Below are 288,358 nucleotides of genomic sequence, written 5' to 3' on the forward strand. Positions count from 1 at the left end.
ATGCACCTGCACAATGGAATATTACTCAACCATAAAAAAGAATGAAATCTTACCATTTGCAACAACGTGGATAGAGCTACTAAAGTATATTGTGCTAAGTGAAATAAGTCAATCATGGAAAGACAAATATCATATGATTTCACTCATATGTGGAATTTAACAAAAAAAAAAGATGAACATAGGGGAAGGAAAGAAAAAAGAGAGGGAGGAAAACCATAAGAGACTCCTAACAATAGAGAAAAATCTGAGGGTTGCTGGAGGGGAGGTGGGCAGGGGATATGCTAAATGGGTGATGGGTATTAAGGAGGGCATGTGCGATGGACACTGGGTTTGTATGTAAGTGATGCATCACTGGGTTCTACTCCTGAAACCAATATTACACTATATACTAAAAACTAATTAGAATTTAAATAAAAACTTGAAACATTAAAAAAATGTAGTATATATACAATGGAATATTATTCAGCCATAAAAATGAGGAAATCCTGCTACTTGCAACAATATGGAAGAACCTTGAGGGCATTATGCTAAATGAAATAAGTCAGACAGAGAAATATAACTTTTATATGATCCCTCTATATGTGGAATCTAACAAAACAAACAAGCACTCATAGAAAAAGGATCAGATTTGTGGTCAGCAGACATGAAGGTTAGGAGTGAGGGAATTGGAGAAAAGGGGTCAAAATTCTACATATTTCTACAAATTTCTACATATAAGATAAATAAGTAATAGAGATATAATGAACATCATGGTGAACATAGTTAACACTGCTGTATGGTATATAGGAAAGTCGTTAAAAGAGTAAATGCTAACAGTTCTCATCACAAGAAAAACATATTTTTCTTCATCTTGTATATCTATATGAGATGATGGATGTTCACCAAACTTATTGTGGTCATTTCACAATATACATTAGTCAAATCATTACACTGTATACTTTATACAGTGTTGTATGCCAAGTATAACTCAATAATGCTGGGGAGGGGGGGGAGAATTTCAGCCAATATTTTAAAATCTTTACATAAGTGAAAGACTAAATCCAAGGGGCCTTAGAAAGAAGATTTACCAAATATAGAAAGAATAAATAATCCCACTCTTACATAGACTGTTACAGAGAATAGAAAAAGAAGGAACATATGTCATCTGGTTTCATGAGGCTAATAAAACCTTGATATGAAAAGCTGACAACAAAGGTAATAGGAGAAAAAAATTACTTACCATTCTGGTCATTAACACACAGTACTGTATTAGCCAAATGAAAGTAGTAATGAAGGGGAAAAAAAAGTACACTTGACACAATTGTGTTGATTTCCATTAACAGATAAAAAGAGAAAACAATACAGTATGTAATTACCTCAATAGACAAAAAAGAGTTTCAGTAAAAATTTGTATCTATATGTGATTAAAATATGTTATTAGAATTTAAAATGGAATGTCCTGATGAAGGGTATCACAAAATAATACAGCAAATACAATATTTAATAGCAATGCATTAAAAGCATTTGCTTTTGGACTAAATACACCATCACCACTCTTATTCAACATTGTGGTAGATACCGTCAATATTAGAGAAGAAAAAAAAAACTGATTGAAAATGAAGAAATGAAACATCATTTTTTTCAGATCATATGATTTCCCCATGCAGAAAACTCAAAAGAGATGACATGGAAATTGTAGAATTAATAAATAAATATGCCACCATTTTTGGATTATTAATATATAAGCCAACTGCAGTGTTTTGTACAAGAACAGCAATTTTTAATGTAACCTAAAAATTACAATCACATAACTATTTTATAAATTACCTAGAATATGCCAACTCTTATAGAAGAGTATTTACTTAAAGATAATAAAACTTTAATAAAATACATTGAAGCAGATGTAAACAAAGGAAGAAATTTACTATGATTTTGTTTGCGAGGGTCAATGTTGTGAAGTTGTCAATTCTCTCCACATATAAATGCCATCATAACCAAAATCTTGATGGTGATTTTTTTTATTTTTTAAAACTGAACAAGATAATTATAAAATTTATATGAAAGGACAAAAAAGTAAGAAAGAGCCAAGCCTTTCCTGAAAAAAGACAGAACAAGAGTTATGGACAGTAGTAAGAGTATGCAGTATTGTGGAAGGAGAAAACTGACAAACGATGATTAGAACATATTTTAAAACTGTAGTTTCTCCTCCTTGGATGGTAAGGATTTCTTTAATCAAATGTAAATGGTACAAACCATAATGGAAAATACTGATTACTTTGTCTTCATCAAAATTTACAAACTTTTCATTAAAAACAAAACAAAATTAACAAATATTCTCATTATACACCACTGATTTTGGACAGTAAACTTGTATAATAACGTTGAAAAATAATTTAGAAACTCTTAAAGAAGTTGAACCTTTATGCACTGACAAAATTCCAAAAACAGTAAAAATTAAAATCTAATCAGTAAAATAGTATTTAGTAAGAGTTTTTTGTACAGAAAACAACAGTCTTCAAACGCAAAACTCTTATGAAGCTCAGAGGCATGACATCACAGGAAAACCTAGTAAGTGAAAATGAGGAAGTTATTTAACTTTTGTCATGACTGATTATTACACTGGGGCTTTCCAAGGGTGCCTGCATGGCTCAGTCGGTTGAGCATCTGACTGTTGATTTCATTGCAGGTCATGACCCCAGGATCGTGGGATCAAGCCCTGCATCAGACTCTGCACTGAGCGTCAAGTCTGCTTAAGATGCTCTCTCTCTCTTCCCTCTCTCCCTCTCTGCCCCTAGCCCCTGCTCTCTCTAAAAAAAAAATAAATAAATAAATAAATAAATAAATAAATAAATAAATAAAAAGAATAAAAAACAATCGGGCTTTCCAGGTGGCAAGGATAAGGGATTGGTTAAAAGTAATTATATCATTCTAAGAAAGAGGATTTAAGTTTATTTTATGATTGTCAAGGGCATTTATAAGAAATGACCTAAGTTTTGCCTGTGTTCATGAAGTAATAAGCTTCATTCAGTTTTGCTTAGTTGGCTTAAATAGTTTTGTCTGCTAAAGGAATTTTCAAGTTTGATCTCCCTTATGTATTTAACCGTGCACTATGGTAAAATCCCTACGAAAAATCTTTGGCACTAGAAGCCCTGTATCTGATTGATCAAGATAGGGAAGCTGTATTGATCAAAATAGGGAAGGAAAAAAAGCAAGCGGCTGCCTAAATTTCCATTAATAGTATAATAGAATGGATGGAAGAAGAAAATGAGGATTACATTATAGTATAATCACAATACAGAATCTATGTAGCAGTAAAACTGAATGAACTAAAGCTGTATGCATAAACATGATTGATTCTCAAAAGGTACTATAACTTTAGAAAGCAAGCAAGTCATAAAATAAATACACTACAAAAAAGCCTCAAAATTATTGATGGAAGATAGATAGGATAGATAAATAGATCGATACATAAAGACATATGTGGTAGAACCATAAAAACAAGCAAAGATTAAGTATTCATTGTTATAATTATGTCTCAAAGTGAAGAAGAGGTATGAATCAAGTTTAAAGGACCGTCAAGGTCCAGCTAATGTTTTATCTCTTAACCTGGATGTGGACAACATTTTATTAGTATTCTTTAAGCTGTGTATTTGTGTGTGTGTGTGTGTGTGTGTGTGTGTTTGCAACATATATTCTTTTCAAACGTGATGAACTTCACAATATTAGCAATTTTTAAATTTAAAGGTCAATTACACCCATTATATTCTTCCAATGTTTTTTGACCTGCTTTTCTACTTTTTTTCCTTATCAAGGTTAAAGCTTATCGTTATGTTCACTCTCCACTCTCCACATCTTTTACATTTTTCTAGTGTTCCCAAACACTCATATCTGATGTTTCTATTTGTAAGTCATTGCCTATTTATAAAATAAAGGCTTTTTTCCCTTTCAGATATGTTTTATGTACAATAAGTTTTCTGAGAACTTAAACGCCTCAAGTCTCTTAACCTGGCACTTATGCATTTAAACGGTAGTGTAAAGTGCTTTACTTACAGCAATTTAGGGATATTGCCTCATTTTATTCTTCCACTCAGTGTTGTCGTGGAGAAACCTGATGTTGATCTCATATTCTTTCGTTTTATGTGATCTATTTTTGTTTTCTTTCTGGGAGATTGTCACTGATATTCCTAAACTCCCCCAGCATGTGTCTAGCACAAATTATTTCTTGTTTCTCCTGTTTGGGTTTTACGGGCCGGCCGTTTCAGTGCGAATGTATTAGACACACATTAGAGTCCTGCACAGCATCCCCTCCGCCCCAGCAGCAGGGTAGGAACCTTCTCTTCATGCATTCATAGCAACTCACCTCAGGAGCCTAGCACCTCTGCTTTTCAGCCATAGGGAAAGGGCTTATTCAGCTTGTAGACAAGCCACACGATTCAGGAACTAACCCCCAAAGGCCACTCTGGGCGTCAGTGGATATAAAACCCAACTTTGTGTCCTTAGGAAAGACAAATCTGAAATATGGTCCGTGGAGGTCTGAAGCTCCTCATCAAAAAGAGGCCTCATTTGCTCAATAGCAAACCAGATTCTCCTTACGCCAGCTCACTCTCTCCTTTACTTTTGCTTCTTAGGATCAATGTGTCCGTCTGGGTTCCAGCACTGTTTTATGGGGAACACAAACTATGACATTTATATTAAAGTATGCTTTTCTGTACCTCTGGAATGCTGTGCTTGATATTTATGTCTATAAACACACACTATCCTTTCCAGTTCATTCCTTTATTCAAAGGTTCCTCTTAGAAATTAATCCTATGAATTCTAGCTTTTGTATTGATTATTTTTTTTAGTTTGTTTCTAACTAAGATTTCTTCAAAAAAAATTTCTGGGAGAGTTTCTCACCTCAATTTTCCAACTCACAAATTTTCACTGGGCCTGGAGCTCATGAGACTTTTAATTAAGAAATGAGCTTTGAAGAGGTGATGTAAGGTCTGACATAATGTAATTTGTATTGTAAACAGTATATAAAAGATAATCGTTTGTCAAAAATAAAAATGTTCTTTAATTTATTTTTTGTTGAAAAGAAAATTATCATGTCTCAATTTCTTAGACCACTTAGAAATTCTAGACATCCATAACCACCAGAAATTTTTTGGCATCTTCAATTATTATAGAGATTTCAGAATTTTCTCACATATTCCATTATGTTCTTCAAACATACGTATATCCGTGTGTGTGTGTGTGTGTGTGTATGTGTGTGTGTATGTGTGTGTGTGTGTGTTTATGAGGGCATTTATATACCAATTTTATTAGTCCTAGTTAAACGAAATCAAATTTTTTGATCCTCATGACAGCTTTTTTTCCCCAGACTATTTAAAAATTATCCTAAAGCATTATGTTTGAATCATATTCTATTCATTGAAACCTCAACTGAGATGTCAAATAACATTATACTTGAATGCATGCAAATGTACATTGCAATTGACCCAGGACAGTAAAGCCACTTCATATAGTAAACTTTGTTATTTTTCTCCTTTCAAATTTTGCACCGCTAATTTTAAAGAGCTATTTTGAAGCATAATTGGACAACTCTCCTACAAAGCTTTGGCAAGGAGTAGAACAGAGAAGGAAAATTCATGAAACAGTAAAAGAGAGAAACACATACTTTTGCCCTATGGCTTTCAAATGAAGTTGCTTAGGAATACTTATCCATATTGTGAATCTGCTGCTGATTATAGCAGTAGCCTTGGACATAACCTCTGCACTTCTCTATTTGTCACCTGCGTTATGGAGATAATAATACTTACCTGCTTCACAGGGGTGGTGGAAAAAGGTAGTGCATTCTTATTAATAAAATGAAGGAGAAAAATATGTACTAATAAAATCAAAACTATTTTGCTTATTATATTTTTCCTTTAGAAGTTCAAATAATTTAAACTACATCAAAATCAATGAAAGAACCTTGAAACAAAGTTCTTGGACAACAACTCACTTTGTTGTGTGCCTTGTGTATACACTTCAACCGTAAGCAATTTTTAAAAGATGATAAGTTTCTATGTTCAGGGCGGCATAAACCTTAATTTTTAAAAACATTTACAGTAAATTAGTCATATGTTAGTTCAAGTTTGTTGGCCTTTGTATATCATAAAGCAAATAAAACATATCATTTATACGTCTGGGAATTTTTAATTTTATAGTGAATTATTATATAGTGTGGTATTTTTCAGATTTTATTTTTCTATCCAAAACTGTATTTTGTTTTGTCATCAAACTCACTTAACTTGAAATACTTAAAAACTCAACTTGAAATATTTAAAAACTCAGTTATTTGTTGGGAACAAGTGGCAATATTTTGATTGGCTCTCTGAACTACAGAGGGGACAATGAAACATAAAATTGACTTTCAATCCATAGTGTCACATCGGCTTATCGCCCAAAAGATAATTTCACCTTGCTTCAGGACTCATACTTCAGGCATCTTTGTAACCCATCTTTGCACACAATGGGAACTCGACACATAGAACTTGAGTAAACAAAGGTATGGAAGGGGACAAGAAATGTTAGGACTTGTATCCTTTTGTCACCTAAGAGCTCAAAAAAGAGTTCCTGTTTGATTGAAGCAAATAGCTAATTGAGGTAACTATTTCCATTTACATGATATCGATCTGACAATTATTGCCACAGAGCTACCTGACTGACTGCATTTTTCTCTATTACCTTCTTCTACTGCATTTCTGAATCATATGTCATGCTATATAATCTACTTCTATTCAATGTAGATTTTGATGAAACACTTCAGTATCACGGATTTGGATATCTCCAGTCTTCACTAAAATCTTTCAAGGACTGTTTAAACTTGACACAAATCCCCGGTGAAATTCTCACATCTCGACTATGTATAATGGCAATAAAAATCAAGATTTAAAAGATACAGCATATATTTACAGCTGTGCTTACAACATTGTATAAAGAGCATCTTGACATTGAAGTTGCCAGCAGACTGTGCATGGGATGAACAGAGTACATCATGTGTAACTATTTCTACTCCGAATCACTTTGTGCTGTTTCCATCTACGAAATCTGTGGTCATAAGGGCATCTTTATAATTCATATGCTCAAGAGCTTTAGTTTAGCATTCATTTTTTAAAATGAGATTCTACTTAGACTTGGGCCAGTTTTATACTTGGTCATATGAAGGCCAACTTTTATACCAAGGCAAAAGAAGAGATCAGATGGGATTTGAACTAAGAAATCCAGGATGCCCTAGTTTTCAACCTTTCCTTTCATCCATACGGATCTCACCATTCCATTAATTTAAATTCTCCATTCTGGTTTAAGCAAAGGTGAAAGTACAGGCTTAGCTGAAGGGGAACTGTACTTAGTTTGGTATAGATTCACTTACAGGGTATGTTAAGTATGAAAAAAAAAAAGCAATGATAATAATCACTTTGTTATTGCAAATTTTCTATGCAACTCAGGGAAATGCTTCAAAGAGAAGGATTCTCAAGGCAATTCCTATTGAAAACCTGCAACGATAATCTTTCTCCTGTATTTTTAGGTTAAAAAATGAGCTTCAACTAAAAATATGCTCCACGCAGGCGTTTTTCCCCTCATTTGAAAAATCTACTTAATTACCTTTAGGATATTTCCTTTCAAATATGCCCCCTGAGGTACATCCACTTATTCTACACTTGTCACAGAAAGGTCAGGTCTCCCTAGTGTTTGTGGATACTTGGTTCCACTTAAAGAGTTTAAAAGTCAAAGAATAGAAAAAAGATGGAAATATTACTTCTTTCTTGTAAGATGGCTTTTTCATTGTTATCCTTTATTTATTTATTTATTTACTTTGAAATTTTTTAACGTTTATTTATTATTGAGAGACAGAGCATGAGCATAGGAGGGGCAGACAGAGAATCCAAAGCAGGCTGTAGGCTCCAGGCTCCGAGCTGTCAGCACAGAGCCCGATGCGAGGCTTGAACTCACAAACCGCGAGATCATGACCTGGGCCGAAGTCGGATGCTTAACTCACTAAGCCACCCAGGTGCCCCTCATTTTTATCCTTTAAAAATAAATTCACCTCAACAAAAAGTGCAGATGATTTTTTGCTTTCTAAATGCACAAAATTAAAATAAATATTTCCAGGTTACATAAGTGCAATTATGTATTGCTATTGAACAATTAACAAAAGCACTGTATTGACTGCCAGAAACCACTTAGGATGAGTCACCCAAAAATCACCAAGGTGAAAAATAACAAAAATTACTCATTAAAATCCATTCTCACCCAATGCATATAGTACACTTCTGTGACAAATCCTGAGAGAAAGTGCTGCATAAATTATCATAGCACCAGATTCTTTTTTTAAAAATGAAAATCTAAAAGCTACAAAAATCAGTGAATCACAAACAAAGCTGTTACTGTCTGGAAAGCGTGCCTCAGTGCTTGCATCAGCTTGCTTGGCTGCTGGTTATGGGCATTAGAAATCCACTCTGGCCATATATGTAGACAATCAGCTTAGAAATATAGGAAGTAGTTCATGGAATAAGCAGCCTGGAAAAGCAGATTCTGCAATCTCACTGGCATCAGGGGCCTCAAGATAACCAGAGGCTCAGCAGCTCAGCACTAGTATGGTTAGAATGTTTTTATTGTTGCGCTGGTGGACATTAGCCATTGTCACTCTCATCCTCAATTCCAACAGAGCTGCCAAAAGAAACCCAATGTCATTGTCTCTTTGAATCCCGCCTTCTGATTCCATCACCGTGAGTGACAGCATTTTATCGACTTTGTCCCTGCCATGTGCGAGTGGCCTGGTTGAGAGGAGATGCCTGGCTTTGAAGATTTCTGTAATCGTGTCACCAACTAAATCTTACACTGCTGCTTTATATAAACAAAAATAGTCCTCACAGGCTGCCAAATGACATCTCCAGAACAATTTTTTACTTTATTTTGTTATTCACAAGTTTATTTATTTTGAGAGAGAGAGAGTGAGTGGGGGCGGGGGCAGAGAGAGAGAGAGAGAGAGAGAGAGAGAGAGAGAATCACAAGCAGACTCCATGCTGTCAGTGCAGAGCCCAATGTGGGGCTCCAACTTATGAACCGTGAGATCATGGCCTGAGCCAAAGCCAAGAGTTGGATGCTGAACTAACTGAGCCACCCAGGCACACCTCCAGAACAATATATTTTTTTTTTAAATAGCAGGCAGACCAGTGGACTTAACACTACCAATTTTTTGCTGAAGTTACGTGGCCAAAGGGAATGACTATTGGATCATTCCTTCACACCTTCATCACAGGTGTAAGTCATTAAATTTTGATAAAGAAGAAAAGAAGAAAAAAAAAGGGGGGCAGGGAGAGAGTGGTTTGACATTCAAATCCCTTGTTATTGGTTAGTCACAGCAATTGCCTGCATAATCTTACTTGCAGAGGGAGTGTAGTTCTTGGACAGAACTTCTGGACTGTGTTCAGTGCTTAAGCACTTCTGTGACTGCATGTGAGGAAAATGGAAGGGGTGCCAGGTTGTACCTACCTTGTATGCTTTTCCCCTTTTTTAATGTTTATTTATTATTGAGAGAGAGACAGAGACAGAGAGAGAGAGAGAGAGAGAGAGAGAAAGAGAGAGAGAGACAGAGACAGAGAACGTGAGCCAGGGAGGACAGAGAAAGGGAAACAGCATCTGAACTGGGTTCTGCACTGACACCTGTCAGCACAGAGCCCAATGTGGGGCTTGAACTCATGAACGTGAGATAGTGACCTGAGCCAAAGTCAGTCACTTAACAGACTGAGCCAACCAGAATCCATGATTTTATGTTTTTCTTATGTCAGCACATCTTCTAATCATCTATTGCCCCTGTTTGGAGTTTCAAAGTCTTTATCACTTCTATATGTTTTAATTCTGAAGTTCCTTACTTAACTCTCCACTTTTTTCCTAGGCTTTATATTCTATATGTAAAGAAGACAAATGGATGGATAGATAGACAGACAGACAGGAGACTCAAAACCTATATCTTAAATTTTATGTCTCAAAACAATTTAATATTTATTGAAATGATACTAATTTTCCAGCCTTTTCTAACATATGCTAAAGAAACTTATCTTCATAAATTCTTTATAAATAAAAATATCATCTCCTATTTTCTGAGACTTCATGAAACTGCTTGAAAATGTTTGCATGGTTTTCACTTTCCATGAAATCATAAAATAACAGAGTCACTTTTTAACTTCTTAAACTGCTTTTTAAAGTTTATCTATTGTAATTGTTACTTGTATCAAATAGATTCTTGAGAATGGCATTAGCTGTTCAAAGCACTAACCTCATCCTTCAACAGTCTCCGAATAACCTTTGACAGAAAATAATACACTCTACAATACTTGCTTTTGATTTTCTACCATATAGATTAAAATTTTTACAAGAACAATGTCTCATACCACTGCAGAAATAAGCACCTCCAGCTGAAATGCTAGAGAGTGTTTCCAACTTCAAATAAAAATCTACTGACTTGGCTAACCTTTCAAGGACAAAACTTTTCTCAATGACCTCTGCAAAAAAAAAAAAAAAATCTTTAGGGAAAGTTTAAGAGTCTAGAAGAAACTTCTCCTCAGACCTTGAAGAAATACCTCATCTAGATTTGAAAGCAGAAGAGAGATTCTTTTACACTACAATGATAAATTCAGATGCCTTGAAGATTAGACCAAATTCTTCCCCAGTATAATGTTCACTTTCGCATGACCAATGACATCTTTAGTCAACTGTCTGATAGCCGTACTGTTTTAACTCGTAATATCCATCAGTCATCTTTTAGATATAAAAAATAATTTGATGACTGGGCTAGACTTTTAGGGAAATCATTTCATGCCTGGAATACTGTTTTAAGGCTGACGAAGTGAGAGTCTTCGTTTATTTCACAAATATATGTTTCTCTATATTGTCCCCTCTAAGGAAGGGGAGGGAAAGTTGACCATCTCTCTTCCACGGGCAGACTAGCAATATACAAACACACCTCTTCTCCTAAGTATGCACCGCAACAAATATAAAGACGTATTCTGAAACTCATTTTTTGCCTTTGGATTCACATGCATCATTCTCTGTGCTACACTCCCTCTGCAAGTATGATGCCAGAGTGGTCTTTTAAAATACGTCATCATAGTATTCCTCTGAGCAATTAACATCATCTGACAGCCCCTCCTTTCACATAGAGTAAAAGCCAAAGACCTCACAATGGCCTCTACATGAGATGCCCACATCCCTCTCTTGTTACTCCAAGATTTCATCTCTATTATTTTCCCCTCATTCATGTTACGATAGCCATATGAACTTCTCTGTTCTTCTCCAAACATCCAGGCATAACATTACCTTAGGGTCTTATTCCCTCTTCCTCCATATTCTTCATCACTTATTCCTCATGGTCACTGTCTCACCTTCTTCAAGTACAGGATCAAGTTTGATCTTATCTAGGTCCTACCCTGATCATCTCTTTGTAAGAATAATCAGCTCCATTCCCCAGAACATCATAGTTTCGTTTCTCTGCTCTATTACCATCCATGGACATTTATCATGTTTTAACATACTCTAAAATTTAGCAAAAGTTAATTAAATAATTCGAAATTTAACTCAATTCACTAAGGTTTTAAATCAAAGTAAAGCTACTCACAATTCTAGCATTCACTGTTGAGCTGGTTGCTGAGATGAACTGGTATCACATTTCACACATGTTACTGCAGCAATCCCAACCACAGGTAGATAACCCAGAAGAGATCCTGCGCATATAAAGAGAAGACATCGTCACAAGACAAAACACAAAAGAACCTAAAACAAGTGAGCACAGGAATGAACTGTGACATAATGCAAGACAATATGGCAAAGTGAATGGACTAACACGGCACACAAAAATAGGGATAGCTCTCAGTAATATAACATCTAAGGGGAAAAAAAAATGTTTGTTTAATTTACAAAATTTCCTCAAATGCCAACCATAATTGAGTAGAATACTTTTTTTACTGAATTACTTATTACTGAATAAGTAATAATTACTGAATACCCTCAGGGTCACACACTGGAACAAACAGGGTTAACAAAAGGACTTCTGATAATCCCAAGAAAAAATACTTTGTTAAGGAGGATATATTTCATTAATTCAGAGAAAAAGATGATCTTCCCAAGCTCTTCAGCGGTTCAATCCCTCTCTGCACCAAATCAGTCTCTCTTCAACAAAGGTAGAACCATAAGCCAAAAAAGATCATGGCATTTGGACATAGTAAGTTTTTGTTTTGAGGAGAAAGGGAAAAATATTTGAGGGACATTTTCATGGCCCTGAAGATCTACAAGCTGCACTGAACCATCATTGAATCCACAGTGACAGAAATATCCGTGTGAATTTAAAAATAAATTTGTATGTATGCATGTGCATGTGTGTGTGTGTGTGTGTGTGTGTGTGTGAGCGTGTGCGTGTTTAATAGTTTGATATGTGGGGGTTTTCTTTCTTAGGCAGCACTGCCTGAGCATAACTCCCCATACATCTGGGCAACATTTTCCCAGGGATTTTTTTTTTTTGTATCCTCTCCAATAAAAATAAGAATGTATGCCAAAGAACAAAGAAATTGTTAAATGGAGTCAGGATCTTTTTTTGGTCCTATTCCAATTTAATCTAAGCACATACTAAACAAGCTAATACAATTTTTGTTTTTTATTTGGTTGTGTGATTATTCCGGAGAGACTACAGAAGTGACTAAATGGTAGGAAGCAAGCTAATGTCACTGCCTTCTTCGAAAAGAACAATTTTTATAGTGAAATTTGATGGGATAGAGGAAGTCAGGGGTAATAAATTATTCAAGATAACAATAGTCTTAAGGCATCCATAAGTTATCTTTTTAAATAGTAGCCTATAGCTGAGTTCTATGTCAGAATATAGTTAACTTTGTGCTCGGGGTTGAGATTGTCATGTAGGTAAGGTTAAATAACAATTATGCCATCTTTCTTAACACCGTATATTTTTCTACTATTAATTCATCATTAAACAGGCCAACCAAAATTGAGGCCATACATTCAATGAAGGAATTAAACTAATATATCTTTTAGCACTCTGTGTTGTTAGTCAGTATAAAGCTACTTTACATGAAGTTATTGGTGGACTACAGTTTCAGGCAAATTACAAAGTATCTCTAACGAATCAGATTTCTGAGAGCAGTATTTTCATTTGTCCTAAAATTCCACTTTGAAATTTCCAATTAACTCTTCTGTTTGACCCTTACCTCAAGAGGTGCAGGTAGAAAAGCCTATAAGGTCATGGCTAATTGGACGCACACTTTCTAAGCTAAAAGTTTGAAGAAGTACTTTCATAAGTAATTCGTACTAGGGTATGAATACTAAGGTATTTTAGTCTAATTCCTACGTTTCACATTATAAATAGTTGACCTTCTTTATGGTTTTCTCTTTGAAAAAAATGATTTCGAAGAATCATGTCATTTCAATGAAAGAAAATTATTAATGTTTGCCTCCAGTTTACAAAATGAAGAAGGTAGGAGAGGCTAGAAAATCATCTCTGTTGTTGATTTCTTTCAGGGTTTTTATTTTCTTCTGTTTTTAGAAAACTGTTAGAATGAATAAAAGTGTGGTAAATGCAATTATTAATTGGTATAGATTTGGGCTGCTTATAATAAATAATCTAGTTAAAGATTTTATAGAATAATTGCATAATAAATGTATGTTTTGATTATAGCTCCTACTTCAAATACATCAATTTTAGTTAATTATATATATATATATATATATATATATATATATATATATATACATATATATATATATGTATCCAAATTCAGAAATGTTACTATTGATTATTAAAAAAAAAGGAAATGAATAACATGGTGCTTGAGACTGAGTATTAAGTTTACTGTGCCATAAAGCAAGAAAGACTAGTGCTGGTTTGAAAATTGTAGGTTAAAGAGCACTAGAAGGAGTCCATGTAAGATTTGTCTCAAGGTATGAGGCTGGGTAGTGCTTGCATCACTTCTCAGTAGGTCGCCTGTGGCTACAGACTCTGAGCCTAGGGAGGAAAGATAATACACACAAAAGCAGTAATTACCAACTGTCAAGAGATTCTGCCTATAAAGACATGAGGCTAGAAAGGTGTAATGTGCCAGGCAGGTAGTTGTCCTTGAACATGACAACTCCATAATCCTTATCTAAGAAGGGGTGAGAACAGAAGAACAGAGAGAGTAAAATCACATAAAAGTGAACCGAAAGAGTAAATACGCCCTGCTTAAAATGAACATGCAAAAGCAAGCAGAAAAAAAATCCAATTGTATGAAAGATAAGCAATTATAACAGAGAACTAACATGTTTTTTCCCATGAATTGCAAAGACAATTCTAGTATTTTAAATTTATTGTGAAAGAAATAAATGAAGAAATCACAACCATAAAAAATAAGAAATGATGAAACAAAAACACAATCAAATGAAGCAGGCTAACTGAAATATGAAAGTGAACAAATTAAATTTTTTCCACATGAAAAATGCAGCCTTTAAAATTTAAAAATGCACAGACTCTAGGCAGTATAAAAAATAGTAAATCGGAATATAAAATTGAGAAAAATCACACAGAATTAAGCATCAAAGATGAAAAGGATTAAAAATGTAAAAAACAGGAAAGAGGAAGACAGATAAATTCAGAAGCTAATATTTTTCTGAGAAGCTGAAGGGAGGACAGAGAATCAAGGGAACAGCAAAGAAGTGATATTCAGAGTTAAAATTCCATTATTTCAATAATTCAATTGCTATTGAGTATTTTTCTCAGAAAAGTTTGATGTAGATATAGCACTTGGTATATTAGAAGTGAAAAAATTACACATAGGCTGTCATGTGCAAAAGGAATAAAGAAATATTTTTAGAGGTGCCTGGGTGGCTCAGTAGGTTGAACAACTGAATCTTGATTTCAGCTGGGTCATGATCTCAAGGTTCTTGAGATCAAGCACCTGCTTGGGATTCCCTCTCTCCCTCTCTCTTGCTCTCCTAAGATAAATAAATACTTTTCAAAAATGGAATAAAGAAGTATTTTTAAATAAATACTAGAAAAAATAAATATATTAACTAGCATAATGATAATTAGGTTTACAACAATGTTTTACAGCAGCAATCCATGCTGGAAGTAAATGGAGTTGTATATGAAAGTAATGACAAAAATGGGTATCTACACAGAAGTAATTACCTTGCTAAACAGTCACTCAGGACATACACCCAGCTTCCACCTTTCAACAACACAGTCACTAGGATCAGATTTACATCTTCCACCCCTATTTTATCAATTAAAAATCCAGATTTTATTATTTGTATTTAAAAAAAATAGTCCCCAAATGGAGTCTTTCTGTTAAGCCCAGGACACCAAACCAAGGTTTTATACGTAACCTAATTGCTGTTTCAATCTTTCCCAGGAATGTAAAGCATAACCAGTAAGTCTGGAGTTTTCTCATCAGCACCAATGAGAAAACCTGCCACTTAGGCCCTTTCTTTCCCCAAAAGAAGAGGAGGTAATCTCCCTGATAGATCCTTTTGTCCCCCAAAGGAAGATACCTCACCAGACACAATCATTCTTTTGTTTATGAATTCCTTACCCTGCCTTTAGAATGTTTTTCCTTTTTGTAGCCTTTTGGAGTTCCTTTCTGTTTTTGGATGGTATGCTGCCTGATTTATGAGTCATTAATTAAACCAATTGGATCTCACAGCTTTACTCAGTTCAATTTTTGTTATTTAACAGAATTGTGGCTCTCAAGAAATTAGAATTCAGGCAATGAAATATAGAGATCCTTCAGAGATAGGGAATAAACAAATGGAGTGAGTCATCTAACTGCTTTAGTTTACTGCCTAGAGATATCTGAAGTCATGATATAGACCTTGACGTCCGTGACACTGAACTGAGTATGTAGGCAACTCAAGTGTCTTCAGTGTGCAGGTCCAAGTATCTGAGAAGGAAAAGGACACAGAGAAAGAACTCCAGAAATCTACAAAGGATCCCCTTCAGGTGTACATCCGTATACTGATCAGCACAAGTGTGTGAGGAAACTAAGAGAGGTTGGTCAGTGAACCACCTAAAGGGAGTAGGGGGAACAGTGTCTGACATTCAAACAAGGCTTGGACTGGTGCCTGTTCCCTCCCACTGGAATTCAAAATGCCCAAATTAATGGGACACTGAAGAGAGTACATGGAAGATTTTGTATCAGTAGCAGGGGAAAACACCCTACACTAAAAGTGCTTTGATCTGACCTGAGAACGTTCACCAGCAAGCCCCAAAAGAAAGAAATTGTTTCTAAGTCAATTAGCAAACAAAGCTCAAGAATCTTTATAAGAATACAGAAATATCCAGGACACATGACCTAAAATTAACAGCATGTGGCACCCAATTAAAAAATACAAATCGGGCAAAGAAATAGAAAATTATAACCTAAGGTGGAGAGAAAAACCAATCAAGATTGATTTAGAAATGGCACAAATAGAATAGAGAAGGACTTTAAAAATAAAATTATTACTCTATTGCATAGTCCATCAAGACGCTATAGCAAAGATTGAACATGTTACACAAAAATATGAAAGAAATAACAAAGGACCCAAATTGAATTTTGAATCATGAAAAAATACAATGTCAGAGATAAAAATACACTAAGGTGATAAATGCTAGATGAGATACTTCAGAAGCAATGATCAGTAAACTTGAAGGTATAGCAAAGAAATCTAAGTAAAAGTGAACCAGAGGGGGGAAAAAAGATCGAATGGGTGAATAATGAACAAAGCATCAGTGAAGTGTGGAATGATTTCAAGCAGCCAAGTCTGTGGGTAACTGGAATTCTCTAGAGTAGGTGTGTCTGTTGGGGGTAGAGGAGGGTATCAATAAATATTAAAGATATAATGGCCAAATTTTTCTAGTGCAAGGGAGAAGACAGTAGTACAACATCTTTAAAGTGCTAGGAAAAAGTGTAAAAGTCACCTTATAATCTTTTACTAAGAAAAAATATCTTTTAGAAAACAAAGGTGAAATAAGGACTTTGTTCTGACGTACAGAAGCTAAAAGAATTCATCACAAGCTAACTGTCTTTGAAAGAAATATTAAAGGAAGTCCTTCAAAAAGAAGGAAAATACCACAAGAAAACCAGGATCTATACAAAGAAACAAAGATTATCAAAAATAGAAAAACCAGGGGCACCTGAGTGGCTCAGCCGGTTAAGTGTCTGACTTCAGCTCAGGTCTGATCCCATGGTTTGTGAGTTGGAGCCCCACGTTGGGTTCTCTGTTGTCGGTACAGAGCCCACTTTGGATCCTCTGTCCCTCTGTCTCTCGGCCCCTCCCACACTTATCCTCTCTCTCTCTCTACCTCTCTCCCTCTCTTTTTCTCTCAAAATAAATAAACACCCCAGAAAATCCATGAGTAAATACAAAGATTATTATTTAAATAATTAAAGTTAAATTCACTGTTCACACACACACACACACACACACACACACACACACACACTCCAATGTACTGTAGGGTTTACAACATCGTTTAAGTAAAATGTATGGCAACAATAATGTAAAGGTTGGGAAGGGATAAAAAGAAGTACATTCTTATAATGATTTTGTGTTTTATGTTAAGCAGCATACTATCTTTTGAAAGTAAACTGTGAGGAGTTAAAATGTATACCATAAATATTATAGCAACTACTAAAATAACACCCCAAAAGAGAGCTATAGGCAATCAATCAACAAAGAAAACAAAAAAAGAATCATAAAAATTATTATTTCAAAAGAAAGCAGGATAAAGAGAAAATGAAACAAAGAATAGATAGGACAAAGAGATAATGAATGAGAATATAGTAGTTTTAAACACAAACATATAAAAAATCACATTGCATGTAAATCGTGCACCAATTAAATTAAAATACAAAGATTATCATATTGAAATTAAAAATAAGCACCAAATACATGCTGCCTCCAAGAAATCTACTTACTATAAAACACAAAATTGGTCAAAGTATATGAAAGTATAAATAGATTTGCAATGCTAACACCAATGAAAATAAAATTTAGTTTGGCTCTATTAATAACAAAGTAGATTTCAGAACAAACAATGATAATAGAGATCAAGAGAAGGATAAAATTATGGTCAATTCATCAGGAGAACAAAACAATCCTAATCATTCATTTAGCAAGTAATAGAAATTTAAAATATATGAAACAACACTGACAAAGCTGAAAGGAAAAATAATCCACAACACTACTCTCAAAATAATTGATAGAACACATAGAAAATCAGTAAGGATATAAAATATGTGACAAATATCAACCAAAACTTCCTAATTGACACTTTATAGAATGATCCATTTAACAATCACAGGATACACCTTCTTCTCAAGTGCATTCAAAACACTTGTCAAGATAGATTCTATTTTGAGCCATAAAATCAATATTTTTAAAAGGATATAATTCTTACAAAGTAGGTTACCTAGCTACAGTTGAGTTAAATTATAAATCAATAACAAGAAGATATCTACAATATCAGCAACTAATTGGATACTCCAACTGGAGGTTGAGTGAAAGACAGCTTGAAGTTCTTTGCCATTAATTTAAAGAGAGGATCTTAAGCATGATTTTTTTTTATTTTTCTCCAGCCAAATAGAGCTAGAGAGAGAGAGACAAACAAAATTAGTGAGGGTAGACTAATTACAAACATGAGTCTTGGGAATTAAAGAATGTGAAAAAGAAAAGATAGTACATAAAGGAAGAGAGGTGGAGGGATCTCACTGGGGATAGTGAATCCTTGAATTTAAGGTTGAAATTAGAGGGAAGGTCATGGTCAGACTATAATGCTTGAAATTTACATTATGGAATGTTTGCAATTATTACTTTTGCCAATTATTCAAATAAAAAATAGTTTCAGGAGCCCAAATGTCCATCAACGGATGAATGGATAAAGAAGGTGTGGTATACATATACAATGAAGTATTACTCAGCAGTCAAAAAGAATGAAATCTTGTCATTTGCAACTATGTGGATGGAACTAGAGGGTATTATGCTAAGCGAAGTTAGTCAGTTAGAGAAAGAAAAATATCATATGACTTCACTCATATGAGGACTTGAACACAGAACAGATGAACACAAGGAAAGGGAAACAAAAATAATATAAAAACAGGGAGGGGGACAAAACATAAGAGACTCTTAAATATGGAGAACAAACAGAGGGTTACTGGAGGGGTTGTGGGAGGGGGGGATGGGCTAAAAGTGTAAGGGGCATTAAGGTATCTACTCCTGAAATCACTGTTGCTCTATATGCTAATTTTGAGGTAAATTAAAAAAAAATACTTTCAGAATTATAAACAAGTGTATTCAGAAGGAAATTTAGAAGGAAAGGTAGAAGAGATATATTAAAAAATTCAGAACCACCATAAAAAGGTGAAAAACAAGCATAACTTGAAAGAATGTGTTTATACCACATGTAACTGATTAAAGAATAACAGAGAGCAGAACATAAGAATTACAAAAATGTAATGAGAAAAGCAAATATAGCCATAAAATAAGGACAGATAATATGAATAAGTCCCTTAAAGTAATAAACCTGAACAGACACAGTATATAAATGAAGCTTAACCCCATCACTGATCAGAAAAATGTATATTTAAGAAGATCAAACCCCTCTTGTATGAAATATTTTTTTTTTTAATGTGATCCATTCCAATACTTGGACACACAAGAGTTCTCACACTGGTTAGAATATGAGTTAGTCCAAATCACTTTGCAAAAGCAACTGGCAATATTCAGGGAAGCTGAAGATATGCATAGGCTTAAACCAGAAATTCCAATTCTGGATAAACACTCAGACCTGTACTTGAGAAGGCATGTACAATGATAATACTCACTGTAATATTAGTTACAATGCGGTAGAAATCAGGGGACTATGGGTGGCTCTGTTAGTTAAGCATCCAACTTTTGGTTTCGGCTCAGGTTATGATCTCACAGTTTCGTGAGATCACTGACTGGGCTCTGCACTGAAGGTGTGGCGCCCACTTGGGATTCTCCTCTCTCTGCCCCTTCCCTGTTCATGCTGTCTCTGTCTCTCTCAAATAAATAAATAAAACCTAAAAAAAAACCCAAAGTGGTAGAAACCATAATACCTATCAATAAAGGAATAATTAAATACACTGAGGTATTGTTACACCATGGGAAAACTAGGATGAAGTAAACCATTCTGGTTGAACTAAAACTATAAATACCAACACAAGTAACTCTCAAAAAATAGCAAGATGCAAAAAAATATAGGTACAAATACAATTCAAAATACCAACAGCATTTTTCACAGAGCTATAACAAACAATCCTAAATTTTGTGTGGAACCACAAAAGACCCTGAATAGCCAAAGCAATCTGGAAAAAGGAAAGCAAAGCTGGAAGCATCACAATTTCAGATTTCAAGTTATATTATAAAGTCTGTAGTCATCAAGGCAGTACGACACTGGCACAAAAATAGGTACATAAATTAATGGAACAGAATATAAAACCCAGAATTGAAGCCACAACTATATGGCCAATTAATCTCTGACCAAGCAGGAAAGAATATTCAATGAGGAAAAGTCTCTTCAACAAATGGTACTGGGAAAACTGGACAGCAACATGTAAAAGAATGAAATTGGACCATTTTCTCACACCATACACAAAAATAAATTCAAAATGGATGAAAGAACTAAATGTAAGATCTAAAACCATAAAAATAATAGAGAACACAGACAGCAACCTCTTTGACATTGACTATAGCTACTTCTTTCTAGGTGTGTCTCCTGAGGCAAGGGAAACAAAAGCAAAAACAAACTATTGGGACTACATTAAAACTAAAATCTTCTGCACATAGAAGGAAACAATCAACAAAATTAAAAAGCAACCTACGGAATGGGAGGGGATATTTGAAATTGACATATCTGATAAAGGATTAGTATCCAAAATATATAAAGAACTAATAAATCTCAACACACACACAAAAAAAATAATCCAGTTAAAAACTGCAGAAGTCATGAACAGTCACTTTTCCAAAGAAGATATCCAGATCGCCACCAGACACATGAAAAGATGCTCAACATTACTGATTATCAGGGAAAACAAATCAAAACTACAATGAGATATCGCCTCACACCTCTTAGAATAGCTGAAATAAAAAAAAAATGCAAGAAACAAGTGTTGAGGATGTGGTGAAAAAGGAACTCTCTTACACAGTTGGTGGGAATTCAAACTGGTGTAGTCACTCTGGAAACAGACAGAATGGAGGTTCCTCAAAAAGTTCAAAATAGAACTACCCTATACTATAATCCAGCAATTGCCCTACCAGGTATTTACCCAAATAATATAAAAATACTAATTCGAAGGGACACATGCACCCTGATGTTTATAGCAGCATTATCTACAACAGCCAAGCTATGGAACAGCCCAAATATTCATCAACTGATGAATGGATATACACAACGGAATATTACTCAGCCATAAAAAAGAATGAAAACTTGCCATTTGCAATGACAAGGATGGAACTAGATAGTACAATGCTAAAAGAAATAATTCAGTCAGGAAAAAAGAAATACCGTATCATTTCACACATATGTGGAAATTAAGAAACCAAACAAACAAGCAAAGGGGGGTAAAAGTAGAGGGAGGCAAACCAAGAGACTTTTAACTCTAGAGAACAAACTGGTGGTTACCAGAGGGGAGGTGGTAGGAGGAAAGGTGAACTCGTTGTGGACTTGTGATGAGCACCAGGTGTTTTATGGAAGTGTTGCATCACTGTATTGCACACTGGAAACTAATATGCTAACCAACTAGAATTTATATAAAAACTTAAACAATAAAAATATTTAAGTTCAGTACAATGTTATTTATATAAAATTCAAACTAATATAAACAGTGGTTATGAACATGTACACATATGGGTATTAAAGACTATATACCAATAACACAAAATGGTGATTTCCTTTGGAAATGGATACGGTGGGATTGCAGAGTACACGGGGAGAAGGGATTTTATCTGCATTGTTTTCTTTCAAAAAAATCTTAAGGAAATATTGAATATGATCAGATTCAGTATAACTTGTTGATGGGGTATGGAGTGAAAGACGTTATTTTCATACTTGCTTTTTTTTCTTTAAATATGTCATGAAAGGAAAGAAAGTATGAAATATTGGCTTATCTTACCATTTGAATGTAAATACAGAAGAAATAATATTTAAGGAATATCATGGTACCTAAATGAAATTTATATTATTAACTCATTAAGGAAGTATTTTATTGGTTGAATGTAATTTATACTCTTATGAATGCAATGAGAAATTGGGCTTTTTAATATGTGTAAGCTTAATACAATTCATCACCTGGTCTTAACTTCCTTTTCTCTATGTTTTTGGACATTCAGTTATACCGGAAAACTACTTATCCTCAATATTTATAAAATATTTTCTTAAATAGTTATAAAATATTCTCTTAAATATAATAAATATGCTATTTCATATAAAGAAAGTAGATTTTTTTCCCGACAAATGTTCCTACCAGCTCTTTTTGAAATGTATTCATATAACTTAGGCCCTCTTATTTTAAATTTCTCAAATTCATCAAAAACATTCATTGACCTTAAAGTTTGGGTTTATGAAATATACAATGGGGATATTAAAAATAAGTAAATATTTAAAAGATTAAGTGATAAATGTGTTTTCAGATATTTTGCCCATGTTATACTTATGCTAAATTATTTACAATTGACTTATAAAAACATTTTAATAAACGAGAGGAAGAATTTATCAATGTTGTCTTGTGAAATGTGGATGCATTTCAAATAGATGAGAAAATCTTAATAAAGGACAATTATGATCATAGGAAAAATGTAAAAATTTTTAACAGGCTAAAATGTTATTTTACAATGTTTCTACTTCTTGAGATGATCTTCAGTTTTGGTTAATGTTTTAGAGCTTCAAAAGAGCCTTTTAGAGGGACACCTGGGTGGCTCAGTCGGTTAAGCATCCAACTTCAGCTCAGGTCATGATTTCGCAGTCTGAGTTTGAGCCCCCACCTGGGCTCTGTGCTGGCAGTTCAGAGCCTGGAGCCTGCTTCAAATTCTATGTCTCCCTCTCTCTCTTTCTCTGTCCTTCCTCTGCTCATGCTCTGTCTCTCCCTCTCTCTCAAAAAAAAAAAAAAAAAAAACAAAAAAAAAACATTAAAAAAAAATAAGTAAAAGATAAAGAGCTTTTAAAAAAAGTTTTATAGAAATACTCCTCACTTCAGCAATATATGTAAGTATTTTTCCTAAAAGCTTCCCCCCTATAGTCACATACACAGAGCTGCCTCTCATTATGGAAATGTTAATAGCTGTTATCAATAGTGAAATATCTTTTACACATTATTCATTAGTAAAAATTCTAAACTCTAACTTTCTTTTGTTAAGTAATCAGAGTGACATTCATGGATGACTGGAAATATCTGAAGTGATATCTTCTATATTTGAAAATTAGCTTTTTGTGTTGATAACATAAGCTTAGTGATGCCAGACTGCTTTAATCATGAAGGCTTTTCAGCAATGAAACTATTCAATCTCGGTTCATGATTTCCCTCTGCCTCAATCCATAATCATGACAATAGTTTTGGAAGAAAAAATTTCAAATAAGAAAGAGAAGGTTAAGAACATTGAGTACATATATTTTAATGTTTAAAATAGTATTAGCACACTAAGAAATAAATTTAATATTTTGTTGATGTCTTCTGAAGGCTAATTTGCTTTAATGGACCGCTTTGTATTCAGTGAGGTTATTCTAATTAAACAGAAAATTGTTTGGAAGATCTTACGAAATTATAGTTAAGAGTAGTTGACATTGTGTTTTAATACTGTGGCTTGAACAAAAACAAAAACAAATGAGACCACCAAAAATGACCATCAGCAAAAGTGATTAAATTTCCATTGTTCCAATAGCACTGGAGAAGGTACCCAGGTTTATCCTTGATCAAACAACTTGACAAATTTCAGTTTGTTGGCTAAGAAGACAAAACCACTGCAAATAATGTTGGCTTTTCAAGAGTTAAGTAAAATTATCTTAATTCTGCAACCAGTGATGATATAATCAGACTTGAGTTTGTCAGATTATAGCTCCTTTTTGGGGGGCACTCATTGAAGTCCCTAAGGGCTAAATAGAGGGAAAAAAGACAAAGACACAGACGAGTTTCCTCAACCTGTAAAATGTACTACTGCAGGTCATATTTGAGCCTAAGCAAATGTCTCATATTTATATGCTTTGATTGACCCACACTATTTGGATATAGCTACCGAACCCCTAGAAATCTGACCTGTATTTCTGTCCAGGCTAAAAAATGTAATAATTTTGTTATCTTTTGAATGGCAATTAACTATTCTGTGTCTATTCCTTACTTCTAAATGAGGATTATTACTATTTTGCAGAGCACTATAGAAAGGGGTTCAAAGTAAAGAATTTGGGTTGGTTCAAGGTAAGAGATTCTGTGTGATCTAGGGAGGTGACACACAGGACTTCATACATCATGAATAGGACAGCGTATGAGGCAAGTCCTCAGAGAAGTGACGACTACACAGAAAACAAGGACAGATTTAAAGAATAAGGGAGAGGGTCTTTAGTCTGATAAGGGCTGTCTGCTCTTTAATGTGCTTTTAGAAAAGTTGTCATATTTCTGATAGATAATGGCATATCTCTTTTGCCACTTACTAGCTTTGCAATTTTTGGCTCACTCAAGCTGCATGACTTTGGCAAGTAATTCTTCTGAATCCCTTTATCTTTAATATGGAGGGAATTACAGTGCTATTATAGATTTGTTATGATGATCAATAAAGCTAACATTTAAACTGCTTTCAAACAACTCCCAGTCCGTAGTACTTAATAAATGCTATTTATTATTATAATTACCATTGTATTTGCTTCTATCCTATCTTTTATCTTTTATTGTTCACATATATAGGTATGTATACATACAAATCTATATTTAAACAACATACAGTATTCATAGAAAGTATGTGCATTTTCAATAATAATAATAAATGGACATTTATGTACTTACCCAAAACATGCAATGTATATTATCTCTATCTTTGAAAAACCCACTATACCCACTATGATCTCTTTTCCAAACTTGTCTCAAAATAACCACAAGGTTTACATTTCTATTATTCATCCCTATGTTTTTCTTTTTAGTTTTTCACTTGCATTTTATAACAAAGTAGTTTCACTTACACAAGAAATGTATGTTTCTTTGCTTGGTGTAAAGCTATCTCTAAGAAGTGATACAGTTCAAGGACTGTATCTCCCAGCTCCCCTGTATGTAGATGGGGCAATATGACAAGTCCCTGCTTAAAAGGAATATGGTTGGATGTGATGTGGGTCATTTCTGAACTATTTAAGAAATGCGTATGTATTTCCATGTTCCCTTTCCCCAACAACCAAATGGGTAAAAACAAATATGTGACGGTAGAGGACTATGAAGTCACAAAATAAAAGGAAAGCAAAGCAAAACTATCCATCTAAGAGGAACACACTCTCCAGACTGTTAGTGTGAGAAAGAAATGAATTCTGAAATTTTCAGTTGGGTATTGAGGGCAGCTAAAAGTAAGCTCACTAATATAGGTTTATAGTCATAAGCAGTATGTTTATTTATTTGAATTTTGCTTGTTTTCTTACTTTACAAAAATACTTGTAACATGTATCATTCTGAAGCTTGCTTTTATTATTCAAAGTTATATTTTGCTATTTGACACGCAGGCATCTATAGTTCTTTTAATTTTATTGCCATATGCTATCCTGTTGTTTAAATACACTACGTTAGAGTTATTCCCTTTATCTTTTGATTCAATTGGGAAAATTGTTATCTTTATGATAGTTAATGGTATCTCTCCTTCATATTGTTCAATAAAGTTTTATAATTTTGTTCCTAAAGGCCTCTCACATCATTTGCTAGATTTACTCCTAGATACTTCATATTTTTTATTTCTGTTGTAAAAAATATTGATGTTGACAAGTACGGAAGCATACTTGGGAAGTGTTAGAAAATAAAGAAATAATTGTTGACATGTATTGATTTTTTGTTAATCAACCATGTTATACTCTGTAATTAAGCCAAATAATCTTCAAATTCCTTTCATGTGCTAAATACACAAGAATTTCATTTGCAAGTAATTATAATTTTGTATCCCCCATTTAAATATTTTTTTATAGTAAACTGCCTAGGATTTCCTGAAAAAAGATGAACAAAAGTGTAAATGGTTCGCATCTGTATCTCAACCCTAGTCTTCAGAAAATGGAGTAAAATCTAACTAGTAAGTATACTAATTGTAGTAAATTTTGTGATACAGCCTTTACTTGGTATATAAGTAACTTTTATTCCTTGCTTGCTGAGAGATTTTACCCAGATTGGATATTGGATTTCATTACCCTTTTTTCAGTATCTATTATGATAATTATATTTTTCTTATTAATTTTTAAATATACCTGCTTACATCATTTTATTTTGAAATGTTAAACCAAACTTGCATTCTTTGCATGACTCTAAATAAATCATGAAATAATATCTGCTTTACCTGATGTTGTGCTCATTTGCTAATAGTTACCTTAGTATTTTCACTTCTAAATTCACAAATGAGATAGGCCTATCATTTTTATGCATTTTAAAGTGCTTTTCTAGTTTGAATATCAAAACTGTACTAATCTGACAGCATTGGATGAAACAGATTCCTTCTTTCATCAGAATAGATTATATACAATCTGAATTATCTGCTACTGGCAACACTTGTCCTGAAAATTGTTTGGCCTGTTAACTTTTTTTGTGAAAAGATTTTGAGAAGTTAAATTTCCTCAGTGATTATAAAATTATTCTGCTTTTCTACTTCATCTGAGTCAGTCTGAGTAAGTTAAATATTTTACAATATTAGTTTTTAATTTCCTTTTTTATCACATATTCCTTTTAAGATTTGAATAATTATAAATCTACAATGAGGCTTCTTGTTTAAAATATATATCTTCTAGCTTATCTACTTTTCCTTTATTAATATTGGGAGGATTTTTTAGTATTTTCTTAGTCTTTATGAAAAGAAGTCTTTATTTTTATTCTCCATTTGTTTTCTTTGGGTTTTTTGTTGTTGTTCATTTGTTTTAAGTTTTTATTTAAATTCTAGTTATTTCACATATACTGTAATGGTTTCAGGAGTAGAATTTAGTGATTCATCACTTACATATAACACCCAGTGCTCATTCCAACAAGTGTTCTCCTTAAAACACATTACCCATCTGGCCCATCCCCCCGACCACTTCCCCTCCAGTTAGTTGTCTATAGTTAAGAATCACTTTTGGTTTGCCTCCCTCTCTTTTTTTTGTTCCCCTTCCTCTATGTTTATCTGTTTTGTTTCTTAAATTCCACATATAAGTGAAATCATATGGTATTTGTCTTTCTCTGACAAGTCTGTTTAGCTTAGCATAATATACATGTATATATATATATATATATATATATACAGGCATATATACATATATACATATATACCTCTATATATATACATTTTTTATTGGAAAGAGAGAGAGAGTGTGAGCATGCAAGAGAGGCAGAGGGAGAGGGATAGAATCTTAAGGAGGCTCCCTTTTCAGCACAGAGCATGACACAAAGCTGGTTCCCATTACCCTGGGATCATGGCCTGAGATAAAAATCAAGAGTGAGATGCTCAATGAATTGAGCCATCCAGGCTTCTCTATACCACATTTTCTTTATCCATTCATCAGTCAATGGGCATTTGGGATCTTTACATAATTTGGCTATTGTTCATAATGTTGCTATAAACATCAGGGTGCACGTATCCCTTCGAATCAGTATTTTTGTATCCTTTGGTAAATACCTAGTAGTAGTGTTGATGGGTAGTAGGTAGTTTTATTTTTAAGTTTTTGAGGAATCTCTATACTGTTTTCCAGAGTGGCTGTGCCAGCTTGCATTCCCACCAACAGTGCAAGAGGGTTCCCCTTTCCTGACATTCTCACCAACATCTATTGTTCCCTGTGTTGTTAATTTTAGCCATTCTGAAAGGTATGAGGTGATATATTTTTGTAGATGTGATTTGTATTTCCCTGATGAGTGACGTTAAGCATATTTTCATGTGTCAGATGGTCATCTGTGTGTCATCTTTGGAAAAATGTCTATTTATGACTTCTGCCATTTCTTAACTGAATTATTTGTTTTTTGGGTATCAAGCTCATTTTTAAAAATTTTAAAGCTTTAAAAAATGTTTATTTTAGAGAGAGAGAGAGAGAGAGCATGCTACCAGGGGAGAGGGGCAGAGGCGGAGGGAGAGAGAGAGGGAGAGAGAGAGAGAAGAGGGAGAGAATCTTATGCAGGCTCAAAGCTGAACATGGAGCCTGATGCAGGGCTCAATTTCACGACCCTGGGATCAAGACCAGAGCTGAAATCAAGAGTCTGATGCTCAAACGACTGAGCCACCCAGGTGTCTTGTTGGTAACTCCTTTATAGATTTTGGATACTAACCTTTTATCTGATGTGGCATTTGCAAATCTTTTCCCATTTCATAGGTCACCTTCTAATGTTGTTGATTGTTTCCTTCCTGTGCAGAAGCTTCTTATCTTGATGAAGTCCCAATAGTTCATTTTTGCTTTTGATTCCCTTGCCTCCAGAGATATATCTAGTAAGAACTTGCTACAGCCACAGTCAAAAAGGTTGCTGCCTGTGTTCTCTTCTAGGATTTTGATGGTTTCCTGTCTCATATTTAGGTCTTTCATCCATTTTGAATTTATTTTTGTGTATGGTGTAAGAAAGAGTCTAGTTTCATTCTTTTGCATCTTGCTGTCCAGTTCTCCCTACACCATTTCTTGAAGAGACTGTCTTTTTTTCCACTGCATATTCTTTTCTGCTTTGTTGAAGATTCGTTGACCATATAGTTTTGAGTCCATTTCTTGATTTTCTATTCTATTCCATTGATCTATGTATCTGTTTTTGTGCCACTACCATACAGTCTTCATGACTGCAGATTTTTAAAAATTTTTTAACGTTTATTTATTTTTGAGACAGGGAGAGACACAGCATGAACAGGGGAGGGTCAGAGGAAGGGAGACACAGAATCCGAAGCGGGCTCCAGGCTCTGAGCTGTCAGCACAGAGCCCGACGCGGGGCTCGAACTCACGGACCGCGAGATCATGACCTGAGCCGAAGTCGGCTGCTTAACCGACTGAACCACCCAGGCGCCCCATGACTACAGATTTTTAATATAGCTTGGAGTCCAGAATCATGATGCCTCCAACTTTGCTTTTCTTTTTGAGGATTGCTTTGGCTATTCAAGGTCTTTTCTGGTTCCATACAAATTTTAAGACTGTTTGTTCTAGCTCTGGGGGAAAAAAATGCTGGTGGTATTTTGATAGGGCTGCATTAAATGTGTAGATTGCTTTGGGTAGTATAGACATTTAAGCAATACTTTTTCTTCCAATCCGTGAGCATGGAATGTTTTTTCCACTTTTTGGTGTCATCTTCAATTCCTTTCATAAATATTCTATAGTTTTTAGAGTACAGATCTTTTACCTCTTTGGTTAACTTTACTCCTAGGTATCTTATGGTTTTTGATGCTACTGTAAATGGGACTGATTCCTTGATTTCTCTTTCTGCTACTTCATTGTTGGTGTACAAAACTGCAACAGATTTCTGTACACTGATTTTGTGTCCTGCAACTTTGCTGAATTTGTGTATCAGTTCTAGCAATTTTTTGCTGGAGTGATTTGGATTTTCTACATAGAATATTATGTTGTTTGGGGATCATGAGAGTTGACTTCTTCCTTGAAGATTTGGATGCCTTTTCTTTTCTTTTTGTTGTCTGATTGCTGAGGCTAGGACTTCTAATTTCTATGTTAAATAACCATGGTGAGAGTGGACAAACAAGAAAAACAAACAATCCTCGTCCATGTGTCTCAGGCTTCCCTCAGAGCTCTGCCTTCTCTGTGTTTGTGGCCGAGACGTCTCTCACTGGGTGGTGCACTGTTCTTGTGTTTTATCTCAGGCACATTGCTGGGTTTCAAAACTCCAAATTTTAGGGACCCGGCACAGCATGGAACCACACTGATCCTCTGGGGGAGTGTCTTCCCACACTGTGGCTGGTGCTGGTTTGTCCCAGAAGGGCAGCTGCATGAATGTACAGGGTCTTGGAGTTTTGGGTAAAGTGTAGCAAAAAGCCCACTTTCAGGTTGGCTGCACTCTGCACTGCCTCTGCTTCTGTGCTAATGAACAGGGGTGTCCACCAGCTTTTTTGTCCCCAGACAGGCCCTGCCACCTCTCCCAAATGCACTCCAAGAAGGGGAACTGTCTCTCCCCGTCGGATTCAGGGGATCCTCAAACCATGCTGTCTGCTCCCTGGCCTCTCCCCTCCTTCTCCATAGGAGCCACTAAGCCCGCCAGGCTTGACTCTGGCAATGGCATGGACTTCTAAAACTTCAGACTTTGAGCCGTGTTCCTTGTAAAACTTATGATGATCAACCCCTCTTGTTTTCCTCAATAGTTCTAGGGAAGTCTTTTGCTTGTGCAACACACCGCACGCTGCTCTCTCTATCTCCTTCTCTCCTCTCTCCCTGGTTAGGGGTCCCTCCACTCCACAGCGCCTATGATTCTTCTCTCCACCAAATCATGTCTCTGCACCTCTTACCTTCCAGGATGTGGCCTCTTCTCTCCCTCTAGTTATGCAGTTTGTTCTCTCGGTGCTCAGATTTATTTCCTAGGTGTTCAGAATGATTTGGTATTTGTCTAGCTGTGTTTGAGGGATGAAATAAGCATCAGTCCTCACACTACTCTACTATCTTAAGACCTCCATTTGTTTTCACTCAGCTTTATTCACCATTATTCTTTCTTTCTTTTCATTGCTTCAGTTTTTCCTATTCTGTTTTCTATCTTTTTGTGAAAAGGAGATAGTTTATTATGAATTTCTTCTTCTTTTCTTGAGTTTTCCTCTATGTAGCTTTAAATTTTTTCACAAGTTTTGGTAAGGCCCACTGAGCACCAGCCATTTATATTTATTTACCTACTTATTTTTATTGAGGCATAATGTCATAAGCAAAGCACACAATGTTAAGGTGCACAGCTTGCTGAATATTTTATTTTTTTTAATTTTTTTTAATGTTTATTTAGTTTTGAGAGACAGAGAAACAGAACCTGAGTGGGGGAGGAGCACAGAGAGAGGGAGACACAGAATCTGAAGCAGGCTCCAGGCTCTGAGCTGTCAGCACAGAGCCCGACTCAGGCTCAAAACCACGAACTGCGAGATCATGACCTGAGCGGAAGTCAGATGCTTAACCGACTGAGCCACCCAGGTGCCCCACTTGCTGAATATTTTAGAAACGTATGCCATCATGGAACATACCCCCAATATCCCAGCAGGTGTCCTTTGGCCCTCTCATATCCAGTCCACAGCGCCTAAAGGAGCCATCATTTATTTTGGAACTTCATAATCCAAGGAATTGAATATGTGTTCTTGTGTCTGGCTTGTTTCACTAAATATTTTGTCAAGTTGTTCTAGACCCTAACCATTGCTAGGTATTTTCCTTTAAAAAAGAATGAAATCTTGTCATGTGCAATGACATGATTGGACGTGGAAAGTAGTATGCTGAGTGAAATAAGTCTGTCAGAGAAACACAAATACCCTATGATTTCACGCATATATGAAATTTAAGCAACAAAACAAACAAGCAGAGGGGGCAGAAGAGACAGAAAATCAAATCAAAACACGGACTTTTTTTTTTAAAAAATTTTTTTTTGAGACAGAGAGACAGAGTGTGAGTAGGGGAGGGGCAGAGAGAGAGGGAGACACAGAATCCAAAGCAGGCTTCTGGCTCTGAGCTGTCAGCACAGAGGCCAAGGTGGGGCTCAAACTCATGAATCGCGAGATCATGACTGGAGTCAAAGTCGGACACTTAACCAACTGAGCCACCTAGGTGCCCCAAAACAGACTCTTAACTATAGAGAACAAACTGACAGTTATCAGAGGGAAGATGGCTATAGGGACGGGGAAAATAGGTCATGGTGACTCAGGAAGGCACTTACAAACACAGGGTGATAAATGGAAGTGTTGAATCACTATATTGTACACCTGAAACTAATATTACGCTGTATGTTAACTAACTGGAATTTGAATAAAAACTTCAAAAAAACCCAATATGACATTCTGATAAAGATTTCTACAAGCTTTAATTGGTAGCACATTCCTTACTGTTAAATTCTTTTTCTTTCTTTTTTTTTTTTTTAATATTCTTTATTTTTGAGAGACTGAGAGAGACAGAGCACGAGTCAGGGATGGGCAGAGAGAGGGGGAGACACAGAATCTGAAGTAGGCTCCAGGCTCTGAGCTGTCCTTACAGAGCCCGATGCAGAGCTTGAACTCATGAACCACAAGATCATGACCTAAGCCGAAGTTGGACATTTAAATTGACTGAGCCACCCAGGCTCCCCTCCTTACTATTAAATTCTAACTCATTTCATTTGGAATTATAATTTTCTTGTGATCTATGAACTAGAAGAGTGTTTTACATTTCAAATGAATGTGATCTCTTTAGGTATGTGTTTGTGATAGGATCATTTTCTTTATCATACTGATATATTACATTCATATATCTTCCGGGATTGTTTGAATTTTTGTATTTTATGGTAGTGGTCCACACAATGCTAATACTTTTGCTTTCATTTCTATTTTGTTTGTTGTAAATAATTATGTATCAGTATTAATTTAATTAATACATATCTAGTGTAACGTTATTTAGAATTTATTTAAGATTTTTGATGTTGTGTCTCCGGCATGTCTCTTGAATGCAGCATTTTGACTTGTCTTGTTTGTGCTGTTTTTTCTTCTTTTATAGATTGTCTAACGTTGAGGCTCATTATTGTTTCTTAATCCATTCTCAACCGTATTTTGTAAGTAATTACCCCTTGTTAATTCTTGTTGGCTATTTGAATTGGGAAAAATCTGTTTTTGGTTGCAGATAATGTTTTTGTTCTGTGTTTTTTCTGTCCTTGTTCTGTTCTTGCTCTTGAAAGATAATTTCACTGCTTACAACACTGAAATGTGTTTTCTTTCAGCACATTAAAGATACAACAATTTCCTTTACTTCCCTTCCTGCCCTTGAAAATTCAGTTCTTAGGTTAATTGAAGTTCCTTTGTAAGCAACCTCCTTACACCTCTGTTTTTAAGTCTTTCTCTTCCTCTTTGGTTTACAACATTTCCACCATGCTTTGCCTAGGTGAGTAATTTCTTCCTCTTTCTCTCATTCTTTTTTAGTATTAACTTGATTAAATGGCATTCCTGGATCTATTCCTTCTCATATCTTATTTTAAATTCAAGTTACTTATATGTCAAACTAGCTCATTTTTATCATCCACCTTTTTCAAGCATCCTTCCATTTACTATTCATACCCTGGGACATTGAACTTCTCAGGTTCTTCTAAAAAACACATCCCTTATCAGCTGAAAAACCAGGTTAGCAATTTGCAGAGGGAAGTGTGTATAATCTGGCAATTCATGGACATATTCCAAAAGGGGTGTGGACACAAGTAGTTCTGGAGAAATTATCTGTCAGATTCTCAACTTCCATGTGTAGTTTTTCTGAAGTTCCTTTGCTTAAGAACATACATACGAGCAAGGTATTAGAGGGTTCTCCTTTTCATTCTCAGTTCACATTTATCCTATACCCATTGTTTAGAATATAAACACATCTTGAATCTTATTATGATAACTTTCCTAGAGATGTAAATGTGAAATAAAGTGATAGAACTAGTAGGGTCACTGAAGTCTTTTTTTTTTTTTTTCTTTCTTTTTTTTTTTTTTTTTTGTTTTTTGGTTCAGGCACAGTGAGTTACAGTCCCTCAACCATCTCACTATGAGTTGCATTTCCAAACACCATGTTTTAGTATTTTCTAATTACTCATGAAAATATATAAGAATTTATGCATGCATTTTGTTGTGGAGAAGCAAAATAGGGTAATCCATAAAATACTTCAAGCCTAAAGATATGTTATAGTAAAATACAATTTTATAAAAGATGTGTGATACCAAACTACTATTAATACAAGTCACTTATAGAACAGAAAAAAAAAGGTTAATGTCCTGAATATAAAGATAGTCTCAAATACAGAGGAAAAGGATAAAACCTAACAGAAAATAAAGAAGATATATAGACAGATCCATTAGAGATAAATGAATGAAAATTTAACTTTTACCTATAAAAATGTCAACCACATGCAAAATAAGAAAAAGTCAAATTACAGCTCCACGAAGTATCAATTCTTACCTGTCGTATTGTCAACAGTCCAAAAGCCTGATGTAGAACTTTGCTGGTGAGGGCATGAGAAGGGAGGTATTCTTCTGCAGTATTACTGGGCACAGTGGTATAATTCCTGCATAAAATGGTAAAATTCCTATTAAAAGAGCATAACTTCTATGGAAGAAAATTTAGAAATAGTTAGCGAAACATCATATGCATTTCGTTTTTGGCTCACTAATACCACTTCTATTATTTGATTCTGAAGGTTAACCTGCAACAACATAAAGAGATATGCATTCTTTCTGTTACAGCACTAACTGTAATAGCCCCACATAGGGGAAAAAATCTTTGCTCATAATTAGGGGACTAGTTAAATAAACTATGATACACTATAGTAAGGAAGGTAGAGTACTATGAAGTTCTAAACAGTAATACAAAATACCTCTTAATGGTATCAGAAGGAAAGTACCAGAGGGTTAGGAAAAAATGCAAAATGGAGTTTTAAAAGTGCATTAAGGGGCGCCTGGGTGGCTCAGTCGGTTAAGCGTCTGACTTCAGCTCAGGTCACGATCTCGCGGTCCATGAGTTCGAGCCCCGCGTCGGGCTCTGGGCTGATGGCTCAGAGCCTGAGCCTGCTTCCGATTCTGTGTCTCCCTCTCTCTCTGCCCCTCCCCCATTCATGCTCTGTCTCTCTCTGTCTCAAAAATAAATAAACGTTAAAAAAAATTAAAAATAAAAGTGCATTAAGTATGCTCCAATTCTTATATATGGGTAAAGGAGAGAGCCGGATGGAGGGCACAAAATTATAAGATAGATATTTCTGAATATATTTATCTTATACTTGTTTGGGGAACTATAATAATTTATTAAAAAATTAAACACAACAGGGGCGCCTGGGTGGCGCAGTCGGTTAAGCGTCCGACTTCAGCCAGGTCACGATCTCGCGGTCTGTGAGTTCGAGCCCCGCGTCAGGCTCTGGGCTGATGGCTCGGAGCCTGGAGCCTGTTTCCGATTCTGTGTCTCTCTCTCTCTCTGCCCCTCCCCTGTTCATGCTCTGTCTTTCTCTGTCCCAAAAATAAATAAAAAACGTTGAAAAAAAAATTAAAAAAAAAATTAAACACAACATTAATGACTTTTTTTAAACAAAAGCAATGCCTACAAATTAAAAGCAAAGGAAAACTAAAGAATCCAACTATATAGTAAATTCATGACTTAATCATACAGAAAGGAACAATTTCAGATGACTTAAATAACACAGTAAAATAACTTGATATACATAAGAAGATAGACACTGAGAGGAAAAATGTTAAAAATGAAAAGTTTTAAACTCCAAAATTTAATACCGTTTAGTTCTTATAACTTTGGTGATAGTGCTGGCATTTGGAAGACCACTAGTCAATGTTTACCAAGAAAACACCCAAATACAAACAAAGTTACGTTTAGTAAATTGCTGGCAAGGAAAGTACACACTGGAGGAACCGTGGAATATTGGAGCAAGAGAGAGTTGGGAGATGTTTGCTATGTGATTTATTGTTATATAATATGTTAAAGTTTTTGGAGGAAGTCTGGGAAAACAATTAGCTCTTGACTGACTAGGACAACTCAGTGATTGGTTGTCTTAAAACATTTTATTAAAAGACTGGAGGAATATCACCTGGCTAGGGTTATCATTGTTAATAAGCCAGCAGTAACTTATATGAGCTGGAGGAAAGAAATACTAGGTTATTAATGTGATTGTATATTGACCTTGTTTAGATGTGATTACTATATATTTTTTATAATTTTCTTTCTTTTTTTTTTAATTTAATTTGAGAGAGACAGAGAGAATGCAGGCAGGGGAGGGACAGAAAGAGAGGGAGAATCTCAAGCAGGCTTCATGCTGTCAGCACAGAGACTGATGCGGGGCTCGAAATCAAAAATCTGTGAGATCATGACCTGAGCCAAAATCAACAGTTGGATGTCACACTGGCTGAGCCACACAGGCACCTCTGTTTAGAGGTAATTACTGAGAGATCTTGTTTCCATATTCTTGCATGATCAAGTAGGGAATCTTGTCTGATTATTGTTAATGCTCCCTGGAAATTATTCCTCTTCAGGATGAAAGATCATGGCCTAGCTGCCCTCTGTTGGCTCCCAGACAAAATTTCCCCCTCTCAATCTTCCTACTTTAACCAAGGACAAATGAAGCAAAAGGGCAGAGGAGTTTAACCTGTATGGTTCAGACCTACGATGTTCCTCATATTTTGTGGTCTGGGGATTGTAAGGGAACATTGTCTGCTGTTGGACTAGACTTACACATTTTTGTTTCTTTTGTTGCATGACTATCTATTGAAGAGTCTGATATAATGTCAGCTCTAGAGTGCTAGAGACAATTTTTCATTTGCCTTTTATTTCTGCACTTATTAGAAGAGGCATGGATAGTTTTTGTATTTTTGTACTTAATTTTTAAGAATATTTGTATAAAGAGACAACCTATGGGAAGTAACAGCATTTGTGAACCATATGTCTGATAAGAGGTTAATATCCAAAATATATAAAGAACTGAAACAAATCAATGTTAAGAAACTAAATGACCTGGTTAAAAAGTGGGAAAAGTATATCAATAGACATTTTTCCAAAGAGGGTATAAAACTGGCCAACAGCACACGGAGAATTTCTCAACAGCACTGATCATCAGGAAAATACAAATCAAACCCAGAGAGATATCACCTCTCACTTCTTAAGAGTGTTATTATCTAAAAGGCAAGAGATAACAAGTGGTCAGGATGTGGAGAAAAAGGAACCCTGTGCACTCTTTGTGGAAAGGTAAGTTGGTGCAGCCACCATGGAAAACAGTATGGAGGTTCCTCAAAAACCTGACAAGAGAAGTACCATATGATCCAGCAATCCTACTTCTGGGTATATAAACAAAGGAAATGAAATCAGGATATCAAAAAATTAGCTGTATTCCCATGTTCATTGTAGCATTATTCATAACAGCCAAATATGGAAACAGTCTAAGTGTATGTCAACGGACAAATCAATAAAGAAGCTGTGATATATACACTGGAATATTGTTCAGCCATAAATAAAAAGGAAATCCTGCCTTTTGTGACAACATGGGAGGGCATTGAGGATATTATGCTAAGTGAAATAAGCCATATAGAGAAAGACAGGTACTGTAATCACCTCACTTATATGTGGAAACCTAAATATAAAGTCAAACTCATAAAAGCAGAGAGTAGAATAGTAATTACTAGGGGCTGAGGGTGTCAGGGAAATTGGGAGATGTTGGTCTAAGGCAGTTATGGAGGATGAATAAATCTAGAGGTCTAATGTACAGGCATGATGACTATACTTAATACTATATTGAACACTAGAAATATGCTAAGAGAGGTGATTGCAGGTGCACTCATCACACACAACAACCAGTAACTATGTGAGGAGATGATACGTTAATTAGCTGAACTGTAGTCATCATTTCACTATGTATATGAACATCAGTCATCACGTTGTATACCTTAAATACATAAAATTTTTATTGAAAATATTTATAAATAAGTGAACAAAGAATATCTTTATAGCAAAATGCCTTGAAAGATAGAGATGGTGTCTACTCACATAGCAAAGTGCTATCCACTCTAATAAAGATACTGTTTACTTATGGAGCAGAGTTGTGAAGACTACGTGCAGTCGCTTAAAAGACCATTTGGTGGTATCTCAACAAAAAGATTTTCAGCTTGGATGCAAACCAATGGTATGTGTATCATTCATGCGGGCCAACCTCTGTAACTTGGGTGCAAAGGGAATGACGTGAATGTGGAATTTTTGTCATGGGCTATGCCCTGAATAATAAAGTCCTCATCTCTGATTGAGAGTCTCATGTCTTCTGCCAGCATCCACAAAAAATGGCAAACAACTCTGGTTAGCTTACAGGTAGGGTAAAATCTTAGATTCTTCACAGTTCTTGTCAAGTAATATTTAAGGCTTTAATACTAAAGGGATAGGGGTGCATGGGTGGATCAGTCGGTTAAGCGTCCAACTTTGGCTCAGGTCATGATCCCATGGTTCAAGAGTTCGAGCCCTGCGTCAGGCTCTGTGTTGACAGCTCAGAACCTGGAGCCTGCTTCAGATTCTATGTCTCCCTCTCTCTCTGTGCCTCTCTCACTCTCTCTCCCACTCAAAAAAAACATAAAAAAATTTAAAAATGTATAAACCATTACATGTAATTACCTCAACCAAATTATTATTAATATTCATGATAGTCTGTAAACCAAGGGCCTGAAACCCAAGTCAAAATGAACACACATCTGACAGTTCTTCTGGGTTGGTTTTAGAGACAAGACTTTTCTTTCCATGTAGTCATGGATCTTTCATTTGATTTACAGATGATAAGTTTATCATCTATCTATCTATCTATCTATCTATCTATCTTTCTACCTACTAACCTTCCTACCTATGTATCTATCCGATTTTCTAAAATATTTACAAAAACACGTAGGCAAATGAATTTTAATTACTTGATAAAGAAATATTGTCTACCTAAGGAGAAGTACATTAGTGGGTTAGTGGTCACAGACAGTATTGGCCATGCACATATCATTTACCATAACAAGAGTGAGTTAAATATTGTTTACTTAAGCCATGTAGGTTTTCTGAGAGGACTTAGATAGGTTTTGACTAAAAATCCTGGAGGGAACACAGTGGAATGACAGAACAGACTACACAATTTGGGTCCCCACCTTAAGTAAGTCTGGTTCTGCTGTAATGATTTTAGCAGAAATATTTTATTTGACTTGTAATCAAAATGTATACAGTAGTGAAGGGTTAGATTAATAATGTGAGGGAAACACAAATTTTATAGGGAGCCTATGGGAGAAAATCCATCTTCTAAAAAGATTTCATCAGAATTAAAATTTTGTCGGAGATGATCAAATGGGGATGACAAATTCAGTAATTGCTCAAATTCAGTGTAGTATCTGTGGTTATAGAAAAATGCACATGAGTCTTGCCTTTCCTAAGATGGTTAAAGAAACCCTTAAGGGATTCAAAGTAAAGAGTAAAAATAGGTACAAGTATTAAGACAAACAACAAAGAAAAATAAAAAAAACCCAAACAACATTTAAGAGACTGCTGAGAAGTGCCACCACTTAATTAATACTAGGTAAGATTAGTAGTAAACCAAAGAGGGGGAAAAAAGGAGCGAATCTACCAGAAAAACAATCTAGTTCATCAACTTGGGTAAGATGTATGTATATCATGTCAACAGCTGCTTGATAAAAGCATTCAGGGTTAGGTTTCTTTCTCCCAATGTTCATAACGTTCTGGAGGACTCCTAAGAATCCCTCATCTCAGCTTTTCATGAACAAATGAAAGGCCAATGATCTATAAAAGAGAGCAAATACCTTTTGATCTAGGAAGCAAGAATCCAAGGATTAGCATCCTATGGCTGTATCATTGCCATAGTTAACAGTTCGTGTCAAGGTCTTTTCCACTGAGACACAAATACACTCTAGGATGTTTCTATCACAAGACAGTCTTCCAATTTCAGGCCAGGTAAGGGCTGCTAGGTAAACATTTTCAGTGTCTTGAAAATGCTCTTCTATACAGTGATCATAAAACTGTATGCACCATATGAGTTTTTTGCAGTAGTTAGCCATACTATTTTGCATTAGGGCAGTCTAAGATCAGTAGAAAAATTCTCAAATTCATGATGCAGCCTGTTACTAACTCACAAGGGAAGAGGTTATGGCAACAGGTTTAGGCCACAGGAGTTCCAGAGCCCCCGGGAACTTTGCCAAATTTTAGTTTTAAATCTATTCTTTTCTTGTATTGTTCCTGAAGACTATGAAAAATGAATTTTTTGGGTTAAAAGGCAAGGCTTTAAAAAGTTCTTCAATAACTGCCCCAGCGAAAGGTAGCTTTCCAGTAGTAAAACTCCTCAATCCATTCTTAGAATAAGCAAATCAAGACCATAGGATATTAGAACATATTGACTATCTGGTTGAATATTAAGTATGTTTTCTTTTTCTAAATGCAAGTTGGAGATAATATAGCCAACTGAGCTGATTTAACTTCTGGGAAAAGTTAAATATTTCAAGGACCTAAAATCTGATGCTTAACATGGTCTTTCTTTGGTCAGAAGTCAAGATAGAAATTGATGTTTCTTCTTGACAAACCTTTAATTGTAATCGATAACTTATTTACTATGTGATATGACTAGAAATTCAGTGTTTACTTTATTTACTTTTCAGACCCAGGTCTAGAGTTAGTTGTTTCTAAATTTTTTTTAACGTTTATTTATTTTTGAGACAGAGAGAGACAGAGCGTGAATAGGGGAGGGGCAGAGAGAGAGGAAGACACAGAATCTGAAACAGTCTCCAGGCTCTGAGCTGTCAGCACAGAGCCCGACGTGGGGCTCGAACTCACGGACTGCGAGATCATGACCTGAGCCGAAGTCGGATGCTTAACCGACTGAGCCACCCAGGTGCCCCTAGAGTTAGTTGTTTCTCATAAGACTTTTGGTTTCTTTAATTGGAAACTGGTACATAGAGGCCACAATCTGATCACTAAATGAATTTACGAATGCTGACTTGACCTTTGTATCTATTCCTATTCAGCAGGTAGAACTATAAAGTACATACTTAAAAAAAAAATTAAAATACATTGGGGATTTTTGTTGATACTGTGAATTGAAATTGTATCCATCTTATATCTTTTTTTTTCTCCAAGAAATCTAGTTATCATTTCAACCAACATATTAATCATTTCTATTATCTCACAAATAATTTCCACAGTCTGACAACATAATACTAAGAAGAAAAAGCAAACAAAGAAAGAACAGTGACAACAACAACAACCCTGCCAGCCAACAGTTGGCCACTTGGCCAGTGGTAACCAGTCTCTAGGCTATGATGTTTTTTCTTGATCATAAGTCATTTCCAAAAAATATCAGCAATAACCAGACACATTTTGACTATGGTAGAACAAGAAAAAACAAGATGACTCTTTAAATCTTGTCTGGACACACAACCAAGGACACTGACATTATTTAAATAAACATACTCATCTCTCAGGTAACATGTCTGACTACTCTCATTTCTGACAACCCCAGCCTTGCAATGTTACTGCTTCCTCTTGATAAGGATTACTAATATATCTAATCTCCTAAATGCTGCAATTCCCAGCAGATCCCATTTCAGCAATGACTTCCTTTTCTTTGAATTCTACTAAGAGTTATGATGAGTCATAATTATATAGTAATCACCTTATAATTCCCTCTGACTGGGACACTCCATTTCTTTGGTAAATTCTTGTTTTCTATGGCAAGTTAATAAAGTCACGTGATGACAAGTGTTTTCTCGGTGTTCTTTGACTGATGGACTTCAGCAAAACTAGAGTTTCCACTAGGATTTGTCTGAAACCCTTGCTGTTATGAACCAGACCTCTTGTTTCCGTAGAGACCCTCTGCATCTCTACTAGTTCAAAGGGAAGGCCATCTCTCTCAAACCTACAAGGGAATTTGCCTGGGTTCTGATGTTTACATTGAGACTATCAGAATTAGTCTTCCTTTGTCCTAGCAAAATATAAAATCAATATTCCTTAAGAACGCAATCTGTATTTAAAGGAAATATTGACTAAAAATGGACCTAAAATCTGGGTCACATTTGAATCTGTGTGCCATTGTTAAAAATTTCACAAATCCTAGGACAACAAGAGAAAAGTTGATATTGATAGTTTCAGATTTATCCTTGCTACTTCATTTCTTCTTATCATTTCATTTCTCTCTTGCCTATCAATCTGTCCATTCTTTTGGTAGAGGTAGCAGATATGAAAATTTTGCTGAAAATAGCTAGTTGGCAAGGCCATGAAAATGATTTAGAAGTTAATGAAACTTTAAGGGGAAACAAGCAAAAAACAAACAAACAAACAAACAAACAAACAAACAAACAAACCAAACCATCTTTCTGACATGGGTAGGTGTCATTAATGTAAATAAAAGGATTAGTGAAAATGTAGTAGTTCCATTCTTGCTAAAAGTGAAGAGAAAATGTTAAATGTATAATACTTTATGTACATTTACTCCTCTTTAAATTTCTTCCTTCTAAAAGCTTGAACTGAAAGAAGAAAAATAATTTAATCATGATTTTTTTTTTTAAATTATGGCCATGGTTACTAGGTTTCAAAATAAGAAAACAAGGGCATGCAGATTTTGGCCTGATTGAGTCCTTGAAATGTGGTCATTAATTTAGAAGTTTATAAATTATTAATATTTCATGGAATATTTGAAATACTAGAATTAAACTTAGAAAATTACAGTAAGTTAACAATGTTGATTCAAAGACAATTCCATATTTCTTCCCTGGTTTTGATATATAAAAATAATGTAATGAAAATATTGTACTACAACAAGAATAGGGTTAAACTACATACAAACACCTTCTAAATTATATCAATTTTATGAGTCAAATATGCTATAATTGTTTTCTTATGTCTAAGGTTTTAAAAAAGATAATAGTTTGTGGTTAGCTATATGGAATTATAATAAAGGGTATTTTGAAAGCGTTTAAGCTTGTGAAATGTCATAATAATACAAACAATTTAAAAAGTGTTAGTGAAATTGTGTATACAGGCCTTCCTGTTGACTATAAAAACTTAGAAAATGTTAAATTGAGTTAATTAAAATATAATCTTAGGATAGCTTTCCAATTTCTAAATAAGAATAAGAAACAAATCAGTGATCACTGAACCTAGTTATAATTTATTCTTATTTAGTAGTAAAGCTGTAAAACTTTATACAAATGCCTTTGAATATTATTATAATTATTCTCATTTTTGTCACCTTGAAATTTAAGTGACATGAAATTTTTGCTCATGAAAAAAATTGTTCATGTTTTCTTTTGTCTAGTTTTCTCTTGTGTTTGGAGAAAACAGAGTGAATTGCTTTGGGTTAAAGATTTTAATTAATGGGAATACTTGAAACTAAGCAAGTGTTAAAACCACAGGATATATATGTTACAGAAAGTTATAAATGTGCAGACAGGCAAATTATCCCCTTATTGAGGTAATAGTCATAATTTATTAAAACAGTAAATGCATTATTAAATAATATTGCCTTATTTTACAGTTGTTACATATGTTGATAGATAGTTGTTAGTTATTTAAAATGTTAAAGGCTTTAAATTGATCTATTTATAGATTTATAAATTTTACATATCTACATATGTGTATACATGTAAATTTATAGGTCTATGTGACTAATATTAGAAAAGGTGGCTAATAAATCCTTTTCTGCAAATTGTTACTTAAATAATAGCCAAAAAAAAAAAAGAGAATGAGAATTTAGTTCCTTTTTTCAAAAATAACTAGCCACTTTGTGGCTACACAGCAGAGTTTACTTTTTATTATCCAAATATTGCTAACTTTCTATACTTCTGGCATGTTCTTGAATCCCTATTTTTAAAGGCAAAGTTTACAAATAATTGTTTCTTATCACTGTGCATTATGAAAATACTAACTTTATTTCTTTTACATATTTATGACTTAAGTATATATCTTGTCTCCTTTAAAAACTCATTTGCCTTTCCTAAATTCGGACTCCGGATTCGGAAGAATCAACTGTTTTGCCATCTTCTGCAACTAAATCATCTTTTGATTTCCTATGATGACTAGGAAGAATTATAAATGTTTACCGATCCATGTAATAAAGGAGAGGTTGTCGGGTGCCTGGGTGGCCTAGTTGGTTAAGCGTCCGACTCTTAGTTTTGGCTCAGGTCATGATCTCAAGGTTCGTGAGTTCAAGCCCCAAATAGGGCTCTGTGCTGACACTGTGGAGCCTGCTTGGGATCCTCTCTCTCTCTCCCTCTCTCTCTGCTCCCACCCCACCCCACCCCCTGCTTGTACTATCTCTGTCTCTCTCAAAATAAATAAATAAACTTTATTATTTTTTTATAAATAAATAAACTTTAAAAAAATAAACAGAGGGTGTTAAAAACAGTTACATTTGTCTGGCATGAAATTGTATCTAATGCAGAACTAACATGAAAGGCCTTTTGTTCATCAGACTTATAACAAAACAGCAGACAAATCAAAAGAGAAATGCGGTCTTCCTCATGTTAACTATGATTAAGTACAATGTATTAATAGAAATACAGTAATTATGAACTTCCTGGATTAAAAGCAGAAAGACTATAAAGTCACTTTCTTTAAAAATATTTTATTTTTAGATTTCTTTCTAGGTTAAATATTTCAGCCAATCAGGAGCAATCATAATATACCATATGGAAGAAATTAAAGGCCCTGGAGATTTGTTAATGCTGTCATTGTTTATTTGCCCTCACATCTTCGTAACACCCTGACTCCAGCTAGTTTCCTCTTACCTGAATTAGAAACAAATCTGTGATTGTTCAACCTCATTTAGGAAATGAGCTTTGCCATTGGGAGACTCCGTGGACAGCTCGACTAACCAGTTAAACGTAAGGCAGAAAAGGGGCTGTCATGCCAAAATTTGCAAAGCTATTTGCCAGATGAATTATCAGCTGGAAGAGTCACAAAGAATACAGATTGTTGATTTAAAGGTTCTCTTTTTTATGGTCAGTATTATGTAGATCTGAGGGAGGGATACCCAGCAATTGCATTAGATGGTTCTGATTCACAGCACCATTAATTGTTGTGAACTGAGTAAGATCAGAACACCCCGGAATTAGTGTGTATGCAGTGGTAGTATAAGCAGGAGGGGCAAACAACAAATCTCTCAAGTGAGAGTTCATGAAGTACAAGTTTATGTAGTTGAATGCAGGTTTTGTTACGTGACACTGGCTCCTACAGAAAAGCCCGCGGGTAGCACGTGATTTCTAGGGTCAGAAATTTATGCAAGTAGCTTTTGGCAAGGAGAATAAATGTGTAATTTTTAAATTAAATTCTGTATAGTCTAGCCAAATGGACTGTTAGCAGAATTCTCCATTACGTTTAAGGAAGTCCTCTTAAGTGACAATAAGGTATATGTATATTTTTTTACCTTTTATTTATAAGAACAGTCTACAAATAGTCACATGCGTTTTATAAGGATCTTATGAATCCCTCATTTTTTTTTGAGGGATCAACTATATACCTTAACACTCTCAAATGATCTCTATATATTCTTCCTTCTTGAGTTATGGTATGACTAGTGTTTCAAGTTATCAGTCTATGTTCCACATCACTCTCAGATTTTCCTTCTTTTTGCTTATCAACTTACATTCAAGGATTTTTTTTTCTGGTTCAATATTTTAGCACATTAATTCTAATCCATGGGGTTCCAGTATACACCAAGTAGCCTAATAGTTACATTATATATTCTTACTCCTAACTTTTTCTTTTAAAATGTAATAAAGGTATTTTTCATTCTAAGATTTTCAGCTCATTCCTTTTCAGAGTGCCTTTTTAAAAAATTAAATTTTGAGATGGCTTTATTTCATTCAAAGCCTCTTGCCATTGTTTCTTGCCAGCTCCCCAACTTTATTTCCATCTCTCTCCTTCTCGTTCAGTAGGATCCAGTCCTACTTGGTCCCTTCTTTTCTTAACACACCAAACTTGCTGAGTGAAATAAGTCGGGCAGAGAAAGACAAATATTGTATGACCTCACTTATGTGTGAGCCTGAAAAAAAACAAAAACAAAAACTCAAAGGGATCAAATTCATGGTTGTAAGTGGTGAGAGTGGAGTGAGGTGGGGAAAGGAAACTGTATGAAGGGTGTCAACGGCACCAACTTTCATTTCTAAGATAAAGTACTGGACTGTAACATACAACACGGTGACCACAGTTCTCACAACTGCATGCAAGAGAGTAAATCCTCATAGTTCTCATCACAAGGGAAAAATAAAAGTCTTTCTCTCTCTTTTTTTTAATCTATATGAGATGATGAATGTTAACTAAACTTATTGTGGTAATCAGTTCATAATATATGTAAATTGAATTATGCTATACACCTTAAACTTACACAGTGCTGTATGTCAATTATACCTCAATAAAATATTTTTCAACAACATCTGTTCTGGCAATAACATGCATAAGACTGAAATAGACTTGTTAATAAAATGAAGAATAAGGAATAGAATGAAGAGAATGAAGAATAACATTGATACAGATTAAGGGAACTCACTAGCAAAGTCTACATGGAACATTTTTTTTTGGAATAGGTAGTGAATTATTCACGGTGTTAGTTTATTGTATGTTTTCCTGAACTAATTTTACACAGAAGATTTATAGCTCTCTTCAATCTATGGATTACTTTATTGCATTCAAATATATCATTTTTATTCTTTCCATTTTACAAAAAAATGGAGGCATTGTCAGGGTGAGTAAGCTCATATCGAGTAAGATATTGCGAAGAGTATTGAGAAAGATGATTAAATAAGGTCTGAAATTCATGTATGATACTCTTTCATTTTCTGATATTGTCAAGAAAGTTACCTTTCAAAATGAGTAGGTGTGTTCCCATCAATAGACATCTTTAATTAAAATGTAGCCTCTTAAATAGGAAGAAAAGAAAAGAAAAAAGACACTCATGCAGGAGATGTTTAAGTCAAAGATATAATTCAAGATGGATGTGAAATGTGCATTCTAATCAAAGTGTAATAATAAGACTGAAATAAGATTAAATTGCAATCAAAAGGAATTAAGTGCGGATGTTTAAACATATTGAAGTCAATATGTCTTGACTTTGTTATATCTGTATCATTTTCAAGAGTATTATTTGCATCTAATTGTGGGAATCAAATTGTTACCCAAAATTCAAATAATTACAATTTCAAGAATCCTTTTATATTGACATGCCTTCTACATTGCAATGACTATCTAAGCAACTGTCTTGTTACGTGGTGGATAAATGCATTCCCAAATATGAATTTCGGAGAAATGTAAAAATAATACAGAAACTATGAATAGTATCTGATATTATTTGCTAAGGCTAGTGATAATTCAGGGCTTATTTTTCTAATAATAATTATCATTAAGGTTTATATGTTTTCATTTAACAGTCCTGAATAAATGTTTTTCAAGGATGATTATTTTCCTTTACCCCCTCATTTTCTCTGTAATAGTGATATTACAATAATGTTACAACAACTTACCTAATTCCCCAATTTTGAGGCTTATATTTTTTAGTGTAACATTATTTACACTTTCTTAGCTTGAAAAGACATTAGAGATTAGTTAAATTCAACAATTAAGAGCCAAATCCTAATATTAACTTTGGTTCTATTGCCAGAATAATTAATGCTTGCCTTGACTTGTCAGGGTCTACTATCCTTCAAAGTCAAACACTATAAAGATAGCAATAGTCTGTCACTCATTAACACCTCTGAAAACTATAGTGCACTATGTATGCTTGTATTCACTTCACGGTACTAGCTTGAATGAATTCCTAAGTTTGCTCATTATTATTATGATTAGTAATTTAGCATTTCATTTTACAATCAGTGAGATGGCAATCAGTGGAATCAGGGTCTGGTGAACAAATTAAACCCTGGTGTTTCTCCTGTATGGTCTTAGATGTCATAGGACCTCTAATGTGGAAAGGTCGTCTCCTCAGCATGTTCATTACAGCTACCCCATCAATGGTACACAGTGGTTGCAAAGAGTATAATACTTAAATACTCAAAATCTATAAAAGGTAAGAGAGTTGTGCTCATTCTGCCTTTTGAGTAACTAAATTCACCCACCAGTAATAAGTATTTTGCATCTCAAGAATGCATTTTAGGAGCACTTTGGTGGCTCAGTTGCTTGAGTGACCGACTCTCGGTTTCAGCTCAGGTCATGATCCCGAAATTGTGGGATCCAGTCTCGTGTCCAGCTGTGCACTGGAATTGGAACCTGCTAGAAATTGTCTCTCCCTCTCCCTCTGCCCCTTTCCTGCTCATGCTCTCTCTCTAAAATTAAAAAAAAATGTGCATTTTACAGCAATGAGAAGAAAAATAACCTTATTTATAATCAATAAGTAACAAGCTATAAGTGAGTATGTATATATTCATATATGGCTTATACATACTAATGTGCATACGTGTGTATGTGTATGACCGGTACTTGTCTACACATATATACAAATATAAAGATGCATATACATGCCTATACATACACAAATAGATTCATAGATTGAGATCTGTGTGTATATACATCTATAAACATGTATGAAATGAATATTTTAAAATAAATGACTGAAATACTGAATATCCATATGGAAAAAATGCATCTTGATCCCTATCTTGTAACATAAACAAAGGTATATAGACAGATTATCTATCTAAACATTATTTATAAACGTGAATGTTAATAAACCTCTAGAAGAAAATATAGAAGAATATTTCTATGATTGTTAGGTAGGGAAAGAATACTTAAGGGGAACCCAAAAGCACTATTATTTCAAAAAGATAAATTGTACTTTATAAAAATGAAGAATCCTTGTACCTCCAAAGATACCCTCAAGAGAGCAAGTAAGCAAACCACCTTTTGGAGAAAAAAATTGTATCCTCCACAAGGCATGTTTGAATCAACAAGTAAATAAGAGAAAATCCAAGACATAAATTTCTCAGGCTTAAACAGGTACTGCATGAAAGATGATATACAAAGTGTAAGTAAACAGGATAATCTCCTTTACCACGTTCATCACCAGATAAATGCAAATTGACACAATGTGCTACCACTATACCCCCCACAGAAGAACTGGAATGAAGAGATGATAGCATATGGTACTAAAAACAAAGAACTAAAGCACTCCCATACACTGCTGGTAAGATCACAATTTCATAGAAGTATCTGAGAAAATTGTTCGGCAGCAGGTACTAATGCGGAAAATACATTTCTCACAGCCCGACAATTCCCCTTTGGGAATATACTCAATAGCAGTATGTACATAAGTTTACTGAAGGCCTACACAAGGAGGTTCACAGAAGCACAATTTATACATACACTAAGATCAACTCAAATAGCCATCTACAAAGGAATGTAAAAACAAACGTTGCTATAGTCATCCAGTGAAATACTATAGAGCGATGCAAATGAATGAACGACCTACTGTCAAACAGAACAAACTGCAAAAATTTCCAAACAGATGTTGAGTGGAAGAAACGTGACACAAAGAAAGGAGATGTTTTATGATTTGTTACATAAAGTTCAAAACAGGAAGGGGAAAAACTAATCAATGATAACAGAAGTCAGCACAGTGGTTACTTTGGGGGCATTTGGCTTTTTTTTTTAAAGTTTATTTATTTTTGAGACAGAGAGAGACAGAGCATGAACGGGGGAGGGTCAGAGAGAGGGAGACACAGAATCTGAAACAGGCTCCAGGCTCTGAGCTGTCAGCACAGAGCCCGACGCAGGGCTTGAACTCACAAACTGTGAAATCATGACCTGAGCCAAAGTCAGCCGCTTAACCAACTGAGCCACCCAGGCGCCCCAAGGGGGCATTTGGCTTTGAGACAGGCATGAGAAGAGATCTCTGTGGTGGTGGCAAAGTTTTACTTCTGAAACTGGATTATGGTTACATATTTGTGATTGTACCATGAAAATTAGTCAAGGTGCAAACTCCATAGTTTTCCTAAAAAATCGTTTAACTCTAATAAAAATTTTTCAAAAATCTGTTGTATATTTTCTTAAGGAATCAGTTGCTCATAGCACATTTATAGTAAGTTTGGTCCTCAGAAAGAAATCTTCTCTCTTTCAGATGAATGATCTAATTATAAAGAAAGTTTGAATTTAATTTCACTGTAAAACATCAATAACACAATGTCCACGATTTTCATTTACCTAGTTAACTAAAGGTTGGCCATCAAAATGTTCATTATTCTAGGCTTCTGATACCTTTCTCTGGCCTAGATGATTCTAGAAACCTTTTTCTAAACAAACACTGACTTTTTAGTCAATTCGTTTCATGTTTTATTTTATTTTGGAATCATGTATCTTGTTGCATTTATTATATCATTATACTAATAGTAGGTATTTATTGCAGGCAATTCTGGAAATAAAGAACGGCATAAACATAAATGTCATATATTAATCTATTATATCTATCTCACAATTTAACATTTATATATAATACAAAAATACATTTATGTGCAAACATAAAGAGAGTAATAAAAATGAAAGTATACTCAAGGTATCGTGTCACCTGTTTTATTTACTTAAATTTTTTTTAACATTTATTCATTTTTGAGAGACAGAGAATGAACGGGGGAGGGTGAGAGAGAGAGGGAGACACGGAATCCGAAGCAAGCTCCAGGCTCTGAGCTGTCAGCACAGAGCCCGACACGGGGCGTGAACTCACGGACTGTGAGATCACGCACTGAGCTGAAGTCGGACGCTCAACTGACTGAGCCACCCGGGTGCCCCTATTTAAATTATATTGAGAATATTTCTCCCTATCATTATTTCCTAAGCCTGATGTTTGCCAGCTGTTTACAATAATCTCAACTGAATAGAGTAAGAATGATTTATATAACTATCATTGTTGCATATTTACACCATTTCTGAGGTAAAATCTCCCAATTTTCTTTCCTTCTCAGATTCCTTTGCAGGTAACTTTTCACCTCCTCATCTTCTTCAGGTGTGAAAGCCAAGGCTCAGACTTTGGATTTCTCCTGATTTCAAATATAGTCATATTTTATACTGCTTCTCTGTTTTCTTATTTCTACCTCACGACTGGTTGAGCAGGAGTGATTCAAATTAAGGGCTCTTCTTGAAATATCAATTATAGGAAAAGTCTATAAATAATTGTGCTACAATATTATGATCTCTTTCTGTTTCTCCTCTTCTCCCACAGACAAACAGTTAGGTTTTGTTTTTTTTTTTTTCCTGGCACATTTATCTTTGTAATTTTTAAATTATTACCTCATTGCTTCAATTGCTGTGTTTCTTATGTTTAATATTTAATAGTGAAGTCAGCCGATACAATTTTAATTTTTTTAAATACCACATTTTCCAAAAAAAAAAAATCACATTATCACCTGGAGATTTATTTCAACAAGTTCTAAAAGATTAGAATTTTTATAAAGTTATAAATTCATTTACAGAGAAATGCCTTTGAATCTGTCAGGGTTATAAGAGGAAGAAGATGGAATACTTAAAGCAGGATGTTGTGAAGAATTTTTACATATTAAGGATAACATACGGAAGGGCGCATGCTTGGAAATGGTAGTAGGAAGGCTTTTCCACCCTCAGGCCACAGAAGAGACGTGAGCAGATCTCCGAAAAGGGAGCCCGGTAGGTTGATGCGGTACCTTAACACACAGCGGCATCCAGTTAGGGTTCCAGCCAGCTTAAGGTGAGTATGCTGACAACGGGCAAGTCAATAACCACGAAGATTCTCCTTCCCCTGCCAGTCTCCTGCCAGCTCTCTTCACTGGCTAAACCCAACCAGAAATCACTGGACAAGAAAGCCCCCTGGATGCATTCCATATGCTGGTTACCCTCATAATGGACAAGAGGCAAAAGGAAGGGGACGCCTGGGTGGCTCAGTCTGTTAAGTGTCTGACTTCGGCTCAGGTCATGATCTCATAGTTCATGAGTTGGAGCCCCACATCTCTGTGCTGACAGCTCAGAATCTGGAGCCTGATTCATATTCTCTGTCTCTCTCTCTCTCTCTCTCTCTCTCTCTCTCTCTTTCTCTATCTCTCTCAAAAATAAATAAACATTAAAAAAATTTAAAAAAGAGCCAAGAGGAAGGTGGATCTGACAGGGCAGACACAAAACAGACATGGCTTTTTTTTTGGAAATACAATTAATACAATGAATATCATTTGTTTAATCATATAGACAAATATATAATCTGGTCTCTTTATATATCTGGTCTCTAATACAAAAGTTTAGAAAAGTTTAATAGTCATCATGTCTTTCTTCAACAATTTTCTTGCAAATTTACCTCAATGTAATTATATTTGTGATATGTTTGTGAATATTAATACACTCTATCTGGCAATTAATGAAAAAAGATATACTAAATTTGTTTGTGGACATCCTATTGAAATCTCATGCAAATTTCGAGGTTTTTGTTTATTTTTGTTTTCAGGTGATTTTTCTTTGTTATTTAATGCAGTGGGTGACTATTCTTTTTAATTGGACACTTGAGCCCTTCTAGGGTTATTTACCTTTTTAAATAACTGCCCAGGGGCTCCTGGGTGGCTCAGTAGGTTCACAATTGGACTCTTAATATCGGCTCAGGTCATGATCCCAAGTTCCTGGGATCGAGCCCCATGTTGCCTGCTGAAGATTCTCTCTCTCTCTGCCCCTGTCCCATGCTCATGCATTGTCTCTTTAAAAGAATAAAAAACAATTCCATAAAAAACTGGACAAGGTTGTTTTTTAGAAGGACTAAAACTGGTATCTCCTACTCCCCCAACTTGCTGATATTATTTATTTTTCTTTTTAATAAATTTCTATGCAACTGCTTTTCTCATTCCTTTGCTCTAATTAGGTAATTATTTTTTCTCGAACACAGAATTTTACATAAAGATTTTTTTAAAGGTTTTTTTTTTTAATTTTTTTATTTTTTTTATTTTTGAGACAGAGAGAGACAGAGCATGAATGGGGGAGGGTCAGAGAGAGAGGGAGACACAGAATCTGAAGCAGGCTCCAGGCTCTGAGCTGTCAGCACAGAGCCCGACGTGGGGCTCAGACTCACAGACCGTGAGATCATGACCTGAGCCGAAGTCGGACTGAGCCACCCAGGCGCCCCAGAGATTTTTAATTATTGGTAACAAAGTATTGGTATCATCATTTTAAAAATAAGATGAATATCTTCTGTACCTATGATAATACTAACATTATGTTCCCAAATGTTTTTGTTCTCTTATTTTTTCATTCTATACTGTTCTGACATTTGAGTGTATACTTTTAGTCATTTTAGAAACAGATTTGTAATTAATATATAGTGCTTCTAATTTTATTCTTAATAATGTATTAATTTCAGCTAAAATTCTCACTAAATACTTTATAACATTGTTTTAGGTGTTTTGCTGTTCCAGTTTTAAAAGTCTTAGTTGGATTTTTCTTTTATGACCATTCATTTTCCCTCATAATCTAATAACTCAAGACTCATACGCATTTCTATTAACGGTTATGCTCACACTACATACATTTTAAGTTAGTATTCTTTTTCCTCTGATTTCTAAATTTTGATACATGGTAATGCTGATTGTGGTGATAGAAGTCCTGTTTTCTGTTAAAATTAATTTATAAATTTTGTTTTATTTATATCACATGGTCAGTGAACAAGTCTACATGATTTTTCCTAAATAAATTATATGAAAGCATAATTCATAGTCTAAGATATTTCATTTTTCCATCCAGTGATTGAAAATGAATATGCATTCTCAGAATTGAAATATGATTTTTAGCTATAGTGTTATTTATTTAAAAAAATTTTTTTAAACGTTTATTTATTTTTGAGACAGAGAGAGACAGAGCATGAACAGGGGAGGGGCACAGAGAGAGGGAGACACAGAATCTGAAACAGGCTCCAGGCTCTGAGCCGTCAGCACAGCGCCCGACGCGGGGCTCGAGTTCACGGAACGTGAGATCATGACCTGAGCCGAAGTCGGACGGCCAACTGACTGAGCCACCCGGGCGCCCTGCTATAGTGTTATTTAGATCCCCTACATATTGTACTTTAATTACCTAACTCATAACTGATTTATTTTTTTATTTTAATTTTTTTTTTAACGTTTATTCATTTTTGAGACAGAGAGAGACAGAGCATGAACGGGGGAGGGTCAGAGAGAGGGAGACACAGAATCTGAAACAGGCTCCAGGCTCTGAGCTGTCAGCACAGAGCCTGATGTGGGGCTCGAACTCACGGACAGCAAGATCGTGACCTGAGCCAAAGTCGGACGCTCAACCGAGGGAGCCACCCAGGCGCCCCTCATAACTGATTTAAAGAAAATATTAGCACTGTGTAATAAAGTTTCACTTTCATATTTTTTGTAAATTTGTCTTTTATTTCTTAGAGGTTTTTGTTCACTATGATCACACAATACATAAAAAATTGGTGCTGTGTATTTTATTTTGGTGAATGTTACATATCTTCAATAAAGAACGAAACTCATTTTGTGGCTTTCTGTGTTCCTTATTTATATGTTGCCAAACCTTCTTTCTTTTTACCTGCATTTTCTTGGCGTCCTTCAAATATCCTTTGCTTTAACTTATGAGTCACATATTTTGAAATTTGTTTCCTATCATCAACAAATAGTTGTACCTTTTTCATCTCCTAATTAAAAAAAAAAAAAAAAAAAAAACTAAAGTGAGATTTTTGCTTATCAAGGTAAGAAATTAAATATCTAGGTCAAGACTGGAGATTGAAGTATGGTTACCAAAACTTCCCCCTAAATTCTCTGAAACACCAGGTTAAACTAATAAAAAATAGTATAAGAAAATTAATATATCCATAATGATGACAGAGCATGCTAAATTATGTCATTGATGGAAATGAAAATGATAGAAAATTTTAGTTGAGATTTGACTGAAAAACAAAGTAGAGAGGGTGAACCTATCACCAAACATTATAAAATTAGAGCCACCTTTGGACATCATTCTTCGCACTCAAGAGACAGAAAAACTCCCCATGCCATCACAGACTAAAATGAGCAGAAATAATTGTGGGAACCTAACTGCTCCTTAGGTTATTAATTATATAGTACATGAGTGTAGAAGAGTTTCTCCTTCCCTGAATTTTGAGAACCTGCCTTTAGAAAGATTTGCTACTAAAATGAAGCCCTCAACTCTAATTCAGGATAATTTCATCGAAAGCCAAAAAGAATAATGACTGCTAATGATTTTGCATTGCTTATGTAGTTTCAGGCACTATGCTTAAAAGCTTTACATAATGAGGAATCCCAGAGGTTAGAAAAGAGAAAGTAGACAGATGTGAACACACACACCTTGCGTCAGTTGAACAGCATATTCAGAATTAATGCTTAGGTTACATATTGGCAAAATACATCTACAACTTATACAACAGGATATGGATTTATAACCATAATTTAAAATGAATTCCTATACACTGATAAAGAAAAGCCATCATCCCCAAATAAACTATAAGTAGGAACAAAGTAGGAATACAAATGGCTAATAAACTCATGAAAGTTGATTAATCTCACCACGATCAGAACACTAGAGAACAAAACCACGTGCCATTTTCACCAAATAAGACTGGCCACATTTTTAAAGCTTGATAATGCCTAGGAATAGAGATAACCTAGTAGGTAACTTTTTCCACTGGTGGTAAGAAGACGGATTCCTGTTCTAGTCGTTACTTTGGGTAAAATGGATACATTTATATATACAAACTATGTTTATGCCATAGGAAACAAAGCAGTAGACACAAATTTCCATTTAGGTTAGGCTTTTCTTAATTTACCCATCCAAAACCCAAATACTACACTGATAGCTTCAGTGATTTTTAAAAAGACTTAAAACTCATTCAAGTTTTTTTTGTTTTGTTTTGTTTTGTTTTGTTTTTAATCACCATGGACCAGAAAAAGAACAGAACGACCTAGCAGTACCAAGACTGATTCCACAGCCTGCTGAGACCTGGCCCCATTGGATGGCAGAGGTGGCTGGGAGGCAATTCTAGATCAAAAATGGAAAACGAAATCCAAAACCACCCTACGTGGGCTCAACTGGGTGGCAGAGATAGAGGTGACATTCAAATTCTTTCTTTTCCTTTTTTTTCCTTCAAAAGAAAATTGTGATGGGGGTGCCTGGGTGCTTCAGTGGGTTGGGCAACCAACTCTTGACTTCGCTCAGGTCATGATCTCAAGGTTCCTGAGTTCAGGTCCTGAGGTGAGAGCCTGTGTGGTGCCTGATCGGGAATCTCTGTCTCCCCCTCTCTCTGCTCCTCCCCTCCTCTGTGCTCCTCCCTCCCTCACTCTCTCTCTCTCTTTCTCTCTCTCAAAAATAAATAAATAAACATTTAAAAAAAAGAAGGGGCACCTGGGTAGCTCAGTCAGTTAAGCTTGTGACTTCAGCCCAGGTCATGATCTCACAGTTCGTGGGTTCAAGCCCCATGCCGAGCTCTGTGTTGATAGCTCAGAGCCTGGAGCCTGGTTCAGATTCTGTGTCTCCCTCTCTCTCTGCCCCTCCCCTGCTTGCACTCTTTGTCTCTCTGTCTCTCTGTCTCTCAAAAATAAACATCAAAAAAAAAAAAAAGAAAGAAAAAGAAAAAAGAAAAAAAGAAAGAAAGAAAGAAAGAAAGAAGGAAAAGAAAAAGAAAAAGAAAATCATGATGTTCTCACAAAAAGTAGTTTTTAATTGTGACTCAAGAACGTATTTGACTTGTCATGTTATGTAACCTGTCTGTAACTTTGACTCTCAGCTCCCACCTTTTTTAAACTTGGCTTTATACAACACTAACCACACCAAGTTTTTCTATAGAAAAACTCAGATGTCAGGGAAGGTGTCTATTCCAGAACCATCCATCACAGAGTGGGCACAGCATATAGATTGATTGTAATCATCAACCTGAATGGAAACAGACAAGAAGCCTAGTGATTTTGAGGTTTTGTATTTTGTTTTTAATTGGTTCATAGACATATGATATAATCACAGATTCCTAAACAAAATATTTGGATAGATAATATATAGATATAGATATAGATATACAAATATACATAATCCTTTAACACTTAATATGCTTCCATTAACATAATTCCAATTCCAGTAATATGGCAAACTACAAATCTGAAAATATTTAGTACCACAAAAATCCAAATTCCTGAAATTCTGAGCTGATAAGAAAGTAAGAGAACTCCCTCCTTTGGGGGGCGGGGGGAAGGCACTCTCAAGGAAGCCAGAAATCAAGTTCAATAATTCAGTACATTTAGTCTCTCAAAACCAGTTGAATTACATTTGGATTGTTAAATAAAGAACACTCCGCTAAAGGGTGTTAGACAAATATGATGGAATAATTAAAACTGAATTTTTATTTAAGAAGCTTAGTAGTTGTACTGTAAAAAATATTCTAGGTGGTTACCGTTTTTCACAATTTTATATATCAGAAAGTCAGCAATTTTTGCTGTTTTTGAAAGGAGACTCAAACAAATTATTGTACCGCCACACCAGGCATCTTATCATGTGCGTATTTATAACAACAGTAATTACCATATAAGCAGAAGTGATAGGAGTAACAGTATAGATACGTTATACTATGCTGCAGTTATAAGTAATTCCAAAATTGAAGTGTCATAAGTGACTCCATACAAGATCTAGATGTCAGGGCGCCTGGGTGGCTCAGTCAGCTAAGCATCGGACTTTTGGCTCAGGTTATGATGTCATGGTTTAAGAGTTCTTGCCCCGTGTCGGGCCCTGTGCTGACAGCTCAGAGCTTTGGAGCCTGCTTCACATTCTGGGTCTCCCTCTCTCTCTCTCTCTGCCCCTCCCCTGGTTTCTCTCTTTCTCTCTCTCTCTCTTTCTCTCTCTCTCTCAAAAATAAATAAAAACATTAAAAAAAAAAAGATCTATATGTCTATCTCTGGTTAGCATAGGACTTCTGCTCATTTAGGGATGTCCCAGGCAGTAGAATGGAGTTAGAATACCAAAATCAAAGCAGTGTCCATCTGTTTTCAATCTCAACTTCCTCCTATGTACAACAGTGGGAACACCTCATTTACCTTCTTCCTGAAATTGTCAAAATCTTAGTGCAGTAATATATGAGAAACCATTTTATAAACTGTAAACCACTATTTTAATGGTAAAGTATAATTGAAAAATAGACAATTTCAAGTTTATGCTCTATTCCTAGGACACTGAAGACACATTTCTTTATAGATCAAAACTCAAAAATGGAAGCTTGAAAACATGTTTCTTCTCAAAGGAATAGAACACTGACTCCTGAAGGAAGATACATACCTTGGCTTTCCAAGTAACATTTTTTTACCATTTTATTAGTTTTCTGTGAATTTTTGTACAGTTCCCGTAAATAGTTTTGCGTAACGTTATTACAGTGTAATTTTCAGAGCACACCGTGAGAGCATGTGAACCAGTGGAAAAAAACACAACAATCGTAGTGTAAGTATGTAATACGTTTTCTGGAAAAATTTGTTTTTAATTTTTCCACATGAACTCGACATGTTCACGTTTTGCCTAAATGTTTCCATATTCTTTAGCTGGTCTTAACATGTCCCATAAAGTTTATTTCTAGTGAAGAGGGAACTTCAAATCCAGTAATGAATTGGGAAGTGATGGGCGTTTCTATTTAATAATGCTCATAATGAGCTCTGTCACTGAGTCTGAAATGTCCAACTAAATGTGACCCACACCATTTTTCTTAGAAAAAGAAACCAGCGGGGCGCCTGGGTGGCGCAGTCGGTTAAGCGTCCGACTTCAGCCAGGTCACGATCTTGCGGTCCGTGAGTTCGAGCCCCGCGTCAGGCTCTGGGCTGATGGCTCGGAGCCTGGAGCCTGTTTCCGATACTGTGTCTCCCTCTCTCTCTGCCCCTCCCCCGTTCATGCTCTGTCTCTCTCTGTCCCCAAAATAAATAAAAAACGTTGAAAAAAAAATTAAAAAAAAAAGAAAAAAAAACCAGCTGGACATGATATGGACTATCATTTAAAGTGACTCTCCTGTCTCACCCTCTCAGTACTTTCCTGCTTCACCTAAATTAAGAACCTTGTTGCCTCCCACCTTATGTTTACATATCAAATTTTTTCTAAAGGGTCTCCTGAGTTGTAGACGAAGCCTTTCAAAAATACCATAATGCTGCTGTGGGAGGGATTCTACAGGCTCAACTGAAATGCCTTTAGGATTACAAGGGACTGAGGTCAAGGTCACACCATACTTATACAGGCAGGAGGTACACTTCCATTTTTATTATGGATAATATATGTCTTTAACAAAGGTTTCGGCTAGATGAAAACCATCTCTCTCTAAATAAATGCGTCATACACAGGCATTCATTATCTTAGGTCAAATGAGCATTAATATTTTATTAGTGTATTTTAGTAAGTGAATGATGACTGTCTAATACCATCATTCATTGAACTAGCTTAGATAAGAACAAAATAAATCCCCCCAAATAAATGAATAAAGATAGCCCCCTTAAAATTAAAGAAGAAACAAAACAGAAAACAGATACAAGATATATTTAGAAAATTAATACAAGAGCTATTTTTAAGTACAGATTAAAAAAATACTAAGCCAACTTTAACTTTTTAAAATATTTTATATAAAGAATAATAATAATAAATAGCACAAACAGAATAATGAAAGAGGAAAGAACTTCAATTCTAGATGCAATTTTTAAAAACCAGTATTCCTGAGCCCCTGGGTGGCTCAACGGGTTAAATTTTTGATTTTGGCTCAGGTCATGATATCACAGTTCATGAGTTTGAGCCTCCATCAGGCTCTCTGCTCTCAATGCAGAGCCCGCTTCAGATGCTCTGTCTCCCTGTCTCTCTGTCCCTCGCCTACTCATTCTCTCTTCCTCTCTCTCTGTCTGTCAAAAATAAGTAAACATTAAGAGAAATAAAAAATAAAGTTTAATTAAAAAATAAAAAGGTGTAATCATACATTACATACAAGTATGTAACAACATATTAAATTTTAGATTAAAAGTATTTTCTTTGAAATATGTTATCAAGTGGTACTAAAAGATATACAGAAAAATTGAATAGATCAATAACTAGAAAATATATTCTAAGAGTGATTAAACACCTATATATACCTAAAAGCAAACTCAGAGATTTTTATCTACCTACATAAAACACCTTTCATAAAAAAGATAAATCTTATGACAGTGAAGCTGTTCCAAACATAGAGTGAGATGGATGTGAAAACTAAGGAAATCATAGTTATAAAACTACTCCAGACTAGTATTACCTATCAGTCTTAATAGTGAAATTTCAAATGAAAATGGAGAAAACCAAATAGGAAAGTATTAAAATGATCAAAAATATTTTATTCTAAGCATTCAATGGTAGTTTAGTTTTACAGAAAACACTACTCAATCCATAATTATAGAAATTTATACAAGTCTACAAACCTGAGTGAGAAACAAGAAGAAAATGAGATCCATGAGTATTAGATACTGAGATTATCATTTCAGATAATATATTAAATATGCATAAAATGATTGAGAAATACAAAGGGAAGTAGAAACCATAAGGAAGAATATTTGTGAAAAAATCAGAATTAGATTTCGACAATTAAAATTATTCCAAAAGAAATAAAAATACAATAATTGAATTTTAAAATCCCATTCTTTTTTTTAAAATGGTAGGGTAGAAATAGCCAAAAAGAAACCGGTGATATTTAATATACACCTAAAGATATTTACTCAAATAAATAGACAACTATATAGAAAATATGTCAGACTTGCTTTTCTGCTTAGATATTTACAGAGTGGGAAAATGCATCCAACCATAAAAGTCAGACAAACTGCAAATTCATAACCGGTCATGAATCCACGGAGAACTGAGATTATGAGACAACCAAATCACCACATTCGCCTAAGGAGAGAGAGGTATGCTGTGGACAGATGGAACAGAAGCACTTGAGTTTTCTTGAGCAGACACAGTGAGGTACTAGTCCCAAGAACCAAGCTAGAATATGTGGCCCATTGCTGGAGGCTGAGTGCATGAGAAGAAAGGCAGAGAACAGAAAGATTCTGAGGACCACAAATACTAGGAGGGTGGTTTGTAACCATTTGAAGAGTTGTTCTTCACAAATCCTACCTTGCACACATACAGAGGCCTGGTAAGAGTACTTGCAAGGATTTGCTTGTAGCCCACGTCTTGGGCAAGATAGGAACAGTCATTGTGGGAGCATCACAAAACTATCCAATCTACCTCTTCTGTCTTCGTGTATTAGTTCACTCATGCTGCAACAACAAAATACCATAGACTGGATGGCATAAACAATATAAATTCACTTTCTCACAGCTCTTGAGGCTGGAAGTCCAAGACTATGGTGTGGATACAGCAGGTTTCATTCTGAAGCCTTCCTCCTTGACTTGCAGATGGCCAACTTCTCACTGTGTCTCCACATGACCGCTCCTCTGAGCATGCACAGAGAGCTCACTGGTATTTCTTCCTCTTATAAAGACACCAGTCCTGGTAGGATTAAGGCCCCACCTTTACAACCTCTTATAAACTTAACTATTTCTAAAGGTCCTAACTCCAAGTATAGTAACTTTGGGGGTTAGGGCTTCAAACTAGGGAGAAGGGGAGAGACAAGACACAACTTAGTCTCTAACACTCTCCTATGAAACAAGTCTCAATGGATGGGGGAAGGGACAAGAAGCCCTGTCACTTTTAGGGCACCTTGAAAACTGATGGTGGCTGAGAGAAGTGAATAAAATAAGCCTGTCCATCATTAGTGGTAGGGCAGAGGTTCCTGCTGGGACCAAAAAATTACCATCTGCAGGAAGGGCAGGAACACTTGAGAAAACTGTGTCCTAAGGACCCGTGGCCAAGCAACCTGACTCAAACAGGCTTAACCAGTGGCTTAATCAGAACAATAGATTACACCTTCCAAACCTTCACTACCAAGCTAATCGATTGTCAGTAAAGGGCACAGTGGGATACCACCGTGATATCTGTAAGGGGCTGTCTCTCACTGAAGTTCAGTGAGAAAGGAAGACCTAAATGTGAGTTCACAGAAAATACTGAGAAAAACATCTAGTAAACCAACCTTCACACTAAATATATGGTATCACTAAAGTAATTTGAAGACTGTAGTTCACTGGGGGTAATCCTAGTGACAACAAGTTTGGAGCCAAGCTCAGCTGTTGACTACATTAACACAAACTGCCATATTGCGCGCCTTGCAGAAAGAAAGGCATGCCAATTTCCAAGAATAAAAATTGTGTATTTTAGTCTGTACTGTCTTACAGTACAGAACAAGCTTTCAGAAAACATTACGAAGCATGAGAAAAGACAATCAAATACAACACACCTCCAAAAGAGAAAACAATCAACAGAATCAAGCTGAGATATGACACACATGTTGGCATTATAGGGTAGGAAATTTAAAATCCTCTGGTTAATATGCAAAGACCCTAATGGAAAAATCATGCAAAATCATTTGAGTAATTTCAACAGAGATGCACACTATAAGAATAGAATGCTAGAAATGATAACAGTGATAGAGATAAAAAATTCAAAATAAAATAAAGACAGACTCTTTGGGAGACACGTATAAAGGAGGAAAGAATCAGTGAACTTGAGAATTTCTACCAACTCAGGTTGGTAGAAATTATTCTGACACCTAAAAGAAAAAAAAAGTAAAACAGATGAATAAAACAGAGCAACCAAGTACGTGGGACAAATAATCTAATAAATGATCTAATCTACACATTATAGGAATTCAGGAAAGAGAAGACAGAATGGTATAAAATAAAGCAAAACAATAAGTCTGATGGGATGGTTAGAAAATAGCTAACAAGATTGAAGATTTCAATCCAAACATTTCAATAATAACATTAAACGTGAATGGTGTAAATGCAAATTCAAACCTGTAACTGTCCAATGGGATAAAAAAGCAAGACCCAAGTATATGTTGTTTATAAGAAACTCTGTTTAAATATGAAGCCAAACATGAGTTAAAAGTGAAAAGGTGGAAAAGCATACAGGAGGCAAACACTAACCTGAAGAAATTTTAGTTACTTAATATCAGATAAACTACATTTCAAAATAAGGGATATTATCACTGATAAAGAAGGGCATTGCATAATGAGAAGCAGATCAATTCTCCAATAAAACATTAACATCCTAAATTTGTATGCGTCTGACATCGAAGTTTCAAAATATATGAGACAAAGACTAACAGTACTGAAAGGATAAACAGATAACTCCATAATTATGACAGAATTCAGACTCCTCTCTCAATCACTGATAGAAGGAGTAGGCAGAAAATTTGTCTGGATATTGGAAGACCTGAACAACACTGTCAACAAATTGTCCTAACTGATATTTACAGAACAGTCAATAAGAGTAGAATATGCATATTTTTCAAGCACATGGAACATCCAACAAGTGTGACTGTATTCTAGTCCATAAAACAAACCTTGTGGAGTATGTATATAATATATACACATACTATATATATATAACATATATAGCTGTGTTATTGGATCATAAAGGAAATTAGTAATCAATAGTGGAAAGATATTTGGGAACTTGAAAGTAATTGGAATGAATAAAACATTCTAAATAACCCATGTGTTAAAGATAAAAGAAAATTAAAATGTTTTTTACTAAGTTCAATTTAAAACATAATATATCAAATTTGTGAGATAACGTTAAAGCAGTGCAGGAGAGAAGTTTTTAGCCTAATGCTAAAATTTAAAAAATGAAAAAAAAAGTCTTTTTTAAATTAATACTCCAAGTTTACACCTTAAGAAACTAGAAAAAGAACAAATTAAAAGCAAAGGAAACAGAAAGAAAATAAAAACACCAATGAATGAAATGAAATGAAATGAAATGAAAAATAGGAAACAACAGAAAAAAGTTGAAACTTAATGTTGACTCTTTGAGAATATCAGTAAGTTTAATCAACCTCTACTCAGAGTTCCAAGGAAAATGATTGAAAAAACAAGTTAACAACATCATGAATGAAAGAGAAGACAACAGTAGAAATTCAGCAGATACTAATTGAATAATAAAGAAATCTACAATTTTAAGTCCATACATTCACAATTTTAGTTGAAAAGGACCAATATGTTGAAAGACAAACCACCAAAACTTACACAAGAAAAAAGATTTATGTGAAAAGTTCTTTATCTACTGAAGAAATAGAACTCTTACTCAAATACCTTCCAAAAAAGAAAACTTTAGATGTATTCCTTGGTGAATTCTACCAAGCATTTAAGAAGAAATAATATCAATTCTACAAAACACTTTCTAGTATCTAGAAGAGGAGAAAACACGTCCAACTCAGTTTATGAGGCCAACGCTACATTAACAAACCAGACATTCAAAAAACTAAAATTGTAGACCAATATCCCTCATGAATGTAGATAAAAATCCATCAGCAAAATGCTAGCAAATTGAATCTACCAATACATACAAAGAGTAATGCATCACAATCTAATGGGCTTTTCCTAGGAAAGCAAGGTTGGTTCAACATGGAATATCAAAGGATGTAATTTACCATAATAACAGATGAAAGAAAGGAAGAAAGGAAGAAAGAAAGAAAAAGAGTAACACATGATCTTGTCAATAATGCAGAAAAATCATTTGACATAACTCAGCATTCATTCAGGCAACCACTGTAAGAAATAAATCTCCTTCATTTGAACAAAAATGACATCTACAAAAAGCATACTTTAATATTCACTCCAGTGTGCAGATTCTCATAGCCCTGCTCAAATACTTTCTCCTTCATTTATCTTTGAAGTTGACTTCTTAGGAGCTACTCCTGGACAAAGGTCAATTAGTTGTGAGCCACTGATAGGTCAGAGATTGTGTTTAAACTCCCTGAACCAGAAAGATTTTCACTAATTATTGTTCCATCTAAATGTGCCTTAGAGATTACATTCCCTGTTCAAGCTCTTGGCCTCCATTAATTGCTCTATTGTTTCAAAAGTCTCTGGTACATATATTGATCACTGGTTTGACCCCATATAGTCAGTTGTCTTGACAGGAGAAGATGGTCTTAAGATCCTGGGCTATTACCCTGTGCTATAGAGAGGAAGCCAGTGTTTGGGGGAGGGGGGTGGAGTGGGGGGGATAGAAAACTTGCTCTTCACTAGCTGCTCTACCCAGATTCTTCCTACAGAAGAGGAAATGTGTTTGGTGGTAGTTCTAGAGGGTAACTCAGGTTGCCACCAACTCCATGGAGTAATAATTAAGGTTTAAGGAACAAAGTAGTAGAGTGATGTCAGAGAAAGCATCAGAGTGAGAAACACTAAGAGTTTGCGCTCTGTAAAAACAGTGACAAGTGTAGCAAAAAACTACCTTTTTTTTTTTTTTTTTTTGTAATTCTAGAATGCAACCAAAAGCTTGTAGCCATCTGGTAAAACATTCACTTAAAAAACAAACATATGGACAGCTCCACCTACCCCCCAGAAAATGAACCCAAATGATTCTCTGTGAGAGTAAAATTGTGGTGCCTTAATTTACCTTATCCCTATCCTTTGTTCCTCAGGTCAGCAGAAGACTTAAAAATAATTGCATTTCTATATATACATATATGTGTGTATATATATAACACATGCAGCAGGATGTAGGAAAATAAGAACCTTCACACTTTGCAGGTGAAAATGTAAAGTAATACAATCTGGGCAAAACAATTTGGCTATTGTTCAAAATGGTAAACATAGAGGTTTTATGTGGCCCCATAATTGCACTCCTATGTATATACCCCAAAGAAATGAAAACACAATATGCATACCAAACTTGTGCACAAATGTATATAGCAGCATTATTCATAATAACCAAAAAGTGAAAATAACCCAAATGTTCATCACTTGATGAAGAAATAAACAAAGGTGGTATATTCATACAATGGAACACTATTCAGCCAAAAAAAAAAAAAAAGTGAGGTTTTCATGGATGGATATTTAAAACACTATGCTAACTGAAAGAAGCCAGAAACAAAAGGCCATATATGGCATAATTCCATCTATCTTAAATGTCCAGAATAAGCAAAACCAGGGCAGAAAGTAGATTCATGCTTGCCAAGGGTTGAAGGAGGAATTGGGATTGACTGCTAACAAGAATTCCTTTTAGGGGTTGATTAAATGTTCTAGAATTAGATAGTCATGATGGTTGCAAAATAATGTGAATATACTAAAAAAAAAAACACTGCATCATGCACAAAAATGATTAAGATGAATTTTATGGGGGCACCCAGGTGGCTCAGTCAGTTAAGCAATCGACTCTTGATTTGGGCTCAGGTCATGATCTCATGGTTTGTGAGACTGAGTGTTGCGTTGGGCTCCATGCTATCAGTTTGGGATTGTCTCTTTCCATCTCTGTCTGCCTTTCCCTCTAAGTCAAAACAAATAAAAAACTTTGTAAAAATTAAAAAAATGAATTTTTATATGTGAATTTTATATCAATAAATAAAAAAACAAAGAAACAATATAGTGTATTTGTCTCAGATATTAGAACTCATAAAGGATCTGTAGTTCTGAACGTACTGTTTCATGCTTCTGTGTCTGTACAGACTCTACTCTTTCTTCTTATAATTTATTTCCTTAAATTTTGTTTAATTACTGAGTTATCAATTAATTTTCAAGATTCAGTTTCAAAAACCACGTTATTTGGGACACGGTTATTATTGATCATTTTCTTCTAAGCTATGACTCAACCTTGTACAAATTTCTTTAATATAATTGCCCATATTATTTGTAATTTGTTTTTACATGTCTGCATTTCCTTAACTATTTAAGGACACATAAACCATTCAGTGAGCTTTATGTCTTCAGTGATTTTGTAGTGCACGTAATATTCTTATATATTAACCAGTCAATAAATAGTTTTGTAAGTAGAGTTATAAAAATAATTTATTTCAGAAATTACTGAAAAGTATATATATGTGTGTGTATATATATATATATATATATATATATATACACATATATACATATACGTATATAAACTTTTAATGTAGAACTTATACTTTAAATTCCAGAGATTTTTTTTCACTGAAAAACCTTCATTTATGCCTATTATAGCTGTATTATGTTTCTTCTTTTTACATCTATAAAATATAAGATTTGTGCTTAAAAATGTCTGGTTCAGGAAGGCATAGTTTGACCTCAGCTGTGAATACAAATCACTCTTTTTTAAGTCTAACCCTCCTCAAACATCAATGTTCACAAAATGAGAAAATAAAAATGTAAGAAAACTAAACTCAAACATAGAAACTGAGGAATCTTTCCCTTCATCAGACAGTAAGAATTGGCAGAGAGAAAAACACTGCAATAGCAAATGACAGAGCGTCCAGCAAATATGTAAATATTAGTGTTTGTGGGGGAGAAACAATTCTAAGTGCTTGCTAAAGTAGCCTATGTATTTTCTATGTAGAGGGACTTTAAAATACATCGATTTTTTTTGTTAAAAGGTTCTTAATGAGTCATTGATTGAGATTGTTGCAGAGTGGATTTGTTTATATGTTCAGACAGTGGAGGTTTAAGGAAAAATTCAAAGGCACTATTTTTCACTGCTGATTTCATCACTTAAAAGATTTTCTTTAAGTTCTTAATTAAACGAAAGTTTATTTTCTGGCATTTAATATCGTGAGAATTGTCAATTCCTATTTTTCTATCTCACTTCCCTGGCTCTTATGAAAGTGATTTGCATGATGTTTCTCAAAATTTAAGAACTAAAATTAAAACTATTTTTCTAATCTAAACGTCTATTCTTAAACGTTCACCCTTTCAAATATGCAAAAGACATTTCTTACCTTCAACAATGACATCGTGTAATCACTTGTACTTCATATTATTTCACTTATAGAAGAAGCTTAATTAGTAAATTCTGTTTTTAAGCAGTGATGTTACAAAACTACACATACAAGTTTGTTGTTTGGAACTCAGAATGTATTCTTTCATTTGATGAAAATAAGTTGTGTAGAGTCGTAACTAGATCCTTTGGTTAATTTCTACAAAGTTTATTTAAGTTGCATGAAATTAGACCCTTAACATGGCTATTTTTTTTTCAATACGGGTAGCAAAATAAATACATATAGTGAAATTTAATAAAAGTGAAAATTTCTTATCTTGGCGTTGTACATTACTGGGGGAAAAGAACAGTGTATTTATGGGGTATATGAGAGAATGCTAAGAAATCTTACAGTTTATAATAAAAATAAAAGTAGTAACAATGGTGATGACAAGAGTCATCAAGATACATTTTGTCTTGGTTATTATTTTGTTTATAATTTCCCATGCAGACTGACATGCTACAAAAGTAAAGACATTCTTCTTCTATCTGGACAAGTTTTAAGTCAGGAAAAAGAAGAACTGATTACATATTAAAAATTATATTTTACACAAATGAAGTATTTGATTAAGAAATCTGGGATCTTATTCGTTTCTTTGTGTTGCAAGCAACCATTAAAATCGGATCCTTCTCCATTCCCTATGCCTCCTAGTCAATTTTTAAATTCATATTGACACCTTGGATTATCGGTTGCTGCCAGTGAATGGAGTGGGCCAGGTGGATGTATCTGCCATTGTTCTTTGTTGCCAGCAACACGGAAAAGTAGTCTCGGAAGTAATTACAGATAGGCCACATAACCTCTGGGAAGGCCCACAGCAGGCCCTGAAGACTGTATCACCAGGAGTCATACCCCCAGAAGACACCACACAGCTCCAAGCCCCATATCACTGTCACACAGCACAATTCACCAAATTCACCACGGTCTGCGTCTGCACTGCTGCTGGTCTGGGCAAGGGCTCCGCCGCGGAGACAGCTACCACTGTCGCCTCTGAAAACGAAACGTCCCCACTCCCTTAGCTAGGTGCCAGCCTGTCCACATGCCTGGTGTACAACCCAGAGAGTGGGCTGCGTACATTTTATTCATGAAGCCTAAAGTCACTTGCCCGTATCCTACCAGCAACAGAGACAGGGAAAGTGAGTATCTGGCATCTGTGGCAGAGACTAACGATACGGGAAATTCTCCCAAACGCAGGAGGACTTTCTAGGGTGGAAGGTCACCAAAAGAGATTACAAGTGTCTACATAAGCTATCAAATTTATTTGAATAAACGTTCATTTAAATATATGTTTTTAATCAAGAAGTCGTTTTCTACTCATTTAGTGCAGTTACTCTTACAAAAATAAAGTGTTTAATTTGCACACAAATTATATTCACTTACACACCTTATTTCCTATGTAGGAAATAGGTCAGGGGAACTACCATAAATCAAAATGTGTGTATTAATAATACTAGTAACTAATAAGCTTTCAGAGTTAAGCTATGATTGGTATATAATAACCATCACATAGTTAGATAGATAATAAGAGGTAAAAGATACTGCTTTGGATAATCTCACTTTAGGGTGACGGGGTGACAGTGGTAAAGGGAAGCTATTAGTTCTAGTGCTGGTGATGTTTGGCGTTGCAGAGGACAATGGCTAGGAGTCCCCTTTGTTTTCGAGGCGCAAGGAAGGCCCGTGGGGGCCTCAGTGCAGCAGGTTTGGGATGGAAACCGTTAGTTCTGTGTGTTCCTAGACAGAGGAATGGAGGAAGGAAGGAGGGATGGAGGGAGGAAGGGGGAATGGATGGAGGGAGGGAGGGAGGAAGGAAGGAGGGATGGAGGGAGGAAGAATGGATGGAAGGAGGAAGGAGGGATGGAGGGAGGAAGGAGGGATGGAGGGAGGAAGGAGGGATAGAAGGAGGGAGGAAGGGGGAGTAGATGGAGGAAGGGGGAATGCATGGAGGGAGAATGGATGGAGGGAGAATGGATGGATGGAGGAAGGGAGGAAGGATGGAGGGAGGGAGGAAGGAGGGATGGAAGGATAAAGAAGGGATGGAGGGAAGAAGGAGGGATAGAGGGAGGAAGGAGGAATGAATGGAGGGAGGAAGGGGGAATGGATGGGGGGAGAATGGATGGAGAGAGAATGAATGGATGGAGGAAGGATGGAGGGAGGGAGGAAGGAGGGAGGCAAGGAGGAGGGAGGGAGGAAGGAGGGATGGGCAGATGGAGGAAGGAGGGATGGAGGGAGGAAGGAGAAATTGAAGGAGGAAGGAGGGATGGATGGAGGGAGGAAGGAGGGATGAAGGGAGGAAGGAGGGATAAAGGGAGGAAAGAGGGGTGGAGGGAGGAAGGAGGGATGGAGGGAAGAAGGAGGGAGGGAGGGAGGAAAGAGGAGTGGAGGGAGGAAGGAGGGAGAGAGGGGGAATGGATGAAGGGAGAATGGATGAAGGGAGAATGGATGGATAGAGGAAGGAGGGATGGATGGAGGAAGGATGGAGGGAGGGAGGGAGGAAGGAGTAACAGAGGGAGGGAGGAAGGAAGGATGGATGGAGGGAGGAAGGAGGGAGGGAGGGAGGAAGGAGGGATGGATGGAGGGAGGGAGGGAGGGAGGAAGGAGGAATGGGCAGATGCAGGAAGGAGGGATGGAGGGAGGAAGGAGGGAGGGAGGGAGGAAGGAGGGATGGATGGAGGGAGGGAGGGAGGGAGGGAGGAAGGAGGAATGGGCAGATGGAGGAAGGAGGGATGGAGGGAGGAAGGAGAGATTGAAGGAGGAAGGAGGGATGGATGGAGGGAGGAAGGAGGGATGAAGGGAGGAAGGAGGGATAAAGGGAGGAAAGAGGGGTGGAGGGAGGAAGGAGGGATGGAGGGAGGGATGGAGGGAGAATGGATGGGGGCAGAATGGATGGAGGGAGAATGAATGGATGGAGGAAGGATGGAGGGAGGGAGGAAGGAGGGATGGAGGGAGGAAGGAGGGATGGAGGGAGGAAGGAGGGAGCGAGGAAGGAGGGATGGAGGGAGGAAGGAGGGATGGAAGGAGGGAGGAAGGGGGAATAGATAGAGCGAGAAGGGGGAATGGATGGAGGGAGATTGGATGGAGGGAGAGTGGATGGAGGGAGAATGGATGGAGGGAGAATGGATGGATGGAAGAAGGGAGGAAGGATGGAGGGAGGGAGGAAGGAGGGATGGAAGGATAAAGAAGGGATGGAGGGAGGAAGGAGGGATGGAGGGAGGAAGGAGGGATGGAGGGAGGGATGGAGGGAGAATGGATGGGGGCAGAATGGATGGAGGGAGAATGAATGGATGGAGGAAGGATGGAGGGAGGGAGGAAGGAGGGAGGGAGGGAGGAAGGAGGAATAGGCAGATGGAGGAAGGAGGGATGGAGGGAGGAAGGAGAGATTGAAGGAGGAAGGAGGGATGGATGGAAGGAGGAAGGAGGGATGAAGGGAGGAAAGAGGGGTGGAGGGAGGAAGGAGGGATGGAGGAAGGGAGGGGAGGGAGGGAGGAAGGAGGAATGGATGAAGGGAGAATGGATAGAGGGAGAATGGATGGATAGAGGAAGGACGGATGGATGGAGGAAGGATGGAGGGAGGGAAGGAGGAAGGAGGGATGGAAGGAGGGAGGAAGGAGGGACAGAGGGAGGGAGGAAGGAGGGATGGATGGAGGGAGGAAGGAGGGATGGAGGAGGGATGGGTGGAGGGAGGAAGGAGGGATGGATAGAGGAAGGGGAAATGGAGGGAGGAAGGGGGAATGGAGGGAGGAATGAGGGAGGAAGGGGGGAAGGAGCTGCGCAGGAAGAGGGGTGGAGGGGTGCCTTTTATTTAGAGTTGGGAGACAGCCCATCCTTGGATTCCCTCTTTACTCCAGAAGGAAGGAATGAAATTGTGTAAGAGCTTAACAGATGACTTTTCCACCCTAAATATTTGTAATGCTTCGTTTAGCAACTGGTGCAAGATTTAGTGTTTACCTATTTTACTTGATTCTTTAGCTGGAGGGTGGAGCAGGATGGTCTGCATTGTCAGGCAGCACTGGCATTGGGGGCAGAAGAATAGACCCATTAATCATCAATTTTATGCCTTAACCTTCTGAATATGTTTTTTAATAGATTCCCTCAGTACATTTAAGAGTTTTTACAATGTACACCTAAGGCATTTTAAAAGTTTCTCTTTAAACTTTAAGAGTGTGCAACTCTTCAAATGAGAAGATTGAATTCATAGTTAAGTGGACCATTGAGATTTTTTTAAATGTGTGAGACAATTTTTTTTTCTACAGTGGGAAAAAAAGGAAAGCTATTGATTCAAATTAAAAAAAAAATTATTTTGAGAGAGAGAGAGAGAGCACAAGTGGTGGGGGGGGTACAGAAGGAGAGAATTCCGAGCAGTCAACATAGAGCCGGATGCAGGGTTCGATCCCACGAACTGGGATATCATGACCTGAGCCGAAATCTAGAGTGAGGAGCTTAACAGACTGAGCCACCCAGGTGACCATATTAGTTCAAATTTAACCTTCCAGGGGTCTAATGAACTAAAATATGTACCTCAAAAATATATGTCAAGTTGTAGCCCCCTACTTGTGTATGTAAACTTATTTGGAAATAGACTCTGTCTAGGTATCACTAATTTAAGGGTCTTGTGATAAGATCATCCTGCATATAGGGGGAGTCTTAAATCCAAGGGCCCCTGTCCTTAAAAAAGAAAGGAGAGGGAGACTTGATAGGCACAAGGAAGAAAGCCCTGTGCACAAGGAGTCCCAGATTGGAGGCATGCTACCAGAAGGAGGAACAGCCAGCGTCTTCCTTAGAAGCTGCGAGAGTACGACTATGCCCACACGTTGATTTCAAGCTTCTGGCCTCCACAATTATGACAGAATAAAGTTCTGTAGTTTCACGTCACCAAGTTTATGTTTGTTTTGGCAGGACTAGGGAACTAACCCAATGGGATAAAATGGGATAGCATTTGCCCAGGCGGTTTTTCCCACTGGCCTTGTAGTGAGTGGGTGCAAGAAGAAAACCTTTCTTAGTGGCTGCTCACAGAAATACATGATTAATAATTTAGGTTGCTCAGGATATGCCTGCAATTTGAGTGGTTTTAGCAAGTTTATCATTTTACATTTATATAAAATTCTGTTTTATATAAATCTTTAATAAAAGTTTTATGTAGCTTCATGGTAATAAATACCCTATTTTTAAAATAAAGAAATTGATGACTTTGAAACCTAGATGTTTACTGATATTTTATATTTTAAGGATTCTGGGATCATTCCGAAAGAAATAAGGAAAATAAGAATGGGAAAATGGGAAAGCTTAAACAAGGAAACACTCGCATTACATTTATTTCTATGAAAAATCATGTAGTAAATGTTTATAAACTTATGAAGTTTTGCATTTAACTTGCAAAGTAAATACTGAATATAAAGAATTAGTATGATGGGGCCCCTAGGTGGCTCAACCAGTTAAGCGTCCAACTTCTTGGTTTTGGCTCAGTTCATGATCTCACGGTTCTTGAGAGAGAGCCCCACATTGATTCTCTTGAGATTCTCTCTCTCTCCCTCACTCTCTGCCCCTCCCCTGCTCATTCTCATTCCCTCTCCCCCCACCCTTTCTTTCAAAATAAATAAAGTTTTTTAAAAAAGAACTAGTTTTGGGTGCCTGGGTGGCTCAGTCGGTTAAGAGACCAACTTCAGCTCAGGTCATGATCTCACGGTTCATGGGTTCGAGCCCCCTGTCGGGCTCTGCACTGACAGCTCAGAGCCTGGAGCCTGCTTCAGATTCTATGTCTCCCTCTCTTTCTCTGCCCCTCCCCTGCTCATGTTCTGTCTCTCTTTCCTTCAAAAACAAATAAACATTAAAAATAATAATAGTAATAAAATAAAAAAGAATGAGTTTGAGTTAATTTGACTTTTAGATACAGTAACATTAAAGTTACGTTCCTTTGGTTGGTTGGGTAGTATTTTGCACGTTATACTGGCAGAGAGACCAAAGATTAAAATGCATTTAGGACATACATTATTCTTTCAGCTGTATAAAATGCTGCCCTGAGTAGACATATAAGAAACTGGAGGGATTAGAACAAACCAAAGATATATTGTAAGTAAAGTACCAGAAGGACATGAAAATTCCACAATGGAGTAAGAAAACAAAATCGCACAAGACTGATACATTCCTAGCTTGGCTGATTGGAAGAATGACAAGGTGATTGGCAGAAATGGTAATATAAAGAAACTGAGAAAGACTATTTGAACTCTTAGAAATGACTCTCTTTGACAGGACCAATAAGGAATAGCAAAGCATTAAACCAGTTTAAATGTCTTTTCCCCTGGCCAGTATGATACGATGCCTAAAATGAGTCAATAATGCCAGTTCTCATCAAATTGGTGATACAGGTGTCTGGATGAGATGATTTGTGATATACCCAGAGGCAGTGTCCCTGAAGTGCCTCCATCCAGCTCCTCTCCCATAGTCCTCTTTTGTCTCAGGAGGTGAGGAGATACCTGCAGAGCGAGGGGAGATGCTCCTTCTTATTTCAGGCTTTGATTTCAAATGCTTATAAGAGGGGAAGACTGGAAGGTTTGAAAGTACACACGATGTGACGGAACTATTTTTTCCTTGCTTCCCACATTATAGTTTTCACTGCCAAGATAAAATTCTTTAAGTTGTGTATTGAGAAGAGAAGGGTCTGGAGAGAAAGCAAGATGTTCAGCATGGCGGGGTGGGGGCGGGGCTGCAGAATTTTTATGGCGGGGGAAGGGATATTGTTTTCGGAATATTGTGAGACTATGACAGCCGAGAACATGCATTCTCCAGTTCTTGTTGGGGTCCTGGGAGGTAAGGCAAGGATAGTGTGCCTGTTCGAGCTGCCAGGGGACAGAGAGGTCATTAAGGCACCTACCAATCGGTGAGAGAACACCCAAAAGTTTCTTTACCCGGGAGGAGGTGGGGGCACCTGGGTGGCTCAGTTGGTTAAGGTTAAGCATCTGACTTTGGCTTGGGTCATGATCCCACAGGTTAGTTCCTGAGTTCTAGCACCAGGTGGGGCTCTCCACTGTCAGCAGGGAGCCCACTCTGGACCCTCCATCCTCATGTCTCTTTGGCCCTCCTCCTCCTTCTCCCTCTCCTTCCTTCTCTTGAGAGCTCTCTCTCAAAAATAAATAAACATTAAAAAAAAATGTTTCTTTACCCTGGGGAAGCAGAAGTTAGCTGAAGGAGTTAAAGATGTTTAACTAAAGGAGATCTCAGAAGTGATGAATTCTCCCTAATTAAAGATTCAGTATTCATTTTATTTTCTTTAAGCAAATTTCCTTAATCATAAATTAGAGTAGGGCGTACTAACTCCTCTGAGCTCTCATGGTTTCGGTTCTTTATTTATTTCTTTTACAATTCATTTATCTATTTAGAGAGACAGAGAGAGTTGGAGAGGGCCAGAGAGAGGAGAGAGAGAATCCAAAGAAGGCTGTCAAAACAGCCTGACACGGGGCTCAAACTTGTGAACCTGAGATCCTGACCTGAGCTGAAATCAAGAGTCAGATGCTTAACCGACTCAGCCACCCAGGCACTGCCACCCATCATGGTTTCTTGTATGTTATACATATTATATATTGTTTACCTTATTACAATGTAAAGCTCTGAGAAGTAGAATTTTAGTTCCTCAGTAAAATAATCCTAATATATACAATTGGTCAAACAATCAATACAGATTAAGGTTTTCTATATTGTCTAAAGTAGCAAATATTCATTTCTGAGGTAAACCAGTGATGACTTTTTTTCTATGGCCCTCAGTCTACCTTCCCACAGTCCTTCGGAATTTCCTCATATTTTCAACTACATTTTCCATTCAGTTTTCATTGGCAGGTCTTCATCAACACAGGTAAGTTCTATTATAAAATATTCGGAATTTTTTTCTTGTTTCTTGTTTTTTTTTTTCCTGCCTCAGTATTCACTCACCCTTAAACATATACATTTTCCAATATTATACTAGTCTTAAACTCCTCCATGTCAACTACATAATCACCATCTAGAGTACAGCCTCATGTATTTGCACCAACAAACCTGCTTCATTTCATTGCTCTATGGTCACCTTCACGATCCACAGATGAGCAACAAGGTTCCTGTTAGAAATTATACGACCACGCATTCCTTCTCCCCATCTAAGACGGCCAACAGACACATGAAAAGATGCGCAACGTCACTCCTCATCAGGGAAATACAAGTCAAAACCACACTGAGATACCACCTCATGCCAGTCAGAGTGGCCAAAATGAACAAATCAGGAGACTATAGATGCTGGCGAGGATGTGGAGAAATGGGAACCCTCTTGCACTGTTGGTGGGAATGCAAACTGGTGCAGCCACTCTGGAAAACAGTGTGGAGGTTCCTCAAAAAATTAAAAATAGACCTACCCTATGACCCAGCAATAGCACTGCTAGGAATTTACCCAAGGGATACAGGAGTGCTGATGCAGAGGGGCACTTCAATGTTTATAGCAGCACTCTCAACAATAGCCAAATTATGGAAAGAGCCTAAATGTCCATCAACTGATGAATGCATAAAGAAACTGTGGTTTATATACACAATGGAGTACTCGTGGCAATGAGAAAGAATGAAATGTGGCCCTTTGTAGCAACGTGGATGGAACTGGAGAGTGTTATACTAAGTGAAATAAGTCATACAGAGTAAGACAGATACCATATGTTTTCACTCCTATGTGGATCCTGAGAAACTTAACAGAAGGGGAAGGGGAGGGGAAGGAAAAAACAAAAGTTGTAGAGGGAGGGAGCCAAACCATAAGACTGTTAAATACAGAGAACAAACTCAGGGTCAATGGAGGGATGTGTGAGAGGGGAAAATGGGTGATGAACATTGAGGAGGGCACTTGTTGGGATGAGCACTGGGCGTTGTACGTAAGCAGTGAACCGCGGGAATCTACCCCAAAAACCAAGAACACACTGTACACACTGCATGTTAGCCAATTTGTCAATAAATTATACTAAAGAAAAAGAGAATTCTGCTCTCTTCAATTCATGGGCATTCTTTAAGACGTAGTGCACTTCATGTTTCACTTCCAAGTGACTTCCTAAATGCTCTCCAACAGGGTTTCTTAACCTTGGAAGAACTGCCATTTGGGGCTGGTAATTCTGTGTTGGGGCAAGGGGTTGCTCTATGCATTGCAGGATGTCTCACATCATCCTTGGCCTCTACTCACTAAATACCAGCAGCTCCTCCACCCCTCACAATGACCAACGTTGTTTCCAGACTTCGCTACATGTTTTCTGGGGGATAAAATCGTCCCTAGTAGGGATCACTGTTTGAAATCACAATAGTCTTTTGAAATTAAAAAAACAAACAAAAAACAAACAACAAAAAAACCTTTGTATAGCTCTGAACATTTCACAACTACTTTTTATTATATACATAAGTTTTAATGATACAAGATATTATTTAGTGTATATAACAATCTCATTTATCCTCTACCACAATATCATGTATTATGAGGTCCTTACAGATGAGAAACTCAAGGGCATGAAATTCAGCAAATGGATATTCTAGTGCTCTCTCTTCCATTCAACGGTATATGGTGTCTATATAAATCACTTCTGACTTAAACACAACCTACTTTGTGAGATATCTTCTCGGTAAAGCGTCGGATTATAATTTTGTTCTTGGTGGTTATTGCTTCTGTCTTTAAATAGATTGTCAGCAATCTGAACTAACTATTCATTACATAAAACCATGGGATATCTTGGCAGAAATGTTATCTACTCCATTTACTTAATATTAAAGAAGGAAATAGTTTTCTATCAATACCTAGCACAGACCCTCACAGACTCTAACTGCCCAGTCAACATTAATGAAATATTTAAGCAGTAGTAATGAGCATCCTTAGGCACACATGTAAATTAAACATCTTTCTTGGTTGGCAGCTGCTTTTCAGTTACTCTCTCATGGAAAACATTCTCCTCTGCCTCACCGTCCTAAGTGCCTTCTTGATCATTCCATGAATTAAAGAATGCGTCCAGAACTCTCCATTAAAACCTTCCATCACTTCTGCTTACGCTGAGTTTCTATCTTTTACCAACATCTATTTTCATCTAAAATTCAGCAAAACCTCAATTTTCTCAAAATTGCTAATCTTGGAGACTTGATGGGAGTAAACGATCAGATACTAGGATGACGTTACTGCTGACTTAATTATTTAATGGTTTTGGGGCATTTGGGATGTGAACGGGAACCTATTTTGAACCAAAGTAAGAAATTTGGTTCCTCAGTTCCTTCAAGGTAGGGAATTTCTCAAGGAAAAAAATATTTTATAAGAAAAAATCAGATTAATTACAAAGGAAAAATGTTACTGAACTGGATGATTTTGAGACAGAATCACTGAAAAGAGGAGGTAAAACAGGATGAGGTATCTGACTATAAGAGAGAAATTAGTAACAGAGACGATATTGAATTTTAAGAGGAAGTGACCCCGAAAATGATGGAGCTAGATAAAATATCTTTGTAAAAATGAATTTACTTTGAAACAACTGCATTCAAATTACTTTTTAAACTACATCAAGATGACTTTATATCTGATAGATAAATGCATTGAGTAATAGAGAGACATTGAGAGCAGGGTTTTCAAACACATGATCCTGTCAAAACCTCTACTGTGCCACATAAATATAGTAAAATGTGTGAGCAGAGGGAAATAAAAATGGAAAAAAATAATAATTTCCCATTGCTTAAAGGGTTTCGTTTCTGCAAGAAAGAATAAAGAATTAAGTGAGCTAATGTATGCTTATGGGAATTCATTAGGAACAATTGAAAATTAAAAGTTAAAAAGTCTATTTCTATCAAAAATGTTTCTGAATCTATTCAATTTCTGACAGAAGAGGACTTTAATTATTATGTTGTGTCACTCACAGGGACGAGAGTATTTTCCAAGATGATTGATTGCAGCTGGATTCGAGAGCAATTCTCATTTTCCCCATTTCAGACTCCATGCTAAATCTAGGAAACAGACACAATAGTTTGTAACAGAATATTCATCAACATAGACTGACTTACAGAGTTTGATGAGGGATCAGGGGATTTATTCAACTTTCATCTTACTGAAGGAAATGTTCTTGAATATGTCATTTGTAGAAAATTAACCTATGGTGATTGCTCTAAAATATTTTGAAGATTCTGTGGCCATTTTTTTTTTATTTCCAAAGATAGAAAGTAAGAATTGTGAGAATGAATAAAGGAGATGATGCAGTTGTAGGGATTCGAAGTTAACTAAGGGTAGAGAAAACAGCCATGAAAAGTTCTCCAGTAAGGCAGACTTGTGAAAAGTCATGACAGGAATGAGAGAATTTAAGTTCCCACAGAGTCGTTTCTTGATATTACATTCTACATTTAAAAAAATCCAACCATTTTATTTTTCCTGGTAGCAAATTAGTATGATTTTAAAATGTATCACCGAGGGCACTTGGGTAATATTTCTTACTCTGTCTGAAGTATTGAGTACTAAATATACCAGAGCACTGCCATATTCCTTATGGGAAAGTTCAAATACTGGGAAAAAACTGACTCACATGTTTGAAATCCCAATGTCTAGAATATGGTTAAGCACTCATGTTTTAGAGGTAATGATGAAAAATGCATGCCCCACGTTTTCTTATCACTGAGGTCATTTCCCAAAAGCACTATTGCTTAACTGATTTACAATTTGACTAAACACTAAAGAATAAGTCACACCAAATAATCCTTAACTGATGAATTGAGCAAGATGGGTTGATCGGCCCTTTATAACTCTGATTTCTATAATTCCATAAATTCAATATAGTGTATCACAACTCTTAAAGGGAATGCAGTGATGAATCAATACAAATGAACTATAATGAAAATGGGACATTTCTTTTATCATGTATTTAAGGGAAGACTTTCTGAGGTGATTGTGGTAAAGATATGTAAGGTTATTCGATGTAGCTAATGCCTCCCTTCCTTATGGCAAAGGCTTTCCAGCCCCACTGTATTTCCCTACCCCATTTTTAATTGGTTTCCTGGATGGTTCCCAGAAATTCTGAGTACTTTAGAGAGGTTTTTCAAGAGCATTACAAAGGGGTTGTATCTATAGCTCCTGAAGTTAACAGCGTGTAATGCTGAGGTCAAGATTGTATGCAGTTTAAAGCGTACACTCCTCATTTGCAAACCAGGGCTCATGATGAGAACAGGAAGTCAATTTTGTTCTTTCTGCATATGTCAAGAATGAATATTGCCTTGATCTAAATATTTGGAGATTCAAATAGATGACTTTAATTTATAATGCATATCTTATAAGCCTGCTCTAGTTTGCTTAGATGGTTACTTGTAAATTAAAACAAACAAGAAGTAGCAAAAAATAAACAAATGGCTTGATAGAATCTATAGCAAAACTTTGGTGAATGTTTTTCTCCTAAAACTTATGTGCTAAGACTGAGTTATAACAACAACCAAAAGTAGTTTAATAATGTTTCTGTATATTTGCTAAAAATGTTTCACAAGTTTAATCAAGCCAAGGTTATGAAAAGTTTTTTCTGAGTTTATAGAATATCCTTTTGCTCGTTATGAGTCTTGAGAAGAAGAATTAGAAGAGTGGCTGGAAATTTCGATATGTTTAATAAATATATTACAAATTCATGAAGAAATTATAAAATAAGACCGACTGATATACAAATATGAGCAAAAGTATAAAGATTTATGTATATGCATATATCGTGAACTTGTCTAATACAATGAATGCATTACTATATACAAATGTATTTACTGTGCATTATATGTATCGTCAAGAATATATTCTATAAGAATTCTGTACTGCTGTAACATCTTAATGAATGGACATTACATAATACACTTACTATCTGGTATAGCAAACTGATTTGGAGCTAGGCTCCGGGCAAATGGATGGCTTACAATTCATCTCAACCACCTACTACCTGAGTTTCCGTGGTTAAGTTGTTCAGATTAAGTTTCTCCTTCCTTATTGATCAAAAAAGAATGATAGTTTCTACCTTCCTCAATTTTGGCACAGATTCACTTACACGTAGAGCATACAAAACAAAAAACAAAAAAAAAAGCCAACAGCAACCTTATCTCGGTGTAGACGAACTCCAGAAATGTTGAAATCCTTATTATCATTATACTAGTTAATTTACCTCTAAACGTCGTGGGGCTCTTTCCTTTCCTCGGCAGGTGAAAGGAGTGTGCGAACGTGAAGGAAGGAAGGCGCCCACTGCAGCTGCGCGGCAGGGAGGCACGTGGGGGCGGGGCTGCCCGGAAGGTGCGCGTCAGGGGTCGGGGCCTCGGAGGGGCTTTGACGACGTCCCACGTGTCCTTCACCCGGTCCCCGCCCCCGCCTCCCGGACGACGGAAGCTCAGGCGGACGGGCGTGGCGCCGCCCAGCGTGTTCTGGAAGAAGCCCCCGCAGCTCAGTGGCGCCCAGGAGCCTGCGGGGTGAGAAGGTGGCCTCAGCCAGAGGGAGCAGGGTGGGTGAGACCGAGGTCCGGAAAAGGACGTGCAAGATGTTGCTGTCGTTATTACTGTTGTACTGTTAAGTTTTCTCTCAACCTTGTGTTTTAAGCAGTAGACGCTCTTGTTTCCTTAATTACTTTTTGGATATTACAAATTTTAAATTAAGAAAAGCCTCTTTTTTTTCTTGCAGTGTGGTATTATATAAGGTTATATCAATCTATTTTCTCACTATCGGATTAAAATACAGTGTTAAGCCCAGAAGTATTTAAATTAAGTGAATAGTATTAATCCTAGATAAATGCTTCAAATGCTTTGAAAACATTGTTTAATAATGTTTTTTATTTTGAGAAGACCAATATATCTTGCAATTATTTTGTAGGACTATCCCATAGAGAAAATACTGTTGAGCCTGCCTAAGAGGAATACATATTAATAGATTATTTTGGGGTAAGATATACAATTTTTTGCCTTGTCCAAATCATAAATCTTTGTTCGTAATGTGTTCTTTCTAAAGTTTTGAATTTTCTTTTTGCTACATTGCTAATTAGAGATATTCTGGCCAATATTTTGCATAAAGAGCACATAAGCCTCTACTCTGATAATTGTTTACGTTTTCAAAACCCAGAGGGAAAACCCAAAAATCAGGGTGTTTCTGACTTTTGTTAATTTCCCTAATGGGTACAAGGAACGTGTTGCAAACTAAGCTTAATGAACTTGATTCCAAAGCGCTGCTGGTGTTCATGAATGACCTACATTTCATGTTTACTCTAAAAGTCAGGTTTGGTTTACATGGTCCTTTGATAAATTTTGTGATGATTTTTATTTGGTAAAAAAGAATATAATCTCTTAAACTTCTTACAGAAGTTTGTTTTTGATGATTTGCTAACATAGTTTTATGAGTTAGTCACATACTTGAATCTGAAAGTGGAGCAGAGAGGCACTTGGGTGGCTTGGTTGCTTGAGCATCTGACTTTTGATTTCAGGTCAGGCCATGATCCTGTGGGATTCAGCTTCCCCGCCTCTGGCTCTGCCCGGCTGGCAGGCATGGAGCCGGCTTAAGACTCCTTTTCTCTCTGCCCCTCCCCTATTTGTTTTCTCTCTCTCTCTCTCTCTCTCTCTCAAAAATAAACAAACAAAAGTGGAGGAAGTAATATAAGTGTATTAGAATGGTGACCTATTAAACATAATTCTTTAAATAGTTATTTAACATTTACTTGGAAGGAGACCAAGCAGTGCAAAAAGGAGGGCCAGAGTAAGACACTGGGGTCAGTACTCTCTCAATATGTTGCCCTTAGAAACTCCTCCTTTGCCCTAAACTTGCATATGCCACTCAACCACAATAAAAGCTTGCCCTTTCCTGGACACGTTATTTTGAAGGCTTTTCAGCATGCCTTAGATGGCTAAGCGAAGCATTTGTCCTTTTTGTCTTCATTGAGCGGCAGAATTTAAGCAACAGGGTAATTTTATTTTATTTTTTTTTAATTCTTTTCAACGTTTATTTATTTTTGAGACAGAGAGACACAGAGCATGAACGGGGGAGGGTCAGAGAGAGGGAGACACAGAATCTGAAACAGGCTTCAGGCTCCGAGCTGTCAGCACAGAGCCTGACGTGGGGCTCTAACTCACGGACCGCGAGATCATGACCTGAGCTGAAGTTGGCCGCTTAACCGACTGAGCCACCCAGGCGCCCCAGCAACAGGGTAATTTTAAAAAGCTTGTAACACTGCCTGGCACACAGGAAGTGGACCTGAGATGTGTGCTGATAAATTCAGTTGTCTGCATTTTCAGTGATACTTGGAATCCTAGAGAAATGGTACTATTTGTAGATCGGCGTTCCAGGAGCCTGCCCAGGTGATCTCTTGTCTAGTCCTCCTCTGCTTGGATGTTATCACAAAGAAGCAAAAGATAATATGTGTTATAGATGCAAGGGGCACTAGTGTATATTGATAAATTGGAAGTCATGATGAAAATCTTTTAAGTAATGTTACCTAATTTTAGAAGAGGTAAGCATTTTTTTGTCCTTATTTTAAACTGATAAATGTTGAACAAATTGTCCAAATTTCTACATAGCTGTTGGTTAGTATAGAAATTGGATTAGGATCCAAATATGTCTGAAACCACAGCCCACACTCTTAAATCAGTAGAATATAGTGATCCCAACTGGCTGTAAGAAATAGCAGATATTGTCACCTAAATCTTGCCAGGAAAGAAAGTCCTCAGATAAATTATTCTGGACAATTGCCATTTCTCAAAATAGAGAACTGGTTTAGAGCTCAAAACCATATACAGCAACCTATCATATTCAGTTAACTAAATATGCACTCCCCCCCCCACTCAACTTATGCTTAGAAGTTTGCCAACATTACCTTGTTTAATGTTGGATGTTGTATGAGTGTGTTCTTTTTTACGTGGCTATAGTGAATATTTGCTGAAACCTCATTTGAAATTATTTAGACATAAAGCATTTCCACTCTAATCTATTGCCTAGACTTACCCATTCAAATATGAGAGAATATAGGTCCTAAATTATTTACTGAGGAAAATCTTGAATCTAACTATAAGTGTTCTTACATGATTATGATTTGCTATTTATTGGAATATTTATTAAGTGTCTATGTGTCTGGGACCGTGCTAGATCCTGAGTATATGTTGGCAAAAGAAATAATGTTACTCTCTGCAGAAAGCTTATAAAGGGGAGGAGGAGGAAATAATACATAAGTAATGCTTAAATATAAAGTATGATTTTGATAAGCAATATAAAGAAAATAATGACATATCCATAACTTAGAATAACCAAGAAGTGCAACCAACTTATAAAGGAGCTCAGGTAACAGAGCCCTGAGAAAGATACATTTAGGCCATGGAAAGATGAGAGAAAGCCACCTATATCAACAACTTCCTATAGGAAGAGTATTCCAGGTAGAAGTAACTGGCTTTGGAATACTTGGGAGTTGTGAAAGCTTTTCTAGCAAATGAAAGAAGCTCGTTGTGACTGGGGTAGAGTGGACAAAGGAAAAAGAGACCTACAGCAAGGTTAGCTAGTGTCCAGAACTGTGGGGGCTTATGCTTACATAAAGGATATACTTACTCTCCTGATAGCTTTAGAACATCCACTGAGAGCCAGATGTTCTTAGAAGTGAGGTCCAATAGGCATGAGCCAACTCACGTGAGCTTGAGCTAATGGAAAGATAAATACCAGTTAAGTTATCATATAGTCAGTATAGAATGGTAATGTTAGAATTTGTCTAAAAGATTGATGATTGATGCTGTGAGAGTTAATGGAAAGATCTGACCTGGTGAGAGAGACCAAGAAGCCTTCTTAGTTAGAAGAATTGGAGCTTGAGTTGAGAGCTTGGTGATGAGCAACCAGAAGAAAAGAGGGATGGTGTGAATCACAGGTGTACATTCACATGGCATGGGGAATAGTCTGTGGGGGAAACTAGTCCCTTTAATGTATGTGGACAGTCAGGACAGGAAGGGCAAGAAGAGAGGTAAGTGATACATTATAGAACTCTTACTATAGTCGAGGTAAAAAAAAAACCAAAAAAACAAACAAACAAAAAACAGCAGCGTCTATAACCAGGATGCTGGCGATGAAGTATAGAGAACTGGGCAATTTTGACATGTGTTGAGGATGTAAAAAGTCTGACTGACTGATTCATGTAGGATGCAAACAAGAGACGGAAAGCATGGATACTCTTGGGTTCCTGATTAAACAACACAGCGAAGGATGCTACCATTTACTGGACTTGAGTAGGATTTGAAGAGATAGCTGAGAAGAACAATCAAGAGTTAGATTGTGGACAGGTTAACTTTGATGTTGACTTTTCAAGATGAGACTTCAAAGAAGGAATGCCAAGCATACTGTCGGTTATGTAAATAAAAAGTGCAGTGACACCTTATCTTGTAGTCATTAGCATTTAGATGTTAGGGATGCGGAGGTCCTGTGGTCTTGTATTGAGACACACGTGCTCGATGGGCTTTGACACTTGCATAAAATACTGCCATCGGAATTATCAGGACTCTATAGTAGTCTTTACTGGCAGCATCAAATATCCATATTGCCAGTATTTAAGGTGTGTAATCCCGAACAATGTGTTATTCAACAATTTCCAGAATATTGGTTGTGAAAAATGTTTGTGAAAATAAAAAACTGAAAAATCTTCCAACTTTTGAAAGCTTGCAAAACGAATCTGTTTCTTGCATCTAACCAAGATTTCATAGCTGCCAAGCGAATTTATGTATGTGTCATGCTTGTAGAAACCTTTATTTTGGTGTGAAGGTGTTTTTATTGCGAGAGATACCTTTCTAATTTATCAGATGCATATATTATGTTAATGATGTGAGACAACCAGGAAGCACAGCTGGATTTTGCAGACTTGATGTGTTTGGTTTCCTTGTGTTTTGTTTTACAACATTGGCCAATGTAGTAAGTGGTATTGAAATAAATTTCTGGCCCCGAGATGGAGCTGTTCCTGCCTGGGATGCCCTGTCAGAAAACTGAAACTCAGATAACCTCCATGTCCCTGCACTGCTCCAGCTGACCGGAAACACAGGATAAGTGGTCAGCCTTTCCCCAAACACCAAGCCAGCTCTGGGCCTCCTGACTCCAAACAAAGTGACTGTGGGACCCCAGCCTATCAGTTATTTTTCTCTTTGTCTCTTCCTTGTTCTTTATTCTTTGTCCTATAAAAACTTGCCTTCCATCCCATTAAAATTTTTTTTTAATGTTTATTTAATTTTGAGAGAGAGACAGAGTGAGAGTGAGGTAGGGGCAGAGAGAGAGGGAGACACAGAATCTGAAGCAGGCTCCGGGCTCCCAGCTGTCAGCACAGAGCCTGACGACGGGGGTCTCGAACCCATAAACTGCGAGATCATGACCTGAGCCAAAGTTGGCCATTTAACCGACTGAGCCACCCAGGCACCCCTACCCCATTTTGCAGTTCTCTGACAAAGAAGAACAAAAATCTCTAAGCTTCATGAAGTGTTAAAGTTTGATTGTATCATTTAAATTGTTTTCTTTAATCATTTTTTAACAGTTTTTGGCAACAAGGGATGAGATTTGAAGCTGAATGTTAATGGCCTGTAGGGCAAGATGCTCAGACAAGGCACCTGCTGAACCCTTCGAGTTCACTGCTCTTCTTGTCCCCAAGAGCTGTGGGTAAGTCACTTTTGGATTTGAGTTTTTGTCATGTGTGCAGCCCTTCAATCCAAACCAATTTTATGTAAATAGATAGGTATGGTCCCCGGAAAGGTTTTGGGACCCTGGAAAGGTTCTGGAGTTTATTAAATTCCCGGAAACTTTTCAGGAACTGGGAGTCTGCAGTGGGTGGCAGCCATTAGGGCATTTGGAAACAGGGATTCCAGTGTCTAGAACCATTGATGGTTGTAAGGAGAGTCACAGTACCTCAAGGTAAATCCACAGCATAAATCACTTGAGGGACTTGGAGAAATAAATTAACACAGGAAATTGAGATTGTCTTGACCATCAAAATCAAAATCTAAGTGGGCCCAAGACAGACTATGAAAAGCTGTCAAGGTGTCGGCCACTATAAAGAAATCTTGTGAAAGGAATAACAAATCTTTTGCTAATGGGAATTTTAGAAGCCAGAGCCATCATACTGGTGGGTGAAGCTCATAAAAGCTGTTAGAGCCATCACCACCTAGGTCTGAGACCCCTGTGCTAGCATCAGTTGGTCACGGGATGTTGGATTGACACCAGGTCACCTGGCAACCTCAGGCAAGTTGTTGTGAGACAGGGTGCACTGTCAAACCCCATAAAATCCTTAACCCAGCAGCGCATGCTTCTTAGGTATTAATTCAACTCTGAGAAGTCCAAGTCTCGGCTAGTGAAATGAGATCCTCAAGTTTCAAAGAACTGAGCGTGCCATGCCACTTTCCAGCATAATGGCTTATTTGAGATCTAAAAACCATGGTTCTGGAAACCGCCAATATTTACAAAAACAGCAAAATATTACCAAGGTGACCTAGAATTACAGTGGCCATTATGCAAAACATTCCAACTAGACAAGGTCTTTATTTGAAAAATACCCTTGAAAGCAGGGGATCCCAAATCAACAAAAAGAATGGGTTATTTTAACAGGCATGCAGAAACTTTCCAAGAGCTTCAAAATTCCAAAATAATTTCATTGAAGGATTTGTTTGAAAAGGCTAAGGAAAAGTGAAAGACACAAGAGGTACCTAAGACAAAAGACTGTAAGACTGATGGGACTCCCTGTTGCCCCCCTCTCCACCTTTACCTGAGTACTCAGAGTCTACTAATCCTCTGTCTCCATTGCCTTTCCACTCTAAGTAGACTACAGTACAGTAAACAAAAGCCCAAAGTTAGTCGTCTTATAGATGCCACTATCTATAAGCCCTTTAAGGGCCCCTCCGAGACTTGATGAGATGGTTGATGGGAATCCTAGAGATTCTCCGATAAATGGTGACCAGTCATTTAAAAGGCCAAGGGGAAACTAAAAATAAAATTAATGGAGACCTAGCAAATTCTGGTAGATACCCAAGCTATATTCTGTCTTAAACTCCACTTGCTCAAAGCAGATGGGATTCTGGGACAACTGGTAGAAGCCAGTGGAGAATGAGAATTCTTGCCAGAGGGAGCTCTCCAGTGCCTGGTCAAGAGAGGATAATAAAGTTTCACATTGTCCCTTCATTTCCAAGTTTAGACCTATTATTTGTTGATCCCATCACCTCCTTGCCTGTCTCGAGAACTTGGCTTGGCAGCTGTCAGGTTGGGGGCCTCCAAAATATGGGGAGGAAGGAAAAAAGACAGAAAATGCTCAATGGTCAGCATTGGCAGGTCAATGTGACCAGACAGAAGTAATGATTCTGCTCCATTTGTATGCAGCTCAGGTCCTACCTACAGATGCCTGCTCTCAGGGGAATTATTTTGTCTTTGTCTCTTTTAACATTGGGAGTGGCTCTGGATCTTGGGATGGTAGGGTCTTTTGCACCTTCTTTGGGGATGCCTCTTAGTCCAGAGTTGTTCAATACTGCCATGAATATTTACTGTTTTCCATGGCTGAAACCTGACATGAGATTTCGAAGGATTTGTTTGTTTGTTTGTTTGTTTTTTAGTAGCTCTATAGTTAGAAGTTGACCAAGTTGGAAGGTAGGGTTCAGAGCCTGTTCAGATGTTCAGAACTTTTATTTTCTAAGCCTTCTTTCCCGAACTAAATAAAACTGTATACCCAGAGGGAAGGAAAAATATTCCAAAGACAAACTGCTGTAAATCTAGAAAATAGGGATCTTTTGATTTCTTAGTTGAAGATCTTCTCCCTGATACAAAGAAGCAAATTGAAGATAATATAGTTACATTGCTGAGTAAACACCTTGATATCTTTCAGGTTGCAACCCAATTCTTTGAGGAATGAAAAGCAACTGTCCTAAAATTAAGAACAACTCTTTAGAAGGAAAAAAAGAAAAACCTGGGGGACAGGCTATTTGGAAACTAGGCAAAATTGTTTGTCTCTCATGAATTGTTTTCTTTAATCATTCTTTGCCAGTGCTGAATGTAAATCCGGGCAGAAAGTAGTTAACAGACATCTCAAATGGCAAAACTGGGAGTGAAATGAATGAAATGTTTTAATGACCAATTGAAGTCAGAAATCCACACACTTGCCCAGAGTGGCCTAGAGTGGCCCTAGAGTGGCTCAACTTCCATCACTCACTGTCTCTTCCTATTTCCGGGCACCATCTTTGCCTTCTGGAACCCACTTGCCAGACAAGTCTCTTAAAACTGAAATCTTGGAAGAGCCTTGTCTGCACTCTGAAGGAGTATGGACCGCTTAATTTTCCCTCCACTTTTTGATCTATTATTTGGCTAGACCCCTGGTTGGCAGCAATAAATAGTTACCTAGTCAGACCTTGGAGTTAGCCTCACTTTTTTCTGTTTGTTCCATAATAACTTGCGGATTTACAAATTAATCCTATAGCATAGTTAGCGCAGGTATTTAAATAAAAGCTTGGACAGATATATGGACTGAATGATCCCTGGTATATGTATTCCTCCATATACCCTCAGGATCATTCTTGAGTTGAGCTAATTCATCTGATAGGGTACAGTCTCAGCCACACTAATAGAGCCTTCAACTCTCATTACCAATTAACTTTGCTTTGCTGTGATTGGACATCAATGAAGAACATAGTACGTCTATGGAATTTCTTACTCTAAAATACATTCATTCTTAGTAGAGAGTGAGGGTTTTATCACTTTCCAGTTCCACTCTCAAGTACAAATTTTGGAGGCTTCGGTTTATTCCCATCACTGACTTGCGGGTGTTAAAAAGACACCACCGCCACCACCCCCAACAAAGTACAAGAAAACACCACACTGTATTCCCAGTTCAACCCCCTCTCTTCAACTCTGAGAATGCATCCCCAAAGAATGCAAAGGTGAGCTGTGAGGGCTCTTAGTAGAGGCTCATCACCCATTAATAACAAATATAGCTGAAATAGCTCTTTTGCATAGTGAAATTCTTATAAAAAAGTTCTCCTTATCTACAGAGGATGCCAGAAAGTGCAGAAACCAACCCTGTATATACACTTTTTGCTGTATGTACACACCTATAACAAAGCTTAATTTGTAAATTAGGCACAGTAGAAGACTAACAATAAGAATTAATAATATGATGAAATAATCTTAACAATATACAGTAATAAAAGTCCGAATGTGGTCTCTCTCTCAAAATATCTCACTGTACTCGGCCTTCTTGTGATGCTGTGAAATGATAAAATGCCATTGTGTTTAGATGAAATGAGGTGGATGATGTAGGCATTGTGACGTAGTGTTAGGACACTGTCAACCTTTTGATCATATCTCAGAAGGAAGATCATCTATCCACTCCTGGTCTGAAGCTGACAGTGGGTAACAAATTGTGGAAATTGAACCTGCAGATGGGGGTGTTGTGTGGAGACTACTATAGTCTTTGGTATTGACTTTTCCTCAGGCATTAATATTATGCTGACCCCAGTGGTACTTGATAGCCTCCAGTGAGGTCTCCTTTGCATCCCAAGCGGCTCTAACAGGCTTCTCTTTCCCTCCCTCCCAAGCCCACTACTCTTCCACCTCCTGCAATTTCAAGGGTGATCTCCACCTACTCCCTTCCCTCTGTAGCCTCAGTGGTTATGGGACAAAGGATCACTTCCTCCTATCCTTTTTTGATTCTGTAGTTGGGCAGTATTTTATTATAATCTACTGTGTAGGGCTTTTGTTTTGGTTTTACAAAGTCAGCTTGGAAGGCCTATAAACAAAAAGGAACACCAGTTTTTCTTGTCTCTATGCTTCCTCCAAAACTAACCTACTTCTCCTTAGTGCAATGAGATGTATCCAACTGGGTAGGAAAAATCTAGATACTAATGAGTCATAGAGATGGATAAAATAGGTGGAGAGGATTAAGAGTATGCCTCTCTTGATGAGAACTGAGTAAATATATGGAACTGTTGAATCACTATATCGTACCCCTGAAACGAATCTAACGCTGTTCTGATAACTACAATGGAATTAAAAAAACAAAACAAAACAAAAACAGCAAAAATGGCCATTTAGTGTTGCTGTATTGCTCCACAAATGTTATTGACTACCAATTAAACTAGGTTTCATTATGCAGATTCACGGGTCAAGTACTTATTGGACCTAAGACCCAGTATTAGACACGTCATGCTACTTTTGAGATTTTATTCCACTGAATCAACACCATTTGGCTGCCAAAACCTCAGGGCAAAATGTATGACCTGTCAGTAATAGTAAAGGTAGAGATGACATTCAGAATAGGAATGTTTAATGTAGACTATGAAATGAGAACCCTGAAGGGGTGCCTGGATCTCTTAATCCGGGGCTCTCTTTAGAATGTGGAGTTACTTTATGTTACTTGGTTGTAGCTGTTAGTCTCCATACTCAGAGAAAGTAAAAAAAAATCTCCATCTATATTTGAATATAGTATCTAAGTATCTGTTATGTTGATAACTGGTGAATGATGATTTATTCTGCAAATATACCAAGAATTAACAACTCTTCTGCTTTTGGACCATCATCTTATTTTCTACATTTCATTGTATCCTATGTACATGACCCTTTGCTTCATAAATTCCTTGTTCAAAAGGTTATCAACAGTTTGTAGTTCTTGAATTTTATTATTTAAATAATTTCTAAAATGTTTGACATCCATTTGTGGTTTTACTGATCAGCAAGAAGTTGGCTTTTATTTTTTTTGATATGACACTATACAAGGTTATCATTATTTTTAATTCTTATGTGGTAGGTGTAAAAGATACATTCTTTTAAAGTATCGCATTTTCTTTTTAATTAGGCAAGTCAAACATTCCGCATATCTAACCACATCCTACATGTAACCTTTAAAAAAATCAAGACCAAATAAAATATAAACTTTTATATCTACATAGATTTGGCTCTGGACAAAGGCAAAAGAACAGTTTTACATGTTTAATTTTAGATACAAAGATTTTCTGTCTTCCCCTAATGTAAAAAGCAGCTAAATATATTATTGTCAAGGTTTTCATGTAGAAATTTTTAAATGAATCCTAAATTCTTTAGGATATTTTAAGACTGTTTACCATGGAATAAGAATGGCTCTTTTTCTTAATTTTTTCTAAAGAGGTTTGGTCCTATTGAGATCTGTTGAAAAATTTAGAAAAGTAACTGATCCCATTGAATAAATAAAAGTTAGTGACAGTGATTAGCAGGAGATTAGGTTAGAATTTAGTGAATAGATCCCCGTATTTCTATGGTATTTCATTTAGAAAAGGTAAGAGAACAAACCCTTGAGAAACAGAGATATATTTGACGATGTTGCAGTGGGAGTCTTTTACTGAGAATAAAGCCAATGGCAAAGATGATGCCTTCAGAAAACAAGGGGGAAGAGATACTTTTGTTCTATCTTTGGGTAGGCCAATTAGCCATCTTGAATGCCTTACCTTTTTTGTCCTGTGGCCTCAGTCACTGTGTGGGTTCAAGTCTTAGTTTCTCTCTTTCTTATAATGGCCTTATTTCATTTGGATCATATCCCAGGTGATGTATGCAGGAATCATTGGTTAATGATCATGACAAAGAACGTCCTTAGGATTGTCTGAGTAGAGTCATCCAAAGACTTCTGTGTGTACATAAAAGCTTGATGGTATAGGAGAGGCAAAAAGCTCAGACAACGAGTAGATCAAGGTTAAGAAATCCTGCTAGAGGGAAAGAAGATTTGACACAGTGACAATGCATATGTCTCTATTTATTAAGTGTGATCTGTGTAATTTGTCCAGCTTCATCAGAAAAAGTGAAGCGACCAAATGAAAAATTGAAGGTGCAAATCCTCATAAATTTAGAAACCAGCAGTTTACGCAGGTTTCTGAAATAATTGTTGTAATCATGGCTTCCATTTCCATTCATAACATAATTTTGAATATTAAAATTACTTTTGAAAATAAGTTCCATATTTAGTGACAGTTTATTAATTCTTAATTACATAGACATCTTGTAATGTTCTGAAACAATTTTATATTCAGGGTAATCTATATTATATTATAATACAATGACATGTTCTAACAAATTCATATTCATTTGTATTCATATAAAGGTCTTAAAGTAAGAAAATTTTAAAACTAAATCTTTGTTAAAACGGAATGAGCGATATTTTTATGTAAAGGTAGAATTAATTTGGAATTTAAATGAGGGCTTAGTACACTCAAAAGGATTTTTGGTTGCTATCATCTAATTAGAGGTTTTAATCTTTGATTCTCTCATTGAACTTCTAGAAAATAAAATTACTTTTGAATATGTTTTCCAGTATCAAAGACTTCAAGAAAATAACAGCCTGATAAAGATCTACCAGTGGATCAAAAGAACCTGATCATGACTAAAATATCTTTTTAAGTTACCTGTGGGAGAGACTAAACCACATTTATGATTATAGTATAGAACCATTCAAAGATAATGAAAATGAAAAAAAAATCTTAAAAAAAGATGATTATACTAATTCACTAAGAAGAACTGGAATGATTTCATATGGCTGAAATAATTAAATGTTCTTATTACATAACATTTTATAAACCATAGAAGTAAATGATCAACAGAAGAGTATGAGAATATAATTGCACTAAACATAATAAGCTGAAGTAATAAATTAAAAAGTTAGAGTAATTTCCTTATGTGTACAGTATTAATAGTTAACACTTATTGTCTGTGATATCTTGATTATTCCATAATTTATTCTATTTTGACTGGGATATGTTGTGGAATCTCAAGGGAACAAAAACCAGTGTCTGAGATAGTTTCAGAGTTCTGAAGAGAAAGCTCTTCTATTTGGCTTCAAAGTTGAACCTAAGAATCTAACAGAGGCCTAGAGAGAAGCAAAGGAGTCAAAGCCCTGAGGAGTCAGGAAGCAATGTGAAACACAAGTAGACTGGTTTGGGTGAACTGATTCTGCACCTGTAATTTACCCAAAAAATGTAATGATAATATGAAATAATTTGTCCCTGAGTACTGGTTGTCTTTTATTTTTTTTTAAATGTTTTTGCTTATTATTTTTACACTGTTTATATTAAGTTTATTAAATGTCTTTTATTTTAATCCCAATATAATTAATATCCAGATTTATATTAGTTTCAGGTGTACAATATAGCGATTCAACAATTCTATAAACATTGCTGAGTGCTTATCACGATAAGGGTACTCTTAATCCTTTTCACTTATTTCACACATTGGCCCACCCACCTCCCTTCTGGTGAACATCAGTTCTCTACATTTAAGGGTCTTTTTTTTCTTTTTTTGTCTCTTTTTTCTTTGCTTTGTTTGTTAAATTCCACATTGAGTGAAATCATACAGTGTTTGTCTTTCTCTGTGTTATTTCACTTAGGATTATACCCTCTAGATCCATCCATGTTGTAGTCAATGGCAAGATTTCATTTTTTATGGCTGAATAATATTCCTGTGTGATGTGTGTGTGTGTGTGTGTGTGTGTGTGTGTGTGTGTGTGTATATAATTTCTTCCTTATCCATTCATCTATCGATGGATCTTAGGTTGCTCCCATATTTGGCTATTGTACATAATGCTGCAATAATCATAGAGGTGCGTATATCTGCTCAAATTAGAGTCTTTGTATTATTTGGGTAAAAACCCAGTAGTAGAATTACTGGATCATATTGTATTTCTAGTTTTAATTTTTTGAGGAACCCCATACTGTTTTCCAGAGTGGCTGCACCAATTTACATTCACACCAACAGTGTGGAAGGGTTCCATTTTCTTCACATCCTCACCAACACTTGTTTCTTGTGTTTTTAATTTTAGCCATTTGGAAAGGTGTGAGGTGATTATCTCCCTGTGGTTTTGGTTTGCGTTTCCCTGAAGATGAGTGATGTTGAGCATCTTTTCATGTGTCTGTTACTAATCTGTTTTCTTCTTTGGAGAAACGTCTATCCATGTCTTCTGACCAATTTTAATGGATTATTAGCGGTGTTGAAATGTATGTATTCGGAAACTAACCATTTATCCATTCTGTAATATGCAAATATCTTCTCCCATGTGCTAGGTTGTCTTTTAATTTTGTTGATTGTTTCCATCACTGTGAAGTTTTTAATTTTGATGTAGTCCCAATAGTATATTTTTGATTTTGTTTCCCTTGCCTCAGGATACCAACCTAGAAAAATGTTGCTATGGCTGATGTTAGAGAGATTATTGCCTGTGCTCCCTCATGATTTCACGTCTCACATTTAGGACCTTATGATTCATATCTCACATTTAGGACTTTAATCCGTTTTGAGTTTATTTTTCTGTATGGTGTGAAAATTTTATCCAGTTTCATTTTTTTTCATTCTAGCTCTCTAGTTTTCCCAATACCATTTTTTGGAGAGACTGTCTTTTCACCAATGGATATTCTTTCCTGATTTGTCAAAGGTTAATTGACCATAAAGTTGTGGGTTCATTGATCTATATGTCTATTTTTGTGCCGTACTGTTTGCAGCACTATACTTTGTAACATAACTTGAAGTCCACAATTGTTATGCCTCCAGCTTTGCTTTGCTTTGCTTTTTCAAGATTGCTTTGGCTATTTAGGGTCTTTTGTGGTTCCATACAAAATTTAAGATTATTTGTTCTAGTTCTGTGAAAAACACTCTTGTTATTTTGATAGGGAGTGCATTATATCCGTAGAGGGCTTTGGGTAGGATGGGCATTTTAACAATATTTGTTCTTCTAGCCCATAAGCATGAAATATCTTTCCATTTGTTTATATATCCCTTTGATGTCTTTCATCATTGTTTTATAGTTTCAGAATAAGGTCTTTCACCTTCTTGGTTAGGTTTATTCCTAGGTACTTGATTTTTTTTGGTTCAATTGTAAATGGGATTGTTTTTTTTTAATTTTTCTTTCTGCTACTTATTAGTGTATAGAAGTGCAATGGATTTCTGTCTATTGATTTTGTATCCTGTGACCTTACTGAATTCATTTATCAGTTCTAGAAATTTTTGGTGATGTCGTGGGTTTTCTATATATAGTATCTTTTGCCAATAGTGAGAATTTTACTTGTTCCTTAAAACTTTGGATGCCTTTTATTTCTTTTTACTTGTCTGATCACTGTGGCTAGGACTTTCAGTAGTATGTTGAATAAAAGCCATCAGAGTGGACATCCTTGTCTTGCACCTGACCGTGGAGGGAAAACTCTCAGTTTTTCACCCTTGAGTATGTTATTAGCTTTGGGTTCTACATATATGGCCATTACTATGTTGAGGTTTGTTCCCTCTGAACTTACTTTTTTCCTGAGGGTTTTATGAATGGATATTATACTTTTCACATACTATTTCTGCACCAATTTAAATGGTCATATGGTTTTCATTCATTCTCATATTGATGTGATATATTAAATTAATTGTTTTGTGAATATTATCCACCATTGCATCCCAGGAATGAATACCACTTAATGGTGATGAATGATTTTTTTTAATTCATTGTTGTATGCAGTTTGCTAGTATTTTGTTGAGTATTTTTGCATAAGTGTTCATCAGAGATATTGGCCTATAGTTCTCTTTTTTTGTGGTGTCTTTATCTGGTTTTGGTATCAGGGTAATGCTGTCCTCATAGAATACATTTGGAAGGTTTTCTCCCACCTCTATTTTTTGGAATAGTTTGAGAAGAATAGGTATTAACTTTTTTTAAAATGTTAGATGGAATTCACCTGTGATGTGGTCACAGATAGATTGACCTGTCATCTGGACCTGACTTTTGTTTGTTGGAAAGTTTTTATTACTAATTCAATGTTCTTACTGTCTACTCAAATTTTCTGTTTCTTTCTGATTCAGTTTTGGGAGGTTATATGTTTTTAGGAATTTATCCACTTTCTAAGTTTTCCAATTCTTTGGCATTTAATTTTTCATAATTTCCCTAATAATCTTTTGTATTTCTGTGCTTTCAGTTTTTATTTCTCCTATTTAATTTGTGATTTTGTTTCTTTGAGTTGTCTCTCTCTTTATTTGATTTCGGGTAAGGTTTATCAATTTTTTTTTTTCAAAGAACCAGCTCCTGGTTTCAGTGTTCTCTTCTATTTTTTTTTTGTTTTATTTCATTCATTTCTTCTCTAACCTTTATTTTTTCCTTCCTTCGTGTTTGGGATTTTATTAATTGTTCTTTTTCTAGCTCCTGTGGGTACAAGGTTAGGTTGTTGATTTGAGATTTCTCTTGCTTTTTGAGGTAAACGTGTATTGGTATGTACTTCCCTCTGACAACAGTTTTTACTGTATCCCAAAGATTTTGGACCATTGTATTTTCATTTTCATTTGTCTCCACGTGTGTGGTTTTTTTTCTTTTTAATTTTCCAGTTGACCCATTCATTGTTTCATAGCATGTAATTTAACCTCCATGTATTTGTGTTCTTTCAGGTTTTTTTTTTCTTGTGGTTGATTTCCAGTTTCACATAACATGGTCATTAGAAAAGATGAATGGTAGGACTTTAGGTTTTTTGTTTGTTTGTTTAATTTGTTCAGATATGCTTTGTGTCCTAAAATATGATCTGTCCTGAAGAATGTTCCATGTGTACTTGAAAAATTTGTTTTTTGCGGTTGTAGGATGGAATATTCTGGATGTATCTGTTAGAACCATCTGGGTCAATGTGCCATTCAAAGCCAGTGTTTTCATGTTGATTTCTGTTTGGATGATCTATCCATTGATGAAGTGGGCTTTTATAGTCTTCTACCATTATTGTATTGCTATCAATTACTTCCTTTATGTATGTTATTAACCGCTTTATGTATTTGGGTGCTTTCATGTTGGGTGCATAAATATTTATAATTGTTATATTCTTGGATTTTTCTCTTTATGATTACACAGTGTTCTTATTTAACTCTTTTTAAAATGTGTTTTAAAGTTTATTGTCTGATATAAGTATTGCTACCCTGGCCTTCTTTTCACTTCCATTTGCATGACAAATAATTTTCCATCCCTTCACTTTGATTCTGCCTGTGTCCTTAGGTCTGAGATGAGTTTCTTACAGGCAGCAGATAGATGAGTCTTGTTATTTCATCCATTCTGTGACATCACACTATGTCTTTTGATTGGAGCATTTAGTCCATTTACATTCAAAGTAATTATTGATAGCTAGGTACTTATTGCCATTTTGTTGCTAGTTGTTTTGTAGTTCTTCTCTGTTCCTTTCTTCTCTTGATCTTTTCGTTCATAGTATGCTGGCTTTCTTTAGTGATAAACATGGTTTCATCTCTATTTTTTATATATCTATTACCTGCTTTTGATTTGTGGTTACCATTAAGTTTATATAACATATTATACATATAGCAGTCTAGTCTATAGTAACTTGATGGTCTGGTGTGTTTGGTGATCTTCCCCTCTCTCTGGGTCAAGACTCACTTTGGAGTAGTGCTGGTCCCCATTGGGGCTGTTTGCACACTGCCACATTTCTGATGCTGCTTTGGAGGAACTCCTGCCCAGGGTGGTTTGCAAAGGAATTGAGATGTATGGTGTTAGCAAGACTTACACTGTCTTCTCTGAGAGGGGACCTGGAGCCACTTTGGAAAACTTATGCCTCAGGGCTTGAGTGGTGAGTCCACAGACGAATGTGGGGGCAGGACATATGGTGCCAGCAAGGTCCTACTTGTCCACTGAGGGAGGGGAGCTGCTACCACCTGGGAAAACTCCTGCTAGGCAGGCATAGTTGGAGGGGGTGTATCTGCAAACGTGCTCAGGGGCAGCTGGCAATGTTAGTAAGCTAGGTGGACAGTGTTCGAATTGAGCTGGTTCCTATCGGTGTTCCTGTGTCTAGTCTGGGTGGATGAGAGCAGGAAATGGTGCCCACCAGCTCTTTTATTGTTGGAGATGCCTCCCAAAGATCCTTGCCATCCAGCACATGCTCTGAGATTAGTAAACAAACCTCCCTCCTATAACTCAGTTTTTTTTTTCATTTTCTTTTTGTTGTCGTTGTTGTTATTTTTCCCCCAAATTGCTGCTTCTGTGCTGTATCTCAGTGGGACTGTTTGCTGTGCTGTCTCTTTAAGGGTGGGGACTCCATTTCCTTTTACTCTCTGGCTCTCCCAGAGCCCAGCCACCTGATTTTTAAAACTCCAGGCATTATGCCCTGCTGATTTTAAGAACTAGCAGAATTAGGCCCTTCTGGTTTTCAAAGCCAAATATCATAGGGGTTCCCTTTCTCATTTCAGGTCCCCAGTGCTTGGAGTGGAGTCTAGTCCTCTCCCCTCACATTGCCCCCAGTGTCCCTCCCTCCCAGGGACAGTTCTGTGGGTCACTTTGGCTCCCAACTGGGTCTCTGCTCTTCCTACCTTCTTTTATATGCCTTCTTCTCTTCATTTAGCTATGGAAAGTGTTATAAGTGTCAACACTTAACAAGTGTTAAAATACTTTAAGTCTTTTCCTTGGTTATGTACAATGATGGGGGTGTTAGCTAGTTGTTTCTGTGGACGAGGTGAGACTTAAGGGTCTACTCTTCCACCATCTTTCCCAAGAGTTCTGTGACCTATTTCTACTAGTTGTCTTTTAAATACTACATTTCCTGTTGCTGTCAGCACAGCAAGAGAGGTGAGTTCTTGGTACACATTGCATGACATGGATGACAGGTGTTAGACTGCGAGGTTGGTGTTGAAAGAGAAAAATTCCTTGATCTCTTTGATCCTCATGTTCATGGAGTCCACATTTGGGAATTTTCTTTTTCTCTAAAATTTATTTGTATCCTCAAAAGTATTTTTGGCACTTTCATGGCATTTTGAGTAACTACAGAACAACAAAATATTTGTCATCGAGTGTGTACCTTTCCAGCTGAGACTGAACCAGGTAAAGCTGTGTATTCCTGTCTCAACTTTCATACTGTAAACAAGTGTCCTTTTCATGGTCTATTTAGTGCTCTATTTTTCATATTTATTTCCTTTTTGTTGATGATTTCACTGTGAGATGCCCGAAGCATAGTGCTGAAGTGCTGTCCAGTGTTCCTAAGTGCAAGATGGCCGTGACATGCCTTATGGAGATAGTAAAGATCTTAGATAAGCTTCATTTAGGCATGAGCTATAGTGCTGTTGGCCATGACTTTCATGTTAGAGAATCAACAATAATATTAAAATGGGTGTCTTTAAACAGAAACCTACATAAAACAATGCTATATATTGATTAGCTGAGAAAACTATAATAACCAGAGACTTTCAGGAAACTTACCCCATAACTCCCCTAAAACTAATGGTCTGGTATTTTCTAGTTCAGTGTTTACAGCAACTTTATAGAGTATAATTTCGGTAGATAACAAGAATCAACTGTACCCGGGTGCACTAGTTGGCTAGAGCTACAATAATAAAATGCTACAGGCTGGGTGGCTTAAACAACAGAAATTTATTTTCTCACGATTCAGAAAGTCAAAGTTCAAATTCAAGATGTCAGCACGTTTGGTTTCTTCTTTTTTTTTTCTATTTATTTTTTTAATTTTATTTTTGTTAATTTGCATCCAAATTAGTTAGAAAATAGTGCAACAATGATTTCAGGAGTAGATTCCTTAATGCCCCTTACCCATTTAGCCCTTCCCCCCTCCCACAACCCCTCCAGTAACCCTCTGTTTGTTCTCCATATTTAAGAATCTCTTATGTTTTGTCCCCCTCCCTGTTTTTATATTATTTTTTCTTCCCTTCCCTTCGGTTCATCTATTCTGTGCTCTAAAGTCCTCATATGAGTGAAGTCATAAGATACTTCACTTAGCATAATACCCTGTGTGTGTGTGTGTGTGTGTGTGTGTGTGTATATATACATATATATATATGTATGTATACATACATATGTATACATATATATATGTATGTATACATACATATGTATATATATATGTATACATACATATATATATATACACACACACACATACATATACCACATCTTCTTTATCCATTCAGCTATCGATGGACATTTGGGCTCTTTCCATACTTTGGCTATTGTCAATAGTGCTGCTATAAACATTGGGGTGCATGTGCCCCTTTGAAACAGTGTACCTGTATCCCTTGGATAAATACCTAGTAGTGCAATTGTTGGGTCATAGGGTAGTTCTATTTTTTTAATTTTTTGGGAAACCTCCATACTGTTTTCTAGAGTGGCTGCACCAGTTTGCATTCCCACCAGCACTGCAAAAGAGATTTCCTCTTTCTCTACATCCTGGCCAATATCTTTTGTTTCCTGAGTTGTTAATTTTAGCCATTCTGACAGGTGTGAGCTGGCATCTCATTGTGGTTTTGATTTGTATTTCCCTGATGATGAGTCATGTTGAGCATGTTTTCATGTGTCTGTTAGCCATCTGGATGTCTTCTTTGGAGAAGTGTCTATTCATGTCTTTTTCCCATTTCTTCACTGGATTATTTGTTTTTTGGGTGTTGAGTTTGATAAGTTCTCTATAGATTTTGGATACTAACCCTTTATCTGATAATGTCGTTTGGAAATCTTTTTTCATTCTGTCGGTTGCCTTTTAGTTTTGTTGATGGTTTTCTTCACTCTGAAGAAGGTTTTTATTTTGATGGGGTCCCAATAGTTCATTTTTGCTTTTGTTTCCCTTGCCTCTGGAAATGTGTTGAGTAAGAAGTTGCTGTGGCCAAGATCAGGGAGGTTTTTGCCTGATTTCTCCTCGAGGATTTTGATGTCTTCCTGTCTTAACATTTAGGTCTTTCATCCATTTTGAGTTTATTTTTGTGTATGGTGTAAGAAAGTGGTCCAGGTTCATTCTTCTGCATGCTGCTTTCCAGTTTTCCCAGCACCACTTGCTGAAGAGACCATCTTTATTCCATTGGATATTCTTTGCTGCTTTGTTGAAGATTAGTTGGCCATACATTTGTGGGTCCATTTCTGGGTTCTCTATTGTTTTGCATTGATCTGAGTGTCTATTTTTGTGCCAATACCATACCATCTTGATGACTGCAGCTTTGTAATGCAGCTTGAAATCCAGGATTGTGATGCCTCCAGCTTTGGTTTTCTTTTTCAAGATTGCTTTGGCTATTCTGGGTCTTTTCTGGTTCCATACAGATTTTAGGATTATTTGTTCTAGCTCTGTGAAGAATGCTGGTGTTATTTTGACCTGTCTGCTTGGTTTGCAGTTGGCCACTGGCTTCCTGTTGTGTCTTCACATGGTCTTTCCTCTGTGTGCATGCATTTCTGGCGTCCCTTTGTGTGTCCAAATTTCCTCTTCTTATAAGTATGACACCAGTCATACTAGAATAGGGTCCACTATAAGGGTCTAATATTAACCTAATTACTTCTTTAAAGGCCCTTTTTCCAAATATTGTCACATTCTGAGGCACTGGGTTCAACATATGAATATTGGAGGGCACACAATTTAGTCCATAACAGTGAGTATCCAGCAACAAATAATTATTCCCAGCAGTTTTGTTGTCATACTTTTCTTCTCCTTTTCTTTTTCTGTTTTAGAAAGTTCTTGTATTTTATTATCAGTTGATTATTACTTCAAATTAATTATTATTATTTTTAGAAATACTAATTCCTGACTGCATATATATGAGTTTATGAATTTCCACATCCCAAGAATAGAACTCCAGATAATAATTCCCATATTTATTTGTTTTTATGGAAAACATGAAATTTGAGTATTTAAGCTATATTTTATTTCTAATTAAGTCTTTTGCATAATTTATTCTTGGGTAACTTTGATATATTCAAGACCTGGGTATGAGTAATAAAGACAATGTTAAAAAATAATGATATTCTTTGATCCTTAAATTCTTGCATCAGATTTCTGGGCTCTCACCTGACCTACTCATTTTAATAAAATTTCTCACAGATTTCAAATGTTGCTGGCATTTTGGTTTTCCATGTATATTACAAGTTCCTACCCAACCTCCTGAGTTTAACTTCAGTTCAAAGTGGCACTCAGTTGTTGAATTTGATATCATTTCCTTTTAACTGTTACTGCCAACTGCTATTATGATTTTAAAATTAATATTTGGAATCTTGAACAGAGTGAATTCTCTTCTATTTCCCCCCAGAATCCCTAGGGTTACAATTATATTTGACTTACAGACTTTTTTTATAGTGCTTTATCTTAAGAAGTTCAAGTTCATATTTCTCAAATTTTTAGAAGTGCACGAGGTGTATCATAGAATATTGAGCCCTACAGTTTGTTTCTCTAAAAAGCTTATTCCCTGGATGATGCTCAGACCTTTAGAATTTTTCCTGCTAAGAACCAAGTTCATATTCCCTTAGCATATGCCCAAAGGATTTCCTTGTTTAATCTTTGCATCAAATTTCAATATACGTCAACTCAGTTCTTTATTTTATCTCCTTGGGAAATTCTTAGGATTTAACAAACAAATAGGACAAGCAACTGTCATATATTAGAAATTCATTTCAAAGGAGCTCCTGGCCCATTCTGATGTGAAGACGCTCAGTGTCCTCATGTAGGAACATTAAAACCCCCCACCAGGACATTTACTGTTATTTGTACTCACGGTGAAAAGAAACTGTGCCATCTATTCTTTTTCTTTTATTAAAGAAATCATTTCAATGTCTTTGGATAATTAAGACATTCTCTAGTAAACATTTAATATGAATTTAAAGCTTAATGCTTTATAATTATCTTTTAAAATTAATGCTTTGTGGATCATCTTATAGTGACTTAGCTCTAGATTGTATTTGTTTCCTCATGTCAGATAATTTCACTTACTCTATTATCCTTGGTTAATTTAGGTGTTACCAGATTTTCTGTTAAAGTTTATAATCAAGGAAATAAACTGTGTACTTAATATAATAAAGTGGTTTGGAAATGTGAAATGATCCCCAATTCCCTTCTAAACCTTTTTAAAATATATTAAACGCCAACAAATGAAAAATCCACAACTCTTTGTAAATTTTAAATCACAAACATTAGTCTTTGTAACATTGTTCCGAACCCACAATTTTATATAAAAGATCATAAAAATGTTGATTGCATAGTCAGTAGAGTAAATATTAAATGATGTTCGAAAAGGCCTCTGTAGTCGTTCTTTGGCTTTATGACCAGAGTCTTCCATCTTCTCCATTTTTTTTTTTTAGTGTTTATTTATTTTGAAAGAGAGAGTGTACACATGTGCATGTGAGCAGGGGAGAGGGAGAAAGAATCCCAAGCAGGCTCCACACTGTCAGCACAGAGCCTGACGCGGGGCTGCATCTCACAGACCATGAGATCATGACCTGAGCTGAAATCAAGAGTCAGATGCTTAACCACCTGAGCCATCAAACCACCACTTTTCATTTTGTTTTTTAACATGTATAACTACTTAACCCTTTGAGGTTGAAAAAAATATTTTTAAACTACTTAGTAATATTATAACTACATATACTAATGTGTAGTATGCAGATGTTTGCATGTATTGTATCAGTTAATTCACTCCAAATCCAGTAAAATCCATTTAATCATAAAGTGGCTGAGAAAATTTAATCTTCACTGTAAGCCACATATTTGATTGTGTGACATTGGGATTTCTTGTGGGGTTTGGTAGCATAAGAAGGACCTCTGTGAAAAATCGTGATCTTTCTAGATTTTTCAGAGTGACAGGAGACACAGATATCACCAGTCTTATTTATTGCTTGGATTTTATTCCCACTTGACCCAGGATGACCAATTGAGCAGGATATGGGTCTATTTTTCTTCTGATTCATAACCTCCCAAGCAGCATTTTAGTGCTTGCATACCCAACATTTTCTCACTAATATGACCCATTGTTTCCAGAGTTGCTACTCTTATCAAATCAGCACCTAGAAAAGCACACTATTAATCTACTTTCAATTCTAGCAACTACAGACATTCTATCAGTAGTTAGGAAGATGGTCTCTTCAGGGATCTGGGCAAAAGCATTAATGCTGCTTCCTATGGTCCTTGCAAACACCTTGGTTCTCGGTGTTAAATATAGACAGTATCGGCAGTGGTTAAAGGATTTTTTTCCTTTTGATGTTTTTGTTATCAGTTCAGTTATCTTTTTTTTACGTTTTCATCAATTTTGCTTGTCTTTCTCTTTTTAAGAATTAGTTCTATTATTTTGATGGTAAAAGTCAGTATTTCCTTCTATGTATTTCTTTTTAACCTCATCAACTATAACCGAATATGGTAACCTAACTTCAAATCTTGTACAAAAATTTATATTATGTGAATTAACTAATGAATTGGGATAGATTTCCCCTGTTCTGATAGTGATATATAAAAACACTATGATAGTCAAGGTGATTCTGTAAATTTTATAACTGTTTACCCAAATCTTGTTAAATCTTGTTAAATCTTGTTACAGCTAGAATGTTGTTCACTAGTTAACAGCAAACATAGGAAAAAATGAATCAAAATAAAGAATTCACAATTATGTTAGATATGGCATTTGTCTTAATGGTAATATCAGTCTTATAAAGATATGAGTTAATGTATAAAAGATTATAAATAAACTGTCCTAAATAATCAGTGGTTAAGTGATAACCTGCTTTAAATTTATACAACTTATGTTGCAGGAATTTTATGTAATTTCCTTTACATTGTTGTAAAAATAGTTTGCCTGACATCATACTTGGCATATTTAGTATTTAATTCTGTCAAAGAATTTATTTTTAAATGACATAATAAAGTGGAGCAAATATTTTAGGATGAATATAAAAAATGGCATTAGTTCCTCTCTACCCCCTGCCAGTGATTCAGATACCCATGAATCTAATTATTTCAGCTGCCCTGAGGAAAAGGAAGCCTTTGAATAACTTAGAGTGATTTCTTTGCTTCAGAAAACACTCCTTTTATTCTTCTAAATACTTAAATCATTCTATCCCTTTAACCTTTAAAACCTTATAAAGCAGAATTATCTCAAGTTCTAAGATTCTTTGATTTTAAACGTTCACAGGAAAGATGTGCCAATGCCCAGTACTACAGAAAATTTTGGCATTGATTTAGAAGGCTAAATATCTTTTCCTCTGAGAACTTAGAGGTACAATGTTTTAACGTTTATGGTCTTTGCAAAATAAGTGCGAAGCGAAGTGACTACTAATGATTCCGTGACATCCTGGGTAAAGGGAATCAGAGCACACTTCTCATTTTCGTTATAGTTGACCTTTGTTTGCTTAAATGCCATTCAAGCATTTTTGCCATTTAAACAGATGTTTTTTGCTCAAGATCCAAAGATCAACTCGGTCAACATTTTATTAATTTTACTGCAGATAAAATAAATCTAGTGTTTATGGAGAATCGGTACAGTTTCCTTCCTTTAAATGAGATTAAGAATAGTAGTTAACTCATGGTGTTGTGACACATGGATTACTAAAATGAAAACCACTTAGGACAGTACAGGCTCACAGTAAGTACCGTGCAGGGTTAACTACTACCAGTGTTGTCATTAGTAGGTCTCTCTTCCATTATGTAACTAGTCACACAGAATGAGAATAAAGAATGCTCATCTGATGCTTGTTATGGTGCCTGTCCCTGCCTCCTCCCCACCCACCCCTGCCTTCTTCTCTTATCTGTCCCATTTGTCATTGTCTAATGGGGTTAAAAAGTAGGAAAAAATGTTTTAGATGAACTATGAGGTTCCCATTTATTTGTGTTTATTATGTTTATCTTTTCTCTCTGAACTACCATTTGCATTTCAGTTATTTCTGGAAGGCATCTAATATGTCTCTATTTTAAGAGGATGATCCAATCCATCACAGTCTCTGAGATGGGCTCTCTCATGTCTGTCCTTCACCGATACATTTGGAGACTAATTTTGATGAGATCACTACTTCTTCTCTTTTGATAATCACAAATTTTAGAAAAATCTGAAGATGCATGGGAGTAAATATATACCGAATTGTCAATCATACCAACGTGTCTATCAAATTTTTAGTGGCATTTATTTTAAGACTTACCAATGAGATTTTCTTTCTTATTCTTGGTAAGCTTCCTCTTTTGATACCCTCAGTTGATGTTCTAAATTATGCTAGGTAGTCTTAATCATTCACTTGGTTGTTTATTTACTCATTCATTTATTCATGTATTCATTCATTAAATATTAGTTAAGCCCAGGCACTGAGGAGAGGCTGATACACAGGATAATGTGTGTTATTTGATCTCATGGTTTACCTTATGTGGAAAAATAAACAAGGACAGAAATAAGCATAAAATTAGGAAATGAGTATTATTAAAAATATAACATCTTATGAGATAATACAATGGGAAAATCTAATTTGAAAGGGAGGCCAGAAAATACTTCTCAGAGGTGATACTTAAACTGGAACCATAGGGACACCTGGGTGGCTCAACTGGTTAAGCATCTGACTTCACTCAGGTCATAATCTCCCACTCCATGAGTTTGAGGCCTGCATCGGGCTCTGTGCTGACCAGTCAGAGCCTGGAGCCTGCTTCAGATTCTGTGTCTTCCTCTCTCTCTGCCCCTCCCCTATTCATGTGTGCACACTCTCTCTCTCTCAAAAATAAACATTATAAAATTTAACAGACAAAAGCTAGTGTGTGATATAAATGAGCAAGAAAGGGGGGGTGTTGGTTGATGAACGTGGAGAAGTAGGCTGTGATCAAACCCAACGCTGATCACACGTGACCTTGTTGCTTCTTTCATGGGCCAAAAGAATCTGTGAGACATGGGATCCCTCAACTTCCTATCACACCTATACATCCACACACATCATTGTTTTACTTCTGACCTCAAAGGATAAAGGCACCTCTCTCCTCTGATTGGAACAAAGTCATTCCCTGTCTGTAGTTCTTTCAACAGTTTTGATTTCTTCAACGTTGCCTATTTAACATGCTTCTTTCTCTAAACCTTCCTGTCTTTAAATAAATGAGCAAAAAAAGTTTCTGGAAGACCACTGATCATGTTCTCTTACATATTAGTAAAATAAAGCTTATTTACATTCTCATATTTCAGTCTCCCTATTATGAGATGTATCTAGTTGTACCCTGCTACATGTTTTATGATATAACCTCTAGTTCAGTGTTCTGTGTGATACACATTGTTATAACAACATTATATACGTATGAAGTTATATATAATGTAAAGTGACCTATACTTAAAGAAGGTTGTTGCAGAAAATGTATGGGTATAAAAAACTGAGAAATATGGCCTTGGTTTTTGCCCCCATCTACCTACCAGGCTAATATTCCCCTCCTTTCTGTGTTAAACTGCTTACAACTTCATCTGTTGTTTATGGTCTTTGCAAAATAAGTGCGAAGTAGTGATTTTATATGATCACTATATACTTACCAACTATTTACTTCTGAATGCACCATAATTAGGCTTTTTCCTGCCTGTAGAATTTGCATTAACTCTTAACTTTAAGACTGTATGTTTTATTTATTGTTTATTTATTTATTTTATTTTATTTTATTTTATTTAATGTTTATTATTTTTGAGAGAGAGAGACAGAGAGCAGGCAGGGAGGGGCAGAGGGAGAGGAAGACAGAGAATCCAAAGCAGGCTCCAGGATCTGAGCTGTCAGCACAGAGCCTGATGCAGGGCTCAAACTGACAAATTGCGAGATCATGACCTGAGTCCACATGGACGCTCAACGGACTGAGCCACCCAGGTAGCCCTGTTTATTTATATTTGATAGAAACAGAACATGAGTTGGGGGGGTAGGCAGAGAGGGAGGGAGACACAGAATCCAAAGTAGGTTCCAGGCTCTGAGCTGTCAGCACAGAGCCTGATGTGGGGCTTGAGCCCACGGACTGTGAGATCATGACCTGAGCCAAAGTCGGATGCTTAACTAACTGAACCACCTGAACTTTTGTTTTCAAAATGTCGCTCTGTTATCATTGGCTCCTATTCTTTCAGGTGATATATTTAAGTATTCCCACTGCTGACCCGTGGAGATGTTGAAGCTATTAATCTACCTTATTATAATGATCTATAGCTTTGGTTTCCCTTAATAATATTTTTGCCTCAGGGTCTCATGTTCTTGGCACGGCATGTCAAAACATACACATACATGCTCAATACATAAAAAAAAAAAAAAAAAAACACATCAATTATATTTCCAGCATGCCTCTAGTGGCCAGTGTCCACCAATCTTTTCCATTCTTCTTTAAATACACAGGAAGGTTATGCTTCCCAGCAACTCACCCCACTACATTTATATGAGATCATAAGATTGAATTCTGGCCAACTGAATATAGATAGAAGTGATGATACCTCTTCCACGTGTGACTTGTACCATGTCTCAAGCTTTATCCTCAGTACAGGGTAGAAGAGAAATTCTGTTGAGTTAATATAGTTCCCAAATGGAAACTTGCTAGGATATTTAGTTATAATGTATACATACAAGACCCCTAAGATCTCAATCTGAACAAGATGAGTTAGAAATAAAACTTTACTGAGACACTGACATTTCGGTATTCTTTATTATAGCAGATAATGTTTACCCTAATATAGAAGTTGGTCCTTTAAGAATGTACTTAACTTACTTTAGAATAGTAAAGATAACAAATCTAAGTTATATGATGTTGGCTTAGCTGTTTGGTGGTTGGCAAGAAGGTACTCATACCAAAGACTGAAAAGGTTGTAATGGGAATCTCTAGGGCAGAGGTAGGAAAACAGACCTTAAAAGTTTGTTTTTTGTTTGGTTGTTATTGGCTGTATTTGACTAGAAAGAGATGAGCTCCAGGAAGAATTGGCCAGTATGAAGCAGAATGAAAGGATCCAGAAGTTCAGAGACTTGCAAGGTTGGAAAGGTGACAGGTGATAAATCCTAAAAGTTGTGATAAATCCTAGGAGTTGTGATTTAAAAGGGATTTTCATGACTAAGGTCCAGGAAAACATTTCAGTAAAAAGAAAGGAAGGAAGGAAAGAAAGCAAAGAAAGAGAAAAAGGAAGGAAAAAGAAAGAAAGTAAGAAAGAAAGGAAAGAAAGAAAGGAAGGAGAAAGAAAGAAAAAGAAAGAAAGAAAGGAAAGAAAGAAAAGAAAAGAAAGAAAAAGAAATAATGAACAACTCAGGCCAAAGGTCAGGTTCAGAATAAGGTCTTTCTCCCTATTCTTCCATATAGTCTCAGAATGGTCTCCATTAACTTGAGAGAGAACTATAGAGTGAGGAAACACAATAAAGCATGTTTAAGAACAATGTAGCCACATAGAACTGACTGAAATGGAATAAATCAGATGCCTACTCCCTTTCTGAAGAAATCATATTGACAAATGAACCATAGTCCCGAACTAAAAAAAAAAATTTGACTATTCAAGGCTAAAAATAATCCTTATTACCTACCCTTCTTCTTGTCCAAGCAGGGCCTGGGTTCTGAAAGCTATAAAGCCCCTACAGAGGACATACTCTCCAATATTCATGTCAGGTGTGCCCATGAAAGATAACAAAAATGAAATAAAATTACAGAAGGTAGAGAAAAAGGCTACTAAGAAAATGACCAAAGGAGTTTGCTCCTAATGTGGGCATTCAGGACAAATTCAGAGACTCCTCTTGGATACACTAGAGGAAGGAATTTTCATAGGAGACCCATGTAGAAAATTTGCCTAGGACATTCAGACCTTGGTTGTATTAGGCACAGATGTTTGTGGGGTGTGTGTGTGTGTGTGTGTGTGTGTGCACGCATGTGTGTATATGCATATGCCCATGGTTTATAGCATAAATGATGATTATCCAGATCCCTTCTTGTGGACCCTCTTACGTCACTTGTTCCCCATCTTCTAGGAGTATTTGCTGCTGACACCTATATCTCCTTCTATGAATTAACTCCTACCCAATGAAGCTGCCTTACCTGAAGGCTAAGCACCGCCCCCCCCCCCCCCCCCCACACACACAGGATAGCCTTATTAAATGACTGGTCAATCAAGTGTACCAATGTCAGTTCCATTGTCTCCATTTGGACAACTCCAAATAGTTCTCCAGCTCAAGAGCACCCATGACATTGGCTATGACTTCTGCAGCAAGTGCATCAAACCTCCTCCCTCTGCACCATGCTGCTTTCTTTACTCCCTTACAGTGTTGTTCCTAAGGGCACCTCCCCAAAACTGCCTGAATACAAATCTTTTATATCAGAGTCTCCTTCGAGTCTCCTGACCTGAGATAATACCTCATAATTCTTCCTCTAACTAACCTTTAGTTTCTTGCTTGTTGAATATATACCTCAGATTTACTGACTGCTTGCCAAGATGGCTAACACCCCCTGAATCCAAGTTACCATCCTCTTGTTGAGTACTGCATGGACTTTTTACTTGCATTCTTTTTTTTTCTTTTCCCCCCACTCTTACCCCTTTTCAAATATTTCTTCACTCAAAAGAAAAGTGATAATTTGATGTAAGTTATATCAGGTGATTTCTTCCACGTAAACCCATAAAAATTTTATATTTCACTGGAAATAAAAAAAAACTCTTTTTCATGGACTTAGAAATTTGGTGTGGGATGCCTGGGTGGCTCAGTTCGCTAAGCATCTGACCTCAGCTCAAGTCATGATCTCACAGTTTGTGGGATTCGAACCCCATGTCGGGCTCTGTGCTGACAGCTCAGATCCTGGAGCCTACTTCAGATTTTGTGTCTCCCTCTCTCTCTGCCCTTCCCCTGCTCGTGCTATCTCTCTCTCCCTCTCTCAAAAACAAATACATTTTAAAAAGAAAAAAGAAAAGAAAATAAATTTGGTGTGATATAGTCCAAGCCCGTCTCTTCAACCTTACCTTGTCTGCTCTCAGTCTCCTTCATATGCTCTAATAACCTTGGAATTTAGGTTCTCAAACATAGCTTGCCTTTCTTATCATAAGGAATTTTTATCTGCCACTTGTTCAGCTAAAGGATCTCTTCCTTCCCACCATATTTCACATATTATTTCCATTTATTTAGATCTCATTAGAGAGACCTTCTACGAGAACCCAACCTAAATGGTATGCACTTCTTGGATTTTCTTAGTTCCTTATTTAATCTTATTAAATAAGATTATTTAATCTGTTTATTTGTGTTTTACTTTATTGTTTTATTTATTCATGTTCCCTTTAATTCTTTTGTGAATGTATCTGTTTTCTCTCTTTAATACACATTTTTTTATGAGGCCAGGCTGCTATTGCATGAAAAATATTCCAGTGAAATTGTTTTGACAAAACTCATGGTTCACCCCCAGTTAACAAATCTAATGTTCACATTACAATATTCTTCATGTATAAGTTTCCTGGATATTTCTTTTATGAACCTGCTTTTTTCTTTTTACTTATTTGACATCACTATATTATGATTGTATATTTTTGATGTCTCCCTTTCATTTTACTTTGTGTACTCCTTATTCATTGCCCAAGATATTATTTTAACACCTCTGGTCTTTTACTCATCTTCCAATCACAAAAATTTGTTTATTAATATGTTTAATCCTACCTACCCCTGCGTTTCTAGACATCACCTGTGTGGTAGAGACTAATGGTTTATCACTTAGAAGGAAGTTCAAATTTTGGAGTCTGGAAAGCTTAAATGCTCAATATCCCAGTTTCTCGTTGCTGGAGAAGGGGAATTTGGCATGATTTTGGTCAATGAGGTATAGATAGAAATCCCTGGGGAAGGAATCCCTGTCTCTGTGTCTGTCTGTCTCTCTCCCTCTCCCACCTATGCACAAACACCAAGGAAAAGGTGCTTAGCCTTGTGTCCTTCATCCTACTCCCTTTTTTCCTGGAACAAATACACTTCCTGAATTTACAGCAACTGTATTATGATAGGAGTGTAAATAATATCTTCTTCATACCAGTGCAACATGTAGGTTGAAGAAGCCTGAGTCCTCAGTATCAGTATCAGTGCTGAATACCATGTCCATTTTGGATTGCCATTCTCACGACTTTGCATAACCTGATGACCTCTACTTGTTTACATCACCCAAGCGATGGCTTTTTGTTATTCATAGCTGCATGGGATCCTAACAGTCTCTCTTTTGAGGTACACACAAGTATATTCATCATGTATGGGGCATTTCACATGTACCTGAGGCCCAAGGTATTTAATACTGACCCTTCTATCTCCTAATAGTCTATTTCCCTTCTTGACCTGAGTATCTTCATTGATGGTACTGGTTCCTTGAGTATACTTATAAATGTAGCACCTTTCTAGACTTGGAAAGTTCCTTTATGCCCTATATTCAATAGATAATTGGTCCTCTTGATATATCTGTAATTACGCCTCTCTTTCTGCCCACACTGGCATTGGCCTTGTTCAATATCTCAGCATCTCTCACATTAACAATGCATGTGCCTCTTATTTACTTCATACCTTCATGTATGCTTCATTCTACTCCATGACCCATACAGAAAAAGTGGATTTTTATAAAACACAAATTTTGCTTATATTTTACACATTGTCTGTCATTATAACTTCAACCTTATCAGAATAACTTCACTTGACATTTAATGACTTTAATGATCTATGTTTAACTGTTCCTACATTCATCATCTCTCACTCTATTCCTTCCATATAGTCATACGTATTAGTCAACTCTTTTTTTTTCCTGAAATCTAACATACCTCCATTTTTTTATGTGCTTTTCCTCCCTGCATTTGGTTCTCCTGACTTTGCTTTCATATTAGGCCATTATTCATTATAAGCTTTTCCAAGAACCAGTGTAATTTGTAATTTCTCTGTAACACTTATTGAGCCCCGTATCTCGCCTTGCAGACGTAACTGTCTCCTCCTCTGCATTATCAATTTGCCTCCACTTGTCAATATTCATTTACTTGCCTCTGCGATGTTCTATATGTCAGTGTTCAACCAGAGAAACAGAACCACTGGGAGATATGTATCAAGGGACTTATCCCAAAGAATTGGCTTATATGATTATTGGAACTTGCTAGACAAACTGAAATCCCTAAACACAAGTCTGTATTCCTAGGTATAACTCAGTATAAGGAGGAAAAAAATACAGGCCATCAATCCAGACTCCATCCCAAGATGTAGGAATCAGAAGGATCTTTTCATTTTGGACAGAGTTAGGTGACCAGTAATAAAACACATCATGGTCCAGTCACCCTCCCTGATTAGATGTGCATATCCAAGGAGATAATGGCTTTTGAAATGAAAGAGATATAACATATGGAATCCATTGGGCCACGCACTCTCATAGTTTAACACAGAAAGAGATATTGTGTCTTGCTTCCCTCAGCAGTCATTCTTACTAATGTTGTTAAACAGTCCACCGTAGTAGAGATAGTCTACTGAAAAATCTTTCCAGAGTATAAGCACAGGGTGTTAGGTGACTGTGCGTCCTGGAGATTTAAAATTGTCAGATATACAAACAATATTCTAAGTGACACTTTAGTTGAGGTGGGAAGGAAGGAGAGATAATTGAGAATGATTGTTTTATGCAAATGTTTCAGAGGTCCTCAGTCATGGAATTGAAAACAGATATAGAAATGACTAAGACATGGAAAAGGTTGAGTGTGAATAGATACTAAGAACAGAAGAGGATGGAAGGAGGCTTTAAGTAGATGAACAAAGACAAATCCTGCCAAATCCTGTTCAAAACATTGGATGTAATTTCTAAAGCCACTGGAAAACTTCTATATGACTTTCAGCAAAAGTATAAAATAATCAGATTGTGTTTTAAGTAGAACATTCTTGTTACATTGTAGAAAATTGTATAAAGAAGGATACTGGAAACTACTGAAATATTCAGAGACAGTTCTTAAATGATGGCTAAGACTAGGCAGAAAGAAGGTGTGGGTAATATTTAAGAGGTAGTATCAGTGAGGCTGTGGGAATGGGAATAAAAAAAATCCCATGTTTTGGGCTGGACCATTTTTTAGGACAATGGTACAGTTTAATGATAATCTATTTAAGGAGTAGAAAAGATACTAGTTTTGAAAATGCTGCTCTATTTGAAGTATTGCATCCTTGGGGCACCTGGGTGGCTCAGTCTGTTAAGCGTCCAACTTCGGCTCAGGTCATGATCTCACTGTTATGGAGATTGAGCCTTGCATTGGGCTCTGTGCCGATAGCTCAGAGCCTAGATCCTGTTTGAGATTCTGTGCCTACCTCTCTCTTTCTGCCCCTCCCCTGCTTTCACTCTTTCTCTGTCTCTCTCTAAAATTAAAAAAAAAAAAAAAAAAATTTGAAGTGTTTGTATGCGATTGCAGATGTCATTAATAGCTGGAGATACTAGTCTCCAGTTTAGCAGAGAGATAGAACCTCGAAATAATGATTTGAATTGTGTCCAGATCATCATAAAGTCCATAGGAGAAAAGTGGATTGATACCCTTGTTGAAAAAATGGGGGAAAAAGGGAAGAGAGGACAAAATGAGATGGAAATGAGACCTAAGATGAAGACATGGGAACTCATCATTAAAGATGGGAAAACTACGGAAGAAAAGAAAACTACGAAAAATGAGCATGAAAATTTGGGGAAAACATGGACCATGGGATATCATGGAAGAAAATAGTATCTTAAAATAGAAAAAGCGGAGTGAACAAACAATTGGTCAAGTGCTGGAGTGTATAAAGAGTGAAGTATCTGGATTTAGTGATAGGGAAGGCAGTGTCTTTAGTGAGAATAGAATTAATAAGAAGTGGAGATAAAGGTCAAATGGGAGTGACACGTAAGAGTTACGGATAAGTAAGCCAAAGCATTCACTATGGAAAATATGTTAAATAAATGCCAGTTTGAGAAGGACATCAGGTGGAGTTGTGCATGTTTGCATCTATCTGTGTGTGAGATGGAAGGAAAAATTTTGCAGGAATGTTGGCCCTCATTCAGTTAATTATAATTAATTTTGTATTTTGTCACTCATTATCACATCCCTTGGGAACAGAAACACTTGATCCTGTCCCTCCCAACAGGATAAACCAGAAAAATCATGCTCCCTACGTTGCTCTGATTATGGTAGGAAGAGATCCAGTGACACTGGTGAGTTGAAATTTGGTGGTGCTGTCAGGCCTGGGACTTCAGTAAGGATACGACTAATTTCTTAGTATAAGCACATATGGAACTTTTTAATTAAGTATTTGCATTGGGGGTAGTCATATAATAATGGACCTCTTACAACTAAAAACACGGGGATTCAGAATACGAGGATTTCATTAATAATACAATTAAATCGCACCAGTAATAAAGTCTAGATTCTCAGACACATAGTGGATGCTCAATAAAGGATTGATGAAAGATTTATTAATTGATAGGTTCCAGGGAAAATACTTTATATTTTTTCCATATTTTACCTAGAGAGTAGAACAATTAAACTGAGGGGAAAAAAGTGATCAGAATTAATTTAAAAAAATTTCTGGAGAAGTCAAAAATTTCAGATCCCTAAGCGTCCAACTTCAGCTCAGGTCATGATCTCACGGTTTGTGGGTTCGAGCCCCGCATCAGGCTCTGGGCTGACAGCTCAGAACCTGGATCCTGCTTCTGATTCTGTGCATCCCTCTCTCTTTCTGTCCCTCCCCCACCCATGCTCGCTCTCATGCTCTCTCTCTCTCAAAAATAAACACTAAAAACAATTTTTAAAAAATAAAATAAAAAATAAAAAAAAAAATTTCAGATCCAGACAACCACCGTCTTGTTTGGAGTCATATGACAACACTGGCTCTTCATTGTCAGAAAGGCTGATTCAGAGACACCCAGAATTGTTCTGTTTCCTTATCAAATTGGAAACGAAGCTGATATCAGAATTTGTTAGCCAGGGAATGTCATCTTCCAGTCCAATTATTTTTTGTTTTGGACATTGCTGGCTTTTGTGTTCTATATACTTGATTTATCCATTCAGGTAAATAAGAGTTAATATTAAGAGTGTCAGTTTGGCCCCAAATGATAATTAGTATAATCTGTTGTGTATGAAAGCTGCGTTGGCAGGACTTGGGAGTTTAATAATGCCCATGGTATGAAATCAACAATTTGTCATTGTGGCTGAAAAATGCACAGATGGACACTCAGTCCTCATTTTGGAATTTAGTTTTTCCAGAAGATCCACTGAGGTTATGCTTCTTTTGTTTGCATTGTCATATTAAAAATAAAAGCCAGTGGTGGAAATGTTGCATGTCAACATGGTATGCCGTTTTCTTATTTATCGTTATTAAACTCTTAGCTAGCGTGCTATTTTTATATTTCCTTTCATTAACCTTACATTTGTGGATGAGTACAGAAACATGAGGAAAGGCTAAAATTTTAAGAACTAATAAGATCATTTAAAAATATGTATTACTTATATACATATATAATTTTATTCTGATATTATTTGAAGCATAATGCATTTTGTACAGTTTATCATATATATTATAGGTATGTTTATATAACTGACACATTTTATAGCAGTGTAAATACGCAACTGTATAGATATGGTATAGGGGCGCCTGGGTGGCTCAGTCAGTCAGTTAAGCGGCCGACTTCAGCTCAGGTCATGATCTCGCCGTCCGTGAGTTTGAGCCCCGCGTCGGGCTCTGTGCTGACGGCTCAGAGCCTGGAGCCTGTTTCAGATTCTGTGTCTCCCTCTCTCTGACCCTCCCCCGTTCATACTCTGTCCTCTCTCTGTCTCAAAAATAAATAAACGTTAAAAAAAATTTATAGATATGGTATATACAAAAATTGTCTTTACAAATATGGTAGTGGAGCTGTTTATGTTGCAAGGCTCCATATTACCTTTTAAAAGAAAGGAACTATGTAATAAATTGTTTCTTTAATATATGCCATCTTTAATGTGTAGCCAACCAAGGGATTATTGGGTTTGTGAATGAAATTGAAATGTTTATAAATTGAAATGTTTTATAAAGCTTGTCTGGGGGGCAAGCTAAAAGGAGACGCTTGGAAAGGAAGGCTGTATTTCCAGGAAATGTATGTGACTATATAATAGTAGGCCGTAGCTCATATAATTCATGAATTTGGTGCTAACAATCTCTGAATATGATCTATTTCCTTTAGCACATGTCATAGAACATATATGCAATATATATTTTTACACTCACAGCTAAGAATAACATAAATTAAGTGCTCTGTCTTTCTCTGCCTTTGTATGCATTTATACTCAGGTGAGCATTTGTATATGAACTTGTTTAAGTAAGTTTTGTGAAATAGACATAGCTTCACTGCATAAGACCTCTTAGATTTTCCTTATTTTTTTTAAATTTTTTATGACGTTTATTTATTTTTGAGAGAGACAGAGCATGAATGGGGGAGGAGCAGAGAGAGAAGGAGACACAGAATCCAAAGCAGGCTCCAGGCTCCGAGCTGTCAGCACAGAGCCAGACTTGGGGCTCGAACTCACAAGCTGTGAGATCATGACCAGAGCCGAAGTCGGACACCCAACCGACTGAGCCACCCAGGTGCCCCAGATTTTCCTTCTTTCTAATAGACATCATAATTTTATAATGTGTCCTGGAATTAAAGAAATCAAAAAATATATGTCATTCAGGACACTTCTCCTTCTCTAGACATGAAGAAGAATTGTTTATTTTTTAGAGAGAAAGAGAGAATCTTAAGCAGGCTCCATGCTCAATGCAGAGCCCAATGTGGGGCTCGATCCCACAACCCTGAGATTATGACCTGAGCTGAAATCAAGAGTCAGACAATCAACTGAGCTATCCAGGCACCCCAGAAGAAAGAATTCTTAAAACAACTATGAAAAGGTGGTCCATACTTACAAGAGTTCTTTGGGCTAGAGAAATAAATAAGACAGATTGACTTCAGGGTAAGCTAGTTTTCTTACAAAGCTCTAAGTCAGAGATGGAAGGAAGAAGCAGGAGAGAGAGAGAGAGAGAGAGAGAGAGAGAGAGAGGAGGGCTTGAAGTAGGAGGAGGGAGAGAAAGTGGGAAGAAATAGAGAAGAGAAGTAAGTGGAATGATAGAGGGAGGAAGAAAGGGAAGAGGGAAAGCAGGGGGTGAGAGAGAAGGAAGATTGACAGAATTAGACATAGGTTCTCCATCCAGTTCCAATCCTCCCCTTCATGGTACTGCCTGGAGCTAACGTGTCAGAAATGCTGCTCAAGCTGCTGAGGGTGTTACCTAACACATTATCATGAATACCTTTTGGGTTCTGGAGTGCTGTAGCCATATTTTTTGTGTAGTATGAACCGTCTCCCTGAAAACTGTGGTCTGTCTCCAAATGACACCTCAGAAAATGTTGAGATAACAAACCATATGTTGAGAACTAGTGAAAATCTTCTGTTATGTTGGGGGACCCAGGAAACTCAAAAGATAGGTATGAGACTCTGTATCTAAAATAAATGGGGAGCGTAAGGACACTTTCCTGTACAAATATCTGACAGCTGGAAATACTATCGAACTTTTTCATGTATTTTATATGACACATTTATACCAAGTGGAGAGGTAAAAGCCTGAAGTAAACGTCCTAGTTACAACTATCTTCCAGAACAATCTCTAAGAATTCCACGAGGTGCAATTCTACTTTTCTGAATACAGTGAGCCCAGGAAAAACAGTTGGTTTTATCCTAAAATACTAGATATCACCATGCTTTATTCCAGCTAAATAAGCATGAGTCAAAACGAAGATTAGGTCTTTTTGGTTCTTGAACCCATGTCCATTTGTTCTCTAGGAAAATGTGGTGCCTAAGAAAATAGAACTAGGAAGTCTTTTAAAATAAGCCTGTGCCTTTTAGTTCTAAGAATCAAATACGCATTGTGAATCAGTAAGTTCTGGTAAGCTATATCTTTAAATCACATACTGAAGCCAAGAGAGAGAGGGGTGTACCCTCTCCATAGTTCACCTTTTTTTTTTCCTGCATGTTTTCACCTCTCCTGTCAGATCTGCAGAGAAGCAATTCCAAGTTGCTGTGGGTGTCTGTTGTAGAGGAGACCTCTGGAGAAGGCAGCGAGTGAGATGCTGTGACTCTCTCAACTCCAGACTTGGACTTGAGGCTGTAAATGGTACCCATCATCTCCATGTTGCACTACCCATTCTAAATCCGCCCTACCTTCAGCTCTCAGCTAATCCTGGTTGCTTAACTCTAATGTGACCAAAACTCATTCCACAAGGGTCTGAGCTCTGGGCTATCATGCCCTCCTAATGCCAGGTTGTTCCACACATCCATTCAGTTATATTTGGACAAAAGAGTAAGAAGGGGCACTCAAGTGAACAACATGGGTTCCAAACATATGTCTGTCCCCTCTTAATTGGTAAAAGCCTTCCTACTTCCTCCTGATCAGAATCGTTTATCCTGCCAACGTGATGCTTCTTCTTTTCACCTGCTAATTTGTAGGCAGAAAGGCTTCAAAATTCTCAGTGAGATGCACGTGCTATAAAGTAGGTTCCATAGGCATGTTTGGAGATTTTCCCATTGTCTTTCAGAGATGGGTTTCCAATTTGATTCCATTGTGTTTGTAGAACACACTATATGATTTAAATTATTTTAAGCCTTAACAAATTGAGGCTTGTTTTATGGCGCAGGGATATGGTTAGTTCTCAGGGATGCTGGAAGTACTGACTCTCCCTGGAACCTCTTCTGCCATTCCTACAACAGGGATGGGTGGGGATGCTCGCAGGTTAGGGGTGAACATCTAGACTCCACATGTGGTTTTTATGGACACAGTTGGAAGGGGGTGAGGGTGAATATTATAATTAGTAAGTGGGAGTAAAGTCCTAGCTCCCTACTGGACCTTCTCTGATACCACTCTGGAGGATGTTTGTTGTCTTGTTATAGTCCTAGGAACACCAAAGGCCATGCTCCCCACTCAGCCTCTGCTGGCATGGGTAGACATTAGGCTACGGTTTTGAATGTGATGTTTGGCTAGAGTAGAGCAGCTATTATCTATAAGTTTTCTGTATGTGTAGCTAGTCCCTTTCCCTGTTCTTTGATTAGAGAATGAACTTCTCTTGTGGATATTTTTGTCTGCTTTCATGGGAATTTCTGGGTTGCTAGCTTCTACAGCTCTAAGTCAGGGATATTATAGAGCAAAAAGAAAATCCAGAGAACTCCAGTTAGGTTCTGAAGTTCCTAGTGGATCTGCCTTCCCCCCACCCTCCACCCCCAACCGCTCAGAGTCTTCTTATGTTTAATATGTGATGTCTAGGGCTTTTAGTTTTCTTTAGCAGGATACTGACAAAGAGTACATCTCTACCTATTTCTCAGATTCAAAAGTCCTTCCTATGAAATTTTAAATCGTTTTGACTGTAGGTAAAAGGAAACGGGCAAAATTAATTTCAATAGCAGATCTTATTCAATGCGATATACCCAAAATATTTTAATTTTAACATGGAATATTACAAAGATCATTGAGATAATTACTTTTTATTACTAAATATTCAAAATTTGGGATTTATTTTATACTTACAACGGATCTCAATTCCTGGTAGTCACACTTCGAGACCTCAGTAACCAAATAAGATCAGCAGCGACCATATTGGCCAATAGAGTTCTATACAAACACGTTTGGAAATGTATGTGAAATACTTATTTTGTTAAGAAACATATAGTTCAGTTTGGCCTGCGGTGAACTGCAAAGTTCAGTGGTCCTTTCTTATCTGTTTCAGGTTTGATTAGGAGAAATGGTCAGAAAGTTGGGGTGATAGGACTCCCCAGTAATAGAGGTCATGCGGTGGCCCTTATGTGCCAGCAGTCATGGGGACAAGCCTGCAGAAAGTTGTAGAGAGATTTAATTGATCATAACACCTACAGGGGCAAGGGCAGCAGCAGCATTGTGATTCCCTGGTAGGACCAGCTTCCTGAGTGTTTTGCCTATGCAGGCAGATGGGGCCCACCCCGAAAGGGCCCCCACACCTGGAGGTGACTTGTACACCATAGGCTTGGCAACACACATGTGCTCCAAGGATGGCAGAGAAACCTGGGGAAGATTCAGGATATGACACCAGTAAAGTTGTCTAATTTCATGGTCAGGATTATGCCAGCACATACCCTCCAGAGTAAAAGTCAAATTGCTGCCTCCTACATCTACCAGTAAAGAAGGAAGAACAGTATTTGGCTGATTTTTGTGTTTTGTTTTTTGTTTTTGTTTTTGTTTTTGCTTTTTGTTTTGTGTGCATGTGTGTGTGTTTGATTCTGAAGGCACTAAAGGAGAAAGAAAGAGACATTTATAGAACCATTCTTAATCTAATTTTCTGTGATTATGTCAAAATATACCATAGACCATTTAATAAAAAAACAAAATTAGCAAGAAATCAATATGCACATGCCCATACATCAGGTACCTTGTGCAAAATAAACAAAAGGGGAGCATACTTAAGCAGTAAGGATGTACTAGTATCAAATTATTTAATTAAGAATGCATCTTGTTTGCAGGGACAGAAACATAAATTATCAAGTTCTCTTTTTTCTAGTATCCAATACTGTCTGCTACTACAGTGTATCCATTTTTTTTCTTCATTCTCCATTTCCAACTGTGCTGATATGTCTGTTTCATTGATTTACTGCCCATCACATCTGAATCTTATCTGACTCATTGGCAAACTATCGTTCACAATAGACTTTCATTAATTAAATGGTGTGTAAACTGCACTGTAGAACCATTCTGCCCTGACACCTGCAAATTAATAGGATTGTTTTCTGTGTCTTGAACCTTCTTTGTTTTCATTGCCCATGGCAACATCAGGTGTCCAAAGAAGGGCCGGTTTCCCACTGCATTGGGATATTAATAGCACCAGGAACAGCAGAAAACAGAGGTAGTCATGATGGAACTTGTTTATTTTACCCCTGTAAGTAGCTTGAACTTCAGCCTGTATTCTCTGAGGATATTACCTTTGTCATTAAATTTAAAACTTTTGCAAAGATATCTTTCATAATTGATCATTCCTGCTCAAGTTTAATTTGTTCTTTGTCTGAGATGACTTCGTCTTTAATTTTTTTTCCTGCCTTTGATCAACTTCTGTTGCACTTTTTATATTGTATATTTACTCAATATTATTACCCTAGCTACAAAATCTACCTGCTCTAAGTTATATTATGGTTTAGATAAGTAAGCAAATATTTGTCGACTTCTTTCCCTACTCAATGGATATTTATTGAGGATCCCTATGACACAGGAGCTGTGTTAAGGCTGAACATCCGAACTCAGTTAAAATCAGACACCTGGCTACACCTCATGTGTCTCACAGACTAGTGGAGAAGAGAGCCTCCTATCCAGAATATCACAAGGAGTTATTTTTATCAACTGTGGTAATGCTTTCCTGAGAGGATGCAACAGTGAATATTTCTTGAGGACCAAATATTTGAGCTGATAACTAATATCTGTGGGCAATGAAGGTGATGTTGACTGATGAGCATTGTAGGTAATGGCCGCCGTAAAAACTCCCCAAAACTGTGGGCTTTGGGAACTAAAAGAAAAACCTATAGAGCAAAATGAAGAAAACATGGAGGAACATATTGGTAAATAAGAGAGGGACTTAGGGCTTAGATCACACAAAGTCTTTTTTTTTTTTTTTTTTTTTTTTTTCACAAAAATCTTTTTGTTGGTGGTGTTCACGTTAAAGAGTTTGGGGTTCATCATAAAAGAAATGGAAAGCTGCTTAAAGTTTTAAGCAACAAAGTGGTTTAATATTTTGATTTTAAAAAGAATATTCTTACTACAAAATACTTTCTCAACTACCAATATCTCATGGATTTGGACACAAGATGCAAACATGGGCCAAGTGTGAATACTAACATCATTTATAAATATCGAATATGGGGGTTCCTGGGTGGGTCAGTTGGTTGAGCGTCCAACTCGTGATTTTGGCTCAGGTCATGATCCCAGGGTTGTGGGGTTCAGCCCTGCATTGGGCTCCACTCTGAGCATGGAGGCTACTTAAGATGCTTTTTCTCTCTCCCTCTGCCTCTCCCCCATGTGCTCTCCCTTTGTTCCCCATGTGTCTCCCTCCAAAAGAAAATTCTAAAAATTAGAAATACCAAATATGAATAAAATAAATAAATGAGTAACGTCTAGAAAACCAGTTGGTAATGTGGCTGTGAAAAGGCTCCATAGCAGAGGTCATGGAGAAGGATGGCTTGTACTTAATGCAGTGGCTGAAGAGATGAGAAAAGTGAACAAGTAAACACTCTTTAGGGAGTAAATATAACACATTTCAGTAGATTAGATACTGGGGATAAAAATAGGAGTCTTGTTGAGTTTAAGGTGATAAAGTCATAGCTATGGGGGGAGTACCTAGACTAGAATGAAAAAAAAAAAAAAAAACTCTATGGAAGGATTTGACAAGGAACCTAATATTTAATGCCCTAAAAAGACTCAGGGAGGAATAAGTCTGATGGATGGTAGAAGTAATAGTGAAACTTGAGCCTTGAAACTTAGAGAAGAATATTTCCAGGAAAAAAAGTTTAATCGTAAAAAAATACATTAGGATCAATTGTAGAAATTTGAATATGGACTAAGAATAACACCATTTTAAGGGGTTAATTACTATCTATGAAGAATGTTGAAATATTGTCTTGGTTGTATATGGATTTGTGTGTGACTGTGTCTGAAGAATCTTGCTGAAATATTTAGGTTTAGAGTATCTTGGTATGAGAACTTTAGATTATTTCAGGACATTATTAACTGGGCTCATTTAAAGGCATGCTCACTTGCACTAGATGCAAGTTAGGTAGGTGTTGGTTGAAAGTCTGAGTTAGGTAGGTGTTGGTTGAAAAGTGTCTTCTGCATTTAATGGCAGAGAATAAAGATCTTTGGTGGTATGGTAAGAGAGAAGAGTCAGATAATGCAGTAAGGTGACAAAAGAGAATAAAAGTAACTGAAATCAGCAAGTAGTCAAACTCCCAATAAAACTTTTAGATAACACAAGAGAGCAAAAAATGTTTTGTTCATTTTTTTCATATTTTGTTAAAAGAATCAAGCATCTTTCAAAGCTGATGGAAAAGATTCAACTGGAAAGAGAATGATAATAACGCAGCCAGTTTGTTGCCTAAGGCGTTGGGGTGTAAACATAAGTTTATTTTGCCCAGATACTACCTTTGGAATCTAGATTTCCCACTGGGTTGGAGGTGGCTCAATGACAGCTTCCTCAGATTCCATAAAATTCCTGCCACTTTCAATTATTAGTAAGTCTCAGTTTTACTCATTTTCACAAATTCAATCACAGACTCAACAGATTTTGGCCCTTGCCTAATTCCCAGCGACTTCATCTGCGGGCTGAATATTTCATGGAGGCGATATGGGAGCAGGATCACTCAGTGAGGTGCCTCTTTCCCCTTCTCCTTGTAGTTTTGCTGTTGTTAGGAGCAGAAATGTAGGGGAGGAGGAGGAGACAAATTCCCCTTATGCTGGTAGGGAGGCATTCTTTACTTCAGACCGTCCATCCACCCTTCCATTTGATGTGCGTGGACTGTGCTAATGTGGTGGCCTCCATTAGGTTGTGTCCATGGTCATCTTGGAGGGGTACTCAGCTTAACTTTTGAGGGTCCCTTTTAGAGAAGCTGCTCAGACCCCCTTTACTTGCCTGTTCACAAATTGTGCCTCCATCAGTATAGTTACAGAACATTTCCATTCTATCTTAAAGAAACCCTCTTTTCCTTAGTAATCACTGCCAGTCTCCCCACACCCCCTAGAACTAGGTAACCACAAACCTACTTTTTGTCTCTATAGATTTGCCTATTCAGGACATTTACTTTTTTTTTTTTTTTAATTTTTAATGTTTATTCATTTTTGAGAGAGAGACAGAGCAAGCATGGGAGGGGCAGAGAGAGAAGGAGACACAGAACCTGAAGCAGGCTCCAGGCTCCACACCGTCAGCACAGAGCCCGATGTGGGGCTTGAACCCATGAACCGTGAGATCATGACTTGAGCCGAAGTGGGACACTCAACTGACTCAGCCACCCAGATGCCCCCAGGACATTTCATTTAAGTGAAATCATGCCAGGAGGCCCTTTGCAACTGGCTTCTTTCACGTGTCATGTTTTAAAGGTTCATCCATGTTGTAGAATGTGTCAGTAGTTCACTCCTTTTTAATGGCTGAATAATATTCCATTGTATGGATATTCCACGTTTATTTATCCATATCCATTTTATCCATATTTCAGCTGATAGACATTTGTTTTTTTTTCCCCAGTTTTGGCTATTGAGTAATATGCTATGAATATTTGTGTACATTTTTTGTGTGCACGTGTTCTAATTTCTTTTGTGTCTATACCTAAGAGTGGCATTTCTAGATCATATGGTAACTCCATGTTTAGCTGTTTGAGAAACTGCCAGAATGTTTTCCAAAACAGCTGCACTATTTTACATTCCTGTCAGCAGTGCATGAGGGTTCCTATTTATGTTCTTGCTGACACGTTGTTACCTGTCTTTTTGATAATAACATCCCTAGAGTCATAAAGTTATATTTCATTATGGTTTTGATTTGCATTTCCTGGGTTTCTGAGTGTGTGTATAATTTTATATGAATGCATAAATGTGTTCATATTATATATGCCTTACTTTTAATGCCACCTTTATTTGACTTTTGCTTTTCCACACATCTCCACATTTCCTTGTCTTTGCCCCAAAACCCACACCTGCACATCCTGCCTAGTATTCATTCATATGTCTAGATACAAATACATATGCTTCATCATATCTCACACATTTATCTGTGCTTTCTTCACTAAATGATTCCTAATATGAATATCTCCAAGTCATTTGAGGTAGAATAAACTCATGATTTTTAGTCTCCTTGTGATATTCCATAATTTGAATTTACCATAATTTTCCCAGTCATTGCCTTATCCGTGGATATTAGAAAGATTTGTAGTTATTTTTCCTTTGAACAATGGTATAATAATCATCCTTGTACATATGCCTCATATACCAAGGTCTTTATTTCTCTGGAGTGAATTCTAGGGTCATGTAGCTGAATCCCAGGGTCTGTGTGTTTGTAATTATACTAGATAACGTCTGTTCTCTTTCCAAGCTTATAGCACTGCATATTCCCATAGTAAGATATGAAAGCATCATTTCCTCATATTCTAGCAGCAGAATAAGGCACAGGAACTTTTCCCTTCCTATTCTCTATTCATACATTTCCTTGCCACTTAGTTATTAATTTTTCCATATACATTTTAATTTATCCAATTAAAAAAACAATTGGGATCCTAATTGAACTTGGAGTACATCCTTATATTAATTTTGGGAGACCTGACAATTTTATTATTTTCTTTCCATCAAAGAGCACATAATACTTTTCTGTTTGTTCAGATATTTTTGACCTTCAATATGTTTTATACTGTTATTCACACAGTTTCTGGGCTTTCTTAAATGTATGCTCAAGTATTTTATATTTAAGTATTTTATTGAGATATTTTTTTCACATTTCTAATCAGTAAGGAATTATATGTAATTTATAAGAGCAAATAGACATCCTAGAAACAGTCTGTGCTTTAAGATAAGATACTTCATGACTGGCATTGCAAGGACTGAGAACAGGCTAAGGTAAGTGTTAGTAGAATGACTTAGACGAATATTTTTCTTCTTCATCCCCGTGCCTGTAGACTAAGTTGATTTCTTTACATCAATTATTTGTACCTCTGATATAATGCCCCTATATTTGGGTGGTTGTCTGCTGTGGCATTATCAAGCATTAAATGCTAACAAGCTGAGAAAAATTTAAGTTAGCAAAGAAAACATTGATAGACCTGAAGTAGAAAATAATGAGTATTTTTAAATTGCATAAAAGTCTCCACAAATCCTAACTTCATATTAAATTTTGGTGAAGAGAAATGGACTGGCTTATATTACTGTGTGGGAAAGAGCTACTCACTTGCTCATTCATCCATTCAGTCATTTACCTATTTACCAAGAAATTACTTAGCACCTACTATGTGTAAGAAGGAAACCTTAGCTTTCTTGAAGCACTCATTCTAATCTAGGGTTGTGAGGGGGAAAAAAAACATAAACCAGGTGAAACAAAGCTTGATAATGATAAATACTGATGAGAAAAACAGAATAAGGTAGAGGAATGGAGTGTGGAGGAAAGTGGGGAAGGGAGATTCAGTCTCTGGTGGGGAGTCTAGAAAAGGTCTCATGGAAGAAGTCTTGTGAGTGAAGACCCAGTTGAGGTGAGGGAGTGAACCAAACAGATTTCATGGAGTTGGGGGCAGTTTTCCAGCAGAGGAAACCACCCAGGGAAACAGGGTATTTTGTGTGAATAGGCGTTCAAGCTATTTAGTACTTCCATTTGGTTTTCCGTAAGGCATGTTCATCTTTTAAAGGCATGCCTACAGTGATTGCTTCTACCTGCTTTGATTCTAGCTTCCCTTGAAAGCCTTCAGTTTTTCCTCAGAGATTACATTAGGAAATTTGCTGTCGATACTTGTTTATTCTAACTGTATTGGAATTGGGTGCCTGGTGAATACTGTGTCTTAATCTTTTTGGAGCTGGACTACATGTATTTAAAAGTTGCCACAGTTTATGTCTCTAGAGGTAGAGAGAAATTCAATGTACCTTTGGCAGATTTCCTGTTGTTTGGGGAAAATCTCTAATTAGGTTCCCTTAGTTACACAAATATAAAGTGAGTAGCTTCATTGTTCTTAGAGGAAATTGTAATGTCATCATTGACCAGAATTGAATATCTCAAATAAGGTTTATTAACAGAACTACATCTCCAAAATGTTGGGAATTTATTTTCCTTTCTTAAGTGGGGATGTAGGGTATGAAGTGCTTAAAATACTATGTCTGTTATTGGAGAAAGTACATGCTTTTTGTTGAAGCTTCGGTCCATAACTTTGAGAGGCCAGACCAAAGCAGTCAGCTGTATTGGTCCGAGTGTCCTGAAGGTCTCTCCTCATAGTGGGGGATAAAATGAGTCAAGGAATTGACTGAACTTGGAACAGGGCTGCCTCTACAAGAGTGACATTTCTTGATTCGTTGTGAATGTCATACTGGTTTCAGAAGAGAGATCTTGTAGAAGGATGAATGTAGCTGTAGCACGGATATATTGGATATGTACACTTTTGACAGCTGCTGAATGAAAGAACGCCAGTTGAGTCATAAGATTATTTAGATCACTCCTTGCCGTGAACCTCACCTTACCTCAGCTCCGTTAAGGGCCCAACAACCATTCTCCTGCGGTCACACATTGGGTGCCTGCACCTCAGCGGTGTGTAGAGGTCCAATCAGAGCATGGCTGACATTCTGCAGCACAGCGAGGGGCTGTCTCTGAGAATAACGTGTACCCCTGGTCAAGACTAAAGGAGGTGAGGCACAGTGGGAAGGATATTCACAAAGAGCCCTGAGTGAGAAAAGAGTGAGGTAACAACACTAAGATCTTAAATAAATGTGTGTGTTTATAAATGTGACCTAGTTCACTGTTGATATATAAATGTATTCCCTTTTGTTGACTTTGTAGGTGACCTGAAACTTACCAATGGATTAATACTGATCAAATTTACAATATTTTAAAATTCAAAATACATGTTTTTTTTTATGATATAACATTATATATAAAACTATCCCTTTTTAAAAAAATAAAAATCAAATGCCATAGAATTAAACTAAAGAAGTGAAGGACTGGGGCGCCTGGGTGGCTCGGTCGATTGGGTGTCCGACTTCAGCTCAGGTCATGATCTCACAGTTGAGGAGTTTGAGCCCTGCATTGGGCTCTGTGCTGACGGCTCAGAACCTGGAGCCTGCTTCGGATTGTGTGTCTCCCTCTCTCTCTGCTCTCCCCTGCTCACACTCTGACTCTCTCTCAGATATAAACAAAAAAAAAAAAAAGAAAAGAAGTGAGGGATCAAAAGCCCAACTGGGAGTCGTTTTACAGATAACCTCAATGGTTCTGGAACAGAGATTGGCAAACTATGACCCATGAACCAAACCTGCCAATCCACGTGTTTTTGAAAATAAAGTTTCATTTTCTTTCATTCATTTCTGTGTTGTTTATAACTGTTTCACACGTATATAGGCAATATATTCACAATATATAGGCAAAATTGCATAATTGCTGAAGAGATCTGTATACAATATCTGGCTACGTAGAGGAAGAATTTGCTGACTGTTGTTCTAGGATATCTCCTATTTGCTTCCCAGGGTAAAAATTCTGCCTTCTTATTTATTAAAACAAAAAGGGGTGTTGATGGCAGCAACTGCTTATTGACATATAGAAATTGTAGGTTATAGAAACTGTTTTCATTTTTTCCCTATTTGCTCACCCTGAGAATTGTATTTTCTGTGTCATAACATCTTGTTTTTCATACTCTCTGTTCTTATGGTTTTATCTAGGATTTTTCATTTATGTACCTCAAATCTTCTTTTCTAAGTCTCTTTTCAGATAGTAAAGTTTCCTGGCAACCCATTTTTCCCGGATAGAGGGAGAAATTCTTGTATATCACCTATCACTCTGCTATCATAAATTGTGAATCCAAAATACACATGCTGTTCCCCGGTGCTGTCTTCCTAGCCAATGATCTTCATAATGCCTTTTTCTCTGTAATTTGAATACAATTCGAGGAAGAGTTAAAATCTACCCCTTCTCTTCTACCCAGACTTCAAACCCACTAGACATTCCAGTATTTATCTGATGTTAAGATTCATCCCCGAGTGAAACAACATTGAAATCTTTCTAATTCTTCCAAGAACAAATCATTTTCTGTGGAGATTTGTCCTGAAATAAGCCATCTTGTATTATCTGAAAGTTGATACTTACATTGAGAATTATAGAAATGTGAGACTAAAAACTAGAAATGCAATTTCATTTTCCCCAGTTTTGATTCTTTAATGGAAATTATTTTCTGCTGTTGAAGACTGTCTCTACAATTAATATGGCAACAGAGAGCCAGTGCTCTTTTTTGCTTCTGTCGTAAATTCCCCTTTCATGTTTCCCTCTCCTCTTTCCATTTATGTTCCCTTGCACTTGGGAAAATATGCTTTACAAAGGGCTTCTTTGCATATCTGTCTTCTTTGAATATCTTAGAATGTAAGCTCCTTGGAGGGAGGACCTGTATCTTTTACATGTTAAAGACCTGACACAAAATGAGCCCTAAATAAATGTTAAAACATCATTAGACCAAACACTTCAATCATTCCCTGTTTAGAACAAGAGGACAGGAAAGTAGTGACAGCTGGGGTCTACTTGAGAAGTCGATACCTTCGGGTGCCTTTGTCAGGCTACAGCCTGAGGCCCCTTCTGTTGGAGAGATAATAGAAAATATTAAACGTACTGACAGGTGTCTTAAGCAAGAAAGGAAGAGAAATGAAGGAAAGTGCCTCTGGGGCAGAACATTTGAAAATAGTTTGTTAGGAAGGGAAGAGAAATCATATACTGGAAAATCATTTTTTCCCAATTGTGAAAGTAAACAAAATAGTTATGATTAAATGTGAAGAGAAATTGCACATTACTTTGAACAAAGAATGGCGCTACTGGCAAAATGATGCTTCACAGAATGCAAACTGCTGCCTTTGACGTGAAATCATCAAGACTGCTGGTTATTGGGACAAAAGAAGTCCTTAAATATTAAGAGCATGAGTTCTGTGAGATGTCTGCGATGTATAAGAATTGCATGTGTACGTGAAGTAGAGATGTGACCAATACGATGAAATTCATAGTTACAAAAATAAAATTAAGAGAGGAAAAATGTCAGGGTCCCTGACTGTAATTGGTTTGTTAATTAAAGGGCTAATCTAGAAGAGTTTGAGGGGTGGAAGGAATCAGAAATGGGACAGAGTTGGTATTTGTATGCGGGAGGAGGGAACTTAACATTGGTGCTGGTCTGTGTTTGTGTGCTTCTTTGTTTACCTTCTCTCTTGCTTATTTGTCCACCATTTTGCAAACTAAATATACTATGTTTTCTTATAAAAAGCCAGTATATAATCAAGATAGGAGACTGAAATCCAGTCCAACTAAAGATCGGACTAATCTTTAGTCCAATAGATTTTAAATTGAGCTCTATACATTAACTGACAAATGGATCTGAACATGTCTAAAACACGGTCAAGTTTCATCCTACATCCTGAGATGGCTCTATCCATCCCCAAAATAATGGATCTTCATTGCTTTGTTCTTGCAAAAGCAAACAACTTTCTTCATTGTCAATTAAGAGTAAGGCTCAGAACCACTAGCTGCCCACGATTGAGTATCTATCAATCAATCACTCCTTCTCTCTTTCAAAATCGTAATATTGGCTAGTAACATTCAAAACTTAATTTTAAGAAAATATTAGAAGAATGCTTTGTTATTTGGAATTTGGCATTTATTACTACTTACAGTAAGAGATTTCTAATCGATTAAGGCCCTGCTAACAGGTGAAAAGGGATATGTCTTGGTAATATGTTGAGTGAGAATTTTTAAATTTACATGCGTTCTTCTAGCTGCAGGAAAATCATGTCTCCTCGCAATCTGTAAATTTTCATATTCTGGATCAGTTTTGGAACAAAATAAGTGCTACGTAATTGTGAAAATGCAGTTTTTAGGTATGTATTCCCTGCGGAATCACAACCAATCTGGCATCAACAGGAAGAGGTAATGAGAAGTGTAATTACCTAACATAAATGAACTCAGTAGTGGCTGTTTTCCATTTGAAAATACCACCTGTTTCTGTTAGCATTTCCAGACTTCCCAGTTGTGATGTACTGTCCAGAACTGAGTATTTAGATAACATCTATGTATAAACTTAGGAAATATGCTAGTTTTCAGCAAGTCAAAATACAATAAGGATGATATTAATTAAAGCTGATGCTGAAAGTTAATCTTACCTAGTAAGTGGAGAAGGTATCATTTTATTGTGTCAGGGTATTTTGTTAACTAGAAAGCCAAATTTATAATATAACTTAAAAGTGGAGATAAAACCTGGTACTGTGAAGCCATGTGGTTAATAAGTACAATTGAGAGTTTGACAAATTTCCCTTGTCAAATGAAGCTAGAATGCATATTCTTCAAGTTCCATACATTTTGTGGCATTTTAATTTTCCTCTTTGCACTTGCTAAAAGCAAAACTCTTTCATCATACCTTGTAATATATAAATGGCAGTTTCTGTGAATATTGACTAGATTTTATATTGACAGATGAGTTGAAGTGCCCTTGAAATTTAAAAAAAAAAAGACTTCATTGTTACTTACTTTTTAAAACAAATACACTTTACTGTTACCTTTTTTCTATTAATAAATTGAGCAACAGTGTCATTCTGTTCCTTCAGTAGGATAGTAAAATAATTGTATTACAATTTGGGATCTTTAATACATTTTTATAGAAAACAGTTATGAATAAAAAGTCAAATATTTCACTGAACAGAGAATTTGGTGTGAATAAAATAATTAACATTCATGGAACTCGGTATATACATTTGTAATGCAGGGCATTTTCTTGTGGCTATGATTTGATAGCATCCTAACATTAAAATTCAACAAAGTAAATTGAGCACAATAGCAATAGTAAAATTTCACAGTTCAGTTAGGTATCTGTTTATACATTTAGCTCGTCTGCCTTTTTGAAGAAACACTTTAGCAAAGACCGTGTCACATAGGGTTTTATATTTTAAATGGATCTGATTACAAATGAAAAAAATGAGTTAACTTTAGTAGATAGCTTTAGAATAATAAACATTCTGTCTCTGAAAGTTGAATGTGAAAGGGTTATAAACTTTGTTCTGATGACACATTACTTTATGGTCCCAGGGAAGGCCACGGTTTATGGAAGTGTTGTTCCCTATTACCTCCTGGTCCCATTTATCAGACTCATTAAGTAGGCACTTATAAACACCTGAGAAAATCATTAATTATGTGGTCTCACTTCCACCTGTGCCTTGATTACAACTCTTTCTTAGTTTGGTCGTCAAAAACCACTTGTGAAATCAATCTTTCACTTCCACATTTAATCCAACTTAATGTTCTCCCTTTGTAAAATTAAACCACACGATATCTCCAACAATAATAAAAGCAGTTTCCCCAGCTCTGCTTCACTGTGCCCTCCGGCTATCACCCCTTCACTCTGCTCCCATTTGTAGCCAGTCTTTTGGATAGAATTGTCTATACTCACTTTGTATGAGTGTGGACCTCTCCCTCACTCTTTACTTATTAACCCATATCAGTATTGTAGACTCTAGAGACTTTCTCCAAAACTAATTGTTGCTGATGCTTCCTGTGACTTTAAAGCCATTACATTCAGTGAACATTTGTCGGTCCTCGTACTTTAACACTAACATCCTTCAAATATGTTGGCCGTTTGATCTTTTTTGAATCACTCTCCATCCACCTGCTCCTTGTTTTCTCCCTACATTTTGCTCCTGGATCCTGTCTTTCTCCCTGCATACTGTCATCTCCCACCTGACCATTAAATTTTGGAAGTACTGAGGTTGTGACTTAGTTATCTCCATAAGGATCCCCATATGTACTTTCCTACTTATTTCCATTATTACATGATGACTCTTAATTTTATATGTGAACTTCTGAATTTTCCTGTGAGTTTCAGATCTACATAAGATTCGATCTGACTTATATATGTATGATAAAAGTTAAGCTAAATCTATGCAAAACTATACCCAAATATTTTCCTATAAACCGTGACTATACCCAAGATTCCTAAGCAAGAATACTATGACTATGAGTTAAATTGCCCAGGTCAGACACATAAGCTTTTCTGCATGGCACAGCTGTCTCCCTGACTTACAGCTTTAAAGTTCTCAAGGCCTCTCTAAAAACATGTGCTACCACCTTAAATATTATCATCTCTCACAAGGACAATAGAAATACCATGCTATCATATCTTTTCTGCCATCACTTTTCACCTTTCAATTCCTTGTCCACATGAGTGACACTTTCAAAACACGTATCTGATCATAAAATTCTTCAGTTGCCTCCCATTGTTCGTATAATAAAACCTACAATTCTTATGAATGCAATCCTGAAATGTGCTACTTCTAATTCTCCTGCGTCTATCCCACTTTCCTGTTGAGTCTCTGCTTTTGAGCCACACAAGCCTTCTCTGTGTTTCTTGGGAGTTCTGTGGTTTTTTCATACCATAGTCAGGACCACAGAACATAGGTGTGGGCCCTGTCGAAAAAACATATTTTCAAGGACCCGGTAAACATAAACTGCCTTAAATCTGCACAGGGCTCCTTTAAGACCATCAGCCCCTAGTAATGCCCATTGACCCATTATTTCAGTATAAATGGAACTGACTGAGGGATAACTCTTCCTGGTCCTTCGGACTAGAACTGTCTCCCTTCAGTCTGTTAGCTATTTACTCATCCTGCAAATTTAACCCTGAGGATCATTTTTATAAGGAAGTCCTCCCTGAAACCCCACTCCTTTTTCTTAAATTAGTCTATCAAGATCAATTTCCTTTACAACGCGCTTGCAATCAATAGATCATCTCAGTTTGAAATCACAGGTGCTATTATGATAACTTTATTAATATCAATCTTTTCTAAGTCACAGACATAGTGAGTTCAGAGATCATATGTTTTTATTATTTTATCTCCATGATTTAACCCCAATCCCAACATATAGTAGGTGCTTAATGAAAATTTCTTTAGTGAATTAGTGAATCAATCAATATAATAATCTATTAGTAGGTTTTGGTGTTCAAAGCAGGTAATCACTTCTCCCCCCGCCCCCAATTCTGAACCAGTAGAAAAAATAGACACAGGGAGTAAAGTAAGGATCAAACAATTTGTGGAAAACTGGATTGTGAAATGAGACTTTGTCCAAGGGCCAAACTTGTACCTCTTTAACCTCTTCAGTTGAAGTTCCCACAAATCATGGACAGAGCAACTGTCAAATGCAGCCTTCTATCAAGCAGAACCTTCTTCTCTTGGCTAACTTCGTAAAGGGGATCAAATCAAGAGAAAAAGAACACGCACTGTGAGGAAGTCCACTGCAAAAGAAAGAACCAAAGATAAGGCTGCACCTGCCCAAACATACTATCCCCAGTCTCATCGGTGATAAAATCCCTCAGCCTTGCATCGGAAGGGAGAATGACATCATGGAGAATAGGCATAGCATGCAGGACCTGGCTCAAGCATTGCACAGGGTTCAGTGAACTGCCTTGCTCGCTTTGCCTGCCTCTGCCCTTGATGGCGCTGCAGACCTCCCCACGACCCCATGTCTCCTTCCAGAAAACTGCCTGGATAGACTCTGTACGACGTCAGTCAGGAAGTATGTTGCCCCTATCTGGCACCGTCCCTAGCCCAAATCGCAGCTAATTTGCACTGTCCCTTACTGGCCATATGGGAACATCTGGATCACATTCTGGCCATCTGACAACTCATGTCAGCTCAAGAGAGTAAACACTCAGCTCCTCCCGCTAACCATTCTATACCACTGAAGTTTTGTTTAGGTGACCAGTGTGTTAGTGATGCCCAGAACTTAGACCTCCTCTTGGTAAAAGGAGGAAAGGAAATTGTCATCTAGAATTCATCAGACAATTTCATTTATCTAGAAATAACTGACATTGTGCATTTTATAGAAAAGGCGCTCAAAAATAAGTTGTGTCATAAATTTTAAAACAACCAAGATTGGGGTTAGAAATAGTGAATTCTGCATTAGAGATGATATTCCCTCTATAAACCAAGATGTTCTCACATGTGGTCAGGACAGAAACTGCCTTGGCTACAACGGGTTTCATTTTCTTTATTTACAGAAACAGCCAGTCGGGGACATAAGCTATGCTATTTATGATTTAAATAAGTTCAACTTTTCCCCCCACTAATCTGTACATGTTCCTTCTCATTGTCTTGAATGATACTAGGTTTAAATTGAAGGTCTTATAAGGAAGTATTACTAAATCAAAGACCAAAAGTGTTTCACTTTGGCCAAATTATGATTAAAATTAAGAAACATTTTTTAACATTTTATTGAAATAAACACGGTATCTCTCTCTCCCTCTACACACACACACACACACACACACACACACACACACACACACACACATTCATTCAGCATCATACACAATCACTGTGTTTCTCACTGACCTTTTAGGTTAAAGAAAATGATATTCAAAAAAATCAACAGGAAAGGAAAGTGACAACGTCACTAATGTTGATTGCCTCAAATCCAAGAGGGACTTTAAAGAACTCATTAACCGAGGAGTCAGTATGTCTGTGTTCTTAGGTTTACCTAACGTTCTAGTTAGCTAGGTAGTTGACTATAAGGACATTTATGGTAATTCAGAATGGTTTGATTTATAGGCTAAAAATTTAACCAGGGGAAATAGTGCAACCTGGTATTCATTTACCCCCCCTGCCCCAGTTGGTATATAAATCTGTAATTTCATTGTAGTAAACCACAAATATACAGACATACATACAGTACTGGGTATAGCAAGAAGTGGTAATGTTTCTCAAACCAAGATTACTTTATGTCTACAGGAAATGAAAGAAATTATTCACCCTAAATTTACTGTAAAATAATCTAGATTAAATTTGTATTTTTGAAAATGAATGTTTTTCTATGCAATAAACCAAAAGGGCTTTTCTATTTTTCTTTGAAAAAAAAGATATATATATTTGAAATTATGTCTAGATAAGAGAATAGCTACTTTGAAATCTGAAATTGTAGGCTTATTCCTCATACTTTGTAAAGTTTTCTTAAGTTCACATAATGAAAGAATAATTTTGGAATTTCCGCAATCCTCTGGTAATGCTTTGTCAAGTTTAGGGAATGTAGTGTCCCTGAAATAAAGGCACGTTAGCCTGGTCTGTTTCTTGTTACTTCTCAGATCCGTTTTCAACTGCTTGGATATAACTTGGGAATAATAGTTTATGAAAGTTGCTAAAAGACCTTGAAACCAACCAGGCTTTCCAATTCACCCCTAGGAGGTGACAAAGTTGCAACTAAAGTGCATCTCCAACTATGTGTTTGGGTCCTAGTGATCCCCAGTCCCACACCAGTCTGAATAGTAACTCAATATACAGATCCTAAAAGGGAATTCACTGACCAAGATAACAAAGCCTGACACTAGTCAAAGGCATAAGGATAGATGTTGTTCAGGAGTAACTATTACAAAAGGGAAGAGGCTCCAGCAAGAACTGAATTCACCTTTACCAAACAATGGGCAGGAGACTGTTTCAAGCCTGGGCTGTGTTAAAGGAAAGGCACTGAGTAGTGTTAAAGAGGTTTGGTTCATGGAACCAGGCCATATGGGTTTCTTAAATGGCTCACACTCAGAGAGCAAACAGACCTGTCCCAGCTTTATGACTGGAGACAGTGGTGCAGGTTGTAGCAAGCGCCATCTGAATTGGCCCTTCTCCAGGAGGGAGCAGGAGTGAGAATGATTCCTTGGAATGTTTGCATCTTGGGTTCTTGAAAAGACAGTTCTGATGGTAGAGGGTTTACATAGCAAAGGGGCAGAGGAAGGATTTATAATGCAAGCTTTCTGCTCATTGGGTTTGTTTCTTGGGTTTTGGCTGGAACAAATAGTACATTCTGGCCACTTTGACCTTTCTTAAGCAAGAACTTGAGGGCACTAGAGTCGTCATCCTGGGGATGTGGCCTTGAGTGGTTAGAATCTCTGTTAGTGTTCGTTCATGTCTGGTAGTGTGTTGTGTAGGTATGGCATAGGCATGGCGGTTTGAAGAAAATCATTTGTGGTTTGAGTCCGTAGTTTTCCCTTGCCAAGGTTGAGGCCTGTGTGAGTAGAGAGTTCAGAAGAGCCTAAATAGAGTTTGGTCAAGGAAAGCATCTTTGTCAGAATTCACAGTCGTTACCTGGTCATTCAGTTCTTGTCCCAGATGTGCCAAAGAATTTGAGACCAGAAACCAGGATGGGGAGATAGAGTTTATTGAGTAGGTAAGTATAATATATTTTCAAGAGTGAAAGTGGGTCACTGCTGAAGCAAGAGTGGCAATGGCCTGAGAAGTTCTAGCTGCATCCTTTTAAACCTGTTTTCTGTGTAGGTAAATTTGACTTTGATTGACATTTTTGATGGACAGCGTGGTTATATAACATTTTGGTTTCTGTGTGTGTACCTACCCATGATGCCTTCTGTTATAATTGTATTTATGTATTGTATATTTATGAGTGTCTAATGAGCTTTTGTTGTGATCTTAAAGGCAAGGCAAATTGCACCATCCATTTCTGCACATGTTCAGCTCTCAGAAGTCCCCTGTGGCTTTGAGCCAGCTCTGTGGCTAGACCTTTCCTGTTCTGTTAGCCCTTAGAGGTGGCTCTGAAGTTGTGGCTGTTAACCTTCAGCAGTGGCTCTGAGGGGTGGCCAGCACTGCTTTATCCCTCTTCCCTCATGCTTCCCTAACTGCCTAACAGCTACACATAAATAGGACAAAGGATTTCCTGTGATACGTGATGTTCAAATATTTGTGTGGTGTGCAGTCAGTTGGAGTGGAATGAATAGTATTAGTAATTTGGAAATTTCTAATGCTAGCTTTCTAAGTTATTGTGTGTATCAGTCAAGGTTAAGTCAAGTTCAAAATAATATTATATGATTATATGTCTCACAGATAGATATTCTTATGTAATTATAGGAGCCAGTTATGCAATCTATGTAAGACTTATTTTTGTGTCTGATGCTGGGACTTAAAAGACAGATAGTTGGGAAGAGAAGTTGGATGCAACAAGCTGGAAACCACACACACACACACACACACACACATACACATACACATACACACACTGCAGCCAATGAGAATGGACTGAAGCCCATATCACTTTTTCACTCTGACCTTGGTGGAATGTGTCCTGAGAGGGCAGGGGACCCTTGTCAAGAAGCAAACATCATAGCTGCCCTTGAAAAGGAATGTTCGGAGGAAGGTGGAACAGTTTAAGGTCCAACTGCTGTCTAGGAGGTAAGTCAACAGATCAGACAGAAGAGAGTGAGCAACAAAATGGCAGATGCTTACTTCCATCCTCCAAATCTTCCCAAGAATCTCTCCTGTGGACCACTCTAACCAGAATCTGATAAAAAAAGTATATTCGGGAAAATGTAGTTCAGCCTAGCCATGTTGATGCATTACAAAGTCATCACAATCTACCTCTCATCAACTTGGCAAACATACACATCTCTTGAAAACATACTTAATCTTTTGTGTGTGTGATTTTTTTACATTTAACATAATTAATTGGTTTATTTATTTATTTACATCCAAGTAAGTTAGCATATGGTGCAACAATGATGTCAGGAGTAGATTCCTTAATGCCCCTTACCCATTTAGCCCACCCCCTCCTACAAACCCTCCAGCAACCTTCTGTTTGTTCTCCCTATTAAAGAGTCTCATGTTTTGTCCCCCTCCCTGTTTTTATATTATTTTTGCTTCCCTTCCCGTATGTTCTTCTGTTATGTATCTTAAAGTCCTCATATGAGTGAAGCTATAGGATATTTGTCTTTCTCTAATTTTGCTTAGTATAATACCCTCTAGTTCCACCAACGTAGTTGCAAATGGTAAGATTTCATTCTTTTTGATTGCCAAGTAATACTCTATTATATACATACCACATTTTCTTTACCATTCATCCATCAGTGGACATTTGGGCTCTTTCCATACTTTGGCTATTGTCGATAGCGCTGCTATAAACATTGGGGTGCATGTGCCCCTTTGAAACAGTGTACCTGTATCCCTTGGATAAATACCTAGTAGTGCAATTGTTGGGTCATAGGGTAGTTCTATTTTTTTAATTTTTTGGGAAACCTCCATACTGTTTTCTAGAGTGGCTGCACCAGTTTGCATTCCCACCAGCACTGTAAAAGAGATTTCCTCTTTCTCTACATCCTGGCCAATATCTGTTGTTTCCTGAGTTGTTAATTTTAGCCATTCTGACAGGTGTGAGCTGGCATCTCATTGTGGTTTTGATTTGTATTTCCCTGATGATGAGTCATGTTGAGCATGTTTTCATGTGTCTGTTAGCCATCTGGATGTCTTCTTTGGAGAAGTGTCTATTCATGTCTTTTTCCCATTTCTTCACTGGATTATTTGTTTTTTTGGTGTTGAGTTTGATAAGTTCTCTATAGATTTTTGGATACTAACCCTTTATCTGGTATGTCATTTGCAAATATCTTCTCCCATTCTGTCGGTTGCCTTTTAGTTTTGCTTATTGTTGCCTTCTCTGTGCAGAAGATTTTTATTTTGATGAGGTCCCAATAGTTCATTTTTGCTTTTGTTTCCCTTGCCACTGGAGACGTGTTGAGTAAGAAGTTGCTGCGGCCAAGATCAAGGATGTTTTTGCCTGCTTTCTCCTCTAGGATTTTGATGACTTCTTGTTTTACATTTAGGTCTTTCATCCATTTTGAGTTTCTTTTCATGTATGGTGTAAGAAAGTGGTCCAGGTTCATTTTTCTGCATGTCTCTGTCCAGTTTTCCCAGCTCCTCTTGCTGAAGAGACTGTTTTTATTCCACTGGATATTCTTTCCTGCTTTGTCAAAGATTAGTTGGCCATATGTTTTGGTTTATAATCAAGGTAATGCTTCATAAAAAGAGTTCGGAAGTTTTCCTTCCATTTCTATTTTTTGGAATAGCTTTAAGAGAATTGGTGTTAACTCTTCCTTAAATGTTTGGTAGAATTCTCCTGGAAAGCCATCTGGCCCTGGACTCTTGTTTTTTGGGAGATTTTTGATTCCTAATTTGATTTCTTTGAAGGTTATGGGTCTGTTAAAATTTTCTATTTCTTCCTGTTTCAGTTTTGGAAATGTATGTGTTTCTAGGAGTTTGTCCATTTCTTCCAGATTGCCCATTTTATTGGCATATAATTGCTCATAATGTTCTCTTATTATTGTTTGTATTTCTGCTGTGTTGGTTGTGATCTCTCCTCTTTCATTCTTGATTTTATTTATTTGGATCCTTTCCTTTTTCTTTTATATCAAACTGGCTAGAGGTTTATCAATTTTGTTAATTCTTTCAAGGAACCAGCTTCTGCTTTCATTGATCTGTTCTACTGTTTTTTGGTTTCGATAGCATTGATTTCTGCTCTGCTCTTTATTATTTCCTGTCTTCTGATGGTTTGGGGTTTTATTTGTGGTTCTTTTTCCAGCTCTTTAAGGTGTAATGTTAAGTTGTGTATCTGAGACCTTTCTTCCTTTTTTAGGAAGGCATGGATTGCTATTTACTTTCCTCTTATGACCGCCTTTGCTGTGTCCCAGAGGTTTTGGGCTGTGGTGTTATCGTTTTTGTTAGCTTCCATGTACTTTTTAATTTCCTCTTTAACTTCTTGGTTAGCCCATTCATTCTTTAGTAGGATGTTCTTTAGTCCCTAAGTATTTGTTACCTTCCCAAATTTTTTCTTGAGGTTGATTTTGAGTTTTATAGTGTTATAGTCTGAAAATATGCACAGTATGATCTTGATCTTTTTGTACTTGTTGAGGGCTGATTTGTGTCCCAGTGTGTGATCTATTCTTGAGAACATTCTATGTGCACTGGAGAAGAATGTGTATTCAGCTGCTTTAGGATGAAATGTTCCGAGTATATCTGTTAAGTCAATCTGGTCCAGTGTGTCATTCAAAGCCATTCTTTCCTTGTTGGTTTTCTGTTTAGATGATCTGTCCATTGTTGTAAGTGGGGTGTTGAAGTCCCTGCTATTATGGTATTATTATCAATGAGTTTCTTTATGTTTGTGATTAACTCATTTATATATTTGGGTGTCTCCACGTTTGAAGCATAAATGTTTACAATTGTTAAGTCTTCTTGGTGGCTAGACCCATTAATTATGATATAATGCCCTTCTTGATCTCTTGTTACAGTCTTTGTTTTAAAGTCTATATTGTCTGATACACATATAGCTACTCTGGCTTTCTTTTGTCAACCGAAAACATACTTCATCTTTAAAGACAATAGCAAAGTCACATTCTGCCTAACATGAAACAATTATCCTATATACAAATAAAAAATGTTAATGGCACAAAGATGATAGATGACACTAAGTCTCTCTCTCTCTTTTTTTTTTCTGTGTGATGTTCATTCTTCTAGGTAAACATATTACCTTTTGATGTCCATTAACTGAACTAGGCTATAATACTAATTACTATTAACATCTCATTTTAGATGATCAGGAGATGAGAGAAGGAAAAAAGTTAAAGAATTGGTTATAATAAACACAAATATAATTTATCAAAATAAGGAAGAAATATTCATAACTATTTCCTAACTTGTTTCTGCAAGTACTCTTGTGATTTGTATTTGTATTGTATTGTGATTTGTATTTGTATTTGTATTCTTGTGAAGGTATTTGTAATTACCTTCTTCAACTACTCGTCCCCTATTCTCTTTGCCCTCAACATATAGTCAGCTGGATCCTTGCCTGGTAGTATTATCCAGACCTTAATTTCTGGGGGCTCTTTGCCACTAGCAGTGTAGCTTGCACTGGATCTTGTAGTCTTCCAATTACTTTCATCACAGGGCATGGGAGTACGGAGAAACCTAATAGATCTCTTTCATTATAGACATACCCATTCTTGACACATATTCTGTAGTAGAAAACCAAAATTCCTTGATTGACAGGATCACTTACCCCAGGCAGTACAGTAATCCCCACCTTTTTTCTCCTGTGGATTCACTGGCGTAAGGAACTCAAAGAGCCAGGTAACAGTCTCAAGTCTAGCAAACATGGCTACTTCAATATCCCTATATTTATTAAAACTAAGGAACTAGTATTATTTGCTAGAAAAGATGTTGCATACAGAAAATTTGTTTAGTTCTGATATTTTTAACATTATCTCCATCTGAGCCAAAAGGCTTTGGCATGCATGTTCTCTGTGGCAATTATAAGAGTATTTTTAGTAGCTATTTGTTCCGCAAGGAACCCACTGAGATTTAGGTTTGCTCTTTCCAGGACTTTATAAAAATTAATTATAAAAAGATAAAATATTCCAGAATTTAATTTTGTTTTATATGCTCAGAGCATTAGCTATTGAATCATCAAAACTCACCTCTCCACTTCTGATCCCATGTACCAAAAATTATTTGGAAATATTAACTATATCCTCTGGTTAGTAAAATGGAAGTACAAATTAATTCCAGTAAAGCTGAAATATCAAATCAAAATTGGTTAGAAGAAAATATGTCTCTGGAGGTGACTATTTAAAAGGAGAAAAGGTAGTGATGTAATTCTCCATTTAATTGTGTGCTTTGTTTGTTAGGGTAATTCTTGAATTTGTCTAAAACATACATTTCTGGCTTTGTATTTATAGTTATCCTGTGCAACACAGTTTGAAAAAGAGGGCTGATTATATCTCTGATTCCAGTAGTGATCTGTATAGCCTTTAATTAGAATTTGATTTTATTTTCCATGTTCTGTATTTCATTGGATTTGGTAATAGCTCTCTCTCCTTATGTCTTCTTCTTTTATTTCTTCCCTCACTTTTGTCATACTTCTGTTTGAAGCCCCTTTAGGGTTCCCCATTACTTATAGAGTGGTTCTCAATCTTTAGTGATAATAAAATCCCTTGTTGGGACAATCTGCACTTTTAAAGTATGCCCCACAATGAATCTGATGTCACTTTTAACAAACATTCATGAAATCAGTGAATCTGCTCATGAGGCATGTAGCCCTTTTATTAAGTTGTCACCTGTATGCCTCCTCTTCTGTCGTGACCGCCCCCCCCCCCACGTTGCAATCACATCAAACTATTTCTCCTTTCTTATTTGTTCTCTCATACATCCTTATTTTTGCACGTGATATTCCCTTTCAGATTTAGTTAATAAATTAATTTGATTGTGGGTCATTTCTCAAGCCTATCAGAGTAACTCAGAATAAAATTTATGATACTTGAATACTTGAGGCAATAAGCTTCATGTCCATAAAATAAGTCATTTTATCAACTTGTAACTAGAATAATTAAGAAATTTACTAAAAGGTCATCTTTTATATGCTTTTCCTCTCTCTCCTTAGAACTCAATACTTTTTGATTGGTTGATTTATTTGTGTAATAAACTCTATGACCTTATAACTTGCAATACAATCTTCTTTTTTACCCACATCACTGCACCCAAATACAAAGGTATTCAGGATAATTACCTTGACATTAAAAACACCAAAAGCATTCCACAAATACATTTTCCAACTAGTTACTCAGTTTACCATTTTTGTTTTGATACGTTTATCTTTTTAAAATTTGGAACTGCTTTAATTCGCAAATTTTTAGGTAGATAAACTCTAAGTCTCCTGGAGTCATTTTCTAAGCTCTCTAACATGTTTATAATAGAACCTCCTATTTCCCTTTTATTATCAGCAGAGGTGGGTAGTGTTGAAGAAGAATTGTAAAGTTAGACCTAATTTTAAGGTTTTTGATTAAAACGTAATACATTTTTTTTCTCAAGGAAGTGGCATATCAATTATACTTCAACATATGGTAGAGATTTAGGTCTATGCTCTACTGAGTGCAATATGGTGGTGTATCTCCTTCATGAATTTATCAGGAAGTGTTTTACAAATTATGAATTAAACCTGTGGATACGTGCATATCAGCCTTGTGATCCCTTTTCTCTGTGATCCAAAAGGATCAAAACATATAAGATGGCATAGAGTGAAACTGGTAGAAAGAGGGTAACAGAAGTAACAGGAAAGGACAGCACATGAGGGACATTTGGAAAGGTTCCAGGACTCAATTCCAAAGTCTAGATCACCACAAAAGAGGGTTGACTATGTCCCTGGTCCCCTAGCCACATGGGAGTGTTTTAGGGGAAAAGCTGTATGAGGATCAAGTGAAAATGGTATATCTCAAAACTGCAGTCATTCAGACCTAGACAGTTCTTTGTGGGAAGCCTTAGTGGAAAATCTCCCTGGGGGAATAGTGTCCTCCCTGGAGTCTGCAGCCAGAGTTAAGAACATGTGGCACAGGCAGAACTATCTCTAATGAACACCTAGGGCTTTAGAATATCTATTGGTGGAAAAACCATCACTTCTCCAATAGTAGTAAAGATTCTCCTCCAGAAGGGGTATAAGGTTATAATCCCTATAAACAGAACCTGATGCAGATTTTTATGAGAGTGACTTGGAGAGAGTGGTTTGGAGAGAAAGGGATGAGAGATGCAAAACGGAAGAAGAAAATCATCACACAGATGTTGTGTCCAGCCTCCTCTCCTGAGGAGCTCTGCATCAGAAACATTGCTTCCACCAAGAACAAGGAGCTCTCTCTGTCTCTCTCTCTTTTTGTACATGTTAATTCATTCATTTTTGAGAGAGTGTTAGCGGGGGAGTGGCAGAGAGAGAGAGAGAGAGAGAGACAGAATCCCAAGCAGGCTCCAGGCTCCCAGCTGTCAGCACAGAGCCTGATGTGGGGCTTGAACTCACAAACCATGAGATCATGACCGATCATCAAGTCGGATGCTTAAGCGACGGAGCCACCCAGGTGCCCCAAATGCTCTCTTTTTTTTATCCTCATGTCAGTAATTCCTTGGCTCTTGACTTTCAAAGAGTGTATCCTGGATGGGTGGTAATTGCCTTTAGGCTCAGGGCAATTCTCTGCAGCAGCTTGGAGATGAGCGTGGGGCCTGGCAAGGGTAACCTGTACAGAGTGCCAAAGCACCCACTATGAGGTAGTATGTGTTCTTGCTTGAGGACAGGAAGATAGCGTGTGAATACTAAGAACAACTTATTCCTAAATAGGTACAAACAAACTTGGAGACTCGATACTATATGCAGAAAATAAAGATTAGTCTGCCTGAAGTCAGGCCAGTTGAGCGCCACCTTTTAGTTCAGTATTTTTTGTAATGACCAGTTTATGAGGTCCTGACTCTCCAGCATATTTTAAACTCCATGAGGGGGGAGTCTGTGTTAGCTTTTTTTTTTTTTATTACTATACTTCCAACTCTATAGAGCAAAGCATAAATTAGATGCACAATAAATATCTGTCAAATGAATCAAATAATAAGCATAGATTATAAAAGATTTCGTTAGAGCTTTACAAAAGAATCAGAACTAACACACACACACACACACACACACACACACACACACACTGGATGCACATACGTGCAGAGAGAGAGATTTATTTTAGGGAATTGGCTCCTGTGATTATGAGAACGAGCAAATACAAAATCTGCAGTGTAAGCTGGTAGTCTGGTGGCAGAATTCCTTCTTCCTCAGGGAACCTCAAGGGTTTTCTCTGAAGGCTTTCAACTGCTTAGATGAGGCTCACCCACATTATGGAGAATAATCTGCTCCAAGTCTTTCAGATCATTCTTTGAGAATACTCAAAGACCACTGATTTAAACGTTGATCACCTCTAAGAAATACCTTCACAGCAACATCTAGACTGGTGGCTGACCAAACAGCTGGGTACCATAGCCTTGCCAAGTTGACACATTCATCACAGGGACTGTCATCACAGCTATCTTTGCAGTACTTATTATATTTCTCCAAGCAGAAAAGTTTTCATCAAACTCTCATAAATATATAAAAATCCCATAATAATAATTATATAACTACAGTGTCCTTTTTCTGAATCTTAGAGTACTGGAATTTTCAATAATCCAGAAACTACAAATGATTATCAACTGAATAGTAGAACATTGGCTTGCTTTCTTTTTCTGTGCAGGTAAAAATGTTTCCATACACCAGTTAGCTCAGACTAAATCTTTAAATGCAGCACGAAAGACTGTGAAATTTTCTATTTTGCACATAGAATATTTCATAGCAGAATCTCCAGAGTGTTACCCATGATAATATATTTGGTGGATGTACATTAAAACGGTGCCTTTGAAGATCATTTAAAAAACAATAGCTGGTATTTCAGACCAATACTATAGTTCTCAACTGCAGGATCCTCTAGTTTTCCTTTCAGAAGCAGTCGGCTCACATCCTGTAATATCTAAGAGAAGGAGCACCCCCCACCTATTTCGCTGAAGTGACAATTGACAATCTACCTTGCCTTTTCTTTTCAAAGATGGTGACGGTGAGAGAGCTTGTGCCTTTGAGCGTAGCTAAGATGTCCAATGTAGAGTCCTTCACCTGTTCCATATTCTTTTGCTGAGATTTGTAACATGGTGCCATGCCTTTTTGCAAGTTTCTGGCAGATCTTTTGTCATTTCCTTTCGAATTCTTCTCCTTAAATATATGTCCATTGTCATATGTATGTCTGCAGGCACTTGCCTCTCTCTTTGTCTCTTCCCTCTGTCAATCTTGGAGAACTTCTTCTTTACTTTTTCTTGTTGGATGCTAACTTCTGCTTTTACTTCTGGCTGTACTTCCCTTATGACACCTTCCTTGTTTTACTTAAACTAGTTTGGTGTCCCTCCAGAATGCATCCAAATTACCTTGAACCAGTCAGGTCACTTGTCACACAGTTTTTGCTTTCAGAATCAGAAATTTTCTTCAGGAAGTACACAATTGTTCAGCATTATGGCTATGCACTGACCATTGGATTCAACTTAAATATTGATAAGTACTTCCTATGACTCCCAAACTGTGATAAGATTGAGAAATATCCCTTGTTGTATTAATATTTACCTACGAAAATAAAGATGAACGTTGATCATGTTAAATGGTCTATGAGGAAAAAAACTTCATGCTTTGATTTTCTCTAGTATAGGGCTGTTAGAAGGATGGTAACTGTCGCAAGGAATTAGTATTTTTTGAATATATTTGTGACTTCCTTTCTGAGCCATTTCTGCTACATTCTTCATAAATACAATCTTAGAGCAACTTCCTGACAGAGATGAATGATTCTGTGTGTTACAGAATAATCCTAAACTATGAAACACCAAGTAAAGGTAAAGCAAAATAAAATATAAGCTATTGATTGATTGATTGACTGACTGACTGACAGTGGGGAAAAGGCAGAGAGAGAGAGAGAGAGAGAGAGAGAGAGAGAGAGAGAGAATCCTAGCTAGGCCCTGTGCTCTCAGCCTAAAGCCCGAGGTGGAGTTCAGACCCACGAACCATGAGATCATGACCTGAACCAAAGTCATATGCTCAACCAACCTAGCCACCCAGGCACCCCAAGCTTCTTTTTAAAAAATTAATTCCAGTATAGTTAACATACAGTGTTATTTTAGTTTCAGGTATACAATATGGTGATTCATTAATTCTATACTTTGCTCAGTGCTCAGCATGTTGACCTGTCTCATATCACAACCAACCTTCTGGTAACCATGAGTTTGTTCTCTTTAGTTAAGAGTCTGATTTTTGTTTGTCTCTTTTTTTTTCTTGAATTTCACCTGTGATTTAAACCAGATGGCATTTCTCTTTCTAACTTATTTTAATTAGCATTATACCCTCTAGATCCATTCATGCTGTTGCAATGGCAAGATTTCATTCTTTTCTATGGCTCAGTAATAATCCATTGTAAATATGTGCCACATCTTCTTTATCCATTCATCTATTGATGGACACTTAGGCTACTTTCATAATATAGCTACCGTGAATAAGGGTGCAATAGACATAGGGATGCATGTATGTTCTCAAATAGGGTTTCTGTATTGATAAATACCAAGTAAGGAATTAATGGATCATAAGGTAATTCTATTTTAATTTTTTTCTATACTGTTTTTACAGTGGCTGTAGCGCTTGGCATTCCCACCAACAATATATAAGGGCTCTTTTTTTCTCCACATTCTCACTAACACTTGAAACTTGTCTTTTTTAATGTATCAGTTCTGACAGGTGTGAGATGGTATTTCATTGTGGTATTGATTTTCATTTCCCTGATGATCAGTGATATTGAGTATCTTCTCACATGTCTGTTGGCCATCATGTGCCTTCCTTGGAAAAATGTCTGTTCATGTCTTCTGTCTATTTCTTAATTGGATTATTTGAGTTTTTTTGGTATTGAGTTTTAGAAGATCTTTATATATTTTGGATATTAACCTTTTATCAGATGATTCATCTGTAAATATTTTCTCTCATTCAGTAGACTGTCTTCTAGTTTTGTTGGTTTTCTTTGCTGTGCAGAGCTTTTTATTTTGATTTAGTCCCAATATTTTATTTTTATTTTTGTTTTCCTTACCTGAGGAGACATGTCAAGAAAAATGTTGCTATGGCCAATGTCAAAGAAATTACTGCCTGTGCTCTCTTCTGAGATTTTTATGGTTTCAGGTCTCACATTTATGTCTTTAATCCATTTTGAGTTTATTTTTGTGTATGGTGTGAGAAAGTGGTCCAGTTCATTCTTGTGTGTGTAGCTGTCCAGTTTTCCCAACACCACATGTTGAAGAAGCTGTCCTTTTCCCATTGCTTATTCTTGCCTCCTTTGTCAAAGATTTATTGGCCATATATAATCATGTTTTGTTTTTTTTTTTCTGTGATCTCTTTTTGGCTTCAGTGACCTATGTGTCTATTTTTGTGCTAGTACCATACTGTTTTTATCACTACAGCTCTGTATTATATCGTGAAATCAGGGATTATAGTGTCCCCAGGTTTAGTCTTCTTTTTCAGGATTACTTTGGCTCTCTGGGGTCTTTTGTGGTTCCATAGAAAATTTAAGACTCTTTGTTCTAGTTCTGTGAAAAATGCTGTTGTATTTTGATAGGGATTGCATTATATCTGTAGATGCCTTTGGGTAGTAAGGATATTTTAACTATATTTGTTTTCCCAGTCCATGAGCATGGGATATCTTTCCATTTGGTTATGTTATCTTCAGTTTCTTTCATCATTGCTTTATAGTTTTCAGAGTACACTTTCTTGAGTACACTTTTCAGAGTTTCACTTTCTTGGTTATGTTCATTCCTGGGTATTTTATTCTTTTTGGTACAACTGTAAATAGGACTGTTCTCTTAATTTTTCTTTTGGCTACTTCATTATTATTGTATAGAAATGCAACAGATTTGTGTATACTGATTTTGTATCCTGAGACCTTATGGAATTCATTTATAAGTTCTAGTATTTTTTTTTTGGTGGAGTCTTTCAGGTTTTCTATATATAGTAGCATATCATCTGCAAGTTGTGAAAGTTTTACTTCTTAGCAATTTGGATGCTTTTTGTTTCTTTTTCTTTGATTGCTAAGGCTAAGACATCTAGTACTATGTTGCATAAAAGTGGTGACAGTGGACATTCTTGTCTTGTTCCTGATCTTAGGGGTAAAGCTCTCGGTTTTTACCATTGAGTAAAATGTTATCTGAGAGTTTTTCATATATGATCTCTATCATGTTGAAGTATGTTTCCTGTAAACCTACTTTGTTGAGAGTTTCTTTTAATCATGAATGTATTTTGTACTTTGTCCATTTTTTTCTGTATCTACTGAAAATATTATATGGTTTCTAACCTTTTTTGTATTTATGCAATGTTATCATATTAATTGATTTTAAATATTGACCATATTTGTATGCCAGGAATAAATCCCACTTGATCCTGGTGGATGATTGTTTTTAAATGTACTACTGGATTCGTTCTGCTAGTATTTTGTTGAGGATACTTTCATCTATATTCATCTGAGATATTGGCCTATAGCTCTCTTTTTTTTGTAGTGTCTTTATCTGGTTTTGATATCATAGTAATGTATGCCTTGTAGAACAAATTTGGAAGTTTTCTTCCTTTCATTTTTTGGAATAGTTTGAGAAGAATAGGTATTAATTTTTCTTTAAATGTTTGGTAGAAGTTACCTGTGAATCTATCTAGCCCTGGACTTTGATTTGTTGGAAGTGTTTCAATTACTGATTTAATTTCACTGCTAGTATTGATACGTTCATATTTTCTGTTTCTTCCTAGTTCAGTTTTGCGAGGTTGTATGTTTTGAGGAGTTATCCATTTCTTCCAGGCTGTTCAATTTGTGGGTGTACAATTTTTCATAATATTACCATAATCTCTTGTATGTCTGTCTTGTTGGTTATTATTTCTCCTCTTTTATTTGTGATTTTTTTAATTTGATTTCTCTCTCTGTTTATAATTATGGGTAAAGGTTTATCAATTTTGTTGATATTTTTAAAGAAACAGTGCCTGGTTTCTCTGAACTGTTCTTTAGTGGGTTTTTTTAAGCTTTTTTCAAATTCTAATTAGTTAGGGGCGACTGGGTGGCTCAGTCGGTTGAGCATCCGACTTCAGCTTAGGTCATGAACTCGCGGTTTGCGAGTCCGAGCCCCGCATCAGGCTCTGTGCTGACAGCTCAGAGCCTGGAGCCTGTTTCAGATTCTGTGTCTCCCTCTCTCTCTGCTCCTCCCCCGCTCATGCTCTGTCTCTCTCTGTCTCTCAAAAATAAATAAATGCTAAAAAAATAAATTCTAGTTAGTTAACATACAGTGGGATACTCGTTTCAGGTGTACAGTGTATTGATTCAACAGTTCCATACAATACCGGGTACTCATCGCAAAAAGTGCACTCCTTAATCTTCAATGCCTGTTTAATCCCCCCATCCCGTTCCCCTCTGGTAAACATTAGTTTGTTCCCAAGAGTCTGTTTCTTTGCTTCTCTCTCTCTTTTTTTCCCGCATGTTTGTTTGTGTTGTTTTTTAAATTCCACATAGGAGGTAAATCATATGGTATGTGTCTTTCTCTAACTGACTTATTTCACTTAGCATTATACTCTCTGGCTCCTTCCATGTTGTTGCAAATGGCAAGATTTCATTCTTTTTAGTGGCAAGATTTTATTCTTTAAAATGGCTGGGTAATATTTCATTGGGTGTGTGTGAACATGCACTTGTGTGTGTGTGTGTGTGTGTGTGTGTAGATTTATGTATCCACCAGTGAATGCACACTTGGACTGTTTCCATAATTTGGTTATTGTAGGTAATGCTATCAGCATCAGGGTGCATGGATCCCTTTGAATTAGTATTTTTGTGTTCTTTGGTTAAATACCCAAATGCTGGATAAATGCAAATGCCGGATCATAGGGTAGTTCTATTTTTAACTTTTTGAGAACCTTTATACTGTTTTCTGAAGTGGCTACACCAGTTTGCATTTCCACCAACGGTGCAAAAGCGTTCCCCTTTCTCTGCATCCTCACCAACCCTTTTTTCTTGTGTTGTTGATTTTAGTCATTCTGACAGGTGTGAGGTGATATCTCATTGTAATTTTGATTTGCATTTCCCTGATAATCAGTGATGTTGTGCATCATTTCATGTGTCTGTTAGCCATCGGCATGTCTTCTTTGGAAAAAATGTCTATTCATACCTTCTGCCTAGTCTTTAATTGAATTATTTGTTTTATGGATGTTGAGAATTATTAGTTTTTTATATAATTTAGATACTATTCCTTTGTCAGATACGTCATTCACAAATATCTTCTCCCATTCGATAGGTTGCCTTTTAGTTTTAGTTTTGCTATACAGAAGGTTTTTATTTTGATGAAGTCCTAATAGTTTATTTTTGCTTTTGTTTTCCTTGCCTTAGGAGACATACCTACAAGGAAATTGCCATTGCCAGTGTCAAAGAAGTCACTGCCTGTGTTTTTCTCTATGATTTTTATGGTTTCATGTCTTACATTTAAGTATTGAATCCATTTTGAAGTTTTGTGTATATGTGCATGATGTAAGAAAGTGGTCCAGTTTCATTCTTTTTGCATGTTGCTGTCCAGTTTTGATAAACCCAATCACTGTCCCAATACCATTTGTTGAAGCAACTATTTTTCCCGTTGGATATTCTTTCCTGCTTGGTGGAAGATTAATTGACCATACTGTTGTGGATTTATATCTGGGTTTTCTCTTCTGTTCTATTGATCTGTGTGTTAGTTTTTGTGCCAGTACCATACTGTTTTGATCACTACAGCTGTAATATAATTTTAAGTCCAGAATTGTGATGTCTCCAGCTTTGCTTTGCCTTTTCAAATTTGTTTTGCCTATTTGGGCTCTTCTGTGGTTCCATACAAATTTTAGGATTGTTCTACCTCTGAAAAACGCTATTTGTGTATCAATGGAGATTGCATTAAATGTGTACATTGTTTTGGGTAGTGTAGACATTTTAACAAAGTATTTTCTTCCAATCCATGAGCATGGAATGTCTTTCCATTTCTTTGTGTCATCTTCAGTTTCTTTCATCAGTGTTTTATAACTTTCAGAGTACAAGTCTTTTACTTCTGTGTTTAGGTTTATTCCTAGGTATCTTATTGTTTTGGGTACAACTATAAATGGGGTTGATTCCTTAATTTCTCTTTCTGTTGCTTCATTATTGGTGAATAGATATATGAATGATTTCTGCACTATGATTTTGTATTCTGTGACTTTAATGATTTGTATGAGTTCTAACAATTTTTGTTGGGTCTTTTGGGTTTTCTATAAAAAGTATCGTGTCATCTGCAAATAGTGAGGGTTTTACTTCTTCCTTGCTGATTTGCATGCCTTTTATTTCTTTTTGTTGTCTGATTCCTGTGACTATAACTTCCAGTACTATGTTATATAACAGTGGTGAGAGTGGACTTCCCTGTCTTGTGCCTGACTTTAAAAGAAAATCTTTTTTTCCCCATTGAGGATGATATTAGCTGTGGGTTTTTTCATATATGACCTTTATTATGTTGAAGTATATTCCCCCTAAACTTACTTTGTTGAATATTTTTATCATGAATGGATATTGTCTTTCTTGAATGCTTTTTCTGCATATTTTGAAATGATCATGTTTCTTAGTGTTTTCTTTATTAATGTGGTGTATCACATTGATTGACTTGCAAATATTGAACCCCTCTTGCAACCCAGGAATAAATCCTACTTGATTGTGGTGAATGATTTTTTTAATGTATTGTTGGATTTGGTGTGCTAGCATTTTATTGAGAATTTTTGCATCCATATTTATCAGGGATATTGGGCTGTAGTTGTCTTTTTTAGAGGAGTCTTTCTGATTTGGGTCTCAAGGTAATGCTAGCCTCACAGAATGAATTTGGAAGTTTTCCTTCCTTTTCTATTTTTTTTTTTTTTTTTTGAATAGTTTGAGAAGAGTAGGTATTAACTCTTGAAATGTTTGGCAGAATTCACCTATGAAGCCATCTGGCTCTGGATTTTTGGTCATTGGGAGATTTTTGATTACTGGTTGTTGCCTTTCTGTTTAAGTTTCCTGTTTCTTCCTGTTTCAGTTGGTATTTATATGTTTCTAGGAATTTATCCATTTCTTCTAGGTCTTCCAACATGTTGGAATACATTTTGTCATAATACTCTCTCATATTCATAAGATTGTATTTTTGTGGTGTTGGTTCTTATTTCTCCTCTTTCATTTGTGTTTTTATTTATTTGTGTCTTTTCTCTTTTTGATAAGTCGTGCTAGGGGTTTATCAATTTTCTTGATTTTTTTTTTTTTTCAGAGAACCAGTTCATGGTTTCTTGGATCTGTTCTATTATGTTTTTTAAGTTTCTGTATCATTTATTTCTACTCTAATATTTATTATTGTCTTCCTTCTACTGGCGTTGGGCTTTGTTGTTGCTTTTTCAGCTCCTTTGGGTGTAAGGTTAGATTATTTGAGATTTTTCTTGCTTTTTTAAGTAGCCCTGTATTGCCATATACTTGGTTCTTAGTCCTGCTTTTCCTTCATCTCAGAGGTTTTGGACTGTTGTGTTTTAATTTCCACTTGTCTCCCTGTATTTTTTAATTTTCTTTTTGATTTCTTGGTTGAGCTATTCATTGTTCAGTAGCATGTTGTTTAACCTCCATGTATTTGGGTTCTTCCCAGATTTTTTTCTTAAAGCTGATTTCTAGTTGCATAGCATTGTGGTCAGAAAATATGCATGTTATACGACTTCAATCTTTTTGAATTTGTTGAGACTTGTTTTTGGCCCTACTATGTGATCTAATATGGAGAATGTTCCATGTGCACTTGAAAAGAGTGTGTATTCTGCTGGTTTAGGTAGGAACGCTCTGAATATATTTGTTAGATCAATCTGTTCCAGTGTGTCATTCAAAGCCAATGTTTCCTTGTTGATTTTGTTGGGATGAACTATCCAGTGATTTTAGTGGGCTATTGTAGTCCACTACTATTATTGTATTACTATTGATTACTTCCTTTATATTTGTTATTAGCTGCTTTATGTATTTGGGTGCCTTTGTGTTGGGTGCATAAATATTTACAATTGGTATATTATCTTGTTGGATTGTTCCCTTTATGATTACATACTGTTCTTCTTTGTGTCCTGTTACAGTCTTGTTTTAAAGTCAGTTTTGTCAATATAAGTATTGCTACCCTGGCTTTCTTTTACTTTCTATTTCTATTTTACTATCCCTTAACTTTCAATCTACCTTTGTCTTTAACTCTGAAACGAGTCTCTTGGAGGCAGCATATAGATGGGTCTTGCTTATTTATCCATTCTGTCACCCTGTGTCTTTTGATGGAACATTTAGTCCATTTACATTCAAAGTAGTTATTGACAGGTATTACTGCCATTTTGTCAACTGTTTCATGGTTGTTTTTGTAGTTCTTCCCTGTTCCTTTCTTGCCTTGCTTTTTCTTTGATGGTTTGCTTACTTCCTTTAGTGATAAAGATTCCTTTCTCTTTGTTTTTGCCGGCTTTTGATTTGTGGTTACCATTAGGTTTATATATAACATGCATATAGCATAATGAGCATGGTAGCTGTCAAAACTATCCCAGAAATTTTACTTCTAAATGTATGTATGAAACCCCAAGTATTTGGAAATTAAATAACATTCTAAGTAATCTATTGTCAAGGTAGAAATCACACACACAAAGCATCCTACTCTTGATTTGGGCTCAGGTCGTGATCTGTGGTTCGTGAGCTCGAGCCCTGCATAGGGCTCTGCTCTGACAACATAGAGCCTGCTTGGGATTCTCCCTCTCCCCCTCCCCTGCTTGACTCTAATTATTTCTCTATCAAAATAAAAAATGAAAATAAAAAAAGGGCTCCCGCTTTCAAGAGGCTTAAATTCTAGTCCCACGGCAGTCCCAGCAATGTGTTGGGGCAGACATCTAGTCAGACTGCAGGACCCGCCCAACAACACAAGCTTCTCAGAAAGCACCTCAGGTAAAGTACCCTGCAGTTCAGTGCTACTGCATCTCTGGCAAACACCTGGTCTGACAACTCAAGCCCAGTGTGGTCCCAGAGTGGCCCACAACAAGGGGATCAAACTCTGCCCTCAAAAAGCAGAGAGCCATTTAAGACTAATGGTCTAAAAGCAGAAGTGGCTCAGCCACAAGTTTAGCGTGCACACAACACACAGAGGAGACATTCCTGAGGTGCCAGGTTTGTGTGATTAGGGTACACTGCACTGCAGGCCAGCACAGGGCTTCCTCTTCATAAGGCCACTGCTCCCAAGAGAAGGACACTTAGCTAACTTTCCTAACACATAAAAATAGACACAGGGTTAGTCAAAATGAGGGGAGAGAACAATATGTCCCAAATGAAAGAACAGGACAAAATCACAGCAAGAGAGCTAAACAAAATGGAGGTAAGGAATATGCCTGATAGAGAATTTAAAGAAATGGTCATAAAGATATTCACTGGAATTGAGAAAAGAGTGGAATACCTCAATGCGACCCTCAACAAAGAGAAAACAAAACAAAGTAACCAATCCGAGATGAAGAACTCCATAATGGCAATTAAAAATGTAGGGAATACATAGTAGAATAAAGGGAGCAGAAGAACACATCAGTCACTTGGAGGACAGAGTAAGGCAAAGAAATCAAACTGAAAAGGAAGAGAAAAAATAAAAACTCAAAAAATAAAAATCGAGTAAGAGAACTCGGGGACACCATCTAGTGTAATAACATTTGCATTGTAGGGATACCAGAAGGAGAAAAGAGAGAAAATGGGGCAGAAAATTTATATAAAGAAATAATAGCCAAAAACTTCCAGAATCTTGGAAAATAAACAGAATTCCAGATCTAGGAGGCAGAGAGATCCCCTGACAAAATCAACCAAAGTAGGTCCATACCAGGACACATAGTGATAAGGAGAATTTCAAACACATCACGAAGAAAGAGCTACATTCAAGGGAAACCCCATAGAGCTATCAACTGATTCAGTCAGAAGTTTGAAGGCCAGAAGAGATCTGTATGATAAACTCAAACCGCTTAAAGAAAAACAAAAACAAAAAACAAACAAACAAAAAACCTGGGAACCCAGAATACTTTATCCAGCAAGGCTATCATTCAAAATAGGAGAGAGAAAGAGTTTTCCAGACAAACAAAATTAAAGAAATTCATCAGCACTAAACCAGCCCTCGAAGACAGTGCAGAGCCCAGTGCAAGGTTGAATCTCATGGACTGTGAGATCATGGCCTGAGTTGAAATAAAGAGTTGGATGCTTAACTGACTGAGCCACCCAGACACCCATGGACAATGTGTAACCAATGTATAATACAACACTTAATACACAGTAGGTATTTAACAAACATTTGTCAAATGAATTAATGAGCATTGTATCAATATAAGAACTTTTGTCCATCAAAAAAATTTAATAAAACTTCTCTCGATTTGTCAATTGTGTCTCTGTTGTAATATTGCCCAAGTATTTATCTATTCGTATACTTACATAATATGCATGTACACATAGATGAGTCACACATATATTTTAAGTATTAGAGAACTTTAATTTTCTTTGTTGAAATACATAATGAGATTATTTTAATAATATGTAATATTGCTTGAATATCAGTATTATTGATTTATTGGGTTTGTGTGTATTTTTGTTTTTTACCATTATAGTCTTCCAGTATTTGAATCAATATAGCCTATAAAAGTGAAGGATGAAAGTAACCAAAGGGTCAGCAAACCACCGTTTAAGCACTTCAAAGTTCATCTTTTAAAAACCACATTTCAAAGAATCTATGTGAAAGCAGTACGCATACTTTTTCTATTCTTTCAGTCTTATAATTAAGCATTCTTCAGTGGTCCTTTTGATGAGTTATAGAATAGGTTATTCCTGCCTTCAATAAACTCAGCAGTTTGTGAAAACAAAATTTTATCTGATGTTTTATCTTATATAAATTAATATTTATATTGTAGCTTTGTGACTTTATTTTCACCTCTTCCTCTTCCATAATCCTCATATAAAATCTGTGTAATATAATAGTTATGAAATGTGATATTGCTGCAGTTGTCATTTTTGGTGGCAACTTGTCCTAACTAGTTGGACACCATGATTGATGTTTGCAAATATTCCAGTGAATAAGAGAAAACCAGCGTAGTGTAGAAGCTGTGTCTCATCTTTATTTGTATCCCTTGTAGTGATTACTACATTCTTACACTGAATGGAAATTTAATGAAAACATAATGGATGGTTATAACTGTTCCCTATTACTGAAATACTCTGACTTGTCACTTGCCAAAACATTCTCTTTCTTCAAGATATTTTTCCTAGGTTTATTAATTTTAATTTTCCATGGTTTTTAAAAGTACATATTTCAGATGAAATATATGATACTAAATTTTACTAACTTTATTCATCGTATATATTGGTTCTTCTTCTATTCCGTCTGTGAATGCTAATATGAGTAGCTCTGAAAGTGAATTTCCAAGTTGTGTAATTATGCTGGAAATAATATCAGGATTATGTGATCTGTAAAATATCAAAATATTTCAAGCATATTCAATGCTTCAATAGTGAAGCAAAATTCATGAGAAGTCTTTACTGTGTAAGAATCTACTCCTATATGAACAAAAATGTGCTTACAAGTATATTTATAAAATTTGTTCTTTGACAAATCTTAATCAATCAATAAATTTTGATATTAAAAAAAAAACGCATCTCACTCTTACATTTCCCAAAATCCCTATCAAACTGCTTCTGTCCTAGAGATGTTTCCCTGCATACTTACTGTTCCTTTATACAGATTGAGAAAGGAAATGGATGTTGAGAACCAATCAGTAAATTGTGAAATCTAATTGAATCTCTTTTTAAAGTTTTGGTAAGAAATGGACAGTTTATGTTTGTGTTTCTTGCATTTTTGTTTTCTACAGTGACATAATTGAAAGTTGAATGTCCTTGCTTAATGTATAGCTAGAAAGCATGTTTTGTAATTTTCCACAAATAAATGTTAGCTGTAGGCATTTTGTGCATGCCCTAAATCAGGCTGAGGAAATTCTCTTCTATACCTAATTTGCTAATAAATTCTACCATGAATAGATTTTGAATTTAGCAAATGCTTTTTTGTACCTGTTGAAATGATTATGTCTTTGTTTTGTTTTTATGTTTTTGTTTTTGTTTTCATACTGGTAATATGGCAAATTAAAAGATTGGATTTTTAACGTATTTTTAAAAAAATATTTATTTTTGAGACAGAGATGAGAAGGCAAGCAGGGAAGAGGCAGACAGAAGTAAGACAGAGCAGGTTCTGTGCCATCAGCCCGGAGCCCAACATGAGGCTCGAACTCACAAACTGTGAGATCATGACCTGAGCTGAAATCAAGAGTCAGACGTTTAATCGACTCAGCCACCCAGGTGCCCCCTAGATGTGATTTTTTAATGTTGTAGCAACCTTGCATTCCTACAGTAAACCTACACTGGTTATGGATGCTTATCCTTTTTTTATATTTTTGAATTATATTTGGTCATCTTCTGTTAGGGAGTTTTGTTTCTGTGTCCATGAGATATACTACTCTGTATAATATCCACTTTGTTAATATCCACTTCTATTTTCGCAGTCACTATGATACTGGCCTCAGAATATGAATTGAAAAAAATTTCAATCTCCTTTATTTCTTCAAAGAGTTTGAGTAGAATTGATACTTGTCCTTCTTTAAAAGTTTGATAAAATTTACCAGTGAAATCATCTGGAGCTAGAGAATTCTTTGTGAAAATATTTTTAATTACAAATTACTTTTTAATGTTCTGTGTTGTCAAGTCTTTTCAAATAGGTTTTTTTTCACAACTTCATTTTTATTATTTTAATGTCGGTAACATTGTGATGTCTCTAGTTTGTTCTGAAGTGAGCAATTCTGTCTCTCCTCTTTACTTGATCATCTTTCCTAGTTATTTATCAATCTATTCATCTTTTCCAAACAACTTTAAGTTTTATGTATTTTCTTTAATATTTCTCTATTTTTATTTGTTTTCTGTTCTTAAATTATTTCCTTCCTTATTCTGAGTTTAATTTGCTCTTGTATCTCTGCATTGGGAAAAATAGATATTTATATTTATGTATTTTTATTTCCTTTTAAATATAATCTTTCAAAGTTACAAATTTTCCTGTAAGTACTATATGTATTCTGAAAGTTTTTATGTTGTCTACTTATCATCATTCAGTTAAACATACTAGATTTTTGTGTTTGTGATCTCTACTTTGACAGTAGATTACTTAGAATGTGTGATTTAATTTCCAAATACTTGGGGTTTCCCACATACTGTTAGAAGTAAAACTTCTGGGATAATTTTGAGAGCATTTTTACCCATATTATAATCTTATGATAAAAGGGATTCAGTGCTCCATGGTGTGTTATTGGTTACATTTTGTTGTTGCAAGCCCACTCTCCCTTAAGCCAAATTGTAAATGAAATCAACACAGTAGTTGTCCCAACAACCGAACTTTTGGAGTGATCTCTTTTTCTTCTTCTGTTCACTTCTAAATTTCTCTTGTTGTCTCGCTTAGCTTAATTTCTCCAAACACAATCTTAGGAATGCATCCGGAAATAAGCCTACTAGTTGACTAGGTATTTACATTGACCTGCTCCTGCCTGCTAAAAGGAAGTAACTTTCCCCTGTTCCAGTTTGAAAAGTACCCAAATTCTGATTGGGTCATTCTAACTGCCTTTGTATGGGGTATGTGTATACAAAACTGTAGCTTTAATTTGAGTAACAGAGCTGCTGGGACAAATTTGGCTGGTGATCCTCTGCTTGTTGTAGACCTTTCCTGGGAAGTAGGGGTCGATTTTGTACTGGACAACTACCACATTATCCATCCATCGCTGTAGATAGAATGTTAGTGTGTTTTAAAAATTTAAGTTCAATTACAGAGACTCAAAAACTATCCATGAATTCATGGATAGTTCATGTCATAATTATTTTAATTAAGCAAAAGAAAGATGCACATATTTTATTCACTGACATTTTAGACAACATTTTACAGCTTTGTCCTCTAGCAAATCTCCTTACTTTGTGTGACAACCTGACCTAGATTTTTGCCTTTCTCTGAGTTCAACTCAATATTTCCACCCATTATTCTCCATCAGTAATGTGTCATTAATCTCCATCATGACGAGTTTGAATAAGTATTTCTTTATCCCAGAATTGTATGTATAGTGTTTCTGAGTCTATTTTCTTGGCAAGATTTTGCATTCTGCATTTGTTCATTTCTTTGAATTCCTAGTAACCTCCTTTATTTACCCTTTACTGTGGATCATTTAAAAAATAGTCATAAACACCATTCACATTCCTGATTTGTTTCCTTACAGGAGTTAGAGAGTGTTGATGAGCTTACTTTTATTCCTCTTTCAGTAATTTATCTCTGTCTTCATATGTGCTTCACAAATTATATCGATTTCAATTCCTGTGCCATTTGTTTTCATTACCTATGCTGATTCTAAAAGTTCTCCATCAACAAGACGACATCTGGTGTATAAAACGCTCTTTATTCTTACTGTTTTAAAATTATACTGTTTTCATTGGTCAGTTATCTATTTTAGTTGGTAACACACCATATTATATGTATTTAGAATATACATTTTTATTTAGTGAATGTGGATACTAATCAGATTTCTCTTTTACAATAGGTTATGATAGAGTTCTCTTCCTGTTCTTACACATTTTAGCATTTTGAAACTGCCTATCATTTCTTCCCCTATGGCTGACACGCAAAAGATGTCTCACACTATGTCATTGGATATAGTTTTTACCAAGTTTGTAGGTTTATATTATAACCAAGCTTTAAGTCTGTTGTTTTCTTTGAGTTTAATTACATGTTAAAAGGAATCACTAATCAGAAGAGAACCATGTATATTGAAACACCAGTGACAAGAGAATAATAATATACTACCAAAATCAAAATGTAAAGAATATTATATTAGCAGAGTACCTCAAAAGCACATGGCTGGAAGACTTGATCAAAATAATAAATATATCCTGCAGGGAACCTCATTTCAGCTTTAAAATCAAAATGCTTCTCTCAGGTCTTCCTGTTTGATAAATTGGTTTTGTTGTGGAATTTTTGCTCTAAGTAGAATTTCTTGAGTTAAAGAAAGTCTGTCCTTTTGCTCTTTTATCTGGTGCTGTCATTTTGCTCTTTTAGAAAGCATTGTTTTTAGACTTATGGTCCACACACATATCAACAGCCTTTTTTTCTCTGGATTGTGGGTCATATTCATGCTAACTGCAGATTGATGAGCGTTTCTTTAAGCTAAGTATTTAATTTGGACTTGAGGTTCTGACTCTAATCTAAAACATCTTCCATGGTCAGTCACCTGAATATGCTTATGATTTGGTTTCCTTCTGGGACTCTAATGACTCTTCCTTACATATAGATCATCTTTACACTTGATGAAACATTAACTGACATTTGGGAGGACAGTTTTCTTTCTCAGATTGCTTCATGTGAGCGTTATGTTTTGCAATCTAAAGAGTTAGATATGTGTATATTTGTAGAGTATATGACTTCAGTGAAAATATTCAGAAATGTATATTTTGTTCTTACCTACTTAACCACTGTGCTTGCTATCTTTCTGTATTGTTATGGGCAAATATGTGGATACGACTGTGATAATTATAATTTCTAAATCTGAAATTAATGAGAGAGTTTATTAGAAGTTTCTATTAACATGAATTTTGAATTACAGTAGAGCTTGCTTAAATGTAATTACGATCTGTTAATGACTTCCAATTGATTTTTGTTATGGCTACTACAAGCAGAGAGCACCTAATTAATTTTCCTAAATGAGTAAAATCGAGCATTACCAGTGTCAGAATACCACAGTGTTCTGAGCCAGTGAATTGAGAAATATTTGTAGGAGCAAAAGCAAAGAATCCGTATATTTCAGAAATACAGGAGACTTTAGAGCTCATCCAACAGAATCCTTTTATTTCACGAATAGATTGAAATGTTGCGAGTTTACATGATTTGTCTGTAGACATAATCATGAAATCTACATGAAATCATGTAGAGCAATAAAATCCAGCCCTTCAAATCCTTTCCGCTGCAGTCTGCTCTTCATGACCATATATCTGGAAGTACTGTTTGACTCAAGGAGCTTGTCTAAAAAGTTAGTAACTGACTTACCACTTTCTCTTTCTTTTCCATACCGTGCATCGTGGTGAACAGATGAGTGGACTATCTATTGTGTCATCACTAACAAATCCAGGTGAGACTAGAGTTGTGTTTCAGGCTTTGTACCTCATGCTTTATTAACAATGCATTCCACACTAAGTACAGAATTGATTCTAGGTGTGATATTTTCCAAGCAATTCAAATCTCCTCCATACCTTAGCTTGAAAAGTAGTTAGTGGTGTGAGGTAATCTAAAATGTTTTTTAAATAGCATATCAGCATTTAACTGAATAACTTTTATTTGTGTAATCTGGGAATCCACGGGTCACAATATCTTGTCTTGAATGATATTTCAAAATAATATGATGATCACAAATACTGACTGCCATATACATTCTTCACAAGGATGAACCTTCCAGTGGTGCTAGAAATGCTAATTATCTGGCTCCAACATACATCTACTAATAAGCAATCTGTGTTTTAACAAGGCCTCTTGGTGATTCCTGTGCACCCTAAAGTTTGAGAACCACTGTTTGAAATTATGAAAATATGGTAAATGACTTCTAATGGAAAATTGTTCACAGGTGATGAAAATTTTCATTCTGCTAATAAATGAAAACAGATGAGAAATATTCTCTAGTAGATATTTGGAATTTGAGTTTCAACATGTTTTAAGCTGTATGATCTGCACCACACTGTATCTCAGATTAGGAAAAAAAAATCACAAGATGGCATATGCAGAATTGGTAATGCAGTTTTGAGTGTCCAAATGGTTATATTATTAGATAAGATTGTTTTAAATATCTCTAGCCCAGGAAAACCTGATGTACCTCTCGAATCCGGTACCAGTGGAAACCCTGAGGTGTCTACCTTACCCCAAACCAAATCCTCACTAAACAGAACAGATCTATACTGTATCCAGTACCCACTATCATGTAGCGTATTTAAGATAAGCAATAAAATTACCTAAATGTTTCAATAAACCCATTCCTTGCCTGGGTTTCATATGATAAACTGGACATACTCTATTACCCTTGAAGAGTCACAGTGTATATTTCACATGTAAAGTCTCTAAAATTGGCATAGTACAGAAGCCAGATTAATTTTAAGCCCAAAAGTATCAAATTACTTTATTATGGATAGCTTTCCTCAAGTCATACATTTAAACATTTCATGAAACTAGTATTTTTTAAAAGTGTTGATCTAAACATTAAAAGCTGTGTAATCATAAAGTTACAGTGTCGTCTTTGTAGGACCTAGTGGTATATGTAAAAGATGTTTAACCAAGAACAAAAATTTTCCACTGAGGGGTGCCTGGGTGGCTCTGTCAGTTAAGCGTCCCACTTTGTCTCGGGTCATGATCTCACGGTCCGTGAGTTTGAGCCCCACATCAGGCTCTGTGCTCACAGCTCAGAGCCTGGAGCCTGCTTCGGATTCTGTGTCTCCCTCCGTCTTTGCCGCTGTCTCTCTCAAAAATAAATAGAGAATAAAAAAAATCTTTCAAAAAATTTTCCACTGAAAATATTCCTTTGGTAAAAGAATAAGTATAGTTTCATTTCACAAGAAGTAGTATTGCATAATGGCCTGGATTACTCTCTCAGTTCCCGCCCTCATCACCTAGGTAACCTTGTGCATAATAATCACTATCTCTGTGCTTCAGCCACTTAAACTATGAAATGGGAATAATATTAATACCTTACTCATAAGGTTGTTGTGAATCTTCAAAGTTTCTAGCACTGAGTAACACAACTCCTAACACACACTAGGAATAAGTGCATATGTACTATTATCATGATTGGCTTAACTAAATATATTTACAGATCTTCAGGCCCTCATATTGTAGGAAAATTTCTTTTGGTAAACTGGTAGCTATATATTTAAAATCTTAATATTTAGCACTTCGTTGAGAAGAAGAGAGAAAAATATGATAAAAGCTTTTATTTTGGTTTACATATATGGAAATAAAGATGTATTCTATTCTTATTGAAGTTCTTTTTCTAAAATTTTTTTAACATTTATTTACTTTTTGAGACAGAGACAGAGCATGAATGGGGGAGGGTCAGAGAGAGAGGGAGACACAGAATCTGAAACAGGCTCCAGGCTCTGAGCTGTCAGCACAGAGCCCGACACGGGGCTCGAACTCACGGACCGTGAGATCGTGACCTGAGCTGAAGTCGGACGCTTAACCGACTGAGCCACCCAGGCGCCCCTCCTTATTGAAGTTCTAATAAAGCAATGCATTTTATTACTTGCTAATGCAGACTATTATAATACTAACATTAAGAAAAAAATTAAATAAAAAATCCCCAGATGTAAATTACTGAGAATATAGTAACCTGATGCTAGGCACTGAATATTAGTAAAAGAATAAATTACCATATACTCACTGTGGTATTAAGAACTAAAATGAATAAACTCTATATGTCTACTATATTACTAATTAAAAGACCCCTCTTATAGGGAGATGCAGAACTCCAAAATGCAACTTGAATATCACTACATCCTGTATAACAAATAAAAACACAATTTCGGCATTTCAGGAGCTTCCTACCACTCAATTAGATTTAGAAGAGTCTCTGCTATAGATAGAAAGATCGATTTTTCTGTTTCCTGGACATTAAAATACATTGAAAGAAAGATAGTTTCTTTAAGTTAAATAAAATATGTACAGACATATTCTACTTGGATAATATTTGATTTCATGAAACTATTTTTAAATGTAAGATATATAATGTATATCATGCATATGAATGTATGGAGTAACATGCACCAGGTGTCATTCATACCCATTTCTGTGAATGATGGAATTTTAGATGTCATATTTTTGGTTTTTGCTTATGTTTTTTTATTGTACTGAAATGTGTTCTTTTGTAAAACAATATAAAACACTGTTTACAATTTAAAAAACTACCTAGGCACAAAGTCAATTATCATCTCATCTCTCAAGACTTTCCTGATCTTCCTCAAACAACACAGTTGATTTGAACTTTGAAACCATGGAGCACTTTATGTTATTTTCTTAGGACCAATCAAATGTTTGAATACAATACATTACCGCTACTCATGTGATTCATAATAAAGCTTCTTGAGAAAAAAAGTTGTACTTTCCCAGCCTTGAATGACAGTTGATACCTTGTTTCAAATATAATTGGTATTCAATAAATATTTGATGAATTATTTGAAAAAGCTTATTGACTCAATAACCTAGTTGTAAGCCTAGATAGTACTTTTGTAGTTATCACAAAACAAACTGCCGACATTTTGTAGGGACTTTTTGTTGGCTTAAATCAAAGGCTTCAAGTCAGTGATTTGAATAAAAGATTCAACAAGGTTAATTGCCTTAGTAATGTTTGGGGTATGTGAAGAACTAACTATAAAGTGCTGGAAATTGTCCCAGAAATGTGCGCTCTCTCTAGCAATGGCCCTGCTGAGCAGACACATGACGTTTCCAATATGGCCTTAGCCAAATAATAGCAAGCTCAGCCCTTCTAGAAGGATTCGGATATCTTACGGTAAAATCCAATATAGTAATTTTAAATTATATAGTAGAATGCAAGTGGAATGTGTTTAACTATGGCTCTGTATTAACGCTATAAGTCACTTGACCTCCCCCTTCTTTTTGCAGACAGTATGGGAGTCTGATGAACTGATTTTGGTTCCTTCCAGCTTTAAGTGTCTATGCTTTTTCTTTTCATGATTTGAATATCTACTACAACTGATAAATGAATTCAGTAAGGTTGCAGGATACAAAATCAATATAGAGAAATCCGTTGCATTTCTGTACACTAATAATGAAGTAGCAGAATGAGAAGGAAAATAATCCCATTACAGTTGTGCCAAAAATAATAAAATACCTAGGAATAAACTTATCCTAAGACCTGTAGTCGAAAAACTATAAAACAGTGATGATAGAAATTGAAGATGACACAAACAAATGGAAAGATATTCCATGCTCATGGCCTGAGAGAACAAATATTGTTAAAATGTCTCTACTGCCCAAAGCAATCTACAGATTTAATGCAATCCTTATCAAAATACCAACAGAATTTTTCACAGAACAAGTAATCTCAAAATTTGTGTAGAACCACAAAAGACCCTGAATATACAAAACAGTCTTAAAAATAGGACTGAACCTGGAGGTATCATAATGTCAGGTATCAAGGTAATACAAAGCTTTAGTTATCAAAACAGTATGGTACTGGCTCAGAAAGAAACACATAGATCAATAGAGCAGAAAAGAGAGCCCAGAAAAAACCCCACAATTATATGGTCAATCTCTGATGAGGGAGGCAAAAATAAGCAATGGGAAAAAGACATTCTTTTCAACAAATAATATTGGGAAAATTAGACAGCTATATGCAAAAGAATGAAAGTGTACAAAATTCTCATACCATACACAAGAATAAACTCAAAAATGGACTAAAGACCTAAATGTGAGACATGAAACCGTAAAAATCTGAGAAGAGAGCAGAGGCAGTCCTGTCTCTGATATCGGCACTTTTTAAATATGTGTCCTGAGGCAAGGGAAACAAAAGCAAAAATAAACTATTGGGGCTACATCAAAATAGAAAGTTTCTGCACAGCAAAGGAAACAGCCTATAAAACTAAAACACAGCCTACAGAATGGGAGAAGATATTTGCAAATGACATATCTGATAAATGGTTAGTATGCAAAATACTTACAGAGGTTATACAACTCAACACCAAAACACCCAAATATCCAGTTTAAGAAACGGCCAGAGGACGTGAACAGACATTTCTTCAAAGAAGACATACACATGGTCGACTGACACATGAAAAGGTGCTCAACATCACTCGTCATCAGGGAAATGCCAATCTACTCCACAACAGATATCATCTCACACATGTCAGAATGGCTAAAATGAAAAACACAAGAGACAAGTGTTGACAAGGATGTGGAAAAAAAGGAACCATTGTGCACTGTTGGTGGTAGTGAAAACAGGTGTGGCCACTGTAGAAAACAGTATGGGGGTTTCTCAAAAAATTAAACATAGAGTTCTGTATGCTCTGGGAATTCTACTACTGGGTATTTACCCAAAGAATATGAAAACACTAATTTGAAAAGACACGCACTCCTGTGTTTACTGCAGCATCGTTTACAACAGCCAAACGGTGGAAGCAACCCAAGTGTCCTTTCATAGATTAATGGATAAACAATGTGTGGTGTATGGGGGCGCCTGAGTGGCTCAGTTGGTTCAGTGTCTTACTACAGCTCAGGTCATGATCTCATGGTTTGTGAGTTCGAGCCCTGCATCGGGCTCTGTGCTGACAGCTGAGAGCCTGGAGCCTCCTTCAGATTCTGTGTCTCCCTTTCTCTCTGCCCCTCCCCTGCTCACAGTCTGTCTCTCTCAAAAATAAACATTTAAAAAATTAAAAAAGAAAACAAGAATATGTGGTGTATGTATACAATGAAATATTAGCCATAAAAAAGAAGGAAATCTTACCAGCAATAACATGGATGGATCTAGAGGGTATAATCCTAAGCGAAAAAAGACAAAATCACCATATGATTTCACTAATATGTAATATTGAAGAAACAAATGAACAGAGAAAAAGAGATAAACCAAGAAACATGCTCTTAACTACAGAGAACCAACTAATGGTCACCAGAGAGGAGTGGATCGGGGAAGGAATGGAATAGGTGAAGGGGATAAGAGTATATTTAAGGTGATGAAGGCTGAGTAATGTATAGAATTGTTGAGTCACTACATTGTACACCTGAAAGTAACATAACACTGTATGTTAACTATACTAGAAAAAAAAAAGAATGGTTAGTATTTCTGTATTTTGCAAAGCATTAGTCACCATTCCACATACTTGACTGGTAGGGTTTGGGTGTATACTCAGTTTTCCTTCTGAAGCTAGTGTCAAGGCTGTGAATTACGGGTCAGATTAATTTATGCATGTGTAGCCTTCCCTGAGTTTTTGCTTGGGATAATATGACATTAAAGCCAAGAATTATCCTATTCATTGGAAAGATACTTGTAAGCTGGAATGCCACTACAAAAAAATTTCAGAAGTTTGAGGACATTAAGAAGTTATGGGGAGTAATCATTTTTCTGTTTTTCTGTTTCTTTCATGTTAAGTATATATCCTGAGTAGAGGATTTCCTTAATCATGATCTCTAGATGTTGAATAAGAACATTGAATTCTATGCAACAAAACTCTTGCTTCAATGCAAGAATATTTTGTGGTAACTAATCAGAATATTAGTAATGACTAAGTACTGGCCTGGGGTGCCTGGGTGGTTCAGTCAGTTAAGCGTCTGAATTTGGCTCAGGTCATGATCTTGCAGTTTGTGAGTTCAAGCCCAGCGTTGGGCACTGTGCTGACAGCCCAGCCTGGAGCCTGCTTCAGATTCTGTGTCTGTCTGTTTCTGTCTCTGTCTCTCTGTCAAGAATAAATAAACCTTAAAAAAGTAAAATGAAACAATAGTGAAGTATTGGCTTAGATATTTAATAAGAGCATGTAGCCCTGGGATGCACAGTAAAGAACTGACTGTTAAATGACTTTCATCCAGAGATGACATTCTGATTTTCTCTTACATTGAGAACTATTCCCTTCACATTTACCTGTGTCTAAATGAGAAAACTAATAGGCACGTATTTTAGTTTAACATGTAAGCAAGCAATTACGATGCCCTTTTGTATACCTGGAGCAGTGTTGTGTGTATGTGTCATGTATAAAAAACCAAGAATATTGACATTGTATAATGAAGAATGAAGTTGAAGCCATACTTGCTATGTTTTAAATTAGGAGTAAGCAAGGAAAAGAATGAAGAAAACAAAAGCTTCAATAAAGAGTCCCTAAGTTATTCATACAAATCCTGTTATTTCTATTGATTTAGTAACTAGTAAACCTCATTTTCCACTCTGTGAAGTGATAATGCTCCTGGCCATGAGCTCCTTTATTTCAAGACTCTAATTTGAAATACTTCAATCACCTCTGAAAGTTGCAGAATAATCCACATGGTGATGTCCCAGAAGGAATATCATATTGCAAATGTGCTATACTTTGCAGGTACAAACAGAATGTTAAAAGATCAGGTTACCTTTCTTCTTGGAAATCTACACTACACCTAAGATGTGAAATACAGCTTTTATTTTGCTGGAGGCCCTCAGAGGTACAGCTGCTGGTTGGCAACACCATTAAGTAGGTTCAAGTTGGGAATGGAAGGTTAACAACAGTCTGTGTAATAGAAATGTAGACAAAAGATAATCCAGGTTTCCAGCTTTCAAGGGATTCACTGGCAGTAGCTGACTGTGAGCTCTCAGTATTAAATCTAATAAAGTCCTCAGGCAGAGCAATGGCGGGGTTGTTACCTTTGAGAAATGGCACTGTGGTTTTCCGCATTTGGATCAGAAATAGGCACGCTGGCAGCTTTTCTATTTTAGGGGAACCTGAGCTGAAATCAAGATTTGTAATAGTTCTATGTCTCTAGTTTTTACAAATGAATTAACATTTCCAGTATGAAAAACCTGAATGGAAACACTGCTAGGATACTGCTTCCTTCCAGTCATTTTCCAAGTAATAAAGCGATACAGACACTGACTTATAATTCTGCAACTGTGTTTTATCAAACTAAACTTTTTCCTAACTTAATTTTCTCTCAAAGCTAACAGTGTCATCACGGGAAGAGTTTCTAATGTAAGGGTTACTAATCACCTTCGACTTAATTTGAACAGAAAGCAGAATTCCAGCTAGAGAAGAATACTATAATTTGCAAAGGTTTGAAAAGTTGCAGTTACAATTCCCTTTTTCAAGATGCCCTTCACGTATTTCCTCTGAGTCATTTCTCCTTTACTCCAGAATAACAGAGTTCACTGAAGACTCAATACAGTCACTTTATCTAGGAAGAGCTAAATAGAAATGATATATTCCTTGACAAGGGCTTAACATGCTCACTACACTTCGGCATCGGAAATCTTTACTTTTCATAAAGAATTTGCCCGTGACCTTTTATCTAATTATTTTTTAAAGAAAAATCTGACACCAATGAGAAAGACACCACTGTATCAGTCTGATCTTCTTTGAATTAAAATATACCTGTATGTCTAATATAGATATGTAAATATATAAACTGAAAATGCAGAAAACCACGAGTAGTAAAAACACAACTTACACCAAACCGTAATACCACTGAACCACTAAACAAAATGGAAACTGCCAGTGGAACCACCATCCATGGGTTAATCAGGTGGATGCTACCTTTATTTCAATTCCAAAACTTCTTGTACTTAAAAATCCTTATGAGATACATTAGATGGCTTAGTGCACCTTTAACAACTGCTAGATTCAGAGTGGGGATTTCATTCAGTCCAAGGCTGGAGGAAAGTGAATTTAATTTCAGTCTGGGTCCAACGGCCTGTCATCCAGGATCACTGATGCCTGAGGGCAGAAGAAGATAGATGCTCTAGTTCAAGAAGAGAGAGGGAATCGGTCCTTCTTTCATCTTTTGTTCTGTTGGGGCCATCAGCAGACTGAGTGAAGAGAGTTTCCCTCACCACTATGAGTGGCCATCTCCCAGTCTACTGAAGCAAATACTAATCCCTTTCAGAAATTCCCTCACAGACAGATCCAGACATAATGTCTGACTAGCCATCTGGACATCTCTTAACCCAGTTGACACATAAAATTAACCATTTCAGATACAAATTGGGTATTTTGCAACAGGAAAGATATCTGGATTCTCTAATAAGGGATATGCATTGTAGAGAGAAGTTGTTTACGTTACATTAACACAATAAATCATTTAAAAGGAGACATGTACTTACTTTGTGATGCATACTTCTAATTTCTCACACAAAATACACTGGGGCAGAGCACCTTAGGGATGGTAGGGCACAATGAAGCAAGCCTAATGTAAGATCATTCAGATTATTGCACAGCCTACATCCTTCCACCAAACATTGAGTGAAGCAGGTGTGTGTTCTTCCTTCGTGTGGATGGTGGTATTAGGCCATAAATGCTGTAACTGTGAATCGGAAAATTGCTGGTTCATAGCTCTGGTTTCACAGCTGGCAAGTAGATTGCACAGACATTCCCCAGAGATAGCATATGGTCTTTGAAGACCTAGATACTGTTGAAATTAGTTGAATTTATATGACATCTGGATCAAAAGAAAAGTCATGATGGCACTAAATGGCCCTATTACGGTGGCTGCATATGAAGTTAGCATGAAAAGATAAACACCAAGTACACTTCAGATACTTAATCAGTAGCACTGCCCACATTAGCTCTTTATGCCATGTTTTCAGTGCCTTTTTCAACTTCTCATAATCTGACACATTTTCTTTTGGACACTGTTGTAACAAAGTCAAGCCATCTTCTTACGGAAGTCCGGAGAAATGTTTATGGCTCTACACCATAGTGTAATTTAGACTTCTCAGCCAAAATTCCTATCAGAATTAATTTGTAATCACCCCTTCCCTGAAATAGAAAATGCCCCAACAGAACATAAATGAAGAACCAAAGAAACAAACCCCAGTGAAACAAAAGAACTACCGATGCAATTACATTTTTAAGGTGAAAAAGAGAAGTGATTAGGTGCTTCTATTTTTTACCATTTCCTTTATGCAAATGTAAACTGTTTTAAATAAAATACCCCCCCTATAAAGAGCTGATCTTTAGTAAGTAAAGAAGTTCCATTTCAGCTTCTATTTAAGGATGGAGGTAAGGGAAATAGGAATATATGGATATAAGTGTTTTTAGGAATCTTAGAAGATTTTGATAAATTATATCTTGTTGAAATTGTAAAGCCGACAGACTGAATTTTGCTTATTAAACTCTTGAAAACTATCACCTATTGCAATACTAATAGTTGATCTTGGTTTAAACTAACAATTTATAAAAAGGATCTTAGCAAATAATTTATTTGGAAAAAATTAATCACTCGTTTGTCTATGCGGATGATTAGTTTGATACTAATGTGGAAAATGCTAGACTAAGAAACAAGGCTTTTCTGTCCTAATGCCTGACAAAAGGGTTAGTAGTGGGAAAAACTGAAAAATTAACGTCTACCAAGTTGCATTTAATGGCAAAAAGTAAATTTTTAATCCTTTTAAATGCTCTGTGCTACACAATGGGGTTCTCAAATTTCGGAATTTAAGATGTATGAACTCGTAAGGGTTTAAAAATGAAGCAGGGTCTAGAAAACCCTAGATATAAATTTCTTTTCCAAAGCTAAACAGATTTAAAGTCTCAGCAGGTTTAATAAACTAATTTCTGATATCCTATTTTTACATTTAATATATAATAACATTAATAAAAATTGATCACTCTCCTTGAACCCACTTGAAGGAAAAACAAAACCGCTAAAATCCAGAAAGCTCTGTCACGTTTTATGCTTTTTTGCATGGAATTTAAGGATGAACAGTTCAGAGGCTACTTAACAGAGCTCACTTGTTAGGTTTTTCTGAGGCACAGATAGTCGTGATGAAACAATATGATAAGTGCTTACATCATCATATATCAGAGTGTCCCTCAAGCTGAGGGGGGTAAAGAATGACTAATTTCCAGATACCACAGGGAGGGAGGCATTACGAAGCTCCATTAAGCACCACAATGCTGTCTTCTGACTGTGGCAGTGACACCAAGGAGGAATGACGGCTCCAATAGAAGACATTTTAGAATAAATATTCAAATTTTCATTAATATTTTGCTTTGACTAGAATACACGTATAAGCCAGAATCAAAGCATTAACTTAGATAAATTCAAGAATGGGAGTCACAGACAATGAAATGGTTTATCCCAAAACATTTTCTGAAGTAACAGTAAAACTTCTAAATACGACCCTCCTTCACAAACTAAACCAAAGAAATGACTGAAGTAAACAGAGAGTTACTTCCAACAACACCCTTGCTTCTTCCGGTTACCTCCATAGTTGCCTGGCAGTGGAGTCCTTTCCTGCTTCTTACGTTCCTAGGCATGCTCAGGGTTCTGAAATGATTTTTTACTAAAGGTAAGCCAGTTAGTCAAACAAAAGCTACTGTCTTTGCAGTAATGAGTAAATATGGGACACATGTGGATACTCTAGAATGATAAAATTCCCATTTACCAGATGTTCTGTCTTCTAGAATTCTGCAGGATCAGCACATTCAAGAACAGTCGAACCTTGTCCTGCCTTCTTATGAAAAGTCTTAATTCACTGGTTTGAAGCACGGCTCTCTGTTCTCTTCCTCAATGGATTCACAACCCCAATGCACACCCGGAGATGTGAATCACCTCAGGCATCAGGGCAGGCTTTGTTGGAAGATTTCTGCCATGTCTAATGATACTCTAGTTATTATAGTTTTTCTTTCTGTCCCAAATTACCAGTAGTGTCTTCATTTTCCTTTCTTGGCTTTTTTTGTTTTTTGTTTTTTGCCTCTATTTTCTACCATGTTTATTAGCTTTTGTGTGAAAATTCTGTCCTTTATAGACTTCATAAACTCATAAGAGACTTCTTTTTTTTTCCTCCAAGTTATAACAGCAAAATACAATACACTAGGTGTACTCTTTGAAATTTGGATTCCTTCTTTTTCTGTCTTTTCGTCCTGTCCTCCCTCCCTCTTTTCCTCCTTTTCCCTTTACTTCCCTTTTTCCCTCCCTCCCTCTTTCCTCCCCCTCTTTCTGGCTCTCTCTTTTGCTTTTTGCTGTATATCCTTGGGCTGATCTATTGACAGCAGAGCAATTGGAAGTGTTTAAGGTGTGTGTGTGTGTGTGTTTGTCAATATATAACCATGTTTTTTGAGATGTGGACAACCGATCTCCTTAAGGTTTTACTGGTAGCAAATCTATGGTGTTTATTATATTAAAACGTGGTAAGTACTGAAAATATAAATAGGTTCATAAAAGCTTAAATTCATGGATAAAGGATTTATTATATTGCCACTATATATGACAACCGTTTGTTTTCATATTTACATTCAATTTCTTTGCCAAAGACTCTCCTAAGTATATAATAGGTTTGACATAGGATTTAGTCTTGTATTCTTCACACCTGCCCTAGTCATCACCAGCATTATGCCTTCCAGAAATTTTTTAAGTTATTGGCCCCCATGTAAATAACTCAAGAATACAAGCAAATATGCAATTCACAGGTTTTATTAAATATAACAAAGGGTAGTTAACTTTTGATTCTTTGGAAATAATTTATTCCATTCACATACTTTTTTTTTTTTTTTGCTTTTAGTGTGATAGACACGTGCTGATGTTAAGACATATTTAATCTATTTGATCTATGAATATATTGGGAATGGTATTAACCTATAATGACAGTTTTAATTGTTAATGCTCATTTTTTTAAATTTTTTTTTTTTTAATTTTTTTTTTTTTCAACGTTTTTTATTTATTTTTGGGACAGAGAGAGACAGAGCATGAACGGGGGAGGGGCAGAGAGAGAGGGAGACACAGAATCTGAAACAGGCTCCAGGCTCCGAGCCATCAGCCCAGAGCCTGACGCGGGGCTCGAACTCACAGACCGCGAGATCGTGACCTGGCTGAAGTCGGACGCCTAACCGACTGCGCCACCCAGGCGCCCCTCATTTTTTTAAATTTTTTAATATGCAAACTTGATTCCCAGAAACAAGGACTTAATTACAAACTAAACTTCCTTGGAAAAAATCGTAGCTCTGAAATGGTTTTTAAATCAACATATATTGCACTTAAATTGCAGATAAGCTCTGAGGTGAGAACCACCCCTAGATGATCAGGCAAAGCCTGACAAGAAGCCAAGAATCAGCTCTTGATGGGGGCTCCGTGAATACATGCACCACTCTTAACCAAGGCATTTTCACTCGCTGTAATTTGCATGGTGTATTTCCTGTCTACCCTGCCTGAAAATATTTCCTTTTGGACTTAGCTACAAAGGTATTTTGATGTCTTTTGTCTGTCTGTTGTTGTTGAACCCTAAAACAACATCCCAAAAGAGTGACAGTTATATTTTATTGTCTTCTCTCTAAGACATAAGAGTCTTGATAGACTTTTTAAAGGAGGAAAACATTTCTAAGAGAAGCTTCAAATATTCAAAAAATGCAAAATGAAGATGACTTTATTGCTGTAAAATACATCATGTAAACTTAGACCTAATATTTGTGGGAGAGGAGTTAATGTCTATGTTATAATTTTAACTCAAGAGCACAGTTTGAAGGATCAGTCAATAAAGTATACTTCATAGATAAAAGATACTTAAAATATTTTCCCCTGATCATTACTACCTTAAAACTATTTTCAAATCTAGGGGCCCCTGGGTGGCTCTGTCAGTTAAGCAACAGACTCTTGTTTTTAGCTCAGGTCATGGTTGTGAGTCCCACGTCAGGCTCCGCACTGCCAGTGTCCAGCCTGGTTGGGATTCTCTGTCTCCTTCTCTCTTTGTGCCCCTCTCCCATTCAAGCTCTCTTTCTCTCTCCCTCAAAATAAATAAAAACTTTTTAAAAAATTAAAAAAAAAAACAAACCTACATTCAAGTTTTAGGATTACTAGAATGGAGCCTAGATTTCTACAATGAAGTGTTTAAGAGTATCACGTTAATATTCTATGAAGAAATTTCACAAATGTTTAATAATTACACTTTCAATCCTTAGTGGAATAAAGTGCCTAAAACCAGTCAAGCTGTAATTTCTGGGTCTGCATCATGTCTCTGCCAGAAGTGCTCTGATATTTATATGACGCTTTTCTTCTACCCTTAACATCTTGTTGACGGTTTACTATATTTGAGACTTACACTGTAGCCTGCCTGCTTTATGGAGCAAACATCAATTCCAGTTTGAAATACACGCGAGTAGCATTTCCTGACTCTGCTTGGCTTACAAGGTTAGTCATTCTTCAGTCCTGATTTTCTGCAAGAGCCAAACAGGTGCTTTTTAATGTACTTCAAGCATGCCAGGCTGAGAACAACAGGCTTGTTAAATAAATGTTTTTCAGAGACTTAATCTGAGGGTCATTAAAGGTAGGAATAGACAGAACTGTGACTTGCAATCTTGTGTCCTGGAGGCATGCGTGGATGTAATGAACCGACGTGGATGTTTCCAGGAGCGCCTGTCTTGTGCCAAACTGTGAGCTTAGTGTTTTCGGGTATATACGCGCTCAGTCGGTCGCAAAAACACAGTGAAGTGAAGTTGTTAGGTAGGAATTGAGGCTCAGAGAAGTTAAGTAACTTGCATAAAGTCGTGCGCTGGTTAAGAAATAATCGAGGTAGGGGCGCCTGGATGGCGCAGTCGGTTAAGCGTCCGACTTCAGCCAGGTCACGATCTCGTGGTCCGTGAGTTCGAGCCCCGTGTCAGGCTCTGGGCTGATGGCTCGGAGCCTGGAGCCTGTTTCCGATTCTGTGTCTCCCTCTCTCTCTGCCCCTCCCCCGTTCATGCTCTGTCTCTCTCTGTCCCAAAAATAAATAAAAAACGTTGAAAAAAAAAAAAAAGAAATAATCGAGGTAGATGCTGGATTTGAATCCAGATGTCCAGACTGTCTATTGTGCACCGCGTCGGAAGCCTACGGGACGTTAAGAGGCCCATCTGCAACTACAATTCTGCCTTCGGTGAAAGATTTCCTGTACTTTTACAAAAGAGTCGCTTAAGTCCTGTTCTGGGAACATTGTTCCCACTTCAGGACTTGTTTGCCCTGTGCAAAGTTATTTAATCTGAGAATCTTAGGTTTCTCTCTCTAAAAATAGCGAAAATGATACTTCAGACTGTCGCCCAAGGGTGTCATGAAAATTAATGTAATAATCATGGTCATCAGTCACTTTAAGCTACTAAAGAAAATTTCTGACTGGTAGATAAATCCACAAATTCTATTTTTATCCTCCTCCAGAGCCCCCACCGTGTGCCCGCTCCCCCACTTACTCCCATTTTCCAAGAACACAATGAAGAAAGGACAGAAGACACTGCAGTTACAAGCGCCATGGCCCCAAGGAAAACACTAATAATGACATGAATCTTACTTTCAATTCTGATGAACAGTCTTCTTTGCCCAAAGCCTGGTTCCTTTTTTAATACATAGTGAATATGAGACTGACTCTTAAATAATTTCTTTGATAAAACCATAATTGTAAGCCTGCCTAGATATAAATTTCTATATCAGCATATACATTATATGGCCTTCATTAATATTTTGTTAATGAAAGTTGAATGGTACCAAAACGACCATCCTTTCTCCAGTAGATGTTATGCAAGACTGCCTTCAAGTTAAAGGAATCATAAAGGAATTTATGATGATAAAATTTATCTGAGACTAGAAGAAAGATTTAATAACAAAGGAAATAGCACAAAGCAAAAATTCTTGAAGAAGACTGTAGTAAAATAATCATGTTTAGCATGCTAACACATGCCATTAAACAGATCTGTCTCCTCATTCCCGCATTAATCAAGAACTAAATCTTTGTGACCTTTAATTTCCCTAGTTGTTAAAATGGACTAAATAATAGCTTATGTGGGGCAGGGAAGGGGAATGAGAAGTAAATAGGATAAAACTTGTAATATTCAAAGGTAAGTTACTGATCAATTCAAGTTTACCAGTTAAATTTTAATATTTAACTTTTTGTTTGGTCACTAGTAATCAGTAGTAATTTCTGTTAGTAAAGTAGGCATTCATATTATAATGATGGTTTTATAGAAAGTGGAAGCACCTAATTATTTTATGTCATTTTTTCTCAGTTTCTTCAAATTCAAGGAATTACATGGACACAGTTCCAAATATTGAGTTGACATAATAGTTAAATTTTCAGCTATTTGGTGAATATATCATCTTATCGGGTTTATCTATTTCCATAAAATATGCTGTATTGGGTTGAATAGTGCATTCTCAAATTATGAAAAGTGGATTCCTACATAGAAATGCAGGAAATTGGACATAGAGACACAGAAGGAAAACAAAACATGATGATATAAACAGAGATTGGGATGATGCATCTACAAGGCAAGGAACACCAAGAATTTCTGACAGCTTCCAGAAGCTAGGAAAAGAAGCATTGAGCAGATTCTACCTCACAGTCTTCAGATGGAACCAACCCTGCTGATACCTTGATTTTGGATTTTGAGCCGCTCAACTGTAACAGAATACGTTTCTGTTGTTTTAAACCCCCTGGTTTGTTGCACTTTGTTATAAAAGCCCATGGAAACATACAGGTATTGGTACCAGCCAGTTGGGTAGAACTGCAACAAATACAGAAAATGTGAAAGTGGCTTTGGAATTGGTAATAGGTAGAGGCTGGAAGAATTTTGATGCTTAGGATAGAGATACCGAGATAGCCTTAAAGAGATTGTTTTTAGAAATAATGTTGGGACACGTGGGTGGCTCAATTGGTTAAGTGTTGGACTTTGGCCCAGGTCATGACCTCACAGTTCATGAGTACGAGCCCAGTGCTGGTCTTTGTGCTGACAGCTCAAAGCCTGGAGCCTGCTTTGAATTCCGTGTCTCCCTCTCTCTCTGCTTCTCCCCCACTCATGCTCGCTCGCTCTCTCTCTCTCTCTCAAAAATGAATAATTGTTAAAAATTAAAAAAAAATTGATGTTAATGGCAATTCTGATGAGGTCTCAAAAAGAAGTTAGAAGAGATGTAGAGAAAATGTCTGTTATCTGGGGAGAATGTGTATTATCACTACCCGAATGCTGCCAGAAATATGTTCAAGTGCTTCTGGTAAGGTCTCAGACACAAATGAGAAACATGGTATTGGACACTGGAATAAGATGATCCTTTGCTTTAAAGTAGCAGAGGATGTGACTGAATTAACTTCTGTTGGGTGGAAAGTAGATCATGTAAGTAACAAACTTGGATATTTAGCTGAGGAACTATCCAAGCAGTGTGGAGAAGATGAAGCCTGATTTCTCTTTGCTGCTTAGGGTGAAATGTGAGAGGAAAGAGAGAAACTGAAAAGCACGAAGTTATCAGCACTTGATGACTTGAAAATTTCCCAGTATATCAGGACAGTAGGCCTGGGAAACAAACCCAAGGGTGTATCTGGGCAATCTTCACTAAAGAGATGAGGAATGTGACTTATGGATCCAATAAACCTCTCTGCAGAAGCCAGGAATAGAGATGGGATTATCCAGGAGGGATCTGTGGAGAATCCTCATATTTGATGGTATGGATCCCCTTGACAGCCCAGAAAAACAATAATAAGGCTTCTGAGAATTTTATAGCTACACTACTGGCCTAGACTAAAAAGGAGGGAGACGGGACAAAACGAAGAATGATGCTGAGACCAGAGACAAGGATGCTGAGGCCAGAAAAGACAAGTCTGGTGCCTTGGATGGCCAGGACTGTGGGCTGTCCCAGGGCTGAGAGGGCAGAGCATCAAGCCATGTGAGATGACTCTCAGGCCTAGAGACCTATTGGAATTTGCTCTTAGGAGATACACGTTTGCTTTAGACCAAATATATATATGTATATATTTTGTTTGTTTGTTTCAGTTTCTCCCTTTTGGGATGGGAATCTATATTCCATCCCTGTCCCATAACTGTATCTTGGAAGCAGATAACCGGTTTTCTCGTTTTGCTCATCACTGAACAAAAAGGAATTTTGTCCTCAGATGGGCAATATGCAGAGGCTCGCTTATATCTGATTTTATAAGATTTGGAATATTTTTGAGTTGATATTAAATGAGATTTTAAATTCAGAGTTAATGCTTGAATGGGTTAAGACTTTTAGGAATGTTGAGATTGAGTAAATGTATTTTGCACATGAGAAGGACTTGGATTGGTGGGGGGACAGAAGGTGGAGAGGACTGGGTTGAACAGTGCCCTCTCCCCAAATTCACATCTACCCATAACCTCAATATGTAACCTTATCTGGAAATAGGGTTTTACAGGTGTAGTCAAGTCAAACTGCATTGGCTTGGGCTCTAAACCAGTATGAAGGATGCTCTTTTAAGAAATGGGAAATTTGAATATGAAAACATGGAGGCAGAGATTGGATGGATACATCTATAAGGCAAGGGACACCAAAAACTTCTGTCAACCACCAGAAACTAGGACAGAGGCGTGGAACAGATCTTCCCTCGGAGTCTTCAAATGACACCAACACCAACCTTGATTTTGGAATTGTCAAAGAATAAATTTGTGGTGTTTTCAAAGCTCCAGCTTGTGCTGCTTTGTTATAGCAGCCCTAGGAAACTAACTAATACATACTCTTGCCATTATTGTAAATGGTGATAGTAAAACTAATAATAGATTTTCCACCCTAGTAACTCCCTTAATATATAAATTTACATTGCAACTAAAACATACGACCATATATTCAAAACTGTGTGGTTAACCTTATAAAGAGTAACTGATTTAAATGGAGACAAAATAGGAAAAGGATATGAATACACATTATTCATATACATTATGTGCTATATTCAGAGAAAAAGCAGTAACACTGCTTATAGGAATTTTTCCCTCTAATAACAAATTAAGATAAAAATATATTCAGTCATTCAACTAAGCCGGTTTCCAATTGTTCTAAACAGGTAACACAAAATTGTATTTAGCGAACCTACTTTCAGCCAGAAATATTGTTTGATACAATAACATGAACTTTGTAAATTTTTTGTTTTTGTTTGGTTGGAATTTGAGTGAAAAAGATTATAAAAGCAGACGATGGGGGGGAAATGCCTACATCAAAGTAGACTTCAGGTTGTACTGTGAATATGGTCACCCACATGTGCAAATGATAAGACACTAAATCTAAAGCTAGATTTTTTTAAAGGAATACAAGTAAGAAAATATTGTTTTATACTATTTTGTTGTTGGCTCAGCCACGTCATTTATGACATTTTGTTATTTTTGGTATGTTGACATTAGATCTCCATAGAATAGTTCGAATCCTATTCAGGTTTGCTATAACTGACAGAGATAAGAGAGCAAACACAAAGGGCACCTGGGTTGCTCAGTCAGTTAAGTGTCTGACTTCCGCTCAGGTCATGATCTCACGGTGCATGGGTTCAAGCTGTGCATCAGGCTCTGTACAGAAGGCTCAGAGCCTGGACCCTGCTTTGGATTCTGTCTCCCCCCCTCTCTCTCTGCCCCGCCCCTCCCCTGCTCATGCTGTTTCTCAAAAATAAACATTAAAAAAATTTAAAAAATAAAGATAGCAAACATAAATACTGAGACTTTTAACCTGCCATTCGGGGAGTGTTACTATTTTACTATACTTCATACTACTTAAATGATATAAAACAGATACTTAGGATGGGTTTTACAGTGTTTAAAGTATCTTCTTATCTCTCTTAATGAAGAACATGAAAGTATTAAATACTTTGGAAATACTAGTGAAAAGATGAGTTCTCTTCTTTCATACTTTGTTGATATTTTGTTGCTGGGGGTTACAAGTTCTCTGTGTAGCATTATATATAAAAAGTAAATGTGGATTGGGGTTTTTTTTTGTTGTTATTTACTAATATCCCAAATCTGAGGATAAAATATAGTATGATAAAATGCAGAAATGCTTTCTAAACATTATTAATAAAAATAAAAATTCAAGATACTTTGAAAGATAAGGAAGTGAAATAGTGAATTTATTCTGATTGGCTGTGAGCTTTTTGGACGATGAGAAGAACATGTATTATCATAGGACTTTTTTAAGATTTTTGAGATCTAGAAAGAAAAGTGAGAGACTATGAATAAATTAGGTGTTAGCTGAAGGTCACTTTAACTGCACTAATTTAGAAATATACAGAAAAAAAGAATTTCCAATTTCTTACTGAGACACAATATATGCACAGGAGATATGATTAGATATGGCTTGAGATCCTGTTTGGACACCTTCTTAATTATCTTTAATAAAAATGAAATTTTAGAAATGAGATTAATTCAACAAATCAATTGATAATGACTAATTAATGTCAGTTATCATTTATAAAGCAGTTTGAGGCTAGAACATGCCATGCTTGGTAAGTAGTAGTAAAATTATAATGATGAGGAATGTGGATAAAAAAGTCTGGCATGGGTAACATTTTAAAGACCCATTTATATTATGAATGTTATGAAAAATGACACAGTATTTAGGAAAAGATGTGCAGCTCTGTGTCTTAGATTTCTTTTTAAATCTTTTTTCTTATACAATTAAAGGTGTCTTTTGAATTCACTATTAGGCTTCATTTCTAAGGTCAATCAGGAAGTATGGGAGCCCCTAACCTATAACAGCTACTAATCTTAGCATTAGGAATTTCATGATGAACCGATAAGCAGAATCCCTGCTTTCAAGGAACTTCCATTCTGGTGGAAGAAGCAAATCTAAAGACATAAACATAAACACAGAAAGAAGAATTTAGGAGACCAATATTTGGTATGAAGAAAATTAGGATAAAGTGAGGGAGCGAGTTAGCTAGGCTATGTAGGAAGCTCTTTTGAGTGTTGATATTACGCTTGAATAATGAGAAGACACCAACCAATGAGCCAAGATAACAACAGATATGAGCATAGCCCAAGTCAGGAATAATGTTTGCTAGTTCAAGAAACATGAATCAAAAGCAGCCAAGTGCACTGAGACTGTAGTGGAATACAAAATGGAAACCTGACAAGGAGTGACTGATGGAACTTTTATTCTGGCAGTTGAGTAGAGAATACATTCTATAGGTACAGGTTTAGGAGAAAAGGAACAGATTAAGGATTTACTTATTTTCCAATAGCTTTGTTGAGGTATATTTTATATATCACCAAGTTTATTCATCTCAAGTGTACAAATCATTGACTTTTAGTAACTACCCAACAGTTTAACCATCATCATGAATTGGTTGTAGAATACCCTCCCCCTCACTTCCCACCAAAGATCCATTATGTCCACCTACAGTTAAGCTCCATTCCCATCCCAAACCTCAGGCAACCACTACTCTGCCTTTGGTCTCTATAAATTTGGTTTTTTGTGGACACCTCATATACATGGGTTCATACTATATGTGGCCTGATTACTGATAGCAGTTAATGCCAGAATAATAGAAAGGATGAGATGTGGCCTACCTTGGGATTGATTTTGGAGGTAGAGCTGGAAGGACATTCTCTTAAATTGGATGGAGAATCTAAAGGGAATACAAGAATTAAACATAAAAAGATTCTCAGACTTTTGTTTGTTTTCGATTGTGTGATTATGTGTATGGTGATCCTCATGATGATGACAAATCTCCAAGGAAAATATTTCGGAATTTTACTAGATATGAGAATCAAGATCCCAAGTAGGCAGTGCATCTGGGAGAAGTCAGCAGAGGACAGATGGTTAGACAGTCGTATGGATGAGGGTGAGAACAAAACAGGAAGGGAGAGAGGAAGCAGGCAGGAGAGAGCCGCTGAGCACCCTAACGGTCTGTCCTACACAAGTTGCAGTACTCAAAAATGTGGGCCCCTTGTTAAAAAAATTGCTGAGAACTTGAATTATTTCTGGTGTCCAGTCCAGCATTTACAAAGCGTGGAAGTCTTCACTCCATCATAATGACAAGTAAAAAACCTGAACAAACTAAAAAATCAACCTCTTCATAGATCTTTCAGAGAAGTCAGATTCCCAGGGCAAACTCTTGCCTCCAAAATCAGAGAGAGTGAGAGACAAGCAGATACAGAGAATCACAACTATGGTACCAGAAAGCCACGTGCAGAAACCTGCACAGGAACCAGTACTGGGGCTGGAAAACCACAACTGTAATTGGTAAATTGCTGGAGTCTCCGTGTAGACAAGTGTGAGAGAGGAAAAACTCCAGGGGGACCCAATTTTACCTCTTGGAGCTGCACCAGGCCTCACAGTGAATCCTGTAGAAAAATCCCCTCAGGGTTCTGGTGAACAGGGGAAAATGAGTCGTTCCGAAATACACCAAAGTTTACTGTTCTTCTTAACAAAACTTGCTCTGAGGAGACACTTTCACTGGAGTCTGACACTTGTAAGCAAGGAGCTCCCCGACTTCAGCCCCCTCTAGCCGTTTTTTTGGGGGGTGGGGGGGAGGGGAAACACTGCTTCAGTGAACTTCAGCCATTGCATCTCACCTATTCGAGCAAAGAAGAGCAGCACTGGTGAAGTTCACAATTCAGGTACACAGCCCCACCAAAAGCCTGACACCTAATCATGGGATTACGGAACACATCCCGTTCCCCCACACTTTACTGCATTAGTAAACGAAGATTTATAGCAGTTTCTTTCACACAGTAGATCATACACACCTTTCAACAAAAATCCCAGGGCACACTCAGAGGAAAAATGCAGAGTCTGAAGAAAATGAACAACCATCAGAACCAGAGACAGATATGGCAAGGAATTGGGAATTAAACAGATATGAGATTTTCTTAAAACTATGATTAATATGCTAGGACTTTAAAGGACAACATAGACAACACGCAAGAACATATGGATAATGTGAACAGAAATTCTGGGAATGAATAAAAAAGAAATGCTAGACATTAAACACAGTGTAGTAAAAAAAAATGTCTTTGCTGGACACAGGAAAATATTGGGCATGACTGAGCTCAAGGATTAGACAAGAGAAACTTCAAAAACTGCAAAGAGAAAAGTATTTGGAAAAAAAAAAGAATATCCAAGAATTGTGGGGCAACTACATAAGGCACGAAATGCATAAATTGGAATGCCAGAGAAAGAGAAAAGAACAGGAGAAATAATTGAAGCAATTAATAACTGAAAATGTCCTCAGATTAATGTCAGACACCTGACTGCAGATCTAGGAAGATCTGCAGAGATCTTAAGGACAACACCTAGAAGGATAAATGTAAAAAGAAAAAAAAGCTATACTGAGGCAAATCATACTTGAACTTCAGAAAATCAAAGATAATGAAAAAATCTTGAACAAAGTTAGAAGGGGAAAAAAACTTAAGGAACAAAGAGAATTATGTACAATTTCTCCTAGAAACCATGCAAGCAAGAAGAGAGTGGAGTCAAATATTAAAAGTCTTATGGAAAAAAAAACAAACTACTAAAACCTGGAAGCAACCAAGATATCTTTCAGTAGGAAAATGGGTAAATAAACTTTGTATATTCAGACAATGGAGTATGATCCACTGATAAGAAATGAGCTATCAAGCCATGAAAAAGCATGGAGGAAATATATAATACATATTATCAAGTGAAAGAAGCCAATCTGAGAAGGCTGTATACTGTATGATTCCAACTACATGATACTCTGGAAAAACAAAACTGCGGAGACAGTGAAAAGATCAGTGACCATCAAGGGGTTGGGGGAAAGGAGGGATGGATAGGCAGCACAAAAATTTTTTAGGGCTGTATAACTATCCTGCACGATAGGAGAATAGTGGGTACATGTCATTATATAATTTGTCAAAATCCATAGAATATACAAAAGCAAAAGAAAACCCTTACATAAAGTATGGACTGTGAGTGATAATGATGTGTCAGTGTAGTTTAGTCAATTGTAATAGATTCATCCTCTAGTGGGGGATAGTGATAAGTGGAGGAAACAGTGTGTGGGCAGGGATGAGGGTGTTTGGGAAATCTCTGCACCTTCCACCTAACTTTCCTGGGAACCAAAACCTGCTGTATAAAACAAAATTCATTAATAAAAATTACTAATAACTTCAGGACGACAACAGCAAAGAATATAAACAATCATGGGATTCTTTCTAGTAGGATACTCTGTGCACCCACACACATTTTGCACACCCACAAAGTCAGTATCATGGTTTGGTAAAAGAATAAGAGACATCAAAAGAGATTGTGTCTTATAGAAGTTTAAATCAATAAAGATGTCATGGACTGAATTATGTCCCCCCAAAATTTATATGTTGGGGCTCTATCCCCCAGTGTGGCTGTATTTGGAGACAGGACCTTTCAGGAGATAGGTCAGGTTAAGTGACAATAATTGTGAGGCCCAAATTTGGTTTGTCTAGTATCTGTATAAGAAAAGACAGACACCAAAGATCTCCTTTCCCCATTTGCCTAGAAGAAAGGACACGTAAGTGCACAATGAGAAGGCAAACATCTAGAAGTCGGAAAGAGAATCTCACCAGAAACTAACTCTGTTGATTTATAGCACATTGGTCTTGGACTTCTAACCTCCAGAACTGTGATTAAAAATATTTCTGTTATTTAATCTACCCAATCTGTGATATTGTATTATGGGAGCCCTAGAAGACTAATACAAAATATTTCAAAGAGGGAGCCATCACTATATCCAGTGCTTTCAAGCGTATGCCCTACATGCATAACCTTCTTACAACTACAGAAAGGTGGAAGAGATAGTATTTATTCTCTGATAGTAAATTTTCCATACCTAATTGTTCTTAAAATATCATGTCTGTGCAATATATGTGAAGGATAATTTTATGTGTCAGTGTGACTGGATCACAGGGTGCTGAGAAGTTGGCTTACCATTTTTGGGTATGTCTATTATTGGTGTTTCTGGGAGAGTGTAGCATTTGAATTGGTAGACTGAGTAAAGCAGATTGCTCTCTCCAGTGTGAGTGGACAGGATCCAAACCACTGAAGGCCTGATAGAATGAAAAGTTGGAGGCAAGCAGAATTTGTGTTTCAGCTAACAGTGAATCTGGATCACCATTCTCGTCTGCCCCTGGGGCTGACTGACACCTGTGGGTCCCCTGGTTCTCAGGCCTTTGGACACAGAGTGTATGGACGATAGACTACGGGCTTTGCTAGTCTTCAGGTTACAGATGGAATATCATGAGACTTCTCATCCTCCATAATTGTGTGAGCAAGTTCCTCATAATCAATCAATCAATCAACCAATCTCTCTCTCTCTCTCTCTCTCTCTCTCTCTCTCTCCAGTTGGTTCTACTTCATGAGAACACTGACGAGTACAATGTATCTCATTCATTACTCAATTTCTTGGTTAAAAAGTAATCCATGACTGTTATAAAAACTATTCCAAAAAATTTGAAGAGTATATAGACAAAATAAAACATAAAATAAATATCACCTGTAATTTCAACCTATCCGAAAAATCATTTTTATACCATTCCATATAGCATCATGCTGTACACAGATGTAGTCTTTCCTCTTAATATCCCTATCATTGCATCTCTATATGGTTAGATACTATGTAGCCATTACTGTGTCAGGTGAATGAACCACCATATTTTCACGTTTTACCACTTTAAAAATATCTACAGTGTGATGGGTATTTCATGAACTATTTTATATTCATACCTCATTTTACTCTTGAAGCAATCCATTGATGTGTTTGTTCATAGTCCCATTGTATAGTTGAGGCCCTGAGGATTAAAGAATTCAAGCAATGTGCCCAAAGTTAAAGATTTAGAAGCTGGGGCTCTAAGTTTTTTACCCATGCCACTCCAATTCCAAAGTTCTGAATTACCTTAATCTTAATTATTTCAGGTGTGTATCTCATGTATTTTTCAAGTGCTGTTGTATGTATCTGGAGAACATGTTCTGTACCCTGTGCTTCCTTTGTGTGCCCTTCAATATTTAATAGACTACTAGGCACATGTTTGTTTCTAATTAAATTCTTAATTAATTTAATTGAATTTACCATATGGTCTTTGCTACTTCATCATTAATTTATTTCTGTTATTGATTTGGACTCAGTAAAAATATACATGATCTCCATTGATAAAAACATTAAGAGTTATGATTTATGTGGCTTAATCAAGATATTGTTTTACTAAAATACTTCGGGTTAATCAAGAGAAAGTTTCTATAATTAGTTTCTTTTTCCAAATGCTATGTGTCTAAAATGTCAAGAAAGGTAAAACACTGATGCGTGTTTTAACTGGACTATTTATCAAATGATGACAAAAATGTGAAGTACAGCTCCAGTAATTCAGAGGAACCAAGTGTGTGTATTTTCTTTCCAGGGAACTTAGTGGTTAATAAGTTGAAGAGAACAATGCAGAATAATTGCTATGTCCTGACCTCCCACCCCAACCCTCTCAGTTTTTTCTCTCTGTGAGCTTTCAGGCCACAGCCTCGTTTAATATATGCTCCTGCAATGACACTTAAAAACTTCTTTTGCTATAATATTGTCACCAGCTACACCCCGAGACATGACCTTTACTGCTCACCTGCTTGTACCCACCGATCTTTGTCGCATAATTTTCTGTAACCTCTTCTTTCCAGTTCATCTTGTCACTGTGGCGAAAGACCATACAGGCAAAGCATCCCCTGTGGGAAATCAAAACTACCCCGGAAGCAATAACCACCCCCTGGAGGAGAAACTCAAGCGACCCAGACCACCCAGGCCAGTTTGAACTTAATGCCAACTCAGGCCTGCACAGACAGACCACGAAGTGACTCCTGGGGTTACCAACAGTTACCTTTAGCTCACTATAGTACTAAGATCTCTGCCCAAGGCACAAGCCTCATTTACATGACATCCAATGCATTGATTTGCTTCTTTCCTTAAGTCACAGGAGCAATGCTACGCCTGCCTCTACAAATGATGAACAAGGCCTCCCTTTGTAAGTATTTATCCCTAACCCTAAATAAAAGGAACCCATTTACCTTCGTTTGGTAAATCACAGTTGTGGCGGTTATTTTCCATGATCTCCTCGTTTGCTGCAAATAGTTTGCTTTGTGCAACAACTCTACCTGCTATGGTTTCTATCTGTGATTCACCAAGGAGCAAACTCAAGTTAGTTCTGTTACAATATTTCTTCACTCTACACTTTTTCTGACTTTTTTTATTTTTGATGTGTCACAAACTAATCAATGTGCCGGTAGGTATCAAGACAAAATGATTGACCAGAAGAAATGATTTAAAAGCAAAATAATCAGTGAAAGACAATAGAGTGATGCATCTTTAAAAACAGGGAGTGTAGAATTTGTGTGTCTATATATATATATATATATCTATATATAGATATACACACACACGAATTATGAACATGAATTTTTGATAGTTGGTATAAGTATTGGCTGAACAAATCTTGAATCAAATGTGTAATAGTCAAATATTGTTTGATATGAGATATGTATTAATTTGAAATGTTTATTAATATTAATATATTTGCATAGGGATATTTAATTAAAAGATTTTAAGCACCATGACCAAGTGATATGCAAGTAGCATAATTCTAACCCAAGTGCAAGTGAGCATTGTTAGTTCTGTGTTTTCACGATAACTAACTACTCATTTAAGTGTGATACCTAGTAGATACTTTGAGTTTCCAAAAGTCATCGAAAGCAATGAGACTAAATTATTTTATAAACTGTGATTCGGTGTTTACTTACATACATGATCCTTCTCCCTTCGTGTCTGGCTCAGTTGGTCTGCACTGGTAGGTGATAGGTAAAGTGATACACAACTGTGACAATTACCTGAAATCTAGAAGAGCAGAGTAAAACTCATTCAAAGAATATAAATATACAGCAAAGAAAGGAAGCAAAATTTAGATAGCAAAGATAGCTTTAGAAATATCAGATGGCTCTCTCTGTCCCAAAAATAAATTAAAAAAAAAAAAAACGTTGAAATATCAGATGGGACAAATGAAAAACTATACAGTGCTATTTTTGTTAATATAATTGAGAATAGGGAAGCTGAAGGGACTCCATAGAAATCTGCTTTTTGCTCCTTTTCCTGCTTCTATTCTTGATAAGACCTGCACCCCTACCTTACACGGGCTTCATACTGTATGTTCTCCTTGTAAAGGACAAGTAGTTAATGATTCTTTAGAGCTTCCAGCATAATAGATAACATCCAAGGATGGATCAGGCAAGAATGACTGGATGAAGCCATCGTGTGCATATTCCAGACCACCAGTGCTAGAAGTCTTGATACCAAGACCCCCTGGTTCTAAGGAATAAGAGATTTATGGAGGAAACCTGGACTAGTGTCCTTGTTCTTACCAGTACCTGGATGCCTAGAAGGACACATACACCAGAGCACAATCCTCAATAAAACCCCCACACCCAAAGCAAAGATGAGACTCTCCTTTCCTTTCTGAATCTCCCAGACTCTCCACCTGCATCTGAGCTCCCTCTGTATATCTTCAGTAAACTCTGATTCACTTCCTGCTGGCTTACGTTTGATTTCTATCCTGTACATAGCCAAGGATCCTCTTGGTGGGTCCTGTGGGACCCCCCTCTGGATCCTTGGAGCCGGCCTGCCTACATCGTAATAATACTTAAAATATATTTGTAAAACAGTGTGGTATAAAGATATTGGTATGATTCAAAATGAGACCTAATGCATTGGCAAATTTTGAACAAAGGTAAGTAAAGTAATTTGAAAAACCATTGTGCATTGATTATCTTATTGTGTTAATAATCAAATATTGCTTAATTTGAAATATTTACAGATTCTCATACTCTCTCATTCAGGTTTCCTTATAAACAAAGGACAATGATCAAGAATTATTCTTTTTGTTCAGATGCCCAAATATATTCTGTAGAATTTTAAAAATTCAAAATTCATCTTATTCTTCCTGGCCAACAGAAAAGCAATAATCTCAATAGGAGAGTGAAGGGGACTATGATAATGTTGGTAACAAGGATCAATTTAAAATCAACTAATACAGCATGTTCTACCATAGCATATATAATAGCTGAAACCCATTTTAGAGTGAAATAAAAATAATGACATTAATAGAGATAATAGGTGTGATATTTACAAGGAAAAATTATATAGAGCCACCAAAAATACTGGTTTGAAAATCTACATCAAGCCTAAGCAGTTACAGACCAACAAAATGTTTCTGTTAGTATCCAGCAATCATTTCCCCCTCATTCTAATTTTTCTTCATTAGGATAGCACTGACATTATGATACAGGCTTTATGATTTTTGTTTTTGATTTTTCATTTGTTGTGTTGTTTTCCCATTCTGCTACTAAGTAGTTGACATTTTATTGTCTATGGGGGAGGAGTAGACGTTTAGATGTGAATCTAAGAATATAGGCGTATATGACCAATAGATCCTCATTCACAGATTCTATATTTGTCAACTTGCCTATGCATTAAAGTTTTTGTACCCCCCCCCCCCAATCAATACTTGCAGCTCATTCACGGTCATGCTTGGATTTGTATGGAGTGGCTAAAAATTGAAGTCATTCTATGTGTATGTTTCCAGGGAAGTTGAAAGAGTACAGTGCTCTGCCTTCTTATTTCAGCTCTCATACTACAAATGCACCTTTTTCATAGTCTATTTAGTGTGACATATTTCAAATTTTTTAGCTTTTAGTGATTTTACTATTTAAAATGACCCCAGATGTAGTGCTGAAGTACAAGAAGGCTGTGATGTGCCTCATGGAGAAAGGAAATGAGTACATGTGTTAGATAAGCTCCCTTCAGATATGAGTTACAATGCTATTGACCATGAGTTCACTGTACATTATTCAGTGATATATATTAAGTAAGGTGCTGTTGGAAGGAAACTTCTATAAGACAAAGCTATGTACTGATCAAGGCTAAGCTGATGAAAATGTTGTAACCAGAGTTTGCAGGAACCAGCTCTGTAGTTCCCCTAGGAACACTTGTTCAGTATTAGCTAATGCAATCTTTGTAGAGACTATACAGAGCACAACTATATGAATAAGAAGAATTGACTGTATAATCAGTTTTTTCTATATGTGATTTGGACCTATAATTTACTGTAAGTTATTAAGGAAAAGTATACATACTTTGCTGCACTATAAGTCTGTCAAAAGCTAGGTTTTGATTATTTTGGAGAGAAGACATTCGTTTCTCACACAACCTTAAGGTGCTATGGAAATCAAAATATGATTAACAGTTATGCAAACTTGCTATTAGTTCATAGCCTCTTCAAAAGATGAAGCAATCCCACTAACATCACATATTTGTAAGGACTTGTTAACTTTTAGAAAGGTGTGTAAACCATGGCAATATTCAGACAATATGAATTGTAAATTTGATTTCATACTTTTTGAATATGCATATTCTTAGTTTTGACGGCAGGACCCAAGATGCTATGTAAAAATTTCAAAAAATTATCATTTCAACTTAACATTCAGTAGCAAAGTATAATGTTTAATGTGTCTTTGGGAAATTTTTCCCTCTGGGAAATTTATTCCCTCCTTGCACTCTGGATTCTTCTATCAAACTTTTCGACCACATGGTTCTTTGGATGCTTGATAGGCATCTAATGGGCATCTCAAATTAATATGTTTTTCCTAAGACCTTATTGTTTCTTCTGTTTTTTCCTTCAGAGTTAAAAGCAGTTTCGTCTTTGAAATGTTCATATCAACCACCTCAGTCTTCCTTAACTCTTTTCTCCACTTTATATGTTCATGCCATTAGGAAATCCTGTTGGGGGAATTAAATCCTTCAAATATATGCCAAGAACTCAGCCACCTTGTTACTATCCCTGCTGCTACCACCTTGATCATTTCTTGCTGTTTTCCCAGTTCCTCTCTTGGCCTCTCCAGTCCATTATCAAATGAGTGACTAAAGTGAAAGTTTTTAAACAGAATCTTACCATATTTTTCATCAGTGAAAATTATCTCATGGCTTCTTACCTTGCTTGGAATCAAAATCAGTGTCTTTCTCTGGGCCACAAGACCCTTCATAATTTGACTCCATCAACCATCACTCTTTTGGCTATATTAAATCAAGTTCCCATTTTTGAACTGAAAAACAATAAAATAAACTGTCAGGCAGATAATCCAATTATAAATGTGATGACAGAAAGAATATAGTTAGCACTTGATATGAATGGATACAAGAAAAAAAATTGGCACAGTATTGATTAATATATTGAAGGAAACTATTTTTGTAGAAAGTATTATAGAAATTTATACCAGCAAACTTAAACATAAAACTTACACGTTTCTTTTTACATTTTGAACAGCACTTATTTTTCTCAAGAAGTAAATAGATTCATAAACTCTGTTTCTGTTCAACTACTTAAATTATTACCCAACTTTAGTGAACAGAAGTAGAATATTGGAAAGGCTGCTTTAAAAAAAAACTATTTGCAGTGATTCCAGATAATATATAATTTTTAATTTGCTCACTTCATTTTCTTTTTTAACCCATTAATAATATATTTAATGTTGAGGTGCTATTCATATCAATGTGAAACCCATCTCAGTATAGTCCTATATAAGAAAATAAAATCCTGAAGACCATGAACAAAATGGTATATGCATATGTTATAGACATATGTATATTCATCATACTGCTTCATGTAAACTTACTACTGACTAGTACGAAGGGATTATAATATCTCATATGGTTATTAGGAAGAGCAAAATATAAATATTAGCATATTTGATTATTCACATTGACTGTCTTCCTGGTCTTGAACAGTGTCGACCGTTGAACATATACTTTCCACAAATTATAATGGAGTGAAAAATTAATCAAAGGGTATCATACCTCTACCATTTTAATTTAAAATGGAACATTTAGGAAAAGGCAGAGCAAAAACATTAATGATTACGAAGAAGAGAGCAGAATAGTGAAACAGTCTTTCATAGAGAATTGCTTTTAGAGCAAAGATGGAAAGAAAAAAGTGAGAGAGAAAAAGAAGGCTCAAAGATAGAAAGAAGAGAGATACCTAAGCCCCTGGGATTTCTCTTGGGAGAGGCTATTATTTGTATTGATTTTAGTTTCCAAGTTTTCTTCTTCTCTTTCTCTGCTGGCCCACCATGTAATCCATAAATAATAAATAGACGAATAGTGAGTCATTCTTTCGATCACAAGCATAGCAACCATCACAACACATTAATCCACCAGCTGAGCACCACATCATGCCCGTCATAAAATGCACTTCATCGTGGCATCAAGACCCGAGAACTTAAACTTGCTATTGGCCTCTGGACTCTAACAAATGGAGTAGCACAAAATGAAAGGATCCTTACATGCCAAGTATGTCAGCTCTTACTGTTACTTGTGCTTTCATTCACATGCTTGCTTCTTTTCCCATAAACCTTGACTTGAGTATTGAGTTTCTAAGGCAAGAATGGTTGTTGTTACATTTAACAAAGTGTTATACATGACCTGTTTCTGGGCGCTTGTGATGGGACTCATACAGTTTTCTCTAAGTAATATAACTCTGTTATTTGTCACATAAATCTGTGAGAAATGGAAAGCTTCAGACTGTGAGCATGTAACTGAATGGCTACTTTATAAGCTCAAAGAAGAGACGCATAGAAGTGACAAATGTTAATTAAACGACTCTTTAGAAAGTAACATCAATAAAGATAATCGGGAATTAATAATATTTCGGTGAGCAATATGACTGGATAGGAATATCATATCCTACCTGTATGAAGATCTTTCTTATTGTATTGAAGAACCATCTTATTTTTATGATTTTTTTAAGTCTTTCTAGTAGTATAACAACCAGAAAACTGTACCAATCATTAGTGTGTACCTTAATGAATTTTAAAATGTCAGCACACTTGTCATCCCAGCACCAATAAGAGCCAGAAGATTAACAGACATCTCCAAACCCACGTCTTGTCTGTCCAGATACTTTCTTCCACAAAGGTTGACTTTTGTTCACGGAGGCTGATTTCTAAGTATTTGCTCTCTGTCTGACTTCTTGCGTACATAATAGTTTGACATTTCTCATTTCTGTACAGTAGGAAACTGCTTAAGTATACTACCATTTCTTTTTCCATTCCATGGCTGATGGGCAGCAGTTATTTTGAATCTCAGGCTATTACGTATAGTGCTGTTATGAACACTTTTGTACATATTTTTGGTAAACATACATGTCGGGTGATACACTATGCACATATTCATTTTAGTAGATATTGGCAAACATTTTGGACAAGTTTTTATACCAGTTTGCACTCTCACTATCAATTTGTGAGCATTCCAGTTGTTCTACAATCTTGCTGGAGCTTAGTATTATGTATATTTTTAATTTTTATTTTGTTCATCTTAGCTTTTCTGGTAGTTGTAGTGTTATCACATATCACATTTTGGATTTAACTGGCATTTCCTAATGACTAATGAAGTTGAATATATTTTCATAAAATTATTGGCCATCTGGGTAGCTGTCTTGTTTTATGAAATATAAAATCTTTTGCTTATTTTTCTATTGTGTTCTCAGCCTTTTGTCATCATTTGTAGGAGTTGTTTTTATATATTAAATGAAAGTCACTTTATATTTTTGATTTTAATTGTGACTTTTGATGAATATAAATTCTTATTTGAACGTAGTACAATTTTTCATTTTTTAATGTTATGATTAATGGGTTTTATAATGTTTCTGTGTAAGAGAAATTTGCCGTTTCCAAAGCCATAAATATGTCCCTTGATATTTTCTTCCAAAGACTGTATAACGTAACTTTTACATTTAGATCTATAATCCACGTGGGATATAGATTTGGAGAGGTGGTACAATTTAATTACGATAACTAACACAAAAATCTTTATCTTATACTTCAATATCATAAAGTGTCATAAATTTGATTGTAGAATGTCATTTGGTCAATGTGTCAGTGTGGATCCAATCAGGAGAGAGCAACCATGCAGGATTTGAACAGAGAATATCAATATAAAGAAAAATGAAGTATAACAAGAGTTTAAAATAATGAGAGATGGGCTAATAAGACAACTCTAAAGAGTATAAAAATGTCAGATATAAAGAGTAGTCACCAATCCTAGTATTGATATGAACACCCAACAAAAAGCTCCCTATATATCCCCATCCTGCTGAGATACAGACCTTGTTGAAGAGTATACCACCATGACTCACATGTTGCCAGAAAGTTGCCTATGGTGGATGATGGTGGAACTTGCTGGAAGCAAAGCCCTTTCTTCCCACGGTGTCTCTCTAACATTCTCTACTGTGAAAGCTTCAGGACCACCTGAAAAAATAACCATATTTTAAAGGCCCATATCCATTTACACAGAGTAGAACAATGGGGTTACTTTGGAGCTGATAGACAAGGAATTGATAATATCAAGGACAAATTCAGGTTTAAATTATAAAGACTAGGCAATTGGATACCCAGGACATCTTGATTTAACTCTATGAAATATGAGTATCAATGAAATATGGCCATTCCTGTGACATGGTTTGGAAGGCAGATCGATTCCCACAACCGGTGTGCCTGTGGCAGATGAAGACCACACCATACTAATCTGAGAATGAACTGCTCAGCACGTTCTGAATATGAAGTCCTCTGGAACCAGAGGAATCAGCCTCTGTTCAAGTCAGGCACCATGGACCGTGTGGACTCTTTACAAGACAGAATCTGGGCACAAGTTATTAAAATGTATCATGACATTAAAAATACTGTTTCCAAGTTATCTCTCATAAAATTTACCCACATTAATAAATTCACTCGTTTATGGTAGTAATATCACTTACGAGTTAAAACAGACTGGCAAGTATCACTCCCTGAAGTATCTTAATTCTATCTACATATAAGCATCTTGGTTATATGTTTTTTTGAGTGTGTACTTCCAATTAAAAACTTTGTTTGCTTTCGTAACACTGCATTCTTCTAGTTTTCTTTTTTTTATGTTTACTATTTTTTTAGAGAGAGACTGGAAGAGGGACAGAGATAGATGTAGAGAGAGAAAATCCAATGCAGGCTCTGTGCTATGAGCATAGAGTATGACATGGGGCTTGATCCCACGAACCACAACCTGAGTTGAAATCAAGAGTTGGATGCTTAACCAACTGAGCCACCCAAGTGCCCCTTTTCTCCTAGTTTTCTTTCTGTTGTAATTTCTTTCCTAATTCTTTTCCAAATGTCAGCATTCATCACTATCTCACCTTTTTCACTCACTTTTTATTCTTTTTCTTTAAAATTTCATCATCTATTTCTGTGACTTCAACCCTCATCTGTCTGTGAAATACATAGGTCTGTATCTCCAACCCTTAACTCATTGTCAAGATTCTAGAGTCATAAATTTCTAAATACTTTTAAAACTATTATATCTTATTGCATTGCCAGCAACTCAGATTCAAAATAACCACAATTTGTCCCACTAAATGTGTTTCCATCCAGAATTCAAAATCCTTATTAATGTCAGGATTAGTCATCTAGTTGTCATTGTTTGATATCTTATCTCCACCTTCCATACTTCCTAGTCCATTATATTCATTACATTTTTAAGTTTTCTGTATTCACTGTGTTTCTTTTTTGTCCTATATTCTCATTCCCAGTATATATGCACTAAAATTTTAAGAGTACAAAGAAAAGTGACATATGGTATTTAGAATAAATTGTGTTTTGAGGGTATAGGCTAAGGAAGCCGAGATTCTACAATCTATTATTAATAAATCCAAAATATATAAATATCCTAGGTCTTGGAGTACATTAACAGGCCATGAGGTCAGCATTTAGGTTTTGATTTCAAAAGATATCATCCTAAGTGTAAGAAACAGGTTGAGCTTAAAAACAAAACAAGGAGAGACTAAAGACCTCTTTCGGATTCTCACTTGAATGAAGCAAAGCAGATAGAGGACAAAGAAAAGTAAAGTTGGAAGACACTGGAAGAATACCTTAAGATCAAAAAGGGAGACTTAATCTTGATGGAGAGCCTACACAGGAACTCTCATGATGAAGAGAAAGGTAGCTGTAAAACAAAGGGTAGTAAGACATTTCTGAGATGTTAAGGTCAAAGGTAAAGATTAAATGTTGGATTATAAACATAAGAAAAAGTTAGTGTACATCTTAGATAAATATTGAACCTGAAATGGTGTTTTAAAAATAGGATATGAAAATGATTTAGAGTCCAGATTTTCCTCTTGTCTAATTCCTTATAGCAAAATTCTTGGTACTGTTGGAAGGTGCACAGAAACACACTGAAAAAAACATTCACCTACAAGAAATTTGATTCCCAGGAGGATGAATGAGCTCTTGAGGTCAAGCATAGCTCTAGAATTTTATGAATTTGTGGGATTTTTTTATTTACTGCTCTGTGAATTGCCTCCTAAACTAAGGTAAGAATTATTTACCTTTCTTTTTCAGAAGTGAGAATTGAAAGAAGGTTAAGTGACTTTACCAAAATGTGAGAGCTGTTCAAAAGTAGAATTCTAAGAGGAGTTCTAGAAACCCTAGTAAATTGCTAAAGTTGTTTAAAATTACATGTGGTAATTTAGAAAATTCCAAATGAGTGGTCCTACTCAACTACTCATACCTTATTTGATCACATAATATTAAAATTATTTCTTACATTTTTATTTTCTAAGTGAACAAAATATCTTCAGCAGTTTAAAAATAGTGCTTAGTAGTATATATTTTAAAACATTTAAGAAAATAATTTTTATTAAACAGTCTATTTGACCTCAATTTATTAGTCAATACATATTTACTGAGTTCACATTATTTGTACAATACTGTGTGTGATCCTGTGAGGCTATTCAAATACATTATAGTATAATGTCTAAAAGCATGGGTTTGAGTCTAATTGCCTGGGTTGGAACGATTTCTGTAAATTTGGGGACATTATTTAACTTCTTTCATCTATGAAAAGTGGCTGATGATAGCGCTTCACTAGGTTATGAGTAATAAGTGAATATGTACTGTGAATTAGAACAATACTTCACACATAGTTATTTCTCAATATTTGTTCCCATGAATATATTATAACAAATAAACATGGTGCAAGGGATTCAAGCCACTGTGCCATGGTCTTGTACTATCACGCTTTATCAAGAAAATTATTTGTGGTATAGGGAGGTGTGGGGAATAAGCTTAGGAATTCCTTGGGGCTGCACCATGGGTTAACAAGGCATAAAGAATTAGAAAGGCATAGGATGTACACACCCAAATTTGGGTAAATAAGATTAGGCAAACCTGGCAAAGGCCCCAGTATAGGACAAAGGTATAAGAGGAGGAAATCTCAGGATGAAAATATCCAAGATTAGGTAAACAAGATTAGGTATTCAGGGAAGAAAGACCCCCCAATTTACTACAATACCAGAAAACTGCTTTCACAGAAAGGAAGGACAAAAACAGGATAACAGGACGTTAGACTGAAGCAGGGCAAAGTTGCCCAGAGGAAGCTAATTAGCAAAAGAAAGGTGACTTGTTGTCCCTAAGGTGCTTGCTCTTTCTTGTCCCCTAGGCCAGTTTAGGTAAACAGAATTGGGGCCTCATGTCTGCTGTAAACAACCTTCCACCCAGCAGAGCAATTTTGTTTTGTATTGACCTAAACCCCTAACAACGCATATCTTCAAAACTCCCTTTCCCCATGCTCATGAATTAATGTTCATGGTTTCATGGTCTCTTTACGCACATCCATCATGCTTGTAAGCCTTATGATCTTTTTTAAAATTTTTTTTTCAACGTTTTTTATTTATTTTTGGGACAGAGAGAGACAGAGCATGAACGGGGGAGGGGCAGAGAGAGAGGGAGACACAGAATCGGAAACAGGCTCCAGGCTCCGAGTCATCAGCCCAGACCCTGACGCGGGGCTTGAACTCACGGACCGCGAGATCGTGACCTGACTGAAGTCGGACGCTTAACCGACTGCGCCACCCAGGCGCCCCAAGCCTTATGATCTTAATGAAAACGGAGCAAGGACCCTTACTCGGGGCTCTAGTCTCTTCCCAGACATTTGCCTCTCTCGCATTTTAATTCTGCATCCCACTGTCTGGCTGGACAAGAGAGAACTCCAGACCCAGAGTCTACAACAGGGAGGAAAATTTCCCCTGTATCTTCCAGAGTCTTTAGCTGAGACACCTGCAATTAAAGGCAGATTAATAAGAGTTAAAAAAACATACATTTGATTAACATGTATGCCACAGGTATACATGGAAGATGCCCTTGGGGAAAATGAGTAACTTTGTGAGGTGGCTTAGAATGCAGGCTTAGATACCATTCTAAGAGACAAAGGGGAGGAGATGTGGGCCTCTTAGGCAAAAGGAAATTATTTTTAGGAACGATGATGGGTACTTGGAGAAGAGATGGGAAGTGTGATAATTTGTGACAAAGTTTAGGTGTGATGTTGACTTTCAGGTTCCTCTCTTGTGACAAGAGTCAGTCCTTCCTGGTTAATGACACTCTTGGAAGGAGATTTATGACAAGGAGTTCCCTTTGGAAGATCTGCCTTTAAGCAGATAAGGGAGGTTCAGAGAAATCACCCTGCATTTGCTGTTTTCTCAAGTACCTATAGCCCCAATAATCGATATCCCAAAGTGGCAGATTTTGGAGTGGCATATTCCACTATTCTTCTGTGGATTTGGAAAATTTGGGGGAAATTGTCCCGTGATCATGCTTTGAGAATCCCTCGATGTTGTAGAAGCAGAGGGAATGGAAAGTGATTCTGGGAGGAAATATGATTGGGAATCAGAGGAGATAGGATCGGAAACCAGGTGGTAGCCTTGTCAACCAGTTTCAAAAATGGACTGAAGAACCATGTATACATAAGTCAATTAACTAAAGCTACTTGGCTTTCTTCATCTGTTTTCCTTTTCTCTCTCCTGCCAGAAAATGCTCAAGGTTCTTTTGGATACAAGAAACCTCTGGGTACAATGTTCTTATACAAAAAGGGACCGCTGACTATAAAGAGAGTTCTTAGAAAGAGAACATGAATGAAAGTCAATTAACAATGAGTTACAACTCCTTAAATACAAGAGTTCCTTATAACCTTACAAAAGAGCATTTGTAATTTCAAACTACTAAGAAGGAGATGAATCGAACTACTCACCTTCCAGCTAATGATGTTTTCTTATAAACAGATTTCAGTAAATGACAGTCTTCATCTAAAATGTGGGTCTGTGATCCCAACTGCTACAACATTCTGGCATTGTCTTGATTATTCATAGCAATATATACACTTACTACAAGTAGAGAGTACTGCATTGTGAGTACCGACATCACACAGTTGTCTTTATTTTAATTTTTATTAATAAAATTTTTTTAACGTTTATTTATTTTTGAGACAGAGAGACACAGAGCATGAACAGGGGAGGGTCAGGGAGAGAAGGAGACACAGAATCTGAACCAGGCTCCAGGCTCTAAGCTGTCAGCATAGAGCCTGACGTGGAGCTTGAACTCACAGACCACGAGATCATGACTTGAGCTGAAGTCGGACACTTAACTGACTGAGCCACCCAGGCGCTCCCTTTTTTTCACAGTTGTCTTACTTTAAATATCTCCTCTTCCAACCTCTCTGTTGCCAGAGACTGCCATGTCTGACTTTGTTTCTGAAAAGAAATCACATTGAAATACAGTGTTATCTCAGATAGGAAACATAAAATGGGCTTGGCTGCTTGTCATTCTCTCAGGTGTCTCTGTCAACATCTTTCCCTCTTTCCTTCATATTTGAGGAAAGAATTTAAAAAAAGGATCTTTCCCCATCTTAGGGTTCAGGGGGACATCTACCCAACTCATTTTGTGATGGACAAGAAAGGTTCCTGGTCTAAAAAATCATACTTAGGATACCAGAAATGACATCAAATTGTAGTTTTCTCTTCATGGATTCTGAGTATAGTTTTCCTGTTATTTTTAATGGAAAATTAAAATTACAGTTAAACTTTCATTCTGGCTACATGAAGTCATGGTATATATAGAAAGATGAGTCTTGCCACAAATTGACTAATATACATTGGGATCTTGAACCAAGAAACTCAAAAGTGGAGAAGGTTTCAAAGGGGTGATGAACACTTACAATTATTAATTCCCTATTACCTCATTTAAGTATTGTCCCCAGAGATTCTCACTTGGTTTCACTGCCTTTATAGGAGCTGAAGAAGCTAGTGCTTCTCCTCTGCTTTTGGTGTCAAATAAATCTACCTTTAAAATTATATCACACAGCCTATCATTTTCCACTTCTGCAGGTACCAGGAAACTCTTGGTCAGATCACCTCAATAAAAGATTTATCCCTCTTGTTTCTGTAATTCAAGTTCCTGATCCTTAGATGAATCTACATTAGAGATAATGGACACCTAGATAACATGCCAAGAAATGTGGCATGCTAGTATAGACTATTAAATCAATGTTAACACATGTGCCCAAAAGAAACCTATTTCACTAAAACAATCCCTTAACTTTCTATACTTTAAAGTTCATCAAAAAGTAAAAGTGAAATAATACTTTACTTGAGTAAGCCTAAACTTACAAAAAGAGCATAGAAGAATTATTTGCATATACAATAAAGAATCTTAAATTAGCAACAAATGTTAAGTAGATAAATTTGACTACAAGTAGGAAAGTTGTCTTTAGTATTTTATATGACTTTGTTTATACTTAGGATTCTGTCTTCCTCCAAAAGACTTTGGAGTTCTATAGTTAACACAAATATTATTTAATTAAATTGGTGTTTGGGATTTTTGTCCTTCAGTCTATGAAGGAGTAATTTCTATGAGACTTGCTCTCTCACACAAATAACTAGAACCCTGGACAACATACAGGAAATAATAGGTTTCCATCATTGGACCACAGGTAGTGCAGGACTGTTAATACTGAAAGAAAGGTAACAAGAGATGAGTCTCATGAAGTGCGTTTTCTGCCTGGAGACAATTTGCAGAAGGTAGTGTGGGAGAGGAAACCCCAACAGAGTCGAACACTTTACCTGAGCTGAAGAAACTGAATTCAGTGTTCAAGAAAGGGAAGGCAACTACATTTGTGGGTCAGCATACCTAAGAGGCAGAAACTGCCCAGAGAAATAAACTCCAGAAATTCAAGGTGCCTGAGTCTTTGGCTAAATACCAGTCCATACATGCTCAGGATTAAACTCCATAATGCCAAACAAGAAAAACTAGTAGAAAGAACAGCTTCCAAGCTTCCCTGAATCTTTTAGAGTATTGAACAACCAGAATGGAGAGAATCTGCTTAATACGAGAAACACAGGATACAGGTGTGAGGTAGCATAGAAATAAAGCAGGCCTGATCTTAGAATAATGACATTCCCCTGTCTCTCACCAAAAAATTAAATAAATAAATAACTTAATGTGACCCATCAGGAGAAAAATCCGGCAATAAAAAAAAAATGTAAGAAGTAAGAATGATGGAATTAGCAAAGATTCTAAAAGGTTTAAACAGAATTTATGTCTGAAATTTTCCTAAATGAGATTAATAGCAGAAATTACCCTGAAGAAGAAATAACTGGTGAACCTGAAACCTCAGTAATAGAATATATTCAGAATGAAGCACAGAGATAAAAGAGAGTGGAGAAAAAGTAAAAGAATCTGAGTGACTTGTAGAACAATAACACACATCATTGAAATCTTAGAAAAGAGCAATGGACAGAACATATATCTGAAGAAATTGTATCTGAAAATATTTCACTTTGATGAAAGCCATAACTCCAGGAAGTCAAGAAGCAGTACAAAAACAAGAGATACAAAAATGAAAACATACAATGTCACATTATAATCATCCTGTTGAAAACAAGTACTAAAACAATCAAGAAAACACACGTGCACACAATCCTTACATACTGAGAAACAAAGATAAAAATTTACATAACTTTTCCATCAAAATGATGAAGCTTTAAAGTGTTGAAAGAAAAAGCTGTCAATCTTCGATTGTAAAGCCAGCACATAAATAAATAAATACATAAATAAACTCAAAATAAAGAGTAACATGAACAAATCTGAGTGATGTAATTGCCAGCAAACTTGACCTAAAAGAAATTTTTTTTGTTTCTTGTTTTTTGTTTTCAATATATGAAGTTTATTGTCAAATTGGTTTCCATACAACACCCAGTGCTCATCCCAACAGGTGCCCTCCCCAATGCCCATCACCCCCCCTCCCTCCCACCCCCCATCAACCCTCAGTTTATGCTCAGTTTTTAAGAGTCTCTTATGGTTTGGCTCCCTCCCACCCTAACCTCTTTTTTTTTTCCTTCTCCTCCCCCATGGGTTTCTGTTAAGTTTCTCAGAATCCACATAAGAGTGAAAACATGTGGTATCTGTATTTCTCTGTATGGCTTATTTCACTTAGCATCACACTCTCCAGTTCCATCCACGTTGCTACAAAGGGCCATATTTCATTCTTTTTCATTGCCACGTAGTACTTCATTGTGTATATAAACCACGATTTCTTTATCCATTCATCAGTTGACGGACATTTAGGCTGTTTCCACAATTTGGCTATTGTTGAGAGTGCTGCTATAAACATTGGCGGACAAGTGCCCCTATGCATCAGTACTCCTGTATCCCTTGGGTAAATTCCTAGCAGTGCTACTGCTGGGTCATAGGGTAGGTCTATTTTTAATTTTGTGAGGAACCTCCACACTGTTTTCCAGAGTGGCTGCACCAATTTGTATTCCCACCAACAGTGCAAGAGGGTTCCCGTTTCTCCACAATCTCTCCAGCATCTATAGTCTCCTGATTTGTTCATTTTGGCCACTCTGACTGGCATGAGGTGATATCTGAGTGTGGTTTTGATTTGTATTTCCCTGATGAAGAGCGACGTTGAGCATCTTTTCATGTGCCTGTTGGCCATCCGGATGTCTTCTTTAGGGAAGTGTCTATTCATGTTTTCTGCCCATTTCTTCACTGGGTTTTTTGTTTTTTGGGTATGGAGTTTGGTGAGCTCTTTATAGATTTTGGATACTAGTCCTTTGTCTGATATGTCATTTGCAAATATCTTTTCCCATTCCGTTGGTTGCCTTTTAGTTTTGTTGGTTGTTTCCTTTGCTGTGCAGAAGCTTTTTATCTTCATAAGGTCCCAGTAGTTCATTTTTGCTTTTAATTCCCTTGCCTTTGGGGATGTGTCAAGTAAGAAATTGCTACGGCTGAGGTCAGAGAGGTCTTTTCCTGCTTTCTCCTCTAGGGGTTTGATGGTTTCCTGTCTCACATTCAGGTCCTTTATCCATTTTGAGTTTATTTTTGTGAATGGTGTGAAAAAGTGGTCTAGTTTCAACCTTCTGCATGTTGCTGTCCAGTTCTCCCAGCACCATTTGTTAAAGAGACTTTTTTCCATTGGATGTTCTTTCCTGCTTTGTCAAAGATGAGTTGGCCATACGTTTGTGGGTCTAGTTCTGGGGTTTCTATTCTATTCCATTGATCTATGTGTCTGGTTTTGTGACAATACCATGCTGTTTTGATGATTACAGCTTTGTAGTAGAGGCTAAAGTCTGGGATTGTGATGCCTCCTGCTTTGGTGTTCTTCTTCAAAATTACTTTGGCTATTTGGGGCCTTTTGTGGTTCCATATGAATTTTAGGATTGTTTGTTCTAGTTTCGAGAAGAATGCTGGTACAATTTTGATTGGGATTGCATTGAATGTGTAGATAGCTTTGGGTAGTATTGACATTTTGACAATATTTATTCTTCCAATCCATGAGCACGGAACGTTTTTCCATTTCTTTGTATCTTCTTCAATTTCCTTCATAAGCTTTCTATAGTTTTCAGCATACAGATCTTTTACATCTTTGGTTAGATTTATTCCTAGGTATTTTATGTTTCTTGGTGAAATTGTGAATGGGATCAGTTTCTTTATTTGTCTTTCTGTTGCTTCATTATTAGTGTATAAGAATGCGACTGATTTCTGTACACTGATTTTGTATGCTGCGACTTTGCTAAATTCATGTATCAGTTCTGGCAGACTTCTGGTGGAGTCTATCAGATTTTCCATGTATAATATCATGTCATCTGCAAAAAGTGAAAGCTTAACTTCATCTTTGCCAATTTTGATGCCTTTGATTTCCTTTTGTTGTCTGATTGCTGATGCTAGAACTTCCAACACTATGTTAAACAACAGCGGTGAAGGTGGACATCCCTGTCGTGTTCCTGATCTCAGGGAAAAAGATCTCAGTTTTTCCCCATTGAGGATGATGTTAGCTGTGGGCTTTTCATAAATGGCTTTTATGATGTTTAAGTATGTTCCTTCTATCCTGACTTTCTCGAGGGTTTTTATTAAGAAAGGTTGCTGGATTTTGTCAAAGGCATTTTCTGCATCGATTGACAGGATCATATGGTTCTGTTCTTTTCTTTTATTAATGTGATATATCACATTGATTGATTTGTGAATATGGAACCAGCCCTGCATCCCAGGAATGAATCCCACTTGATCATGGTGAATAATTCTTTTTATATGTTGTTGAATTCGATTTGCTAGTATCTTATTGAGAATTTTTGCATCCATATTCATCAGGGATATTGGCCTGTAGTTCTCTTTTTTTACTGGGTCTCTGTCTGGTTTAGGAATCTAAAAGAAATTTTAAAGGAACTTCTTCAGGCTGAAGAAAAATGATACAGATGGAAACAATAAAAGGAGAACAATGATAGGGGTAAATAAACAAATAATCATAAATTTTTCCTCCTAGTTTATTTTGTGTACACGATACTTGGTAATTTAATTTTGGATTTATACATATAGAAGCAAAATATATTTCAACAAGAGAAAAAATGATAAGAAGGGAATGAGCCTAAATTGTTGAAGCTTTTTTATGTGAATTACCATTATATTTTGGGAAAGTAGATTATCCTATAAACATACATATTGTAAATCCTGGGGAAAAAACCAGTACAAAATAAAAAATAAATGTTACAGTGATTATGCCAAGAATGGAAGAAAAAAATGCCCTCCTAAAAAATAAATTTTAGGAAGATGAAAAGAGGAACAAAGAACATACGGAATTTTAAAAAGTGCTAGAGTTAAACATGTGGAAAATTACCTCAGATATAAATGGCTTAAACTAAAAAAAGAGAGAAAATTTCAAACTAGATAAAAAAATGAATTCCAACCATGTGCTATCTAAAATAAACCCATTTTCAATATATCAAAGCAGATTTCTTAAGTTGAAAGAAAGCAAACAAGCAAGCAAGCAAGCAAGAGAAAGAACGAACGGACAGATTAAGGAAATTTGCGAGCACGCATACAATTTTCCATGTTTAAAAAGTAAAATCAGTTACAACAACAAAACGACATGATATGTAACTCTAATCATAGGAATTCTGGCGTGGCTAAATTACTATCAAACTAAGCTTGAGAACAAGAACTGTTAAAAGAGATAAAGGGGAACTTTTCATATTATAACAGGGATCAATTTATCAGTAAAATATGTCAATCCTTAATATGTACCTACTCAGATTAAAAAGAGAAGCAAAATTTGGCAATCTAAAAGGAAAGTAGACAAATCTGCAATTATATTGTATAGTCTCAACACTCTTTTCTCATTAAGTAAGGAGTGTTCAACAAAATAGACCCTAAAACAAGTCTCAACAAAGTTCAAAGATTTGATATGGTAAGAAAGGTTGTTCTCTGATTTTAATGAAAGAAATGATTTGGAAATCAAACAAATGCTTAAATAAACTGTGTGTTACATAAAATTAGAAAATATTTCTAACTTGCTTAAATTAAAATCAGAATATATTAAAATTTGTTGAATGAAGATAAAATAGTGCTTACAGTGAAATTTATAGTTTTAAGAGGTATATTAGAAAAGGATAAAAGTTTTACAGTCAATGATTTAAGTTTCAATCTTACTAAGCTAAAATATAGAAGAACAAATTAAAGTCAAAATTAGCATGAGGAAATAACAGAGCACAAAATGAATGACTACAAAATGGACAAAAAAAAAAAAAAGAAAGAAACTAGTAAATCCAAAAGTTGATTACTTGAAAATAATCAACACTCTTACTTAGAATGATAATAATAATAAAATTAATGACACAATTACCAGTAACAAAACTGAAGAGGGCTCATCACTACAGATCCTACAGAAATTAGAAGAAAATATAATGAACTACTTTTTTAAAAGTACTTGCTCAACAAATTTAACTTTAAGTGAAAAAGTACCCTGAAAGACACAAAATAACAAAAGCATTCAAGAAAAATATAACTTCTGAATTTTTCTTTATAATTAAACAAATTAAATGTAAAACCTTCTCAGAAACACTGTTAAGAAACCTTCCCTAGAAGCAAACAATAAGTTCTAGAGCCACGATTCAAGCTGACTCACCAAGCACATGCTAGTAAATGCTAGGCTATGCCACTGTGAAATGTCTTAAGAAAAATCGAAGTGTTAGAATAATATAAAGAAGCTATAGGCCAACAGATAAAAAGCTTAATTATTCTAAGTAAAGTTCTCTGGAAAGAGTCAGAGAGAGAGGGAAGTGGGGGGAGAGAGAGAGGGAAGTGAGGGGAGAGAGAGAGGGAGAAAGGGGGAGAGAGAGAGAGAGAGAGGAAGGAAGGAGGGAAGGAAGGAAGGAAGAAAGGAAGGAAGGAAGGAAGGAAGAGGGGAAAGAGGGAGGAAGAAAAGTGAGGAAGAAGGGAAAGGGAGGAAGAAGGGAAAGGGAGGGAGGAAGAAGGGAAAGGGAGGGAGGAAAGAAAGAAGGGAAGAAAGAAAAAGAAAAAGAGAGTTTAATATTGCTTTGTAATAAAAGCTGTTAAAATAGATATAGACAAACCATCTCTGACTTGTTTATTAAAAAAACTGTCAGGATGCCTGGCTGGCTCAGTCAGTAGAGTGAGTGACTCTTGATCTCAAAACTGTGAGTAAAAACCCCACACTGGGTCTGGAGATTACTTAAAAATAAAATCTTTTTAAAAATTAAAAAAGAATAAAGAATTGTCCTTTATCATTTTTCTGAACATTTCTCATGTTGGGAACATTTTAACATTTTAGAAGGTGATTAAAAATACTTCATAATGAAAATACAAATTGTAACATTTTTCTCTTAATTTTAAAATGCATTGCACTGTGGAATATTTTTTATGGAGATGAATTTAGTTCATTTTTAATTGTTCTAAACACGTAGGAAGAAAAAAGTTAATACTTATTATAGAATATTTAGCTCCCATCCAAGAATATGTGCGTGTGTGCATAATTAAATAAATTTAATATTCAATTAACTTATAATTATATGTTAATTATAATTATAAATTAATTAAATATAATAATGTATTTAATGTATTATTTAATATTTAACATTATCTTTACTATTAATAAATATATATCTAAATTAATACATAATTAGAAATTAATTAAATATATTAATAATTAACATAATTAAAGCTATACTATAAACATAGGTTTTAAGGAAATGCATTGGAATTGAATCGTGCTGTATTTGTAAAACTGGTGCCATTTATGGATGGATTTTTAATAAAAGTCATATAATCTTATTTGAATGTATTAAGAGTTCTATCATAAAAGTTCCGAGGAAAATCTAAACATTGAATATTTGCAAAAGTTTTCTAACAATGGTTTACTAACTTAATTGCACTATATATACATATATATATGTATACATACATATGTATATATATATACATGCTTATATACGTGTGTATATATATATATACATATATACACATATATGTATATACACACACACATATATATTTGTAACTTATCTGACATTTGTAAATTACTTTGGAGAATGATTTTATATAGTTATACATGAATTTTAACTATAATTTAAAAATAAGAACTCTAGGTACCCAAATATACAAGGTAAACAATGAATTTTAGCCTGTGACTAAAAGAGTATCTCTGACCTAAGATACAGTTTTACATCATATCATTAGGATGGACTAGATTTTGCTGTAGTTAACAAACCCCCAAATCCTAGGGGCTTGAGCAAAGATTAGTTGCTTACCTTGGCTTTATACCCATCACTAATGGTAGTGACTCAGAGATCCAGGCAGCTCATAACTCCGGGACTCAAGCTGGCAGAGAAGCACTTGGTGAAGGATGTCAATGACCCTGCCAAAAGTCAAAAAAAAAGCTCTGTAGGTAGGTCCCGCATCAGCAATTAACTACTCTAGTTTGCAAGTGATAAACATCATTTCTGTTCATAGTTTACACGCAAGACCCAGACATATGGCCCCCACAACTCCCAGGAGACCACAAGTCACAGGCCAGAAACATTTGACAAATAGTACTGATGACTACACTGAATGCATTCTTCTATAACATAAGAGAGATCCCAGAGAGTAAATGTGTTCCTTTAAAAAATTACTTATGGAAAATTACAAATGTTAAAAATCAGACTGATCTGTATCAATATTATTAAGCACAAATATTAACGTATTTGGGGGTATCATGGACATAATTAATTGATAGAATTAGGCCAAGACATTTTGACCTTAAACTTGCTACTAGGTTATACTGAAAAGAGGTTTCACAAATTTTTCTGTGCATATGAATATATATAATCAAGCAAGCAAACCTACAAACAAAAAGTATATTTTCTTTAAATGCTTATTTATTTTGAGAGAGAGAGCAAGCAGGGAAGGAGTAGTGAGTGGAGGAGACAGAGAATCTGAAGCAGGCTCAGCGCTGTCATTGCAGAGCCTGATGTGGTCTTCAAAGACAGAACCATGATATCATGACCTGAGCTGAATCTAAGAGTCGGTGCTCAACCGACTGAGCCACCCAGGTGCCCCTGCTCCATTAAATTTTAAATACAGTAATACTACGTTAAATTTTAGATCTGCCATTAAAAATGAGTTTAAGTTAGTTCATGGAAAAATGTATAAAAAAGGGTTGAGACTGGTTAGTTAAGTTACATATTATCAGTGAAAATAACACAACAAGACTTTCTAGCAACTGTCATGTGGCCGAACAGACTTTAGGGTGATTAGGCATCATTTTCAACAATGTATTTCTCTACAGTTTGCTGTATTTTATGGTCTCAGTGTACTTTATCCCAGCAACTGTGATTTGGTTGTGCAAAAATGAACAAGGGGGAAACTTTACATCTAAATTAACACAATTTCTACATTAAAATTATGTCATTCCCTTGGGGTGCCTGGGTGGCTTAGTCGGTTGAGCGTCCGACTTCGGCTCAGGTCATGATCTCACAGTTTGTGGGTTCAAGCCCCGCATCAGGCTCTGTGCTGACTGCTTGCTCAGAGCCTGGAGCCTGCTTTAGATTCTGTCTCCTCTCTCTGACCCTCCCCCACTCACACTTTGTCTCACTCTGTTTCTCAAAAATAAATAAAATGTAAAAAAAAAAAATTTTTAAATTATGTCATTCCCTACTTAGGAATGATATAAACTAACTTGTATTACACAAACACACATATCACACAAAATATGGCATGACAGAACAAAAAGTTCCAGTTTAAGACAAACCATCTGATGTAATCAAAGAGACATGACATGCTAGCTGTGGTCACCTTAGAGGATGGCCTTCCCCAAGCACCTAATTCCTCCTATTTGAATTATCAATTAAAGCATCTAATTGCACCTATGGCTTAAATAAAATTAACCAGTGTAATTTTAATACAACACTGCCTATGATTAAGTGTTTTAAAGTAAATTGCAGACAAAATAAAAATTTCAAGTTATAACCCTAAATTATACTGGATATCATTTACATAGAATTTATATGGGAGCATGCAAGTTTTGGCAAACATCAAAAATCTGTAAACTTTGTTGAAAGATACATTTGTGTTCTTTAGTATCCCATTAAGTTAAAAACTATATTTGGAGTTAGAATTTTAAAAAGACAATTATATATATTCACAATAGAAATGAAAACTCCATTAATAAAATGAAAATTCTATTAATTCCATTCGATATAGATGGAAGTAGCAAATGTTTATGTTTGAATCCACAATTATGAGCTATGTTAACAATGTAGCCATAGTTCTGTAACCACAATTTAAAATGTAGAATTAAGTAATTTATTTGGTGAATGGTTTAAAATAAAGCCTTACTAAATTGTTGCTCATTATTAGAGTTAAAATATCTTCAGATACACCATCTTTATGAACAAAATTTATCAAATTCATAAAAATTATTAAGCAACTGGCTTCCCCAGATTGTTGGTTCCTTCATTACTGAATTAAATAAATCTTCGACAGATGCTTAGATTTGTGACACGATCATGTTATTAACTTTTTGAAAACCATCTTTGACAGTTGATGGAGGTCCCACCGAGATGGCCAAGATGATGCAATTGCCCAAGCCACTTAAAATATATTGGTTAGAACATGGATTTCTTGGACTCAAGTGAGTTTTTTGTCCCTGGAATGAATTACAAATACAATAAACTTTACCGTCATTGATCCTTTCTCTTTTGTCATTCTTCTTTCTCTGTCGTTTGTGCTTTTGTTTCTGATATTGGCCAAGTTTGGATGTGGTCTGGCTTCCTCATGGCCAAGACATCATTTGTCTTTGCTGGTTACTGATGATCAAAAAACTGGATTTATTGACTGGCCAGTTGATGATCTCTGCTATGTAGAGATGGGGATCTATTCTCTATCAGACAAGAGATGATAAAGGGTCTGACTTTCAGCCATTTTTGTTAGCCTATACAATATTATATCTCACTAGAAAGAAGACAGCCTTTGAGATCTAGACTGGTATGATTGTTGTGTTTGCATTCACTTAAACCATGGCCAAATTTGTAAAACCAAATATAAAGCTCTCTATGCTCTATACATCTATAATTGAGAAGAAACTTTTATCTCTTATCGTATGTATTAGAAATATTTCCTATCTTGGAATGTTTTAATAAATTAAAGAGACTCCTTAAAAAGTACTGTTTTTATTGTTATATCAAATATTATACAACTGAGCAATGCAGGTGCCCTGAAACCAAGATTTGAAAGGATATATGAGGCCATAGAAAGTTGGCAGACAGGTAGGAATATTATTTTTGCCATGGTTTATAATAATGGCAAATGCCGACTCTGTAAAACTTAATAGACTGGGCTAAAATTTTGGCAAATTAGCTCAATTTAGGTAGATTTATTCATACACACACACACACACACACACACACACACACACACACACACACAACTTGATTACATTATGTTACAGATCATAATACTGTAAGATCAAAATTTTTTTAATATCATAAATTGGTTTTAGAATATCTAGTCTTCTCATAACAAAAGGTAGTAAAAGTGTTTCTTTCCCCTTTCTGTAATTTTTCCAGTTGACAGAGATTTTGTATCTCATCAGAGTAGTTTTCTAAGCTTTATGTTGACTTTTTTATAGCCTTGATTACTTAAACTTTTTTAACGTTTATTCATTTTTGAAAGACAGAGAGAGAGACAGAGCGAACAGGGGAGGGGCAGAGAGAGAGGGAGACACAGAATCTGAAGCAGGTTCCAGGCTCTGAGCTGTCAGCACAGAGCCTGAGGGGCTCAAATTCATGGAATGCAAGATTATGACCTGAGCTGACGTGGGACACTTAACCGACTGAGCCACTCAGGCACCCCTAACTTTGATTATTTAAAAAAAAATTTAATGTTTATTTATTTCTGAGACAGAGAGACACAGAGCATGAGTAGAGGAGGGGCAGAGAGAGAGGGAGACACAGAATCCCAAGCGGGCTCCAGGCAGTGAGCTGTCAGCACAGAGCCTGATGTGGGGCTCAAACTCACAAACCGTGAGATCATGACCTGACCCGAAGTCGTCCCTCAACCAACTGAGCCACCCAGGCGCCCCTATCCTTGATTATTTTAAATAAATAATCAACTTTCTCACTTCTGAGAAAACTAAGATTCCTTATGATTGTGGTACTTTCTTATATTTATATTTGAAAATATATGCTGTCTCTCAAATTACAGCAGGCAAGCTACAGCTTTTCACTATTTCTAAGAACTTACTGGATTATTTAATCACATTAACTATTATCCTCTGACAACTCTCATGATTTGGTCTTTCCGAAATGAATCTCTAAATTCAAATAAAAGTCAAGATGTCTTTTACATTTAAATTACATTTAAGATTTCCAGATGGGTAGTCTTTACACTATATATATATATATTATATAATATATATATATAAATATATATATTATATATATAAATAATATATATATGTTATACAAAATGTATATATAATATATAAATAATATTATAATTATAGATATATAATATATATAATATGTGGTATGCTAAATATAATTGTTTTGGGTATGTTCCATATTTTTTACTTAGCACAATGCATTGGCTTCCTGGAAAGAGCAATCATATTAAATCATATTCAAACAGCAATCATATTAAATCAGAAACTCATTTTTCCCAAGGTTTACTGTACTCAGGTAAAGCTATGTTAATATAAAATGTTACAGAGGTTGTATATTTTGGAGAAAGCCCGTGAATATTTAGGAAGCCCTCGCTACTTACCAAATGTCTCTTTCGGGGGAAATACTCGTGAAGTCTTTTTGAACCAGTCATTTATTACACCTATGTTAGAGTATATTTGTTTCCTTTCATTCGTGAAATTTTTGGTCAGTGTAGTAAATTAGACACAGGCATCTAGTCATCTATAGGTGGTTTCTGCTTTTCCCTCATACCTCCTGAAGACTTGGCTAAATGCTGGAGAGTAGAAATGTGTTCCACCACACAGGGCTCAGAGCTTCATGCACAGAACTGTAACAGCTAATCTAAGCTCTTGTTACTTCAGGGAAGGACTAACAGTACAGGCTTCTGAGCTGATACCACATAGACAGATGCCAGAATCAGAGCAATTGTAGAATAATTTTACACAGGTGCTGAGGATTTTATAAAAGCGGACTAGAGAATCGATATGTATTAGAACAAAAATCAGTTAAATAGAATGAATGAATTGATAAAGAACAGTTAACTATAATTACTTGTTTAGAATATTGTTGATATCTTGAAGGTTCTTCTCCCCACACCTCCCCCACCTTGTAATTCTCCCTTCTTTCTCCCTTCCTTATTCGTAGGCCATCTTTATTTTAGTTACTCAGAATACAGGAACACATGTTCTTACTGACTTTTTTTCACTTTAAACGGCAGTAGTTATTTAAATAGGACAACCAAACTAAGTTCTCCTTAAAAATAAATTAGGACACAGTTTTATGAATCAGTTGCTGAAATGGTGTTTGAATTTTGTGGTGTGTCGTATTTGAAAAAAATTTTATTTATTTAATGAGATATGACAAGCACAACACTGAGGAACGTGGGTTGCACTTTTTTTCTGGAACCAAGGCCTAGGAAGCAGTACTAAAAAAACTGTTAACAGTTCTATAACAATGTCCCTTTAGAGGTAATAAAAGGAGGAAGTCACTTACTATCAGTGAGTTACCCAGAAAATTTTGGAGAGAGCAGTTCAACTGTGTTTATTGATATTGCAAATAACACCTGAAAATGAATATCTGAGATTCAGTATCCTAAACATGTAATATAAGAGCAAGTAACAATACAACTACAATAATTTCATCAAGTCATAAAGCATATTAAAAACATAATCCTAGATCCCTTTCAAAATTATTACATGGAAATTAGCTTTATGGTCTTAGTAGTTAATCAACACTGTATGACTTGATTTGTATATCACATAATAAGCTGAGTTAACCAGCACCTTCTGCTGCCACCAGGTATTTTGTTTAAAAAAGTCTTTGAAGATTTTATTTATTTATATTTTAAAGAATTGTTATATTTATTTTTGAGAGAGAAAAAGAGACAGAGTGTGAGTGGGGGAGGGGCAGAGAGAGAGGGAGACACAGAATCAGAAGTAGGCTCCAGGCTCTGAGCTGTCAGCACAGAGCCCGACAGGGACTTGACCCATGAACCATGAGATCATGACCTAAGCTAAAGTCGCATACTCAACTGACTGAGCCAACCGGGTGCCCATGTGGAGATTTTCTTAAATCACTGAGTGTGGTTCACTATTAGGGGAAAAAAATAAGTATCTGAGGCTTGGAAATAAGAAAAGAATGACTATGTCATTTCATGTCCTTGCCTAACAAGCCAATCCAAATACGATCTCATTCTCTATAGGTATGTAGCTTTGCTTCACTTATTATTTACTATTGACTACTTCAATTTACAGCTCTGTAAGGATAGAGGTTAATTTGTTGAAAATAGGTAACAATGTAATAGATTTTCCTCCGAGAGCAATGTAAATGAATTTTGTTCTGCAATCATGCAAAGGGCTTCTGGGCAAAAAAAAAAAAAAAAAAAAAAAAATCAGAACAGAGTTATAATTGTATTGCTCTATAGAACATTATTCAGTTTTGTATGCAGATGCACAATTTTATTCCAATTTTCTTCTTTTCAGTAATTATATCCACATCTGTATCTCCTGTCCTTCTTTTTAAAATGACTGTTGGGAGGAAGGTACAGATATTCCTCAATATCCCTGCCCCCACAGATATGTGGCCTCTTCCATCATCAGATTCCCTATCAAAGTGGCCCATGTTTTATAACTGATAAACTCTGACACGTCATTATCATCCAAAGTCCGTGGTTTACATTAGGGTTCATTCTTGGTTTTGTACATTTTATGGGTTTCAACAAATAATGACACATGTCCACCATTATAGTATCAAACAGTTTCACTACTTTAAAAAAAAAAAACTCTGTGCTCTGTTCATCCCTCACTTCTTTACCCTAGGCAATCACTGATCATTTTACTGGCTCCATAGTTTTGTCTTTTCCAGAATGTCATATGGTTGGAATCATACAGTACAAAGCTTTTATATATTGGCTTCTTTTACTTAGTGATATGCATTTAAATTTCTTCCATGTCTTGTCATCGCCTGATACCTCATCTCTTTCTAGTGAAAAATAATATTCCATTGTCTGAATATACCCCAGTTTTCTTAGCATTTCATCTACTGGAGGGCATCTTGGTTACTTCCAAGTTTTGGAATTTATGGATAGAAATTCTATAAATATCCAAACCTCCTATAAATATTCATGTATAGGATTTTGTGTGGACATAAGTTTTCAGTACATTTGGGTAAATACCAAGGAGTATGAATGCTGGATCATGTGATCAAAGTATGCTTAGTTTTTAAGACATCTCCAAACTGCCTTCCAAAGTGGCTGTGCCATTTACAATTCCCACCGGCAACGTATGAGACTCCCTGTTGCTCTGCATCCTTGATGGTGTTCTGAGTCTTGGCCATTCTAGTAAGTACACGGTGGTATCTCATTGTTTTAATTTGCAATTCCCTGATGACATATGATGTAGATTCACTTGTTATATGCTTATTTGCCAACTGATTAACTTCCTTGGTGAGGGGTCTGGTAAGGTCTTTGACCCACTTTGTAATTAGGTTTGTGTTTTCTTATCACCGAGGTTTTTTTTTTTTTTTAAGTTTATTTATTTATTTTAAGAGAGAGGGCTTGCACACATGATCCAGTGGGGGAGGGGCAAAGAGAGAGGAAGGGAAAGAATGCCAAGCAGGCTCTATGCTGTCAACACACAGCCCAACACGGGGCTCAGTCTCAGGAACTGAAGTGATATGACCTGATATGAAATCAAGGGTTAGAGGCTTAATCAACTGAGCCACCCAGACACCCCTCCTATTGCTGAATTTTAAGAATTTTTTTGTATATTTTGAATTATAGTATTTTATCACATATATCTCTTGTAAATATTCACTCCAAGCTGGCTATCTTTTCATTCTCTTGATAGCATATTTCACCAAGAAGAAGTTTTTAATTTCAATGCCATTGCAGTCTAACTTGTCTAAATTTTCTATCATTTTTTTCTTATAGGAGTACTTCTAGTTTTGCATTCTACATTTAGGTCTATGATACATTTTGAGTTAATCCTTGTGAATATTGTGAGGTCTGTGTCTAGATTTACTATTTTTGTATATGGATAGAATTGTTTCAGTATGATTTGTTGAAAACACAGTCTTTGCTCCATTTTATTGCCTTTGTTCCTTTGTCAAAAATCAGTTGATGTATTTCTGTGGGTCTACTTCTGGGCCTTCGATTCTAGTTCATTGATCTTTTGTCTGTTCTCTCACCAGTAACATACTGGCTTGATGACTGTAGCTTCACAGCAAATTGAAGTCAGGTAGACTCGGTCCTCCAGCTTTGTTCTCCTTCAACACTGTGTTGGCTCTTCTGGGTCTTTTGACTCTCCCTATAAACTCCACAATCATTTTGTCAATATGTACAAAATAACTTGGTGGGATTTTGATCGAGCCTGCATCTGTCAACCAAGTTGGGAAGAACTGACATCTTGACAATATGCAGTCTTCCTTTTATTTTAAATTTTTTTAATGTTTATTTATTTTTGAGAGAGAGTGAGCATGCGCGCACATGCGTGAACACGCGCGCGCGCGCACACACACACACACACGAGTGGGGAAGGGGCACAGAGACGGAGACAGAGGATCCAAAGCAGGCTCCATGCTGTGAGCACAGAGCCCAATTCTGGCTCAAACTCACAAACTGTGATAATGATCTGGGCCATAATCAAGAGTTGGGCACTTAACCAACTGAGTCACCCAGGCATCCTAGCAATATACAGTATTCTTATTTGAATATGAACTATCTCTCCATTTATTTGGTTCGATTTCTTATCATTTTGTAATTTTTCACAAAAACTTCATATTTTGTAGGACTTACACCTAAGGTTTGCATTTTGGGGGATACTAATTTAAATGGTATTGTGTTTTTTAATTTCAAACTTGACTTGTTCATTTCTGGTACACAGGAAACCTAGTGATATTTGCATATTAACCTTTTATCCTACAACTTTGCAATAATAACATAATAGTTCCAAGAGGTTTATTTTATTTTTATTAATTATTTCAGATTTTCAACACTGTCAATACATCATCTGTGAACAAAGACAGTTTTTTCTTTCCTAATATGTACACTTTTTATTTTTCTTGTTTTATTGCATTAGTTGGTGTTTCCAGTATGATGGTGAAAGGCAGTGAGGACCCTAGTAGGAAAGTTTTGAGATTCTTACCATTATGTATGATGTTAGCTACAGGTTTTTTTGTAAATATTCTTTATCAAGTTGAGGAAATTCTCCACTATCCACACTTTGCTGACAGATTTTATCATGACTGGATGTTAGATTTTGTCAAATGCTTCTCTGCATCTATTGATACGATCATGTGGTATTTCTTCTTTAGCCAGTTGGTGTGATGAATTGCATTAATTGACTTAGTAATACTGAACCAAGCTTCCATACTTATCATAAATTTCACTTGGTCGTATAGTTATTTTTATAAATTGTTGGATTTGATTTGCTAATATTTTTGTTAAGTATTTTTGCACCTATGCCCATGAGAGATATTGGCTTGTAGTTTTCTTGAGATGCCTTTGTCTGGTTTTGAGATTAGGACAAAGCTGACCTCATGGAAAGAGTTAGGGAATATTCACTATTTCTGTCTTCTGAGAGAGACTGCAGAGAAATCGTTTATTTTCTTCCTTGAATATTTGGTAGAATTTACTAGTGAACTCTTCTGGGCCTGGTGCTTTCTCTTTTGCAAGCTTATTAATTACTGATTCCACTTCTTTAATAGATATAGGCCTGTTTGGATTGTCTGTTTCTTTTTGTAAGAATGGCGTACTTTTTGAAAAAATTTCATCATCCTGTTACCCTCTTTAATGAGTTAAATTCAATTTATACATTGTTGTCACTTAAAAACAATTAGTGCCTTAGAAGATTTTTTACGCTGATTTACTATAGTTCAATACTTGCTAACAAGCTAATTTGTTAGTGCAGTTTAGAAAATGTGTAAGGTGTTCAATTAAACATTTAAAATGAAAAAAAATAAATAAATACAAATAAAATGAGACTAATTTTTTCAAATGTCTTTAAAGGAAGCATTAATATTTGAGGTATTTATAAATTTAAAAAAAACAATTTACTCAGTGAACTTAAAATGCTGAAACAAGAAATTTTAAATTTTGTATCTCTTTGTTACTTTACCATTGAGGGGCATTATTATCAGACTGAATGAGGACCAAAACCAGTCCAAGGGACTTCAGTGAAGACAAGCCAAATAACCCTGGGGTTTGCTACACACTGAGAAATTGTGAGCTAATTTTGCAGTGAGATTCTTAACCACGTTTATCTTATTTACTGTCTTCCTCATCATCGCTCTATGCTCTTCTCTCTCAAATGGTCAGCCCTATCTCTGTGATAGCTAATACATCTGCCTCCAAGACCCCTGTCCTCAATCATCACATAACACCCAGAATGCAGTCAAACAACTTCTATCTTAAACTCACTGCCCTAGCTATACCAGAACTCATGCCAAATGTTACATATAAAGCAATACATAAATTAAGGAACAACTCAGGAGGAGTAGCAAGAGGGCAAGACCAAAGTCCCCTCTAAACTTACCGCTTGGCAGAAGTGCCCTTTGCTTTCTCTGTCACATGATATTTCTATAGAATGTTGAGGTCAGCTGTTGACTTTTAGCCAAAGAATAAAACTTATCTACAATAGACTCCTGGTACCTCCTTGAGATACCAAACCATGTGCATATAATTATTCCACATAAAAATGTCCAAAAGAATACCTGTAACTTCAAAGGAAGAGGGTTCTCTTAGACTCCAGACTTTCAAAGTTTTGCCAGTTTCTAGCATCAAGAATGCACCCTTCAGTGGGTCAGCACTTATACCACGTTCACAAAGTCCAAACATGAATTTCTCTTCTGTTCATTCCCCTGAGTTGCAACTGACTCAATGACCAACTATTCTGGGTCTCACACTCTTCGCCCTTCTGAGACAGAAATCTTTGCCTCCAGTTTCCCTTTCCCTTATTCCATTTTTCCCCCTCTTGCATGTGATTACTCATTTTATTTTTTCTACCCACTAGTAACCCTCCAAAGTACTCACATCTGAGTTATTTGTTTCTTCACTTTTTCCTGCATGATGATAACAGTGTATTAAAATTGTAGTCTAGAATGTGATTCCGTGGTGATTTTCTTTTTCCCTCACTACCACCAAATTCTTCATTGTTGTTTATTTTCAGATTTTTTGTTTGTTTCAGTCATATTTCTTCCCACATTCTCTGGAGATAGTTTGTAATTTGGCCCAGACTCAGGGCTTCATGGAAGACCCTGAAGATAGACACTAATATAGCCACACGTAATAACCCCAGACCACGTCCTGTTTAGTATTTATTTCGCTCTACATGTAAGTCCTCTGAGGTCAGAGGCCATGTATTCCGTTATTTTTACATCTCACACACTGCCTAACTTAGAGATTGGCACACACTAGGCAAATACAAGTCATACAATCAATGAATAATTGATTGATTCTGATGCTCTAATACACATCCATATTTGCTTCCGGGAAGTAGTTTAGTTGTTCAAGGATCAAGTTCTAGAATGAATAATTAATCATTTATCAAATGCCTCCAAAAGGCAAGGTCAAATGTGATAGAAAGGATGAAAGCCATTAGGATATTGTTGATATGCACATTAATCCATTTCGGAAGTGTCAGTTTGCATTTGTTGGTGGTTAGTCTGTAGAGCACTGCAACCGTGGCTTGATTAGAAGATGCACTTTTCAACACCTCATTACTAGAGACTAGATAGGAATAAAGTCCCCAAACACGATACTGTGTGAAGTCATCCTACCCGGACATCCTGGAGCATCTTTTCTTGCTACTTACCTGTTTCAGGCGATTTTATACTTCCCGTCTACAGTGCAGCTTGCTTGTTGTGTCCAGATATTTATTCTCCCTTTTTTTTCCCATGATAATAGCTGTTTAAGCTGAACACTGAGCCGGCCAGAAACTGCAACATTATCCATAGGCCTCTGGAGCCAAGTATTTCCTATGAATAGGTTATGCAAATGACATTTAATGCAAATGAAATACACATCTTCTGAAGTGTATTCTTAAAAGTAAGGGGCATTCTTCCCTGTTTCCCTGGTCCTTTTTCTGCTGGCTGAAATGCAGAGTTGTTGGCTCTGCCATCCTGCACAATGGCTTGGAGAGAAACAACACAGGAATGATGGACCACTAAGAACATGAGCGGTCCTTGGACGAATTTTTCAAATAGAGCCTTTATAACAGCCTGCATCTCCTATCTTTGGAGAGTTAGATAACATTTTCTCTCTCTCATTCTCTCTCTCTCTATTCTCTCTCATTTGAGAAAATCAGAGAGAGAGAAAGAGGGAAAAACTAAACAACAGATCCTATTTCGTCTAAGCCATTACGGATACTAATGTGTCTAATAATAAGCAGACAAACATTATCTCCAATTATGAAACAAATGTATTTTAAGACCACCAAGGATGGTTCCTGAATCCCATGATTATTTATAAGCATGAGGTGCTCTAATGATTGAACCAAGATGTAACCATGTTCAAATTTCTGATAGTGAGTTTATGATAAAAAAAAAAAAAAATCTATCTTGTATAATAGTTTTTCTCATCAAAAAGTAGTCAAGGCTTCTTAAATACAAAATATGTCTAACCCCTTTGTAAAATGTATTGGAGACAATCAAAATCCATGGTTCTTTCCAGCATAATGACATAGAAATTTATTTATTCATGTAGCATTTGCCACTGTCCACTGACATATATATATATATACATTTTTTTTTTTACCCATACCTTGTCAGTTGTTTTCATTTTCAGCAAAGGTCTGTTGATAGATGATCTCTGCGGTGGACTTGATGAATCAGGGGCAGAGATATCAGAAGCGGTATCTGCACAGTTCTAGAAATTGAACAACCTAATTGGCTAAACTGTATTTTCTAGATGCATGTTACTTTAGGGATCAAATCTACCCTCTCCTGTGAGCTGCTTGGTAGAATTATCATTCAGGGGAACTGAATGCTCTAAGAAGATAGTTCCACAATGGGGTCACCTGACTGAAAATGAATTCAGCTTATTTCTTCCTCTGTTCCAGTTGGTTGGTTTCTCAGTTCAGTGCTTTCTAAGTCTGCTTAGAGAAGGAAAGAAAAAAGCATTTGCTGAATGTAATTAAGGTCGTATCATGATGGCTTTGAATATTAAAAAAATACCCAGTTCAGATCATTTTAAACTTTTTTTTTTAATTATTAATTTAGTCACTCTGATTTAAAAACAACTCCACAAGTCATTTCACTAACAGGCCAGATCGTAAATTTGTTTCTAAATGTCTTTATGACCCCAGAAAGCAGAGATGAATTGAGCTGGCTTAATTGGCTGAAACCCCGTTGAAATGTAATGTGGGTGATTTAATCAGCCCATGGCACTAATGGAGTTAAGTACTTTGTCCACTAGGAAACTGTATGATCTTTCACTGAGCTTCTAAGTGCCTGCTTATTGCTATATAGAAGGTGCTTTCTGTTGTAGCTTGCATGTGGCCTTGCAAGGTAGACTAAAGGGCAGAAAACAGTTTAGAGCATATATTTTAAAAATGGAGCCGTGGCAGTTTTTTTTAATCAACACCGTAATTTGGGGGAAAGAACTGAACTGCATCTTATTCGTTATTGTAGAATACTTTCTGAGCCAGTCTATTCCAATTGCTCCTAAGCCACCTGTTGGCCTTGAACAAATGCAGCCCGCTTAGCACCCACCTCCTTATTTATTTAAAAAAACATTGTTAACATTTATTTATTTTTGAGAGAGAGAGAGAGACAGAGCATGAACAGGGGAGGGGCAGAGAGAGGCAGACAAAGTATCCGAAGCAGGCTCCAGACTCCAAGGTGTCAGCACAGAGCCGGATGAGGGGCTCCATCTCACGAACTGTGAGATCATAACCTGAGCCGAAGTCGGACACTCAACCGACTGAGCCACCCAGGCGCCCCAGCACCAATCTCTTTAAATAATCATTCAAGCTATTTGTTGACCAGTGTAAGAGGGAGGAAGGCAAACATTATAAAAGTAAACAAAGAATCATTTGTTTCCTAACTTGTCTACAAGTGGGGCAGGATACCCTATCGGGAGCTGATATTGCATCTCTAAATCCAGATGGCCTCTGGTCACACCGTGCTAGTGTCTGTTCCTTCTCTAACACTTCCTGATTGTGTCATCCTGGGTGAATTACTTAACCTGGTAATACCACTGGATCCTGGATCATTGCCGGGTTCCACAGCACGATCTAAACATCAACTTGTGTATTGCAGCTGCGATGCTGAACTCTTACTACTTCCCAAACCATCGCTCCTAGACCCACTACTCCTGCTCCAGGCGGTTCATCTCCTCCAAGGCTGGTCCATTAAGAATAGTGATTTGGGGTGCCTGGGTGCATCAGTTGGTTGAACTTCCGACTGTTGATTTCAGCTCAGGCCATAATCCCAGGGCTGTGGGATCAAGCCCCACATCAGACTCCACGCTGAGAATGGAGCCTGCTTAAGATTTTCTCTCACTCTTCCCCTCTCCCACTCTCTCTCTCTCAAGAAAAAAAAAAAAAGAAAAAGAAAATTTGAAAACATAAAAATACTGACTTCACTTCTTGGAAGTTCTTTTCTTCTTAAAATCCATTGGGGAAATTGACATATGTATAATCACCCTTTGTAATTAGAAGTGTGTAATAATATAAAACAAAGCTTTTTTTTTTTTTTTTTTTTTTTTTTTTTTCCTGGCCAGCATTGCAGACCAGTACACATTTATCTCTTGTTAATTGTTAAACCAAAATATTCACTATGGACTGCTCTTCCTTTATGATGGCAGGCAATCATAACTATATTCCATAGAAAAATTTCCAGACACGGGCACACGGGTGGCTCATATCTGACAAGAGCATCTGACACTTGATTTCAGGTCAGGTCATGATCGCATGGGATTTGAGTTCGAGCCCGGCGTTGGGCTCTGTGCTGATGGTGCAGAGCCTAGTTGGGATTCTCTCTCTCTCTCTCTCTCTCTCAAAATAAACAAATAAACTTAATAAAAAAGGTAGAAAAATTTCCACAGGACATTGCTTTACCTTTTCCTGTCCTCCTCATTTTTGTAACCATAAACATATTTTAAATATCTTAAACACCCATGATTATTTTTACATGTGGGTTTTAAACTGACCGTGAATAAAATCCAGCAGCATTACAACTGTCAATCAGAAAATAACTTAACCGTCCTTCTTTATAAATTATTGCTATTTTTGCGTGAGAGCTATGAAAACATGATTTTTTTAAGTGAAGAGAAAGGCCGCATTGTGGCTGACACAGCAGTAGCCAATTCTCCTTGCTTGACCCTGCTGGCTGTGTCTGTGTGAAGAGTCAGAGGCCAGTATGAACTGATGTGGCACCTGCTCCAGGCCAGGCACAGGATGGCAGCACCTCGTGCATCTTTCAACACAGATGTGCTGGAATTCCTAGCGCTGCTCACGCCATCCATTTCACACCCCTGAACTCAGATGTTTGGGAAATTCTGATACCCGTTCCAACCCAGAACCTCAAACACATTCTCAGTCCCAAAAGGTGAGCGAGATCAACTTTAAAAACTGAAAAATGGCACAATTTTGGATACTCACACTTGAGTTAGTGGGTTTAAAATGTGGGTTATATACCTTTGCCTCTTCTTCTGTTTTCAGATGCTTTTGTTTGGCAACTTAGGTGTTGTTCATAGTTACATACAGATAGAGTTACATTTGACGGGACAATGCGATGGCCTCTAAAAGTAGGATACGTGAAACAGGAGATGAACTTGCGGAGGGGTGGTTGAAAACTGTAGAAAAGTGAATTTTAAGTATAGACAAATTATAGATTAATCTGTTTGGGAGAAGGCAAAGGCTGAAGAAATGTGAATAAATAGCTTAAGCCAAGTGAACTGTAACACGTGACTTATTTTATACTGCCGTCATAAAGCATGGAATTGTCTGTTTCTCCCATTGTTCTTTCCATTTTATAGATGATTAGCCACTTGTTTTCCCTGCTTTTCAGCCAGTAAGATTTTTATACTGTTAACATTCTTCTGGTATACTAAGTGGTTTTATGAATGTCACTTTTGAAATATAACTGACAAACTTTATTGAGAATTGAGAATTTGTTTTGTGCTAGCAATGTTGCTAAGTATTTAAGTGTACTATCTCATTGGCTCTTTACAACAACTCCATACCTTAACTACTATTTTATAGATGAGGGAATGGAGACTTTGAGAAATTAATTGACTTGGAAATGTCACAGAGTCAATAGTTTCAAAACTAGGATTCAAATCCAATAATTTACGCTTTTTTCAATGTCCACATGTTGCATAACTTTGTAAACTGCCAGTCTCCACATTCTCAGTGGAAGAGAGACTTGATGTTTGATTTCCCCAGATAATAAATATTATACAAATATTCAAGAATAGAATATTTGTATGCCTCTGAAAATATTTCATTTTCATTACTCACTTTGGTCAATTTGTGTGTAGATACAGCATGTGGTTTTATGCATCCTGGCTTCAGTTATTCATGGAAAGATGATAGCTTAATCCAATCCAATCAGCAAATATCCACAGTAGTGAATCAGATCCTGCTTTTCATTAACAAAATGAAGAAAAATCCCTAACATCCAGATTAAAGGTTAATTTGTATTTTTACATGTTAAAATATTTGTGAATGATGAAACAGCTTGTAGACATATACATATTTGTGCAAAAGACTAATATGAGAATCCAATAATCCTCTTTTTTCCAAAAACACTGAACAATATTTCTTTTCTAATAGATTTTTCCCCCAAATTTATTGATATTTGATGCAACTTTGTGGACACTACGGACATTGAACATTTTTGTATTTCTCTGCAGACATGTAGATTTTATTCTTATCTACTGAAATCATGAACATTACCCTAACAATGATGCCAAAAGAAATTACTCTGAATACTAAAATGGATTTTAAAGCAGTTCAGTTTAACTGACTTCAACAAACATTATTAAAGACCAAGAAACATGGTCTTTTAGAAACATTACATAAAACATTATTAACATTATGATATTACAAAAATGTACATACTGCTTTCTTCTTTAAAAACTTATGTTAGTTTTATAGATTGGACAAACTATAATGCGTCTGAATTCCACACCACATTGAATTTTAATTTGCAGTGTAGCTTCTGACAAATAAATTAGCCTCACCTCCTTCATCTCATCATCTGACCTCTAAAGTCGTTTCTCATTTAAAAAAAAATGAGGTGAAACTGTAAAATAATTGATGAGAAGACTCTTCCCCATAGATTTATCAATGTGATAGTTATTCCATTATTTTTAATGCAAATCTTAAAACCAGTACTGTAAATCATACACCATATTTTGCAAAAGTATCTAGAAAAACTTAGAACTTCAGAAGTAAATGCCGAATTTAATTACTACACTTTTTTTCACCTGTAGATAAAATGCTTCCTTTTGTCAGATCAGTTCATATTTAGTGTAGATATCTACAATACTCTTTTCAAATTAATCTTCATTGATTTTTATAGGAAACAGTTCACAAAAATAGTGATCTTGACACTAGATTCCTGTCCTAATTACGTTCATTTTTATATTGACGCAATGTATATTTTAAGTATAATCAACACAAGATATTAACCATCCTATGTTCATTGGATTACACACTCATCTATTAAAATTGAGTGATACAAAATGAAGTTAATACTTTTTTAAAAAGCTGTTACCTTTCCTTCCTGCTTCAAACTACATGTAAATTAAATGAACAGTAAAGTGTTTAGGACATTTATATTAGGTTTACAGACACTTTTAAGGAAGTACGTTTCTTTTTCAGAAAGAACATGAAACTTCCCTCAGGAAACAACCATAGTAGCCGAGTGACATTTCCCAATCTATGTGATTCAGAAGCTCGCAGGAAAAGGATGTGTCTGGATATTGCTGGTCTTCAGGATGTACTTTTTCCCATATTTCTTCTGGTTATTTTTTAGCAAATGCACATTTTGCTATTTCCTTATTATTGTCAGTGACCCATATTTATAAATAAATAAGAGCCACAGATTTTTATTTTCCATTTAACTAATAATATTCATTTTTTTCTTCCCTCCTTTTTTCCAAAAGACTTAATGGGTTTTTGCTTATATTTCTATTCTAAGAAACTAATTCAAGCTTAAGAGAAAGTTTTGATAATACTCAGTGGAAAAACAAAATTCAAATTATATATAATCCTCACTCTAAGGATAAAATATAGCTAATACTTTCATATTTTGTGTTTAATTATATATTCTGCTATTAATGAAAGATTATATAAGAATTTTGAGAAAACCTGAAAATTCTTATATAATCTTTTATTATATAATCTTATATAAGAATTTTCATGTTTTCTCAAAATTCTTATAGACACAACTTAAAAAACTGCATGATCCCTTATGAAGACATAGCATAAATTACTCAATAATTCCATTTTTCTGGACTTTTTTTAAAGTTGATTTATTTATTTTGAGAGAGCAGAGTACAAGCACTAGCAGGGGAGCAAAGGGAGGGAGAGACAGAATCCCAAGCAGTCTCCACACTGCCAGTGCAGAGCCTGACTTGGGGCTGGAACTCACTAACCATGAGATCACGACCTGAGCAGAGATAAAGAGTTGGACCCTTAACTGACTGAGCCACTGAGGTGCCCCAATTCTTTCAGACTTTTACATTGCTTTTAGTTGTTTAAAACTATTAATGTAGCAATGATGAACATCTTTTTTCACAATGGTGAAAAAAAAGTTTTAAGTTTTTTTTTTTTTAGTTTTATTTATTTTTTTGAGAGAGACAGCACAAGTTGGGGAAGGACAGAGAGAGAGAGAGAGAATCCCAAGCAGGCTTTGCACTGTCAGTGCATCAGCAGAGCTCGAACTCACGAAATCAAGTCAGACGCCCAACCAACTGAGCCACCTAGGTGCCCCACAAATTGTGTGTGTGTGTGTGTGTGTGTGTGTGTGTGTGTGTGTGTGTGTGTTAAATGATTACAGGTATTCTTTAGGGACATTTCTAGATATAAAATTACAAGTTCATAAATATTATTTTAAAAAATAAATCACATATAACTGTCAAATTGGCTTTGGTTAAAAGAGCCCTCTCTAGCATGTGGGGATGCCTATCTAAGATATTGCCTATTTTATACATCAAACGTGGAATTTCATTGTTTTCATTTGGATTACAATTACTCATTAACCCAACTTTTAATATTCATATTTAACCTTCAGTATTTAATATTCATTTACATTTTGTCTCTTCTGAATTGTTCTTAGTTTTACTAAGATTTCTGTGGAGCTCCCAGTGTTTATCTTCTTGTTTTCACTAATAAAGATATTAACATTTTGTTGTATTTGGTTCAAATTCTTGCCTGTTACATTTTTTTGTCATTTTATTACATACAGGAGTAAAACTTTTTTGATGCTTACACAGTAAAATAAGTATTTTTTTTTCTGTCATTGCTTACACGCTTAGTCAGTTATTACCAATCCAGTAGTCAAATACTTACCAAATTTCCTTTAGTTTTAATATTCCATCTATAATTAAGGTAGTAATTTTACCTCGGCTGTTTATGTTAAAGCTATTCCAATTTGATGAGGATATTCTAAAGATCCCAACAGGTAGTAGGATAGTCCACTGATACAAAACTTATGAGCACTTTACAGTGGGTTCACATCAAATCAATAGTATAAAATGTGTCAGGGAGTACAGTCTAGACCATGCGCTAGTAATAAAGACCCTCCAAACTTTAGTGGTTAAAACCACATAGACTTGGGACATCTGGGTGGCTCAGCTGGTTGAGTGTCTGACTGCGGCTCAGGTCATGATCTCATGGTTTGTGAGGTCAAGCTCCCCATCAGGCTTTGCACTGATAGCACGGAGCCTGCTTCCTATTCTCTGTCTCTCTCTCTGTCTCTCTGTCTCTGTCTCTCTCTCTGCCAGTCCCTCCCTAGCATTCTCTCTCTCAACAATAAACATTAAACAAACAAACAAAAAAACCAACATAGACTTACTTCTCATTCAAGCTGTATGTGCATCTCAGATTTACCGAGGGTTGTCCCTCCACAGTGTCTTCATTCTTGAACCTCAGCTGAAGAACAGCCACCACCTGGACCATTGCAGAAGGCAAAGAAAGCATAGCAGAAGAAAAGAAAGTATAAGGAATGCACAAGAAAGCAATGCACAAGGAATGCATTTGAAAGAAGCATATGCCAATTATCTTCCTATTAATGTAAAATGAAATGGTTTCATTTGACTTTAAGGTGGTAGGGATGGTCATATGTGCCTAGATGGGAATTTGCATATTAGGGGGAACACTAATTATGACTACAGTCTGAATTTCTTATCACTACATATTCAGTGTATCATTTTCCCTATATACCAAGTCTGTTCACACCCTTTGACAAATAGTACTCAAAGTCCATTACTCACTGGGTCTACCTAAAGGATCAAGAACTTGAGTAATGACTGATATTTTCATCATCCACTCAGCATGGGTCTCCTTTCATCTAGAGGTCTATGAACTAAAACAGAAAAAATTAGGTGCCATACATATTCAATATAAAATGGCGGAACTGGGGCAGGTGCAGCCACAATCAACACTCCCACTGAGGAAGACATGCCATGGGGAATCATAGTGATTCTGGTATCCCACTGGGCATCAACGTCATGGTCTCTGACTTGGGTGGTAGATAATATTTCTTACCTAGGACACAAATCTTCTTCCTAAAGAGGGACTTTCCAGTCTGTAATAACCTCTGTTCCCCGATTCTTTCTGCACCAGGAGATGGTTGATTTTCTGCTATTCTCCTTATCTGTATGTTATGGGCATTAAAGTATATCTTTTCCTTGAGGCAACCCATTTTCTCAGACTGCTTTATTACCATTGAAAGTTGGAGGTTCGATATCTTAGACATTCTTAGTTATGGCTTGTGGGTTATTTATTTACTTAATTTCTATGTGCAATTCTATTAAAACTTACCTGGCTTCTTCAGCAGAAAGAAAAATCAAGGAATCTATCCCATTTACGATTGCTATAATTGCACAAAAAAAACACCCCAAGATACCTAGAAATAAACCTAACCAAAGACCTTTACACTGAAAACTATAGAAATCTTATGAAAGAAATTGAAGAAGGCACAAAGAAATGAAAAATATTCCATGCTCATGGATTAAAAGAACAAATATTGTTAAACTGTCTAAACTACCAAAAGCAATATACATTCAATGCAATCCCTATCAAAACAACAACAGCACTCTTTACAGAGCTAGAACAAACAATCCTAAAATTTGTATGAAGCCACAAAAGAGCCTAAAGAGCCAAAGCAACCCTGAAAAAGAAAACCAAAGCTGGAGGCATCATAATTCTGGACCTCAAGCTAGATTATAAAGCTGTAATAATCAAGATAGTATGGTATTGGCACAAAAATAGACACATAGATCAATGAAACAGAATAGAGAACCCAAAAATGGACACACAAACATATGGCCAACTAATCTTCAACAAAGCAGGAAAACGTATCCAATGGGGAAAAGACAGTCTCTTTAGCAAACGGTGCTGGGAAAACTGGACAGTGACATGCAGAAGAATGAAACTGGACCACTTTCTTACACTACACACAAAAATATCCAAAATGGTTAAAAGACCTAAATGTGAGACAGGAAACCATCAAAATCCTAGAGGAGAAAATAGGTAGCAACCTCTTTGACCTCGGCCGCAGCAACTTCTTACTAGATATGTCTCCAGAGGCAAGGGAAACAAAAGCAAAAATGAACTACTGGGACCTCATCAAGATTAAAAGCTTCTGCATGGAGAATGAAACCATCAACAAACTGAGAATAAACTGAGGGGAGACAGGTAGGGTGATGGGTTAAATGGGTGATAGGCATTAAGGAGGGCACTTGTTGGGATGAGCACCAGGTATTATATGTAAGTGATGAATCACTGGGTTCTACTCCTGAAACCAATACCACACTGTATGTTAACTAACTTAAATTTAACTAACTAAATTAACTAACTAAATAAATAAACTAATAACTAAATAAACAAACTAATTAACTAACTAAATAAATAAAACCACCAACTTACTTGGCTTCTTTTCTATTTTATTTCTCTTGACTTCCATGAGCTAACAGTTACATCCAAAGTTATTTCAAGACAACTCTTAGATTTGCTACACATATTACTTTCTTCTTCCTGTGCCTTTTATCACAAATTAGTTGTAGTATCTTGACTCTAAAAGACTTAGATTTAAGAGTCCCATATTGAGCCTTTCTCCAAGCCACTTCTTAAATTCAAAGGATTTACTGGGTGCCACAAGCATAAATGTCTCTTCTTTGAGTCATCTTAATTTATTTAGATATTTTAACAATGGGTCAGATGACTATTGCATTGATTCGCTATTTATCACAAGGTCGAGTTGTAACTGGCCTTAACTCTCAAGTATCTTTTCAGTTTTATCACTAATCATTTGAGATTGAGGAACATTTGCTAATTCTAACCCTTCAAGTCCCTATATTTCTGCACTTTACTCTCTTTTATTCCTGTTGTTAAACTAGACTCTCCCTTATTAGACTGCCTCTTTTTATACTGCATTTTCCAAATGCAGCCATATCAATGAACACACAGAATTAACATTCTACTTTGCAATATCTTTCCCTAGAGCTACGGATTCTTTAGATATGTGGTCACCTTCCCACATTAAGGGAGGCTACGGTTTTCCAAATCCTTGGCTACTGTACTTTGTGGATCACCAGCACTGAAGCCGCAGCATCTATTTCCTTCTTGTTTTCCAACCAACCATGAAGACAACACCATGTTTTTTATGGCAACACCCAAAGTGGTAGCGGTCAGCATGGTCTGGGTGATGCTGTGGCAACAAACGACTCCACAATAAAGACTTCTTTATTTTAATATTTTTAATGTTTATTTTTGAGAAGGGGGAGGGACAGAGAGAGAGGGAGAAAGAGAATCCAAAGTAGGCTCCGTGCTGTCAGTGCAAACCCTGGTGCTGGGCTCAAACCCACAAAATGTGAGATGGTGACCTGAGCTGAGGTCGGAAACTTAACCCACTGAGCCACCCCGGTGCCCCAAGGCTTATTTCTTTCTTGTGTCTTGTGGACATCTCGGATTGGCTAGGGTCTCCATTAAAACGCCATGCCTCCCTTCAGGGCCCAGAGTGAAAGAGGAATCACACCTGGATCTTTGTAAGGCCCTGTGACAGTAGAAAGGAGACTCCAGGAAAATTCCTTCTTGGGTCTTCACATCTCTGTTTGGAGATGGTACCCATCATTTCTGACCATAGTTCATTAGCCAAAGCAAGTCACATTGTCACATTTAACTTCAAAGTGGTAAAAAAGGTGGGGTGCCTGGGTGGCTCAGTCGGTTAAGTGTCCGACTTCGGCTCAGGTCATGATCTCACGGTCCGTGGGTTCGAGCCCCGCGTCGGGCTCTGTGCTGACAGCTCAGAGCCTGGAGCCTGTTTCAGATTCTGTGTCTCCCTCTCTCTGTGACCCTCCCCCGTTCATGCTGTCTCTCTCTGTCTCAAAAATAATAAACGTTAAAAAAAAAAAAATTAAAAAAAAAAAAAGGAAAATTCTACCTTGTACTTAGAGAACCCAAATGATTACCAAAGTAACCATTTCAATAACTAATGGGTTTAAGTTATTTTTACAACTTTGTATTGCTTTTATTAATCAACATCCATTAAGGCTAAGAAATGATCTAATATTTATGAAAGATTACAATAAACTTGTGGTGATACTAAACAATGTTATTCCTCAAAGTAAGATAAAACATTTAGAGTACATTTGAAAGAGTCTTTTTGACCATGGGGGCTGATGAATATTCACTGTAGGCAGAATCTGTTAATGCAGACAAGTTTTTTAATTGTAAGAATTTTCACCATTTTTGCAATACTGACTCTTATTATTAAAGCAATGCGACATAACAATTAGAAAACAATACTTTAGTGGGTACCTTTCAAATTTTATGGATTACATATTCATCAGCTCTTTGTTGATTTTAGCAGTACAATACTCTTCACTAATCTATAATGGCAGCCTGCTGGAGAGTTCTTATGCTATAAACCACATAACTATGCTCTCACAGTTTATAATAGCCATCCCATATTTGAAGTTATGTCCGGCACCCAGCTGTGTCACTCTTTGAGAAAGACAGAAGGACACAATTAGGGTCCTAGCAAATTCTTAAACTCAAGTGATTCTCTTTAGTTGACGCATCAGTAAGAGAAAGGACAGTTTAGGTACATCTCTCATTTTTGTTGGTTTACATGGGAATAATATCCAATGAAATCATTTGACATATTCTCTTAAAGAGGGCACTGGGGACTTTTTGTAACCCTGTCTTAAAGTACCACATCTCTAGTCAGTAAAACATTTTATTACTTATACTGATGCATGGGTGCACTGAGCCTCTGTGCCCAGCATTATTTAGTATTATTTCCATATGTTCATAGGCACATAGTTTAATGGGCATTATGATATACGGTTAAGTAGCATAGGTGACATCTGATAGTAATCTTTGAGTCAATAAAGGGAACAGCATTTTAAGAAAAGAATGAGCAAACCCTAGCTATAGAAGCAAGAAAGGGAACATTATAAAAGATTTAAAAGCAAGGTACACATTTTCTGGTCCAGAAGCCATTCACTACAGCAATAAAATCTGTTCTCAACCATATTGTAAAGATTTGTCTATGGACTATAGTGTAGCAATTTGTTCAGGGGGATGATATAACATTAACATTTAAGAATGATTTTCCAAGGTTATGTTTCTTGAATATTATAAAAGAAAATTGAAAAATGAATATTAGTAATGTAGCATCGCTATACCTCTAGAATACTGTTGTTTTCCACGGAACTTTGTCCCGATCGATCAAATTATTGCGAGGTTAATAAATTTCCTTGCATCATGCCTGCACATATTGCCTGTTATTATGAAAGGCACTTTCTCCAACTTTTACTTTTTTAGCTAACCAGAGTTGTTCTAAATTGAGTACATAAATGCTTTTATCAGTCTCTTAACAATAGCAAAAGAAAATACTGAAAAAACAATATTTACTCTAAGTCTTGATGACTATTAAAGTTTCTTTTGAATAATTTTATTCCTAAAATACTTTTTCAATTATATTATTTATATTTTTTAAGGTTTGAACTTTACTTTCTCTCATGAACTATGATAACTTTAATATGTTGATTGTAAAACTTGTAATATACTTTTTTGAAATAAAGTTATGGATAACATTTTACAGAAAATCAACTTATTGGAAGTTTGTCAATTAAGAGCTAGAAGAAGACTTGGCATTTAGTGCAAAGTTAATTCCTAGATTAAGAAACACAATTAAAAAAAATAAAACATCAAAAAGTCACTAAAAATTCTGCATGATAATCACCAGAATGACTTAACTGAGAAAAGATTGTTGAGACCAGCTACCGATAAGATGCCAAGCAACCAGAACTCTCAGACATTTATAGTGAGTTATATAACTCTCATATATATATATATATATATATATATATATATATATATATAGTGAGAATATAGTCACTTGAGAAAAATTTCTGGCCTTTTCCTATCAAAGTAAAGATATGCCTATAATACAGAAATATCTGTCTTCAGTATTTAACAAAGAGAAATAATATCTATTTATAGGTCTATAATATATATTATAGATATGCATTAGATACGCCTACCCATGCATAAAAACATTCAGAGCAACTTCATTTATAATAATCAGAAACAAAACTATCTAGATTGTTCACAAAGAGGTGAAAGTATAAACAAATTGTGTGTGTTCATAGGAAAATGCTAGTCAGCAATATGCTGGTACCTTTGTCCATATGATCAGTCTCGGCACCGTGCTGAGTGAAAAATGCCAAACACATAAAAGTGCATAAGACCGGAGCACGTCAATCCAATCCGTGTTGTAGTGGGAAACAGTGCAACAGAGGATGGCCTCTGGGGGTCCTAAGAAGCATGGTGATGTGCAACACAGAGCAAGACGAAACTTTCTTAGGTTATCATAATGCTTTATGTCTTGATAACAAAGAGGTATGTATTTGTCAAAACTCAGCAAACAGGCACTTAAGATTTGTGCCTTTCACTATGCAAAATTTTTCGTAAGAAGAAAAACTCTAAACAATGCTGAATTCTACTTAATGTCATAAATACCGAAGTTTTTGGTGGAAGTGTGCAGAGATCTGCATTGTACGTTTATTGCATGAAAAATAGTACGGAGGGATGGATACGTGGTAAGTCCCGTAATGTGTATCATTCACATCAGTGGTAGAACCCAAGTTCCTATTATGTGGGTTTTCACTGAAAAATCCTTTCAAAATTTCTGTATGATGAAAATTTTCCATTATATTGAAAAATTAAAAGCTGGTACAGAAGAAAGGAGTTTGTTATCATAAATGCTAGCCACAATCTAGTGGAGTTTTAAGGAAATTATTTAATATAAATTATTTGTGGATAAGAGGAAGAGAGTAAATTAGTCCGAATAAAGTGATTTGCCAAGCAAGATAGCAGCTTGAACAACCTTTTCCCAAAAAAGAAGGCGTAAAAGGTTTCTGTTTTCTTTTCCCACTGAATGAAAAACTGACTCAGGAAAACGTGCTTCAACATAGTTTCTTCACTGGGAGCAGCCAGTGGGAAGATCAAGGCCAGTTAAAAACTTCTAGTTTTGCAAGAAAGTCCATTCTCTAATCCTAAATGAAATTAACAAGGGATTTCCTGCGGACAACCGCAAACAGGAAAATATGCTGCCATCAAACAGGCTTTGTGGTAACTAGCATGCACCAGCATTCAAGAGACTTAATCCAGCAGCCGTTTGCCTAGGACTGGCTTTACAATTTGAAAAAGTAATCTTGAACTTACTCCTTTCCAGTTTCTTAGCTTATCCAGTTTCATGCATGCTTAAAAATTACTCATTCAATTGAGTTTGTTCATATGGAAATGTATTACTATTACAATATGGTGTCATGTGCCAGTATTTAATTAAAAATTTATATATCATACCACTACTAATAATACATTATTAATAGTTTGTATAAAAGGTTAACTAGAGCTGCTTAATATTTGAGTGCTTAGCATGTACTAAGAAAACATATTTAGCATTTATGCATACATAACATACCAGAGATTTTAACTTTTATACTATAATCATAAATAGATCACTTGCTACAAACTTTCAGTGTTTGCTTTGGCTATTTGGTTTTAGAGCTATTGAAAAATCTTACTGACTCTAAGTAAGTCAACAAACAAAGAAAATTGTTAGACAAAAAAAGAACTTGAAAGCTATTTGAGTACCTTGTTGAGAAAAGATGTTAAGAACTAGCTATGAAAATGACAAAAAGGATAAAATCTAATGAAGGTACCAGTGTTGCTGTTGGAGCTATTATCAGGCTATTAAAAATCTCTAATTCTGTGCTTAATCCCAATAAATTTTGTGTCATGCCATGAAAAGTATTCCTTCAAATATTATGTATTTTTCACCTAAATAACAAAAAAGAATACACAAAGTACTGATTAATAAATACCTCTTCCTAAAGGTACGAAATAAACATTTTGGCAATATTTTATCTTTAATTCCTTAATGATTTAAGCTGAATTTCCTAGAGAATTTATAAAAAATAATGTAAAGCAAACCATGACTGGTGAGTTGTCTTTGTTCAATTAAAAAAAAGGGAGAGCTGAAACTTTTCTTATAAAAATATAAAGAAAAGGAGACAAGTGTAGATTACCTCATTAGCTAATTTATCACATTCCTGTCTCAGTGTCTTTAACTCTCACGTAAGGATGCATAAAAGTCTCCAACTGTCAGCCAAAGACATGTTTCTCCTTTAACATATTTCTAGAGTTCACTCTAGACAATGACCTTGAGCAAACAAGAAGGTTACTCAGTTTCATCATTAACATAAGGTTCAGGTCAAAGTCTCAGAAAACAACAGCTAGTTGAGGTCCAGTTAATATTTCCAAATGTGTGTATTACATTTCAACACAGAAATAACATTGCTTAGGATAACAGTATCCCAAAAGGCCAAATTAAAAAAAAAATATCTTGAAGTGGTTACATAAATATAATTATGTTACTAAGTTTTAGAGGATATGAATGAACCCTTTTTTTATTCTGAATTTGGAAGAAGGAATAACAATATTTTGGGTATTAATCCTATTTAATTGTAACAAAAATTATTATTCTTAAATGGTAACTGCTAGCAACTCTGAAGGTTACTTGCTACTCAAGTCAAATTATGGTTGCCTGACAGACAATAGGTGGGATACTTTCTATTTCAAATAATACACTTTTGTATCTCAGAACTCTGATTAGACATGCCTTCAACTGCTGAGCAATCCTTAGAAATGTTTCAATCATATTTGATATTTTTTTTTAAGTTTTAATGTTTATTTTATTTTTGACAGAGACAGAAGGTGAGATGGGGAGGGTCAGAGGGAGAGGGAGACACAGAATCTGAAACAGGCTCCAGGCTCTGAGCTGTCAGCACAGAGCCCGACACGGGGCTCTAACCCACGAACCTTGAGATTATGACCTGAGCTGAAGTCGGACGCATAATCGGCTGAGCCACCAGATGAGGTATTTTGGTCTCTTGTAAGACAACATGCCATCTCTTTCAATATTAACTCTGAGTCTGGCAGAAATAGGGGTTTAGTATTCTACTCTGTCATTGGCTAACTAGCATTTCTAGCAGGCAGAGGTTTCTCTTATGGCAAATCAAATGTGAGAATGCTACATTTTAAATATATCGCATACAGATTCTAACAACGGTTGTTTCAAGCATTTAGATTTTAACACATCTAATAATGTAATATCATGTATACCACACACTACTGGCATTATCCGTGCATTCCTCTTTCTTACCAAAGAGAAGGTGTTCAGGTGTATGAAGTGCTGAATAGTCCATCTTTTTTTCTGGGCATTAATCCAGTGACCAGATGCTGGGCAAAGTCCACATGGATTTGTGATTGCTGGTGCAAACAATTCCTAATTAAGATTCCTTAATTGGGGCGCTGACAAAAAAATGTACACCTTCAACAAGACATGATAAAAAGTATACTGTATTCCTAATTACTGGAATTCTCACTAATTTAATAAATATTCATCAAGCCTAATGGGGGTGAGTGGTATTTATTACCATATTTAGTCTTTAATAGACTATACAGACAGACTTCCTGTGTACATTTGGGAAAATTGAGCCTCACCTATGTTTTGTGACTGGTACAAAGATAATATGTGATAGTACTGGGATTATTCTTAATTCTGACTTTAAATTTTAAACTCCTTTTATCCTGCCACACTTTGACCCAGTTATTCTTCAAGGACAGAAAAGGTTTCATTTATGTACTTAGTCATCTTCGGCTTCTTCTAATGCTATATAGGTCATAATTTTTTTTTCCTTTGCTGTTCTGTGTACTCATCTTTCTCTTTTCACCTGCACACTCTTGATTTTGCACTCCTAGTATCTTATAAAGCACTGGCCACCACAACTATTTACTGGATTAAACATGTAATGTATTTTGAAAGCATATGTATTTCTTCACCTATTTTTACTGTGATATCCAAAATTGTGTCACAATTTAAATAGTTGCAAATGATGTAATTTTTGGCCAAATGCAAACATTTACACTTTACAATAAACTGCACATAACTACTTAAAATGTACCAAATGGAGGGGCTCCTGGGTGGCTCAGTGGGTTAAGCAACAGACTCTTGGTCTTGGGTCAGGTCATATCTCGCGGTTTATGAGTTCAAGCCCCACATCAGGCTCTGCACTGACAGCACGGAGCCTGCTTGGGATTCTCCGTCTCCCCTCTCTCTGCCCCTTCCCTGCTCTCTCTCTCTCAAAAATAAATAAATAACCATTTAAAAATTAAAAAAAATAATCTACCCAATGGGATAAAAATATATTAGGTTTTGATACTATTATCCATTCAAAATAAAAATGAGTTTCTTTAAAAGCCAGAAATTTTATATTATTTATTCTCTCTTCATATCCCCATTCCATTTTCTCTACAGAATACTGGTTTCAAGAAATACAATTTTACACTCAAAATTATTTTATTGGTTACACTATCATGCTTTTCTGACTCAAAAACATAAATTACATGCATTTTTAAAAATGCTTTAAAGTAATAAGGTTTAAATATCTCTTCTAGATTGATTTATCATTGCAATTTTTATTATTGGCGAAATATTATTACTAACTTTAATAATTTACTAATAATATTACTAACTTTAATAAACTTTTAAAAAAGAAAGTTTTATTGGAAATACATCCTTAATGGATGGAAATACATCCTTAACGGATGGAAAGGCCTATTTTTTTTTTCCAAATTCATTCTTGTATCTACTAATTAGAACTTACTGCTTGAAGAAAACTCTATTGACCATTAGTTCTCTACTTTCCTTTTAAAAATAAGTATAAAACATACATGTAAATATTAAAAAGCATTAAATTGATGAAAACAGAGGATTTTTTATAACAGTCATAAAATTCTTTTAATTTCTCCAAAATAACATACAAAAGATCACATAGTAATTTATAATAAAAAACATTTATGGAAGCCTAGGTTGCATAGTCAGTTGAGCATCTGACTTCAGCTCAGGTTGTGATCTTGCAGTATGTGTATGAGTCCCACGTCGGGCTCTGTGCTGACAGCTCGGAGCCTGGAGCCTGGAGCCACGTCGGGCTCAGAGCCTGGAGCCTGCTTCAGATTCTGTGTCTCCCTCTCTCTCTGCCCCTCCCCCACTGATGCTCGGTCTCTCTCAAAAATAAACAAAATAACTTTAAAAAATAATAAAAAATATTGTTAATGATCTACCAGATTAAAACTCAACCCTTCCTTCAAATGTTTAAAGAAAGGGAAAACGATGGACTTTCACAAGGATAGATCACCCATTTGTTAAAGTCATTCACTTTTCAATCCCGACAGAAATGTTGTGAGTTGTCTCTTACATACAGGAAGTGTCATGCACCACAGGGCAGCACGGTCCACGTCGTCGAGGTGGCTGGGAGGTCAGGGCTTCTCTTCTAAGGTGTGGTAAGGCGATTTTGAAAGGGGCGTGATAAAACAGCAGGTAGGATCTAAGGCAGATTAATTTAAGAAAATTGTAATAAGAGTTGAGGAATTTGCTAAAACTATTCAGTCCTCAAAGTCTGGGTACCTCCAAAGGTAGGAATACTGCAGTTTGAACATCCTGTTCTAAATAATCAGCTCCCGTTAACCGCAGATTCCTTACAACTAATAACACAGATGTCATTTACCTTCCTAAAACCTATTTTTGTGGGAAGCAGACAACAGTCCAGAAGATCTACATCTCCCTTTCCCATTTTCTAAGTGAAGCAAACCTTTTTTCTTTTTCTCCCTCGTATTCAGGTTTGTTTTTAAGTTTACTTATTGATCTGGATAGATAGAGGGAGAGGGACAGAGAGAGGTGGAGGAAGAGAATCCCAAGCAGGCTGAGTACTGACAGTGTGGAGCCTGAAATGGGGCTCAAACCCATGAATCGTGAGATCATGAGCTGAAATCAAGAGTCAGATGCTTAACCCACTGAGCCACTCAGATGCCCTTCATATTCAGTTTTTAACCTTGTCCTCGTTCATTCATTTATATATTAACAAAGAATACAATACTGTGTTTTATGCTTTTGATACATGCATGGTTCTATCTTTTCACTGCTTATGAAATTTCTGTGATCCTCTAGGTGATGGTGGCCAAAAGTCAGTGAGATGAGATTCACTATTCTCCAACTTCTCTTTGGAATTCAAGCAATCAAAGTAACAAACACGATATACATTATAATGGCCAAATCCTAAACAATGGTTATGAAATTACAAACCTTTATTAATCAATGGAACAATGGATCAGCCGGGAAAAAAAAAAAAAAAAAAAAAAAACAAAAAAAAAAAACACGGTATCTTCTTACTGCAAACCCAAGAGTGCAAATAGAAAGAGGGAAATCACTTTACTACAGTAAGAAATTAAGGAAAAGACTTCTAAGTAACTCAAAGATATTTCAAATTTGCCCAACAATCTGTCCCCATTATTTCCATTAAAAAAAAAAAAAAAAAAACCTACATCTACTCTAACAACACAACTTCCAAGAAGACAACACATCTATGGATAAAAGTAACAAATGTGTCCATATACATAGGGTGATTTAAAGTCAACAAATGCCTATGGTGGATACGTGGCTTTTTGGTCAATGCTATTTCTTGCTCACTGGGTCCAATCAGCATAATGCCATCAATGCAAACAGACTCAACTATAGAGAACCGAGGGTTACCAGAGGGGAGGTGGGTGTGAGGGTGGGTGAAATAGGTAATGAGGATTAAGGAGTGTACTTGGTGATGAGCACTGGGTGATGAAAATAAAAACTAAAGAAAACACAAAAAACGAAAAACAAAAGCCTGGCTCATAGTGAGTGACGTGCCTTGATTTAACGTGGAGGAACAGATTCAGATGCTTCGAGAGACTGAATGTTAGGTTAGTGATGTCCTTTAAGACTTCCTGAGCCACATCAGGAGTGTCTAGAAGCATACCTGTCACCAATACTGTGACCAACCCTGTGTCCAAATCCTTGACAAGCTGTGCAGTCACTCTTCTCTGTAGGCCAGACCTTACAGAGGGAACTGCAGTCACTGAGTCAGGAAACCGAAATGCGACGGGAGTAACCGGATCCCAGGGTGACAAGAGCCGCAAAGCACTACTCAACCATGGAAGGCGAGGTGGGTGTGCTCACGTAATGGAGAACAGAGTCGAAGCAGCAATCCGAGTAGCCTGACTCCCTTCCACCTATGGCAGTGGCTGGTGAATCATGGGGTTTCTAGAAACAAAATACGTAGGAAACTTACTAAATTCTTACGTGATCTGTATAAGGAGAAAATTAGTAGGCCCAGGGAACAAGAGTCTAACCTGAATAAACAGTGAGTCGTGGCCCTGAGTCAATTCCCAGCCTTCAACCAGTTTATAGACACTGACCCTCTTAAATGAAGGGCATGCCAGGTCCCCTTGAGGAAGGACCTCAGTACAAAAATGTATAGTGTTTATCTGTTGCTCAGCCTTCCCCAAAGGGTGCTACAGCCTTTTCCCAAGGTAACTGTGCACAGGGGAGAGAGCGATCCCGGACTCTCGCCCTGAACTGATGACAATTCCAGGAGACCCAAATGTCACTGCGATCTATCCGATCTATCTGTGAGTAGGAACTTATGAAGATCAGGGGATCTATGCAGTTTGGGCTTAGATCCATCTCATACTGGGCCACATGGGTCCTGGAACCCATTCTGTGATTATTCCCCCTGTTCTGGAATGTACAGTTGGAACAGACCTGCTCCGTCGCTGACAGAATCCCACAGTAGCAAGGCCAGGCGGAAGCCGCTGAAACTGCCTCTCCCTGGGAGGAGAGTAGACCTAAGTAATATTGCATTTCTCGGAGGATTGTAGAGATCGATGCCATCATCACACTCGAAAGAGGTAGGGGTGGTGGTTCCCATCGCATCCCCACTCAGTTCGCCTACCTGGACTGTGCAATTGCAGCCCCTCTATCAGATGTGGCCACATTGCTGGAGCGAATTAACACGTCACCTGGCACCTGATATGATCTGGAAAATGCTTTTTTATCGATACCTCCTAGGAAAGACCAGCAGAAACAGTTTTCTTTCTGCTGGCGAGGTTGGTTATACACAATTACTGTCCTACCTCAGGGGTATATCAATTCTCTGTTTCCTAATTTAGTTTAGTACCTCATTTAATTTACTACCTAATTCAGTTGACTACCTTTGCTTCCACACGATATCCTACTGGTCCAGGGCATGGATGGCATTCTTCTGACTGCACTCCCTGAACTAGAAATAACACCGAACGGAAAGCCACATGTCCACGATAAGCATTGGTTGCTTTATGTAAATGGTTGATTATGAGGATCCAACAGAGATTTTGCACATTTGTATCGCCAGGCCACGTCATGGGTTACCTGTGATCTCTTTATAATTGGAAATAAGAGTTATTACCATTGTAATCAAATCATACTGCAGAGCCAATTCCAAAAACTCCAGAACTAATTTTGAAAACTCAGCCTTAACATTCTGTTGCTCTAGAACTACCCATGGACAAAAATCCATATGAATCTCACTTCTCTAGAGAAACAGAACCAGTAGAAGATCTGTGTATGAGTGTATATATGTATGTGAACGCACACACGCGCGTGCGCACACACACACACACACACACACACACACACCATAATCTATCCTGGATAGAGACAAATATAGAGACTTATCCAGGTGCTTTGGGTGGCTCAGTTGGTTAAGTGTTCAATTCTTGATTTTGGCTCAGGTCATGATCTCATGTTTTGTGAGACCAAGCCTACTTGGGCTCTGAGCTGACAGCACAGAACCTGCTTGGGGTTCTCTCCCTCTCTCTCTGCCCTTCCCCCTCTCATGTGTTTTCTCTCTCTTTCTCTCAAAATAAATAAATAAGAGGGGCATCTGGGTGGCTCAATTAGTTGAATGCTCAATTCTTGGTTTCAGCTCAGGTCATGATCTCACAGTCTGTGGGATCAGGTACCACGTCAGGCTCTGCACTGACAGCATGTTACCTGTTTGGGATTCTTTCTCTGTCCCTCTCTCTGCCCCTCCCCTGCTCACTCTTTCTCCTTCTCTCTCAAAAATAAATAAATAAAACTTAAGAAAAAAGAAATATGGAGATTTCCTATAAGGAACTGGCTCACTCAATTATGGAGGCTGAGAAGTCTTCTCCTGCCTTCAGACTTGGACTGAAACTCCACCACAGGCTCACAGCTTGACAACTGCAGACCTTAGGGTTGCTGAGCCTCTCATCATGTGCCGAGGGAGAAGTGTGTCAGCAGGATGAGATTCATAAGTCAACAACAATTAAATGACTTAAAAACAGTATTCAAAGCAGCACTATATACTTTTCAAGGACATATACAAATCTAATGCTGTAAACACATTATAATGGAAGCTTTCAGGTGGAGTGAGATGAATTGAAGGGAAATGACTAAAGAATATAAGAGATGGGCCCTTTACCGAAGATGATCGGATGCCGTGGCCTGAGGAGATGATGTACTAACCCTAGACATCTGAGAACAGATAAAGAAACACATGGTGAGTGCATCTAAAAAAATGACAAAACAAAAAGCAGTGATTGGGGGGCATGTTCTATCTGATAGTAACATTTACTAAAGTAAAAATAATTAAATGTGTCCCATGCTGTCAAAGAACTGAGATAGCAGAAGACATGAAACAGCCCACATATGAACTATTATGTATAAATATGACACACACTGTATCTATAAAGTAACTATTCTGCCCACACATAGGCACACACTTGATTCTTTTTCCTGGGGCTTGGAAGTCTGGTCATTCTTCCTCTTTGGTCCCATCAACAGGAACAATGATTTGAAAACTTTTTGACCAGTGTTAAACCAGGATTTTTAACTACTTGCTTGCATGGTCATGTTTTTCTCTCCTAGGTAAAATTGGGCCTGCTGAACTGGAAGGATTTGACACACAGGGGACAGAACAGTTGGATGGACCAACTGAGAGAAAGAGGAGGATTTCAACAATGAAAAGGGAGAAGATAGGTTTTATTTCTGGAAGAGGCAGTGAAGTGGAATGGATGGTAAGAAGCTGACTGCTAGTGTGTGATTAACGCTGCCTGCTAGAACAGACAGTCTGTGAACTCTGGGTTACAGTTCAATGGATGCAGGGGGCCCGGAGGACGTCAGTGTCAAAGATGGCAGCCGCTAGCCACATGTGGCTCCTCGCCATTTGAAATGTGGCCAGTCCAAATTTGACGCTGAAGACTTGGTTTGAAAACTAAGATATCTCCATAATTTTTATATAAAAACAAACACTTAAAGAGTGATAGCATTTTGGGTTAAGTATATTTTTAAAGTTAATTTTGCCTGTTTCTTTTGACTTTTTTATGTATGTACTAAAAGTAAGAAGTTACATTTGTGGTTATTGCTTGCATTATGTTTCTATTTGGCCATATTGCTCTAGGGTCTTTTTTTTTTTTTAATGTTGTGACTCTAGGATTTGGGGGCTTCTTTAATTCCTGACTGAAGTTGTTGTTTGAGCAATTTATTAAAACTTAGCACAACAAAAATATTCTTGGCTGAATTATCATCTATATTTTGTTCATCCGAGGGAAGCACAGGGAAGTATAGACTGAGGACCAGTAAGCGACTGAGTGTTCATCACTCGTTATCTTAGTGAAACACTAAATTTAAATTCCCACAAAAACAACAACAAAAAACAAAATACCAAGCAAAATAGCATAAATTTGTCCATAATCCTTACTGTTTTGAGGCCCATTCTTATAAATTTTCCAAATCCCAAAAAGGCTTGCATTGGAAAGAAATATTTATTTTTAATGTGAGAAGACTCAACTAGAGGGGAGCACAAAAATGTTTGGGGCCTCATCCTTGGCTTAAAACTCTCACTAGTACTATACTTTGTTTTTATCCAAATGTTTAGAATTCAATTACTAGCAAAGAGGTTCAAAGGATGTCACAATTAATGCATACCCATAGTATTACTTATCTTCAAAGACAGAATGGGAGGAACTAGACATTTTAAAATGCACAACATACTTAATAGCTTAGGTAAAATTCTATGTATGTATGAGAAAACTATAATGAATAAAACGGTAGAAGCAAAATCAGACCTCTGAAGTTTGCTTACTAATCTCATCTAACTCTTTATTTCTATGGGTACTAATATTAGTATTTATATTTTATGACTAATAGTGAGGGTTAGGATATAAATTTCAAAAAGTCTTTTAAAAAATATATATGTATATTCATTTCTGTTTATGTTTAAAATTATATATATTTATGTGTCTATGTACACAAATATATGTACATATATATATATATTTATCAAATTATATGACTGTCAAAACCTAATTAAAAATATCAGTCCATGCAATCAAATACTTTTAGGAATCATGAGAGACTTCCAAACTTGACTGACTTCTTAAATGGAGTAATTTTGTTAGGTCCATAAATGTCCCACAGTGAGTTCTATAAGAATCAATTTATAAGATAAGCTACTATATTCTGATTTACACATTTTAGTTGCAATCAGTTGCAAACGTATATTGCCTTTTAAGTGTTCCAAATACAAAAAAAATATTCTAAATGCATTTATAAATATTTTTCCTTTTTGTTGGCTAGTTCTTAGAAGTTTTTAGTTTCACATAAAACAAACTTAGAGCTCATTTAAGTTACTGATACAACATACTGCATCAAATATCCAAATTTTTATGTGTATCAAAATATTCAGCTCACACCCTATATTTCCTGACTGTCAGTTTTTCATACTATGTTGAATGTAAGATCACTGAGGAGAAGAAAACCATGGTTACTTATAGGACTTGCCTATGGATGAGCTGTAATAAGCTCCCCGAAAGTAGGTTATAGTTTTATAAAATTCTGAACAGGCTGATCAGGCACTTAATTTCCCATTTAACTCTGGTTGGATACCTAATTTATTTTTAATTGACTGGGTGGTTTCTGTTCCTAAGATCCCTAGAATTGTAACGACTAGTAACTCTTTATTCTGAGTTGATAATACTTGAATTTATTATTTTATATGCCAAGCTGATCATTGTATTCAGGTAGGGAAGTTACTAATAGCTGAAATCTGCTATTATCCTGATTCTTGGACTTGCTATCAAATTGGGAAAGAGCCACTAGTCTGTCAGAAGAGGAAGCAAAAACACCTTGAACTGTCTTCTCTAGGAGATGCTCCATTTTAAATTAAAGAGTTTCATTGAGGTATAATCCATGTATCATATAGTTTCCAATTTTTTAATGTTTATTTATTTTTGAGAGAGAAAGAGAGAGCACAGCAGGAACTCAGGAGGGGCAGAGAGAGAGAGAGGGAGACAGAGGACCCAAAGCAGGCTCTGTGCTGGCAGCAAAGAGCCAGATGCTGGGCTCAAACTCACAAACCATGAAATCATAACCTGTGACAAAGTTGACCGCTTAACCGCCTGAGCCACCCAGGTGCCCCCAGTTTTTCCATTTAAAGCATCCAATTCAATGTCTGTTTTTAGCAAATTCAGAGTTGTCTAGGAATGGTACATACTACAGCATGGATGAACCCTAAACACATTATGGCTAAGTAAAAGAAGCTAGTCACAGAAGACCACGTAGCCCACATTTTCATTTATATGACATGTCCAGAATAAGCAAATCTATACAACAGAAAGCAGATTATAAACAGCCTGAGCCTGAAGGCTGGGAGTGCTAATGACTATGGGCTTCTTTTTGGGGGTGATCAAATTGCTCTAAAATTAGATTGTGGCATGGGAGCTGCTTTTATTTTGAGCAATTTCCATTGCACCTGTATTCTCCTTTCTTCATTTTTCTTTTATTTTCCTCTGAAGAAGAGGCAAGCTTCTGTTTCCCTAGACCTGATATGACTTTCCTCTACTTTCTAACTGAAAAACTGGCCCGGCTACATCTGAGTTGTGCACACACATACCGAGGGGCACGTGAAGTTTGTGGGGGTGCCTGCACTGGCTGGTCTTTATCACAACAGCTCTGGGCAAGAGCTCACTTTTGTCCTCTGTTACCCTCCACTAGCCAGAACTCCCAATACTTTGATAAGTAACTTTGATAAAATACCTTTTTTCACTGACTAATACTGTCCATTTAATAGCTTCTCACATTTTCAGATGGGGATCCACTTCTGATACTCATGCAAGCACATTCAGCTTGCCCTTTTCTTTAGTATTTCAAAGACAACAGGAGCCAAGAATATGCAAATGCCATCATTTCACTGTACCCATATCATTTTTTTCTTCCTTTAAAATTCGAAATCTTACCCAGACTGAGTGTGAGCCTATATTTTCTTTTTCCCAATTTAATAAGGTCAAGTTTACTTAAATTAAGCTATGTTGAAAGTAGAAATGTCAGCTATTTATTACTTTAGCTGTATTCTCAATACATTTTATTTAGTATTCTTGGAAAATATGGATAACCCCAAAATAATCAAATGTATAGGTATCAATATATATTCTAAATGGTTTATTTTAAATTGTGGCCAGATAACTCATTAATGGAATTTTTAAAAAGAGATTACCTCTTGGATATTTTACTAGAAGATATTTCATGATACAATATTTTGACATTTTACTTGGAAGACATATGGTCTAAGTTGTGAATCCCTCTGTCTAAACTCCATTTTTCCCTTTGAGCTACCTAATTATTTTATAAAAGCCCCAGAATCTCAAGGCCAAGCTTCCTGGAGAAATATATAATATCCACAATGAAAAACACATTCAGTTAAATTGATGTTAGGCAAAAAAAAACAAAGAAAAAAAAAAACAGGCACCAATCTTTTACCTTTTTTTCTGTCTCTTATGATTAAGGCTTTTATCATGAATATGATATACAAAATAGTATATATGATTCAGCAAATAATGCCATTATGAGCACCACCACGTTGACTTACGCATACGATTCTGCCATCCCATCAACTGCTTTGGTTGAGGACTTAAGTTCTCTGAAAAAAAAAATTTTTTTTTAAAGCTACTTAGGAAAATGACCACTAGTCACTTATTCCTCACTTGATATCAGTACCTGATACTGATTCTATGTTATTGGCATTCTACGTTATTGGCATTCTGTGAAGTCAACTCCTAAGGGAGGAAGCTGGCCACTCTAGGCCTGGCAGCTGCCATTTCTCTAGCAACTGGTTTCATGAAGGAGTTTTGGAGAGAATGAGGGGTGAAGACTTTCCTGAAGCAGAAGGGTTAAGAAACAGATCCAAAAGTATATCGCAAAAGACCAACAACCAATTGATATGAAGCAGGCCTTCTGAGAAGTTGACCCTTCTGGACATCCATGCCCCTTTAATTCGGGCATTTGCTAGTGAGCTCTAGTGGACTGTGGATGTGTATGAACGTGAATTCTCTGATATTGAATATTGTTTATTATTTACCTTTCTTAAAGAACTGTAAACTAAAATTGTCGATCAAACAGAAATCTATAGTGAACACCTCCCATAATACTGTCCAGGTAATACTGTGGCTTATCAAGAAGGACCCACAAGTACCTTTCCTATTATTACCTGACATCTTGCCTTTGGTCTTGTCCTTGTCCTGTGTGGCCTTTGTTCCTATCTGCTGCTTCCTAGTCTATTAAGCATGCCCTTTTTTTATTACTTGGTTAAATTGCCTCTATTAGCTTTTGGTTATAGCTTTTCAGATTGCTTTAAGAGTATTTTTCAATAGAAATTACAAAATATATATTTAACTTATTTTAGTCTATATGAAAGCAACGTTTTTCCACAACAATGCTTTTCAAACAACAAACAAGATCGTATATTTTAACTGAATTTTCCCCTTTCTTGCCTTTTTTTTTTACTCTTGCTATATTTTTTTACTTTTACAGTTTATAAACCAAAATATTATTCTTATATGGATTACTATTGCTTTAAATAGTCTCACTCTTATATGTATATACTCATATATTTACAAATTTTAATAATATTCATTCCTTCTTGTGCTTTCATGTTTCCCAAGGTAGTATTTAGTATTTGTCGTTTTGGGACTGATAGTGATGAGGTTTACATTTTTGTTTCTGATAACATCTTTATATTGCTTTAATTCTGAAAGATAGTTCACAGGGTATAGAATCTTATATTGACAAATTTTTGTTTCCTTTTATCACTTTAAAGCCTCCCTTGCATTATCTTTTGGTTTTTGTAATTTCTGTTGCTGTTGGTCTCTCTAATATTTTATTAGCAATTTTCTACAATATATCTGGGTGAGGTTTTAAATTATATTTATTCTGCTTGGGGTTTGATGAATTTCTTCGATCATGGCAAATATCTTTCACCATATACTGAGAATGGTCTTCCAGCATTGTTTTTGTCTTATTATTCCTCTTTTTTGTTTGTTTGTTTTTTAAAGTAAGCTCTAGGCCAAACATGGGGCTTGAACTCATGATCCTGTGACAAGAATCACATGCTTTACCTATTGAGTCTGTCAGGTGCCATTCACCTCTCTCCCTGAGACTTAACTTACATTATATTAGACAGTGTGTTTCTCTAACATATATATTCTGCCTTTTTCTATTACTTTCATGTTTTTCTTTCTGTGTTTTAGGTTCAACTTTTCCCCCTGAATTGCGTTCAAGTATTCTTTTTTTTTTTTTTTTTTAAGTTGATTCATTTTTGAAAGACAGAGAGAGACAGAGCATGAGTGGGGGGTGGGCAGAAAAAGAGAGGGAGACACAGAATCCAAAGCAGGCTCCAGACTCTGAGCTGTTAGCACAGAGCCTGACACAGAGCTCCAACTCATGAATGAATTGTGAGATCATGACCTGAGCCAAAGCTGAACACATAACCAACCGAGCCACCCAGGTGCCCTATGTCTTCAAGTTTTCTAATCCTATCTTCAGTTGGGTTCATTTGCTATTAAATCTCCCTGATGTGTTCCTCATTTGAGGTAGGATTTTGCAATTCTAGAAAGTTTGTTGTTGGATTGATGCATGTGGATTCAAATACTATATTTAATATTTCCTTTCAACCATACTGTATGCATATCTTTCCTGTTAACTTATTGTTTGAAAATCTTTGCTCAGTTTAATATCTGGATCATCTCTTATATCTGTTATTTACTGTCTTGTCTTTAGATTGCTTATCAGCTTTTCCTATGGCTTTGCTTGTCTACAATTTTTTATTTAGGCTTTCTATTTTAGGTGACACTCAGGAGATTCTTTGAAGTTTAACTTCCTCTAAATAATGTCATTTTCTGTTTTGGCAGGCAATCAAATGACCAGTGAATCCTGGTCAAAATTGATCCTATTTTAAGTTTTGGATACAAATTTTGTTAGGGTGTGTCTATATCCAATTTTCATCTTACCCATTGAAAAGAGAACTTATTCTTAAGAATGGCCTTGATGCCTATGGCATAGCCTTTCAAATGAATACCTGAGATAATCTCAACAGTCTTTCCATGATGATTGGGTCAGAATCCTATTATTTCTCCAACAATGAAAATTTTGAAATATCTGTTCAAATTTCAGCCTCCCAGGAGTCATTCTTTGATAGACTTCCTTGAATCTCACCCTGCACATAATACAGCTTAGGCATCAGCCAAAGAGTGATGAGAAATCCCAAGGCCAATATTTGGAGATTGGTATGCAAATGTGGGGATAAGAAGTCCCAGGGGGGATGGACTGAATGTGAAGAACTTTGTGTGATATAGTAACATCTTCCAGGATTGCCTACCACAGAAGATGCATTAAATAAGTAAGTGTTATATTGAGGATGTATGAGATTTAAGAAGTTTTATCAATCAGCTATAAAACTGAGTAGGAACCATATTATGATGGACCTTGTAGGCTATGTTAAAAATTTTTAATTTTGTCCTCTAGTGAAAAAGGGGCTATTTTTCTCCTGTAAAGAGAAGATGAGCAAAGATTCCTATTTTAAAAAGCAATTCAAAGCTTGTGTGAAGGGGCCTGAGCAATCCCCAAGTTGGAAGAAGGAAAACCTTTGAGGACAGTGGTACAATAATCCAGGAAAGGAATAATTAGCATTAGCAAGTGATGACAGAACAGGGAGATTTGAATGATATTTGAAAAGCAGAGAATACTCGATAAAAAAATTAGATGTGAGTGGGGAAGGAAGAGGAAGCACTTAAAATGACTTCTTCATCTCCAATTTGGATGCAGATTCTATACCAGTAAGACTAGAAATGTAGGGGCGCCTGGGTGGCTCAGTTGGTTAAGCGGCCGACTTCAGCTCAGGTCACGATCTCGAGGTCCGTGAGTTCGAGCCCCGCGTCGGGCTCTGGCCTGATGGCTCAGAGCCTGGAGCCTGCTTCCGATTCTGTGTCTCCCTCTCTCCCTGCCCCTCCCCCGTTCATGCTCTGTCTCTCTCTGTCTCAAAAACAAATAAAACGTTTAAAAAAAAATTAAAAAAAAAAAGACTAGAAATGTAGTAGGATGAGCTAACTCCAGTGAGAAAGGGTTTTACTTTAGTTTTGACACACTGACCATGAATTATATGATTTAATTTGAAGTATAATATGTTTTACTATATATTCCAAAATGTGGACTGAGGTTAAGAAAATCAGAATAAAGAGAGAGAGAGAGAGAGAGAGAGAGAGAGAGAGAGAGAGAGAGAAGGGAAAACCAGAGGACAACATAGTTTTGAGACCCATGCTAGAGATTGTGGTTATGAAGAGTTTGTAATCATATGAATGAATACATGAAAACTGTAGGTATACTATTATATATAAATTATGATTATAACTGTCCGAAGTCTTACAACCACATGTATAAAATTTTTTATATATTTATATATAGTTTAGCAAAAATGTATTTGTAGGTTAACATGATCCCAGAACCCTGTTAAGGGCTAGAATTAGAGAGATCACTAAAATTCCTCCTTACTAAAAATATGGGGAAAAATGAAACATCTACTGGAATGAACTTCCTAACATTTTATTCTGTAGGTTATCAGTTTCACATACAGGATATGAGAGAACACCAGCAGGTTTTTTTTTTTTTCTTTTTAGTAAAAATGATGTGCATTCTCCTATAAAGCCATGAACTGTTTTTAGATATTCACACTCAATATAGCCTATGCAGTACAAATTAATCCCACATGTAACTTTGCAGTTCCATTTTTGCTGATATTCAAAAGCATTTGTAGTAGCCATTAGTAAAATACAGAGAAATCTATATGCCTGCTAAGACTCCTTTCTTAGGCTTCAGGGTATACAAAGTTCAATCAGCAATGACTGTCAGATTAGATTTGGATAACATTTAGTGTGTATGATCACTGGTATTTCCTTTATCCTTTCTGCAATGAGGATTAATTGGGTTCACGACCTCAACAGAGGAAAAATGCCGATAGTCGTTGCCCAATGGACATTTATGTTCCAGACGTTATCTTCTTGTGGCAACAGTGCTGTTCTATACATATTAAAAGGAACCTAATAAACTGAAGAATGGACTGAAATGTATAATTTAAACACTGGCGTATTCTCTTAGATTGGTTAGTTGTTTCGGAAACTGGCACTTCTGTTTGGTAATAGTGGCAATATACTGAAGCATATAGACAGCAAAATGCAAATTATTTTACATTGAGTTTGTGAATATAATTATCAATCTCCCAAATTGAGATTTTTCTTTTCCTTTACTATTTGAGTGCCTTAATTTGACTTGTTACGGAGGCAGCGATCTTAGGCTTGCTTGTGACATGTGAAAACAAAAAATCTTAGAACTTGTATAACCGTGTCAAGAGAATCTGAGTTGCCTGTCTTCATGAAAAATAATAGGCTATAAAAAATTACAAAGATGTTAAGAAAAAGCAGAAAGTGCAAAAATGATGGCAGTAAGCGACATAATTCACACAGCAGAGAAAAGCTTAAAGTTGCCATAAATTCCTTCACAAAAGGAAAAGAGAAAATAAGATGGATAAAAGCCATTCAAGACAGGACGGACAGAACAAAGAACTGTAGGTAAGCTGTAGCTTAAATAATGACAAAAACCAATTAAATGTTTTCCTCTCTCTAGACTTCTGTACTGCAAAACAAAGGGAGTGAGGTTGACATTTTCTGAAAATGGCTGATCTTCCAAACCTCCGTTATAAGTCTTCTAATTAAGTTGGATGTTAAAACCAATGACTGATTATCATTTCAGTCACTTTTTAGAAGGGAATGCCATAGCCTGTCCTGAGAGTGCTTTTATATTATACTTTGTTGTAAGTTGGAACGAGAGAGAGTAAATACAGATTCCTGCAGAGATGAAGTGAGCACCAGAAGCTTAGAGCCAGAGAAATGATCTTGGAGAGATGTGATAAATTTAGTATTATAAAAATCTCCACTTGAGAGTGACAGGAAATTGAAACAAAGTGTAAAGAAAAAGTGCAGTCTTTAAAGGCCCATTTATAAATGTCACAGTATCAAGGAAACCTATTTCTAAAGACAGAATTTCAATTCATTTTGGTGTTAGGTGTCAGTGACAAGTGACACAGGTCAATCCTTAGTCAATGACAAGAGGCAAACGAATGGCAAATATTTATAAATATACTAAACTACTCATGGAAGGTCATAGAAACACCAAGTACTTTTTAACTCAACCCTGAATGGCATAACTGCTTATTACTCATCCTGACCTCAGAAAAGAAAGTCATCTTTAATATCAGCAGCACAAACTACATGGTTTCCTTTCTTCATGAGCAGCTGTGAGAGACCTTTCCCCAAAACATAGCAAGAAGTGCATTTTGGGGAGCAAAAGAAGAGTGATTTTTCTGGTGATAGAGCTGTCCTTTCAAAGGGTAAAAATCCTCACCCTGGATTAAAGGGATCCTCAAAAATATTCTTATATGATTTATATTTGAGTATTGTAAATGGCATCCTTGGTTTGGGGGAATAGTAATTCTATGTTACAACATTTCAAGGCAACTTTAAGGTGTAATTCTCATAGACGTCAGAGAAAAATATTGTCCTTTGATCATGTTTTTCTTGTGACAATAACCCATTTTCAAAGAAAAACAAGGATGTGATTTAAAAAGATAAAATTTATCAAAAGTTCACCATCGAGAAACAATCACAATTATCATTTTGGTGGAAATTCTGTTCATTATTTGTATTTAACAGGTATAATTATTCACCTATTTTAACATCAAAATTGTACCATACATACTTTTTGGTAGTCTACGTTTCTTTTTATAATACTATATAATAACAGATTTTTGTTTCAACATGTTCTGCTTAATGTAATTGTCAAATAGTTCATAGACGTAGACTGGATATTTAGTCACTCAAAGGTTCATTTTTTTCATGGCTAATATTTTCGTTGCTAACTGTCTACTGGTGTTTATTGCTAATGTTAATCCAAGCACTCTTATCTCACTTTTTTATGAAGATAATTCTCCAGTTACAACTAAAATTTTTGTAAAAATGGTAAACAAAACATTGTACCAAGTTTTGTTTGTCACTACCAAAGCATACATTTTTATGAGTTCATAATAATTATTTTATCATCATGAATAAAAAATGGAAGGAACTAAGGGGTAAAAAAAACACCAGGGATATTACTTAAACTTTGTTCAAAGAATAATGTTTCTTTGGATATAGAATTTTGTTCTTTACTTGTATAATATCCTCTACTTCAATTCCCATTGAGCTCCACCTATGTTCAATAGTGGTAAAATCAAAGGCAGATTTTCTGCAAATAAGAAATAAAGAGCATCTGCATGAGGAAAGCAATCTAGTTAAAGAAATCTAGTTAAAAATAACTATGAAAAAGGTTCATCTCTCTTTAGCACATAATGCGTGTGCATGTGTATGTATATGTACATACACATATGCACATGTTTAAAGATAAAAAGTATGCCTACAAATTTATGGAACATGAAATAGGATGAAAAGGGGAAAAAAACACATCGGGACTCTCTGACAAAGAAAACACCCATTCTACGATACGTCATAATGTGTGTGATTTCTTTCACGTATGAAATTACTAAAAACTATCTACATATTGTTCAACTAGCATGATGCTATTTTCACTAAAATTCAATAAATCCGTAAAGGATAAAATCTGACAATATGGGGCACATGGAATCAAATTTGTACTGATTCACCTGAGATGGGACAGGAAGAAAAATTGTCTGTTTTTACCAGGTTTATTTGTTCCTTCGTGATTTTCTGGCTGAGGAAGAAAAACTTCATAGAAAGAAATTAATATTAGCATTGGCAATATAGTTTGATTGCGATTCACACATTCTTAATTGACTGCTTTTAGTTGAGTCAATGAAGAAATATGCAAAGTCTCCTATTTCTCTTTATGGACAACTTTTTTTTTTAATTTTATTTATTTTTTTTAAATTTTTTTTAAGGTTTTATTTATTTTTGAGACAGAGAGAGACAGAGCATGAATGGGGCAGGGGCAGAGAGAGAGGGAGACACAGAATCGGAAGCAGGCTCCAGGCTCTGAGCCATCAGCCCAGAGCCCGACGCGGGGCTCGAACTCGCGGACCGCGAGATCGTGACCTGAGCTGAAGTCGGACGCTTAACCGACTGAGCCACCCAGGCACCCCTATGGACAACTTTTTAATCACTGTGATGGCTAAGCATTAAACGAGATTATCAGTGGAGTCTGAAAGGCACAGCAACCAAACATGTATTCCTGTTACATAATTGCATGAGAAATAATGGATTTTAAGTCTGGCATTTTTACACTAAGCTCCAGAGGTGTCATATTGTGGTCGCAGTTCAGAGAAGTTGTTTCAATCAGTTTGAAAAAAGAATAATTATTATCCAAAGATATAAAGTAAAAGGAGACCTCTTTTTAAATACAGTACTAGGGAGAAACAAAAAATAATGTTAAGATGTTAAGATCGTCTTAAGTTTTTAATGTATGCTTATGACAAACTGCGTAAAGAAAAAATGTAACTATTTCATGGAATATGCATTTTTCAGCATCAGGTTTTTCGGAGAATATCTGAAATACGGAATATAGTATGATTCTTTTTGCTTCACTGTTAGAAGCAAAGACCACTATAGCTATTGCTTCATGCACATGAAATGGTTGGGAAACTTCAAGGCAGCATTTAATATGGCTTGCATCATTTCATTTAAAATGCAAGGTCTGTTTGTCCTTGTTGACAAGAATTAGTAATTAAAGTCAATTAAGAAGAAATAGAATTTAAAATTGATTTAGCTTTATGTGCATGATGAGTTAACTTTCTCAAGACAAGTCTAGGTTTTAATATTTTTATTCCCCCTAAAGTCATAAGCATCCTCATTGTTTTTCTCATTTATAAAGGGACATGACAGAATCTATGGTCCCTATATCCCTGGCCTTCATTATTAATTTAATGAGCTGGGCTCCAAACTGATCAATCTTTTGTCCTTACCTAAGCATTTGGACCAAGTAAACCACAAGGATCACAACTCTTGTGTGGCATCCCCGTAGAATCTATGTCACTATTAACATAAACTGTGTAAGTCAACCGTATTCGTTAAGCCCCACCATGTGCAAAACACTCTGTTATGTATTATGATGAGATGCAGGGAAAATAGAACATGAAGCTCCTGGAATTTCAGGGACTTCTAACCCATGTTTATGCAGAATTTTCTCTCACAATACCATTGATAAGACTTGATTCTGCTGTTTGGTTTTCCTTTGATTCAAAGTGCTGCACACGACTGTTTAAAATTCAATGATCCAGAAATATTTAGAGTGAATAAACTAACCCCCCTCTTTTCACTGAGTAGTCCTCAGAGGCAATCATCTGCAATTATTTATATTTTTGAGTCCTCCAAAGCTTAACTCTTTACCCAAATATTATAGTTGCAGTGCTGTTTTGATTTACCAGCTACAGACGTTAGCCATTCACAGGCAGCAATGAAATATTTGGATTCAATAAATTGATTCAACTTTCACTTCCCTCTCCTTTTATTCTTCAGCGATTTTTAGCATTGATTCAACTTTTTCTAATCATTACCTTCATAATTTTAAATAAAATACTTGAGGTGATCGTCTTAACGGACGTGGGCTGCCGTGACAAAATACCTTAGACTGGAGATCTTAAACAATAGAAATTTATTTCGCACAGTTCCGGAGGCTGGGAAATCCAAGATTAAGGTATGACCCATTCCGTTTCTGGTTAGAGCCCTCTTCCTGGTTTGTAGACACGCGTCCTTTTCACTGTGTTCTCACCTGCTGGAGACAGAAGGTGTGCACATGTGTGAGCGAGGGAGCAAGAACCTGTAAATCAGCTCTCTGCTGTCTCTATTATAAGAAAGAACCCCACCCTCATGCCCTCCTCAAACTTTAATTACATTCTAATGTCCCAGCTCCAAATACCAGGGGTCAGGGGCCTCGAAATATAAATTTGGGGGTATACCAATATTAAGAAATACAAAGCTATATAACATCATTTAAATTTCTTAATTTTTTAAAAGTCTTCTTTTTTTAATGTTTATTTTTGAGAGACACACAGAGCGCGAGCAGGAGAGGGGCAGAGAGAGAGGGACACAGAATCAGAAGCAGGCTCCAGGCTCTGAGCTGTCAGCCTAGAGCACTCCACTGGGCTCGAACTCATGGACCATGAGATCATGACCTGAACCGAAGTCGGACGTTTAACCAACCCAGCCTCCCAGGCGCCCCTATATTTCTTAGTTTTTTAAACTTCTCAGTGTGGAAGAAAAGGGTATAAGGTGTTTCTCCTTAGCCCTACATCAACAACCTTCTAAGTCCTGTCACCTCAATTTTTATAACTGCAATTTTTATCTTGTCAAAATTCAAAGCTCTATGTTCTAGGCAGCCCAAATTAGAATATTCAAGACTTGTGGCACCTGCATGGCTCAGTCGGTTGAGTGCCTGACTCTTGATTTTGAGCTGAGGTCATGATCTCTTGGTTCGTTATTTCGAGCTCCATATAGGGCTGACAACCCTGACAGCCGGAAGTCTGCTTGGGATTCTCCCTCCCTCCCTCCCTCTCTCTCTCTCTCTCTCTCTCTCTCTCTCTGCTCCTCTCCCCAGCTCACACTCTGTCTCAAAATAAATAAATAAACCTAAAAAAAAAAAGAATATCCAACATGAAAACAGTACAATGGCATAATTCAATATCAGCAAAAATATATAAATTGTTACTTACTGAAGAATCAGCTCCCAATCCCCAAGTAGTACCATGAGATGTGTGTCCGAACTTGCTCAAGACTTACCTCAGTCACATGCTTCTTGCTGTCAGGGGTGATGCCCTCTTAATTCTTGTAAGACCCCTAGTGACCATAATGCCACATGTCCATTTGCTTTTTTCTATTCCAGATCCTGACTTCATCACACAGTTTTTGCTTTTATCTTTGTTATGCCTTTTTCCAAATTACTATGATTTGTCAGGCTCTTGCTTATGCCATCTTTTCAAAATAAAGAAATCCACTCCTATTTTCAAAAATAATTGTCTTGGGATAAATGAGCTCTTTTTCAAATTTATGTCAAATACTACCTAAATAGTAGCTTGGTTCTCATTCTGGAATTTCTCTTTTGTGTCACTGCTTGGTAAGGTTATTGCAAAGAATGTCTTCCATGTTTTGATATCACTTATATTCTGCTTAAGCAGTTTCTGAAATGTTTTTTTTTTTGTCAAAAAGTAAATATGAGATATAAGCAACACCTTAATTAACATAAAACCCTAGGCTTTGAACTGGCTTTTCTTAGGGCACCAAGAGTTTTTGCTATATAGTCATCTAGCTTCCACTAGATGTGATGGTAATCTAATCACATTTTAGTGGATTTGTTTTTTTTAAGGCGTATATTGTTTCACTGTTTGAAAACCTTTGTTTTCTTCTTGGTGTTCGACAATGTTACAAAAATATGGCTATACATGATTCATCGATCCTGCCCATCATTCAATGGACCCTTCTTTACTTTCTTTTTATCTACTGACACGAAAGGAGAATGTATAACATACGTGGATAAAGGTTTTCTAGGACTGTTTGCAGAAGAAATGCCCATGCATCTGATTCCAAGCAGAGTAAAGAATATCCTCTTCCCACTGAAGGTTTTACTGTCTTAAACTTCGTGTTAATTATTTTCGTACTTTGCTTTTAAGTTTTTAGCTCATGACAAACAAGAGATACAATGTTTTTTTTTTTAATTATATAAATGAAAACATACCATATATTTTCTTCTGTGACTAAATGTTTTCATGCTCATTCTTCCTCCCGGATGCATCCATTTTAAGTTATAGAACTATATATTCCCCACGTGCACTGTTGTATATTATTCTATGTAGTGAATATACTATAATTAAGTTATGTTATTGTTAATGGGTGTCCGAATCAGTTCCTTTATTTTCCTTTAGAGTGATACTGCTCATATGATCTCACGCATGAGGGGATGTATTTCCCCCATATGTACAAGATTTTATATGCGACCCATGGTCTCCATTTGCTAGCTAATAATTGAGTTAATGTGTTTGAGACAACATAAATGCCCTAGGATCCTATGAGTTTTCACAGTCTCTGGCTTAATTTTTTCAGTATGGTAAGTATGAAAAAGTAGGTGTTGCGGTTATAATCTATAGTCCCCACATTCCTGAAGAGATTGTACTCCAACCTATGTTCATGCTCAAAATGTGACCTCTTCCGTGTCAAATGCCTGTGCATGGCTTCTACTCAGCAGTCCCTTTCTATCTCTTAGCTTTTCTTGCTTTTCATAACCTGATTCATGACAAATCATTAATTCATTTCATATTTCCAGATTCTGATTCTCTATCATTTTAAATAGCTATGAGTATCTTCTTTTAAATTGTCAAGACACTTTGAATCTTTTCATTTTGGTTGTATCATGTGATGAACAATGTTCATTATAATATAGTCATGCCTACAAAAAACTTCTTTATGAAATGTCTTGTTCAAGCAATCCTTCTCTTCATTTCTCAATCATAAAAGCATTCTCTTATATGTCTTCTAAACTTAAAATAGTTTACTTCTTATGAAATATTCTATTTCCTCTGAAATTGATTTTACAATGTAATGCTAAGGAAGGATCCAATTTCATTTTCCCTCACGTAGATAACCAATTTACTAGCACCTTTTATTTGTTGGATCCTTGTACTCCAATTTTTTATCTGCAATACCAAATCTGACATCATACAGTGTTTCAATATTTATGTGGATCTACTTTTTGACACTCAGTTCAGATCTTTTTTTTTAATGTTTATTTATTTTTGAGAGAGAGACAGAGCATGACCAGGGAAGGGTCAAAGAGGGAGGGAGACACAGAATCTGAAATAGGCTCCAGGCTCTGAGCTATCAGCACAGAGCCTGATGCAGGGCTCGAACTCATGAACCATGGGATCATGACCTAAGCCAAAGTTGGACACTAAGGTGACTGAGCCACCCAGGTGCCCCCTCAAGTTCAGTTCTATTGATCAGTTAGTCTAGGTCTGTGCCAATACTCCACTTTCACCTGTGTCGGGAGATACAATCTCACGTAGGTCTCTCATGATCCTTCTTTATCAGAGCCCTATCTCATGGTTGTGTTTACAATCAACATCCTTGAAAGACGAGGTGATGTGTGCCCTTGACTTGGTTCTAGAGATGAGCAAAACCCCTGGTTGGGATTCCTACTTAGGCACTGCAGGTATCAACACCATATACCAGTGTGCTGGCTGTTGTAAGCCCCAATCTCCTTCTAGATCATAGTCACATTCCCAGTGGACTACCCAAGTAGATTCTCCTGCCATGCCCGATGATTGAAGATCAGAGTAAGGACTCCAGCAAAGGGACATTGCTGGGGGATGGGGAGCTGGGTATCCTCCCTGGGTTTTCTCTTCCCACTTGAACTGAGGTTCAGGGGAGTCCTCTCAGCATGGTGCTGAGCTGGACTGGGGGAGGGGCAATATAATCAACATGTAGCCACTTCTCTTACCTTCTAACGCAGTCGGCTTTGGTCTCTATGACACGGGGGGTGCCTCAGTCACACTCCCATGTGGCATTCTCTCAGTGATTTCTTGTCCTTAAATAGTTGTTAGCTGTTCTTTTTGTGAGGGGGAGTCAGCAACAACCTATGTCACCATCTTGGTGACATCACCTATCAATTTCATTGATTATTTGAAAAGATCAATTTTGGTCGTGGTAACTACCCGTATTGTTTTCTGTTTCTACACATACGTATTCTTCTATTTTCTAGGAATTTTTGTCTTTATCTTTTTTCTAGCTTTTACATGTAGCAACTCCAGTTTTTAATTTTAGACCTTCATTCTATCCTAATATTATAGTCAAAGCTATTTAAATTTGTCAGCACTAAGCTGTATACACCTATGTTAGATCAGCTTACACCATTATCATTTTCTACCAGCCTAAAGTACTTTCTTTAGCATTTCTTGTATTGCAGGTCTTCTGCTGGTGATGAATTCTGCTAGTTATTGTTGATAATTTTTATAGACTAAAATGGCTTTATTCTACTATATTCTTTACAGATATTCTCACTGGAGATATCTTTCTTGGTTAACAGTTTTGGGTTTTTGTGTTTGTTTTTCTTGCAACAATTTAAAGATGCTATTACGTTAGCTTCACAATTTTTGAGGTATTGTCTGTGGCTTTTTGAACTGATGTGGCCTTAAAATATCACACTTATTTCAATACTTTGAAAGTTTCATCTTTGATTTTTAGTTGCTTGACTATGCTTCGCCTAAGTGTGGGGTTCTTTCTTATTAAGTTAACTTTCATTTTTTTTTAATTTTTATTTTTTATCCTGCCAGGTATTTTCTGAAATTCTTGAATCTGCCAATTCATGTTTCTCATCAGATTTTTGAATTTCCTGACATTATTTCTGTAAACATTACTTTTCTGCTACATTATCTTTCTTTTCTCTGTTAATAGGACTTCTGTTATACATCTTTTAGACTATATCACCCACAGTAGCTTTGTTTCCTTTCACTTGATAAAAACTTCTTTCTTTGTATTATTCTCCAGTTATAACCTCCATTCTCTGCCCCTGTGGTTCCATGGTGTTCTCCATGTGCATCTGTCACTGTGTCTCTCTTCCTTTTTCTTACACAGACATATTGGACTAGGACTTACCCTGGTACAGAATGACCTCCCCCTAAACTGATTACATTAGCCATGGCCCTATTTCCAAATAAGGTCAAATTCATGGGTACTTAAGGTTAGGACATCAACATGTCTTTTTTGGGGAACATAATTCAATCCACATACAGGGTGCTCTAGGAAGAGAGAAATATTAGCCAATATTAAATACAAAAATCTCAAAAGTTGTCCTATGTGAGGATTCACTGAAGATAGATTTTAATAATCAGCTGTTATTGTTAATATTTGCATTTGTCATAATTATACTAATATTAACAAAATACTTATAATAAAATAAAGCTAGAAGGTGCGTAAGATGTATTTACACAAAATTAAATATTAAGTAAAATGTATTAATAACTGTTAGATTTCACCGGCAATTTAAATATATCTTTGGAGGGGCGCCTGGGTGGCTCGGTCAGTTAAGTGTCCGACTTCGGCTCAGGTCATGATCTCACGGTCCATGAGCTCGAGCCCCACGTCAGGCTCTGTGCTGACAGCTCAGAGCCTGGAGCTTGTTTCAGATTCTGTGTCTCCCCCTCTCTCTGCCCCTCCCCTGTTCATGCTCTGTCTCTCTCTGTCTCAAAAATAAATAAATGTTAAAAAAAAATTTTTAAATATATCTTTGGATGGAATATAATGCAAATATATAAAGGGAATGTTGTGGTTGCTTACTGGATGCCTTGATATCTTATAAAACAAAGAACATTACAAGGACAGTGATATAAATTGTTAACAATAATTTACTTTAGAAAGAAACAGAAAAAGCAGTTTTAAATTCTTTTAAAATAAAAGCTTTTAAGTTTTTTTAAAAAAGAATTTAAATATGTCCATAAGTACAAAATTAATAAGATACTCCTACAGTAAATATATTGAAAATTGATATGAATATTTTCCAAGAAGATAACTCTTCAAAATATTGATTATTCATTATTTTGGATTTAAAATTATTAAAATATTAATAATTAATAAATATTATTATTTAAATAATAAAGAATAGTCTGTATCATTAGAGAAGACAGCTTTACTTTTGCAGCTCATAATTGAACCTGACAGTTCTCATATAAATTTTTTTCACCTGAAGCAATAGTTATAACTTTGAAGAACAAAATTCTGTTTTTCATTTATACTTCTGAAACACATACACTGTTTGCTAAGTATGTTTGCTATACATATTATGTTTTAAAATCTATGTTAAAATAAATGCTCAGAAAAATCCTCATAATTTCTCATTATGAAGCTAGAGTGTATTAATTTGAAGGCAAGTTAGATATTTTATTAGTGTAATTCATTTCTATATTTGAACACCACTTATTTGGAAGAATTGTTTTAGATGTTCTCAGTAATATGCTTGGATATCCATATGTCTAATCTAAGTAATGGTGTGGAAATAGGGTATTCTTGTAAGTGAATAAACCCATATAAGTAGTGTATGATTTACTCAGCCATATTCCCTTAATGCTGAATGAGGCTGCAGGTAAGTCTCCAGTTGGGTCTGCAGTTGGTGGGTATGTTGCAAGGGATTCAGGCAGGCATGGATCCTGTCTGTTTGCTGCATGAATGGGAATGCCCCCATTACCTTATTCGGTAGGATGACAATGGGGTTTGTTTCAGGGCCCTCTGACAGTGGGCCTACTACCAGATGTGAAAAAGGTGTGGTTCCTGCCTGGTCCACAGAAAGGCTGCTGCCTAGTCACTGGATGGGCAATAATGGCCCTGGACCATAGCTGAGAAGGGCTAGAACCAATCTCAGGGCTATTTCAGATTTCACCACCAGGTATGAGGTCTACAGATCTCACTCTTGAGACACAGATGGGTGTGTCTCCTCCCAGGTCCCTGGGAGAGCTGGATTGCTCCCTGACCATGGCATAGAGGCTGGTGGCAAGTATAGGGCCCTTTCAGGATCTCCATGAGGGGAGGCAAAGTATTTCCAGCTGTGTCCTGAGGCTGACAGGTCTGCTGTGGAATTGCATCTGTGATAGAGTTAGAGACTAATACAACACTCTTCAGGATCTCTGGGGCTGCAGCTGGAAGTATCTCCTTCTGGGACCCTAGGCCCTCAGGACTACTGGAAACTATGGCTTTCAAGAAGGTGTAGTCACACAGAGAGACTTTTCAACACCCACCCCCCCACCCCCACCTGACAGGGATGTAGATAGGAGTTTCTCTTGCTTGGTTCCTGTGCCAACAGACCAGCTTATGGCTCTCTGGCTGGGAGGGGTTGATGCCCTTTCAGAATTCCCAGAGTCACAGGTGGGAGTGTTTCCTGCAGGGTCCCTATGTCAGCAAGACTGTGGACTATAGCTGGAACAGGCTGGAGCCCAGTTACAGGGTCCTTTCAGAATTTGAAATCCTATTGTTTGGGGGTCCTACCTCCAGGAGCTTCCAGACCATGGCCAAGAGGGGATAGAGGGAGCCAGTTTTAGGGGGGCATTTCCAAGTCCACAGCCAGTACCAAGGACCTTATGTCCATTACCTGATGCGCAGTTAGGAGTGACTCCTCCCCAGTCCATTGATATATGGGGCTCATGACAGATGCAAATCCAAATGAGGCTGGGGTGGAGTAGTCAGGAAGAATGGAGCAATTTCCTTTGTGTAGCTACCACACACAGATCATGAGTCAGCCACTTGGTTTCAAGCTGCCTGCTCAAAATGACTCTCCTTGGTCTTGAACTACACCAGCATTTCACATTCTTCTATCTGAAACCCAAAGCTTGCATGAAAGCACAATTGTTCTACAGATGGATGCCAAATTATTGTTGTTGAGGGGAAGATACATGCTAAGAATATCTTATTTGGCCGTTTTGCTGATGTCACTCCCTCTCTTCTCAAAAATAATTTTTCTTAATGGTCACACAGTTCAATAGTTCAGTTGTTCTCATATCAACCAAATAACGTGCCTGTGAAGCATACAACTATAGTATATAAAGTATCTGTATTATACAATTTATCATGTTGGTACAAACAGTATTAGTTGGCTCATATAAAAGTAGTCTGATTTTTCCAAGACAATGTACTTTATGGATTAGGGTATATATTTCATATTTTAAATCTTCTTTTATGTTTTTGAAATTCAGTGCTGATGACAAAAAGTTTGACACTGTGACAACATAGTTCTTATTATGATTCACTGTAATATAGATACGTTTAATCATATATATATAATCTATATAAATATATAAAGATATATAATAACCTATATAAATATAATCTATATAAATATATAATCTATATTTTATATATATATATATATATATATATATATATATATATATATATATATATATATTCTATATAAAATTATCAACCACTTCCAGGGAATATGGCAGAATAGGAGGTTTCTAAGATTACTTGGCCCATGGATACAAATAGATAACACACACATCAGTGTAAATAACACAGAAACTGAACCAAAGACTGGCAGGGCATAACCTCCACAGCTAAATGTAGAGAAGAGGCCATAATGCATAGGGCAGGAACAGTGGAGATGTGGTCAAGAGCCAAATGGACCCATGGGACTATCCATGGGAGGGAGAGGTGTGCAGGCATGAAGTGAGAACCAGACACCCTTACCAGGCATCTGAGGCATGGGGGAACCACATGGTGAAGATAAATCCCCATAACACCGGGATTTGAAACCCAGAGGGGGCTAAAAATAAGTGGGGATTAACACCTAGAAACTTAAAAATCAGCAGGCTTGGATCTGGAAGAGCCAGGAGTACAGAGTTCCCAAAGTCCTTGCCCTTAAAATGATAGTAACAAACAGCCCTGCTGAGATACAGCATAGAAGCGGAAGTTGGAAAAATGCCCGGTGTATATGGGAAGGAGATTTATTTACTAATTTCAAAACATGTACTCACAGGGATCTTTCGAACACTTCAATAAAAATGAGCTGGAAGGAGTCATTTCCCTCTCCCACCCCTCAGCTTAGATACAGAGACACCTGTGGGAATGAGCACATCTCCAGCACTTTCTACCTAACTTGCTAACAGAGTAGCCAGCACCCAGACCTTGGAAAGTTCTGTAGATCTCTCATCTCCAACTTGGTGGCCTGGACAGGAATCCTGCCAGGTGGCTGCAGTTCTCCACAGCAGACCAGGGATGATGTTGCTGGCACCACTCGCCTTGGCCCTGTATTATCCTGGGGACCTGCCCTCACTAAAATGTTCTTGGCCGGAGCCCAACCAAACTACTTTGTCAAACCACTGCCACAAGCCAGACAGTGTGCAAGCAGCCCTGACAGGGGCCAGCACTACTCCAAAGTGACTCCTGCCCCAGGGAGAAGGTAACATAACCACACACACCAATTCAACTGCTGCCCCAGCAGTGTGCTGGTGGCAGCCATCAGGTCTGACTTCAGGCCCCACCCACAGCCAAAATATTCTCAGGGGACAACACAGGGAAAGTACAATAAGGTTCCCTGCTACTACATTTCTGGCAAATATGTGGTCTGACTCAACTCATGGCTAAGGCAGTCCCAAACTGGTCCACTAACAACAGAGGAACCAAATCCTGCCTGCAACCGGCAAAGAGAGCCAACGCAGATGACTGGACTGAAGGCAAAAGTGACTCAGCCACAACAGTAAGGCACACTCAACGCACATGAGCAGGAGACACAGCTCACTTGCTTAACACATTGAGACAGACAAAGAGAGTTAGACAAAATGAGGAGACAGAAGAGTATGTCCCAAATGAAAGAACAGGACAAAATCACAGCAAGACAGCTAAACAAAATGGAGATAAGTAATATTCCTGATAGGGATTTTGAAACAATGGTCAGAGATACTCATGGGAGTTGAGAAAAGAGTAAAGGACTTCACTGACACATTTAAAAGAGATGGAAAACAAAAAAGAACAAATCAGAAATGAAAAACTCAATATGTGAAAGTAAAGCGCACTAAATGAAATAAATAGTACACTGGAAAAAGCAGAAGAGCAGATAACTGATCTGGATGACAGACTAAGGGATATTATCAAGCTGAACAAGAGAGAGAGAAAAAAATAATAATAAATGAAAACAGACAAAGGGAACTCAGCAACTCCATCAAGCATAACACTCACATTGTAGGGATCCCAGAAGGAGAAGATAGAGACAAGGGGGCAGAAAATTTATTCAAAGAAATAATAGCTGAATACTGCCTGAATCTCAGGAAACAAACAGAAATCCAGATCTAGGAGACACAGAGAGCCCCCAGCAAAATCAACCAAAGGAGGCCCACACCAAGACTCAGCAATTAAAATGGCAGAGAGTAGTGATGAGAGAATTCTAAGAGCAAGAAGAGAAAAGAAAATAGTTACATAAGTGGGAAACCCTATAAGGCTATTAATTTTTTAGCAGAAATTTCACAGAACAGAAAGGAATGGCATGATATATTCAAATTCTGAAAGAAAAAATAAAAACCTGCAACCAAGAATACTATAACAAGCAAGGTTACTATTCAGAATAGAAAGAGAGTTAAAGAGTTTCCCAAAGTTAAAGGAATTTATAACCACTAAGCCAGTCTTAAAAGAAATATTAAAGGGAACTCTGAGTGGAAAGGAAAGGCCATAAGTAGGAGTAAGAAGAGTAGAATGAACAGGGCCACCTGGGTGTCTCAGTCGGTTGAGCATCTGACTTCGGCTCAGGTCATGATCTCACAGTTCATGGCTTAGAGCCCTGTGTTGGACTCTGTGCTGACAGCTAAGAGCCTGGAGCCTGCATTGGATTCTGTGTCTCCCTCTATTTCTGTGTCTTCCCTTCCCCCTCTTGTGTGTGCGCTCTCTCAGCAATTGATAAACATTTTTTAAAAAATTTAAAAAGAAGAGTAGAAAGAACAAAATTAATAGAATTAAATATATCTATAAGTATCAGTCAAGGGACTTACAAAATAAAAGGCTATCAAGTGTGACCATATATGCCTGAAATGAATAAAGAATGGGATCAAATTTGAGCAACTATAAATTTAAAATAGAATGCTATAAGCATAAGATATTATATATAAACCTAATGGTAACCACAAATCAAAAAGTAATTGTAGATATGCAAAAAATAAAAAGGAAAAAGTCCAAGTACATCACTAAGGACAGCTAGCAAACCATGAGGAAAAGAACAAGAGAAAAAAGAACAAAGAAGAGCTACAAAATAATCATAAAATAAGTAAAAAATGGTAATAATTGTTTTTTAAAGTCATCTGGTTTGCTCAGTTGGTGGAGCATGCAACTCTCAATCTCAGGGTTGTGAGTTCAAGCCCCATGTGGGGCACATATATTACTTAAAATTAAAATTAAAATCTTTTTAAGTGTAAATATTTTTAGACAGAGTGTGAGCAGGGGAAGAGCAGAGATAGAGGGATAGAGACAGAAAGCCAGCATGCTCTGCACTGTCAGCATGGAGCCCAATGGGGGGCTTGAATTCACAAACTATGACATCATGACCTGAGTAAAAATCAAGAGTTGGACGTTTAACTGACTGAGCCTCCCGGGTGCCCTTAAAAGTAAAATCTTAAAAAAAAAAAAAAAAAGTGGCAGTAAGTACATATCTACCAGTAATAACTTTCAATGCTCCATCACAACAAAAGGTGACAAAATAGATAACAAAGCAGGACCCATCTATATGCTGCCCACAAAAGATTCCTTTCAGACCTAAAGACACAGGCAGATTGGAAGTCAAAAGATGAAGAGTGTTTATTATGCAAATGGAGTGAAAAGGAAGCCAGAGCAGCAGTATTTATATTGGAAAAAATGGACTTTAAAACAAAGAGTGTAACAAAAATCAAAGAAAGACACCATGTAATCATAAAAGGAACCATTCAACAAGAAGATACAGCAATTGTAAATATTTGTGCACCCAACATGAAAGTACCCAAATATATAAATCACCAATAACAAACATAAAGGAACTAATCAATAATAATACAATAATAGTAGTAGACTTAAACAGCTAACTTAAATCATCTAAACAGAAAATCAAGAAGGAAACAGTGGCTTTGAATGACGCACTAGATCAGATAGATTTAACACATATATTCAGATCATTCCATCTGAAAATAGCAGAATACATATTCTTTTCATGGGCATATGGAACATTCTCTAGGATACATCACATATCAGGCCACACAACAAATCTCAACAAATTCACAAGACTGAAGTCATACATTGAATCTTTTCCAACCACAATAGTATAAAACCAGAAGTCAACCATAAGAAAAAAATGTAAATAACACAAACACATGAGGGTTAAATAACATGCTACTAAACAATCAATGGGTCCACCAAGAAATCAAAAAGGAAATAAAAAAAAATATGTGTAGACAAATGAAAATGAAAACTCAATTGTTCAAAATCTTTGGTATACACCAAAAACTCTTGTAAGAGGGAAAATTATAGCAATGCACGCACACCTTAAGAAGCAAGAAAAATCTCAAATAAACATCCTAACTTTACACCAAATGAGCTAGAAAAAGAATAAACAAAACTGAAACCAGTAGAAGGAAGGAAATAAAAAATATTACAGGAGAAATAAATGAAATGAAATAGAACATACAAAAACCACAGAAAAGATCAATGAAATCATGAACTGGTTCTTTGAATAGCTCAACAAAATTAATAAATATTTAGCCTGATTCATCAAAAAAGAGAGAGAGAGAGCCTCATATCAACAAATCGGAAATGAAAGATGAAAAATAACAACAAAACATAAATACAAAGGATTATGTATATTATGCAAATATGATGCCAACAAATTGGACAACCTAGAAGAAATGGATAAATTCAGTGAAATGTACAAGGTCCCAAAGCTGAATCAGGAAGAACTAGAAAATTTGAACAGACTGGTTGTCTTTAATGAAACTGAATTACTCATCAAAAAACCCCCAGATAGTGAGGACCAGACAGTTTCATAGGTGAATCCTCCCAAACACTAAAGAATAGTAAATACCAATTCTTCACAAACTATTCCAAAAATGGAATAGGGAATAACGATGCCAAATTCATTCTATGAAGCCAGCATTATTCTGATACCAATACCAGAATAAGACACTCAAAAAAAAAAAAAAAAAAAAAGATAAGTGTAGGTCAACTCCTCTAACGACCACATATGCCGAAATCCTCAACAAAATATTTGTAGCCTATTTGTAGCAATACATTAAAACAATTGTTTACCATGATCAAGTAGGATTTATTCCTAGGTTCAATATTTGCAAGTCAATCAACTTGATACATCGCATTAACAAGAGAAAGAAAAAAAACAATTTGATCATTACAACAGATGCAGAAAAGGCATCTCATAATACCTAAAAAGTAGGTTTAGAGGGGTACCTCAACATAATCAAAGCCATAAAGGAAAAACCCACAGCAAAGAGAATAGTAAAAGGTGAAAAACTGAGAGCTTTTCCCCTAAGATCAGGACTAAGACAAGGATATCCACTCTCCCTACTTTTATTCAATATAGTACTGGAAGTCCTATCCACAACAGTCAAACACGAAAAGGAAATAAAAATAAAAGGCATCCAAATTGGTAAGGAAGAAGTAAAATTTTCACTTTTTGTAGATGAATGGTAGGAAACCAAAAATATTTCATCAAAAAAAATTTACCAGAATAAATGAATTCAGTAAGGTCACAAAAGACACAAACTCATTGCATTTCTATACACTGATAATGAAGTAGCAGAAAGGCAAATTAAGAAAACAATCCCATTTACAATTGGACCAAAAGTAACAAAATACCCAGGAATAACCTTAACCAAGGAGGTTAAAGACCTGTACTCTGAAAACTATAAAACACTGATGAAATAAATTGAAGAAGAAATAAAATAAATGGAAGCATATTCCACGGTCACATATTGTAAGAACAAATATAGTTAAAACGTCCACACTACCCAAAGTAATCACCACATTTAAGGCAATCCTATCAAAATATCAATGCATTTTTCACAGAACTATAACAACCTCTTGTAAAATTTGCATGGTACCACAAAACAATTCCTGAAACAAAACAAATTCAGCCAAATTCAGCCAAAGAATTCCTGAAAACGAACAACAAAATTGGAAGTATCACAATCCCAAACATCAAGATTTACTACAAAGCTGTAGTAATCAAAACAGTATGTACTGCCACAAAACTACACACGTAGATCAATGGTAGGGAATAAAGAGCCCAGAAATAAATCCATGATTATATAGTCATTAATCATTGACAAATAAGGCAAGAAAAAGAGTGGGGAAAAGACATTTAATAAATAGTGGGAAAACAGGACGGCTACATGTGAAAGAATTAAACTGGACAAAATCCTCACACCGTACACAAAAATACACTCAAAATGGACTAGGAACCTAAATGTGGTACCTGAAACCATAAAAACCCTGGAAGATAACACAGGCACTAATTTCTCTGACATGAGCAGCAGAAATATTTTTCAGGATAGGTCTCCTGAGGCAAGGGAAACAAAAGCAAAAATAAACTAATGGAACTACATCAAAATAAAAAGGTTCTGCACAATAAACTAGCAACAAAACAAAAAGACAACCTACTGAATGGGAGAAGATATTTGCAAATGACATATCTGATAAATTTACTATAAAATATATAAATAATTTATACAGCACCAACCCCCCCCCCCCCCAAATAATCCAATTAAAAAATGAGGAGACAAGATGGCAGAACAGCATGGAAGCTTTTTGTGTGTCTCGTGCCCATGAAATACAGCCAGACCAACACTAAACCATCCTACACACCTAGAAACCTGATTGGAGGATTAACACAACAACCTGCACAGCCTGAACCACAGAATTCAGCAGGTACGTGGTGCAGAGAGCTGAACCTGGGGAGCGAGAAGCAGCGAAATGTTGGAACCGCTTTTGCGGGTGGAGGGAGGACGAAGAGTGGGGAGGGGGGAGAATATGGGAAAAGCACCCCTCCCCAAAAGCAGCTAGAGAGAAAGTGGAAAATTTGAAACAGCTATAGGGACTAAACTAAAAAGGGAGAATGGAGAAAGGAGAGGGTTTAAATTCCATTAAGACTGTAAACGAGGGGAGCACGAAGGCTGCAACTCTGCAGCTTGATACCTGGCGGTGCTCTGGTGGGAAGGGCGAATCCCCAGGAACAGAGTGGGGTCCGGGAGGTTCTCGGGCCACACGGGGAAAAGCGGTTCCACTGCTGGAAGGACCTTTGGTACAGACTGTTGAAGCCAGTGGTCCCAGCAGACCCCAGAAAACAGCCACATTCGCTGGTGCTGGAACAAGGTCATTCAAGGGTGAAGCCTGGTGCCAGGTGTGTGTTGTGATTTTCCATAATCCCTGAAATGCTGCTGCTACACTGTTTCGTGAACTTTTTCTGAGATGGGCTATCACCTGGCTGCAATCATGGTGCACCGGTAACAACAGGATCCAGCTGGCGTTCCTGGGTGCAGCCAACATTCGGCCATTGCTCATTTGGCCATTGCTGGGTGAGACCCTCCTGCAGAGGGGCAGAATGGGGCAAAGCCACAGTCCTTCAGGAGTAAGGGGCCGGAGAAAACAGCCGCATCTGAGACAAAACTCGGGAGAGAGGTACTGCCTGGGGCCTGGTCACGGAGAGTGGAAAAGCGGAGAGTGGACAAGAGCTGAAGACAAGAGGATGGGTGCGTGATTGCTGATCCGGGAGAACAGACCGGGTAGCTGGGTGATGCCATTTTCACTGCCCCTGCACATGTGCATAAGTACCTACCAGCGCCACAACAATCCAGCCCAGTAGGCTAGGAGCTCCATCTAGTGGAGAGCAGAGCTGTTACACTGAGCCCTGCCCAACTGGGCCAACTTGGCTCAAGAACCCAAACCTCACCGCCAGCTTAATTTATGGACTATAAAGAGCTACATAGACTGACTTCTAGGGGAAAATGAAGCAATTTCAGTCCTACATCAATCTGTTAACAGGTTCATCTATTCAATTTTCTTTTTTTTCTTTTTTCTTTTTCTCTTACAATTCTTTTCTTTTTCTTGAAAACAGAAAAATAAAAAATTCATTTTTATTTTCAATTTTTATTAAAAATATCTTTAATTTTTACTACATTTTTTACTTTTGTGTAATTTTTTTCAAATTCGACTTTACTTCTATCATTTTATTTTAGTCTACTTCAGTGTACTCACCTTTTCAAATTTTCAAACAACTTCCTTTTTTAATTTTTCTTTTTTTCTCTTTTTCATTTCTTTTCTTTCTCTTGAATGCAGAAGGGGAAAAACATTTTTACTTTCAATTTCTTTTAAAAATAGTTTTATTTTTTATTACTATATTTTTTGCTTTTATGTAAATTTTTTTCAATTTCTATCTTATTTCCATCATTTTATTTTAGTCTAATACAGTGTATTCACTTTTTCAAATTTTCAAATGATTTTTTTTCTTTTTTTCTCTTTTTTTCTCTTTTCATTTTTCTTTTTTCTTAAATACAGACAATGAAAACATTCATATTTATTTTTGATTTCTATTAAAATATTTTTCCTTATTTTTTCTACTATATTCTTTACTTTTGTGTATATTTTTTCAAATTCTATTTTACCCCCATCATCTCGTTTTAGTCTACTTCAGTGTATTCAGTTTTTCAAATTCTCAAACGATTTCCTTGTTTTTTTTTTCTCCCCCTGCCTTTTTTTTCTCTAATCTGTCAAACCACTTTCAACACCCAGACCAAAACACACTTAGGATCTAGCATCATCTGTTAGATTTTTGTGTGTGTGTTTTTAATTTTTAATTTTAATATTTTTTAATGTTTTTATTTTCAATTTCTCTACCTCTTTAATTCCTTTTCTGCCTTCAAAATGACAAAATGAAGGAAATCACCCCAAAAGAAAGAGCACGAAGAAATGACAGCCAGGGATTTAACCAACACAGATACAAGCAAGATGTTTGAACCATAATTTAGAATCACGATAATAAGAATACTCGCTGGAGCCCAAAATAGATTAGAATCCCTTTCAGCAGAGATAAAAGAAGTAAAAAAATAGGCAGAATGAAATTAAATATGCTATAACTGAGCTGCAATCATGGATGGATGCAGCAACGGAAAGGATAGACGAGGCAGAACAGAGAATCGGCGATAGAGAGGACAAATTTATGGAGAATAATGAAGCAGAAAAAAAGAGGGAGATTAAGGCAAAAGAGTACGATTTAAGAATTGGAGAAATCAGTGACTCATTAAAAAGGAACAACATCAGAATCATAGGGGTCCCAGAAGAGGAAGAGAGAGAAATAGGTGTAGAAGGGTTATGTGAGCAAATCATAGCGGAAAACTTTCCTAACCTGGGGAAAGACAGACATCAAAATCCAGGAAGCACAGAAGACCCCCATTAGATTCAACAAAAACCGACCATCAACATAGTCAAATTCACAAAATACTCAGGCAAGGAGATAATCATGAAAGCAGCAAGGGGAAAAAAGTCCCTAACCTACAAGGGAAGACAGATCAGATTTGCAGCAGACCTATCCACAGAAACTTGGCAGGCAAGAAAGGAGTGGCAGAATATATTCAGTGTGCTGAATCAGAAAAATATGCAGCTAAGAAATCTTTATCCAGCAAGGCTGTCATTCAAAATAGAAGCAGAGATAAAAAAATTTCCCAAACAAAAATAAAAGGAGTTTGTTACCACTAAACTAGCTCTGCAAGAAATTTTAAGGGGGACTTTCTGAGGGGAGAAAAGATGAAAATTATTTATACACACACACACACACACACACCAAAAACTACAAAAGATTAGAAAGGACCAGAGACCACCATAATCTCCAACTCTACAAGCATCATAGTGGCAATAAATTCGTATCTTTCAGTACTCACTCTAAACGTCAATGGACTCAATGCTCCAATCAAAGACATAGGGTAACACAATGGATAAGAAAACAAAATCCATCTATATGCTGTTTACAAGAGACCCACTTTAGACCTAAAGATACCTTCAGATTGAAAATCAGGAGATGGAGAACCATCTATCATGCTAATGGTCAACAAAAGAAAGCCAGAGGAGCCTTACTTATATCAGACAATCTAGACTTTAAAATAAAGACTGTATCAAGAGATGCAGAAGGGCATTATATCATAATCAAGGGGTCTATCCACCAAGAAGACCTAACAACTGTAAGCATTTATGTGCCAAATGTGGTTGCACCCAAATATATAAATTAATTAATCACAAACATATAGAAACTCGCCGATAGTAATACCATAATAGTAGGAGACTTCAACACCCCACTCACAACAATGGACAGATCATCTAATCAGAAAGTCAACAAGGAAACAATGGCTTTGAAAGACACTCTGGACCAGATGGACTTAACAGATATATTCAGAACATTTCATCCTAAAGCAGCAGAATATATATTCTTCTCCAGGGCACATCAAATGTTCTCCAGAATAGATCATATACTGGGACACAAATCAGCCCTAAGTAAGTACAAAAAGATCAAGATCATACCGTGCATATTTTCAGACCACAACGTTATGACTTGAAATCAACCACAAGAAAAAATTTGGAAAGGTAACAAATACTTGGAGACTGAAGAACATCCTACTAAAGAATGAATGAGCTAACCAAGCAGTTAAAGAAGAAATTAAAAAGTATATGGAAGTCAATGAACATGATAACACCACAACCCAAAACCCCTGGGATGCAGCAAAGGCGGTCATAAGAGGAAAGTATATAGTGATCCAGGCCTTCCTAAAAAAGGAAGAAAGATCTCAGATATACAACCTAACCTTACACCTTAAGGAGCTGGATAAAGATCAACAAACAAAACCCAAAACCAGCAGAAGACAGGAAATGATAAAGATTAGAGCAGAAATTAATACTATCAAAACCAAAAAAACAACAGAACAGATCAATATAACCAGAAGTTGGTTCTTTGAAAGAATTAACAAAATTGATAAACCAGTAGCCAATTTGATCAAAAAGAAAAAGGACCCAAATAAATGAAATCAAGAATGAAAGAGGAGAGATCACAACCAACACAGCAGAAATACAAACAATAAGTATTATGAGCAATTATATGCCAATAAAATGGGCAATCTGGAAGAAATGGACAAATTCCTAGAAACATATACACTACCAAAACTGAAACAGGAAGAAATAGCAAATTTGAACAGACCCAATAATAGTAAGGAAATCGAATTAGTAATCAAAAATCTCCCATGCGCCTGGGTGGCGCAGTCGGTTAAGCGTCCGACCTCAACCAGGTCACGATCTCGCGGTCCGTGAGTTCGAGCCCCGCGTCAGGCTCTGGGCTGATGGCTCGGAGCCTGGAGCCTGTTTCCGATTCTGTGTCTCCCTCTCTCTCTGCCCCTCCCCCGTTCATGCTCTGTCTCTCTCTGTCCCAAAAATAAAAAAAAATAAAAAAAATAAAAAAAAAAAAACGTTGAAAAAAAAAAATCTCCCAAAAAACAAGAGTCCAGGGCCAGATGGCTTTCCAGGGGAATTCTACCGAACATTTAAGGAAGAGTTAACACCTATTCTCTTGAAGTTGTTCCAAAAAATAGAAATGGAAAGAAAACTTCCAAACTCTTTCTATGAAGGCATTACCTTGATTCCAAAACCACTAAAAAGGAGAACTATAGACCAACTTTCCTGATGAACATGGATGCAAAAATCCTCAAAAAGATATTAGCCAACCAGATCCAACAATACATTAAAAAAATAATTCACCACAACCAAGTGGGATTTATACCCACTTGGGATGGGTATACCCACCTGGGATGCAGGGCTGGTTCAATATCCACAAAACAATTAACGTGATTCATCACATCAATAAAAGAAAGGGCAAGAACCATATGATCCTCTCAATGGATGCAGAGAAAGCATTTGACAAAATACAGCATCCTTTCCTGATATAAACCCTCAAGAAAGTAGGGATAGAAGGAGCATACCTCAAGATCATAAAAGCCATATATGAAGGACCTAATGCTAATATCATCCTCAGTGAGGAAAAACTGAGAGCTTTCTCCCTAAGGTCAGGAACAAGACAGGGATGTCCACTCTCGCCACTGTTATTCAACATAGTATTGGAAGTCTTAGCCTCTGCAATCACTCAACACAAAGAAATAAAAGGCATCCAAATTGGCCAGGAGGAAGTCAAACTTTCACTCTTCACAGATGACATGATACTCTATATAGAAAACCCAAAAGATTCCACCAAAAAACTGCTAGAATTGATTAATGAGTTCAGCAAAGTTGCAGGATATAAAATCAATGCACAGAAATCAGTTGCATTCCTATACACCAACAATGAAGCAGCAGAAAGAGAAATCAAGGAATTGATCCCATTAACAGTTACACAAAAAAACCCATAAAATACCTAGCAATAAATGTAACCTAAGAAAAATCTATACACTGAAAACTATAGAAAGCTTATGAAAGAAATTGAAGAATAATACACAAAATATGGAAAAAGATTCCATGCTCCTGCATAGGAAGAACAAATATTGTTAAAATGTCAATGCTACCCAAAGCAATCTACATATTCAGTGCAATACCTATTAAAGTAACACCAGCATTCTTAACAGAGCTAGAACAAATAACCCTAAAATTTGTATGGAACCAGAAAAGACCCCGAATAGCTAAAGCAATCTTGAAAAAGAAAACCAAAGCAGGAGGCATCACAAAATCCCCGACTTCAAGTTGTACTACAAAGCTGTCATCATCAAGACAGTATGGTACTGCCCCAAGAACAGACACTCAGATCAATGGAACAGAATACAGAACCCAGAAATGGACCCACAAACACATGGCCAACTAATCTTTGACAAAGCAGGAAAGAATATCCAATGGAATAATACAGTCTTTTCAGCAAGTGGTGCTGGGAAAACTGGACAGCGACATGCAGAAAAATGAACCTGGACCACTTCCTTACACCATACACAAAAATAAACTCAAAATGGATGAAAGACCTGAATGTAAGACAGGAAGCCATCCAAATCCTTGAGGAGAAAGCAGGCAAAAACCTCTTTGATCTTGCCCGCAGCAACTTCCTACTCAACACGTCTCCAGAGGCAACGGAAACAAAAGCAAAAATGAACTGCTGGGACCTCATCAAAATAAAAAGCTTCTGCACAGTGAAGGAAACAATCAGCAAAACTAAAAGGCAACTGATAGAATCGGAGAAGATATTTGTAAATGACATATCAGATAAAGGGTTAGTACCCAAACTCTATAAAGAACTTATCAAACTCAACGCCCAACACCAAATAATCCAGTGAAGAAATGGGCAAAAGAAATGGAGACACTTCTCCAAGGAAGATATCCAGATGGCCAACCTACACATGAAAAAATGCTCAACATCACTCACCATAAGGGAAACACAAATCAAAACCACAATGAGATACCACCTTACACCTGTCAGAATGGCTAACATGAATAACTCAGGCAACAACAAATGTTGGTGAGGATGCGGAGAAAGAGGATCTCTTTTGCATTGTTGGGGGCGATGCAAGCTGGTACAGCCACTCTGGAAAACAGTATGGAGGTTCCTCAAAAAACTAAAAATTTTTAGAATAGAACTATCCTATGACCCAGCAATTGCACTACTAGGCATTTATCCATGGGATACAGGTGTACTGTTTTGAAGGGACACATGCATCCCCATGTTTATAGCAGCACTATCAACAATAGCCAAAGTATGGAAAGAGACCCAATGTCCATTGATGGATGGATAAAGAAAATGTGGTGTATATATGTGTGTGTGTATATATGTGTGTGTGTGTGTGTGTGTGTATACGTATATACACACATACATACATACATACATACATACAATGGGATATTACTTGGCAATCAAAAAAAAATGAAACCTTGCCTTTTGCAACTTCGTGGATGGAACTGGAGGGTATTATGCTAAGTGAAATTAGTCACTCAGAGAAAGACAATAGTCATATGACTTCACTCCTATGAGGACTTTAAGAGACAAAACAGATGAACATAAGGGAAGGGAAACAAAAATAATATAAAAACAGGGAGGGGGACAAAACAGAAGAGACTCATAAATATGGAGAACAAATTGAGGGTTGCTGGAGGGGTTTGGGAGGGGGGATGGGCTAAATGGGTAAGGGGCATGAAGGAATCTACTCCTGAAATCATTGTTTCACTATATGCTAACTAAGTTGGATGCAAATTTAAAAAAGATTAAAAATAAAATTAAAAAATAATAAATAAATAAATAAACATTTTAAAAAATTAGCAGAAAACATGAAAGGACATTTCTTCAAAGAAGACATACAAGTGGCCAATACACATATGAAAATATGCTGCTCAACATAACCAATTATAAGTGAGGTAGAAATCAAAACCACAAGAACATTTCACACTTGTCAGAACGGCTAAAATCAAAACCACAAACAAATATTGACCAGAATGTGGAGAAAAGGAACCCTCATGTACTATTAGTGGCATGGAAACTGGTGCAACCACTGTGGGAAAGAGTATGGAAGTTCTTCAAAAAATTAAAAATAGAATTAAAAAAATAGAATTCCCAAAAGATCCAGTACCAGTAATTCCATTACTGGGTTTTTACCCAAAGAATATGAAAATACTAATAAAAAAGTTCTATGTAGCCTAGAAAGATGTATTGCAGCAGTACTTAGAATAGCCAAATTATGGAAGCAACCCAAGTGTCCATAGATAGATGGAGAAATAAGGGTTGTATATGTATACAATGGAATCTTACTGAACTATAGAAAAGAATGAAATTTTGTCATTGGCAACAACATGGATGGCTCTCAAGAGTATAGTGCTAATTGAAACAAGTCAGTCACAGAAAGAACAATACCATATGATTTTAGTCATGTGGAATTTAAGAAAGAAAACAAAGGAACAAAGGAAAAAAGAGACAAACCTAAACACAGACTCTTAACTGTTAACTATGGTTAACAGAGGAGACATGGGTGGAGGGATGGGTTAAATGGGAATAGGAAATTAAGAGCACCCTTCATCATGATGAGCACTGACTAATGTATAGAATTGTTCAATCACTGTATTGTACACCTGAAACTAATATAATACTTTTTGTTAACCATATAGGAATTAAAACGTAAATTAATTTTGGGGCGCCTGGGTGGCTCAGTCGGTTGAGCGTCCGACTTCAGCTCAGGTCACGATCTCGCGGTCCGTGAGTTCGAACCCCACGTCAGGCTCTGGGCTGATGGCTCAGAGCCTGAGCCTGCTTCCGATTCTGTGTCTCCCTCTCTCTCTGCCCCTCCCCCATTCATGCTCTGTCTCTCTCTGTCTCAAAAATAAATAAACATTTAAAAAAAAACGTAAATTAATTTAAATTAAAAATTACTGATGATGAAAATGACACGTTTTTATCTCTGATCATTAAAGAAAATGTTCTTATTTTAATGACTTATTGGAATGCTTAGCAAAAGAAATCTCCATTAAAAACGACATTTTTACAAAAGAGGGGTACATAACGGTGATATGGATCAGAATCTTTTTCTCTTAAAAGGAATGTAATAGTCTTGTAATTCACCCATATAGAAGACTCAGTCTCACCCAGGAGTGTGGCCATCACTGTCACTGAATTCCTTGTTTTTGTTATTTTTTGTACTATTTTTCATTGTATGTGGAATTTTTGAGATGAAACTTTATTAAAGGACAGTACCCTATAGCTGTGGATACAAGAAATGAGAATTCAGTGAAATAGAAACAACAAAGCAGACAGCTTCCCAGATAAATTATGTGGCTGAGGTGAAAGAGGGGTAAATGGATGCAATTGACAAGGTGATAGAGAATTTAGTTTTTCATAAGTTTAAACAAACTAGTATGCTGTTTCTATTCTGTAAGGAGAGCTGCCAGTAAGTTTTATCCCACAGATGGTGAAGCTGTAATACAATTAAAGAAACTTGTATGTATAACAAATTAATTGTAATCAAGATGTAAAAGCTACATTTCTGTAGATGTCCTGTGTGGGATATCATAAAAATGGGGACAGCATGCCTAACTTGGTGCATCACTTCATTATAACACTCAGCTAAGCCAAACTTACGGCATAACTAGTTTAACTACAACCAGTGACTAAATAACTAAAACATTCTATCAGTAACATGAATCAAACATAATTAGAACCTGAATCTGATGAGAGGGGGAAGAAAAAGGAGACACATTTTTATAATTGAATAGGCGTGTGCTTTTACTTATTTATTGTATATATAATCTTCTAGAAGTGTTAAACAATGACCAAATGTAGCCTATCTCTTGTTTTTATTAATAAAATTGTTGGAACACAGCCACACCCGTTAGCTTACATATGATCTATAGGTGGTTTCATGCTACAATCGCAGAGTTGAGTAAGCTTAAATTATTTATTATCTAGCCATACCCAGAAAACATTTGCTATCCGTGTTCTCTATATATACCGAGGCTGAGTTTTGCCCTTTATTTCTTTAAATGTTGGAATGTGTGTAGTGGGTAAGAAGCCCAGTGTCAAAATAATATTTAACTAAGAATAAAATTCTGCATATTGCATGGGAAAAATCTGCCTGATTTGATTCAACTCAAGTTTTCAAATAGTTACTTAGTACTTATTACATAGACAGCATCATAAATAATGAAAAATAATTCTAAGAAGTTACAGAATTTACAATCTGGATAAAATACATATCTATATACTCCGTTATGAAAAATCAAAGAACTAAAAATATTATATTATGCATTAAAAACATTTTTAAATGTTTGTTTATTTTTTAGAGAGAGAGAGAGAGAGACAGTATGGAAGGTGGGGAGGGGCAGAGAGAGAGGGAAACACGGAATCTGAGGCAGGCTCCAGGATCTGAGCACAGACCCGAAGTAGGGCTTGAACTCATAGGCCATGAGATCATGACCTGAGCTGAAGTTGGACGCTTAACTGGGCCACCCAGTCTCCCCTATATTATCAATTTTTAAGTGAATACACTTTTATTAATAATATCTAAGGCAAAGTACAAACATACCATCACCCTGTATTTATATAATGTGCTCATTAAGTAACCCTGGGAAAGATGATGAAGCCCTTTTCCAAAAAGAGTAGGCTTGCCAAACATTTACTTGTCCTTATGCAGTTAAATAAGTTTGCCTAATTTTGCCTAGTTACATGTTCTTCATGGTAATACATAATATAAGATGCTTAAACAGTAAAACTTTTTTCTAATCCAAAAATATATATTTGGAAGTTTCCCGTTTCTAACCATACACTAGAAATGATCAAATCACCCTCTCTGTTTCCAATTCTGCATGTGCTCACATGCCTCTTAATCCCTCTATTGGTAACCTTCGCTCGGACTTCATCTGTGGTAGTACTTATCCTGAAGTTACTGGGAAAATGGCAGGCATATCACACAATTCCCAGCTACATTCTCTATAAACACAGGCTTTGTTGTCTGGAAGCCTAAGAAAGGTTCAAGTGAAAAAGCTGTTTGTACCATAATAAAGGGCAGCCCTTTTTATACCCCATCTATAACCAGTTTTCATTACACCTTTGGATCCTAGTCGGGCAAATCACAATGTCTTTTTTGTTGGTATTATACGAGGCCAAGCTCATGAAAAAATGTTACCATTCATCATCCAATCCTCCGTGGGCATCAGAAAGGTATACAATAAACAAACAAACAAACAAAGAAAAAAACCCCAAAAAACCCCACTCTCTTACACACACACACAGAGGCACACACAAATTCTCCCACACTGATGACACATCATCTGTGAAATTGTACATTAGAATGAGGTTCCTTTTTCTCTGATAAGATTCAAAATCCTATGGAAAAGACATATGTCATTCACTTAGACAACACTGATCCAATAATTAGGGAATTGCCGACTGGAAGTGAGTCCATTGTATTAGCTGTGAAATTAAAGAGGAGCTGATGACATTAATGTAAAGACACACAGTTGGAGAGGATGAAATGGCTCAAAAAAGCAGAGGTAGTTGACAATAGCTGTTTATTGATACCCATTATATGCTTGTCCAAATGGAAGGAATTTTTTAGTGAAAACTCATCCTTCATTGTTTTTGTCTGCTTGGGCTGCTATAAGAAAATACCATAGAATATGTTCTTCTAAAGAAGATAAATTCTTTCTCATAGTGCTGGAAACTGGTAAGTCCAAGCTCAAGGTTCTAGAAGATTGTATATCTGGGGAGGACCTCATTCCTGGGTCATAGAAGGCCATCTTTTCACTGTGTTCTCACACATGGGAAGGGATTCTCTGGGGTCTCTTCTATAAGGCACTAATCATATTCATGAAGGCTCTATCCTCAGGATCTAGTCACCTCCCAAGCCCAACACCAAATATTAGGATCTAACACATTTGGGGGAAGACGCAAACGTTCAGTCTATAGCATTCAAATTTCACAATTTAGACAAACAGGGAGCCTTTCCTAACTTGCCACATCTGACAAGCAAAATCCTGGTACAAATCATGACAGACATGATAAGAAATTGAGAGGTTGATATCGCTCATGAAAATAGATGCAAATATCCTAAACAATAAAAAAAAAAAAAAGGGACAGAATAAGAAAGAAAAGTAAAAAGAAACCCATTACGGCACTAGGGGCACCTGGGTGGCTCAGTTGGTTACGTGTCTGACTTTGGTACAGGTCATGATCTCAGTTTGTTGAGTGAGTTCGGCATCCACATTGGCTCTGTGCTGACAGCTCGGAGCCTGGAGCCTGCTTTGGATTCTGTGTCTCCCTCTCTCTCTGCCCCTCCCCCACTTGTTCTCTCTCTCTCTCTCTCTCTCTCGCTCTCGCTCTCGCTCTCGCTCTCTCTCAAAAATAAACAAATATTAAAAGAAAAAACCCAGCATGAGACTGATGTGAGAAAGCCCTGATTTTAGGCAGTTACCCTATCACTGCCATTGTGTGTCATTGTGTAAAATATAACGTCATTAGCCACATTCCCAAGGCTGTGGCTACCACAGCCAAGCAGCTCTACCCTCTGAAGACTATCATAAAGCTTATTCACCTGACAAAAACTGTCTTTTTTTTCCCTGCACTTGCTTCCTTTATTTGCCAAGTGCTTTCTGCAGGCTTTTGCTTTACCATCATCACTTGCTTTGCATCCCGTGATGGAAAAGCAGAGAACCCTCATCCCTAAGCCAGGAGATTGTATGGTCTGGCAACTCGGGGTTGAAAATGAACGTGGAAATGAGCCATCTTTCTCTTGATAGAAGCAAAGAGTAAGAGAGGAAAGTAGAAAAAAATGAGGAGAGACTGAGAAGGACGACTTAAAAATAAATGAATAAAATAAATAGGAAGTGCTAAATGTCCTGTATTGGAGTCCTCAGACAAAAGAGAGACCAAGTGAAGTAATAAAATCTATGGATCCCAAAGGGAAATTCTACGTAACAAAATCTTAGGCTAGGTTCTTAATGTTTGAGGGAGATGTCAGGAAAATATACACAAAGTAGCTCACAACAGACAGGTTTATCATAAAGATCATGATATTTAAGGTTCAGCTTCTGAAGTCACTGAGGGCCCCATACACATTGTTTTCACATGGCCATGTATTTAAAATGTTTGGAGAGGGAGAGACAGGCTTCCAGTTATGGAGTGAGTAAGTCTCTGGAATAAAAGGCATAGCATAAGGAATAGTCAGTAAGATGGAACAGTCAGTGAGATGTAAGGGGACACACGGGGGTTACTCTTGTGGTGAACATAACATGATGCATAAATCTGTCAAATCACTAAGGTGTACACCTGAAGCTAACGTGACATTGTGTGTCAACTATACTCAAATAAAAATAAAAATTAGAAAAAGATATTTTGACCGTTATCTATTATGAGTATTATTCATTTCCTGTGTCTTCTAGTGGCATAAGAGTCATTTTTAAGGATTTGGCCAAGAGGAAATGTAGTGAAGTACATACAGATTTAATTCAGAGATACTGGGATATATTTATGGGGCTCAAGGTCACTTCTATGTAAAGGGATAGGAAGGGTTTTAGCAAATAATCCTACCACCACTATGCTGATTCACCAGCCTTATGGCTGGAGGCCATATTGCCATACAATCATGTACTCCATTATCCCCAACTAGAGGTTTGAAGATCAAAGAGAAGCTAAGTGTTAAATATGTAATACAAAAGGCTAGTCTGTGGAAAATTCTTCCAATTATCAAGCATGTAAAATTGAAAACAAAGTCAAGGGCACATATCCTCATTTCAAAGATATATTTGATAATGCAACGTATATAATTGTAAATATATGACATGTTTTTGAGGGGTATTATCTGAATAGAATTTATCAAATTCACATTTTTAAAAACCTAAGCTGATAGAAGTAAATACATTTATGTGTGAAATTGCACGTTTTGTGTCTCAGTTATCAAAAGTTAAAAAAATTCATTAAACTAGATGAAAAGGCCAAATTAATTTTCTGTTCTATCCATAAAAATACAAAATTTTCATGTTAAGAGGCAATCAAAAAGTACACAAAATGTAAGGAGAGAAATATTATAGTAGTATGTGAGGCAGCTGATAACAAAATGTTGCATTATTTTTCTGCATTTTGTGTTATTTGGTATTTGTCAGCTTTTAAAATGTTTAACCTGCTGGTATTTCTTTCCTCTTTTTAAATAAATATTCACTTTCATAAATGAAAATATATAGGTCATACTTCAACAAGCAGTTACTAAATATATACTCTATGCAAAAATTATATTTAGAATTCTAGCAGTGAACAAGATAAAAACCATCCTTACCCTCTTTAATATTACAGAACATAAGACAAACATTGAATTGCTAATGAAGCAATGGTCTAATACAGTGCCAAAAAAGAGAAATTCAGGGTGCTTAGAGCTCCTGTTTCCCAAGCAGAGGTAGGGAAGATGGTAAGGGAAGGATTTCTTAGGGAGGTGAATTGTGTATTAACATTTTAGGATGAATTGGGATTATGTAAGGAAGTCTTGGCAGGTGTGAAAAGAGTCATTCAGGCAGAGGGGGAGCATATGTAATGGCTCTAAAGAAGGAAAAACCATGGTATGGTTAAGAATTTGAAAGACAGACAATTGATAAATGACAGATAACAAGGTGCAGCTGGGGCTGGTCAGTGGCAGGTGCCACAGGGCTATGTTAATCTCTCTTTTATCACTGGAAAACAAGATGAGCTTGTGAAGAATTTTAAGTATTCGGTGACATGCTTGGTAACAAATACAGTTCTGACTACTCTGAATGATGCCTAAAGGAGCATAGGATGAGACAGGATTTTGAGGCAAGCCAGGTAACACCTGCTGCAA

The 288,358-nt window shown here is 36.4% G+C and overlaps 2 long non-coding RNA genes across 3 annotated transcripts; one reads left to right on the forward strand and one right to left on the reverse strand.

The window, feature by feature from the left end:
* Positions 1-34,279: 34,279 nt before the first annotated feature.
* On the reverse strand, positions 34,280-80,835 carry LOC144616008 (uncharacterized). 2 transcript variants are annotated; one of them, XR_013554849.1, is made up of 3 exons: positions 80,765-80,835; positions 78,510-78,596; positions 34,280-34,379 (listed from the first exon to the last, which is right to left on the reverse strand). It is a non-coding gene; the product is annotated as an uncharacterized LOC144616008 (long non-coding RNA). The 2 variants fall into 2 exon arrangements; XR_013554848.1 differs by lacking the exon at positions 34,280-34,379 and adding an exon at positions 59,516-59,678.
* A 167-nt stretch (positions 80,836-81,002) lies between these two features.
* Positions 81,003-163,401, forward strand: LOC144616007 (uncharacterized). The gene is made up of 3 exons (XR_013554847.1): positions 81,003-81,094; positions 86,120-86,241; positions 163,334-163,401. It is a non-coding gene; the product is annotated as an uncharacterized LOC144616007 (long non-coding RNA).
* The last annotated feature ends 124,957 nt before the right edge of the window (positions 163,402-288,358 follow it).

This window comes from Panthera onca, chromosome B1 (genome assembly GCF_046562875.1).
Source record: "Panthera onca isolate mPanOnc1 chromosome B1, mPanOnc1 haplotype 2, whole genome shotgun sequence".
Taxonomy (NCBI): domain Eukaryota; kingdom Metazoa; phylum Chordata; class Mammalia; order Carnivora; family Felidae; genus Panthera; species Panthera onca.